Raw genomic sequence first — 288,358 nt, 5'->3', positions numbered from 1 at the left:
TGCCCACATAACACAGACGCACTGTCACGGCTGTACGGCCCAGAGGAGAGGCCCATAGACAACACCCCCATACTCCCGGCCTCCTGCATTGTGGCGCCGGTAGTATGGGCGATGGACGTGGACATAGAGCGGGCGTTACGCACAGAGCCATCTCCACTTCAGTGTCCAACTGGGCTGCAGTACGTGCCTGCTCTTGTCCTTGACCTGATCTATTGGGCACACACGTCCCCCTCCTCTGGTCACCCAGGTATCGGTCGTACAGTGCGCTGCCTGACCGGAAAGTACTGGTGGCCCACCTTGGCTATGGACGTGAGGGTGTATGTCTCCTCCTGCTCAGTGTGTGCCCAGAGTAAGGCACCTAGGCACCTCCCAGCGGGTAAGTTACAGCCCTTACCAGTTCCACAACGGCCATGGTCCCACTTGAGTATTGACTTCCTTACTGATCTTCCTCTCTCTCAAGGTAACACCACCATCCTGGTCGTTATGGACCGCTTTTCCAAAGCTTGCCGCCTCCTTCCTCTGCCCGGTCTCCCCACGGCCCAGCAGACTGCGGAGGCCCTGTTTACACACGTCTTCCGGCACTACTGGGTGCCAGAGGACATAGTGTTTGACCAGGGTCCTCAGTTCACATCCAGGGTCTGGAAGGGATTCATGGAACGTCTGGGGGTCTTGGTCAGCCTGACCTCTGGTTTTCACCCCGAGTCTAATGGGCAGGTGGAACGGGTGAATCAGGATGTGGGTAGGTTCCTGCGGTCCTACTGCCAGGACCGGCCGGGGGAGTGGTCGGTGTTCTTGCTATGGGCCGAATATGCCCAGAACACTCTCCGCCACTCCTCCACTAACCTAACACCATTTCAATGTGTTTTAGGTTATCAGCCGGTTCTGGCACCATGGCATCAGAGCCAGACCGAGGCTCCTGCGGTAGATGACTGGTTTCGGTGCGCGGTGGAGATGTGGAACGCTGCTCACGTCCACCTCCAAAACGTTGTGCGTCACCAGAAGGCGAACGCTGACCGCCACCGCAGTGAGGCCCCGTTCTTTGTACCAGGTGATCGGGTCAGGCTCTCGACCCGGAATCTGCCCCTCCGCCTGCCCTGCCAGAAGCTGAGCCTGCGGATTGTGGGGCCGTTCAAAGTCCTGAGGAGAATAAACTAGGTTACCTACAGTGGCTTGCGAAAGTATTCACCACCCTTGGCATTTTTCCTATTTTGTTGCCTTACAACCTGGAATTAAAATTGATTTTTGGGGGTTTGTATAATTTGATTTACACAACATGCCTACCACTTTGAAAATGAAAAAATATTTTTGGAGGTGAAACAAACAAAAAATAAGACAAAAAAAACAGAAAACTTGAGCGTGCATAACTATTTACCCCCCCAAAGTCAATATTTTGTAGAGCCACCTTTGCAGCAATTACAGCTGCAAGTCTCTTGGGGTATGTAATTCTGACCAGTTTCCCAGTCCCTGCCGATGAAAAACATCCCCACAGCATGATGCTGCCACCACCATGCTTCACTGTGGGGATGATGTTCTCGTGGTGATGAGAGGTGTTGGGTTTGCGCCAGACATAGCGTTTTCCTTGATGGCCAAAAAGCTCAATTTTAGTCTCATCTGACCAGAGTACCTTCTTCCATATGTTTGGGGAGTCTCCCACATGCCTTTTGGCGAACACCAAACATGATTGCTAATTTTTTCTTTAAGCAATGGCTTTTTTCTGGCCACTCTTCCGTAAAGCCCAGCTCTGTGGAGTGTATGGATTAAAGTGGTCCTATGGACAGATACTCCAATCTCTGCTGTGGAGCTTTGCAGCTCCTTCAGGGTTATCTTTGGTCTCTTTGTTGCCTCTCTGATTAATGCCCTCCTTGCCTGGTCCATGAGTTTTGGTGTGCGGCCCACTCTTGGCAGGTTTGTTGTGATGCCATATTCTTTCAATTTTTTAATAATGGATTTAATGGTGCTCCGTGGGATGTTCAAAGTGTCTGATATTTTTCTATAACCCAACCCTGATCTGTACTTCTCCACAACTTTGTCCCTGACCTGTTTGGAGAGCTCCTTGGTCTTCATGGTGCCGCTTGGTAGAGTATGGCGTTTGCAACGCCAGGGTTGTTGGTTCGATTCCCACGGGGGGCCAGTATGAAAAATATATATAATGTATGCACTCACTAACTGTAAGTCGCTCTGGATAAGAGCGTCTGCTAAATGACTAAAATGTAAAAATGCTTGCTTGGTGGTGCCCCTTGCTTAGTTGTGTTGCAGACTCTGGGGCCTTTCAGAACAGGTGTATATATACTGAGATCATGTGACACTTAGATTGCACACAGGTGGACTTTATTTAACTAATTATGTGACTTCTGAAGGTAATTGGTTGCACCATATCTTATTTAGGGGCTTCATAGCAAAGGGGGTGAATACATATGCACGCACCACTTTTCTGTTATTTATTTTTTATACTTTTTTGAAACAAGTTGTTATTTTCATTTCACTTCACCAATTTGAACTATTTTGTGTATGTCCATTACATGAAATCCAAATAAAATCAATTTAAATTACAGGTTGTAATGTAACAAAATAGGAAAAACTACTCCCTCCAGATTACCGTATTAAACCCTTGTTTCATGTGTCTCTCCTCAGGCCGGTGGTGGCTGGTCCGCTCCAGGAGTCTGAGGTGCGGGAGGTCCCTCCGCCCCCTCTGGACATCAAGGGGGTCCCGGCGTACTCCGTCCGTTCCATCCTGGATTCGAGGCGTTGGGTGGGGGGCCTTCAGTACCTCGTGGATTGGGAGGGGTACGGTCCGGAGGAGAGGTGCTGGGTCCCAGTGAGGGATATCCTCAATCCCTCCCGGTAGCAGGATTTCCATTGTCGCCATCCGGCTCACCCTGCTCCGCGTCCTCCTGGCCGTCCCCGAGGCCGGTGTCGGCGCGCTGCTGGAGCTGGGCGTCAAGAGGGGGAGGGGGGGGATCATATCCCCTCATCAGTACCTGTATAAGTGTTCCCTCTGCCCCCTTGTCTTTGTGTGTGATTGTTTATTGTGGAGGATAGTGAAGCTCGGTGGAGCTCCATGTATTTTGTATCGCCGGGATATTTTCCTGTGTGCCTTGTATTTTCCAGTGCGCCTGTTTTGACGCATTACTGTGTAAGTATGTATTTGCGGAATAAAGCCTGTTATTCTGTGATTTACCCTCCTGTGCCTGACTCCTTCAACATCACCTCATCACGTTGCTGCAAAATGTGGCTCTACAAAGTATTGACTTTGGGGGGGGGTGAATAGTTATGCATGCTCAAGTTTTCTGTTTTTTTGGTCTTATTTTTGCTTCTTCAAATTGGTAGGCATGTTGTGTAAATGAAATAATACATACCCCCAAAAAATCCATTTTAATTCCAGGTTGTAAGGCAACAAAATAGGAAAAATGCCAAGGGGGTGAATACTTTCGCAAGCCACTGTAGGCAAAGAGGGTGACATGTCACACTCTTCTCAGCTGTGATGTGTGACTGTGACTGTGAGGGTTCCATGTGCACTCGTTCACACATTACACCACAGGTCATCCCAGTCAAATGCAGTCTTAACACCTGAGGCCAATCTTCCTCTTCTCACAACATCTTATTACACATCCAGCAGCCCAGATACAACATTATCAGAAATACAACATCAACTACAAAGGACTGCTTTCACTTGAGGTATTATTCAAAATCGAACATGCATAATGATACCTCTGGAATACAATGATATCGCAAAATGCACACACACTGTAACAAATAGCTGAATACATTTTTGATATTGAAAATTAAGTTGGCTATTATTGGTGTACAACCTCCTTATGAATTCACGGGTATGGAGTGGAGTCCCATAGATAATTGATGTTTGTGATACAAAAAAACATGTTCCCAGTTTGTCATGCATTTATCATTAGCTGAATCATAATACCTGTCTATCTGGTTCCTACCCACAGATGGTCAAATCTCCAGCCCCACTTGCTTTATTATGAACCTAAACCACCTATTGGATATTAGTGTGACTGGGAGGACCTGTGGTGTAATGTGTGAACAAGTTTTCCCTCAGAGCACCACCTATCCCTGCCATCCTCTGGCTCCCAGAATGATTTGGCAATCATGGATTCTTTGAAAAAGCCCCTGAGTTATTAAATAAAAGGATCAAATGTACAAAATCAGCAGGGGGTCAAATACTTTTTTCCCTCACTGTATACACCCTTATGTTCTACTAGGGAAATTGTGTTTCCATAGCTAGGGCTGACAGTGAAGACTTATGAAGAACAGAATCAACAACCTCTGCATAATCAAAACAGTTGCTTTGTGGGAAGTTGTTAAAGTTCACAGTTAGCCATTGTTATGTAAATTAGCTGAAAAGTACCAGTGGCCTGGCTTTGTCCCCAAGTGAGAGCAGGTCCGCCGGAGCCAGCGTAGATGTAGAGAGAAAAGTCTGAGCCTTTTGGGTAAAACACTGGGGTAAATCCGGTATGGAAATACGCCACAAGAGTAGGACTGGGTCAGGTCCCACCAGTCAATATAATTTGATTTATTATGATCTAAAAGGGAAAACTTTTATCCTAGATCAGCACTCCTACTCTGAGACGCTTTGTGAATACGGGTCCAGATAAGACAAGTTGACCCTAGCCCCCGGCACATAAGCTATTGCAGAATAATTACTGGGGACTGAGACAGGGGAGTTGGGAGACACTGTGGCCCCATCCAATGTCAACCCTGAAAAGGGCCAGCCAGGAAGGAGCTTACCCAACCACTCGGAGGCAGTGGTTGTGTGGCTAGCAGATCTGAAAGAGAGACAACATTATTTGAATGAGAATTCAGCCCACTTCAGTATTCTTCATGCTGATGATTTGTACAACTTGAGACAGATAGCAATACAGTACAAATATATTAAAACATAATATGGAATGTAACACAAATACAGATGATGAGCATGTGGTGGTTTCAAATATAATGTTACTACAGATAGCTAGCTCAATCCATGCTTTTCCTGAAAAATTATATCTGATATTATAGCTAGCTAGTTGATGTTGTTCTAGCCAAAGCAGGCTTTTCACATCCTCGCTGGTCTGCAGATTCATGACTACATGACCATGATGCTGTGACTGTAACATTTAACAGACACTAGAACAACAACAGCTAGCTATATCAGAAAGACATTTTCAGGAAAAGCAACTCATATAGCAAGCGAATAAAATGTATATCTTTGAATTGGTTAGACATTGACATCTAGCTTGCTGATCAAGATAAAAAGGTGAGATCTCTCAGATTCTATCTATGTAGCAGTTAGCTCTCATCTCGTCTGGGCATCAGCCAGATGAAGCAACTGCACATCCAATCTTCTTTCCCATCCCTGTCTTGATTCTGCAGGGCCAACTTGAGCAGAGGACTCAGCTTGCTAACTAGAAAAGTCAACCAACTACATACCAAATATAAGCAGAGCAAACAATTATTTTCTAAACCAAATGACAAGTACACATAAAACAAATTTTCAAATCAAATTATATTTGTTGCATGATTCATAGACAACAGGTGTAGACTAACAGTGAAATTGTTCAACAATGCAAAGGGTAAAGATAAGATAAAAACATGTGTGTGCATGTTATGTGTGTGGGGGCGTATGTAGTGTGTGTGTGTTGGGGTGTCAGTGTAAGTATGTGTGAGTGTGTGGGTAGAGTCCATTGTGTGTTCATAGAGTCAATGCAAGAGAGTTAGTGCAAAAAGGGTCAATGCAGGTAGTCCAGGTAGCCATTTGATTAGCTATTTAGCAGTCGTATGGCTTGGTGGTAGAAGCTGTTCAGGGTCCTATTGGTTCCAGACTTGGTGCATTGGGAAGCTGGAGTTTAATATATATATATATTTTTTTAGGGTATTTTACGCCCTTTTACTCCCCAATTTCGTGGTATCCAATTGGTAGTTACAGTCTTGTCCCATCGCGAAATTGGATCACTCCTACAGACAGTGAGTCACGTGGCCGTGGTTTACTATATAAAGCAGGCAGACAGGCATCCAGGCAAACAGACAAATAATGGCGCAGTACAACAGATGCAGAACGGCATCTCGGAACGCACAACTCGTCGATCCTTGCCACGAATGGGCTATTGCAGCAGACGACCACACCAGGTTCCACTTCTATCAGTTATAAACAAGAGGAAGTGGCTCCAGTGGGCACACGATCACCAACACTGGAGAATTGAGGAGTGGAAAAACATTGCCTGGTCCGACGAATCCTGGTTCCTGTTGTGTCATTCTGATGGCAGAGTCAGGATTTGGCGTAAGCAGCCAGCCGGGTACATGTTTTCCTTGCACACATTAGGTCCCTTGATAACAATTGAGCAACAAACGTTTCCGACACCTTGTAGAATCAATGCCCCAAAGAATTCAGGGTGTTCTGGAGGCGAAGGGGGGTCTGACCCAGTACTAGATGGGTGTACCTAATCAACTGTCCACTGAGTGTATATACAGGGTCACTCAGTTCCAGTACCATATTTACAATGTGCAGGGATACTGGAGTGATAGAGGTAGATATGTATAAGGGTAAGGTGACTAGGCATTAGGATATACACTGAGTATACAAAACATTACGAACACCTGCTCTTTCCATGACACAAGTATATCCAGGTGAAAGCTATAATCCCTTATTGATGTCAGTTGTTAAATCCACTTCAATCAGTGTAGATGAAGGGGAGGAGACAGGTTAAAGATGGATTTTTAAGCCTTGAGACAATTGAGACATGGATTGTGACAGAGGGTGAATGGGTAAGACAAAATATTTAAGTGCCTTTGAACAGGGTATGGTAGTAGGGCTGCAACTCAATATTAGGAAGATGTTCATAATGTTTTGTATATTCAGTGTATGATAAACAGAATAGGAGCAGCGTATATGATGATTGTATGTGAGTGGGTGTGCGTGTGTGTAGAGTCAATATAAATGTATGTGCATATTGGCTTCTTGGCTTCTTATATGGTGTTGAGTAAAGCTTAAACCATGTATTTAGATTGTAGGTAGGTATTGTAGTTAGGTATTATAGGTAGTTTACTCAGGTAGTTATTGTAGGTTATTGTAGGTAATTATTGTAGGTAAGGACTGTATTCTCAACTGGTTTACCTGGTTAAATAAAGGTGAAATAAAATTTTTTTAAAAAAAATCGGCGGACCCCGGCGAAGCACGAGGCTAGCTTACCCACTACTTGGACCAACAAAGCTAGCTAGCTAGCTAGCGGGTAGCTACTGGTAACTTTTAGCAACAGTGGTTAATTGTTTCCAATGTTATTTCACGCTTAAGAGTACCTGTGATTGAGCCAACTAGCCGTCACCATTCAGCTGTTTTTCTAACCTCATTATCATTAACGTTAGGTGGTTGGTAGCTGCTGTACTTAATTACGGCTACTGATTGCAGTCTGCCAGTTTGGCTTTATACATAGCTTGGGCTTTGTCGAGTAAGGCTTAAACTATGTATTTAGATTGTAGTTAGGTATTATAGGTAGGCATCGTGGGCTGTATATTATTAAGTAGTATAGGTAGGCATCTTGGGCTGTTGTGGGTAGCTGTTGTGTAGTTATTGTAGGTTACTTTTGTATTCGGCGGTGCCGGGTGTAGCACGAAGCTAGCTAGCTAACTCACCTCCTGGATTAGCTGGCGAGTAGCTATTAGCAACGGTAGCAACTAAAAACAATATCCTTTTAGCCAGCTACATTCGTTCGCAGCGACGCCGTTTTTCAAACAAAGTCAACACAGCAGCCATTGCTAGCCAGCCAACACTACCAGCTGGCTGTACTGTGGTAGCTAAATACAATATCTTTGTGCTAGCTACCCAACGTTTAATCATTGCTGCGTTATGAAAGGTAAGCTTGGCTTCTTATATGGTGTTGAGTTAAGCTTAAACCATGTATTTAGATTGTAGGTAGGTATTGTAGTTTGGTATTATAGGTAGCTTACTCAGGTAGTTATTGAAGGTTATTGTAGGTAATTATTGTAGGTAAGTATTGTATTCGGCAGACCCCGGCGAAGCACGAGGCTAGCTTACCCACTACTTGGACCAACAAAGCTAGCTAGCTAGCTAGCTAGCGGGTAGCTACTGGTAACTTTTTGCAACTGTGGTTAATTGTTTCCAATGTTATTTCATGCTTAAGAATACCTGTGATTGAGCCAGCTAGCTGCTACCATTCAGATGTTTTTCTAACCTCATCCGAGGCATTAACGTTAGGTGGTTGGTAGAGCTGTACTTAATTACAGCTACTGATAACAGTCTGCTGTAGTTTACAACAATTCTAATTTCTAAAGTGGAAGTTGGGAGAGTTTTACTCGGGTGGTTCAGTGAAACAATTATAGTTTCTGAGGTGGAAGTTGGGAGAGTTATATATATTTTATTTTTTTTGGTGAGGGAGGCCTGCTCTCTCCTTTCCCAGATGTTTAGTTCATTTCATTCCGATCTCCTCTGCATTATTGTAGCCATCTGCTGCAGCCTGTCAACTATGCCTCTGCCTATCCCTGTTCTCTCCTCTCCGCACAGGCTACACAAACGCCTCACACCGCGTGGCTGCTGCCTCTCTAACCTGGTGGTCCCTGCACGCACCACACACCTGGAGTTCCAGGTCTCAGGCAGCCTCTGGAACTGCCGTTCTGCCGCCAACAAGGCTGACTTCATCCCAGCCTATGCTACCCTCCAGTCCCTCGACTTCCTGGCGCTGACGGAAACATGGATTACCACTGAAAACACTGCTACTCCTACTGCTCTCTCCTCGTCTGACCATGTGTTCTCGCATACCCCGAGAGCATCTGGTCAGAGGGGTGGTGGCACAGGAATCCTCATCTCTCCCAAGTGGTCATTCTCAATTTTTCCCCTAACCCATCTGTCTATCTCCTCATTTGAATTCCACGCTGTCACAGTCACTAGCCCATTTAAGCTTAATATCCTTGTCATCTATCGCCCTCCAGGTTCCCTTGGAGAGTTCATCAATGAGCTTGACGCCTTGATAAGTTCCTTTCCTGAGGATGGCTCACCCTTCACAGTTTTGGGGGATTTCAACCTCCCTACGTCTACATTTGACTCATTTCTCTCTGCCTCCTTCTTTCCACTCCTCTCCTCTTTTGACCTCACCCTCTCACCATCCCCCCCCACTCACAAGGCAGGCAATACGCTTGACTTCATCTTTACTAGATGTTGCTCTTCTACTAATCTCACTGCAACTCCCCTCCATGTCTCCGACCACTACATTGTATCCTTTTCTCTCTCGCTCTCCTCCAACACTACTCACTCTGCCCCTACACAGATGGTAACGCGCCGCCGCAACCTTCGCTCTCTCTCTCCCACTACTCTCTCCTCTTCCATCCTATCATCTCTTCCCTCTGCTCAATCCTTCTCCCTCCAATCTCCTGATTCTGCCTCCTCAACCCTCCTCTCCTCCCTTTCTGCATCCTTTGACTCCCTGTGTCCCCTATCCTCCCGGCCGGCTCGGTCCTCCCCTCCAGCTCCGTGGCTTGATGACTCATTGCGAGCTCACAGAACAGAGCTCCGGGCAGCTGAGCGGAAATGGAAGAAAACTAAACTCCCTGCCGACCTGGCATCTTTTCACTCCCTCCTCTCTACATTTTCTTCATCTGTTTCTGCTGCTAAGGCCACTTTCTACCACTCTAAATTCCAAGCATCTGCCTCTAACCCTAGGAAGCTCTTTGCCACATTCTCCTCACTGCTCGTTTGTTAAGTCAAATGACACTGCTGGTCCTGCTCACACTGTCCTACCCTATGCTTTGACTTCTTTCTCCCCTCTCTCTCCAGATAAAATCTTGCGACTTGTGACGGCAGGCCGCCCAACAACTTGCCCGCTTGACCCTATCCCCTCCACTCTTCTCCAGACCATCTCCGGTGACCTTCTCCCTTACCTCACCTCGCTGATCAACTCATCCTTGACCGCTGGCTATGTCCCTTCCGTCTTCAAGAGAGCGAGAGTTGCACCCCTTCTCAAAAAACCAACACTCGATCCCTCTGATGTCAACAACTACAGACCAGTATCCCTTCTTTCTTTTCTCTCCAAAACTATTGAGCGTGCCGTCTTTAGCCAACTCTCTTGCTATCTCTCTCAGAATGACCTTCTTGATCCAAACCAGTCAGGTTTCAGGACTGGTCATTCAACTGAGACTGCTCTTCTCTGTGTCACGGAGGCTCTCCGCACTGCTAAAGCTAACTCTCTCTCCTCTGCTCTTGTCCTTCTAGACCTGTCTGCTGCCTTTGATACAGTGAACCATCAGATCCTCCTCTCCACCCTCTCCGAGCTGGGCATCTCCGGCGCGGCTCACTCCTGGATTGCGTCCTACCTGACCGGTCGCTCCTACCAAGTGGCGTGGCGAGAAGCTGTCTCCGCACCACGTGCTCTCACCACTGGTGTCCCCCAGGGCTCAGTTCTAGGCCCTCTCCTTTTCTCCCTATACACCAAGTCACTTGGCTCTGTCATATCCTCACATGGCCTCTCCTATCATTGCTACGCTGACGATACACAACTAATCTTCTCCTTTCCCCCTTCTGATAACCAGGTGGCGAATCGCATCTCTGCATGTCTGGCCGACATATCAGTATGGATGACGGATCACCACCTCAAGCTGAACCCTGGCAAGACGGAGCTGCTCTTCCTCCCGGGGAAGGACTGCCCGTTCCATGATCTCGCCATCACGGTTGACAACTCCGTTGTGTCCTCCTCCCAGAGTGCGAAGAGCCTTGGCGTGACCCAGGACAACACCCTGTCGTTCTCCGCTAACATCAAGGCGGTGACCCGATCCTGCAGGTTCATGCTCTACAACATTCGGAGAGTACGACCCTGCCTTACACAGGAAGCGGCACAGGTCCTAATCCAGGCTTGTCATCTCCCGTCTGGATTACTGCAACTCGCTGTTGGCTGGGCTCCCTGCCTGTGCCATTAAACCCCTACAACTCATCCAGAATGCCGCAGCCCGTCTGGTGTTCAACCTTCCCAAGTTCTCTCACGTCACCCCCCTCCTCCGCACACTCCACTGGCTTCCAGTTGAAGCTCGCATCCGTTACAAGACCATGGTGCTTGCCTATGGAGCAGTGAGGGGAACGGCACCTCCGTACCTTCAGGCTCTGATCAGTCCCTACACCCAAACGAGGGCATTGCGTTCATCCACCTCTGGCCTGCTGGCTCCCCTTCCTCTGCGGAAGCATAGTTCCCGCTCAGCCCAGTCAAAACTGTTCGCTGCTCTGGCACCCCAATGGTGGAACAAGCTCCCTCACGACGCCAGGACAGCAGAGTCACTCACCACCTTCCGGAGACATTTGAAACCCCACCTCTTTAAGGAACACCTGGGATAGGATAAAGTAATCCTTCTACCCCCCCCCCCCCCCCCCCCCAAAAATAAAAAAAAATAAAAAAAAGTATAATTGTAAAGTGGTTATCCCACTGGCTATAGGGTGAATGCACCAATTTGTAGTCGCTCTGGATAAGAGCGTCTGCTAAATGACGTAAATGTGCCCTTGAGCAAGGCATTTAACCCTAATTGCTCCTGTAAGTCGCTCTTGATAAGAGCGTCTGCTAAATGACTAAAATGTAAATGTAAATGTAAATATTATGTGTGTGTGAGCAAATGATGAAGTGAGTGTTTGTGTGTGTGTTGGAGTGTCAGTGTGTGGGAGTGTGTAGGTGTCACGACTTCTTCCGAAGCTGGCCCCTCTCCTTGTTCGGGCAGGCTTCGGCGTTCGTCGTCACCGGCCTTCTAGCCACTGCCGCTCCTCATCTCATCATTCCATTTGTTTTGTCTTGTTTATTACAAACACCTGGTTCATATACCCTCATCAGTACCTGTATAAGTGTTCCCTCTGCCCCCTTGTCTTTGTGTGTGATTGTTTATTGTGGAGGTTATTATAGCTCGGTGGAGCTCTTTTGTATTTTGTATCGCCGGGATATTCACCCGTGTGCCTTGTTGTTTTCCAGTGCGCCGTATTTCCGCACTGGAGTGTTTTACGCATTGCTGCGTACCGCTGTGTTACGGAATAAACCTTTTATTCTGTGATTTACCCTCCTGCGCCTGACTCCTTCTAAATCACTCACCACATTAGGGCTCTGTGAGTGTGCATAGAGACAGTGCAAAAATAAAATAGGGTCAACTCAGATAGTCCGTGTAGCCATTTTGTTAGCTATTTAGTTAGCTATTTAGCAGTCTTATGGCTTGGGGATAGAAGCTGTTCAGGAGCCTGTTGGTGTCAGACTTGATGCATCGGTACCTCTTGCCGTGCGGAAGTAGAGAGAACAATCTATGGCTTGGGTGGATCTTTAATAATTTTCCGGCACTTCCTTTCACATCGCCTGATATAGAGGTCCTGGATGGCAGGGAGCTCGGCCCCAGTGATATACTGGGCTGTCCGCACAACCCTCTATAGAACCACGCGATCGAAGGCGGTGCTATTGCCATACCAAGCAGTGATGCAGCCTGTCAAGATGCTCTCAAAGGTACTCACATCGGCCTTGGAGAGTGAGATCACCCAGTCCTCTAGGTCGGTGACGGCCCTTACACCCGGTATGATGTTGTTATTGTCAAAGCGTGCATAAAATGCATTGAGCTCGTCTGGTAATGAGGCATCATTGGGTAGATCACAGCTGGGTCTTCCTTTGTATTCCGTAATGGACTGTAGCCCCTGCCACATGCGGCGGGTGGCGGATCCTGTGTAATATGATAGCAATAGCCCTGTGTGCTGTAGCCCTATCCTTTAGTTTAGCGCCAACCTCTGTGTTAATCCAGGGCTTTTGAATGGGGAAGCAGCGAACCTTAACTGTGGGGACAACGTCACCGATGCATTTCCTAATGAAGCTGGTGACGGAGGTGGTTTGCTCGTCGATGTTATCGAAACATATTCCAATCAGCGCTAGCAAAGCAGTCCTGTAGCATAATCTCTGATTAGCGAGTCACGGGTACTTCCTGTTTGAGCTTCTGCTTGTAAACAGGAAGCAGGAGTACGGAGTCATGATCTGATTTCCCGAATGGTGGACAAGGGAGGGCCTTGTATGCTTGCTTGTGGGTAGAATACCAGTGGTCTAGGACACTATCGCTCCTAGTGGCAAAGGAGACGTGTTGATGGAAGTTGGGTATCACGTGTCTTAATGATTCGGAATTAACATCGCCGGCAATCAGAAAAGCAGCCTCCGGACGTACGTTTTCCTGCTTGTTTATACCCTCTTACAGTTCGTTATTTTTCTTGTCCTGAGGTGGAATGTATACAAAAGTCACAATAACAGCTGAAAACTCCCTCGGGAGGTAGAAGGGTCGGCATTTGACCATCAGGTTTTCCAAGACAGGTGAACAATGAGTTGACACTTCCACCACGCTCGAGTCAGCACACCAGTTGTTGTTGATGAAGAAGCAAACCCCTCCCCCTCTGGATTTCCCTGACTCCACTGTTCTGTCCACACGGTGAATGGAGCATCCATCGAATTGGTTAGCCATGGGGGTATTTAGTCCGAAAGCCATGTTCCAGAAATGCTGAGAATATTGCAGTTTCGAGAGTCACGTTGGTAGCAAATCTGCGATCGGAGGTCATCCATCAAGTGACTGTACATTGGACAGTAGAATGGAGGGAAGAGGTGGTTGTTTTCCCTTCGTCTTAATCTTGCCAGGATCCCCCCTCTATGTAACGCTGGCGTTTCCTCTTGGGTATCCCAAACACTGGGTCGGAATTACAGAAAGAGCTAACTGCCGCTGTCTTGGAGCTAGAATTGCCTGTGCTAATGCAGATACAAACAAGAGTAATGGAGAGCACGCAAATCAAATCAAATGTTATTTGTCACATGCTTCGTATACAACAGGTGTAGACTGACAGTGAAATGCTTACTTACGGGCCCTTCCCAACAATGCAGAGAGAAAAATAGAAAAAAATAACAGCTCAGGCCATGTGCACTATCCTCTGTAGCGCCTTGAGGTCTGATGCCAAGCAGTTGCCATACCAAGCGGTGATGCAGCCAGTCAAGATGCTCTCAATGGTGCAGCTGTAGAACGTTTTGAGGATCTGAGGACCCATGCCAAATCTTTTCAGCCTCCTGGGGGGGAAGAGGCGTTTGTTTTAAGTACATGGAGGCCGCCATCTTTATGCATGTCCGCCATTCAACATTGGAAAAAGCTGCAAGTTTAAGTTTGTTCCACCTGAACGAGTCTGACCACAAGTCAGAGACCACTATGATGACACACCAAATGCATTTGATTGATCGTTTTTGTCTTCTTCTATGTCTCTTGAGGGGAAAGTAATCCAAAAGTAAATCTGTAAAAAGTAATCAGATTACATTACTGAGTTCGGGTAATCCAAAAGTTACATTACTGATTACAATTTTGGACAGGTATCTAATAACTGTAACTGATTACATTTAGAAAGTAGCCTACCCAACCGGGTCCGTCCCTGAGCTATAGGTTTAGGAATGCGGTAGTGAAAAGAAAAGCAGTATGTTAATGCAATTACCATAACCTCTCTTATTCTTTTGATTGTCTTATTTTATTACAGGGTCACTGCTGCATCTTCTAATCTAAATGTACACCTGCTACCTCCTGTGTCTGTCTGTGGTTGAATAAGAATTATTGCTTAAAACACCCCCTTTCCCTTGTGTCATAATGCACACATAGACACATGCACACACAAAATGTTGTTTTCCATACATATACCTCCCTGCTCTTTCTCATGCTACTCTTGCCACTGCTCTGCATGAAGTCATTTGAGTGCATTAGTCAAATAGGAAGCATGGCTGGAACTTTCTTCTTCTTCTTCTTCTTCTTCTTCTTCTTCTTCTTCTTCTTCTTCTTCTTCTTCTTCTTCTTCTTCTTCTTCTTCTTCTGTTTTCTCACCAGAGAGTGATCTTCTCACTAGCTGCTAATCCCATGCGTAAAGCTTTACTTTAATTTTCCCAATCACAACGCCCCATGGGCCAAAACATTAAGACAGATCAAGACAGGGCAGACACACATGCACGCACACGCACTCACACACAGTCACAGACATGCAGACACTTGAACACACACACACACACACACACACACACACACACACACACCTTCGAAAGCCAGGGAGAGGACGGGTTGACAAAGAGAGCGGGGGGGGGGGGGGGGGGGGGATCATACAGAAGTCATATACCATTCCATAAATGTGTTTCTGACTGGTTTCATGCACAGTAACACCACATACCATTCCATAAATGTATTTCTGACTGGTTTCATGCACAGCAACACCATATACCATTCCATAAATGTTTCTGACTGGTTTCATGCACAGCAACACCATATACCATTCCATAAATGTGTTTCTGACTGGTTTCATGCACAGCAACACCATTACCATTCCATAAATGTGTTTCTGGCAGCCAAACAACCAGGACCTTTGTTGCAGTATTTACACCTGGTGCCAATCCTCCTCCTGTAGAGCTACTTTGTGTGCAGGATTTTCATCCAGCCCTGCACTAACACTTCCGATACTACTAATCAGCTGCCATCGGACCTTGATAAGCTGAATCAAGTGTGTTAGAGCAGGGTTGGAGCAAAAGCCGGCACTCTTAGACTCTCACCTGCCCTACTGTGACCTGTCTACTGGCTATGAGTATCTGCAGATGCACACGCACGCACACACACACACACACACACACACACACACACACACACACACACACACACACACACACACACACACACACACACACACACACACACCTACTGGCTATAAATGTAATTAGTTGTAGACTGGGTGTGTGTTATTATGGGTCACTGAGTGAGAGACAAACTATTAGGAATTTCACCCTGTCTTTCCTCCTTTTGATTCCAGCAACAAAAAGTAATGTCACAAAAAATTCCATTAACTTCTAACAAGTATTGAGGGAGTGGATTTCCACGAAATCTAAGAAATGATAAGATTTAAAAAAAAACTTTATTTATACTGGAACAAGCTCCCTCACGACGCCAGGACAGCAGAGTCACTCACCACCTTCCGGAGACATTTGAAACCCCACCTCTTTAAGGAACACCTGGGATAGGATAAAGTAATCCTTCTACCCCCCCCCCCCCCCCCCCCCCCCCCCCCCCCAAAAATAAAAAAAAATAAAAAAAAAGTATAATTGTAAAGTGGTTATCCCACTGGCTATAGGGTGAATGCACCAATTTGTAGTCGCTCTGGATAAGAGCGTCTGCTAAATGACGTAAATGTGCCCTTGAGCAAGGCACTTAACCCTAATTGCTCCTGTAAGTCGCTCTGGATAAGAGCGTCTGCTAAATGACTAAAATGTAAATGTAAATGTAAATATTATGTGTGTGTGAGCAAATGATGAAGTGAGTGTTTGTGTGTGTGTTGGAGTGTCAGTGTGTGGGAGTGTGTAGGTGTCACGACTTCTTCCGAAGCTGGCCCCTCTCCTTGTTCGGGCAGGCTTCGGCGTTCGTCGTCACCGGCCTTCTAGCCACTGCCGCTCCTCATCTCATCATTCCATTTGTTTTGTCTTGTTTATTACAAACACCTGGTTCATATACCCTCATCAGTACCTGTATAAGTGTTCCCTCTGCCCCCTTGTCTTTGTGTGTGATTGTTTATTGTGGAGGTTATTATAGCTCGGTGGAGCTCTTTTGTATTTTGTATCGCCGGGATATTCACCCGTGTGCCTTGTTGTTTTCCAGTGCGCCGTATTTCCGCACTGGAGTGTTTTACGCATTGCTGCGTACCGCTGTGTTACGGAATAAACCTTTTATTCTGTGATTTACCCTCCTGCGCCTGACTCCTTCTAAATCACTCACCACATTAGGGCTCTGTGAGTGTGCATAGAGACAGTGCAAAAATAAAATAGGGTCAACTCAGATAGTCCGTGTAGCCATTTTGTTAGCTATTTAGTTAGCTATTTAGCAGTCTTATGGCTTGGGGATAGAAGCTGTTCAGGAGCCTGTTGGTGTCAGACTTGATGCATCGGTACCTCTTGCCGTGCGGAAGTAGAGAGAACAATCTATGGCTTGGGTGGATCTTTAATAATTTTCCGGCACTTCCTTTCACATCGCCTGATATAGAGGTCCTGGATGGCAGGGAGCTCGGCCCCAGTGATATACTGGGCTGTCCGCACAACCCTCTATAGAACCACGCGATCGAAGGCGGTGCTATTGCCATACCAAGCAGTGATGCAGCCTGTCAAGATGCTCTCAAAGGTACTCACATCGGCCTTGGAGAGTGAGATCACCCAGTCCTCTAGGTCGGTGACGGCCCTTACACCCGGTATGATGTTGTTATTGTCAAAGCGTGCATAAAATGCATTGAGCTCGTCTGGTAATGAGGCATCATTGGGTAGATCACAGCTGGGTCTTCCTTTGTATTCCGTAATGGACTGTAGCCCCTGCCACATGCGGCGGGTGGCGGATCCTGTGTAATATGATAGCAATAGCCCTGTGTGCTGTAGCCCTATCCTTTAGTTTAGCGCCAACCTCTGTGTTAATCCAGGGCTTTTGAATGGGGAAGCAGCGAACCTTAACTGTGGGGACAACGTCACTGATGCATTTCCTAATGAAGCTGGTGACGGAGGTGGTTTGCTCGTCGATGTTATCGAAACATATTCCAATCAGCGCTAGCAAAGCAGTCCTGTAGCATAATCTCTGATTAGCGAGTCACGGGTACTTCCTGTTTGAGCTTCTGCTTGTAAACAGGAAGCAGGAGTACGGAGTCATGATCTGATTTCCCGAATGGTGGACAAGGGAGGGCCTTGTATGCTTGCTTGTGGGTAGAATACCAGTGGTCTAGGACACTATCGCTCCTAGTGGCAAAGGAGACGTGTTGATGGAAGTTGGGTATCACGTGTCTTAATGATTCGGAATTAACATCGCCGGCAATCAGAAAAGCAGCCTCCGGACGTACGTTTTCCTGCTTGTTTATACCCTCTTACAGTTCGTTATTTTTCTTGTCCTGAGGTGGAATGTATACAAAAGTCACAATAACAGCTGAAAACTCCCTCGGGAGGTAGAAGGGTCGGCATTTGACCATCAGGTTTTCCAAGACAGGTGAACAATGAGTTGACACTTCCACCACGCTCGAGTCAGCACACCAGTTGTTGTTGATGAAGAAGCAAACCCCTCCCCCTCTGGATTTCCCTGACTCCACTGTTCTGTCCACACGGTGAATGGAGCATCCATCGAATTGGTTAGCCATGGGGGTATTTAGTCCGAAAGCCATGTTCCAGAAATGCTGAGAATATTGCAGTTTCGAGAGTCACGTTGGTAGCAAATCTGCGATCGGAGGTCATCCATCAAGTGACTGTACATTGGACAGTAGAATGGAGGGAAGAGGTGGTTGTTTTCCCTTCGTCTTAATCTTGCCAGGATCCCCCCTCTATGTAACGCTGGCGTTTCCTCTTGGGTATCCCAAACACTGGGTCGGAATTACAGAAAGAGCTAACTGCCGCTGTCTTGGAGCTAGAATTGCCTGTGCTAATGCAGATACAAACAAGAGTAATGGAGAGCACGCAAATCAAATCAAATGTTATTTGTCACATGCTTCGTATACAACAGGTGTAGACTGACAGTGAAATGCTTACTTACGGGCCCTTCCCAACAATGCAGAGAGAAAAATAGAAAAAAATAACAGCTCAGGCCATGTGCACTATCCTCTGTAGCGCCTTGAGGTCTGATGCCAAGCAGTTGCCATACCAAGCGGTGATGCAGCCAGTCAAGATGCTCTCAATGGTGCAGCTGTAGAACGTTTTGAGGATCTGAGGACCCATGCCAAATCTTTTCAGCCTCCTGGGGGGGAAGAGGCGTTTGTTTTAAGTACATGGAGGCCGCCATCTTTATGCATGTCCGCCATTCAACATTGGAAAAAGCTGCAAGTTTAAGTTTGTTCCACCTGAACGAGTCTGACCACAAGTCAGAGACCACTATGATGACACACCAAATGCATTTGATTGATCGTTTTTGTCTTCTTCTATGTCTCTTGAGGGGAAAGTAATCCAAAAGTAAATCTGTAAAAAGTAATCAGATTACATTACTGAGTTCGGGTAATCCAAAAGTTACATTACTGATTACAATTTTGGACAGGTATCTAATAACTGTAACTGATTACATTTAGAAAGTAGCCTACCCAACCGGGTCCGTCCCTGAGCTATAGGTTTAGGAATGCGGTAGTGAAAAGAAAAGCAGTATGTTAATGCAATTACCATAACCTCTCTTATTCTTTTGATTGTCTTATTTTATTACAGGGTCACTGCTGCATCTTCTAATCTAAATGTACACCTGCTACCTCCTGTGTCTGTCTGTGGTTGAATAAGAATTATTGCTTAAAACACCCCCTTTCCCTTGTGTCATAATGCACACATAGACACATGCACACACAAAATGTTGTTTTCCATACATATACCTCCCTGCTCTTTCTCATGCTACTCTTGCCACTGCTCTGCATGAAGTCATTTGAGTGCATTAGTCAAATAGGAAGCATGGCTGGAACTTTCTTCTTCTTCTTCTTCTTCTTCTTCTTCTTCTTCTTCTTCTTCTTCTTCTTCTTCTTCTTCTTCTTCTTCTTCTTCTTCTGTTTTCTCACCAGAGAGTGATCTTCTCACTAGCTGCTAATCCCATGCGTAAAGCTTTACTTTAATTTTCCCAATCACAACGCCCCATGGGCCAAAACATTAAGACAGATCAAGACAGGGCAGACACACATGCACGCACACGCACTCACACACAGTCACAGACATGCAGACACTTGAACACACACACACACACACACACACACACACACACACCTTCGAAAGCCAGGGAGAGGACGGGTTGACAAAGAGAGCGGGGGGGGGGGGGGGGGGGATCATACAGAAGTCATATACCATTCCATAAATGTGTTTCTGACTGGTTTCATGCACAGTAACACCACATACCATTCCATAAATGTATTTCTGACTGGTTTCATGCACAGCAACACCATATACCATTCCATAAATGTTTCTGACTGGTTTCATGCACAGCAACACCATATACCATTCCATAAATGTGTTTCTGACTGGTTTCATGCACAGCAACACCATTACCATTCCATAAATGTGTTTCTGACTGGTTTCATGCACAGCAACACCATCCACCATTTGTTGACCTTTCTATTTTGTGTGGTTTTATGCTCACGGCTATACAATTAGGATCTTAGGATATATTATAGCCTGTTACGCTATATAGTCATGGGCGGCAAGTAGCCTTGTGGTTAGAGCGTTACACCTATCTGGTGTATGTGACAATAAAACATATATTTTTTATGTAGCTATATAACAACAGCGTTCAGAAATAATGCCTGGTTTCTAAAGGAGACACATTTCCTACAACCTCTAAATGAGACGTGTAACAACAACCCCATCCCCCATGTCCTCACACGAATACAAACAGACACTAATATGAAACACATGCATACACAGACACACACGTGAACACACAGACACACACACCCTCTCTCTCACACATAAAGACAAACTGTAATTATCACTATAGAATATTCCCTCCCATCTCATTTGGAGACAAGTTCTTTCACACCAATTCACGCCTCATTGACCACGTACCCCCTGTATTAAACGGTGTTTTAGCATGGTTACAGTTACACATAAAGCTCTGAATTAACATATTCATTAACATATGCATGTATTTCAGTGGAGGCTGCTGGGGAGGACGGCTCATAATAATGGCTGCAACGCAGCAAACGGAATGGCATCAAACACATGGAAACCATGTGTTTGATGTATTTGATACCATTCCACCTATTCCGCTCCAGCCATTACCATGAGCCCGTCCTCCCCAATTAAGGTGCCACCAACCTCCTGTGATGTAATTACATGGGGATGAGACGAATAGATGCATGATGAGGCCAAACACATGAACCAGAGGAATGCAGCCAAACAACCAGGACCTTTGTTGCAGTATTTACACCTGGTGCCAATCCTCCTCCTGTAGAGCTACTTTGTGTGCAGGATTTTCATCCAGCCCTGCACTAACACTTCCGATACTACTAATCAGCTGCCATCGGACCTTGATAAGCTGAATCAAGTGTGTTAGAGCAGGGTTGGAGCAAAAGCCGGCACTCTTAGACTCTCACCTGCCCTACTGTGACCTGTCTACTGGCTATGAGTATCTGCAGATGCACACGCACGCACACACACACACACACACACACACACACACACACACACACACACACACACACACACACACACACACACACACACCTACTGGCTATAAATGTAATTAGTTGTAGACTGGGTGTGTGTTATTATGGGTCACTGAGTGAGAGACAAACTATTAGGAATTTCACCCTGTCTTTCCTCCTTTTGATTCCAGCAACAAAAAGTAATGTCACAAAAAATTCCATTAACTTCTAACAAGTATTGAGGGAGTGGATTTCCACGAAATCTAAGAAATGATAAGATTTAAAAAAAAACTTTATTTATACTGGTCCTAATAATAATCACTGTCCTAATAACGTTGATATTTAGATATCTACGCTATTCAGTGTCACACCCTGGCTCTGGGACTCTATTTGTTGAGCCAGGGTGTGTTTATTCTATGTGTTATATGTCTATGTTGGGGGTTCTAGGTTGTCTGTTTCTATGTTTGCCTGTGTGACTCCCAATCAGAGGCAACGAGTGTCAGCTGTCGGCTGGTTGTCTCTGATTGGGAGCCATATTTAACTGTCTGTGTTTCACTTTGTGTTTGGGGGTTTTTGTTCCGTGTTCGGTATTTGTTTACCGTGGACTTCACGAGTCGTGTTTGGTTTGGTATACTTTAACTAATTAAAGTCATGTTTGTTTCACACGCTGCGCCTTGGTCTACTCACTCCTACGACGATCGTGACAGAAAAACCCACCGTAAAAGGACCAAGCAGCGTGTCCAGGAGCAGGCAGACTGGACATGGGAGGAAGTGCCAGGAAAGGAGATGGAGAGGCTGGCGATGGCCCAGGTGGGCAAATCGTGGTCCTGGGAAGACATGCTCGGGGGCAAGGGACCTTGGGGTAGGATTAAGGCCCTGGCGAGAGAGGAGCAGCGGCGTCAGCAGTGCCATCGTCGGAAGGACGAGAGGCACCCCCAATAATTTTTTAGGGGGGGGCACACGGCATGGGAGACTGGGCAGCAGGAGGCTGCCACAGGGCGAAATGGGAGACGAGGAGAGAAGGCCACCGGGTTACGGGAGCCATTGGCGAGAGGAGGGAAGGAAGTTGTAGAGGCACGGCGAGAGGTACTGAGGTGTATTGCCAGTCCGGTCCGGCCCGTTCCTGATCCCCGTTTAAGGCCAGTGGTGTGTGTTCCCAGTACGGTTCGGCCTGTTCCTGCTCCACGCACCAAGCCTACGGTGTGCGTCGCCAGCCCGGCCCGGCCTGTTCCTGCCACTCGCACCAAACCTACGGTGTGCGTCGCCAGCCCAGCCCGGCCTGTTCCTGCTCCACGCACCAAGCCTACGGTGTGCGTCGCCAGCCCAGCCCGGCCTGTCCCTGCTCCACGCACCAAGCCTACGGTGTGCGTCGCCAGCCCAGCCCGGCCTGTCCCTGCTCCACGCACCAAGCCTACGGTGTGCGTCGCCAGCCCAGCCCGGCCTGTTCCTGCTCCACGCACCAAGCCTACGGTGTGCGTCGCCAGCCCAGCCCGGCCTGTTCCTGCTCCACGCACCAAGCCTACGGTGTGCGTCGCCAGCCCTGCCCGGCCTGTTCCTGCTCCACGCACCAAGCCTACGGTGTGTGTCGCCAGCCCTGCCCGGCCTGTTCCTGCTCCACGCACCAAGCCTACGGTGTGCGTCGCCAGCCCTGCCCGGCCTGTCCCTGCTCCACGCACCAAGCCTACGGTGTGCGTCGCCAGCCCTGCCCGGCCTGTTCCTGCTCCACGCACCAAGCCTACGGTGTGCGTCGTCAGCCTGGTCCAGCCCGTTCCTGCCACTCGCACCAAGCCAGGGGTGCGAGTCGTCAGCCTGGTCCAGCCCGTTCCTGCCACTCGCACCAAGCCAGGGGTGCGAGTCGTCAGCCTGGTTCAGCCCGTTCCTGCCACTCGCACCAAGCCAGGGGTGCGAGTCGTCAGCCTGGTCCAGCCCGTTCCTGCCACTCGCACCAAGCCAGGGGTGCGAGTCGTCAGCCTGGTTCAGCCCGTTCCTGCTACTCGCACCAAGCCCGGGGTGCGAGTCGTCAGCCAGGTCCGGCCCGTCGCTGCTCCACGCACCAAGCCAAGGGTGCGAGTCGTCAGTCCGGTGAGGCCCGTTCCGGCTCCACGCACCAAGCCAGGGGTGCGTATCGTCAGCCCGGTCCGGTCCGTTGCTGCTCCACGCACCAAGCCAGGGGGGCGCATCGTCAGCCAGGTCCGGTCCGTTCCTGCCTCACGCGCCAAGCCAGGGGTGCGCGTCGTCAGTCTGGTGCCTGATCAGGTACCGGTCAGCTGCTCCACAACGGAGCGTAAGCAATCCGCTCCGTCGATGTCCAGTCCAGATCCAGCCAGCGGGGTCAGACCGGACCAGGGGCGCTACGGGGGAATTATGGAAGGGTGGTGGTCAAAACCGGAGCCGGAGCCGCCGCCGAGGAGGAATGCCCACCCAGCCCTCCCCTGTTTTGCTCGTATTTAGGCGCGGTCGCAGTCCGCGCCTTTAGGGGGGGGTACTGTCACACCCTGGCTCTGGGACTCTATTTGTTGAGCCAGGGTGTGTTTATTCTATGTATTATATGTCTATGTTGGGGGTTCTAGGTTGTCTGTTTCTATGTTTGCCTGTGTGACTCCCAATCAGAGGCAACGAGTGTCAGCTGTCGGCTGGTTGTCTCTGATTGGGAGCCACATTTAACTGTCTGTGTTTCACTTTGTGTTTGGGGGTTTTTGTTCCGTGTTCGGTATTTGTTTACCGTGGACTTCACGAGTCGTGTTTGGTTTGGTATACTTTAACTAATTAAAGTCATGTTTGTTTCACACGCTGCGCCTTGGTCTACTCACTCCTACGACGATCATGACATTCAGCCACAGGTGATGGAAAAGATAGCCCACACACAATCTATAAGGGGCACAGATAAGAACTATTGGATGGATAATAATATTACCTAATATCCATCTGTTAGCAGAGGTCAGGTCAGTGATGCTGAGAGATTTCCTAGGAATCATCTTCTTTCAGGAAGAAACAAAACTAGAAACAAAACTCAATCAACTTGAATGTATAGAAAAGCAGATTCTGAGAAATCATCACTCACTCTTGTTGCATCCTTTTGAGTGTGGGACTGACCTTTTGGATAATTTGTTTACTGGTGATATGCCTACAGTGGAGTCAAAGGTACAAAATACCCACCGCCAGCCAACCCACTGATGTTACATGGCAACAGCTCTTCTAAATAGCTAAAACTGTGTAGCCTACTTGTCATAATTTTCTCTCTCTCCTACGCTGGTTTCAATCTGTCTTTCAATCAGGAGTCAATATGTTGATGAGAGGCTTCCTGGGTTGAGAGATGAGATGGAAAGATCAGCTTCAAATCAATGTGCTCTGCCTCAGGTAATCAGAGTTATAATGAGGATGAGGAGACCTAGGATACCTCTGGCTACAGATCCCAATAACACCTATCTAATAGTGTAACATAGACCTATGCTTTTCTATACATTCAAGTTGATTGAGTTTTGTTTCTAGTTTTGTTTCTTCCTGAAAGAAGATGATTCCTATCTATCTATCTATCTATCTATCTCTGTTCTCTTTCTGGATGAAATGCAATAAAGGTCAAATAAATGATCAACTGACACAAATTGATGAATACTCAAGTGACAGTAATTTATCACTTGATCTTGTCAAGTTAGGATGTTTTGCATATGCATGGTCAGGGAATAGAGCAGAGAGCAGTAATATGTTGCCTGTCTGAAATTAGGAGTGGTGAAAATAATGATGGAGCCTTGACACCTTGAAAATAATGTTAAAACAATTAATGTATCTCATTGTTTTCCCTTCAATTCAACACATCGTTGTCTCTCTCACTCAACTGACTATTCTATTATTACACAACTACTAAATAAATGTGGTCCTCTGTAGCTCAGCTGGTAGAGCACGGCGCTTGTAACGCCAAGGTAGTGGGTTCGATCCCCGGGACCACCCATACACAAAAATGTATGCACGCATGACTGTAAGTCGCTTTGGATAAAAGCGTCTGCTAAATAGCATATTTGTTTTGTTTTGTTGTAAATAGCCAATAAATTTAAAACAATTTCTAAACAAGTAACATTAAACTATTTCAGGGGTATATAACCGGGGGATCCGTGGCCCTCTAGGGGTCCGTGGAGATACTGCAGGGGGTCCGAAAACCCCCCACCAAAATTTGATTTAAAGAATACAGTGAGGGAAAAAAGTATTTGATCCCCTGCTGATTTTGTACGTTTGCCCACTGACAAAGAAATGATCAGTCTATAATTTTAATGGTAGGTTTATTTGAACAGTGAGAGACAGAATAACAACAACAAAAATCCAGAAAAACGCATGTAAAAAATCTTATAAATTGATTAGCATATTAATGAGGGAAATAAGTATTTGACCCCCTCTCAATCACAAAGATTTCTGGCTCCCAGGTATCTTTTATACAGGTAACGAGCTGAGATTAGGAGCACACTCTTAAAGGGAAAAGACACCTGTCCACAGAAGCAATCAATCAATCAGATTCCAAACTCTCCACCATGGCCAAGACCAAAGAGCTCTCCAAGGATGTCAGGGACAAGATTGTAGACCTACACAAGGCTGGAATGGGCTACAAGACCATCGCCAAGCAGCTTGGTGAGAAGGTGACAACAGTTGGTGCGATTATTCGCAAATGGAAGAAACACAAAAGAACTGTCAATCTCCCTTGGCCTGGGGCTCCATGCAAGGTCTCACCTCGTGGAGTTGCAATGATCATGAGAACGGTGAGGAATCAGCCCAGAACTACATGGGAGGATCTTGTCAATGATCTCTAGGCAGCTGGGACCATAGTCACCAAGAAAACAATTGGTAACACATTATGCCGTGAAGGACTGAAATCCTGCAGTTTGCCAATGAACATCTGAATGATTCAGATGATAACTGGGTGAAAGTGTTGTGGTCAGATGAGACCAAAATGGAGCTCTTTGGCATCAACTCAACTCGCCGTGTTTGGAGGAGGAGGAATGCTGCCTATGACCCCAAGAACACCATCCCCACCGTCAAACATGGAGGTGGAAACATTATGCGTTGGGGGTGTTTTTCTGCTAAGGGGACAGGACAACTTCACCACATCAAAGGGACGATGGACGGGGCCATGTACCGTCAAATCTTGGGTGAGAACCTCCTTCCCTCAGCCAGGGCATTGAAAATGGGTCGTGGATGGGTATTCCAGCATGACAATGACCCAAAACACACGGCCAAGGCAACAAAGGAGTGGCTCAAGAAGAAGCACATTAAGGTCCTGGAGTGGCCTAGCCAGTCTCCAGACCTTAATCCCATAGAAAATCTGTGGAGGGAGCTGAAGGTTCGAGTTGCCAAACGTCAGCCTCAAAACCTTAATGACTTGGAGAAGATCTGCAAAGAGGAGTGGGACAAAATCCCTCCTGAGATGTGTGCAAACCTGGTGGCCAACTACAAGAAACGTCTGACCTCTGTGATTGCCAACAAGGGTTTTGCCACCAAGGACTAAGTCATGTTTTGCAGAGGGGTCAAATACTTATTTCCCTCATTAAAATGCAAATCAATTTATAACATTTTTGACATGCGTTTTTCTGGATTTTTTTGTTGTTATTCTGTCTCTCACTGTTCAAATAAACCTACATTTAAAATTATAATCTGATCATTTCTTTGTCAGTGGGCAAACGTACAAAATCAGCAGGGGATCAAATACTTTTTTTCCCTCACTGTATATGTTTTTATGAATATTGCAAGCAACAACAGAATAGGCCTAAACAAATGTTGAATTACATACCTACAGTAGAAAATAGTATATCTTTCTTGTCTCCTAATATCGAGCAAATTACACTCATTGGAGCCAATTACACTCGCTGGAGTATCTGACATAGGCTTTGAAAAAGCACCTGCGAAAAGGCAGGCTACCAGTGTGCAAGTGCCGCTGGCTGCTGGTTAGCTTTCTTGACTTGGACATACACTACATGACCAAAAGTATGTGGACACCTGCTTGACGAACATCTCATTCCAAAATCATGGGCATTAATATGGTGTTGGTCCCCCCTTTGCTGCTATAACAGCCTCCACTCTTCTGGGAAGGCTTTCCACTAGATGTTGGAACATTGCTGTGGGAACTTGCTTCCATTCAGCCACAAGAGCATTAGTGAGGTCTGGCACTGATGTTGGGCGATTAGGCCTGGCTCGCAGTTTGCGTTCCAATTCATCCCAAAGGTGTTCGATGGGGTTGAGGTCAGGGCTCTGTGCAGGCCAGTCAAGTTCTTCCACACCGATCTCGACAAACAATTTCTGTATGGACCTCGCTTTGTGCACGGGGGCATTGTCATGCTGAAACAGGAAAGGGCCTTCCCCAAACTGTTGCCAGAATGTTGGAAGCACAGAATTTTCAATAATGTCATTGTATGCTGTAGCATTAAGATTTCCCTTCGCTGGAACTAAGGGGCCTAGCCCGAACCAATGAAAAACAGCCCCAGACCATTATTCCTCCTCCACCAAACTTTACAGTTGACACTATGCATTCGGGCAGGTAATGTTCTCCTGGCATCCACCAAACCCAGATTCGTCCATCGGACTGCCAGATGGTGAAGTGTGATTCATCACTCCAGAGAACGCATTTCCACTGCTCCAGAGTCCAATGGACGAATCTGGGCCAATGGGCGAGCTTTACACTCCTCCAGCCGACGAAATGGAAACCCATTTCATGAAGCTCCCGACGAACAGTTCTTGTGCTGACGTTGCTTTCAGAGGCAGTTTGGAACTCACTAGTGAATGCTGCAACTGAGGATTTTTAGGCCCTACGCGCTTCAGCACTCGGCAGTCCCGTTCTGTGAGCTTGTGTGGTTTAACACTTCACGGCTGAGCCGTTGTTGCTCCTAGACGTTTCCACTTCACAATAACAGCACTTACAGTTGACTGGGACAGCTCTAGCAGGGCAGCAATTTGACAAACTGACTTTTTGGAAAGGTGGCATCCTATGACGAGCCACGTTGAAAGTCACTGAGCTCTTCAGTAAGGCCATTCTACTGCTAATGTTTGTCTATGGAGATTGCATGGCGGTGTCTTCGATTTTATACACCTGTCAGCAACAGGTGTGGCTGAAATAGCCGAATCCACTAATTTGAAGGGCTGTCCACATACTTTTGTATATATAGTGTATATATTTGGCAACACATGGCTAACCTTTGTTTAGCCAGCTAATTAGCTGCTCTTAGCGAAAATGTGTTTGGAGTTACCTTTCTAGATAGTAGGCTATGTTAGTTTACACTTCCTCTTCCATTTATAATGTGGGGAGGTCAAATTGTGAAAAACGATCTACCAAATCTATTCATTTTAAAATGTTGACTACTTCTCCTTGCCATTATCATTCACCTGATGATAAGACAAGACATGTGCAACATATATTTTTTGTAAACATTTGATGGGGGTCCCTGGGTCACCGGGTTGCCTTGGAGGGGGTCCCTGGGCAAGAAAAGGTGAAGACCCCTGGTCTAGGCTAGTGTGAGAACATGAGCATGAGAGCACTTGAAGCAACCTTGCGAGAGGCCCCCTCTGCTGGCCGAAAAGCACAACAAATGCATGTGAAAAAGATTATCCATCACACATGCATGCAATCTAAGCGTGACCAACTGGCTAAATATGGGACTGGTCGTCTGCGCCAACCTGGTCTCAAAGCATTTGGTTTTATTCTGTACGTAAATCTGAGACATGCCATTTAGTATGATATGTTATGTTTCCTATGGCATGTATTCATTTCTGGATGACCATCACCCATTTCGTATGATATGTTATGAATTAAAATGTGTTTATATGTTACGAATGTGAAAAACATACAATATGTAATTAATGTTTTTTTTTTACGTATGACATGTTACGAATTCTAGCTAGGTGGCTAGATGGCTAATATTAGCTAGCTGGTTAACATTAGCTAGGCTAGGGGTTAGGGTTAGCGGTTAGGGTTAAGGTTAGGCTTAAGGTTAGGAGTTAGGTTAAATGGTTAAGGTTAGGGTTAGGTGAAGGGTTAGCTAAAAGGGTTAAGGTTAGGATTAGGTTTAGGGAAAGGGTTACCTAACATGCTAAGTAGTTGCAAAGTATCTAAAAAGTAGTAAGTAGTTGAAAAGTTGCTAATTAGCTCAAATGCTAAAGTTGTCCGTGATGAGATTTTACATATACATTTACATTTTAGTCATTTAGCAGACACTCTTATCCAGAGCGACTTACAGTTAGTGAGTGCATTCATGTTTTCATACTGGCCCCCCATGGGAAACGAACCCACAACCCTGGCATTGCAAGCGCCATGCTCTACCAACTGAGCTACAGGGGACTTTTTTACGTATTATATGCCTACCCATCCACCCCGACCAACTACCCTCCTTTTGTGTTTGCCTTAAGTAACCATCTGTGGTATGTAACCATACCAAACATAACATATCAGAAAACTGTTAATGGAGGGTCTCGGATTTATGTACAGAATAATACTAAATGCTCTGAGACCAGGTTGTCTGCGCTGGTCGACGACCTCTACTTTACACACAAGTTTATTTTACGCACGCCCAATAGATGTTTTCATGGACAAAGACAGTGACTGTTCTGTTATGTGACTGAATTTTATTCAACATAACACTCCCCAGACGATAGTGTTTGGTGTACACATGGGCTGCATAGGCGTTCAGATACCGAGCCAACCCTTCTCTCACACTCACTCACTGACTTGGTTGGAAGCGGTGTCAACTCCATCTAAACACGCTCCTCTCTCACATCGCAGTTAGCCTAGTACAGGCTGCTGGTCTGGATACTTCAAGTCAGATGGTTTTGACACAAGTAATCAATTGTGTCTGTCTCCGCTGCGTATTTAGGTTTGCGTTTACAAGAAAGCAGAATATTTCACAGCTTTTTGCCTTTGGTTGGATTTGTGCTTAATGTCCCAAATGGATATTTACTCGTCGAAGTTATCACCTGCAGTGGATTTCGCAGCCGGTGCTTTCCTGCTCGTTATAGGTAAGCGCTTTTTCTTCTGTCACTGTAACTTTTTTGCCTAATTTGTCGGCACCAAATGGTTAGCCTTTTATGATTTATCTCAATAGTTTTGAAGATAAGAAACTGATGAAGCATTTACCTAATGTAGCGAAATGATTAAAAGGGCAATCTGGGATTGGTGCATGATTCTTGAAGAATATAATTTATAAAAGCTTCATGAGTTTAGTTAAACTATCTCACCCCATCGAACCCAAAATAAGCCTATGCTTGTTTTACTCCATTGTTTGTAAACAATGTAATCGTAAACAAACACTGTAGCGTCAAAACATAGCCTATCATTTTGATCTCATGGTGGTCAGCACTTACATCTATATCAATTTGAGTGTGGTTACATTTTTTCAGCTCCATCCCTCAGCTTTTTACCAAAACACATGGCGGGTGATGGCTGTGTTGTTAGCCTACGCAACTAGTCTATTGAAGAACTTCATTCATGGATTTTGAAATATATGTCTTTCAAGTTACCATCTGATTCGAAAGATAATTTTTGTAACGTCTTTATTTGTCTACACTTCTAAACAGTCTTGTGATTAGGGATCATAAAGGCTCTCAAGACAAATTCGCACTTTCTCATACATTTCACACTTTTCTATTCTGTCTTACACTCTCTTTCGCTCTCTCATTCTCCCTCTCTCTGTCTCTATCTCTCTCTCTTTCACACACACACACACAAATCAACACAAACATGTCACTGTTCATCTAGTGTCAGAGACAGAAGTCAGTGGCAGACAAGTGGTTAGCGGAGGATGTGAACCAGACCATGATTAGTGTGTCTGTCTGTGTCTGCGCGCGCGCGTGTGTGTGTGCACACGTGCCTGCTTGCAGCGTGTGAGTGTAAATCAAATCAAATCAAAGCGAACAGGCAGGTGCGCTGAATACAACAGGTGTAGACCTTACCCTGAAATGCTTACTTACAAGCCCCTTAACCAACAATGTAGTTCAAGAAATAGAGTTAAGAAAAATATTTACTAAATAAACTAAAGTAAAAAAAAGTATAAAGAATAAAACACAATAAAATAACAATAATGAGGCTATATACAGCGGGTACAGGTATCCAGTCAAGTGTGGGGGGTACAGGTTAGTCAAGGTAATTTGTACATGTAGGTCGGGGTAAAGTGACACGGGGCGAGGGGGATTGTCAATGTAAATAGTCGGGTGGCCATTTCATTAATTGTTCAGCAGTCTTATGGCTTGGGGGTAGAAGCTGTTGAGGAGCCTTTTGGTGCTAGACTTGGCGCTCCGGTACTGCTTGCCGTGCGGTAGCAGAGAGTATAATCTATGACTTTGGTGACTGGACTCCTTGACAATTTTTTGGGCCTTCCTCTGACACCTTCTGGTATATGGGTCCTAGATGGCAGGAAGCTTGGCCCCAGTGATCAAATCAAAATAAAATAAAATCAAAATAAAATGTATTGGTCACATACACATGGTTAGCAGATGCTATTGCGAGTGTAGTGAAATGCTTGTGCTTCTAGTTCCGACAGTGCAGCAATATCTAGCAAGTAATATCTAACAGTTTCACAACAAAAACCTAATACACACAAATATAAGTAAAGGAATGGAATAAGAATATATAAATATATGGATGAGCAATGTCATTATCAAAGTGGCATAGGCTAAGATGCAATAGATAGTATATAATACAGTATATACAGTGGGGAGAACAAGTATTTGATACACTGCCGATTTTGCAGGTTTTCCTACTTACAAAGCATGCAAAGGTCTGTAATTTTTATCATAGCTACACTTCAACTGTGAGAGACGGAATCTAAAACAAAAATCCAGAAAATCACATTGTATGATTTTTAAGTAATTAATTTGCATTTTATTGCATGACATAAGTATTTGATCACCTACCAACCAGTAAGAATTCCGGCTCTCACAGACCTGTTAGTTTTTCTTTAAGAAGCCCTCCTGTTCTCCACTAATTACCTGTATTAACTGTACCTGTTTGAACTCGTTACCTGTATAAAAGACACCTGTCCACACACTCAATCAAACAGACTCCAACCTCTCCACAATGGCCAAGACCAGAGAGCTGTGTAAGGACATCAGGGATAAAATTGTAGACCTGCACAAGGCTGGGATGGGCTACAGGACAATAGGCAAGCAGCTTGGTGAGAAGGCAACAACTGTTGGCGCAATTATTATAAAATGGAAGAAGTTCAAGATGACCGTCAATCACCTTCGGTCTGGGGCTCCATGCAATATCTCACCTCGTGGGGCATCAATGATCATGAGGAAGGTGAGGGAACAGCCCAGAACTACACGGCAGGACCTGGTCAATGACCTGAAGAGAGCTGGGACCACAGTCTCAAAGAAAACCATTAGTAACACACTACGCCGTCATGGATTAAAATCCTGCAGCGCACGCAAGGTCCCCCTGCTCAAGCCAGCGCATGTCCAGGCCCGTCTGAAGTTTTCCAATGACCATCTGGATGATCCAGAGGAGGAATGGGAGAAGGTCATGTGGTCTGATGAGAAAAAAATAGAGCTTTTTGGTCTAAACTCCACTCGCCGTGTTTGGAGGAAGAAGCAGGATGAGTACAACCCCAAGAACACCATCCCAACCGTGAAGCATGGAGGTGGAAACATCATTCTTTGGGGATGCTTTTCTGCAAAGGGGACAGGACGACTGCACCGTATTGAGGGGAGGATGGATGGGGCCATGTATCGCGAGATCTTGGCCAACAACCTCCTTCCCTCAGTAAGAGCATTGAAGATGGGTCGTGGCTGGGTCTTCCAGCATGACAACGACCCGAAACACATAGCCAGGGCAACTAAGGAGTGGCTCCGTAAGAAGCATCTCAAGGTCCTGGAGTGGCCTAGCCAGTCTCCAGACCTGAACCCAATAGAAAATCTTTGGAGGGAGCTGAAAGTCCGTATTGCCCAGCGACAGCCCCGAAACCTGAGGGATCTGGAGAAGGTCTGTATGGAGGAGTGGGCCAAAATCCCTGCTGCAGTGTGTGCAAACCTGGTCAAGACCTACAGGAAACTGATGATCTCTGTAATTGCAAACAAAGGTTTCTGTACCAAATATTAAAGTTCTGCTTTTCTGATGTATCAAATACTTATGTCATGCAATAAAATGCAAATTAATTACTTAAAAATCATTCAATGTGATTTTCTGGATTTTTGTTTTAGATTCCGTCTCTCACAGTTGAAGTGTAACTATGATAAAAATTACAGACCTCTACATGATTTGTAAGTAGGAAAACCTGCAAAATCGGCAGTGTATCAAATACTTGTTCTCCCCAATGTACATATGAGATGGGTAATGCAAGATATGTAAACATTATTAAAACAACAAAATGCTGTGAGATCCTAAGACAGATAGGTGTCTCCCAAAGCATAACACTGACCAAGGTGACCCCTAGTTCACTGGAGAAGCTAAGGTTTAGAGTTAACGTTGGGTCAGGTCAAGTGGTCAGGAGTGCTTAGGGGAAAATTATACCTGGAATGTCTCCTACGACTACCCTGACACCTGTATATGACTTACAGTGCATTCGGAAAGTATTCAGATCCCTTGATTTTTTCCACATTTTGTTACGTTACAGCCTCATTGTGTGCTTACTTCCTGTTTTAGTTTTTGCTTGTAAGCAGGAATCAGGAGGATAGAATTATAGTCAGATTTGCCAAATGGAGGGCGAGGGAGTGCTTTGTATGCGTCTCTGTGTGTGGAGTAAAGGTGGTCGATACCACGACGGCCCTCAAAGAACTTCACTGGATTTTATGTAAACTGGAAACCACATATCATGAGGCTGCATTTATTGTAGCCTGGGATTTTAACAAAGCAAATTTGAGGACTAGGCTGCCAAAGTTCTTTCAACATATCGACTGTTGTACTCGGGCTGCTAAAATCCTCGACCATTGCTATTCGAACTTCCGGGATGGTTATAAGGCCCTCCCCCGCCCTCCTTAAGGAAAATCTGACCACGACTCCATTTTGCTCCTCCCTTCCAATACTAGTCTGACCAATCGGAATCCACGCTTCAAGATTGTTTTGATCACATGGACTGGGATATGTTCCGGGTAGCTTGCGAAAATAATTTAGACAAATACACTGAAACGGTGACTGAGTTTATCAGGAAGTGTATAGGTGATGTTGTGCCCACTGTGACTATTAAAACCAACCCTAACCAGAAACTGTGGATAGATGGCAGCATTCGCGCAAAACTGAAAGGGCGAACCATCGCATTTAACCATGGCAAGTTGACTGGGAATATGGCAGAATACAAACAGTGTAGCCACTCACTCCGCAAGGCAATTAAACTGGCAAAACATTAGTATAGAGACAAAGTGGAGTCACAATTCAACGGCTCAGACACGAGACGTATGTGGCAGGGTCTATAGACAATCACGGACTACAAAAGGAAAACCAGCCACGTCGCCGACACCGACGTCTCGCTTCCAGACAAGCTAAACACCTTCTTCTCCCGCTTTGAGGATAACAACGAGGCTCACTACCAAGGACTGTGGCCTCTCCTTCTCTGTGGCCGACGTGAGTAAGACATGCATGTTAACCCCCACAGGGCTGCCGGCCCAGACGGCATCCCTAGCCGCATCCTCAGAGCATGCGCAGACCAGCTGGCTGGTGTGTTTACGGACATATTCAATCTCTCCCTTTCCTAGTCTGCTGTCCCCACATGCTTCAAGATGTCCACCATCGTTCCTTTACACAAGAAACCAAAGGTAACTGAACTAAATGACTATCGCCCCGTAGCACTCATCTCTGTCATCATGAAGTGCTTTGTCACCCTAGACCCACTTCAATTTGCTTACTGCCCCAATAGATCCACAAACGATGCAATCGCCATCACACTGCACACTGCCCTATCCCATCTGGACAAGAGGAATACCTATGTAAGAATGCTGTTCATTGACCATAGCTCAGACTTCAACACCATAGTACCCTCCAAGCTCATCATTAAGCTCAAGGCCCTGGGTCTGAACCCCGCCCTGTGCAACTGGGTCCAGGACTTCCTGACGGGCCGCCCCCCAGGTGGTGAAGGTAGGAAACAACATCTCCACTTCGCTGATCCTCAACACTTTTCTATTCTGTCTTACACTCTCTTTCTCTCTCTCATTCTCCCTCTCTCTGTCTATCTCTCTCTATTTCACACACACACACACAAATCAACACAAACATGTCACTGTTCATCTAGTGTCAGAGACAGAAGTCAGTGGCAGACAAGTGGTTAGCGGAGGTTGTGAACCAGACCATGATTAGGGTGCGTGGTCAGCCCCCTCCTGTACTCCCTGTTCACCCATGACTGCGTGGCCAAGCACGCCTCCAACTCAATCATCAGGTTTGCAGACTACACAACAGTAGTATGCTTGATTACCAACAATGACGAGACAGCCTACAGGGAGGAGGTGAGGGCTCTGGGAGTGTGGCGCCAGGAAAATAACCTCTCACTCAACGTCAACAAAACAAAGGAGATGATTGTGGACTTCAGGAAACAGCAGAGGGTGCACCCCCCTATCCACATCGACAGGACCGCAGTGGAGAAGGTGGAAAGCTTCAAGTTCCTTGGCAAACACATCACTGACAAACTTAAATGGTCCTGTCGGGTTGTATCACCGCCTGGTATGGCAACTGCACCACCCGCAACCGCAGGGCTCTCCAGAGGGTGGTGTGGTCTGCCGAACGCATTACTGGGGGCAAACTACCCGCCCTCCAGGACACCCGATGTCACAGGAAGGCCAAAAAGATTGTCAAGGACATCAACCACCCAAGCCTGTTCAGCCCGCTATCATCCAGAAGGTGAGGTCAGTACAGGTGCATCAAAGCTGGGACTGAGAGAATGAAAAACAGCTTCTATCTCAAGGCCATCAGACTGTTAAATAGCCATCACTAGCACATTAGAGGACGCTGCTGCCTATTGAAATCACTGGCCACTTTAAGAAATGGAACACTAGTCACTTTAATAATGTTTACATATCTTGCATTACTCATCTCATATGTATATACTGTATTCTATAATATTCTACTGTATCTTAGTCCATGCCGCTCTGTCATTGCTTGTCCATATATGTATATATTCTTAAATTTCATTCCTTCCTTAGATTTGTGTGTATTGGGTATATGTTGTGAAATTGTTAGATATTACTGCACTGTCGGAGCTAGAAGCACAAGCAATTTGCTACACCCACAATAACATCTGCTAAACACGTGTATGTGACAAATACAATTTGATTTGATTTGTAGGTTTTTAGGTAAAGTATTTCTGTGAGAGGTCTTGTGTTTTTTTTGTAGCTAATGTTTTAAGATTGAGGTTATGTGAGGGTTAGGAGCTGATTCCGCCTTACACTCTCAACGCTTTGCCCTCCGGTACACAGTGTTCATAAAACCTTTTAAGTTACACAAAATGTCCTCCTGATTATCCCAAGATGTCCCGAGTTATGCAAACATGAAGTTTGTGATGAATATCGTGTAGCATGTGGGCAATTCCACAGTAACGGAATTACGCTGAGACTCAGATTTTTCTATTTAAAATGTATGTCGAACAAAAAACATTGATTTCAAAGTTTAATAAACCATACAACTCTATGCAGAAGGTCTACTTTGAACAACTTACACAGAAAATGTCACAAAACACAGAAAATTTCACAAAACACATTTACTGGAAGAACTGTGCAGATGCTAAGTTTGGTAACAGATTTACAGTAAAATCTCGACCACGTTAACCAATAAACCCTATTAAATATATGCTCAGAATTTAAGTTTGAAAATACGTTTTGTTATTGAACTAGTTATCATGGGTCCCTGATCTGTACTAAACAGAAATGCATAATTATGGATATGAAAGTCATTCTCTTCATGGTGATGTATCTTGAATAGCTACACAAAGGTAGAAATATGCAATGTCATCCTTTGCATATATGGGTATTATTCTACACACTGGCTATTATTATTATTATGAATATAGTATAGTACAGTATAGTTCAGTACAGTACATTATACTGTACTCTACTCTAGTGTGCTCTACTGTACTGAACTGTGCATTCCAAACTTGTGAAACATAGACATCTATGATTAGTTCAGATTTGGTCTGGTCACTAATCATGGACGTCTATGTTTGGGACTGGACCAAAAATCCATGCCTGTGGATGTTGAAATCAAGGCGCATGTGCGTACCGATAGGACGTATGGGGTGTGAGTAGCTCCGTTTTGTACCGACAAAACTGTGGTTGTATGTAGAAACCAGACAACAAAGTTTAAATCAAGCCTAAAAAAATAAAATAGATAAATCAACATATCCCCAAGCAACTGTGAGTGTGAGCGATCAGTTATGTACAACAGCAAACCAATCAGTTGGTAAAGCGGCGCGGCGACACGAATCCAACAAGCCATGGCTTTCCCCAGAGGAAAAGACAAGGAGGAATTTGGAGATGCAAACGAGAGTAATGAACGGTTAAAGGCTATCCAGGAAAACATAGCTAAAACGCTCTCAATGCAGACCAAAGCAAACTAACTGCTACAATCTGTTATTATAAAAGTAGATTTGCTCGAAAGGTAGAGGCTAACGTGTCAGACACGCACAAACAAGGCATGCGCATGAACGAAGAAGACAACAAAATGTGCCTTTGTGGAAAGCAAAGTTGCAAACTTTAGAAGATAAATTGGACCAGCAAGAAAACAGAATGAGACGAAACAACATGAGAATATTGTCCTTACCGGAAAACAAGGAAGAAGGAGACCTTTCCAGCTACGTGGTCAAACTGATATCAGAGGAACTTGACGTGGATATAGATCTGGTGATATATCACCATAGGATCGGCGTGAAACAGAAGAATGCTAAATACCCACGCATGGTCATCTTCAAACTGTGGAACTATCAGACCAAAATAAACAAGAGGGAAAGGAGATCAAAATCCACGGTTGGTCCATTCGACCTGTCTGTTAGGGTGAGAAAGAGACACAAGGAATACATTATGATGAGACAGTCACTGGAGGAAATGGGGATCAAGTCTCAGCTCTGCTTCCCGGCAGTGCTGTGGGTATGGAAGGGAACACTAAGGATGGAATTCACAAGTGCCGATGAAGCCCTAATTAAGCTACAAGAAACCTTCCCAGTTGAAGGAGGAGAGCCCCCTGCTCTGAGAAGAGGACAAAGTAGGAAAACATGATGAGCGCACTAGGCTACATACAGTGATGCCTAAGACCAGCTTATTGTAATATGAGACAATATCCTTTCCCCCTCCCCAAGTAACCTTTCTTCTCTATGAAGTAACGATAGAAGTAGCCGATGCCAATGGGCTACATGGACACTGAAAATACAATTTAAAGGGGGGACATATAGCAAGTACTGTATGTCAATAACTGTTCTATAGATGTGTGTGTGTGTGGGAGTGTAGGTGTGTATTTGTGTGTGTTTGTGTATATGAATGGGATTGTGAAGGAAGAGTGAGGGATGGTGAATGTGAATATGTGTAGGAGGGTGGGAGAGAATGGGTGTGTGGATGCATAGAGTATATGTTGGGCGGGAATGAATGAGAATGTGTGAGTAAGTCGATTGATGGATGGATGGATGGATGGGTGTGTGTCTGAGAGGTAGGGAGGGTGGGAAAAGATGGGAGGTTGGGACAAGCTTGGCTTGGGTGGGGTAAAGGGGGGAGAAAACCGGGAGGGGAGGTGGAGAGGGATGGTATGGCTTGGGAGAGAGAGAAGGAAGGATTTAACTATTTCTTGCAAACATGCTGTAAAATGAATATGAGTTCTGGACAGATTAGGAGAGGATGTTGAGTTATTATTATTCCTTGTTTGTCATTATAGCTAATGTATAGCTAATTCAATGGTGGTTATTGGTGAGAGTGGAGGGGCTCTATCCAAAGGATGGACGGGGTGACTGGGAGGGCATTAGACACTTCTCTGAAGTATGTGTGAGGCCTCCACTCATCTCACTTCAGTCTCTCGGTGGACCCATTCTCCCCAAGTAGACCCCCACCAGCCACTATACTTTAATTTACAAGGTAATACAAACTGACCACAATACTTAAGTGAGTCTTTCTCCAATGTATGTACAATGACATAATCCACAGACTTTTGGTACATTGGGTGAGTAGTTGGATCTTAAAAACCCTACAAAGGCATAGCATCTCAAAGTACAAAGATGTACTGTTTATGTTTTTTGTGTGTTCTCTGTTAAATGTCTGCTCAGCCCACATGCTCACACGCTCTATACAGTGAGGGAAAAAAGTATTTGATCCCCTACTGATTTTGTACGTTTGCCCACTGACAAAGAAATGATCAATCTATAATTTTAATGGTAGGTTTATTTGAACAGAGAGAGACAGAATAACAACAAAAAAATCCAGAAACACGCATGTCAAAAATGTTATAAATTGATTTGCATTTTAATGAGGGAAATAAGTATTTGACCCCCTCTCAATCAGAAAGATTTCTTGCTCCCAGGTGTCTTTTATACAGGTAACGAGCTGTGATTAGGAGCACACTCTTAAAGGGAGTGCTCCTAATCTCAGCTTGTTACCTGTATAAAAGACACCTGTCCACAGAAGCAATCAATCAGATTCCAAACTCTCCACCATGGCCAAGACCAAAGAGCTCTCCAAGGATGTCAGGGACAAGATTGTAGACCTACACAAGGCTGGAATGGCTACAAGACCATCGCCAAGCAGCTTGGTGAGAAGGTGACAACAGTTGGTGCGATTATTCGCAAATGAAAGAAAGACAAAATAACTGTCAATCTCCCTCGGCCTGGGGCTCCATGCAAGATCTTACCTCGTGGAGTTGCAATGATCATGAGAATGGTGAGGAATCAGCCCAGAACTACACAGGAGGATCTTGTCAATGATCTCAAGGCAGCTGGGACCATAGTCACCAAGAAAACAATTGGTAACACACTACGCCGTGAAGGACTGAAATCCTGCAGTGCCCGCAAGGTCCCCCTGCTCAAGAAAGCACATATACAGGCCCGTCTGAAGTTTGCCAATGAACATCTGAATGATTCAGAGGAGAACTGGGTGAATGTGTTGTGGTCAGATGAGACCAAAATTGAGCTCTTTGGCATCAACTCAACTCACCGTGTTTGGAGGTGGAGGAATGCTGCCTATGACCCCAAGAACACCATCCCCACCGTCAAACATGGAGATGGAAACATTATGCTTTGGGGGTGTTTTTCTGCTAAGGGGACAGGACAACTTCACTGCATCAAAGGGACGATGGACGGGGCCATGTACCGTCAAATCTTGGGTGAGAACCTCCTTCCCTCAGCCAGGGCATTGAAAATGGGTCGTGGATCGGTATTCCAGCATGACAATGACCCAAAACACACAGCCAAGGCAACAAAGGAGTGGCTCAAGAAGAAGCACATTAAGGTCCTGGAGTGGCCTAGCCAGTCTCCAGACCTTAATCCCATAGAAAATCTGTGGAGGGAGCTGAAGGTTTGAGTTGCCAAACGTCAGCCTCGAAACCGTAATGACTTGGAGAAGATCTGCAAAGAGGAGTGGAACAAAATCCCTCCTGAGATGTGTGCAAACCTGGTGGCCAACTACAAGAAACGTCTGACCTCTGTGATTGCCAACAAGGGTTTTGCCACCTAGTACTAAGTCATGTTTTGCAGAGGGGTGTCATGAGAATTTCTATCTCTAATTCAACCAAAGCTTGAATCATTACCAGGGGTTGTAAGGCTCTGGTTTTAATCATAAATGATTCAAGGTCCACAACCAGCAAGAATTATCTGTATTTTTAATCATGGAGAGCTCTCCCGCCAAAACCCATACATTCAGCTTTATACCCCTTGACACACAAAGGCACTTTGCTCCGCCCACCTTTAGGAGGCTTTTTTTAACCCGTTCTCTCAGTCCCCTTCACCCTGGAATGTTTAGTCCCGCCCCCCTCTGTTAGTGGGTTGCCACTACATTATAACTCTTAACACCGTTCACACATTTATATACTGTATTTGGGGTGAAATCCTTTAGTCATTATTCTTAAAATACAAATTAATCTAACAATCCACCCCTTTGACTAAATGTTTTCACATTCAGGATAAATGTATTTTACAAGCATGATTAATATCAGAGATTACGTCAGAACTAATAAACATTTCATCCAATTGCGGTCTTTCAGGGTCCAAATCCTCGTCATCCACCAAGCCTGGAGGATCGTTTTTCACATTCCCCTGGTCAGAGTCCGGAGTCAGTCCATCTCTCATCATTGTTGAGATACTGCATTTCACCAACGCCTGACTCACCAATCCTCGGACACAGGGAACAAGACAACAACCACATAATACAAGAATACCCATACGAACACTGACCGCTCCTAAGATGGTGGCTGCTATGGTTTTCCATTTACCAAACATGTCATCAAACCACCCTATCCACAATGTACTAACTTCTGAGTTCTCAGTTCATTCTTCACTTAGTGCAGTTAATTCTGCAAGAGCTCTGGTGACTGTCCCATCCAGTGTGGTGTTGTTAGGGATAAATGTGCAACAATGGCTTATCATTCTATAGACACCGGCCTTTTCTGCCTGATCTAGAACCAACCTCTACTAAGTTATGAGTGGGATGGCAGATAATTGCTCGGAGATCCCCTTTACTGGATCTCTAGTCTGGTTAATAAATCGTTGTTGGTTGTAATAGATATAATTTATCCAATCCACATTCTTGTTTATTATCACCCACCAGAAAAATGTTGTGGTAAAACCCTCCCATATTTGATTCATAGCTTTGTATTCGTCTGGAACACCCCTGGGGATGCCTTTACCATCTATCCAAATTGGGCTATTTCCTTCCTGACCTATATTTCTTCTCCTCCTGATTATTCTTCCTGTCACTGGTCTTTGATGACTAATTCTTACAGGTTTGGACCAACAATACTGGTGCACAAGTACCCACCCATCCTTCTGGTAATGTCTGTCAAATGCTCCCTTTGTTAGTACATGCCCACCACACATCAGTCAGGGGGATGGTAAGGTTCATAATTTTTCCCATCCCTTCCTTATCTAAAGCAGTCACATTAATTATCTCCTTACAGCCATCAAAATCACCCAAGTTACGGGTGCCATTTCTATGTCTGTAACACTGGTATTCGCCAGGAGTTAAAGTGAATCTAGGTGGGCTGGCCGAGTAAGTCAACTTTGCCAGCCCAATCCCTGTGCAATTGGGCTCTTTTTGATTGGACCCCAGGTCTAATACACAGGGAAACATTGCCTTTGGCATTGGGGCGGTCAACATTGTCGGTCGCCCAATGGAGCATGCATAACAATTGGTCTCCACCAAGGCCCTAGCGGTGTACTTCATCCACTTTAACCCCTCTACTTCCCCTTGGTTCCATTCTTGGAGGAGAAAATCTTTCATAGTGGACGGGTTAGTCGAATTGACTCCGTCATCCCTTGACTGATCTACTCGGTCTATTGCTATTAATGGATTAATGACAGTACCTTTGTCCTCCATATCTTTCGACTCCATCAAATGTAATCTTAGACAAGTATCCCGTCCGTATTCGTCCGCGCATTCCCAGTAAGTTATTTTCATGTCCTCTTTAGTGACCTTTATTATTGTTACTACCATCTCCGTGGGGATGTCCGTGGGGATTATTGTTACTACCATCTCCCGTCTCATATCTCCGTCCCCCAGTATGTCTAAATACCTGAGCCCAGGAACAATCCCCAGAGGGAGCTCAACATAAATACAATGGGATTTTATAATCCCACGTTGCTTGCTTATCCGCCCTGATAAAATCCCTAATCCTAATTTTGAATCTTACTCCCCACCCTTCTCTGACTCCTATTTTGTATATCACTCGTCCTTGACGGTCAGTATGTCGGGTCGCTTCCCTTTTATTTCTTAATAATGGTAAGGCCATAGCGTAATTGGTGCGGGGTGGTGGTGGATCTTGACATACCAGGACTATTGCAGAGACTATGATGCAGCTCAGGGTCACCCATATTCCCAAAAACCTTGTTAACAGAGGTCTTCGTTAACAGAGGTGATCTTCGTTAACAGAGGTGACCCCCGGACCCTATTGGTCCAGTTAACAGAGGTGACCCCCAGATCCTATTGGTCCAGTTCTTCTCTCCAACTCTGCGTGTGTTCAGTGGTGCTTGTATGTAGTCTTACCTTCTTGCAGTGGGTAACATGGACTCAGGTTGCTCTTTCTGCTATTCTAATGGCAAAGGCGGTGACCAACAAAACCTGATAGGGGCCTTCCCAACGGGCCTGCTTCCAGTTTTCTTCTTTAGGGACTGGATGCTCACCAGTCACCTGGTTAGATAGAGTGGGTCACCTTTTCCTTTAGTTCACCTGTGGGGCACAAAACCTCTGACATACGGGTGTGGTTAATAAACTATCTTCACACATGTTCAGATTAATCTAACAATTTCTGACTGCATTTTCTTTCTAGACTGTATCTAAAAAAAAAAAAGTTTAAAAAAAAAGTATTTTGTCCTCTCCTTCGTATATTATTTAATCCTACCATTAGCCTCTTCCCCCATCTTGACACATAGTTCTGCTCATGTGTCAATATTACCACCTACCTAAACAATCACTTAGGTAATTTATCATCCAATTGCCATGCCTTATTTATTTTTGAGACTGTCCCTTGCTTCTTTATTGCTCCTCCCACATCCTTTTTCTTTTATGGCTGCTAAATTCGACTTTCATTCAGTTCAGAATCAATTAGTAATCCAATCAATCAATCTCTTATCTTGTAAAAACACTTATGTTTAGTTCAAACTCTGTTCTACCCTGGCTCTCCCGGGCTTGACCTGAAGACTGATGGTTGGACATGACAAGTCCATATTTAAATCTTTCAAACCTAACACAACCCCCCTTCATGCTGTAATCAATCAAGAAGATAGCAAAGGAGAGACAGGGTTTAGCCTGAACTCTGCTTAATCCTGGTGCCGCTCCCTTCACAATGTTTGAAGAGAGACAAAAGACAGCCATGGATTGAAGTAAGAGCAAGCACTTCGACCCTAGGTCACCTAAGCCTTCTGCCTAGCAACAAATAATAAAAAACTCTATGTTCGTGATTAACCCAGTTATATCTAATAGCGCACCAAAAAAAAAAAATACATCACCATCTTTAAATCACGACCAATGTCATATCCCTCTTTACTCTCTACCATTTGGGTAAAATCCCTGATATATTTAGGAAAAGCTAAGACTGTTTGGGAAGTGAGCAACAACATAAACTGTTCTTCCTCCTCAGAGTTCCAAATGATTTTACCATGGGCTGCCATTGCCTTCCCATAGATAAGATCACTTAATTTACCGGTATGCAGTACATAATGGAGTACCCAAGCTTTACAGCAGTATCATTCCCAAAAAGCTCATCATTCTTCATCTATTTCTGGACATCTAGTCCCTATCTTCCTGATCTTATTACTAAATCAATGATCTAGGCAATAGCTGTTTCGCATTAGATTGTGCCTTCCTCTGATTACTGCAGCTCATTGCATTAATTTAGTTTCAAATACCAACTTGTTGTTTATTAAAGCCTAATAAAAATGAAATGTACATGACAACATTTGATAATATCTCAACTTACTTCTATCCCGTAAAAGTAATCCAAGATTAGTACAATTGACTAGCAACAGGTATCTTTCATTCAGGGAAAGCTCTCTCCCTCTTCTGTTATTTTAATGTTTCAAATATCACCCAACAAACCGTTCCATCCCACAGCATAGTAAACACCACCTATCAACTGTTGAAAATCCCCTAAATTCAACATAACAACCCTTTATAAACATCATGCTGGGTGCGTTGTATTATTATTATTTTTAAACCCAATTGAAAAACAACAATCAAAGATAGCCAGGCTCATCTTAATTTGGTAGCTCACTTTTATGACCTAAATACTGCCTAACTTCACTACTGCTCCCCCTCGCCCTGAGCAACATTTCAATGAGATAAGCTAATCTCCTTCTCCTGGTTATACATTTTGTTAACCTTCAATTACCATCAGTAATCTAAAGATGGTAGTACACACAAAACATGATACAGATATCCCCAGTCCTAACCCATCAATAATGTTTGTATCAATCTAATTCCTCATAACTAATCCATAAAACCACTCAAAATTCCTCGAGTATACAATGATTATTTAATTGATTACCCTAAATCTGCTACATGTGATCTCATCTCAAATGATCCATTATCAATTATTTGATCAACCCCCTAGGAAAATCTGTCTCCCCTACTATTGTTCCTGTTGAAGTGCTAAGTCAATAGTAGCCAATTCAAACACCTCACAATTTGGATCAAAGGGTCCTACTCTTTCTCCCTCAAGGACTAGTCATGCCCTCTCTTCCTCACACTCAAAGCTGGGAAATAGACGTCTGCTAGGCTTCTCTATCTTTTCTTTCTTACCTGGCTCTGTCCTGTCTGTTATTCTGCTCATGATGGATTGCATGTCTCTCTGAGGCTATTACACAATTCAGTTATTTTCCCAACATACTCTCCGTGATCGGCCCATGGCAAAAGTGTCCTCTGGGCATCCCCTGAAACCCATTGCCCTCTAACGGCAGCCCAAACCTTACTATTCTTGTTTTTGGGTGGGTCATTCCTTCTACAGCTCTGGCCACGTCCTCTGTGTTCATGGCCTGTCTGCTAAATGGCATATTATTATTATTACTGTATATTCCCAATTTACTATTACTTTAATCATTGCAACCTGTTGCATTGATGTTTTTAAAATATACACCTATTGTTTAATAACTTCATATTTATAACCAATGTTTATTCAATCCATCATCCTAATAGTAAAAACGATATCCCATTGTTCACGTAACGAAACCAAATTAAACATTTTTGAATCCACCACTTATTTTCATACACCACTGGCGTTACTCAACCTATACAATAAAGTAATAACCATTTGAATTCATCAAAGCACTTCCTTCCAGTAAAGTCTTTAGACGTCTACTTGAAATTTTCCAGCTCAATCTAACTCGCTGGACTGTCTCTATTTTTTCCCGCTAACCAGAGCCATAAATTATTCTCCTTTGTCCTCAACTCAATTTCCACAGCTCTATCGCCATTTCAGTTCGCTATTCAATTTCTTTAACTGTTCTCTCTGATTCGGCCCTAATTAATAAAACAAATACTTGATATCGTTGATAAGCATACATTTAATGATATTCCTATCATCTGAACTATGTACTGTCTCTCACCCCCCAACCACGCTTCAAATCTTTCATTCAACATCAACAAACCCAATCCTCAGTATCCGGTTACCATTCATACCAGCCGTTGAATTCCCTCATACACACAGATTTCACCTTATGCCATTCAAACATTCGACTCCTGAGTGGTGCAGTGGTCTAAGGCACTGCATTGCAGTGCAAACTGTGCCACTAGAGATCCTGGTTCGAATCCAGGCTCTGTCGCAGCCGGCCGCGACCGGGAGACCCATGGGGAGGCGCACAATTGGCCCAGCGTCGTCCAGGGTAGGGGAGGGAATGGCCGGCAGGGATGTAGCTCAGTTGATAGAGCATGGCGTTTGCAACGCCAGGGTTGTGGGTTCGATTCCCACGGGGGGGGGGAGTATAAAAAAATATATATATATGTATTCACTAACTGTAAGTCGCTCTGGATAAGAGCGTCTGCTAAATGACTAAAATGTAAATGCCCAACAAAACATACTAGTTCAATGGAACCCTCTATTGGCTCTCTACTATTTATACATTACTTCTATAACCACATTAGTTATATAATTATTATTATTATTATTATTATTAGTTATGGTCCGATTACCCATTAAACCTTATCACATAATCAAACAGCGGCACAACCTTAAACTCATATCGGCCGGCTGGTAGCCCAGTAACCAAGAGCACCGTGTCAGCAACCGAGAGGTCGCCGGTTCCAATCCCCTCCCCTCGCTGTTTCTTCAAATCCGTTCCACAGTTTACATGCCTCTGCTTAATCATAATTTCTAACTTCTCCACATCGAGATGCCCAATAAATCCATACCTCTTCTCCCAAATGGATCCATAAAACATATATCTTCGATCTCTTCCTAACATATATATTTCATCCCCTGTTAATTCTCGGACCTCTTTAGAATATTTATTTCCCATGGTGGAAAAATAAGAAATCCCCCCGTTTAGTAATAATTCAAACCAGAATTATTTTCCTGGGACTTATTATTAGGTGCGACTCTTGAGCCAATGTTTATGATCTGCTTTTGTAATTAACCATTTAAATTATCCAACCCGTAACCCAGTTTCATGAAAGGGATCGGACAACCATTCTTTCTCACGCGACCTATTTTAGTTCCTTAAAGGGATCGGACAACCATTTTTTTCTCACGCTACCTATTTTAGTTCCTTCCTTGAAACAATTATCACGTATCTCGATGGATCATTAAGTCTCACACGTATACAACCTTATACGATTTTTTGCTAACACTATCCGTAACCTAGAGGTCGTAACTGCTCCAGTTTCATGAAATAGACAGAGTTAGAGCAAATCCCCAGTTGTTTATGCGACTTTCGACCTGTTTAATGTATCTATCTCACACAACGATAATTATCCCCCTTCCTGTTTATATTGTAAAGACTGTATCTCGTACAATCTCAATATTAACTAGATTATTTTGGTAATAGCTATTCACCTAGGGTCAATTCCGGACCCCCCTTCCTTCCTTTAATAATTATTATTTCCTTTGAGATTTTGGTAACTATTCTCTGCCCTTCACAATAATTACTATTCTTATAAAAGTTCAAATAATTACACCAAAACCCATGAATAAAAATGACTGACCTTCTCCTTGCAGTTTGGATTTAAATGCTTTTTCAATCTCGTTAACGTCTTTATCGTTCATAAGATTAATCACCGGCCTGTTTATAACCTTAATGTCGAAGGCCAGGACTATTCTCCACGGATGCAATCATCCGCCCGTGCACGGTTTCAGTGTCCTTAGAACGACAAAGACCTATTTTTAAGCTCCGCTCGAAGGACCACTTGTCATGAGAATTTCTATTTTTAATTCAACCTAAGCTTGAATCATTACCAGGGGTTGTAAGGCTCTGGTTTTAATCATAAATGATTCAAGGTCCACAACCAGCAAGAATTATCTGTATTTTTAATCATGGAGAGCTCTCCCGCCAAAACCCATGCATTCAGCTTTATACCCCTTGACACACAAAGGCACTTTGCTCCGCCCACCTTTAGGAGGCTTTTTTTAACCCGTTCTCTCAGTCCCCTTCACCCTGGAATGTTTAGTCCCGCCCCCCTCTGTTAGTGGGTTGCCACTACATTATAACTCTTAACACCGTTCACACATTTGTACTGTATTTGGTGTGAAATCCTTTAGTCATTATTCTTAAAATACAAATTAATCTAACAGGGGTCAAATACTTATTTCCCTCATTAAAATGCAAATCAATGTATAACATGTTTTACATGCATTTTTCTGGATTTTTTGTTGTTATTCTGTCTCTCACTGTTCAAATAAACCTACCATTAAAATTATAGACTGATCATGTCTTTGTCAGTGGGTAAACGTACAAAATCAGCAGGGGATCAAATACTTTTTTCCCTCACTGTATATGTAATGTATACGCTAACTATGTATTCATACTATGACTTTCCCACTCCATGGAATGCCCACCGCCTTCATATGACATGTCTGCTAAAATGTTCTTCAATGATAGACAGAACAGACAAGATTAACTTTGATTTTATACAAGTAAAGACCAACAAAATCCAACTTATTACATGGAATGTGTAAGGGCTTCATGATGAACACTTAAAGAGATTGTCAGCAGATGTGGTTTTTCTGCAAGAGAAGTTGAAATGTAATATTTAAAGAGGAGTTGGGTTGGAGGGGCCTATGCTGCCACCTACTGTAGTAACAGCAGATGTGTAGGCATCCTGATAAATAAGAATACACCCTTTTCCCTTATATCCCAGCACACGGACCAAGAAGACTGTTTTCTAATGTTGAATTGTACCTAACGTGGTGAAAAATACACATTGATTTCATTGTATATCCCACCAGGGGCAAATCTGGTGTTTTTAGATAGAATTAGATCGAATCCGGACAGGAACTATTATTTTAGCAGGCGACCTAAATAATACATTCGATAAGATTGACAGCCGTAGCAATAAAAAAGGCAAATTCAAGGAACCTCCAAAGAGGCTGAACAATGTAATCTCTACAAATAATTTACTCGACACCTGGAGATTATTATTCCCAACTACAAAAGACGACTCCTTTTTTTCTCAAAGTAAGAAAAGCTATTCAATAAATTGTTATTTCCAAAAATGCACTCAACAATTTACTAGGTTACAAAATCGATGGCATAGTTATATTGGATCATTCTCCGGTGTCATGCTGAATTACACCAACAGAAAATACACTTAGCGACAGAATATGGAGAATGAACAGAGCGCATCTTCAAGACCCGAAGTGTATCAAATACGTAAATGAAAAAATTTAACTTTACCATTACAAAGATATAAAGGAAAAGCCGACCCCGATATAATTTGGGATGCTTTTATTAAGGTGTGCATTAGGGGAATGATAATCTCATACTCTGCTAAAGTTAAATCTGAATTAAATTAAAGAAAAATAAATCACTATTTTAGAAAAAGCTCATAAAAAATCTTTACAAGGTAAAGAAGAAAATACAATTTCTGAACTTAAGCAGGAATATGATATTTTACAGCCAACAACTACATGTTAAACTCAAATAAAGCATACTACTTAATGGCAAATAAACCTGGTAAACATCTCACACATACACATTTGTTAATTAGAAACAACGCGATTAATTACCATTTTAAAAGCTTCTATGAAAATGTATATAAATCAGAATTAAACAACAGTTGGACTGATCCTACAGCCTTCTTAGACTCAACAACCCTGAAGCAATTATCAGCAGACCAAAAATTATCACTAAAAACAGAGATCAACCAAAAATAAATATTAGACACTGTTAAATCATTCCCGCGGTTAAACCATTAGACTTTTACATCACCAGGTCATTGTGGATTACTAAAGTATAATATCCCTTATAACAAATCATGATAACATTTGATAGATAGATGCATCTGCACACACATGTACATGTGTAGCATGTGACAATAGCTGAATCATATCAAGGATAGCATCACAAATGAATACATAAATACCACTTGAAGCTTGATGATGACTTGATCATTTGAATCAGCTGTGTAGTGCTAAGGCAAAAACTAAAATGTGCACCCCTTTGAGTCCCCAGGACCAGGACTGAGAACCACTGCTCTTCGTTGGGACCTCTTCATCTGCAGACAGGCTTTCACAGCTCTGTATCTGAGGACAGAAAACCTCACGAGAAACAGACTTCATTATATTCAAATTAGACCGCACTGAATATTATGTTACTATTATCTCCGTCCTCACTTCTAGGGACTGGAACTACACAAAAGTACCTGCCCTATCCAGAATATCCTACTCTCTCACTTTGACCGATGGGGCTGCTATCCTTCACCCTCCTCCATGGCTGTTAGCTAGCTACCTACAAATGCATTTGGAGTTTGTTTTTTACAATGATAAATACATCAAGATAGCTAGCTAATATGAAGCCAATAACATTTAATTAACTTAGCTAGCGATCTATACAGTAGGTAAAGTTGGCTAGATAGCTAGCTAGCTACGTTAGCAGCTCATTTGAGTTAGCCTGCACTGTAGCTAGTTAGCTAATAATACACCTTTTTTTATGTATTTACTTACTTGAATAGGTTCTCCCAGCCATGTGGACGATTGGAAACTTTGTTTTTCACCAGAGCGGTTTAGAGCATATTACTATTTACCTGTGAATAAATTCATGAAATGGAGAATGGATTAAACTATTTACCCATTTAATAACCAGACCTTCATACAAACTTGCTATGCTGAATTCTTGACGCACAATCGAACGTGCTGCTATATGCTGCCATATGCTGCCAGCACGACCACAAACAAGCCACTCTGGGCGGCCGAAGCGGCACGCGGCAATTTACCGCGTGCTAGTGTACACAAGCGTAAGTCTAAGGGTGGTTTTAACCTTCCAGACTTGCAATTGTATCTTGCGACATATAGTTAAATACACTAAAGAGGAACAATGTATACATATTGAAGATGCGCATGCTCATCCCCAGATTTTTTTCACTTTCCTATTTTCAAAGAATAGAGCTAAGAACATTAACAAGTTCATAGTTAAGAACTATAACAATATGGAAGAAAATCAAACCGCATTCTACAAGAACCAATTTCACTCCCTAAAAACACAACCCTATGGAACAATCCTTGGATAGCTTTTCAGAATTCACCGATAAATTTGTCGACATGGAAAACTAAAGGCATAGAAACCGTAAAAGACTTGGTATTAGGAAATACATTTATTTCCATGACAGAATTAAAAAGCAATGTTGGACTGACCAATGTAGATATTTTCAAATACATGCAACTTAAATGTTTCATATCACGAAATGTCAATTTGAAATATTTTGGACATCAGCGCAATCTTGAGGGAATCCTATTTGAGTCAGAAAATGATATGTTAGGTAAGATATACAAAACCTTGCAGAGAGCCTATCCAACTGACAGTCCCATTGAACGCAGAACAAGGGAGAGCTCGGTTTGTTGTTTTGGAAAGTTTGTTGTTTTGAAAGTGTATTGGAAAGTTTCTTAGTAGCTAGCTAACTTTTTAGTTTGGATCCCGCGACATCAGTTGCTGGGACTGCTACTCTCTGTCCAGTGATCCTGCCGTGTCTGACGAGCTAGCTGCCTATCAAGCTAGCAGGGTTTTCTTGAGGGCTTGAACGCAGCCCACGACACGGTTAGCCATTGTGGCTGGGACCGCGGATTGTCCTGGGTTTGTGGCTGTCTAGATCCCTGCTGTTTATTGTTTTCAATCTTCCCTGTGACCTGCCCTGTCTGGAACTGCGAGGAGTAACAGTGTAACCTACATTGCTAGCTACCATGACAAAGACCAAACCCGACGGGAGTACCGTTGAGGACAGTGGTGTCTCTATCACAGTTGAAGGATCTTTTAAACGAACAAAAATAGTTCTACAAGCAGTTGTTACAACAACAAGAAAATAGCTTCAAGTGTTTTGTCCAAATACTGGTGGATTCAACTAATAAAATAATGGACAACCTGACCAGAGAGGTCCAGGACCTATGTCGTAGAAATGTATCACTATACTTATTAAAAATCAAAGTTCTTCCAGAGTTTCTGTAGAATCAAGATATACTTTATTACACAGCGCAACAAAAGCCGAGCTAGTCTGCAGAGCAACTAAACTCCCAACACTTGGCCCTCAGTTTATATACAGTTCTATTCCTGCACATTTTACATACTTTTTGCCTAATCCCTCCCAGTTTAGTTCCTCCACCATTGTTCCAAGCTTTCATCTTTTCACCGCCCACTCTTTATTTATGAGAGTGGCGAAATCTGACTTCTCCTCCTATATATTCAGTTTGAAAACAATAGTGGCAGAACCAAGCCATAATAATAACAGAGCCATCTCCTGGCTCTGCTCTGTTTATTCTAAAACATATAAATCAATACTTAAATATGGTTTAAACATGGCAGGTCCATAACCCATTCTCAACCATATACATTTAAGACATTCCTTATGCATTGCCTCATGCATAGCAGTATAATCAATTCTCAAACATGTAACGTTTTCATGCATAGTGTATATTTCCCACACATAGTGAGATTGAGCAGGCCCATTCCCAAAAGCCATGTCCTGACTCTGGCTCAGGCTCCCTCCCTGTGTACCACTCTGTACCACACTCTGTATTCACTTAGTTGTACTGCTTGTCTTTATGATTAACTATGTTTTAACTTTATAGTCTAAAAATACTTAACTATGTTTAACATATCGTTTAACTGCAAAATACTCAATACATCCCCCCTTTGGGACTTAATAGGTCCCACACTTTAAATGTATATAGTGACTAAGATATGAATACTGGGATATATAGTGAGTAACATAAAAATACTCATATTCATGAACATATATTTTTAAAACATTACTTATTCAAACAATAACAATATAAATGTTTCTACTTTAAAATAAACAATCTAAGTGTTAGTATCCTAACACCTAAAATAAGGCAGCTTTGTTTTAATTATAATATATATTTAAGGCAGTTATCTTGCGGTTTGTATAAGCAATATATGAAATACTAAATCCCTTATAATATTATTCTTCATAATATCATCCCTTATGTTTTACATGGTCTAGTAATGCTTGCTCTCCCTCTCGGACACCTCCCTAACAACCCTTTTCTTAACCTAAGCAGAACCTGTTTAGGGGATTAAGAGACCGTGTAACCGGAAACCCTATGTTACATGCATATACTACATAGAGAAAACATGAGAGAGGCCTAGTCTATCTTTTTAGGATTCCAGGTTTTCCTCAGGCATCCCAGACTCCTAATTCCAACCCCATAATCAATTTAAATGTTGCCTCACCTACTTTCCTTAATAAATACTTAGACTCTTTATTACCACTAAAGTAATATGGAACAGGATATAAATCTGGGAGATTAATATCTCAAAATCTAGTGTGCTTCAGCTATTGCTTGTCCTTGTAGTCATGACAAGCCCATCCTCCTCCTGCAACTACCCCATACAGACATTCTGGGTTTCAAGTGGTCCTCCTTTGACGTTGCAGGACTTCCCATTAGCATCGATGTAATATCCTGGATGTCCTTGAACGGGAAATACTCCTCCTGGAGTTGATTCCATTTCCCAATTTGTTCTAGTGTTCACAGTTGTTATGGCCATCTTTTTTACTGTGTTTTTGATCAAAATGGATTTCAGCAATGGCAATACAGAGCAGAAGACCACTCCCATTACTACCAATGCTATGCCTATCATTATTGCTATCTTTGTAAGCATTGCTCCCCATTTTCCAAATGATAAGTCCAACCAGGCCCAAGCCTGAGCATCCTGTCCAGCATTGTCCTTGAGTTCTTGTCTCAGTCCTTTAAGCTTGGTCATTGCTACAGTGAATGTTCCCCCTGGGGCAGTATTATTTGGAATAAAAGTGCAACACTCACTTCCAAACATAACACAAACCACCTTTTTCTGCTAGGATACAATCTAAAGCCTGTCTATTCTGCCAGGTCATCCTACTTGTAGCCTGTACTTGTTCTCCCAGTGCTGATAAAGCTGAGTCACTGTAATTTATGAACCTCTGCTGATTGTAATATATGTAATTGATACATTCCATATTTTTATTGGGGGTTATCCAAACAAAGATTGATTCAAATCCTGATTTAACCTCACTTCTAGCCTTAAATTCATTGGGAATTCCCCAGGGTTGGCCTATAGCATCTATCTTTACATTTGGGTCAGCTTCATATGCCCTTTTTGATCTTCTTAATTTAATATCCTGTGTATCAGCCTCTAAAGCCTCCCAATCAGCTATCACAAGTTGTTGTATTAACTGTACTCTGGCACAGATCCCTTTCCATCCTTTTGGTAATGTTACCCTGAGTTGCCCCTCACAGAGCCAAAATAAATATGCAACTGCCAGTGTTTGATCTTCATAAGGAGCAATATGTGGTAATGCCAATGTCTGATTTTCACATATTTCTGGGGTAACTATTACTCCAGTACTTGACCCTACTGCTTGATAGATTTTTCTTTGGGGAGTATCAGCATTCCAAAAGCTATTTTTATCTACAGTTGAAGTCTGAAGTTTACATACACTTAGGTTGGAGTCATTAAAACTCATTTTTCAACCACTCCACACATTTCTTGTTAACAAACTATAGTTTTGGTAAAAGTCGGTTAGGACATCTACTTTGTGCATGACGCAAGTAATATTTCCAACAATTGATTACAGACAGATTATTTCACTTATAATTCACTGTATCACAATTCCAGTGGGTCAGAAGTTTACATACACTAAGTTCACTGTGCCTTTAAACAACTTGGAACATTTCAGAAAATGATGTCATGGCTTTAAAAGCTTCTGATAGGCTAATTGACATCATTTGAGTTAATTGGAGGTGTACCTGTGGATGTCTTTCAAGGCCTACCTTCAAACTCAGTGCCTCTTTGCTTGACATCATGGGAAAATCTAAAGAAATCAGCCAAGACCTCAGAAAAAAAATTGTAGACCTCCACAAGTCTGGTTCATCCTTGGGAGCAATTTCCAAATGCCTGAAGGTACCACGTTCATCTGTACAAACAATAGTACGCAAGTATAAACACCATGGGACCACGCAGCCGTCATACCGCTCAGGAAGGAGACGCGTTCTGTCTCCTAGAGATAAACGTACTTTGGTGCGAAAAGTGCAAATCAATCCCAGAACAACAGCAAAGGACCTTGTGAAGATGCTGGAGGAAACAGGTACAAAAGTATCTATATCCACAGTAAAACGAGTCCTATATCAACATAACCTGAAAGGCCGCTCAGCAGTTTAAATGCATTTGGCTAAGGTGTATGTAAACTTCCGACACACTACCGGTCAAAAGTTTTAGAACACCTACTCATTCAAGGGTTTTTCTTTATTTGTACTATTTCTACATTGTAGAATAATAGTGAAGACATCAAAACGATGAAATGACACATATGGAATCATGTAGTAACCAAAAAAGTGTTAATCCCATCTGGTTTGCGCTTAGTGGGGCTATAATTTGTTTTTCAACAGGACAATGACCCAAAACACACCTCCAGGCTGTGTAAGGGTTATTTGACCAAGAAGGAGAGTGATTGAGTGCTGCATTAGATAATAATAATATAATAATATAATATATATAATAATAATAATAATATAATAATATATAATATGCCATTTAGCAGACGCTTTTATCCAAAGCGACTTACAGTCATGCGTGCATACATTTTTTTTGTGTATGGGTGGTCCCGGGGATCGAACCCACTACCTTAGCGTTACAAGCGCCGTGCTCTACCAGCTGAGCTACAGAGGACCACGGCCTAGATGAGCTGGCCTCCAAAATTACCCGATCTCAACCCAATTGAGATGGTTTGTGATGAGTTGGATCGCAGAGTGATGAAAAAGCAGCCAACAAATGCCCAGCATATGTGGGAATTCCTTCAAGACTGTTGGAAAAACATTCGAGGTGAAGCTGGTTGAGAGAATGGCAAGAGTGTGCAAAGCTGTCATCAAGGCAAAGAGGGGCTATTTGAAGAATCTCAAATATATATTTATTTGTTTAACACTTTTTTGGTTACTACATACAGTGGGGAGAACAAGTATTTGATACACTGCCGATTTTGCAGGTTTTCCTACTTACAAAGCATGTAGAGGTCTGTAATTTTTATCATAGGTACACTTCAACTGTGAGAGACGAAATCTAAAACAAAAACCCAGAAAATCACATTGTATGATTTTTAAGTATTTGATCACCTACCAACCAGTAAGAATTCCGGCTCTCACAGACCTGTTAGTTTTTCTTTAAGAAGCCCTCCTTTTCTCCACTCATTACCTGTATTAACTGCACCTGTTTGAACTCGTTACCTGTATAAAAGACACCTGTCCACACACTCAATCAAACAGACTCCAACCTCTCCACAATGGCCAAGACCAGAGAGCTGTGTAAGGACATCAGGAATACAATTGTAGACCTGCACAAGGCTGGGATGGGCTACAGGACAATAGGCAAGCAGCTTGGTGAAAAGGCAACAACTGTTGGCGCAATTATTAGAAAATGGAAGAAGTTCAAGATGACGGTCAATCACCCTCGGTCTGGGGCTCCATGCAAGATCACACCTCGTGGGGCATCAATGATCATGAGGAAGGTGAGGGATCAGCCCAGAACTACACGGCAGGACCTGGTCAATGACCTGAAGAGAGCTGGGACCACAGTCTCAAAGAAAACCATTAGTAACACACTACGCCGTCATGGATTAAAATCCTGCAGCGCACGCAAGGTCCCCCTGCTCAAGCCAGCGCATGTCCAGGCCCATCTGAAGTTTGCCAATGACCATCTGGATGATCCAGAGGAGGAATGGGAGAAGGTCATGTGGTCTGATGAGACAAAAATAGAGCTTTTTGGTCTAAACTCCACTCGCCGTGTTTGGAGGAAGAAGAAGGATGAGTACAACCCCAAGAACACCATCCCAACCGTGAAGCATGGAGGTGGAAACATCATTCTTTGGGGATGCTTTTCTGCAAAGGGGAGAGGACGACTGCACCGTATTGAGGGGAGGATGGATGGGGCCATGTATCGCGAGATCTTGGCCAACAAACTCCTTCCCTCAGTAAGAGCATTGAAGATGGGTCGTGGCTGGGTCTTCCAGCATGACAACGACCCGAAACACACAGCCAGGGCAACTAATGAGTGGCTCCGTAAAAAGCATCTCAAGGTCCTGGAGTGGCCTAGCCAGTCTCCAGACCTGAACCCAATATAACATCTTTGGAGGGAGCTGAAAGTCCGTATTGCCCAGCGACAGCCCCGAAACCTGAAGGATCTGGAGAAGGTCTGAATGGAGGAGTGGGCCAAAATCCCTGCTGCAGTGTGTGCAAACCTGGTCAAGACCTACAGGAAACGTATGATCTCTGTAATTGCAAACAAAGGTTTCCTTACCAAATATTAAGTTCTGCTTTTCTGATGTATCAAATACTTATGTCATGCAATAAAATGCAAATTAATTACTTAAAAATCATACAATGTGATTTTCTGGATTTTTGTTTTAGATTCCGTCTCTCACAGTTGAAGTGTACCTATGATAAAAAGTACAGACCTCTACATGCTTTGTAAGTAGGTAAACCTGCAAAATCGGCAGTGTATCAAATACTTGTTCTCCCCACTGTATGTGTTATTTCATAGTTTTGATGTCTTCACTATTATTCTACAATATAGAACATTTTTAAAATAAAGAAAAACCCTTGAATGAGTAGGTGTTCTAAAACGTTTGACCGGTAGTGTATGTGTCTGTTATTATGACCCTGACCTCAATGAGTCCAGGCCAGGCTTAAGCAATGCAGCCACCTAATGATTTCCTTTCATAATAGAATATCTCCTCGCATTTATGCATTCACTGTGACACACAGAGAGGTGTGGGAATGGAGGGGAGTAGGAGGGGAGATCCCTTTAAGAGCCTGAGGCTTTGAGCTCCAGCACAAGTGTCTATACAGTGGGGGGAAAAAGTATTTAGTCAGCCACCAATTGTGTAAGTTCTCCCACTTAAAAAGATGAGAGAGGCCTGTAATTTTCATCATAGGTACACGTCAATTATGACAGACAAATTGAGGGAAAAATTCCAGAAAATCACATTGTAGGATTTTTAATGAATTTATTTGCAAATTATGGTGGAAAATAAGTATTTGGTCACCTACAAACAAGCAAGATTTCTGGCTCTCACAGACCTGTAACTTCTTCTTTAAGAGGCTCCTCTGTCCTCCACTCGTTACCTGTATTAATGGCACCTGTTTGAACTTGTTATCAGTGTAAAAGACACCTGTCCACAACCTCAAACAGTCACACTCCAAACTCCACTATGGCCAAGACCAAAGAGCTGTCAAAGGACACCAGAAACAAAATTGTAGACCTGCACCAGGCTGGGAAGACTGAATCTGCAATAGGTAAGCAGCTTGGTTTGAAGAAGTCTCCTGAGTGGCGCAGTGGTCTAAGGCACTGCATGCATCTCATTTTGTCTGTCATAGTTGACGTGAACCTATGATGAAAATTACAGGCCTCTCTCATCTTTTTAAGTGGGAGAACTTGCACAATTGGTGGCTGACTAAATACTTTTTTCCCCCACTGTATATGAGAGTGTGTGTGTGTGTGTGTGTGTGTGTGTGTGTGTGTGTGTGTGTGTGTGTGTGTGTGTGTGTGTGTGTGTGTGTGTGTGTGTGTGTGTGTGTGTGTGTGTGTGTGTGTGTGTGTGTGTGTGTGTGTGTGTGTGTGTGTGTGCGAGCATGTGTGAGAGAGTCATTAGTTAGATTAGTAGGCCTGACTGATCTAATGTCATCCACAAGTCCCTCAGGTAGACAGAGAGAGACACTCTTCACAGTCCCTCAGGAACAGGACTGATTTAGGATGGGACACACAACCATGCACACAAACACACACACACAGAGACACTTAAACTGAGTGATGCTGCCATTAATGTCTTCAATAGGTTCCTCTCCTCTCCTGTCATCTATTCTTTACGGATGGCACTTTGTCTCTAATGGCACTCTATTATCTATAGTGTACTACTTTGGTCACCAGGGTAGGGTACAGTACTGCCCATGAAGAGAAATCAGTGCATCATCTAGAGACAATATAATGGTATTCGCTAGAAAATATGTTTTTTAAAATTATGGTTCAACATTCATAAAGCACGTTAAAAAAAATATTGAACAAAATATTAATAATAATAATATAATAATAATATGCCATTTAGCAGACGCTTTTATCCAAAGCGACTTACAGTCATGCGTGCATACATTTTTTTTTGTGTATGGGTGGTCCCGGGGATTGAACCCACTACCTTGGCGTTACAAGCGCCGTGCTCTACCAGCTGAGCTACAAAAAAAAAATCTATCCAAAATAAACTGACATTCACAAACAGAAACAATACAACACAAAACCAAAAAACACAACAACATGCCGCACTTGCCCACAATCACACACAAAACAAAAACTAGCCAGTCAGAACCAGGAAACTTGGAAACCCCCTTCCGCCAACCGGCCGAACGCGACACGCGCGCAACCACAATCAGTCAGAAAGTTGGAAACCCCGGAGCGGCACGCAAGCGCGGCACAAGTAGCCGTCACTTCCACTCAAGCACCACACTCCCTGAGATGGTCCACATACGGCCTCCAAACTCTGTCATATAAGTCTGGTTTTTGTTTGACTTTATAGTATATAGAAATCTAGTGGGATGTAACTAGATAGTTCAGTCCTCCAGTTTGTTATTGAGGGTGAATATGAGGCGTTTTCAATTGATGGCTATACAATTCTTTGCAGCAATTCGACTTAGATTAGAAAATGTTCTCTGATATTGACCACCAATATTTACATTTCCCAACAGACATAATTGTGGAGATGGATATAAATTCCTAGCCACAATGAAATGATAGCACATACATCAGTGGAGGCTCCTCAGAGGAGGAAGGGGAGGAACATCCTCCTCAATCAATTTAATAAAAATAGAAATAATGAAACATTAAAAAAGCTATCCTTTTTAGATAAAACTATACTAAATATATTCACATGTCACCAAATAATTGATTAAAACACAAAGAGACTCAAAGAGAAAGAAAATAGTAGAACAGTTTTGAACAAAGTAATTTCTTCAAAAATTAAGGAGAAGCAAGAGAGAGAGCGAGAGCGAGAGCTATATTTTGTAATTTTACTTTAACTTATTTGACTATCAAATGCAGCAAGCTAGTTTAGCCTACTCAAACAACCGGCTCAAGCAGAGGGATGCTATGTTAGTTAGCTGGCTATGACTATCCAACACAACACTGGAACTTTTCCAAGTCAAGGTAAGCGTTTGGTTTGCCTAATTTATTGCAACTGGGGCCCGCCGGTTTAACTGCTAAACTGCTTACTGACTGTACACTGTACTGCATGATTGTAGCGGGTTTACTGATGCGTTAGTTCTATTAGCTATGTTGACTATGATGTTACTTTAGCTCATATGGTGACAACGATGTCGGCTGTGTGTAGCGGTTATGATATGGTTTGGCTTGGAAAGGTTTTTTGCCTGTTCACATACAGCTGATGTGTTGTGTCCACAAGCGAAGGGAAAAGGTGAGAGGAGGAGAGCGCATAGATGCGAAAAGGAATACAGCGTGGCTGCTATGAAAGTGAACTGGGTTTGTGTGATCAGGGGTGTATTCATTCCGCCGATTCTGTTGAAAAATGTTTCTTAAACGGAAGCACACGTAATGAAACACGGTTAACATACAGTACCTGAATTTGTCCAATAGAAACTCTTGTTTGCAACTGTTGGACTAATGATTACACCCTAGATCAGCTAGATGAAGGCAAGAGTGTGCAAGGCGGTATTGAATGTGTCACTGTCCATGTGTCATTCGGAAAGTATTCAGACCCCTTGACCTCTTCCACATTTTGTTACGTTACAGCCTTATTCTAAAATTGATTAAATTGTTTTATTTCCCTCATCAATCTACACACAATACCCCATAATGACAAAGCAAGAACAGGTTTAGACATTTTTGCTAATTTATAAAAAATAAAAAACTGAAATAATATATTTACATAAATATTCAGACCCTTTAACTCAATACTTTGTTGAAGCACCTTTGGCAGCAATTACAGCCTCGAGACTTCTTGGGTATGACGCTATAAGCTTGGCACCCCTGTATTTGGGGAGTTTCTCCCATTCTTCTCTGCAGATCCTCTCAAGCTCTGTCAGGTTGGATGGGGAGTGTCGCTGCACAGCTATTTTCAGGTCTCTCCAGAGATGTTCGATCGGGTTCAAGTCTGGGCTCTGGCTGGGCCACTCAAGGACATTCAGAGACTTGTCCCGAAGCCACTCCTGCATTGTCTTGGCTGTCTGCTTAGGGTCGTTGTCCTGTTGGAAGGTGAACCTTCGCTCCCAGTCTGAGATCCTGAGCGCTCTGGAGCAGGTTTTCATCAAGGATCTCTCTGTACTTCACTCCGTTCATCTTTCCCTTGATCCTGACTAGGCTCCCAGTCCCTGCCGCTGAAAAACCACAGCATGATGCTGCCACCACCATGCTTCATCGTAGGAATGGTGCCAGGTTTCCTCCAGACGTGATGCTTGTCATTCAGGCCAAAGAGTTCAATGTTGGGTTCATCAAACCAGAGAATCTTGTTTCTCATGGTGTGCGAGTCCTTTAGGTGCCTTTTGGCAAACTCCAAGCGGGCTGTCATGTGCCTTTTACTGAGGAGTGGCTTCTATTGGCCACTCTACCATAAAGGCCTGATTGGTAGAGTGCTGCAGAGATGGAAGGTTCTCCCATCTCCACAGAGGAACTCTGGAGCTCTGTCAGAGTGACCATCACCTCCCTGACCAAGGCCCTTCTTCCCCAATTGCTCAGTTTGGCTGGGCGGCCAGCTCTAGGAAGAGTCTTAGTGGTTCCAAACTTCTTCAATTTAAGAATGATGGAGGCCACTGTGTTCTTGGGGACCTTCAATGCTGCAGAAATGTTTTAGTACCCTTCCCCGGATCTGTGCCTCGACACAATCCTTTCTCTGAGCTCTACGGACAATCCCTTCGACCTCATGGCTTGGTTTTTGCTTTGACATGCACTGTCAACTGTGGGACCTTATGTAAACAGGTGTGTGCCTTTCCAAATCATGTCCAATCAATTGAATTTACCACAAGTGGACGCCAATCAAGTTATAGAAACATCTCAAGGATGATCAATGGAAACAGGATGCACCTGAGCTCAATTTCGAGTCACATAGAAAAGGGTCTGAATACGTATGTAAGTAAGGTATTTCTGTTTTTTAATACATTTGCAAAAGTTTCTAAAAACCTGTTTTCACTTTGTCATTATGGGGTATTGTGTGTATTTTGGTGAGTGAATTTTTTCATTTAATCCATTTTAGAATAAGGCTGTAACCTAACAAAATGTGTAAAAAGTCAAGGGGTCTGAATACTTTACGAATGCACTGTATATATATGTATATATATATATATAGTATTTGCCAGACTTAAAGGGATACTTCGGGATTTGGTGATTTTGGGTAATGTTCTACGTGCCCAGAGTCAGACGAACTCATGGATAACATTTTTATGTCTCTGCATGCAGTTTGAAGGAAGTTGAAGGTAGCATATCGTTAGCTTAGCGCAATTGCTGAAAGTCAATGGGTATGTACTAGCCAGCTCCTGTCAAAAGCTGGGAAGTAGACCTTCAAACTACTCAAAATCTGAGTCATTTATAATTTAAAAAACTATACATAGTAATCTGTATTTTATAAAATAGTTATTTTGACTAATAATCGTAAGAAATTAGATTCCATTTACGGAACGGACTACTTTGGGTTCTGCCTGCGCTTTCTTCCCACAAGACTTGGTGTGGAAAATAGTGCTCAAGTGTCCTTGAATCTTGATGTGTGTGCTGCAATATCCTCCTCCTTGCTGGGTTTTGGGATAGGGGCTATGTTGGCTGCCAGATGATGGCCTCTTCCACAGGATTTTGGCTCCCAGTATTTCACTGAGATCCGGTCATTCCTGAATTTTTGAGTGGTGGGCTGATACATTGGCCGTGCAATCCACTGTTTTCATTGTTTAGGGTAATAGGAAATCCGGAAAGCAAAATAACAGCATTACCTGCTGCAGTGTCCATGTGGGTGCCACGACAACGTACACCACAGAGGTTGAAGACTTGGTGCCTGCCGATGTCTGATGAGGACTTGTCAGCTTCAGACTCAGGGGGGTGAAGCTCTTTTATGGGGTTGAATGTGATGTCACTCCAGCAGACATGGAGTCCTTGTGGTCTGTCCACAGAAGGCACGTCTCCTATCTCAACCTGAAATTAGAAAAAAAGGAAAAGGGAAGTGAAATGTTTGTATTCATTTGAAATAAACAAATGAGAACAAACTTGAAGGCCATGATAGCTGTTCTGTTTTTGTAGCATGCTGTCATCTATTACATGGCTACCACTATAAAGTCAATTTAATGTTTTCGTTTCTCAAGCATTTTATAATTAGTTGGAAAGTACTTGTATGAAGTTCAATAACGACAAACATAATAGACCCCCCACAGTGGATTTGTCATAACACCCATAAAACCTAGCAGTCAAACAGGGAAGTGGTTCCAATCGTTTTTCCATAATTCATTTTTCCCATAGGGGATTTTACAAACACTTAAAATAAGGGCTGTGTTTCGTGTAGGCTTAACCTGCCATGATGTTTTGATAACCATGTACATTTTATCTCGGACGAGGTGACTTTTATCAATATATTTAGCTCTATTTACTCTCAGATTTGAAAATGCTAATTAGCATCAAAGTAGACAACATGCAAAACTACAAATCCCTGCAAGCTCCTGCATGTCATCTCTGGCTGACACCTTTGCTAACAGGTATTGTGTCAATTTAAAACTTCCACAAGACAGTTCACAGAATTGTCAATTTTAAAGAAATTTAGCCAATTTATTAATTACTACATTTAGCTAACATTAGATAGTTAATCCAGAGATTCTTACCTTTGCCTCGATTCAGCAGTTACATCCAGATCATCATTTTTGGGGGGTAAATACAGGCAAATATTGATAAAAGTCACCTTGTTCTAGAGAGATTTACACGGTTATCAAAACGTCACGCCAGGGTAAGCCTACACGAAACACAGCCCTTATTTGAAGTGTTTCTAAAATCCCCTATGGGAAAAATGAACGGTGGAAAAACGATTGGAACCCTTTCCCTGTTTGACCGCTAGGTTTTATGGGTATTATGACTCATACTGTGGTAATCTATGGCACCACTCAATTTAGAATATTGGAAAAAGGACACTCAGCACATAGTTTTGAGCATTCTAGTCATTGTGATGTACTTGGCTAGTATTTGGCTTAGAGAGGAGGTCATTCACACAGATGTAACTGATGTCACATGAAGCAATCTGGAAGCAATTTATGTTGCTTGCAACAAAGTTGCATCTGAATTGCTCCAAAACACTGCCTGCAACTTAGTTGCATTGCATCGCAGAAGATAGAAATCAATCCTATTTCAAGCAACTGACTCAACTTACTGTATGCAATTTCCAATCATTGACTAGAAAAAAGTTTACATGACTCGTCATATAATTCTTGGTTAGCTAACAATAGCTAGCTAGCTTGGTAAAACACGGTTGGCAATTACATTTTGGCCAGCTAGCTAAATTGTACAGTACAGACAAAATGAGAAAAAAAAAATCCAGAAAATCACATTGTAGGATTTTTAATGAATTTATTTGCAAATTATGGTGGAAAATAAGTATTTGGTCAATAACAAAAGTTTCTCAATACTTTGTTATATACCCTTTGTTGGCAATGACACAGGTCAAACGTTTTCTGTAAGTCTTCACAAGGTTTTCACACACTGTTGCTGGTATTTTGGCCCATTCCTTCATGCAGATCTCCTCTAGAGCAGTAATGTTTTGGGGCTGTCGCTGGGCAACACGGACTTTCAACTCCCTCCAAAGATTTTCTATGGGGTTGAGATCTGGAGACTGGCTAGGCCACTCCAGGACCTTGAAATACTTCTTACGAAGCCACTCCTTCGTTGCCCGGGCGGTGTGTTTGGGATCATTGTCATGCTGAAAGACCCAGCCACGTTTCATCTTCAATGCCCTTGCTGATGGAAGGAGGTTTTCACTCAAAATCTCACGATACATGGCCCCATTCATTCTTTCCTTTACACGGATCAGTCGTCCTGGTCCCTTTGCAGAAAAACAGCATCCAATCAGAGTTGAGTTTTTACCAAAAAGTTATATTTTGGTTTCATCTGACCATATGACATTCTCCCAATCCTCTTCTGGATCATCCAAATGCACTCTAGCAAACTTCAGACGGGCCTGGACATGTACTGGCTTAAGCAGGGGGACAAGTCTGGCACTGCAGGATTTGAGTCCCTGGCGGCGTGTGTTACTGATGGTAGGCTTTGTTACTTTGGTCCCAGCTCTCTGCAGGTCATTCACTAGGTCCCTCCGTGTGGTTCTGGGATTTTTGCTCACTGTTCTTGTGATCATTTTGACCCCACGGGGTGAGATCTTGCGTGGAGCCCCAGATCGAGGGAGATTATCAGTGGTCTTGTATGTCTTCCATTTCCTAATAATTGCTCCCACAGTTGATTTCTTCAAACCAAGCTGCTTACCTATGCATATTCAGTCTTCCCAGCCTGGTGCAGGTCTACAATTTTGTTTCTGGTGTCCTTTGACAGCTCTTTGGTCTTGGCCATAGTGGAGTTTGGAGTGTGACTGTTTGAGGTTGTGGACAGGTGTCTTTTACACTGATAACAAGTTCAAACAGGTGCCATTAATACAGGTAACGAGTGGAGGACAGAGGAGCCTCTTAAAGAAGAAGTTACAGGTCTGTGAGAGCCAGAAATCTTGCTTGTTTGTAGGTGACCAAATACTTATTTTCCACCATAATTTGCAAATAAATTCATTAAAAATCCTACAATGTGATTTTCTGGATTTTTTTCCTCAATTTGTCTGTCATAGTTGACATGTACCTATGATGAAAATTACAGGCCTCTCTCATCTTTTTAAGTGGGAGAACTTGCACAATTGGTGGCTGACTAAATACTTTTTTTCCCCACTGTATGTGAACTAAAGATGTTGACACTATTCTCAACATGCCATGGTATTGCGTATACAATCGTAAGATAAATGTCTTAAATAGATATTATGGTTAAAACAATGCTACATTAGTTATAATGTGTTAGGATACCCTTATGTAATTTCTCGCGAGTAGAAAGTTTGGAATATTACTGTTTGAAACATGTAAGGTTGATGCAAGGATTGTGCCTGATATCAGGAACATGTTGATTTTTAGGTTACCGTATTCACATATTAGTCACTATATACATTTGAAGTATTTGGAGGTATTGATCTGAAATGGCACTCATTAGACAATATGCAATTGATACTCGCATAGCATTGGATGCTATTACAGCAGCTCAGCGATTGTAGGAGGAGATACATGTTGGGCATACTTGCCATCAGAATCAGGAAGGTCTTGGGAATTTAACAAAGGCTATGGGAAATATTAGGGAAATACAGGATGGAATAAGGAATACGAATAGGGATGCAAAAATAGTGGGGGGGAAATAGCAATTTGAACGCTGTTGAAGTCTTTTCAAGGTTTTTTTTGTGATAATTCAATAGGAAAATGGATGGCAAGCATTCTAGGTCCCATAGTGGCCATAGTCATTATTGTAGCCATAGTTATGGGGTGTTGTTTTCCCATATTTGGGGGATTGATTTTGAGATCTGCACACAAGATTACTAACATGCCAGTGACTACAGCGAGAGATGTATCAGTCAATATTAATGCAAGGAGAGAAAGTACAAATTCTTCAAATGTGCATGTGTCTGCTCAAACGGTCAGAAACAGACTCCATGAGGGTGGTATGAGGGCCCGACGTCCACAGGTGGGGGTTGTGCTTACAGCCCAACACCGTGCAGGACGTTTGGCATTTGCCAGAGAACACCAAGATTGGCAAATTCGCCACTGGCGCCCTGTGCTCTTCACAGATGAAAGCAGGTTCACACTGAGCACATGTGACAGACGTGACAGAGTCTGGAGACGCCGTGGAGAACGTTCTGCTGCCTGCAACATCCTCCAGCATGACCGGTTTGGCGGTGGGTCAGTCATGGTGTGGGGTGGCATTTCTTTGGGAGGCCGCACAGCCCTCCATGTGCTCGCCAGAGGTATCCTGACTGCCATTAGGTACCGAGACGAGATCCTCAGACCCCTTGTGAGACCATATGCTGGTGCGGTTGGCCCTGGGTTCCTCCTAATGCAAGACAATGCTAGACCTCATGTGGCTGGAGTGTGTCAGCAGTTCCTGCAAGAGGAAGGCATTGATGCTATGGACTGGCCCGCCCGTTCCCCAGACCTGAATCCAATTGAGCACATCTGGGACATCATGTCTCGCTCCATCCACCAACGTCACGTTGCACCACAGACTGTCCAGGAGTTGGCAGATGCTTTAGTCCAGGTCTGGGAGGAGATCCCTCAGGAGACCATTCGCCACCTCATCAGGAGCATGCCCAGGCGTTGTAGGGAGGTCATACAGGCACGTGGAGGCCACACACACTACTGAGCCTCATTTTGACTTGTTTTAAGGACATTACATCAAAGTTGGATCAGCCTGTAGTGTGGTTTTCCACTTTAATTTTGAGGGTGACTCCAAATCCAGACCTCCATGGGTTGATACATTTGATTTCCATTGATAATTTTTGTGTGATTTTGTTGTCAGCACATTCAACTATGTAAAGCAAAAATTATTTAATAAGATTATTTCATTCATTCAGATCTAGGATGTGTTATTTTTGTGTTCCCTTTATTTTTTTGAGCAGTGTACAATCAAGGTCACTAAAATAAAGATAATGTAAAAAAGCCTGTTCACTGAAGTTTTTAAAGTTCCTCTTTGTGATGACACGAGGCTTAGATTGTTGCATTCTCACATCTCCAACACAAACAACTGGTCAATGGTCACTAATGTCTTGAGCAAAGACACCAGTAGGAACATATTTACTTTATGTATATAAGATTAATCAGAGTTGACATTGAAGGATCAATGTAAGCTAGCTAATAGCTTGAACATACTTCCAGCAATGTCAACAATCTTCAGTCACGGTTGCAAGGTAAAGAAAATTGCTTTGAATGAGCAATGGCAGTCTGTTGATGTACTCTTCCCACACTTTGCTTACTTGATATCTAGTGAACTCGTTCAAAACTGCCGCTGTCCTGCTGGCCAACTGTGTTTACAACCTATCCTTGCACCCAACGTCACAGCAGATGAATGAAATGCGTAGTTCTGTGAATTTTTTTCTCCAAAAATAAATGCTTTAAAAACAACTATAATCAAAATATTATAATTTAATATATACTTGTACAGAACACTTAGTGTACAAAGTGCTAGCCACACAGCTTTGGAGTAGTTAGAAGGTCTATATCCCTGCTTTTGAAACAACATAAAAAGCACTTGCCATCACTGTGTTAATTGAGAATCAAATGAATTTGATTATTTAGCATTAGGCACCATTATAGTATATTATAGAGAGAAATTAATTCAACTCTCCATATAATTCTTCAATGAAATAAATGCAAACAGATGCAGGCCTATAACCACTGGAGTAGCCTACAGTTCTGTTGTACTGCACGCAACCACATGTGGGGCACACTCATTTTGACCCACCGGGGACAGAGCGAGCTGATCACTAATAGTGGGTTGGTATAATGACTTCAATGCAACATCCATCCGTTCTGGGCACCGGTAGAGCCAAAGCGAGTGTGTCCATTTATTCACTTGATTTTTCAGAGTTTATCGGCTATATGTTAAGTTGACCTAGCTACATTTCTTGTACATTCCACCTTGGGATTCAGTTAATTCATTCATTTCTATATAATTGTCCAACAAAGACCTGGAAATAATAATTCAAAGGTGCATAATTGTGGGCTTCTCCCACGTAGCCTGCTTGTCGGTCAAATTTTTTTCCAAACTCAGCAGTTGCCCATATTTCTTCAACATTCATTAACGTTATTCATTGTACTTCCTATGGGAGAATAAAAAGAAAAAGATAATCGACACGTGATGATATCATGTTGCCCACATTGATAACACATTTTTAAATTCATATAGCAATTTCTGCGTTATCATGCCTTAATAGGGCAAAAGTAAATAACATAAGAAAAAAGAAGGAAGGAAGAGAGCAACGGAAATAGAAGTACTGTGTGCTTACAATTTCAGCGTCTAAGGCTGTATGACATTTGATCCCTCACAGTCTTTTTTCACAGATGGAACATTTAAATTCTTTCCACCCACTCAGGCCTTTGTAGCCTATCGGCTGGGGAGCATTCACAAAGTATTGCCCAGATCATAGCAATCATCATGTTGTCCTGTTCACTTGTCAGTTCGTTACTTGAACAAATAGATCAGGGCTATAGCCTACCAATGAATGGGTTGTCATTTAGGCTGCATAGCCAATAGTCATTAAAGTGTTCTTCATTTAGACAGATCGCTTGAGTGGTGCTGTGATTGTCTTTTCAAAAGGCGTGCGAGTGAAGGCATTAATAACACATACTTGGTGGGGTGTAATAGTCCCCTGTTCACCTCATTTCAGTAGCCTAAACTGGTCAATATTCCAGTGCCCCATCTGTCGTACATTGTCTGTTGAGAGGCTGTCCTGTAGCCTATACAGTTCATTCATTGCCATTTCCACTGTTGTCCTTGTCCAGGAATCAGGTAGCTTCTTTTGCTGATTTTAGTGTGATGTCTCTTTCCTTCCATTTGACCCGTAGTTGTGCGGGTTACAACAGAGAAAACAAGATTTGTTTTTCCCATAGCTTTTTATTTAAGTCAATGTGCATTGAAATAAAACCAATTTACAATGTTTTATTGAGTTATCAAGATCATTCATGTCGAGGTCTGTGCTCAGGTCAGCGTTGATGTAGATCCGAAGGCCCTCATACATTAAAGGTCCGACTCCTGACTTTTTGCCTTGGATGGCCAGTTGTGAAACGTTATCTTTGTCCCTGTTGGTAAGGAACTTTGATGATGCCCCTTGGTTTGCTGCTCGTGTCCCCTCTCGGGCCGCCTGTTCGATGTGCTCGTTCAGCGGGAGCCCGTGTGAAGTTCTCCTGACCCAGTAGTTGTGGTATTACCTTTTCCAGGAATTCTTCCATTCCAGTTGTTCCACAGCTTTCGGGAAAATGTACGAAATGAAGATTTGATTGCTGATTCAAGTCCTGTTGAATCTTTTTTTCATCTGCTTAGACAGTTTCACATAGCCAGTACAAATTTATATTAGAAGTGTCACTTTAGTCGACTCGGCAGCTACTTGTTCAATTCCAGGCTGTATCACAACCGGCCGTGATTGGGAGTCCCATAGGGTGGCCCAGCGTCGTCCGGGTTTGGGCGGTGTAGGCCGTCATTGTAAATAAGAATTTGTTCTTAACTGATTTGCCTAGTTAAATAAAGGTAAAATAATAAAATAAAACAACTTGGTTGCGTTGTTTCGCTGTGTTTGTTTGTCTCTATTTCTCGATCTAGTATTTGCCAAAACATGCAGTTGCCAACATAACGTTTCAGTTATTTATTGACTTTAGATCGAGTTCTTTCCTATTTAAGAGACATATTTTAGTAAAGAAAGGGAATGCCAACCAGATCACCTTCAACTGACTACCTCATAGTTGCCATACCGGCAATCACTTTTCACCAGCACTTTCACTCTGTCTTATATGGATGTATGGATATATGGATGGATGGATGAGATGAATAATTCCCCAATGTGCATTGAAATAAAACCAGTTAACAAAGTTTTATTGAGTTATCAAGATCATACTGAAGTCTGAATTCGATCTTACTTTATCTTATCTAACTCCTGTGTATTTGGAGTTAAAGGTACAGTGGGGAAAAAAAGTATTTAGTCAGCCACCAATTGTGCAAGTTCTCCCACTTAAAAAGATGAGAGAGGTCTGTAATTTTCATCATAGGTACACGTCAACTATGACAGACAAATTGAGGAAAAAAAATCCAGAAAATCACATTATAGGATTTTTAATTAATTTATTTGCAAATTATGGTGGAAAATAAGTATTTGGTCACCTACAAACAAGCAAGATTTCTGGCTCTCACAGACCTGTAACTTCTTCTTTAAGAGGCTCCTCTGTCCTCCACTCGTTACCTGTATTAATGGCACCTGTTTGAACTTGTTATCAGTATAAAAGACACCTGTCCACAACCTCAAACAGTCACACTCCAAACTCCACTATGGCCAAGACCAAAGAGCTGTCAAAGGACACCAGAAACAAAATTGTAGACCTGCACCAGGCTGGGAAGACTGAATCTGCAATAGGTAAGCAGCTTGGTTTGAAGAAATCAACTTTGGGAGCAATTATTAGGAAATGGAAGACATACAAGACCACTGATAATCTCCCTCGATCTGGGGCTCCACGCAAGATCTCACCCCGTGGGGTCAAAATGATCACAAGAACGGTGAGCAAAAATCCCAGAACCACATGGGGGGACCTAGTGAATGACCTGCAGAGAGCTGGGACCAAAGTAACAAAGCCTACCATCAGTAACACACTACGCCGCCAGGGACTCAAATCCTGCAGTGCCAGACGTGTCCCCCTGCTTAAGCCAGTACATGTCCAGGCCCGTCTGAAGTTTGCTAGAGTGCATTTGGATGATCCAGAAGAGGATTGGGAGAATGTCATATGGTCAGATGAAACCAAAATATAACTTTTTGGTAAAAACTCAACTCGTCGTGTTTGGAGGACAAAGAATGCTGAGTTGCATCCAAAGAACACCATACCTACTGTGGAGCATGGGTGTGGAAACATCATGCTTTGGGGCTGTTTTTCTGCAAAGGGACCAGGACGACTGATCCGTGTAAAGGAAAGAATGAATGGGGCCATGTATCGTGAGATTTTGAGTGAAAACCTCCTTCCATCAGCAAGGGCATTGAAGATGAAACGTGGCTGGGTCCCAAAACATCACTGCTCTAGAGGAGATCTGCATGGAGGAATGGGCCAAAATACCAGCAACAGTGTGTGAAAACCTTGTGAAGACTTACAGAAAACGTTTGACCTGTGTCATTGCCAACAAAGGGTATATAACAAAGTATTGAGAAACTTTTGTTATTGACCAAATACTTATTTTCCACCATAATTTGCAAATAAATTCATTAAAAATCCTACAATGTGATTTTCTGGAAAAAAAATCTCGTTTTGTCTGTCATAGTTGACGTGTACCTATGATGAAAATTACAGGCCTCTCTCATCTTTTTAAGTGGGAGAACTTGCACAATTGGTGGCTGTCACACCCTGGCTCTGGGACTCTATATGTTGAGCCAGGGTGTGTTCATTCTATGTGTTATATTTCTATGTTGGGGGTTCTAGTTCTTCTGTTTCTTTGTTGGCCTGAGTGACTCCCAATCAGAGGCAACGAGTGTCAGCTGTGGCTGGTTGTCTCTGATTGGGAGCCATATTTAAACTGTCTGTTTTCCCTTGGTGTTTGTGGGTTTTTGTTCCAGTTGGTCATTGTTACCTAGGACGTTACGAGTCGTTTTGTATCGTGTTTGCACTTTAACTAATTAAAGTATGTTCGCTCAACACGCTGCGCCTTGGTCCTCCTCTATTAACGACGATCGTGACAGTGGCTGACTGAATACTTTTTTCCCCCACTGTAACTAATTTAATTTACTCAGACGAAGAACCTCTGCCAGAGGCATAAACTCTTCATATTTCTTATATCTGGAAATTATATTAGGCTCAAAATGGGATCCTTGTTAGATCCTATCAGACCTGTTTTCTTGTTTATTGCTGATGACCTCATACTCCCAATTAAACAAAACTGAATGTGCTCGCCATTCATTGGCACAACAAAAGACCCATTGAGAAAAGATTCAGTTTATACAACCTTGATGTTTTTCTGTTGGTAAACAGAGGTTTCTTTTCAATGGTTTTATCGCCATGACGGCTTGAGGAATCTAGTTCTGATCTTTAGTTGACCATCTGTGTTGTCTGAAAAGTAAAAGGTTAACTCTCTCTATGGCTCATGGTATTGCTCTATTTTGTGCTCACTTTATGTAATCTCTTTCACTAAACCATTACACGGGTCTGGGCATTGAAGGGATGTTGGAGTCACGTGGAGACCATGTTGACCAAATCAATCTTTCCCCGGAGGGATTCCTGTGCTTTTTGAAGGCCTAATATTTCAGTGTTTACCCAGACAAGAAAATAACCAATGTTTGCCTGGTGGGATTGTTGGGTCTGGTCTGGGTGTTGGGAAATGGAGCGTTAAGCCAATGTCTAACAGCTTCTCCCTTGCTACTGTGGTGTGTGTGTGTGTGTGTGTGTGTGTGTGTGTGTGTGTGTGTGTGTGTGTGTGTGTGTGTGTGTGTGTGTGTGTGTGTGTGTGTGTGTGTGAGTGAGTGAGAGACTATACAAGTAACTCAAAAATGCTGTTCACAGTTTGCTGAACGCACAAAACATGATCCAGGAGGGGATTCTCTGCTGTTACCAAGCAAATGCTTGATTTGTGAAGAAGCTAACCACTTAGCTAGATAGCAAATATTTAGTTGTGAATTCCATACTGTCATTAGATCAGTATGGAATTCTGATTCATGCTGCACAACAGTGAGTGACTCACAAGGCTACGGTCTCTCCTCGTTGTGTGCTTGTAAACAAACAATGTGACGTGACTGGGGACTACCGTATGCTTCCTAATAACGTGACAGGTGAAATGAAGAACACAATGTTCTTTATCTCCTGACCTATTGCACAAGTTGGCTGCAGGTATTTGCTTAAAAAGTAGCTACAAATATGACAATTTATTTTAAAAAATCAAATAAATAGTTTTGACGGTATTGAAAAACCATCCAGTGGCTTTTTCCAAATACCACGGTATACGGTATATACGGTTGTCACGAACGTTGAGAGACGGGTCGGACCAAGGTGCAGCGTGAAAAGCGTACATGTTTATTTACTCAATAAACATACAACAAAAAAGAAACAATGTAACGTGAAGTCCTCAGGCTATACACATACACGCCTAAACGGAACAAGATCCCACAACTAAGGTAGGCAACGAGGCTACCTAAGTATGATCCCCAATCAGAGACAACGAACGACAGCTGTCTCTGATTGGGAATCACACCCGGCCAAACATAGAAACACAACCTAGAACTGCAACATAGAAATAGACTAACATAGATCTCAAATAGACATTCACACCCTGACTCAACAAACAAGAGTTCCATAGGTCAGGGCGTGACAACGGTATACCACCCAAAGCCTATTGTTCAGTATGTGTAGACTCATCTCAAAAAGGCAGATGGTTGGGATTCTATTAGATTTTTCCGTATTTTTCTTGTTTGACTTTGTGAATTTAAGTATTTGCAGTTAATCGTTTGGTTTATCATCTCCAGGTCAACTAACAATAACGCTCCCGTTTTCTCTCTCTTCCTCTCATCTTTTCTCTTTTCCTATTTTCTCTTTCTGTTTCTCTCTTTCTTTTTCTCTCCCTCATCATATTGCTCTTTATTCTCCCTTCCCTTTCCCTCTTTCTCCCTCTCCCCTCTCTCTATAGCTGTATTGTCCATCGTGGGGAACTTGCTGGTGCTCATTATAGCATTTAAGCACTCATCTCACATGAAGCCCCCGGAGCTGCTGAGTGTCAACCTGGCGGTAACAGACCTGGGAGCTGCTGTCGCCATGTACCCTCTGGCTGTGGCCTCGGCCTGGAACCACCGCTGGCTGGGAGGAGACACCACATGCATCTACTACGGCCTGGTAGGCTTCTTCTTTGGCACGGCCAGCATAATGACCCTGACCGTGATGGCTGTGGTGCGCTTCGTTGTCTCCCTCAGCCTCCAGTCTCCCAGTGAGTATATAGAGCATATGGAGCAGTAGTACCACAGGGATTGATGTTAGGACCATTGGAATTTGTGTATGTTTTAGGGCTGTTCGAGTGAGTGAGTGAGTGAGTGAGTGAGTGAGTGAGTGAGTGAGTGAGTGAGTGAGTGAGTGAGTGAGTGATACCACCACTTGGCATCATAGGAACATTTTGGAAAGTAATTGTGAATGTTTGGAATAAAAAACACACAAACAAGGAAGCATTTACAAAAGTGGAGTGTGGTTAGGGGCCCCAACTGATTTCTCAATGCCCACCAAGCATTTGCCATGACTTGCCCTCATGGGTTGAGGATCAAACATGCCGGCTAGGCAAAGGTTTGAACACCCCCTTTCCTAGGGGCCAGTTTTATGACCGGTCGTAAATACCGTGCAGACTTTCTTTTCCTTGCCATGAAGTATTGGGAGAAAGGACCCCTTTGTTAACAAAGGAAGTCTTCCTGCCAAGACTCCAACATCCAAAAGTGGATAATGAAACAATATTCCTACTTAAAAGAATGTGGGAAATGGTTGGTGGGGACTTAAAGAACAATCATGTCAAATTCGTTACTATGTTGTGATGTCATTAAAGACGGTTGAACAACATAACTGTGTCTCTGGGGGGCTACACTTTTATGAGGTTTGCATCTAATTGTTGTATAAAACGAATGATTAAGTATAATAATACTTTTCTGAAGATAACAATGTGATTTTAGCATTCTAGATGAGATGATTGTTTTCTATATTGATTTGTTCTCAGTCAGTGGCCACGCCTAGATGAGCACAAACATGACGGAACGCCCCTATTAGGCATAAAAAGCCTTGAAAAACATTTTAACATTAGACCAGCAAGCCCCACGGCTTAAAATAGTTGAAACTCTACAGACCAGCAGACGTGAAGCGTGAGCTAAACGTTACAAAATGGTTTAAAACTACAACTCCATTACCAAAGGAAGACAAAGCATACTACGGTATAAGCCGGATGTTGCAAATGGTTGAATTTCTACAAGACCAGGAAGCGTGAAGCTGAAGCTACACCTTACAAAATGGTAAGACCAGAAAACATGAGACGTTAGTCCACACGTTTGAAATGGAGAAACTCTGAAACTCTCAACCTCTACACGAGGTGATGAAGAAGACAATGCACTAGACCTTATCATTTCAGTCTGCAGCTGGCATGTATAGTCGTCTAGAGAACTTTCACTAAAGACACGAAGTGGGAAGGACAATCCCTCTCCGACAACCGCTGGTACGTCTGAAGTACCCATTCTAACCACTACTCCGATCAGAAACTCTACCAAGGACATCTCTGGTGGGCAAACCAGAGTCTTACATCATCAACTCAACTATCGAGGACAGCTACACATAAATACATGTTGCATTTCTAATCCGAATGAGCGTTTAGTGGGATTTTAAGCATTTGTATTTCTGTGAGCATAGTTTCCAAAGTAACCACGATAGTTTGAATCTCTGTCTCTCCCTTCCACTCTGACCCTCCTTCTACCCAAGCAGTCATGCTATTGTTAGTCCAGTCCACTAGGGACCTGTTTTCATTGTATTACGTTAGTAATCAATAACCTACAGTGGGGAAAAAAAGTATTTAGTCAGACACCAATTGTGCAAGTTCTCCCACTTAAAAAGATGAGAGAGGCCTGTAATTTTCATCATAGGTACACGTCAACTATGACAGACAAAATGAGATTTTTTTTCTCAAGGAAATCACATTGTAGGATTTTTAATGAATTTATTTGCTAATTATGGTGGAAAATAACTATTTGGTCAATAACAAAAGTTTCTCAATACAAAGATTTTCTATCGGGTTGAGATCTGGAGACTGGCTAGGCCACTCCAGGACCTTGAAATGCTTCTTACGAAGCCACTCCTTCGTTGCCCGGGCGGTGTGTTTGGGATCATTGTCATGCTGAAAGACCCAGCCACGTTTCATCTTCAATGCCCTTGCTGATGGAAGGAGGTTTTCACTCAAAATCTCACGATACATGGCCCCATTCATTCTTTCCTTTACACGGATCAGTCGTCCTGGTCCCTTTGCAGAAAAACAGCCCCAAAGCATGATGTTTCCAACCCCATGCTTCACAGTAGGTATGGTGTTCTTTGGTGCAACTCAGCATTCTTTGTCCTCCAAACACGACGAGTTGAGTTTTTACCAAAAAGTTCTATTTTGGTTTCATCTGACCATATGACATTCTCCCAATCCTCTTCTAGATCATCCAAATGCACTCTAGCAAACTTCAGACGGGCCTGGATATGTACTGGCTTAAGCAGGGGGACACGTCTTGCACTGCAGGATTTGAGTCCCTGGCGGCGTAGTGTGTTACTGATGGTAGGCTTTGTTACTTTGGTCCCAGCTCTCTGCAGGTCATTCACTAGGTCCCCCCGTGTGGTTCTGGGATTTTTGCTCACCGTTCTTGTGATCATTTTGACCCCACGGGGTGAGATCTTGCGTGGAGCCCCAGATCGAGGGAGATTATCAGTGGTCTTGTATGTCTTCCATTTCCTAATAATTGCTCCCAAAGTTGATTTCTTCAAACCAAGCTGCTTACCTATTGCAGATTCAGTCTTCCCAGCCTGGTGCAGGTCTACAATTTTGTTTCTGGTGTCCTTCGACAGCTCTTTGGTCTTGGCCATAGTGGAGTTTGGAGTGTGACTGTTTGAGGTTGTGGACAGGTGTCTTTTATACTGATAACAAGTTCAAACAGGTGCCATTAATACAGGTAACGAGTGGAGGACAGAGGAGCCTCTTAAAGAAGAAGTTACAGGTCTGTGAGAGCCAGAAATCTTGCTTGTTTGTAGGTGACCAAATACTTATTTTCCACCATAATTTGCAAATAAATTCATTAAAAATCCTACAATGTGATTTTTCTGGATTTTTTTCTCTCAATTTGTCTGTCATAGTTGACGTGTACCTATGATGAAAATTACAGGCCTCTCTCATCTTTTTAAGTGGGAGAACTTGCACAATTGGTGGCTGACTAAATACTTTTTTCCCCCACTGTGTGTGTTTGTGTGTTTGTATTGTGTTTTTATTTAGTTAGTTAGTAAATAAATAATTAAGCCAATTTGTGTATTGTTGATTCATCAATAAGTTTAGGGTTCTTGCAGGTTCAAGGATTATGCGACGTTCAGAATGAGACTGATAAGAGGTAATTATTTAATAAGTGACTGTTATTGATATATAACATATATATCTTCTAAGTTTAAGTCGAGTTTAATTTGGGAGATGGTAACTCGTTAAACATTTTGGTGCCCAAAATTCCTATTGAGTTAATTGTTACATTATTAATTTAATCGAGTGACAATTAAACATAGACAGGGGATTCGATAAATAACAGTCATACATTAAAGTAAGTCACGTCACGACACATTTAAACCTGAAATATACCTCTTGTTTTTGAAGAGTACAACCTAGAAATAGCTTTTAAATAGGAACAGATAAACTATATAAAGCTTCTCAAATGATATTCTCACTCTCACAGATCAGGTAAAATGTCTCAAATCCGGACCTTGAGGTCAGAAGTGTAATATATACCACTTAGCAGACGCTTTTATCCAAAGCATCTTACAATATAGTGAGTGCTTACATGTTTGGTATGCGTATGTGATCCATGCAGGACATGAGCTCATGGCCTTTCCGTTGCTAGTGTTCTTACCAACTGAGCCACACAGGAAGTACTGCTCTCCCCCTAAACCTCTTAGTGACCCGTTGTCTGTGTGTGTTTCCCTAGAGGAGAAGATCAGCCGGAGGAACGTGAAGCTGCTGTGTTTGTGGACGTGGCTCTACGCCTTGCTGTGGGCCTGCTTCCCTCTCCTGGGCTGGGGCCGGTACGGTCCGGAGTCCTTCGGCCTTTCCTGCACCCTGGCCTGGGGAGAGATGAAGGAACAAGGCTTCTCCTTCGTCATCTCCGTCTTCTCCTTCAACTTGCTGGGGCCCTCCTTCATCATCCTCTGCTGCTACTTTGGCATCGCCTTGAAGCTGTACATTACCTACAAGTCCCTCGACAACATCAACCAGATCCCCAACATCGTCAAGATGCACCGCCGCCTTCTCATAGTGAGTGGCTTGCTGACTTTTAATTCCTTTAATTCCTATAGAGTTGTTTTTGTCACACCGTCTTAATTTAAAGGGATTTTTTAAGGACTATAATAAGGACATTATACAGGCCTATTTACACATACGTTTAACTTTATACATATTATGACATTGTATAAGTTATATTATACTGAACAAAAATAGAAATGCAACAATCAACAGTTACAGTTCATATCAGGAAATCAGTCAATTGAAATAAATTCATTAGGCTATAATCTATGGATTTCAGATGACTGGGAATACAGATATGCTAGTCACAGATACCTTTTTAAAAATGTAGGGGTGTGGATCAGAAAACCAGTCAGTATCTGGTGTGACCACCATTTGCCTCATGCAGCACGACACATCTCCTTCGCATAGAGTTGATCAGGCTGTTGATTGTGGCCTGTGGAATGTTGTTCCACTCCTCTTCAATGGCTCTGCGAAGTTGCTGGATATTGGCGGGAACTGGAACACGTTGTCATACACGTCGATCCAGAGCATCCCAAACATGGGTGACATGTCTAATGAGTATGCAGGCCGTGGAAGAACTGGGACATTTTCAGCTTCCAGGAATTGTGTACAGATCCTTGCGACATGGGGCTGTGCATTATCATGCTGAAACATGAGGTGATGGTGGCGGATGAATGGCATGACAATGGGCCTCAGGATCTCGTCACGGTATCTCTGTGCATTCAAATTGCCAACAATAAAATGCAATTGTGTTCGTTGTCCGTAACTTATTGCCTGCCCATAACATAACCCAACCGCCACCATGGGGCACTCTGTTCACAACATTGGCATCAGCAAACCGCTCGCCCACACAACACCATACACGTGGTCTACGGTTGTGAGGCTGGTTGGACGTACTGCCTAATTCTCTATAACGACATTGGAGGCAGCTTATGGTAGAGAAATGAACGTTCAATTCTCTGGCAACAGCTCTGGTAGACATTCCTGCAGTCAGCATGCCGATTGCACGCTCCCTCAAAACGTGAGACATGTGGCATTGTGTTGTGTGACAAGACTGCACATTTTAGAGTGGCCTTTTATTGTCCCCAGCATAATGTGCACCTGTGTAATGATCAGGCTGTTTAATCAGCTTATTGGTATGCCACACCTGTCAGATGGATGGATTATCTTGGCAAAGGAAATAATGCTCACTAACAGGGACGTAAACAAATTTGTGCACAAAATTTGAGATAAAGAAGCTTTTTGTGCGTATGGGACATTTTTGGGATCTTTTATTTCAGCTCATGAAACATGGGACCAACACTTTACATGTTGCATTTATATTTTTGTTCATTGTATAGAATTATAACTTTATTTAATGAGTTGAATGAATGAAACTGCGTCTTTCACTATGGGCTCTATTTTAGGCTGGGGTTAAACCGGCACAATTGTCAAACGCACGCTCGTTTAAATATCGACCTGTTAAAGCCGACGTTGTTCTATTTTCAAAACCCTAGCACCAGGATTGGTAATTTACCTTTTTTTAATTAGCTCACTCGCGCTGAGGTGGGATGGTTTGCAATATCTGAGGTGTGTCCTTAGAAACGTGCGTCAAAGTGCCAATTTCAGTGTGCACTAGTGGGGATATTTAAGACCAACTGAAAGCTGGTCTTAGTGGTAACACAGTTGGTTATGGCATGAATTTTGACAATGGAAGCGCAGCCTAACCACATGACGCACAGTGCCCATATGTACATGGAACAAGAATGATGTGCTTTTTGTGCCTGTAAACCTTGTGTTTAGTTTCATTAGCTAAAAAACCAAGCATAGCCTCCCCTCTCAATGAAGGCTGTTTTTTTTTGTCATGCCTAATTCATTCGCCAAGTAGTCAAGTCTAAGGACCTGTAATGGTCCAAACACACCAACACAGTCGTGAAGAGGGCACGACAACGCCTCTTCCCCTTCAGGAGGCCGAAAAGATTTGGTATGGGCCCTCAGAGCCTCAAAAAGTTATACAGCTGCACTATTGAGAGGATCTTGACTGGCTGCATCATCGCTTGGTATGGCAACTGCTTGGCCCTAAAAATTGTCAAAGACTCCAGCCACCCAAATCATAGACTGTTCTCTCTGCTACTGCACGGTAAGAACAGTTGAGACTTCTGGCCACTCTTCCATAAAGGCCTGATTGGTGGAGTGCTGCAGAGATGGTTGTCCTTCTGGAAGGTTCTTCCATCTCCACAGAAGAACTCAAGAGCTCTGTCAGAGTGACCATCGGGTTCTTGGTCACCTAATTAATGGTGCCGGAGAAGATGGCTGCCATTTTACAGCCCTCTAACCAATTGTACTATTATGTGTGTTTATTCGCGTTATTTGTAATTTATTCTGTACATAATGTTTCTGCCACTGTCTCTTATGACCAAAAAGAGCTTCTGGATACAGGACAGCGATTACTCACCTCGTATTGGACGAATACTTTTTCTTCAACGAGTCGGACGCAAAGGATATTCTACAGACACCCGACAAGGCCCAAATCACCGTCATTCGCATAAGAAAGAGATGGAGATATCGTGATATGTTTCACCGAGTCATGGCTGAACGACGACATGGATAACATACAGCTGGTGGGATATACGGTACATCGGCAGGATAGAACGGCTGACTCCGGTAAGACAAGGGGTGGCGGTCTGTGTATATTTGTAAACAACAGCTGGTGAATAAAATCTAATACTAAGGAAGTCTCAAGGTTTTGCTTGCCTGAGGTAGAGTATCTCATGATAAGTTGTAGACCACACTATTTACCAAGAGAGTTTTCATCTATATTTTTCGTGGCTGTCTATTTAACACCACAAACCGATGCTGGCACTAAGATTGCACTCAGTGAGCTGTATAAGGCCATAAGTGAACAGGAAAGCGCTCATCCAGAGGCAGCGCCCCAATGGACGGGGACTTTAATGCAGGGAAATTTTAATCCGTTCTACTTAATTTCTACCAGCGTGTTAAATGTGCAACCAGAGAGAAAAAAACTCTAGACCACCTTTACTCCACACACAGAGACGCGTACAAAGCTCTCCCTCGCCCTCCATTTGGAAAATAACTCTATCCTCCTGGTTCCTGCTTATAAGCAAAAACGAAAGCAGGAAGCACCAGTGACTCGGTTAATAAGGAAGTGGTCAGATGACGCAGATGCTAAGCTACAGGACTGTTTTGCTAGCACAGACTGGAATATGTTAAGTGATTCTTCCGATAGCATTGAGGAGTACACATTTAAGTCATTTAGCAGACGCTCTTATCCAGAGCGACTTACAAATTGGTGCATTCAACTTAGGATAGCCAGTGGGACAACCACCCTTTTTTTAATGGGTGGGTGGGGGAGGGGGGGTAGAAGGATTACTGTTATACTATTCCAGGTATTCCTTAAAGAGGTAGGGTTTCAAGTGTCTCCGAAAGGTGGTCAGTGACTCCGCTGTCCTGGCGTCGTGGGGGAGCTTGTTCCACCATTGGGGTGCCAGAGCAGCGAATAGCTTTGACTGGGCTGAGCGGGAACTGTGCTTCCGTAGAGGTAGGGGGGCTAGCAGGCCAGAGGTGGATGAACGTAGTGCCCTCGTTTGGGTGTATGGTCTGATCAGAGCCTGAAGGTAAGGAGGTGCCGTTCCCCTCACAGCTCCGTAGGCAAGCACCATGGTTTTGTAGTAGATGCGAGCTTCATCTGGAAGCCAGTGGAGTGTGCGGTGGAGCGGGTGACATGAGAGAACTTGGGAAGGTTGAACACCAGACGGGCTGCAGCATTCTGGATAAGTTGTAGGGGTTTAATGGCACAGGCATGGAGCCCAGCCATCAGCGAGTTGCAGTAATCCAGACAGGAGATGACAAGTGCCTGGATTAGGACCTGTGCCGCTTTCTGTGTAAGGTAGGGTCGTACTCTGCGAATGTTGTAGAGCATGAACCTGCAGGATCGGGTCACCGCTTTGATGTTAGCGGAGAACGACAGGGTGTTGTCCAGGGTCACGCCAAGGTTCTTTGCACTCTGGGAGGAGGACACAATGGAGTTGTCAACCGTGATGGCGAGATCATGGAGCGGGCATTCCTTCCCCGGGAGGAAGAGCAGCTCCGTCTTGCCGAGGTTCAGCTTGAGGTGGTGATCCGACATCCACACTGATATGTCTGCCAGACATGCAGAGATGCGATTCACCACCTGGTTATCAGAAGGGGGAAAGGAGAAAATGAATTGTGTGTCGTCTGCTTAGCAATGATAGGAGAGACCATGTGAGGATATGACAGAGCCAAGTGACTTGGTGTATAGAGAGAATAGGAGAGGGCCTAGAACTGAGCCCTGGGGGACACCAGTGGTGAGAGCACGTGCTGCGGAGACAGATTCTCCCCACGCCACCTGGTAGGAGCGACCTGTCAGGTAGGACGCAATCCAAGAGTGAGCAGCGACGGAGATGCCCAACTTGGAGAGGGGGGGCCGGTATGAAAAATAAAAAATTATGTATGCACTCACTAACTGTAAGTCGCTCTGGATAAGAGCGTCTGCTAAATGACTAAAATGTAATGTAAAAGGAGAGGGTGGAGAGGAGGATCTGATGGTTCACAGTATCAAAGGCAGCAAATAGCTAGAAGGATAAGAGTAGAGGAGAGAGAGTTAGCTTTAGCAGTATGGAGAGCCTCCGTGACACAGAGAAGAGCAGTCTCAGTTGAATGACCAGTCTTGAAACCTGACTGGTTTGGATCAAGAAGGTCATTCTGAGAGAGATAGCAGGAGAGTTGGCTAGAGACGGCACGCTCAAGAGATTTGGAGAGAAAATAAAGAAGGGATACTGGTCTGTAGTTGTTGACATCGGAGGAATCGAGTGTCGTTTTTTTGAGGAGGGGTGCAACTCTCGCTCTCTTGAAGATGGAAGGGACATAGCCAGCGGTCAAGGATGAGTTGATGAGCGAGGTGAGGTAAGGGAGAAGGTCTCTGGAAATGGTCTGGAGAAGAGAGGGAGGGGATAAGGTCAAGCGGGAAGGTTGTTGGGCGGCCGGCCGTCACAAGTCACAAGATTTCATCTGGAGAGAGAGGGGAAAAGAAGTCAAAGCATAGGGTAGGGCAGTGTGAGCAGGACCAGCGATGTACACCACATCAGTCACTGGCTTCATCAATAAGTGCATTGATGACGTCGTCCCCACAGTGACCGTACGTCCATACCCCAACCAGAAGCCATGGATTACAGGCAACATCCGCACTGAGCTAAAGGGTAGAGCTGCCACTTTCAAGGAGAGGGACTCTAACCCGGATGCTTATAAGAAATGCCCTCCGACGAACCATCAAACAGGCAAAGAGTCAATACAGGACTAAGATTGAATCGTACTACACCGGCTCCGATGCTCGTCGGATGTGGCAGGGCTTGAAAACAATTACAGACTACAAAGGGAAGCACAGCCGCGAGCTGCCCAGTGACACAAGCCTACCAGACGAGCTAAATCACTTATATGCTCGCTTCGAGGCAAGCAACACTGAAGCATGCATGAGAGCATCAGCTGTTCCAGATGACTATGTGATCACGCTCCCCGTAGCTGATGTGAGTAAGAATTTTAAGCAGGTCAACATTCACAAGGCCACAGGGCCAGACGGATTACCAGGACGTGTACTCCGAGCATGCACTGACCACCTGGCAAGTGTCTTCACTGACATTTTCAACATGTCCCTGACTGAGTCTGTAATACCAACATGTTTCAAGCAGACCACCATAGTCCCTGTGCCAAGAACACAAAGATAACCTGCCTAAATGACTACCGACCCATAGCACTCACGTCTGTAGCCATGAAGTGCTTTGAAAGACTGGTCATGGCTAACATCAACACCATTATCCCAGAAACCCTAGACCCACTCCAATTTGCATACCACCCCAACAGATCCACAGATGATGCAATCTCTATTGCACTCCACACTGCCCTTTCTTACCTGGACAAGAGGAACACCTACGTGGGAATGCTATTCCTTGAATACACCTCAGCATTCAACACCATAGTGCCCTCAAAGCTCATCACTAAGCTAAGGACCCTGGGACTAAACACCTCCCTCTGCAACTGGATCCTGGACTTCCTGACGGGCCGCCCCCAGGTGGTAAGGGTAGGTCACAACACATCTGCCACGCTGATCCTCAACACGGGGGCCCCTTAGGGGTGCGTGCTCAGTCCGCTCCTATACTCCCTGTTCACCCATGACTGCATGGCCAGGCACGACTCCAACACCATCATTAAGTTTGCTGACGACACAACAGTGGTAGGCCTGATCACCGACAACGATGAGACAGCCTATAGGGAGGAGGTCAGAGACCTGGCCATGTGGTGCCAGGATAACAACTTCTCCCTCAACGTGATCAAGACAAAGGAGATGATTGTGGACTACAGGGGGGAAAAAGAGGACTGAGCACGCCCCATTCTCATCGACGGGGCTGTAGTGGAACAGGTTGAGAGCTTCAAGTTCCTTGGTGTCCACATCACCAACAAACTATCATGGTCCAAACACACCAAGATAGTCGTGAAGAGGGCACGACAAAGCCTATTCCCCCTCAGGAGACTGAAAAGATTTGGCAGGGGTCCTCAGATCCTCAAAAAGTTATACAGCTGCACCATCGAGAGCATCCTGACTGGTTGCATCACCGCCTGGTATGGCAACTGCTCGGCCTCCGACCGCAAGGCACTACAGAGGGTAGTGCGAACGGCCCAGTACATCACTGGGGCCAAGTTTCCTGCCATCCAGGACCTCTATATCAGGCAGTGTCAGAGGAAGGCCCTCAAAATTGTCAAAGACTCCAGCAACCCTAGTCATAGACTGTTCTCTATGCTACTGCACGGCAAGCGGTACCGGAGCGCCAAATCTAGGTCCAAAAGGCTTCTTAACAGCTTCTACCCCCAAGCCATAAGACTCCTGAACAGCTATTTATGGCTACCTTGACTTTCTTTCTTTTCTTAAAACTGCATTGTTGGTTAAGGGCTTGTAAGTAAGCATGTCACTGTAAGGTCTACAGTCGTGGTCAAAAGCTTTGAGAATGACACAAGTATTGGTCTTCACAAAGTTTGCTGCTTCAGTGTTTTTAAATATTTTTGTCAGATGTTACTATGGTATACTGAAGTATAATTACAAGCATTCCATAAGTGTCAAAGGCTTTTATTGACAATTTCATGAAGTTTATGCAAAGAGTCAATATTTGCGGTGTTTACCCTTCTTTTTCAAGACCTCTGCAATCCACCATGGCATGCTGTCAATTAACTTCTGGGCCACATCCTGACTGATGGCAGCCCATTCTTGTATAAATAATGCTTGGAGTTAGTCAGAATTTGTGGGTTTTTGTTTGTCCACCCGCCTCTTGAGGATTGACCACAAGTTCTCAATAGGATTAAGGTCTGGGGAGTTTCCTGGCCATGGACCCAAAATGTCGATGTTTTGTTCCCCAAGCCACTTAGTTATCACTTTTGCATTATGGCAAGGTGCTCCATCATGCTGGAAAAGGCATTGTTCGTCACCAAACTGTTCTTGGATGGTTGGGAGAAGTTGCTCTCGGAGGATGTGTTGGTACCATTCTTTATTCATGGCTGTGTTCTTAGGCAAAATTGTGAGTGAGCCCACTCCCTTGGCTGAGAAGCAACCCCACACATGAATGGTCTCAGGATGCTTTACTGTTGGCAAGACACAGGACTGATGGTAGCGCTCACCTTGTCTTCTCCGGACAAGCTTTTTTCCGGATGCCCCAAACAATTGGAAAGGGGATTCATCAGAGAAAATGACTTTACCCCAGTCCTCAGCAGTCCAATCCCTGTACCTTTTGCAGAATATCAGTCTGTCCCTGATGTTTTTCCTGGAGAGAAGTGGCTTCCTCGCTGCCCTTCTTGACACCAGGCCATCCTCCAAAAGTATTCGCCTCACTGTGCGTGCAGATGCACTCACACCTGCCTGCTGCCATTCCTGAGCAAGCTCTGCACTGGTGGTGCCCCGATCCCACAGCTGAATCAACTTTAGGAGACGGTCCTGGCACTTGCTGGACTTTCTTGGGCGCCCAGAAGACTTCTTCACAACAATTGAACCTCTCTCCTTGAAGTTCTTGATGATCCGATAAATGGTTGATTTAGGTGCAATCTTACTAGCAGCAATATCCATGCCTGTGAAGCCTCTAGTCTTCTAGTCTCCCGAGTGGCGCAGTGGTCTAAGGCACTGCATCGCAGTGCTAGCTGTGCCTCTAGAGATCCTGGTATATAAAAAATATAAAAAAATAATGTATGCACTCACTAACTGTAAGTCGCTCTGGATAAGAGCGTCTGCTAAATGACTTAAATGTAAATGTAAATGTAAGCCCTTTTTGTGCAAAGCAATGATGACGGCACGTGTTTCCTTGTAGGTAACCATGGTTAACAGAGGAAGAACAATGATTTCAAGCACCACCCTCCTTTTAAAGCGTCCAGTCTGTTATTCTAACTCAATCAGCATGACAGACTGATCTCCAGCCTTGTCCTCGTCAACACTCTCACCTGTGTTAACGAGAGAATCACTGACATGATGTCAGCTGGTCCTTTTGTGGCAGGGCTGAAATGCAGTGGAAATGTTTTTTGGGGATTAAATTAATTTTCATGGCAAAGAGGGACTTTGCAATTAATTGCAATTCATCTGATCACTCTTCATAACATTCTGGAGTATATGCAAATTGGCATCATAAAAACTGAGGCAGCAGACTTTGTGAAAATTAATATTTGTGTCATTCTCAAAACTTTTGACCACGACTGTACACCTGTTGTATTCTGCACATGTGGCAAACAAAATTTGATTTGATTTGATCCCTGACCAAGGCCCTTCTCCCCCGATTGCTCAGTTTGGCCAAGATGCCAGCTCTAGGAAGAGTCTTGGTGGTTCCAAACGTCTTCCATTTAAGAATGATGGAGGCCACTGTGTTCTTGGGGACCTTCAATGCTGCAGACATTTTTTGGTAACCTTCCCCAGATCTGTGCCTCGACACAATCCTGTCTCGGCGCTCTTTTGACAATTCCTTCGACCTCATGCTTTGGTTTTTGGTCTGACATGCACTGTCAACTGTGGGACCTTACATAGACATGTGTGTGCCTTTCCAAATCATGTCCAATAAAATGAATTTACCACAGGTGGACTCCAATCAAGTTGTAGAAACATCAAGGATGATCAATGGAAACAGAATGCACCTGAGCTCAATTCTGAGTCTCATAGCAAAGGGTCTGGGTACTTGTGTAAATAAGGTATTTATGTTTTTTATTTTGTATACATTTGCAAAAATGTCTAAAACCTGTTTTCGCTTTGTCATTATGGGGTAATGTGTGTAGATTGCTGACAATTGCCACCAATTGTGCAAGTTCTCCCACTTAAAAAGATGAGAGAGGCCTGTAATTTTCATCATAGGTACACGTCAACTATGACAGACAAATTGAGAAAAGAAAATCCAGAAAATCACATTGTAGGATTTTTAATGAATTTATTTGCAAATTATGGTGGAAAATAAGTATGTGGTCACCTACAAACAAGCAAGATTTCTGGCTCTCACAGACCTGTAACTTCTTTTTTATTTATTTTTTTATATTATTATTATTTTTTTTTATTTTTTTTATTTTTATATATTTTTTTTCTTCTTTTTTTTTATAATATGTTTATTATTTTCCAATAAAAATAAAGTAAAAGAGACAGCAATACAAACAATGACATTCATTGTACTGTTGGATGGGATGGCCAGTTTAGAGGACAAAACAAAAGTTAACTCACACATACACAAAATAAAACAAAATCCTATTAGGTGGTACGTGTATAAGAAGACAGCATATAGTCATTACAAGCAGTGTAGTTCAGCCAAAAATAAATATTGAGTGGAGTACAGCACAGAGTAGCAGCAGATCGTCAGCCCAGTTATGAAGCGGGACTAGACCATTTATCCAGTATCGGCTGCCATATTTTGTAAAACAATGGACTTCTATTGGAGGTGTTGTATCGAATCTTTTCCATATGGATTACATTCCCTAAATCCCGTAACCACATTTCAAAGGTAGGTACAGTCTCCAATTTCCAAAATTGCAATATGAGCCTTTTGGCTAATAGAGTACAAAGAGAGACAGCTTTCCCCTCCTGGTTATTCCCATCAACTGTACCAAACAGAGCGATCAATGGGTCTGGGGCTAGAACTCTATCAAAGGCCTTAGATAAGTAATCAAAAATGAGAGCCCAGTAAGCCTGTAATTTAGGGCATGTCCAGAATAAGTGGGACAACGTCCCCTCCTCCTGCTTGCACCTCTCACACAGTGGTGAGGTGTCCGGGAATATTTTATGCAGTTTTACTTTTGAGTAGTGTAACCTGTGTATCACCTTAAACTGTACAAGGTTGTGTCTGGCATTCACTGAACTGTGGTTTATATTCCTGAGAGCTTCTATCCAGTCCTCATTTGAGATTTCTGAACCAAGTTCTTGTTCCCAAGCCCTTTTAATGGTGTCCGTGGATACCTCTATGTGGGCCTGTAGCATGTGGGCCTCTAAGCTATCTAATGTAGGACTATTTGGCTTCATGCCATACTGTGGGATGTGTGTCCTTAAGAAATTCCTGATTTGGAGGTATCTGAAAAAATGTGTTGTTGGCATGTTGAACTTTGCCTGTAGTTGTTGAAATGAAGCTAACTGACCATCTATGTATAGATTACCAATTGTTGTGAGCCCCTTCTCCCTCCACTGTGAAAACACCACATCATCCATTGCAGGGTGGAAAGCATGATTCCGGCTAATCGGGCTGTCTATGTACACAGTGGGTATGTTAAGAAAATCCCTAATCTGTTTCCAGATCCTAAGAGTATGACAAATGACTGGATTGGAGTCATAAGTGGCTTTTTTCACATATGATGGGCTATTAACAAGTGCAGGGAGTGAGGAACGTTGACAGGAGGCCTGCTCAATCAAAAGCCATGAAGGCATATCCTTCCGTCTCATCTCAGGTAAACTTTCCCTCCAGAAAGACACAATGTTCAGATTAGCAGCCCAATAATACAGTTTGAAGTGAGGAAGGCCAAAGCCCCCCTCTATCTTGTACTTGCATAAATGCTTCTTTGCAATTCTGGCTGCCTTGTTATCCCATAAAAATGGAGTTACTATTGAATCCAGTTTCTTAAAATAGCTTTGTGGTATGAAATTGGGTAGACATTGGAAGAGGTAAAGAAACCTGGGTAGGACAACCATTTTAATAGCGTTTATACGACCAACCAAGGAAATAGGCAGAGTTTTCCAGAAATCTATATTTTGTTTAAGCTGATATATTTTCATGTCCCAATTCACTTTCAATAGCTGGTCAAGGTCTCTTGTCACTACAATGCCAAGGCTTGTGAACTTGTCCCTCACTGTTCTAAGCGGGGTAGATTGCAGAAATTGCATATCCACAGGCCGTGATATTGGCATCATCTCACTTTTTTGCCAGTTTATCTTGTAGCCAGAGAAGGAGCCGAATGTGTTTATCAAGTTAAGTAATGGTGGAATAGACGTTTTAGGCTTGGACAAAAACAAAAGAACATCGTCTGCATATAGGGAAATTTTGTGCTGTGTGTCTTTTATTTTAACATAAGCTATATCGGCACATGCCCGAATGCGCGTAGCAAGGGGTTCCATGGCTATAGCGAAGAGAGCAGGCGAAATAGGGCACCCCTGTCGGCACCCCTTGAACAGGCGGAATGACTGCGACATTTCCTGATTGGTCACCACGGACGCCATTGGGTGTGCATAAATAATTCTTATCCAATTAATAAATTCCTTTCCAAATCCGAAATGCTCCAGAACCGACATCATATACTTCCACTCAATCTGATCAAACGCCTTCTCTGCATCAAGAGCTATTACCACTGCCTCAACTTTATGATCATGATACATTACGTTGAAAAGGCGTCTCAAATTGTAGTATATATGTCGGCCCGGGATAAAACCTGTCTGGTCAGGGTGTATGATGTCGGAAATATATTTTTTCAATCGGTTTGCCAATATCTTTGTCAACACCTTGTTTTCTATGGGGAGTAACGACACGGGGCGATACGACGACATCTCCATGGAATCTCTATCTTTTTTCAAGATCAGGGCTATTGTAGCCTCATACAGTGTTTGCGGGAGTTTGGTATTTTCTTTGGATTGTTGAAACATTCGCAGCATAAGTGGAGATAGACTAGCGCAGTACTTCTTATAGAATTCTATTACATATCCATCGGGCCCAGGGGCCTTGCTGTTTGGAAATTGTGCTATCGCTGTGTTAATTTCATCTAAGGTTATCCCTGCATCGAGTGCGGCAGCTGCCCCCCTGTCTAGTTTAGGAAGTTCACAATCAGCGAGAAAGCGTTCCATAGTTTGTGGATCAGTAGCATCGCATTTTGATTGGTATAGCTCTGAGTAAAACTGTGCAAAGCATTTATTAATGTCCTGCGGATCTGTTACTATTTTACCCTTCTTGTCTTTTATTTTGTGAATAGCTCTAGATGCTTGTACATGCCTTAGCTGTCTTGCTAATAATTTATGTGGTTTGTCCCCCAGTTCAAAATAACTTTGTTGCGTTCTAGCAAGTAAAGAGCCCACCCGTTTCGAAAGGATGGTATTGTATTCATACTTTAACTTTGTGATCTTCTCAAGGACTGTATACGAGGAATTTGTCCTAAAAACGTTCTCCTGTTCCCCTAACTCTCTTTCAATTTCTCTCAGCCTAGTATTGGCACGTTTCTTCCTCTCTGATGTATAAGAAATAATGTAACCTCTAATCACAGCCTTTAGAGATTCCCAAAGGGTGGAGTCGTCAACATCCCCCGTGTCGTTAGTACTGAGGAAAAAGGCAATCTGCTCCTCCAAATACTGACAAAAAGCCTCATCTTTCAACAGGTATGCGTCTAAGCGCCACGGTCGCCGACCTGTCGACATATTGTCGAGTTTCAGCACCATGGACAGAGGAGAGTGGTCCGTAATTAGAATGGGGTGATAGGTAACCGACTCAGCTGCTGAGATTAGTTTGGAGTCCAACAAAAAATAGTCAATTCTGGAATATGATTTATGAACTGATGAGAAGAAAGAATAATCCCTGTCTGTTGGGTGCGTCAGTCTCCAAATATCGACAATGTTAAGGTTTGTCATCAATGTATTTAGACAGACACTGGCATTTGATTGTTGAAGTGACCTTGATAGCTGTTTATCTAAAAGAGGGTCTAACGTACAGTTAAAGTCACCTCCAACAATAACACTTGTATCCGAGATATTTGGTATGGCCTTAAATACCCTTTGAAAAAATAATGGATCATCGAAGTTGGGTCCATATAAATTGACCAAGGTTATTGGTTTTGAATTCAGTGTACCAGCCACAATAATATACCGACCATTAGGATCTGAAATCGAGGTTGAGTAAACAAAAGGAATGTTTTTCCTTATCAGGATTGCTACCCCTCTCGCTTTTGCATCAAAGTTAGACTGGTATATCTGACCGATCCAGCCGACTCGTAGCTTGGCCTGCGCGGGGCGTTTAATATGAGTTTCTTGAAGAAGCACTATGTCAGCACCCAGTGATTTAAGATGAGAAAAAACCTTAGCTCGTTTCACGACATGCCCTAATCCATTACAGTTCCAGCTGACTATCTTTATTCCACCTGGTCTACTCTGTGCTCGGTCACTATGTGGCATTTCTTATTTTAAAGCAAATTGCTGCTGTCATACAAAACCCAGAAGAAAAACGTCCCGCCGTGCGGGAGCTTGTCATGCCACCTGTACTAATAAACGTGAACATAAAACACAGACCCCAACCCCCCTCCCGTCCCTTTACTGAGTGACTTCCCCAAACGAAGCACTCCTTGGCTAACACACAAACGTTAGGGTGTCTAGACATAAAGCTTGAACTAACTCGTCGTCTATAGATGCTCCGCATATAAACTAATATTAAATAACACTTAACTTAACTCTCATGTTAGGGGGTGAGTGGCGCTAAAACATGACATGCCAAACAATGCTATATTAGCCACAACATCTCACCTATCCTATAAGTCCCAATTTCTGATCTTCTGATCGAAAAGACATAGGCCGGAAATTCAATTCACACACATTCCTGGCCTGTATTTGGCCATTTAGCCTGCTGGCACAGCCGTTCTGTATCCTCAGCCGGGGAGCTTGCTTGTCAAGAACAGATCTGCCTCTTTTGCGTTGTCAAACGTACGTGTTGATCCCTCGACTGTCACCTTAAACCGGGCTGGGAAGAGGAATCCATATCGGATGTTGGCCGCCCTGCATTTGTTGCGTACCTCATCATACTCTTTCCGTTGGTTCCTCACCTCCAAGGTAAGATCTGGGTAGAAAGACACCCTGGCTCCGTTGTAGTTAAGGGGGAACTTTTGACTAGCCAGCTTGAGGATGAGATCCCTGGTGTGGGGATAGTGCAGCCTTACAATGAATGGCCTTGGTGGCCCGCCCTTGGCCGGCTTCGTTGCCTGTGCTCTGTGTGCGCGGTCGATCAGGATGGCCGTTTTGAAGTGTTCACTCCCCAGCAATGCCGGTATCAGCTCCGAGACAAATTCAGTGGGTTTCCCTTTCTCCGTGTCCTCCTGGATCCCACATATTCGGATGTTCTGGCGTCTTGAATGCGACTCGAGCATTTCCAGTCGGGCCTTCAGGGTTTTGTTGTCATTTTTGAACGTTGCGCACTGTTTCTCTATGTCCTGTAGCCTGGCCTCGTGATCGATTGTCGTCTGCTCAACCTCGTGCACCCTTCCCTTAGTTGCCTTCACAGTTTCGGCCAAAGTCCCAATACTCTTTGAGATATCAGCCAACCTTGTGTCCACCTTCTTGCTTAGTGCGTTTATGGCAGCCAGTATGTCACTTTGAGTAGGATCTGTGGGGAACTCTTGGAAGCTAGCCTCTTCAGCTAGCTCCTCGTGGGTCGGCGACGTTGAAATTGGTTCGTTGTCTATCTCATTCCAATTATCTTGTTTAGCGCCCCCTTTTTTGTTGCCTTTTCCCTTTGTCATATTTGTTTGAAGTTATAGGTTGTGAGAGGTTAAGATAAATATTAATTTGTTTCAAAATTGAGCGGAGCTCTAGCAATGCACGTCTACTCCATAGCACGCTCTCTAGCGCCCCCCCCGACCTGTAACTTCTTATTTAAGAGGCTCCTCTTTCCTCCACTCGTTACCTGTATTAATGGCACCTGTTTGAACTTGTTATCAGTATAAAAGACACCTGTCCACAACCTCAAACAGTCACACTCCAAACTCCACTATGGCCAAGACCAAAGAGCTGTCAAAGGACACCAGAAACAAAATTGTAGACCTGCACCAGGCTGGGAAGACTGAATCTGCAATTGGTAAGCAGCTTGGTTTGAAGAAATCAACTGTGGGAGCAATTATTAGGAAATGGAAGACATACAAGACCACTGATAATCTCCCTCAATCTGGGGCTCCACGCAAGATCTCACCCCGTGGGGTCAAAATGATCTCAAGAACGGTGAGCAAAAATCCCAGAACCACACGGGGGGACCTAGTGAATGACCTGCAGAGAGCTGGGACCAAAGTAACAAAGCCTACCATCAGTAACACACTACGCCGCCAGGGACTCAAATCCTGCAGTGCCAGACGTGTCCCCCTGCTTAAGCCAGTACATGTCCAGGCCCGTCTGAAGTTTTCTAGAGTGCATTTGGATGATCCAGAAGAGGATTGGGAGAATGTCATATGGTCAGATGAAACCAAAATATAACTTTTTGGTAAAAACTCAACTTGTCATGTTTGGAGGACAAAGAATGCTGAGTTGCATCCAAAGAACACCATACCTACTGTGAAGCATGGGGGTGGAAACATCATGCTTTGGGGCTGTTTTTCTGCAAAGGGACCAGGACGACTGATCCGTGTAAAGGAAAGAATGAATGGGGCCATGTATCGTGAGATTTTGAGTGAAAACCTCCTTCCATCAGCAAGGGCATTGAAGATGAAACGTGGCTGGGTCTTTCAGCATGACAATGATCCCAAACACACTGCCCGGGCAACGAAGGAGTGGCTTCGTAAGAAGCATTTCAAGGTCCTGGAGTGGCCTAGCCAGTCTCCAGATCTCAACCCCATAGAAAATCTTTGGAGGGAGTTAAAAGTCTGTGTTGCCCAGCGACAGCCCCAAAACATCACTGCTCTAGAGGAGATCTGCATGGAGGAATGGGCCAAAATACCAGCAACAGTGTGTGAAAACCTTGTGAAGACTTACAGAAAACGTTTGACCTGTGTCATTGCCAACAAAGGGTATATAACAAAGTATTGAGAAACTTTTGTTATTGACCAAATAAATTACAGGCCTCTCTCATCTTTTTAAGTGGGAGAACTTGCACAATTGGTGGCTGACTAAATACTTTTTTTCCCCGCTGTATATTTTTAATCCATTTTAGAATAAGGCTGTAACGTAACAAAATGTGGAAAAAGTCAAGGGGTCTGAATACTTTCCGAAGGCACTGTAGACTATTACACTATTTTAGCCAGCTCCTTTTCATTTTTTGGATGTGTGTAAAAAACCCTCCATAGGCTATATGTCCATTAATGGGACGACAAATTAGATAATCCGGTGACACATTTAAGTAATTTTCCTGTAACAATTTCTTGTTTTCGTTTGATTAAAAAAATCTTACCCTACTATAACGAATGCTGGTTCATCAGCAATGTATCTGGTGTCTTCCAACTGAGCAAAAACTGGTTGAATCAACGTTGTTTCCAAATCATTTCAGCCAAACAAATCTATGTGATGACACTGAATCAACGTGGAAAACTAATTGGATTTGCAAAAAGTAATCAATGTAAGAGCATTTCGTCTTTTTTTAACCCAACTTTTAACCAAATCCAATGACATGGTGAAATGTTTTATTGATTTCACGTTGAATTGACGTTACTTGACAACTCAACCAAATGTAAATCAAAACTAGACGTGGAACTGACCTCTGTGCCCAGTGGGTTTCTTATCCTGACTGTGCACAAGTAGCCTAGCCATAAAAGGTTTCTGCGTAAACTATCTACTCTTGAGGCTTTTGCTGACATGCTTTTGCATGATTCACAATTCACATAGGCCTACCTGCAGTGCTCCATTCGGCTTGTATCCATCCCCATTTCCAAAGAGCGCCTCTTGTCCAGTTACCAAAGACGCGCTCCTCCAAACATACTATATAGAAAGTCTACACCCACTTGAACTTTTTTCACATTTTGTTGTGTTACAAAATGGGATTGAAATAGATTTAATTGTCATGTTTTGTAAGTTATATAAGTTATATGGACTCACTCTGTGTGAAATAATAGGGGTTGACATCTGTCCCAAATACACACAATATCTGTAAGGTCCCTCAGTCAAGTATTGAATTTCAAGCACAGATTCAACTACAAAGACCAGGGAGCTTTTCAAAAGCCTCAAAAGAAGGGTAGTGATTGGTAGATGGGTAACAATTAATAATTATGCTGTGGGGGATGTATTAAACCACCCAGACACATCAAAGATGCAGTTGTCCTTCTGAACTGAGCTGCAGGACAGGAAGGAACCTGCTTAGGGATGTCACCATGAGGCCATTGGTGATTTTAAAACAGCTACAGAGTTTAACGGTTGTGATGGGAGAAAACCAGTGGTTGGAACCGAAATTATTTACCAATCGTTTTGTTCTGAACAGAACCATTATTTTTTTTGTTCTGTTCCACTGTCCGACCACCAAAATAAAGTTCTGAACCGGTTCGAACCCAAGAAACGTCACGGTTTATATCATTCCTTTCTGTTCCTTTTTAAACCTTTGATTTTTTTTTTTACATTTAGCTTGACATTAAATTACTTCACCAATCACTGCAGATAGAGCAGCTTGCTAAGGAGCAGGCAAAAGCTATAGTTGTTTACATGCAAGTATAGGGCGCGAGATGCGACTGAAATTTTGCGGGTGGGGAGGGAACGAGAGAGGGTGGAGGAGAAGGCTTGCTTTGAAACGCTGGGCATCTTGTTGTTATGACATGCATTATCTGAATTAGGCCCACAGAATTATACCTACGGAGGACCGGCTTCTATGAAGGAACTTTGAATGTCTTTGAACTTCACAGAGTTGGTTTAACGTTGGAACACTAGCTAGATAGTGTTCCAAAAGAGGGGGCGCGGCTCTGTTGCGACCTGCAGTGTGTGTGACGTTTGGTGTGGCGTTATCTTATGTTTTTAATCTTATGTTTTTAATTTGTACACTTAGTGGCGTTATTTTATGTTTTTAATTTGTACACTTAGTTTACAAATATTCTGCCAACCATGGATTTCCAGTGGTGGGGTGTTGGACTGATCTTGTTGATCGTGTACATACCCGCTACGAACGGACTAAATAATGAAAACGCTGCTGGCAGCGGAATCCAATACAGCAGGGAGTTTTTACTACAATGCAACTCAAATACGAACGCGATGGATATCCCAATGGCCCATCTAATACCTGATTGTCTGCGAGTGGATTACAAACCCAAATGCAAACGTGGAAAACGCGGGGGAATCAGACAACGACTTAAAAAAATTAAGAACAAACTTCCCTTACCCACCATCTTGCTGATTAATGCCCAGTCACTGAGGGGGAAAGCGGATGAGTTGTCAGCGAATCTGCGCTTCCAACACGAATATCGGGAGGCCTGTTTGCTGGCATTTACTGAGACTTGGCTGGATGACAGAGTCCCGGACAGAGAAGTGGAGCCGGCCGGCTTCACCCTGGTCAGAGCGGACCGCGATCTGACAGTCACAGGGAAACTTCACGGCGGGGGCGTCTGCCTGCTTGTCAGGGACCAGTGGTGTAAATCGATCCTGGTAAGAGAGCGACTCTGTACCCCCGACATTGAACTGCTTTCTGTGTCACTGCGACCTTACTATCTGCCCCGTGAGTTCCCCCAATTGTTTGTTACCGTTGTGTACATTCAACCAAAAGCTAATATAACAAAGGCATCAGAGATTATTTATAATCTGTCACAGAAACTGGAATCCATCTCCCCCGACGCACCCAAATTTATTTTAGGGGATTTTAACAACTGTACCTTGCACAAAGTCTTGCGCACATACCATCAGTATGTGAAATGTCACACTAGGAAAAATAGGACTCTTGATTTGTGCTATGGGACAATACCAAAGGCGTTCTCTGCCACCACCAGACCTCCTCTGGGGACATCAGACCACAATGTGGTCTACCTCAGGCCAATTTACTGTCGCCTCCTGGAGAGGGAGAAACCCACAGTTAAAACTGTCCAGATCTGGAATGACAACAGTATCACTTGTCTCCAGGGGTGTTTTGACTGTACAATGTGGGAGGTATTTGAGGACAGCAGCTCTGATCTGGATGAACTCACAGAGGTTATTTCAGACTATGTAAACTTCTGTGTTGAGTCAGTTGTGCCTACTAAGACCTGTAAAATCTTCCCTAACAACAAGCCTTGGGTATCAAAACATCTAAAATCACTACTTGATAGGAAGAAGGCAGTTTATGCTGGGGGTGATAGACAGGCTTTAAGAGATGTACAACGTGAGATAAAAAGACAGATACTGGTGGACAAGGAGGCATACAAGCAAAGGGTGGAGAGGACCCTCTCCTCAGGAAACGCAAGGGTGGCCTGGCAAGGGATTAAATCCATGGCTAGTGCCCCCCATATAGGCAGGGGAAAAACCAGTGCTGACCTTGGGGGATATGAGGGCCAGAACATGGCTAATGAACTGAATGTTTTCTTCTCAAGATTTGAATCAGACAACTTCGTGTCGGAGGTAAAACAAATGAAAGCATCATTACAAATGTTTGAGAGAGTTGTTGTTCAACAGTCTGATGTTCTAAAGTTGTTCAGGGGATGTAACACATACAAAAGCCCAGGCCCAGACAAAATAAGTGGGCATGTGTTAAAGCACTGTGCTGAACAACTGGCTGGTGTTTTTACAGACATTTTCCAATCTTCACTCAACCAGCAACACGTTCCAGTATTGTGGAAAAAATCAATAATTATACCAATTCCTAAAGTATCAAATCCCTCTGTGCTGAATGACTATCGCCCTGTCGCTTTGACATCCTTAGTTATGAAATGCCTTGAGAAAATTGTGAAAAGTCATATTCTCAGTGTCACCCAGAAGCTCCTCGACCCATTTCAGTTTGCCTATCAGACCAGCAGAGGAGTTGATGATGCCATTCTTACCCTCCTTAACATGGTCTATAGACATCTAGAAGGTGCCAAATCTCATGTCAGGGTTCTGTTTGTTGACTTTTCTTCTGCCTTCAACACAATCCAGCCTTACATTCTGGCACAGAGACTCATTCGGGACTTTTCCTTAGATGGGGGGCTGGTTTTGTGGCTGTTGGACTTCCTGAGCCAACGCTCACAGCGAGTCAAAATAGGTCCCCATGTGTCGGATATACGCAATACCAACACAGGCTCTCCTCAGGGATGTGTTTTGTCCCCACTTCTGTACATCTTGTACACTAATAGTTGTACTAGTTCCCATACTGACAGACACCTCGTTAAGTTCGCTGATGACACTGCCTTGATCAGCCTGTTGCATGATGACGAGGAACATCATGGCCCGGTCCTAGATTACTTTGTAGAGTGGTGTGAGGAATCACACTTGGTCCTCAATACTAACAAGACCAAAGAGATGTGCATAGACTTCAGGAAGCGTACAACACCTACCTCTGCAACATCTATCAGAGGCCAGAATATAGAAATTGTAGAGGAATATAAATATCTGGGTGTCTTTTTGGACAGTAAGCTTCAGTGGAGTAAATGTACAGACCAGATCTACAAAAAGAGCCAACAGAGACTGTACTTTCTAAAAAAGTTGGGTTCTTTTAATATAGACTGTACTATATTGACTCTGTTTTACAAATCCTTTATTGAGAGTATTTTAACTTTTTGTATTGTTTGTTGGTTTGGCAATGCCACTGTCAGTCAGAGAAACATGCTGAGAAGGATTATTACCACAGCAAGTAAGGTACTTGGAGTCAAACAGACAGGCCTGGATGAGATCTTTAAGGTCAGGGCCCTCCGTAAGGCTCACAAAATCATTTTAGACCCAAGTCACCCCCTGTACCTGGACTTTGAATTACTCCCCTCTGGGCGTAGGTATAGGGCACCCCTCAGCAGGAAAAATAGAACGAGACAATCATTTGTGCCAGGTGTGATATCCCTCTTAAATAGCTCGGGCAAATGTTCCCATTGACCCCGTAAGGCCAGCAGGCTAGTCTTTGTTTTAAATGTTTTAAATGTTTTATTTCTTATTTCTTACTTTTATTGGTGCGTGACTGTTATTGAAAGTTGTATTGTCAATCTTGTTTTGTATTTAACGCCACTTTAAATGTGTACATGACACTGCAACAAAATTTCCCCATGGGGACAATAAAGTAAGTAAGTAAGTAAGTAAGTAAGCTAGCTAGCTAACAAGCTTGTGTGTGCAGAGCGGCACCAGAATTAAAATAAAAACACGTCATACCTTTTTGTAGCTAATAAGTCTAATTTGAAACGTAATAACTATAGTATCCTTAACTAGCATTGAAAAAGTGAATCCATTCTTCTCTAATTAAAAATCTCTCTCCCTAATTTCACACTTGTAACGTCAGTAGTAGATTACGCTTCAGAGGGGGAGGGGCAGGCAGCCTACACGCACACACAGTGGCAAAGATTTTCAGCTGGCAGGCAGGCAGACACTGGGAAAAGATGGAGGGCTTTGCATAGGCGCTTTGTTGCGTTTTTTGTGCGACTGAAAAAAAATGCCTGGAATGTAAAAGAACGTTATTAACCGGTTCACATGCTTTTAAAATAACGGTTTTGTTCCGGAACTGTATTGATCACTTTCGTTCCCGGTTTTTGGTTCTGTTCCCTGAACCGGTTCCAACCCCTGGAGAAAACTGAGGATGGATTAACAACAAAAAATATTCCAAAACATGCACATGTATGCAACAAGGCACTAAAGTAATACAAAAAAAAAGAAAACATGAACAGCAATAGAATACACTTTTTGGCCTAAATGCAAGGCCTTATGTTTTGGGTAAATCCAACACAACACATCACTGAGTAACTGCCTCCTTATTTTCAAGCATGGTGGTGGCTGCATCATGGTATGGGTATGCTTGACACACTCTGGAGTTTTTCAGGATGAAAAGAAACGGGATAGAGCTAAGCACAGACAAAATCCTAGAGGAAAACCTGCTTCACCTTTCAGCAGGACAATAACCACAAGCGCTCCAACCAGAGGGGACTGCTCAACTCAGTTTAGGTCCACCAAATTTGGCCAGACTGCTTTTTCAGTTAGAGCGTCTGGATTATGGAACACTCTGCCAACCAGTGTGACAGAGTGCAGTACCTTTGCTAGCTTCAAGGCAAACCTGAAAAAGTGGCTAAAGCAAACCATTAATGTGAACATTAAAATATTCAGACTCTTAAGATGTCAGATACTGTAGGACCAAGGGGACATTTAAACTCTGATGTAATATTATAATTATATTGTCTATTGTTGTATATTTCATTTTTTTTATATACAGTACCAGTCAAAAGTTTGGACACACCTACTCAGGGGTTTTTCTTTATTTTTACTATTTTCTACATTGTAGAATAATAGTGAAGACATCAAAACTATGAAATAACACATATCGAATCATGTAGTAACCAAAAAAGTGTTAAACAAATCAAAATATATTTAAGATTCTTCAAAGTAGCCACCCTTTGCCTTGATGACAGCTTTGCACACTCTTGGCATTCTCTCAACCAGCTTCACCTGGGATGAATTTCAATTAACAGGTGTGCCTTCTTAAAAGTTAATTTGTGGAATTTCTTTCCTTCTTAATGCGTTTGAGCCAATCAGTTGTGTTGTGACAAGGTAGGGGTGGTATACAGAAGATAGCCCTATTTGGTAAAAGACCATGTCCATATTAAGCAAAGAGAAATGACAGTCCATCATTACTTTAAGACATGAAGGTCAGTCAATCCGGAAAATTTCAAGAACTTTGAAAGTTTGTTGCTATCACTTGTTACTGTAGCCTATGCTATTTAATAAACTGTAGGATCAATCCACAATGGACTAGGACAAGAATATTCCGTGCCCCCAGCTGAATTGGAGTTGATGACAATGCAAAGACCGTCAATAACCTACAGAACTTGAGACAAATGCATGCAGTACTAAGCCATGGAATGCCTTGATTGGCCAGTGAGTGACCAAGCCCTCATCACACCTACAACTTGTTTATTCATCAAAACCCAGCCCTTTCGCGCCACTGCCAGCTATTGTGCTCATAATAATCCATCTGCCTGACCTTTCTGACTTTTCAGATTCCCTGAATTTATTTTCTCTTGTGTGTTAATTAATCAATGTATTGTATAAATTATTCTGCCTCCAGCTCCACTGCTTAGACGTTGAGAAATGTGTGATATTCTCTTTCAAAAGGAGAAGAACTAACAGCCCACTTCTTGCTGCTTCTAAATCATTTTTTCTTTTTTCTTTTAGATTTTTGTAGAATATTTTTTAGTAACGTTTTTTTTGTGTGGCATTTTTTAATGATTATACAGATAACAGAGACAGAACAGGTAGAGGGCAAAACACCAAATCAAATCAAACCCACCCCAACCCCCCCATGCTCCAACATAGCCCCACCCCAATACCAGACTTAAAGCAGGCATGATATAAAATGAGTAATATAATCAAATAGTAAAACAAAAAAAAATAGATTATAAAACTAAATGTAAAAAATAGTAAAAATAGTTATACAGATTCTAATTTGGGTTGGTTTATGGAGTCGGGAAATTAGCTAGGTACATGTCTTCTACAAAGGATAGGAAAATTTGGCAGATATTATAAAATGTAATTGCAGATCCCTTAACGGAGTAGCGTATTTTCTCTAGCTTGAGATGTTGCTTAACTTCCTTTATCCAATGGCTAAACGTAGGAGGAAATCGATCCTTCTACTTAAATAGTATAAGATGTCTAGCTAGAAGAGTAGTAAATGCCAGCATGTTGCCCATAGAGCTGTTTAGAGGGGCCTCCTGTGGTGCCACTCCGAATAATGAAATAAATGCAGAAGGTTTTATAGGTCTCTCCAGTATCTTAGAAAATGTCAAGAAAATTGATATCCAGAAATCTGTCAATTTCGGGCATGTCCAAAACGTGTGCAATAAAGTAGCAGGAGCCTGCTTACATCGGTCACAAGTGGGATCTATTTCTGGTCTAATCTTGGATAATTTGGCCTTTAAATTGAATTACAGCATGTCTTAGACATATAGATGAAGAATGTATTCTCTGAAGAGTACAAATTTCATCTGAAAGTTGTTAATCTAAATCCCCTTCCCATTGGTTCTTACGAGAGATTGTTCTAGTTTACAGTTTTTTTCAATTGTTTACACGCGATTTTGAAAACAGAGTTCTTTTTGTCAAAATATAATCACAATTATCCAAACACCACAATCAATTAGCAAAATTCCTAGATTGTTTGCAAAATGACACACTTCAGTCAAAACATACACACTTCAGTCAAAACATATACACATATTTGTGAAAATGCTATTTGTTTTCATTTAACCAACACAGTCATCAATGATCATACACTATTGCAGCCAGTTTCACACTGCTGTGATAAATAAAAAACACATTTGTAAAAAAAAAAAAAAAATAGATTTTTGGCCAGACATTCTTACTGTATGTGAGAGATAATTTAGGTGACAAAAAATAGTGAGAAACTCACAACATTATTCATGATTTGTTTTGAGATATAAGGAGAATGTAGACAAATACTGTAGGCCTACTATAACCTTACCAAGCACTGCACAACACTTGATGCTGCAGACTGAATATTTCAAGTATTTATTTCAATACTTACAGTATTTCTTACCATAATCAGTTACAGTAATCAACCAACAATGATATCAATTACTGTAAACAAATAAAATCCGTAGACAAATAAAAATTACTGCATGAATTACAGTACATACACTTTGACTCTGAAGAAAAGTAAAGTAAAAGTAAACAGAAATGAAAGAAAACGACTGTAAAAGCAACAAGAATACTGTAACTATCCGTCTCTCCGTCTGGCTGGATCAGGCCATAACATTTCATCCACATCACAGGCTATGTCTTCATTGGCAAGGCACCGTTGGAAGAATCGCCTTGTGTGACGAATCCACCCCTGCACTGAAGCTACTTCAATAAGATCACATGCCTGTTCCATGGCCTGAATGAGGGGCAAACGGTCATAAGGCCGCAGGTCATATACCTTCCACCGCCACGCTGAAAAAAATTATTCTATAGGATTCAGGAAGGGGGAGTATGGGGGAAGGTATACAACTTCAAAATCAGGGTGATCATGGAACCAGTTCTGGACTAGAGCAGCCCGATGAAATGAGACATTGTCCCAAACGACAATGTACCGCATCTGGTCCACTTGGTGTAATGCTGTGACAATCTCATGCAATCGGTCAAGAAATGCAAGTATCAGATTTGCATTATAGGGTCCCAGATTTGCATGGTGGTGGAGGACCCCATTTTGTGTGATAGCAGCGCAAAGGGTGATGTTACCCCCTCGCTGCCCTGGCACATTGGTGATTGCCCTGTGCCCAATTACATTTCTCCCTCTTCTTCTTGTTTTTGCAAGGTTAAATCCAGCCTCATCCACATATATAAATTCATGTTGAATTTCAGCAGCATCCATTTGCAAGACTCTCTGAAACACATTAAAGAAAATAGGATGCTATTCAATATCTATAGCACAGTATTTCTTTTGTGACAGAACATTATGAGCAGTGCATGATACCACACCATAGTCAGATGAACAATGCATACCTCCACATACTCATTGCGCAGATGTTTCACTCTCTCTGAATTTCTGTCAAATGGTACCCGATACAGTTGCTTCATGTATATTTGATTTTTCTTTAGGATTCGACCTAATGTTGACAGAGAGACTCGTTGGATGTTATTGAAAATATTGTCATCATTGATGATATTGGCTTGGATTTCTCGTAGCCTGATACAATTATTGGCCAAAACCATGTTCACAATGGCGGCCTCTTGTGCACGACTAAACATAGGGCCCCTTCCACCTTGGTGTCCTCGACCCTCAATCCTATGTAAAAACAAAATAAGATAAAAATAAAGAAATATATATATATATATATATATATATATATGCAGCCTACTGTCAAATGTCACAGTAAACAATATTGATTATACAAGCTTCAGTTTCAATGTATACTGTGTGGTTAGCTTACCTGTTTTCTCGATGAAATGTCCGAATTACTGACGCAACAGTATTTCTGCTGAGATTTGGTTGAACTCTTTGTCCAGCTTCCATCAGTGTCAGTCCATGGTTGATAACATGGTCAATAAGTGTTGCACGGATTTCTCGAGTCAAATTTGGTCCTCGTCTTCTTTGTTCAGGTTCTATCAACTCTTCAAGTCCTTCTCTACCTCTTCCTCTACCTAGGTGTCTTCCTCTACCTCCTTCTCTTCCTCTACCTTCTTCTCCTCTACCTATGCCTCTTCCTCTACCTCCTTCTCCTCTTCCTCTACCGCCTTCATCTCCTCTTTGAGCTCCCCCTCTCATTCTCACTCTTCTTCTTCTTCTAACTCCTTCCATTTTTGTTGAAGACAGGTGAACTCACCTGCTGCCTTTTATAGCACACCTGAGTGCTGCGTTTTCAAATTAGCACATGTGTGCTTCCACACCTGGTAGATGTGTTTATCAAATTTGTTCATTAGTGTGGTAATTGGCAATCCGGTGCTTTGTAATTACAAGGAAGTAACCTCACGATCCTTATCTGTGTCTAAGGTGTGAAAATGTGTGTAGAGTTTTACAAATCACTGTGTGTAATGTTTTGCAAAAAGGGTGAGGCGGACATTGTGTGTAATGTTGTGCAAATCTGTGGAGGTGTTTTGCTCATTGGAGTACAATTTTGCTAATTGTGTGGAAATTTAAATTTTAGTGTGTAAACAATCGTAAAAAACTGTAATAACGTATAGATCAAACTTATGACCCCGTTGATGTAAGAAGATACAAAACTACGCAATTGTAGGTATCTAAAGAAATGGGATCTAGGAATATTGAACTTTTGTACTAACTGTTCAAAAGATGCAAAATCCATATCAATGTACAAGTTGTTCAGTGAGGAGATCCCTTTTCCAGACCAGATATGAAACGCCCGGTCTAATAATGATGGAGAGAATGTATGGTTCTTTAATAACGTGGCAGAAGTTGAAAATTCACTGAGACCAAACGATCACCTGGGGCCACAGGATGAAATCTCCAAGGTCAACCATTTCGGGCCTGTAATATCTGGGATTTATGTCATCCAATATAGAACGAATCTTATACAGTGGCTTGCGAAAGTTTTCACCCCGCTTGGCACTTTTCCTATTTTGTTGCCTTACAACCTGGAATTAAAATGGATTTTTGGGGGGTTTGTTTCATTTGATTTACACAACATGCCTACCACTTTGAAGATACAAAATATTTTTTATTTTGAAACAAACAAGAAATAAGACAAAAAAACAGAAAACTTGAGCGTGCATAACTATTCACCCATCCAAAGTCAATACTTTGTAGAGCCTCCTTTGCAGCAATTACAGCTGCAAGTCTCTTGGGGTATGTCTCTATAAGCTTGGCACTTCTAGCCACTGGGATTTTTGCCCATTCTTCAAGGCAAAACTGCTCCCGCTCCTTCAATTTGGATGGGTTCCGCTGGTGTACAGCAATCTTTAAGTCATACCACAGATTCTCAATTGGATTGAGGCCATTCCAAGTCATTTAAATGTTTCCCCTTAAACCACTCAAGTGTTGCTTTAGCAGTACTGCTGGAAGGTGAACCGCCGTCCCAGTCTCAAATCTCTGGAAGACTGAAACAGGTTTCCCTCAAGAATTGCCCTGTATTTAGCGCCATCCATCATTCCTTCAATTCTGACCAGTTTCCCAGTCCCTGCCGATGGAAAAACATCCCAACAGCATGATGCTGCCACCACCATGCTTCACTGTGGGGATGGTGTTTTCAGGGTGATGAGAGGTGTTGGGTTTGCGCCAGACATAGCGTTTTCCTTGATGGCCAACAAGCTCAATTTTCGTCTCATCTGACCAGAGTACCTTCATCCATATGTTTGGGGAGTCTCCCACATGCCTTTTGGCGAACACCAAACGTGTTTGCTTATTTTTTTCTTTAAGCAATGGCTTTTTTCTGGCCACTCTTCCGTAAAGCCCATCTCTGTGGAGTGTATGGCTTAAAGTGGTCCTATGGACAGATACTCCAATCTCCGCTGTGGAGCTTTGCAGCACCTTCAGGGTTATCTTTGGTCTCTTTGTTGCCTCTCTGATTAGTGCCCTCCTTGCCTGGTCCGTTTGTTTTCGTTGGCGGCCCTCTCTTGGCAGGTTTGTTGTGGTACCATACTCTTTCAATTTTTTAATAATGGATTTAATGGTGCTCTGTGGGATGTTCAAAGTTTCTGATATTTTTTTATAACCCAACCCTGATCTGTACTTCTCCACAACTTTGTCCCTGACCTGTTTGGAGAGCTCCTTGGTCTTCATGGTGCCGCTTGCTTGGTGTTGCCCCTTGCTTAGTGGTGTTGCAGAACAGGTGTATATATACTGAGATCATGTGACACTTAGATTACACACAGGTGGACTTTATTTAACTAATTATGTGACTTCTGAAGGTAATTGGTTGCACCAGATCTTATTTAGGGGCTTCATAGCAAAGGGGGTGAATACATATGCACGCACCACTTTTCCGTTATTTATTTTTTTATACTTTTTTGAAACAAGTTTTTTTTCATTTCACTTCACCAATTTTGACTATTTTGTGTATGTCCATTACATGAAATCCAAATAAAAATCAATTTAAATGACAGGTTGTAATGCAATAAAATAGGAAAAACGCCAAGGGGGATGAATACTTTTGCAAGGCACTGTATTAGCTGCCCAGTAATAATATTGAACGTTCGGAAGTGCTAGGCCACCCTGGGGGCGTGATCTCTGCAATACGCTCTTACGTATCCAAGGGTTTTTCTTTCTTGTGCCAGATAAAAGCAGATATCAGTTTATCTATGGAGATAAAAAAATATTTTGTCAGAAAGATAGGAATACAATGAAATAAGTATAAAAACATAGGTAATACATTCATTTTAACAGTGTTAATTCTTCCGCCCAAAGAAAGAGAAAGTAAATCCCAGCGTTCAAGATCCTGTTTCAGGCAGTGTCCAAATCTGATTTTAACTGAAGATATGGATTCAACAACGTTTCAACTGCATGGTCTTCAAAGAATATTTAGCTGGTTTGCTTTCTGCCCTCTGTCTCAGATAGTTTTCTCTGCCTGCCCATTCTCACAGTGTTTCCTTTATCTTACAGATAGCGGTCCTGATCAGCCTGGGCTTCATCTTATCATGGGCTCCATATGGTATGGTGAGCCTGGTGTCTGTCATCAGGGGCAGTGAGTTCATCACCCCAGAGGTGGCCATGCTGCCCTGCCTGTTCGCCAAGTCCTCCACTTTTTACAACCCCCTGATCTACTATATCTTCAGCAAGACCTTCAAGCAGGAGGTGAAGCAGCTGTGTGGTAGATCCAATGCATGCCGCGCCTCCAGCACCAGGAACAACATCACGGACAACGACATCTACCTGGTGTGTGACGGCAGCCGGACAGAGAAGGAGGAGAAGGTGGTGGCCACGGTGTTTGGGAGGACCACTGAGGATAAGTTGTCCACTGGGAAGAGCCGGGAGATGGAGACCAGGTTAAACTCCTCCGACAGTCAATAGGAAGGCCTAGGGAGGGGGGGGGGGGGGGGGGGGGGCGATCGCCCAATATCCGTGAGCGTCGGTGATGAGATGAGGTTTCACAGGTAGCTGAATTGACTAAATCTTTTAGAGACAATGGTGAATTTTTATGGTCATTTAGACCCTGACTGGATGAGGATTGATAGATTGTCATGAGAAAGTACATCATATAGTATATAATTTTAAACGGCTGTGCCATCAACGAGCTAAGACCAATATCTATGATTTTATTGTTATAAGCCTGAATCAATTGCTGTTGGCATGAAAATATATTTTACATAAAGACATAAATTATACTTTAATAAGCACAACTGGTGTGTGCAACATAATTTGCATGGTAATATAAAATCCTCTATTGAAGGTTCAATGAAAGAGGGTGTGTTTGCACTACTGTATCTTTAACTTCATTGATGTAAGTGAAAAATGGCAACCAATGAGAGGATTTCTGGATTGGTTCCCAAGCCAATTGGCTGCCAAGGTGAAGAGGATTGACAATATACTACAGTATAGCCAATAGGGAATCATAGACAGTATAAGGTTTGAATGGACGGAGCGTACAGTAGGTGGGCTGTTTTCTTTAGAGAAACACAGCTGTCATTGATCAATGCAGAGGAAGGAAGTGACCGTATTCCCATGGAGGAGAGGATGGATGGAGACACTTAGGCTGGGTCCACCCTATCCCCTATGTAGAGCCATATGGGCCCTGCACTAAAGAGGGAATACACTCTTAGAAAAAAGGGCTCCAAAAGGCTTCTTCGGCTGTCCCCAAAGGCAAACCCTTTTTGGTTCCAAGTAGAAGCATTTTGGATTCCATGCAGAACCCTCTGTGGAAAGGGTTCTACATGGAACCAAAAGGCTTCTACCTGCAACCAAAAAGGTTTATTCAAAGGGTTCTTCTATGGGGACAGCCTAAGAACTGTTTTAGGTTCTAGATAGCACCTTTTTTCTAAGAGTGTAGGGTGCCATTTCAGACGCAGCCAGAGGCTTCTGTGCTCAGGACTGATCCCATGAGGAGAGGAGAGGAGAGGATGGAGAAACGGATGCTTCTAGTGCTCAGGGTGGATCCCAGCCCAGCCTCAAAGGTCACCTGCCAGCCATTAAGGGGGTTGAAAAGTCATCGTTGAGGTCGGACGGAATCTGAATTTGTGGCGGATGAATTGGGTGTCTGTTCATATTTCCTTTTAATATCCCCATGGCCGTGTAGCTTGGCAAACCCACTTTACTGTGACTGTAAGTCCTTTTGGATAAAAGCATCTGCTAAATGGCATATATTATATATTATACTGTATTATTATATATTATTATCATATATTATATTTGTCTTGAGACACTTATCTATTACATTTACATTTTAGTCATTTAGCAGGCACTTTTATATAGGATGCTATCATGCTAAGGAGCAGTCAGCCAGGCCTGCGAGCGGAGCCTGCTGAGGCTCCTCTGGGTGGGCCACCATGGATTGATGATGGGGATTTCATGCATCTAGTAGAGCGGGCTGTGCCATAGACAGTACACTAATGTCATAGGTGATGCATCTGAGTTCCTACAGATATGTACATACCGGTAGTTTAGGAGCTCCATGCTTCATTAAGATAAGATATAACCTATTTCCCATGTCTAGTGGAGTGGGCAATATGACCCCAAATAATGTTGTCAAGCTTGTCATGCAACCATGGTATGTATAGTTTGGAACCTTATTGTGAATACAGTCCTGTGGTATTCAGCAGATCTGGTTTTTGGAATGTAGTTATTATGTAAGCGTCTTCATATCTATAGATTATTCATTTCTGCTATCACTGGTTTGTCAATGTCCTCACCCCCAGTGTTGTCTTAAGTGTTATATACTAAATAACTTCACTCTTCGTACTCTTTTTAAAGCACTGTTTGAAAAATACAATGACATTATTGTTATGGAACCAGAAGTTTAAATGTCACAATCATTAGATCGTATTTCTAAACCTTCAGGGAATGAATACATGTAAAAAAATAAATATATATATACACAAATAATGTTGTTATTATTTCATTTTGACCCTTCATGTCCTCAGTGTTACAAAAGCCCACTTTACTCGCTTCAGTTGTCAGGCTAATTTGATGGGTGCTTATATTTGTCCTATTTCACACATGTACAAGTGTTTATTAATACGCATGTGTGAATTGGAAATGTGAGACACCCTCGGAGAGGGTGAACAGCGACCCTGGAGCAACTAGGGTTATCAACAGTGACCCTGGAGCAACTAGGGTTAAGTCCCTACACCCAAACGAGGGCATTGCGTTCATCCACCACTGGCCTGCTGGCCCCCCTACCTCTGCGGAAGCACAGTTCCCGCTCAGCCCAGTCAAAACTGTTCGCTGCTCTGGCACCCCAATGGTGGAACAAGCTCCCTCACGATGCCAGGACAGCGGAGTCACTCACCACCTTCCGGAGACACTTGAAACCCCACCTCTTTAAGGAATACCTGGGATAGGATAAAGTAATCCTTCAGCTTTTTACATTTAGCTTATTAAATTACTTCACCAATAAGTGCGGATAGAGCAAGTAAGCTACTTGTTTACATGAGTTATGGACAGACAAGTATAGCCTATGGTGCAAGATGACTGACATTTTGCAGGTGGGGAGAGAACTAGAGAGTGTTGAGGAGGAGGCTTGAAGCGCTGGGCATCTTGTTATGACATGCATTATCTGAATTAGACTGTTTCAGATGTGGACATTTGAATCACCTAGCATCACTATGAGTAATGTTTTGAACTGATAAAGGACACAATTCACATCCCCAAAACCATCTTTGAATTTTGCAACTCAAGTAAAGATCCCTTTGACACACCTGAAGTACACATTTTACAACAGGTGTATGTATCAGAGAAGGAAAAATGAAGAACTTTGGTTGAAGTGACTCCAGCACACTGTGTACTTGCAAACCAACATTTATTGACTAAGGGCTGGATTCAATCCATAAAGCCGAAGATCAGCATTGTAGTGCAAATTCCCATTGTATTCTAGAATAAAGCTTGATTCTTGCTTCGTCCCGCAACGAGCCATTGTTTACAGATGGCTCATTGCGGAAGCTTCCGTAACAGAGGTTTCCCGTCAACAGAGGCATATCCAATATCCCTAGGAACAATACTTTCGATTCATCGAGTTGAATGTGTCCTTTAATATAAAATAAACATTTAAAACACGTTTTTATCCAGGGTCTCCCATTTTCCGCCTGTAGAAGTGGAACATTACATAGTAGCCTGGTCCTGCATTACTAGCTGTTTGGGGTTTTAGGCTGGGTTTCTGTACAGCACTTCGAGATATTAGCTGATGTAAGAAGGGCTATATAAAATAAAATTGATTGAAATTGATTGGTCTACAATGGATTATAATGGCAGAACAGAGGCGTAAAAAACATGTTTTAAAGGACATATTCAACCCAGCAAATCTTAAGTGTTGTTGCTAGAGATATTGGATGTGCCTCTGTTGCGGGTAAACTTTATTTTGGTGAAACCGAATAGTTTAGGTTTGGTTGAAGAAGGACGCCAGGCTACGGAAGCCTCTGCTACTAGCCATTTGTAAACAATGGGTTGTTGCAGGATGAAGCAAGCTTGATTCATGAAAGCATGAGAGGCTTCTCAAAATTATTCAGTTTCCTTATAGCATTGCTATGGTTGACTCCCTTACTGCAAAGCCATAACAAAAACCTGTTCACTTTTTTAGATGTTATGTTCAATTGTGTGGAATGTGACGTCCTGTTTGACTGCAAACCACTTTTATCCCCTTTAATGCCCACATTCGATTTAAAAAAATCAAATGTTGACAAGAATCTAGACAAAAACAGTGTTTCAACTTTCAAGCGCCAGACTACATCCCCATTTAAAGGTAGACTCAGTGAAATAACGGTGCCACGAGCAGCACCGCAGATATTGAGATGAGTGAGATGCAAGACTTCGCTCTCACACAGTCACACACAGTATCTGTGCATTTGCTCCCGAGTGGCACTGCGGTCTAAGGCACTGCATCTCAGTGCTTGAGGCGTCACTACAGACCCCCTGGTTCGATTCCAGGCTGTATCACAACCGGACGTGATTGGGAGGCCCATAGGGCAGCGCACAATTGGCCCAGCATTGTCCGGGTTTGGCCGGTGTAGGCCGTCATTGTAAATAAGAATTTGTTCTTAATTGACTTGCCTAGTTAAATAAAGGTTAAATAAAAAATAAAAAATATAAAAAATATGCACGGGTTCACTTCACACGGTTCACAGCGTGGTAGCCACGGGACCAAAACAGCGGAGAAGTTGAGCTCTTAGTTGACCCATTATGCGGTTTGCTTTCTACATCTACGTCATATCGCTGAGTCTACCTTTACCTACAAAACATGGATAATATGCTTATAAGGGTTGCGGTGGCAGCATGTATATCATTGATGCTCCTACAGAGACAGACAGACAATGCTACAGTGTGAGGAGGACAGTCAATTTATTGATGAATTATTGGCTCTTAGTGTGGGCTATTTTATAACTGGGCCATATTGATTATATTTCCAATATTATCATCTAATGTTAACTAATGGAGACAGACATAAGACAAAGTTAATGGTTCATAAAACCTCTAGCTGCTCAATGAAACGTATGTTTGTTGATGCTCTGAATATAAATGGTTAGAAAATGATTTATCCAGACAGGCAGATTGGTTGATATTTGCATAATTGATGCGGAAACAATTCAAACAGTCATTTATTTAAATCTGTTGTGTTTCTCTGATGTAGCTTTCTGTTCCTGCTCATTTTACTGCTCAAAGGAAATTAGCAGAAATACAATTTTCATTATAGAAAAATAAAACACTGGCGTTGGCACCATCATTTTGTGGAGTGATGATTATTCTTTCTGACCAAGGACGTTCTTCGCTCTAACATATATGTTAAATCAAATACATTCTGTTTCCATTTGAAAAATGTATAAAATATACAAAATATATTCTAAACTACGCATGCACACACACACACGCAAGGTTTTCTTTATCTGGTACAGCTAATTCTTCTCTTCTTTAAAAAAAACCTGTAACCCATTTATTTTAGAACCTCTTTTCTGTCATGCCTACAAAGATGTTAAAAAGCGAGGTCAGATTGATGTTTCAGAGGGCACAGTTTTCACTTGACTGAACCATTTTAACATTTGAAGGTTGTCTCTATAACTGTTGACATGGATGTTTGCCTCTCACTACCCACAATCCTCTCTGGATGGAGTAAGTCAGAGACCGGACTGAAATAGAGGGGGAAAAATATCGTAAAACAACGGTTGGCATATTTGATGTGTGCTATTCTCGGCATCCGCCATGTGTCTGGCAAGCAAGACTACATAGGTGCCAACTGGAGAGAAATTATGCGAAAGTGCTAATTGGTGTGACTAATTGGGATCTTTTATTAGGTGAGAAGCTCGTTAATTTAATTAAGAGGTGCCATTGACATGTTTCAGGAAGACATTACATAAGATATGTACATAAGACATTACTGAGATAAAAATGCCTGGAGAAGCTCAATTAAATGGATATGGAATACTGTATGACTGAAAACAGCGCTTTAACTCTAAGAGAAACACGTATACATTCACACAAAATCGAAAAGATGGGGGAAATATTTCAGTCTTTGGAGAAGAGGTGATGTCATCCTCACACTCAACCATTATTACTGTTAAAGATTATGGCTATACTGACAAGAAACATACATGTCTCTCCGCCCTAACAATGGGAGTTGTTGTCCACAAAGCGGCACGGCGGGCAGTCTACCGTAGCGCCCACCTATTTTTTCTTTGGATTGGTGGATACATCTCATTATTGTAATTGTTTTTTGAATATTCGATGAGGGTTTTTGACTTCAACCACCTGTATTCAATGGAGAGAGATGCTATGCAACTAGCTTCATTGCATGAATATGCATAGCCATCTCGAGACAACTCCGATATAAAGTGTTTTTTTCTCAAAGTTGCCGGGATGTCACGTGTCCTACTTATATCAGTACACTCGTAACAACTTAATCATTACGAAACTTCTATTCGATCAAATAAACCTCACACAGCAAATAAGCCATTAACTTTTATGTTGACCAAATTCCACACTTTCTCGTTGACCTCCATACAAAGAGTCCTTGCGTGTTGGGTGAAACAATGAAAAAACGCCACCTGCTGGAGGGAGACAGATTTTCAGCCGAGTTGGGCCTCTCTCTTCCTCTTCCTCTGTTACTGTCGCTGGGCATTTTAAGAAACACCCCGTTACTTTTCTATTAAGGCTAGTCAATAAAAAGTGTATTGACGTGACAGAGCATCTTGTCTTGTCTGGCTGAAGACATTACCGTCCATTATTTAGTGATCTGGATATGTCCAAGCAATGACATGGCAGGGTTTCACACCGCTGTTGAGCTGGCTGGCTAGGGAGAGTGGCAGTTAAAATTCACACAGAGGAAGATGATTGCCACTCTCTCCAACAGCCACTCCCCAACTGTCACTTTTCTCTCACTGGCTATCCCCTCAGCCTTGTATACCACTTAAACGTGTTACGTTTAATCTCAATGTGAAATCTATAACATTGAACAACACTTTATGTGGGAAAATGGGTTTATCTGACACTGTTCATCTCAGACTTATGAAGTGTGGGTGTGTTTAGGTTTACTGAAGACATCTTACAAGGACAGACTAAAAGGGTGAAATTATACATAGCACTGTCACTGCTTTTATGGCGGATCAGCAATGTAGGCAATTTATGGCTTGAGACAGATTTTGGGACATTGGCAAATTCCTGAAGAAGAGAGAAAAATCCACAAGGAGAGGAATCCACTATAGACTATTAAGATGGAGCCATAGTGTCATGGAGAGGAATCCACTATAGACTATTGAGATGCAGCCCTAATGTCATGGAGAGGAATCCACTGTAGACTATTGAGATGAAGCCATAGTGTCATGGAGATTGCAGCCATTTCTTTCAAATAAAAACAGTCACCTTCAGAGCAGAGAAATCCCCCCTCCATGCTGCTCTCATGCTGTTCTCCTCTCAGGCCCTGCTTGGATGAATAAATAGCATGGAAATCATAATGAGGCCCACTGGGTGGTCATGCTGATCTGACTAGAACAACAGGCATTATATACTGTAAGACCCCTTTTGCAACACTCACCCATTTATCTTACTCCTCACACAACCGTCACACCTCCCTCAACCATTCTTCACAACTTACCCCCTCCCGTATCCCACATCTCACCCCTTCTTCAATTAGGCCTCAAACACTCCTGACCCCTCCCTCCATTCAGCCATAACCTATCTCACTCTCCTCCACCATGCACCATGGCTCTTCTACCCGGAAGATCCAGATTTATCATGTGACGGCAGATCAATACCAAGACAGCCTCTGAGAATGTGGCACCAAATGGCTGGCATTAGGAATATTGACTGTTGAAAACTTTGACATGCTTGGCTGGTGCCGTGACTAAAACATATTTTATATAACGAGATCACCATGACTCCCTCACCCATCTATCCAACCCTCCCATCCCTCCTTCACTCAGCTGTCAACTGGAGGCCATTCTGCAGTCTCACCCTGCCCCAGTCTCACCCTGTCAGCCAGCCAACCGGTTAAGACAGATTTATCATGTGAAGGCAGATCAATACCAAGACAGCACCTGAGAACGTGGCATCAAACGGCTGGTATTAGGAATATTGACTGTTGAAAGCTTTCCTAAGCTTTCCATAAGACATGCTTCACTGGCCACGGCTTCATGGGAGGATTTACTTTCCAGTACTATCTTGGCTTTCGTCAACACCAGGCAGTCATTGTAAATAAGAATTTGTTCTTAATTGACTCGGCTGGATAAAAAGGTTCAATAATTGTATTTATTTTTTAAACACAGTTCTAATCCTGCATCTAATTACACTAGAGAGAAAGAAAGAGGGAGAAAGTGACTGAGTGTGTGTATAAGACAGAGAGAAAGACCACAACACAGATAAAAGGAAGGGAGAGCCTCAGTTTAAAGTTAAACACTTTATTATTTCATTCATTACCCATGTCAGCGAACCTCAGGGCAGAATCACATGTAGAAAAATATACTTGTCTTTGATAGCTATCTATCTATGATAGGCTAACTCCAAGAGGGCTCAGGCATGAAGAGATACAAAGGAAAACATGGAGGTCATCCTCGGACACAACAAACAACCATTTTGCTACTGTGGCCCTGTACAGAAATAACCCCTAGCTCCCACCTCCTAGGTACTTGAAATGAATGGGTAGGAATAACCAATATGCTAGTAGCTCCGCATCCCCCTCACACACTGATAATAGTTCATTCTAATATTTTCAGATCAAGTTACAGAAGTGCCTTGGGGTACTGAGTATAGGGGTTAGTGGTCATCACTAAGGGCTTTGTGTTGTTTCTGGATGGTGATTGACTGTGGCTTTGTGGGGATGGACAGAGAGAAAGAAAGAGCTGTTGAGCTTTTTGTTGTTAAGAGCAGAGACGTGAGCTTACGCAAGTCAACGGCAGTCAGCGAATATAATCAGTCTCCATAGCACTCAACTCTTATTCCAATAAGCCGGTTGAATCCGAGCTGTGCCCTGGACACCATATGTGAACTGATTGCCCCCCATCTATCCTCAGAGTTCGTACTGCTTGGTGACCTAAACTGGGATATGCTTAACACTCCGGCCAACCTACAATCTAAACTAGACGCCCTCAATCTCACACAAATGATCAACGAACCTACCAGGTACAACCCTAAATCTGTAAACATGGGCACCCTCATAGATATCATCCTGACAAATTTACCCTCTAAATACACCTCCGTTGTCTTCAACCAGGATCTCAGTGATCACTGCCTTATTGCCTGCGTCCGTAATGGGTCCGCGGTCAAACGACCACCCCTCATCACTGTCAAACGCTCCCTAAAACACTTTAGCGAGCAGGCCTTTCTAATTGACCTGGCCCGGGTATCCTGGATGGATATTGACCTCATTCCGTCAGTAGAGGATGCCTGGTTGTTCTTTAAAAGTGCTTTCCTCTCAATCTTAAATAAGCATGCCCCATTCAATATAGCCCCTGGTTCTCCTCAGACTTGACTGCCCTTGACCAGCACAAAAACATCCTGTGGCCTACTGCATTAGCATCGAACAGCCCCTGCGATATGCAACTTTTCAGGGAAGTCAGGAACCAATATACACAATCAGTTAGGAAAGCAAAGGCTAGCTTTTTCAAACAGAAATTTGCATCCTGTAGCACTAACTCCAAAAAGTTTTGGGACACTGTAAAGTCCATGGAAAATAAGAGCACCTCCTCCCAACTGCCCACTGCACTGAGGCTAGGAAACACTGTCACCACCGATAAATCTACAATAATCGAGAATTTCAACAAGCATTTTGCTACGGCTGGCCATGCTTTCCACCTGGCTACCACTACCCCAGCCACAAGCTCTGCACCCTCCGCTGCAACTTGCCCATGCCCCCCATGCTCTGCTGCGGTCATCCCCCTCTTCAAAGGGGGTGACACTCTAGATCCAAACTGTTACAGACCTATATCCATCCTGCCCTGCCTTTCGAAAATATTTGAAAGCCAAGTTAACAAACAGATCACCAACCATTTCGAATCCCACCGTACCTTCTCCGCTATGCAATCCGGTTTCCGAGCTGGTCATGGGTGCACCTCAGCCACGCTCAAGGTCCTAAACGATATTATAACCGCGATCGATAAAAGACAGTACTGTGCACTCAGATAGAGTTCTTTGTGTCAAATCGGAGGGCCTGTTGTCTGGACCTCTGGCCGTCTCTATGGGGGTGCCACAGGGTTCAATTCTCGGGCCGACTCTATTCTCTGTGTATATCAATGATGTTGCTCTTGCTGCTGGTGAAGCTCGGATCCACCTCTATGCGGACGACACCATTTTGTATACATCTGGCCCTTCATTGGACACTGTGTTAACAAACCTCCAAACGAGCTTCAATGCCATACAACACTCCTTCCGTAGCCTCCAACTGCTCTTAAACACTAGTAAAACTAAATGCATGCTCTTCAACCGAACGCTGCTTGCACCCGCCCACCCGACTAGAATCACTACTCTCGGCGGGTCTGACCTAGAGCATGTGGACAACTACAAATACCTAGGTGTCTGGTTAGACTGTAAACTCTCCTTCCAGACTCACATTAAGCATATCCAATCAAAAGTTAGATCTAGAATCGGCTTCCTATTTCGCAACAAAGCCTCCTTCACTCATGCTGCCAAACATGCCCTCGTAAAACTGACTATCCTACTGATCCTTGACTTCGGCGATGTCATTTACAAAATAGCTTCCAACACTCTACTCAGCAAATTGGATGTAGTCTATCACAGTGCCATCCATTTTGTCACCAAAGCCCCATATACTACCCACCATTGTGACCTGTACGCTCTTGTTGGCTGGCCCTCACTACATATTCGTCGCCAAACCCACTGGCTCCAGGTCATCTATAAATCACTGCTAGGCAAATCCCCGTCTTACCTTAGCTCACTGGTCACCATAGCAACACCCACCCGTAGTCTGCGCTCCAGCAGGTATATCTCACTGGTCATCCCCAAAGCCAACACCTCCTTTGGCCGCCATTCCTTCCAGTTCTCTGCTGCCAATGACTGGAACGAACTGCAAAAATCTCTGAAGCTGGAGACTCTTATCTCCCTCACTAACTTTAAGCGTCAGTTGTCAGAGCAGCTTACCGATCACTGCACCTGTACACAGCCATTCTGAAATTAGCCCACACAACTACCTCATCCCCATATTGTTATTTATTTTGCTAATTTGCATCCCAGTATCTCTATTTGCACATCATCTTTTGCACATCTATCATTCCAGTGTTAATACGAAATGGTAACCATTTTGCACTATGGTCTATTTATTGCCTTACCTCCATAACTTACTACATTCGCACACACTGTATATATATTTTCTGTTTGTATTTTTGACTTTATGTTTTGTTTTACCCCATATGTAACTCTGTGTTGTTGTTTTTATCGCACTGCTTTGCTTTATCTTGGCCAGGTCGCAGATGTAAATGAGAACTTGTTCTCAACTGGCTTACCTGGTTAAATAAAGGTGAAATAAAAATAATAAAAAAAGCTCCAGCAGATGGGTTTTTTAATAAGATAAAGATAATACAAAAGACTGTACATAAAGGCAAAAGCCATCTGACGAAATATATAATGTAGCCATCAACGGCCCACTATGTATTAAGTCAAACATGTCTGATCTGATACCTCTGACCTTCCATCATCAGTTAGTCTCTCTAACTTGAGAGCTTGAGAACTGCAAATCTCTAACCCATAGTGACATAATGAGTGATTTACATGTTATCAGAGCTGCTCTTGCGTATCTGCAGTTATGATTCGTTCCGGTTTCCATTATCTATATATTGAATTTAGTCATTACTATTTGTCTGAGGGCGAGTTCTGGGGATAAAGGGTCTGTTAGGTTTCACATTGTCACACAGAACAAGGAAGCCAAGCCTGGAAAAAAAAGCTTACTGTATGTGTTGTGATAATTGCGTTGTTTGCTCTATAACCTGTTAGTTCATATGCCTTGCTCCTGTGATATATAGGCCTAAGGCCAAGACAATAAGAAGATACAGTGGCATCACAAAACCGGAGAGCAACATCCGTCCGGTGGAGTCCACAAAGCATATTGCATGTGACAAACAGTTACATGGTCAATCAAGTTAATGTTTCCGAGATTTTCGGACTACTAAACAACTATTGATCTAGAACACCAGGTAATACAAAAATTTAAATATTTAAAAAAACACCGGAGATTTACCGCAAGTCACACAGGAAACAGGAGCTGCCTCCACTATTCCAGCACCATTTCAACTTCAACATCATCAAATCACCTATGCTTAGTTTATTACAGTGACAACTAAAAGATTCCAAAAACGATTTATTCCAATCAACGTAAGCTACACTATATATACAAAAGTATGTGGACACCCCTTCAAATTAGAGGATTCGGCTATTTCAGCCACACTCGTTGCTGACGGGTGTATTAAATCGAGCACACAGCCATGCAATCTCCATAGACAAACATTGGCAGTAGAATGGCCTTACTGAAGAGCTCAGTGACCTTCAACTTGGCACTGTCATAGAATGCCACCTTTCCAACAAGTCAGTTTGTCAAATCTCTGCCCTGCTAGAGCTGCCCCGGTCAACTGTAAGGGTTGTTATTGTGAAGTGGAAACGTCTAGGAGCAACAACAGCTCAGCCGCGAAGTGGTAGGCCACACAAGCTCACAGAACGGGATCGTTGAGTGCTGAAGCGCGTAGCATGTAAAAAAGGTCTGTCCACTTTTTGTGGTGTGCCAGGACCATTCACAGTGGAGCTCGCTCAGTTTAGCTCAACGCTGGATGGCTACTTTTGTATAATTATTTTATCAAGGAAGGCCAAATGCTTGCTTGTTTCCCTTGCATTCAATGCTACGGGCAGAAACAACATTATACTCTTTTTGACCAGACAGCATCAGATAGATGGGCTACACATACAGAGACAGAGGGGGCGCTGTTTCGCTCGCTCGGATGCTTTCTCCAGTGAGATACATTCTGCCTCTTGCAAATTGAAGGAAAATTATGAAACGAGAGACAAAATACATTATTTTAATGTTTTTTTCTTGGTCCATTTTTGGGGAAAGCCTGGCTTCTCTTGGCATCCATGAATACACGCCACCGTGTGAGACTATTGATTTATATGCCAAATGACTATCCCATCGGCAGGTTTTTATTGTTAAACGAGAATGTGTTCTCAACTTCTCAATAGCCTACCTGGATAAATAAAGGTAATAAGGTATCTTCAGGATACTATGCACAAGGTATTAGGGAGACTTTGCAGAATAGCCAGCAGTAAAAACATGAATTAAAAAGTAATCAAAATACGTTTTGTTAAAGTTATTGATCTTATTTATCAAATGTAATACCTCATCTGAAGCATGGAAGCTTTAACATGAAACAAATCACATTATTATTTTTAATCACAACAGACCAAAGTCCAGTGGCTTAACATGATAGTATGGATCACTTCAAAAAGTAATTAGGAATATTTCACAATCTCCTTGTTCTACCATAATATCCAATGCAGACTTTACACTAATATATTTTCAATTTTCACAAGCATCTGTCTATATCAGTGTTGACCAATCTATTCCTGGGGGACCTCTCAGAAAGAGCATATTTTGTTCTAGCCCAGCACTTACTGTACGCAACCAATCACCAAGTCCTAGTAGCTGAATAGGGGTGTCCCCCAAGAATGGATTGAGAAACGCTAGTGAAGACCGACAGATATGTAAACTAAACTGTATATTATGGTGGTGATTTGGGCAGAATTTCACAATCTCATTGCTCTATTCTATCATCCTGAGCAGATATCACACCCCTACGTTTGCAGTTTTTCCCCCATGGCTGTGTATGGACACACACTGAGCCATAGTATACTATATTCTTGAGATATATTGTTTGTCAGCAGTCTGTCTACATGGCCTGGCGGATCTTGTCCAGGCTCTTCTCAATGTTGTCGATCACCTCCACTGAAGCCTGAGGGATTCTGGTCCTGGGGCCGAAGATACAGCACACACCACTCTGGTACAGGAACTCATAGTCCTGTATAGAAACATACAGCAAAGATTTATATATTGTAAAACAGAGATTTTCAACTGGTGTGTCGCGAGCCAAATTTGGGTCACGGAAGGTATTGAATGTGTCGCGGGTGTCTGAACCTAAACGACTACCAGTGAGCTTATTAACATTCTTCATCAAGAATATGAGCAATATGGAATTATTGACAATGGAAAAGGTGGGAATGTTGTTCCCTTGACATATAATTGCTGTATTTACTATCAATATAGCATTACAAATTGTTTTCCAGATTGCATTGTGGCAACAAAAAAAATCTATATTTGGTTGCGACTGAGACAACCTGGTTTAATTTGGGTCCTAAGGCAAAACCAGTTGAGAATCACTGATGTAGAAGATAACGGTTACTGCCAAAATAAAGGAAACACCAACATAAAGTGTCTTAATAGGGCGTTGGGCCACCACGAACCAGAACAGCTTCAATGCACCGTGGCATAGATTCTACAAGTGTCTGGAACTCTATTGAAGGGACACGACACCATCCTTCCACGATAAACATTTTTTTTGGGGTATGAATCTCCCATAAGTGTTAAATTGGGTTGAGATCTGGTGACTGAGATGGTCATGGCATATGGTTTACATCGTTTTCATGCTCATCTAACCATTCAATGACCACTCGTGCCCTGTGGATGGGACATTGTCATCCTATGGGGGCATAGGCATGGTAGACAAAATAATGGCCAAAATAATAACCCTAAGCATGATGGGATGTTAATTGCTTCATTAACTCAGGAACCACACCTGTGTGGAAGCACCTGCTCTCAATACACTGTATCCCTCAGTGTTTCCATTATTTTGGCAGTTACCTATATAGCACACACCACTCTGGTACAGAAACTCATAGACACACACAGACAACATCTTACTATATTAAAACTCTACTGTACACACTACAGCACACACCGCTCTGGAACATATTCCTGGGAAGAGATCATACATAGTTAGAATGAGTAGAACCATATAACTTTAATCAGAATCAACACTTTGAGTAGAACACACAGTTCTAAAAATGCACTGGAACTTTCACAATCCATCCACTGTTGCTTCTCAAGTAGAATGCTGAGAAAGACATCACTGAGAATAACATTCTCAGACCAAAAGAGGATAAAGTGCATTTTCTTTTTTAACAGACCATGCAGGGACAGTAAAACCTTTACGAGAACCTTTATCTCCCTTAACCCCCTTCACTCGCGGGAATTGGCCTATATAGAGCTAAATTGAAATGTTTCTTACAAAATAAATATGGAAAGCATATGCATAACCATGGTAGCAATTAAAAAGGGAACAGTTTGGAGTTTATGGGAAAATTATCAGACTAAAAGGTAAGGACACAACAGTTCACCTGACACAAGGCTGAATCCAAACACTACACTGTTGATTTTATGTGCATTTTACATTTACTGTACTTTTTCGCCGCATTTGCTGATAACGAAAATACTCTGGACACATTCAGCAACATGATAAGAATATTCTTGTAAAATTTGGGGTAGGTGCAACCTAAAAAATTACACAATTACTGTCGTTGTTTACGCAATCCAAAAACAGTCCATTATTAATCTGGGTCAGGTGGGGATCATTTGAAAGCTGTTCTATTGCCAACATGACTAGCTAAATTGTAAAATATACTGAACAAAAATATAAATGCAATATGCCACAATTTCAATGATTTTACTGAGTTACAGTTCATATAAGGAAATCAATCAATTGAAATAAATCAATTAGGCCCTAATCTATGGATTTCACATGACTGAGCAGGAGCGCAGCCATGGGTGGGCCTGGCTTCAAAGTGGGTGTGCCTATGCCCTCCCAGGCCCACCCATGGCTGCGCTCCTGCTCAGGCCTAGCCAATCAGAATGAGTTTTTCCCCACAAAAGGGCTTTATTACAGACAGAAATACTCCTCAGTTTCATCAGCTGTCCGAGTGGCTGGTCTCAAGCCGGATGTGGAGGTCCTGGGCTGGCGCGGTTACACATGGTCTGCGGTTGTAAGGCCGGTTGGACGCACTGCCTAATTCTCTAAAACAACGTTGGAGTCGGTTTATGGTAGTGAAATTAACATTCAATTCTCTGGCAACAGCTCTGGTGGACATTCCTGCAGTCAGCATGCCAATTGCACGCTCCCTCAAAACTTGAGACATCTGTGGCATTCTGTTGTGTGACAAATCGGAACATTTTAAAGTGGCCTTTTATTGTCCCCAGCACATCTTCTTGTTATGCCACATCTGTCAGGTGGATGGATTATCTTGGCAAAGGAGAAATGTTCACTAACAGGGAGGTAAACAAATTTGTGCACAAAATTTGAGAGAGAAAAGGTTTTTATGCATTTGTAAAATTTCTGGGATATTTTATTTCAGCTCATTACATTTACATTTACATTTTAGTCATTTAGCAGACGCTCTTATCCAGAGTGACTTACAGTTAGTGAATACATATATATATATATATTTTTTTAAATAAAAAAAATTATACTGGCCCCCCCTGGGAAACGAACCCACAACCCTGGCGTTGCAAACGCCATGCTCTATCAACTGAGCTACATCCCTGCCGGCCATTCCCTCCCCTACCCTGGACGATGCTGGGCCAATTGTGCGCCGCCCATGAGTCTCCCGGTCGCGGCCGGCTGCGACAGAGCCTGGATTCGAACCAGGATCTCTAGTGGCACAGTTAGCACTGCGATGCAGTGCCTTAGACCACTGCGCCACTCAGTAGCTCATGAAACATGGGACCAACACTTTACATGTTGCATTTATATTTTTGTTCAGTATACGATCTTACAGTGTTAGGCTTTCACTAGGCAATTCAGAGAAGCAGATCGTAATTTTGGTGAACATAGAATGGAGTCATGAGTGCATTCAGATACATGGGCAGCATCTGTATATTACATGAGTTTTGTGATATGGAAATGTGAAGTGCACATTTGGACTCACGGGTGTTTGGCTCGCTTGTATGACATCAAAGCAGTATTTATTATAATCCTCAACGTCTCATATTTTAAAAATACATTGAGTCCTCGTAATTTACAGCATTTCCCTCACTCAGAGAAAAAGAAATGCGCAAAAGTAGCCCAATTAGCAGGAGGGATAGGGGCAACTTCTTGTCGTGCGCAGTGTTCAAGTTCAGAACGGCTGTCAGTCAAAACCCATACAGCGCTGTGAAGTGGAGACCCTGAGCTCTGACGTCATGTATAGCATGTTACTGTACAGCCACTGCTATCCAACTTAGGTGCTTATCAGTGCCCAAATCTTCCATTTTCAACCCGTATATGGGTGTAAAGGGCTACTACCAGCGTGTGAGTGCACCCTGAGAAACACACCCGCATATTCTGATCTCTATAGAGCAGAGCCCAGCCTGGCTGAAGAAATGCACTTTATGAATAAAATATGAACTATGATTACCACTGTCTAGACAAATCAAATCAAATCAAATCAAATGTTATTGGTCACATGCGCCGAATACAACAGGTGCAGACATTACAGTGAAATGCTTACTTACAGCCCTTAACCAACAGTGCATTTATTTTAAACAAAAAAGTAAGAATAAAACAACAACAAAAAAGTGTTGAGAAAAAAAGAGCAGAAGTAAAATAAAGTGACAGTAGGGAGGCTATATATACAGTAAAATAAAGTGACAGTAGGGAGGCTATATATACAGGGGGGTACCGTTGCATAGTCAATGTGCGGGGGCACCGGCTAGTTGAGGTAGTTGAGGTAATATGTACATGTGGGTAGAGTTAAAGTGACTATGCATAAATACTTAACAGAGTAGCAGCAGCGTAAAAAGGATGGGGTGGGGGGGGGCAGTGCAAATAGTCCGGGTAGCCATGATTAGCTGTTCAGGAGTCTTATGGCTTGGGGGTAGAAGCTGTTGAGAAGTCTTTTGGACCTAGACTTGGCACTCCGGTACCGCTTGCCGTGCGGTAGCAGAGAGAACAGTCTATGACTAGGGTGGCTGGAGTCTTTGACAATTTTGAGGGCCTTCCTCTGACACCGCCTGGTATAGAGGTCCTGGATGGCAGGGAGCTTTGCCCCAGTGATGTACTGGGCCGTACGCACTACCCTCTGTAGTGCCTTGCGGTCAGAGGCCAAGCAGTTGCCATACCAGGCGGTGATGCAACCAGTCAGGATGCTCTCGATGGTGCAGCTGTAGAATTTTTTGAGGATCTGAGGACCCATGCCAAATCTTTTTAGTCTCCTGAGGGGGAATAGGCTTTGTCGTGCCCTCTTCACGACTGTCTTGGTGTGTTTGGACCATGATAGTTCGTTGGTGATGTGGACACCAAGGAACTTGAAGCTCTCAACCTGTTCCACTACAGCCCCGTCGATGAGAATGGGGGCGTGCTCAGTCCTCTTTTTTTTCCTGTAGTCCACAATCATCTCCTTTGTCTTGGTCACGTTGAGGGAGAGGTTGTTGTCCTGGCACCACACGGCCAGATCTCTGACCTCCTCCCTATAGGCTGTCTCATCGTTGTCGGTGATCAGGCCTACCACTGTTGTGTCGTCGGCAAACTTAATGATGGTGTTGGAGTCGTGCCTGGCCATGCAGTCATGGGTGAACAGAGAGTACAGGAGGGGACTGAGCACGCACCCCTGAGGGGCCCCCGTGTTGAGGATCAGTGTGGCAGATGTGTTGTTACCTACCCTTACCACCTGGGGGCGGCCCGTCAGGAAGTCCAGGATCCAGTTGCAGAGGGAGGTGTTTAGTCCCAGGATCCTTAGCTTAGTGATGAGCTTAGAGGGCACTATGGTGTTGAATGCTGAGCTGTAGTCAATGAATAGCATTCTCACGTAGGTGTTCCTCTTGTCCAGGTGGGAAAGGGCAGTGTGGAGTGCGATAGAGATTGCATCATCTGTGGATCTGTTGGGGCGGTATGCAAATTGGAGTGGGTCTAGGGTTTCTGGGATTATGCTGTTGATGTGAGCCATGACCAGTCTTTCAAAGCACTTCATGGCTACAGACGTCAGTGCTACGGGTCGGTAGTCATTTAGGCAGGTTATCTTAGAGTTCTTGGGCACGGGGACTATGGTGGTCTGCTTGAAACATGTTGGTATTACAGACTCAGTCAGGGACATGTTGAAAATGTCAGTGAAGACACTTGCCAGTTGGTCAGCACATGCTCGGAGTACACGTCCTGGTAATCCGTCTGGCCCTGCGGCCTTGTGAATGTTGACCTGCTTAAAAGTCTTACTCACATCGGCTACGGAGAGCGTGATCACATAGTCGTCCGGAACAGCTGGTGCTCTCGTGCATGCTTCAGTGTTGCTTGCCTCGAAGCGAGCATAGAAGTGGTTTAGCTCGTCTGGTAGGCTTGTGTCACTGGGCAGCTCGCGGCTGTGCTTCCCTTTGTAGTCTGTAATAGTTTTCAAGCCCTGCCACATCCGACGAGCGTCAGAGCCAGTGTAGTATGATTCAATCTTAGACCTGTATTGACTCTTTGCCTGTTTGATGGTTCGTCGGAGGTCATAGCGGGATTTCTTATAAGCGTCCGGGTTAGAGTCCCGTTCCTTGAAAGCGGCAGCTCTACCCTTTAGCTCAGTGCGGATGTTTCCTGTAATCCATGGCTTCTGGTTGGGGTATGTACGTACGGTCACTGTGGGGACGACATCATCGATGCACTTATTGATGAAGCCAGTGACTGATGTGGTGTACTCCTCAATGCTGTCTGAAGAGTCCCGGAACATGTTCCAGTCTGTGCTAGCAAAACAGTCCTGTAGCTTAGCATCTGCGTCATCTGACCACTTTTTTATTAGCCGAATCACTGGTGCTTCCTGCTTCAGTTTTTGCTTATAAGCAGGAATCAGGAGGATAGAGTTATGGTCAGATTTGCCAAATGGAGGGCGAGGGAGAGCTTTGTATGCGTCTTTGTGTGTGGAGTAAAGGTGGTCTAGAGTTTTTTCCCCTCTGGTTGCACATTTAACATGCTGGTAGAAATGAGGTAGAACGGATTTAAGTTTCCCTGCATTAAAGTCCCCGGCTACTAGGAGCGCTGCATCTGGATGAGCGTTTTCCTGTTGATTAATGGCCTTGTACAACTCATTCAGTGCAATCTTAATGCCAGCATTGGTTTGTGGTGGTAAATAGACAGCTATGAAAAATATAGATGAAAACTCTCTTGGTAAATAGTGTGGTCTACAGCTTATCATAAGATACTCTACCTCAGGCGAGCAAAACCTCGAGACTTCCTTAGTATTTGATTTTGTGCACCAGCTGTTGTTTACAAATATACACAGACCGCCACCCTTTGTCTTACCAGAGTCTGCAGTTCTGTCCTGTCGATGTAGCGTATAGCCCGCTAGCTGAATGTTGTCATTGTTTTCGTTCAGCCACGACTCCGTGAAACATAAGATATTACAGTTTTTAATGTCCCGTTGGTAGGATAACCGTAATCTTAAATCGTCAATTTTATTCTCAAAAGATTGAACATTGGCTAATAGGATTGATGGGAGAGGCAGTTTACTCGTTCGCCGTCGGATCCTTACAAGGCACCCGGATCTGCGTCCACGATATCTCCGTCTCTTCCTCACGCGAATGACGGGGATCTGGGCCTTGTCGGGAGTCTGTAGAATATCCTTCGCGAACGCCTCGTTGAAGAAAAAGTATTCGTCCAACGCGAGGTGAGTAATCGCTGTCCTGATATCCAGAAGCTCTCTTTGGTTATAAGAGACGATGGCAGAAACATTATGTACAAAATAAATTACAAATAACGCGGAAAAACACACATAGTAGTACAATTGGTTAGAGGGCTGTAAAACGGCAGCCATCTTCTTCCGGCGCTGTTCTTTTGGACAAGGTCCACTGACAATTTTACTTTGGTTGTGTGTGTCTGTGTGTGTGCATCAGCAATGCGTCTACCACGTGTATAATGTGTCATATGTACTGTAATGGGCCTACCCTTCCTGTGTTTATCCTAATACAGGCTCACAGTTACACAATCCAACCATGAGACCATTAGCATTTAAGTGTTTATTCTACAACAGTAAAGTGATGATGTGGGGTATTTTATGCACCCATAGGATACGGATGACATGTTCTACAGTATGTTATTATTTGCTTATCAAGCCCTCTTGTCATGTACTATAAGTACTCATGCATTTATAATAGTTTTCTTAAGTCACTTTGACTTAAGTGTCAAACCGTCTGCTAAATGGCATATATTATCATCATTATATTATTTGTGAATAGTAAAGCATAGATTATTTGCTTTTCAAGCGCCTCGGTAGGATATTCTAAGCACCCACACAGGATATTCAAATCAAATCAAATCTTATTGGTCACATACACATATTTAGCAGATGTTATTGCGGGTGTAGCAAAATGCTTGTGTTCATAGCTCCAACAGTGCAGTCGTTTCTAACAATTCACAACAATACACAAATCTAAAAGTAAAATAATGGAATTAAGAAATATATAAATATTAGGACGAGCAATGTCGGAGTGGCATTGACTAAAATACAGTAGAAGAGAATACAGTATATACATATGAGATGAGTAAAGCAGTATATAAACATTATTAAAGTGGCCAATGATTCCTTGTCTATGTATATAGGGCAGCAGCCTCTAGGGTGCAGGGTTGAGTAACCGGGTGGTAGCCGGCTAGTGATGGCTATTTAACAGTCGGATGGACTTGAGATAGAAGCAGTTTTTCAGTCTCTCGGTCCCATTTTTGATGCACGTGTACTGACCTCGTCTTCTGGATGATAGCGGGGTGAATAGGCTGTGGCTCGGGTGGTTGATGTCCTTGATTATCTTTTTGACCTTCCTTTGACATCGGGTGCTGTAGGTGTACTGGAGGGCAGGCAGTGTGCTCCCAGTGATGCATTGGGCAGACCTGCGGTTGCGGGTGGTGCAGTTGCCGTAGCAGGCAGTGATACAGCCCGACAGGATGCTCTCAATTGTGCATCTGTAAACGTTTCTGAGGTCTTAGGGGCCCAAGACAAATTTCTTCAGCCTCCTGAGGTTGAGGAGGCGCTGTTGCACCTTCTTCACCACACTGTCTGTGTGGGTGGACCATTTCAGATTGTCAGTGGACCATTTCAGATTGTCAGTGATGTGGACACTGAGGAACTTGAAGCTTTCTACATTCTCCACTGCTGTCACCTTCTAAGCACCCATACAGGATATTCCAAACACCCATAGAGGATATTTTAAGCACCCATACAGGATTTTCTAAGCACCCATACACTGCTAATGGTATTTTCTATGAAGAGTACTTGTTATGAATATGTTTTCCTGAAAATAGCCTTATTCTTTCTCCTATGAAAGCCCCTTGATGAAAGTGTTAATGATTTCTCTCACATCTTGTTTAACTTATTTCAGTTATTTCACACACACACACACACACACACACACACACACACACACACACACCTTGTTATAGCTAGTTCTTTAATAACAGGGTCCTCAGAGAACCATCTCTCATCATTCACACCTACAGTACATACTGTATCAATCACATTACATCACCATTAGGCCAATTAGTCTACTTATACAGTATATATAGTCTTTACTATTAATACAGTATATATAGTCTTCAGTATTAATACAGTATATAAATTATAGTCTTTAGTATTAATACAGTATACACTGAGTGTACAAAACATTAGGAACACCTTCCTAATATTGAGTTGCACCCCCTTTTGCCCTCAGAACAGCCTCAATTCGTCGGGGCGTGGACTCCACAAGGTGTCGAAAGCGTTCCATCGGGCTGCTGGCCCATGATGACTCCAATGCTTCCCACAGTTGTGTCAAGTTGGCTGGATGTCCTTTGGGTGGTGGACCATTCTTGATACACACAGGAAACTCTTGAGCGTGAAAACCCAGCAGCGTTGCAGTTCTTGACACACTCAAACCTGTGCGCCTGGCACCTACTACCATACTCTGTTCAAAGGCACTTAAATCTTTTGTCTTGCCCATTCACCCTTTGAATGGCACACATACACAATCCTTAAAAATAATTCTTTAACATGTCTCCTCCCCTTCATCTACACTGATTGAAGTGGATTTAACAAGAGACCTCAATAAGGAACCATAGCTTTCACCTGGATTCACCTGGTCAGTCTATGTCATGGAAATATGTTTTGTACACTCAGTGTATATAGTCTTTAGTATTAATACAGTAAATATAGTCTTTAGTATTAATACAGTGTATCACCAGGAACTTGATCAAAGACTGCTATTCCCCAGTACAGGTCTCTGGGGTGGTTGCCATTAAAAGACAGTGGGCTACCTTAATCCATACATGCAACAGAACACGTTATCCCTCGAGGGATGAAAAACCCCATAGGCTTTTAAAATTCAATATTGGTTCACAATTTCTACATAAAATATCAAAGGGCATTCATTTCGTGGAACGACCTGACTGTGAGTGCCCTTTGAAATGTTATGTAGAAATTGTGAACCAATATTGAATTGTTAAAGCCTGTTATCAATAATTTTATATATGAATAAAGACTTGCTAAAGTGCTCAAATTCAGCATTTTAACCCAGTTCACCCCAACATTTCTCCAAGTTTATACCATCATTGTAAAGCACTAGTTATTTTGTAGCTTTGACAAAGTCATTTCTGTAGATTATAATTTCTTCTCATGTAATTAGTGATTCATTTTAGGTAAAACAACATTTAAATTTTACATTTTAGTCATTTAGCAGATGCTCTTATCCAGAGCGACTTACAGTTACAGTGACTTACAGTGAGTGCACACATTTTTCATACTACTACTACTACATTGTTAGTCACAACTGAATCATGTATTGTAGGCACGAACAGCTGTGTAGCCAACACTCATATTCTTCATCCATCAATTTCTCCACATTACAGAGGCATGTGTTTCACACCAAGAATAGACAGGTCTGTTTACTGTAACTCCTGATTGGCTCAGATTGGCTCAGTTTGTATCATAGCTAAGAGGTCAGGGTTCAGGGGTTAAAGTTCATCCCTCCTGCACTGCGTTCACTGTGTAGATGTCACTGTGGCGTTGGGCTGTGGTGGGGATCTGTTGACGAACGTTGGCCAAATACTGCAGGTCAATGTCTGCGTAAACAACAGCCTCTTCAGACCCTGCCTTAGATATCACCTCTCCCCAGGGGCTAACGACAGTGCTGTGACCCCAGGCCACGTAGGAGGCTGTCTCATCTCTGGCAGGGAAGCTGTGGCCACGTACACCTGGTTATCAACCGCCCTTCCTCTCTGCAGCAGTTCCCAGTGGGCCGGCCCGGTGGTCATGTTGAATGCTCCAGGGTAGACCAACAGCTGACATCCTTTCTTAGCGTAGAGTTGGGCCAGCTCTGAAACCTCATGTCATAGCAGATCCCTACACCCACCCTACAGTATGGTGTGTCGAACAATGACAGGTTGCTCCCTGGGCTCAGTGTCTCTGACTCCTGGAAACGGATCTTCCCTGGAACGTCGATGTCAAATAGGTGGATCTTCCTGTGTTTGAGCACCAGGCTGCCGTCAGGTCCAAACACTGGACACGTGTTATACAGCTTCCCTCCATCATCCTCCTCAGGGATGGAGCCTCCCACCAGATATACCTGGCTCTCCTTGGCTGCCTCTGACAGAACCTGGCTGCACTCTCCAGGGATCTTCTCTGCATACTCAGGGAAGAAGTCAGTTCCATAGGGGGAGTTGAAGCACGGAGGTAAGACCATCACTTTGGCCCCATGTCCAGCTGCTTCGCTGATAAGCCCCCGGGCTCTGGAGAGGTTGTCAGCTTTGACCTTCGTCACGTGTAGCTGGACCACTGCCAGACGGAACTTAGACATTGTCTTGGCCAATGTTGACATTAGTGCTTGCAGTAGTTTGCAGGATTCGTGTTCTCATAATATGAATAAAAAATAAAAATAAATGTGTCCCTCATTTTAAGGTCAGCCCTGTTGAACGTGAATTGAACTTTCCTTTTAATATGGTGAAACTAATCCTTTTAAAATATTTTTTTCAAAAGAAACATTGAACATCTCATAGTGTAAAAGCAGGTAAGCTTGTTCTACTCTTTTTGGCCATTTTCTAGTGCTTTGTGGTGGAAAACTGAGTGGGTCGAGCATAACACGTCAACCCTGTTACCCATAGATAGACAGGCTAGAAATGTTTTAACAATTTCTTTTTTTTAATCAAACTTGCCTTCAATAGCCCCTCCCTGTTGCATATAACAAGGTTCCATTCACCCTGTCACAAGGGGATTTATGGCTGATTTAAGATTACATCTTCAACCCTGATATGTATGGTCAACCGTGTTACTTTATTTGGCACTTAATAGGCAATTACTATAGTCATTTTTGTATTTAACCTTTTGAGATGGGAAAACATGTTTTTTATTAAGTTGAACATATGCTCTTTATAACAGAATGTTAAAATGGAGGTGAAATAAAAAAAAATGTCCCACCAAGTTACACATCTCAAAAGGCATCGAACTGGTGGAATGATCCAGCCGCATACCGCTATAGCCTCACATTAAAGCTGATTCACAGTTTTAAAAAACACTAAGCCACTGGGTTCACTATTGAGAAGAGACAATGGTTTGCCTCGGGCCTGTTTTCTGAAGATGGTCACTTGAGTTTCCCTCATGGTGTTCAGCACAGATTACAAAATGTCTGACAGACACAAGGGAAGGCTTGTTCAAAGGGAAGTGAAATGATGTAGGAATTGTTTTCCTTGCCTTGTGTTTTTACCATGCTAGCCTTCACGTTCTCACACTGTCAATAGATCAACACTGTGGAGAATGTAGTACGTGGACAAACATTTGCTTTAGGAAATTGTTCAAAGTCACACAGAAATAATGTTGTCAGTCACGATACCAGAATTTTGACTTCGATACTGATACCATGTTTAGTACCACAAAAAAAATACAAAAAGGCGTATTAGCCAAAGTCACAGAATGGCACTTGATCCAGACAGATAAAATCAGCTACTGCTCTGTTCAATCGTTGGGCATCTTTTGAGTTCAATATCATTACATTTTAAATTTGTTATGAAGTCAATAACGTTTTTGGTGACAGTCAGCTTTGAAATCAGCATATTTTTCATTATGGTTTGCATATTATCACAAAAAATACTAGTACTAAGTACTAGGGTAGTGAATTCAGCTGTAAGCTAGCAAGGAAAGTTAGCCTACAATCAAAGCTGGAAGCTACCGGTATCGTCTTGCATTGTAAAAGTGTTATAGCCTGTATGGATAACGTTTTGTGAACAGTAATGCACAGTTAAAACATTTCTACATACCGTGTTGCATTATTCAAGTGTGTTAATTTCTGTGCAGAATGAGTGGGGAGTAGAGAAGGCTGGTGGGAGGAGCTATATGAGGACAGGCTAATTGTAATGGCTGTAATGGAATATATGACATAGTATCAAACACATCTAACATATGGAAACCACGTTTAACTCCATTCCAAATATTCCATTCCAGCCATTACAATGAGCCTGCCCTCCTATTGCTCCTCCGACCAGCCTCCTCTGGTCAGGCGACAACAATGCAGCCTAGCAATGAGTAAGTGGAGCAGGCTCTTTGCGCTTCACGCTATAAAATGGGGCTGTGCTGATAGACAGACTTGATCCTCTCACCAAACCGTTTTTTTTTTTGTAGCTTAAATGTACAGAAGTTTCGGTATACCGTGCAACACTACACAGAAAAGTAATTTATTGCATTTTTTTCCCACTCCACTCTCGAATCAAAGTACATACTCCATCAAAGAACATACAAACTGTCTTTGAGAGTCTGAGGAGTTGCAGCTATCATCTCGTCTTTCTGTGTGAACAAAGCACTGTGGCTTTAGAACCATGTCTGTTTATTATTCTGCAGAAGATGAATGTTCACCCCCCTGGGACACTCAGAATAACAGAGTGATATGTAGTGTTTAACCAAGCAGGCTACGAGTCATTCTACTATTTGGTCAAGCAGAGAGACTAAACTGGTATACTTTATTTTCCTACTTAATGATAGACACACTGCTGGCAGCTAGTGCTGGCATCGTTTACACTATTGTAGGAGCTGTTTTGGCCTGTATATGTGTCATGCTATGTATTGTGTATATGTTGCCTGTCAAGGGTTATTTTATCTTGTGTGTACACTAGAGGGCACCATATGTTGGGGTCATGGGTCACTGTGTATACAGTGAGGGAAAAAAGTATTTGATCCCCTGCTGATTTTGTACGTTTACCCACTGACAAAGAAATGATCAGTCTATAATTTTAATGGTAGGTTTATTTGAACAGTGAGAGACAGAATAACAACAAAAAAATCCAGAAAAACGCATGTCAAAAATGTTATAAATTGATTTGCATTTTAATGAGGGAAATAAGTATTTGACCCCCTCTCAATCAGAAAGATTTCTGGCTTGTAGGTGTCTTTTATACAGGTAACAAGCTGAGATTAGGAGCACTCCCTTTAAGAGTGTGCTCCTAATCTCAGCTCGTTACCTGTATAAAAGACACCTGTCCACAGACGCAATCAATCAATCAGATTCCAAACTCTCCACCATGGCCAAGACCAAAGAGCTCTCCAAGGATGTCAGGGACAAGATTGTAGACCTACACAAGGCTGGACTGGGCTACAAGACCATCGCCAAGCAGCTTGGTGAGAAGGTGACAACAGTTGGTGCGATTATTCGCAAATGGAAGAAACACAAAATAACTGTCAATCTCCCTCGGCCTGGGGCTCCATTCAAGATCTCACCTCGTGGAGTTGCAATGATCATGAGAACGGTGAGGAATCAGCCCAGAACTACACGGGAGGATCTTGTCAATGATCTCAAGGCAGCTGGGACCATAGTCACCAAGAAAACAATTGGTAACACACTACGCCGTGAAGGACTGAAATCCTGCAGCGCCCGCAAGGTCCCCCTACTCAATCAAGAAAGCACATATACAGGCCCGTCTGAAGTTTGCCAATGAACATCTGAATGATTCAGAGGAGAACTGGGTGAAAGTGCTGTGGTCAGATGAGACCAAAATCGAGCTCTTTGGCATCAACTCAACTCGCCGTGTTTGGAGGAGGAGGAATGCTGCCTATGACCCCAAGAACACCATCCCCACTGTCAAACATGGAGGTGGAAACATTATGCTTTGGGGGTGTTTTTCTGCTAAGGGGACAGGACAACTTCACCGCATCAAAGGACGATGGACGGGGGCCATGTACCGTCAAATCTTGGGTGAGAACCTCCTTCCCTCAGCCAGGGCATTGAAAATGGGTCATGGATGGGTATTCCAGGGTGGGTATTCCAGCATGACAATGACCCAAAACACACGACAAAGGCAACAAAGGAGTGGCTCAAGAAGAAGCACATTAAGGTCCTGGAGTGGCCTAGCCAGTCTCCAGACCTTAATCCCATAGAAAATCTGTGGAGGGAGCTGAAGGTTCGAGTCGCCAAACGTCAGCCTCGAAACCTTAATGACTTGGAGAAGATCTGCAAAGAGGAGTGGGACAAAATCCCTCCTGAGATGTGTGCAAACCTGGTGGCCAACTACAAGAAACGTCTGACCTCTGTGATTGCCAACAAGGGTTTTGCCACCAAGTACTAAGTCATGTTTTGCAGAGGGGTCAAATACTTATTTCCCTCATTAAAATGCAAATCAATTTATAACATTTTTGACATGCGTTTTTCTGGATTTTTGTTGTTGTTATTCTGTCTCTCACTGTTCAAATAAACCTACCATTAAAATTATAGACTGATCATTTCTTTGTCAGTGGGCAAATGTACAAAATCAGCAGGGGATCAAAAACTTTTTTCCCTCACTGTAGGTAGCCAGGTGACCAGGAAGGGTTAGCACAGGTGAGGGGAAACACTCTTTTTCGTAGCAGGTTAGGAGAACTTATGCAGCAGGTTAGGAGAATTAACGTAGCAGGTTAGGAAACTAAGGTTAAGGTTAGGAAAAGGGTTAGGGAAAAAACTCTCCTAACTTGTTATGAAAATCACTTTCTATCGAATTGCCGTGAAAAGAGTGTGTCCCCACAGGTGAGAGGACAGTTCATATCCATATCACTGAACATGCTCATAGATTTGACCTCTGCACTTTTTATATGCCAATACCCTATATATACACAAATGTATGTGGACTCTCCTTCAAATTAGTGGATTCGGCTATTTCAGCCACACCCGTTGCTGACAGGTGTATAAAATCGAGCACACAGCCATTCAATCTCCAAAGGAAAACATTGGCAGTAGAGTGGCCTTAATGAAGGGCTCAGTGACTTTCAACGTGGCACCGTCATAGGATGCCACCTTTCCAACAAGTCAGTTTGTCAAATTTCTGCCCTGCTAGAGCTGCCCCGGTCAACTGTAAGTGCTGTTATTTTGAAGTGGAAACATCTAGGAGCAATAACGGCTCAGCCGAGTGCTGAAGCGCATAGCACGTAAAAATCATCTGTCGTCGGTTACAACACTCACTACAGAGTTCCAAACTGCCTCTAGAAGCAACGTCAATACAATAACTTTTCGTTGGGAGCTTCATGAAATGGGTTTCCATGGCCGAGCAGCCGCACACAAGCCTAAGATCACCATGCGCAATGCCAAGCGTTGGCTGGAGTGGTGTAAAGCTCACCGCCATTGAACTCTGGAACATTGGAAACGCGTTCTCTAGAGTGATGAATTACGCTTCACCATCTGGCAGTCCAATGGACGAATCTGGGTTTGGCGGATGCCAGGAGAACGCTACCTGCCCCAATGCATAGTGCCAACTGTAAAGTTTGGTGGAGGAGGAATAATGGTCTGGGGCTGGTTTTCATTGTTCGGGCTAGGCCCCTTAGTTCCAGTGAAGGGAAATCTCAACGCTATAGCATACGATGACATTATAGACGATTCTGTGCTTCCAACTTTGTGGCAAAAGCTTGGGGATGGCCCATTCCCATTTCAGAATGCCCCGGTGCACAAAGCGATTGACTGGCCTGCACAGAGCCCTGACCACAATCCCATCGAACACCTTTGGGTTGAATTGGAACGCCGACTGCGAGCCAGGCCTAATCGCCCAACATCAGTGCCCGACCTCACTAATGCTCGTGGCTGAATGGAAGCAAGTCCCCGCAGCAATGTTCCAACATCTAGCGGAAAGCCTTCCCAGAAGAGTGGAGGCTGTTATAGCAGCAAAGGGGGGACCAACTCTATATTAATGCCCATGATTTTGGAATGAGATGTTCGACGAGCCGGTGTCCACATACTTTCGGCCATGTAGTGTATTTGTATTGGAACTATTTAAATGGGAACTTCACCCAAAACATTTTACATTTGGAAAGCAATTTTCTGTGGACGCGTTATCGACGACTTTCCTGTGGCTTTTTATGAGGAAACACCACTACCACTGTTCAGTATTCTGCAGAGAGAAAATAGATAGTGGGAAAGAGTGAGTATTGTGTGTGTATTTCTTTCTTGCTGTTTTATTGTGTTTTTATTGAGTTTTTATTGTGAGAGCTTGAGTGAGTGAGTTTTCCAATGTATTCTTTACACATGGCAAATTAACTTGGAACTAGATTTTGAACTTGTTTGTTGCTGGGGGGTTTTTAAGACAAGGACTTTGGTATCAGAAATAATTATTTGGTATTGGAAAGAGAAGGGGCTCATCATTCTAGGAAGTCAGAGGTTACTGTACCCGAGGTGGGATGACCCCAGGTTGGGTTAGGGGTCAGAGGCTATAGTGTACCTGAGATGGGATGACCCCTCCACAGATGACCAGGATGTCAGGGCGGTTGAGGTTGGGTTAGGGGTCAGAGGCTATAGTGTACCTGAGGTTGGATGACCCCTCCACAGATGACCAGGATGTCAGGGCGGTTGAGGTTGCGTAGCTCCTTGATGAGCTCTGGGACCAGGGTCTTGTGTCCTGCGGCCAGCGTGCTGACCCCAACACAGTGGACGTCTGCATCCACAGCCTGCTGGGCCACCTCCAGAGGGGTCTATAGAGGAGCAAACAACAAGAACAAAGTAGTATTAAAGTACAGTAGTCATTTACATTTTAGTCGTTTAGCAGACACTCTTATCCAGAGCGACTTACAGTTAGTGCATTCATCTTAAGATAGCTAGGTGAGACAACCACATCACGTTAGTAGTAGTCGTCATCTCGTTAGTAGTAGAACCAGTGCCACTGATGTGGAAAATCTGTATCGTAAAAATGTCGGGGAAGAAACATACTGTCTATAATACGTGTTGGCTTTATGTATGTTGCCTGGCCATGAGGCATAGATTGTAATGACTGATCTTAACCCCTTACACTCATGGGAATTGGCCTATATGGATAGGGATAAATTGAAATGTTTCTTACAGAAGAAATATGGAAAGCATATATATGCATACCCATGGTAGCAATTAAAAGGGAACAGTTTGGAGATTATGGGAAAATTATTAGACTAAAGGTGAGAACACAACAGTTCACCTGACACAAGACTGAATCCAAACACTACACTGTTGATTTTATGAGCATTTTACATATACTGTACTTTTCGCCGCATTTGTTGATAACGAAATCTGAAAATAGCCTGGATACATTCAGCAACAAAATAAGAATATTCTTGGAAAATTTGGGGTAGGTGCAACATAAGACAAAAAAAAATGACAAGGGTTTGAGGGAGAGGTCTAACTGGTGTTTCCAAGTGGCCACACACCTCTCCAAAGTGTACACAGTTCCTAAGTAATTTCAATGCACTATTATGACTCAAAGAAGAATCTTCAACTATAAGGTGTTTTTTTTAGCTCTCCTAGCTGTGCTGTTGAGGAACTAGAGCAAACACACTTGTAGTTGTTTTCTTTGGAACACAGCCCTGCATCCCCCCTTTACACAATTACTGTTGTTTACGCAATCCAAAAACTGACCATTATAAATCGCAATTTGGGTCAGGTGGGCATAATTTGAAAGCTTGTTATATTGCTAACATGTCTATCTAAATTATAAAATACGATCTTAGTGTTAGAATTTCACTAGGCAATTCAGAGAAGCAGATCGTAATTTGGCTGCGCATAGAATGGAGTCATGACTGCATTCAAATACTACAAATTTTCTTCACAATCCAACAAACATAGGACAACCCAGGGTATGATGCCATGTGAGCACCACTTTCAAAACTACTGGCTGAAATTATACAAAAGTTTGAGAGTTCATCTTTAACTGACTTGCCCTGTTAAATTAAGGTTATATAAATAAAAATGATCCGACACCTGAAGAGGAGTCTGTAATAAGATCGGATTTATTACTTCTAACCGTGTGAGTTATGGCCATATCTGTACCCAATCCCATCAAATGTCAACTCAGATCCTTCTGGTGCGTCAGTCATACTGTTAACTAGGCTAGTGTTATCTATCCTATACTCTAGCCTATAATCTATACATTAATGAGGTCTCAGAGGAAAAATGGGGGGAAATGGCCAGAAAAGTCCAGAAAATGCAATCACATGGGCAAAAAAAGTCTAACTATATATGATATTATCATTAGATATTCCAATAATGCCCACCATACTGCTGTCCCATTTCAAGGCTGAGACGGCCCAGGTCTGTTTGGTCTGGTCTGAATGGAACGGGAAATACAAAACACATGATTGAGAAGAGAAGAGATACAGCCACAAGAGATGAATAGACATTATCATCACTGAGGGATTGGGTCATGTGTTGCTTGACAATATTCATACAATGTTATTCAAAAGAGTCATTGTGCACTAAATCAAAACTAGTCAGAGAAGCTAGAAAAAGTGAAAGCTGAGAAAGTAAATAAAGTGACATGTGAGAGAGAGAGTGTGTGTACTCTGGCTGAAGTCTTGAGGTGTTGGATCAATAGTTATGCTGACAAATAACTCAAAGTAACCATGAGTGTTGACAGCAGTGAGTAGTGTGTGTTTGACATAGGGCTGCACGATTAACCACATTTTAATCGAAATTGCAATATAGACATGCGCAATTTCCATATCGCAAAAGGCTGCGATATTTTTAAATGCCACTTAGCCGTTTGTAATGCCTTTTTTATTATATTTTTTACTTTTGATGTATTGCTTGCAGGCCCGGTCCTTACCAATATGACGCCCTAGGCGAGACAAAAAACTGTACGCCCTCCTCCTGTCCCCGCAAAGTAGAATAGTAGCCTAGGCTATACAGTGTTGGCCCACAATGTACTTTAATGAATGCCTATCCATGTGGTAGCCTACCCATTAGTAAAACAGGCAGTTGCTTTTATTTTTTATTTTACCTTTATTTAACTAGGCAAGTCAGTTAAGAACAAATTCTTATTTACAATGACGGCCTACACCGGCCAAACCCGGACGACGCAGGGCCAATTGTGCGCCGCCCTATGGGACTCCCAATCACGGCCGGTTGTGATACAGCCTGGAATCGAACCAGGGGGTCTGTAGTGACGCCTCAAGCACTGAGATGCAGTGCCTTAGACAAAGACTAATCATTTTGGTTATTCAAGCTCTGAATATGAGCTACCATAGGCGGCGTGTCCTAAAGTAAATTGAAATAAATCATTTAAAATACTTCACCACAGAGCATGACTTAACCACAGAGGATCATTAGCTTCTTTTTTTTTTTATGTTGTGGATTGTTTCAAGTCACAAGCTCGGAGGCCTATGCCTAAGTCAGGAAGTCTGCTATTTGGGCAGCACGTGTGGCAATAGGCCTAGATGATTATTGAGTTGCGGCTATCAGTGAAAAGCATCTAAAATATGTGTGAAGATAATGTGTCTTGAGTATAATTTCAAACGTTGAGAAAAGAAGGGGAAGGGTGTGTGGTGAATATATAGGTGCATCTCTCTCCAGAATGCACTCAGCTCTCCAGAATGCACTCAGCTCTCCAGAATGCACTCAGCTCTCCAGAATGCACTCAGCTCTCCAGAATGCACTCAGCTCTCCAGAATGCACTCAGCTCTCCAGAATGCACTCAGCTCTCCAGAATGCACTCAGCTCTCCAGAATGCACTCAGCTGTGTCCTGCCAATTCTTGCGCATTAATTGTTTAATTGTGTGAATTGTTGAAATTTTTTTTTTCCCCATTACATACTGTATGTCACCAGTAGAACATTTACCATTAATCCCCGTCATTTGGTTACATAAATTCCTGTTAATGCATGTATTAATTACAATAATTTACCATTCTCATTCTCGGAGTGGAAACATTGTTTGCAACCTGCTACACTTGTGAGAAACAAGTTTTGGTTTATTTCATACCATCATTTACGAGTTTTATAAATGTTTTCATTGTCTTTTGTTTGCAGCGCTCCATGTGAGCAATGAGCATGTGTATGGTTTGTTTCTCTGTGCTGCTAATGTTGACCGAGTGCGCGCGCCTGAGCATGCATAATAATAATAATAATAATAATAATAATAATAATATGCCATTTAGCAGACGCTTTTATCCAAAGCGACTTACAGTCGTGTGTGCATACATTTTTGTGTGTGGGTGGTCCCGGGGATCGAACCCACTACCTTGGCGTTACAAGCGCCGTGCTCTACCAGCTGAGCTACAGAGGACCACTATGCATAAAAGTAGGCTACCTGGCCTGCTGCGTGCAAATGTAGGAAAGTGTGAATTTGGGGACGTCTGATTTCTGACCACAACTAATAATAAGCTGAGCTTCTCAGTCATTTTTGTAACCATGTGACAATGATTTTGAGAAACTAAAACGTTATTATTGAAATGAAACTGGTCCATGAAAATCATAACTGGCACGCAGATTGGTCGAAATTGTAGGAAGAATTCTTAGCTTCCGCAAAGATGAAACTCAAGTGTTGCCTATTTTAACTACCCAAGATTATCAGGCGTTGCGTTATCTTGGAAAATGTAGTTCGTATTTTCTTCTTCGCCATGATCAGATCAGAAATGGACGAGTCGCTCATTATTTTGACAATTTAGCCCACTGAGTGAAACTCCCGGACAACAGTCATGAGTAGCCTAATTTCATTCCCTAGGCTACTGTCCATTTACTTTAACCCATCCTGTTTTTAGGATATGTTGTGTTTGTTAACATGTTCATTCATATTCACATCGAAGCGCATTGTTATTTGGTAGGGTACCATTTAGGCCATTTGATCGGAAACACGCATGATGTAAAAAGTGTCTGTCTCATGACATTGTCATATATTTGGTTGCCCTATAGGCTACAGAAAAGGCCACAGAGGCTATATACTCTTTCTACCGTATAGGCTACGCTGCGCTGCAACTCTCCAACACAATCAAGAGGCGCGCTGGGCGTGGACAAGATGCCCCTGCCTTTGGCAAAGAGGGCACTGTTCATCTAGGGGCGGCATCAGCGTTCACCTTAGTTTCAGCCATAGAAATATAATGACTGAGTGTAGCCCCATGAAGGAGGTGATTGTGGACTACAGGGAAAAAAAGAGGACTGAGCACGCCCCCATTCTCATCGATAGGGATGTAGTGGAACAGGTTGAGAGCTTCAAGTACCTTGGTGTCCACATCACCAACAAACTATCATGGTCCAAACACACTAAGACAGTCGTGAAGAAGGCACGACAAAGCCTATTCCCCCTCAGGAGACTGAAAAGATTTGGCATGGGTCCTCAGATCCTCAAAAAGTTATACAGCTGCACCAACGAGAGCATCCTGACTGGTTGCATCACCGCCTGGTATGGCAACTGCTCGGCCTCCGACCGCAAGGCACAACAGAGGGTAGTGCGTACGGCCCAGTACATCACTGGGGCCAAGCTTCCTGCCATCCAGGACCTCTATACCAGGCGGTGTCAGAGGAAGGCCCTAAAAATTGTCAAAGACTCCAGCCACCCTAGTCATAGACTGTTCTCTCTGCTACCGCACGGCAAGTGGTACAGGAGCGCCAAGTCTAGGTCCAAAAGGCTTCTTAACAGCTTCTACCCCCAAGCCATAAGACTCCTGAACAGCTAATCATGGCTACCCGGACTATTTGCCCCCCCCCCATTTGATTTGATTTGAATGGTCCAGTCAAATTGTCTTTGTCTGAGAGGCTTTACCTTTTCTAGCAATTATATTTCTATGGTTTCAACTCACAACACAAAGAGGGGCTAGTGGTTTGTTTAGTTCAATGTCAACAGTCGGGAGCCGACTGGAGTGTTTTTCTAATTATCCTTGTTCTAATAATGACAAGTGAAGAACGGATGAGGGCAGAGGGCTCAGGGGTAGGCAGCAGCAGCAACGTAGCCAACATGGTCTGTGTTTATCGGCATGACTGATTCACAGTATGAGAGCTGTCTTCCTGGTGGGCTGCCTAATTACACACGTCTACCCTCGCTCTCCCTCCTACCCACTCCGCTCTCTCTGGCTGTTGATCCTGCGGCTGAGAGAGACTGAGAGGATAAGGGAGAGAGGGGTAGGAAGAGAGAGGGATGCTGAGGGAGAGTGGATGACTAGGCGAGGGGGTAAGAGGGGCTAGAGGAGAGAGATAGGCGAGAGGGATTAGGAGAGAGAGGTTGAGACTGCTGCCTGCTAATGATACTCAGGACTATAGGGTACAGTAGGTCTACCTAAGGGGAAGTGGCTACTTGAGAACCAATAACAGAACATAAGACTGAGATTAGCCTTATTGTGAAAACAGTGGTGAATTGGTAGTTTAACAGGCCGGTATGCAGCTTTGAAGTTTGGTATGCCTATGTAGGGAATGTTTTGGTTTTATTTGCCTTCCATGGAGTGGACCAGAAGGACTCACAGACACAGATGAATTATAGCTTTAATCATTTGAAAGGAGGCTTGACCGAGGTATGACCCACCTTTTTCCACGTATGAGTGTTATGTGGTATGTCTGCACATGTTAACATTGCTGCATTAGAGGACAATTGTTAGCACACGGAGTTCCATAGTATGATCATTGTGTTATACCTGGCATAGCTGATATGTGATTGACTGCCTGAACCTGTAAGAATTAGTTAAGTTATGACTAAAACAACATTGAGGCCGGGATTCAATCCAACACAAATTAACAACCTACGCACAGCAATAGATTTATATATAAAGGCAACTTCCCAGACAATGGCAGGGATCACATTCACTGTTAATGGCTCAATCACAGTACACAGGTTGTTTATCTGCTTTTGTTTGAATCCCTGCCTCAGTTGATCTTCACACGCTGTCCTGTTTTTTGAACACTTGAAGAGAAATGAAAGAGTATTTCTTTCCCAAGTCCAGTATCTAGCTACTAAGCTCACCTGGAAGAGCGGTCCGATGTCGACGTCGAAACCCTGGTCGGCAAATCCCGTGGCGATGACCTTTGCCCCCCTGTCATCAATCAATCAATTTTATTTTATATAGCCCTTCTTACATCAGCTAATATCTCGAAGTGCTGTACAGAAACCCAGCCTAAAACCCCAAACAGCTAGTAATGCAGGTGTAGAAGCACGGTGGCTAGGAAAAACTCCCTAGAAAGGCAAAACCTAGGAAGAAACCTAGAGAGGAACCAGGCTATGAGGGGTGGCCAGTCCTCTTCTGGCTGTGCCGGGTGGAGATTATAACAGAACCATGCCAAGATGTTCAAAAATGTTCATAAGTGACAAGCATGGTCAAATAATAATCAGGAATAAATCTCAGTTGGCTTTTCATAGCCGATCATTAAGAGTTGAAAACAGCAGGTCTGGGACAGGTAGGGGTTCCATAACCGCAGGCAGAACAGTTGAAACTGGAATAGCAGCAAGGCCAGGCGGACTGGGGACAGCAAGGAGTCACCACGGCCGGTAGTCCCGACGTATGGTCCTAGGGCTCAGGTCTCTCAGTTGGCTTTTCATAGCCGATCATTAAGAGTTGAAAACAGCAGGTCTGGGACAGGTAGGGGTTTCGTAGCCGCAGGCAGAACAGTTGAAACTGGAATAGCAGCAAGGCCAGGCGGACTGGGGACAGCAAGGTGTCATCATGCCCGGTAGTCCTGACGTATGGTCCTAGGGCTCAGGTTCTCAGAGAGAAAGAGAGAACGAGAGAATTAGAGAGAGCATACTTAAATTCACACAGGACACTGGATAAGACAGGAGAAGTACTCCAGGTATAACCAACTAACCCCAGCCCCCCGACACATAAACTACTGCAGCATAAATACTGGAGGCTGAGACAGGAGCGGTCCGGAGACACTGTGGCCCCATCCGAAGAAACCCCCGGACAGGGCCAAACAGGAAGGATATAACCCCACCCACTCCGCCAAAGCACAGCCCCCGCACCACTAGAGGGATATCCCCAACCACCAACTTACAATCCTGAGACAAGGCCGAGTATAGCCCACAGAGGTCTCCACCACAGCACAAACCAAGGGGGGGGCGCCAACCCAGACAGGAAGATCACGTCAGTAACTCAACCCACTCAAGTGACGCACCCCTCCCAGGGACGGCATGAAAGAGCACCAGCAAGCCAGTGACTCAGCCCCTGCAACAGGGTTAGAGGCAGAGAACCCCAGTGGAGAGGGGAACCGGCCTGGCAGAGACAGCAAGGGCTGTTCGTTGCTCCAGCCTTTCCGTTCACCTTCACACTCCTGGGCCAGACTACACTCAATCATATGACCTACTGAAGAGATAAGTCTTCAGTAAAGACTTAAAGGTTGAGACCGAGTCTGCGTCTCTCACATGGGTAGGCATACTGTTCCATAAAAATGGAGATCTATAGGAGAAAGCCCTGCCTCCCGCTGTTTGCTTAGAAATTCTAGGGACAATTAGGAGGCCTGCGTCTTGTGACCGTAGCGTACGTATTGGTATGTACGGCAGGACCAACTCGGAAAGATAGGTAGGAGCAAGCCCATGTAACGCTTTATAGGTTAACAGTAAAACCTTGAAATCAGCCCTTGCCTTAACAGGAAGCCAGTGTAGGGAAGCTAGCACTGGAGTAATATGATCAAATTTCTTGGTTCTAGTCAGGATTCTAGCAGCCGTATTTAGCACTAACTGAAGTTTATTTAGTGCTTTATCCGGGTAGCCGGAAAATAGAGCATTGCAGTAGTCTAACCTAGAAGTAACAAATGCATGGATTAATTTTTCTGCATCATTTTTGGACAGAAAATTTCTGATTTTTGCAATGTTACGTAGATGGAAAAAAGCTGTCCTTGAAACAGTCTTGATATGTTCGTCAAAAGAGAGATCAGGGTCAAGAGTAACGCCTAGGTCCTTCACAGTTTTATTTGAGACGACTTTACAACCATCAAGATTAATTGTCAGATTTAACAGAAGATCTCTTTGTTTCTTGGGACCTAGAACAAGCATCTCTGTTTTGTCCGAGTTTAAAAGTAAAAAGTTTTCAGCCATCCACTTCCTTATGTCTGAAACACAGGCTTCTAGCGAGGGCAATTTTGGGGCTTCACCATGCTTCATTGAAATGTACAGCTGTGTGTCATCCGCATAGCAGTGAAAGTTAACATTATGTTTTCGAATAACATCCCCAAGAGGTAAAATATATAGTGAAAACAATAGTGGTCCTAAAACGGAACCTTGAGGAACACCGAAATGTACAGTTGATTTGTCGGAGGACAGACCATTCACAGAGACAAACTGATATCTTTCCGACAGGTAGGATCTAAACCAGGCCAGAACTTGTCCGTGTAGACCAATTTGGGTTTCCAGTCTCTCCAAAAGAATGTGGTGATCGATGGTGTCAAAGGCAGCACTAAGGTCTAGTAGCACGAGGACAGATGCAGAGCCTCGGTCTGACGCCATTAAAAGGTCATTTACCACCTTCACAAGTGCAGTCTCAGTGCTATGATGGGGTCTAAAACCAGACTGAAGCATTTCGTATACATTGTTTGTCTTCAGAAAGGCAGTGAGTTGCTGCGCAACAGTCATGGCCGTCCTGGCCCATCTTGGCCACCAGCAGACGAGGGTTCCTGCCCTCATGCTTCTTAAACTCCACCACCCTGGTAGAAGATTAATAAATCATATCAATAGCTATCAATAATAAAGTGTTTCTGAACTCCACCTCCTTGGAGGACAGGGAATGAAAGGTCATATTGATGACAGTAGTGATAGCTGGTTCATTAGACACCAAACAGAAGACTGAACAGACTGAAACAAGGCAGGACTATCTGAACTTGTCCATTAACAAACACACGTTTTTGTTTTCTGTTGCAGAACACTTTGGTACAGTGTGCTCTAATGAATATAACCCTGATGTGTAGTGGCCGCTCTGGCACAAATTGGCTGCCTTGTGGATGCTACTGTACACATGGGTGGTAGATGGGATCAGTTACCTCCATATAAAATGCTTTGAATTTGAATAATGCGCTATATAAATGCAAATTATTGCATTAATGTATTTGCCAGCAAAGAGCTTTGAGTTTCTTCATACAATTCCTGAACAGGGTTGTGGAGTTTATGTAATTTGCATGTTATTAGTTACAAAGCACATCCATCTGTTAGAGTTTTGAGTCTTCACACTGATTTTCTTGTTTACAGGGTTTTCCACACTGTTTTAATGGAATAAATTGCATTTAATGGAATAAAGTGCATTCCCCCAAAAATGTTCCTTTGCTCTCTTGAAAGTCTCTAGAAATAGTGACTTGAAGGGGGAGAACGTTGAGAAACCTGAGAACAAAGAATCACATAGAAGGTTCAAATCGAGGCTTTAAACACCTTCTCCATCCATTGCTGAAGTGTAGAAGCATGCAAGGGGACAACCATGTAGCCTGGTTAAACCAAACTGAATGCTGCGTTCGATCTGGTTTGAAAAGACTAGTGCCGCGTTCAAGACATCTCAGAACTCTGAAACTCCGAAATTTCAGAATTGGAAACTCATTGTAGAAAGATGACCTCACAGTTTTCCAGAATAAACCAATAGGAAGCTCTACGCAAAAAAAGTAGGTTCAGAGTTTCCGAGTTGTCTAGAAAGCACCATAGACTCTGTCTATGAGAGGAACAGCTTTGTCTATGACTCCTGCTGTATCTGAACTGTTATACAGATCCATCAGGTCATCAGGTGGTAGTTAGCTTACAGGGGTGATAAAAGGCAGAAAAGTAGCTGAGGGTTTCTGATTCAAATCCCAGGACAGGCACAAAGTGGAATGAGCAAGCGGAAGGTAGCAGATGTCAGAGCTATGGTGCCCTTTAGAAAGGCATTTAACCCTAAAATTGTTCTGCACTGAGGTTGACCCTGTGCTTCTGTGGTGTGTGTGTGTGTGTGTGTGAGAGAGTGAGAGAGAGACTCTGGGGGTTGAAAACAGAGCAGAGAAGACAATTTTCGGTTCTATATTCTAACATATAATAATAATAATAATAATAATAATAATAATAATAATAATAAGCCATTTAGCAGACGCTTTTATCCAAAGCGACTTACAGTCATGTGTGCATACATTTTTATGTATGGGTGGTCCCGGTGATCGAACCCACTACCCTGGCGTTACAAGCACCATGCTCTACCAATTGAGCTACAGAGGACCACATATTAAGTACAACAGACAATCAAGTACTATTCTCTTCCTGCTGTTACCGGTTGTGTGCTGTAGAAATCTCCTCATGCTCTCCGAACTCGCTGCGATAGGCTCCGCTCACCATCCTGGTGCTGGCTTTATGTTCCCCAAACACAGCCTTCATGGCATCTGTGATCTCCCCTACAGAACATCTGGGGAATACACAACAGCATGTCTTAACAACACTTTTAATCACATATAGTGGGGTCCGGAATTATTGGATCCCTTGAAAAAGATGAGCTAATAAAAACTGTATAAAATAAAAAGACAAATACTGAGCTATTTCTTCTGGTCCTGGGGCCCTTGTTAAGGTCAACAGCATCATGAACTTGACCAAGTACCAGGATATTTTAGCCAAAAATCTGTTTGCCCCTGCTAGGAGGCTGAAACTTGGCCGCAAGTGGATCTTCCACCAAGACAATAACCCAGAGCACAAATCAAAATCCACAAAGAACGGTTAAGAGCGTCTGCTAAATGACTTAAATGTTAAATGTTAATTGACCACAAAATCAACATTTTGCAATGGCCATCTCAGTCTCCGGACTTGAACCCCATTGAAAACCTGTGGTTTGAATTGAAGAGGCCAGTCCATAAGTGCAGAGGATCTGGAAAGATTCTGTATGGAGGAATGGTCTAAGATCCCTCCCAATGTGTTCTCCAATCTCATAAAACATTTTAGAAAAAGTCTCAGTGTCATTATCTTCGCAAGGGGAGGGTGCTAGAGTATTGAAAACAGTTTATTTTCTTCTTACTTGTTAAACAAAATATATTTAGCTGAACGATTCTATTAGTATAAAATATAATTTAAAATATAAAATAGCTCAGTATTTTTGTTATTTATTTTATACAGTCTTATTTTCTCATCTTTATCAAGTGATCCAATAATTCCGGACCCCACTGTACATAAGCAGGGTTTTACCAAGCTCTCCTTCAATACTCGCTGCCAGTTCAGCTTACTTTATTTATTTAACCAGGATAGTCCATTCAGTAATAATTGCACTGCACTGATCGCCAGGGAGTACTGGGTTCAAAGAAAAATGCTGTTATGTATTTCTTAGGTGAACATATACACAGCGTAGGGGAGTAGTGAACTACATGTAGTTCAACTAGTAATTTAATGACATTTTGCTGTAGCTTGGTGGTAGTTAAACTAAATTCAAATGTTGGTAGTGTATTTAGTAGTTAATTACTTTTTTGCCATGCAGTGGTGTAGTTCATTACTGGAACTACACACTACTTTTTTTGCAAAAATTAAATAAAATATTGGTAAAGTATGCAATAATTGTCTTTCTTCTTCGGCATCAGACCTGCCTAATTATCACTTTAAACATATTTTTTGTATTTGACCCCCCGTGGAAATCGGACCCACAACCCTGGTGTTGCAAATGCCATGCTCTCCTAACTGAGCTACATCCCTGCCGGCCATTCCCTCCCCTACCCTGGACGACGCTGGACCAATTGTGCGCCGCCCCATGGGTCTCCCGGTCGCTGCCGGCTACGGCAGAGCCTGGATTCAAACCAGGATCTCTAGTGGCACAGCTAGCACTGCAATGCAGTGCCTTAGACCACGAAATTGACTCGAAATTGAGCTCAGGTGCATCCTGTTTCCATTGATCATCCTTGAGATGTTTCTACAACTTGTTTGGAGTCCACCTGTGGTAAATTCAATTGATTGGACATGATTTGGAAAGGCACACACCTGTCCATATAAGGTCCCACAGTTGACAGTGCATATCAGTCCAAAAACCAAGCCATGACGTCAAAGGAATTGTCCGTAGAGCTCTGAGACAGGATTGTGTCGAAGCACAGATCTGGAGAAGGATACCAAAACATTTCTGCAGCATTGAAGGTCCCCAAAAACACAGTGGCCTTCATCATTCTTAAATGGAAAAAGTTTGGAACCACCAAGACTGGCAGACCGGCCAAACTGAGCAATAGGGGGAGAAGGGCCTTGGTCAGGGAGGTGACCAAGAACCCAAAGCTCACTCTGACAGAGCTCCAGAGTTCCTCTTTGGAGATGGGAAAACCTTCCAGAAGGACAACCATCTCTGCAGCACTCCACCAATCAGGCCTTTATGGTAGAGTGCCAGACGGAAGCCACTCCTCAGTAAAAGGCACGAAAGCCCACTTGGAGTTTGCCAAAAGGCACCTAAAGGACTCTCAGACCAAGAGAAACAAGATTGAACCCTTTGGCCTGAATGCCAAGCGTCACATCTGGAGGAAACCTGGCACCATCCCTACGGTGAAGCATGGTGTTGGCAGCATCATGCTGTGGGGATGTTTTTCAGCGGCAGGGACAGGGAGACTAGTCAGGATTGAGGGAAAGATGAACAGAGCAAAGTACAGAAAGATCCTTGATGAAAATCTGCTCCAGAGCGCTCAGGACCTTAGACTGGGGTGAAGGTTCACCTTCCAACAGGACAACGACCCTAAGCACACAGCCAAGACAACACAGGAGTGGCTTCGGGACAAGTCTCTGAATGTCCATGAGTGACCCAGCCAGAGCCCGGACTTGAACCCGATCAAACATGTCTGGAGAGACCTGAAAATAGCTGTGCGGCGACGCTCCCCATCCAACCTGACAGAGCTTGAGAGGATCTGCAGAGAAGAATGGGAGAAACTCCCCAAATACAGGTGTGCCAAGCTTGATATAAAGTTGTTTTTGACACAAATGAAAACGTGTCAGTTTGTCACTTTCACGAGGTTGGAGTAACAACATGTTCAACTACTTAAGACATTGGCTCGATTCTAGGTTGTGCCTTTACATTTTGAGAAAATTAACAACTTACAAATCATTTTTTACTTCTCTCATTGACTTCTCAAACCCCAAACCCTGGCCTGGTCTGTTTCGGAAGCGTTGCCTAAAGTCACGCGATGTTGCGCCTCTGGGTTTAGAAACTCTGTGGTAATATGGTTTGCTAAAATGGCATAACCTGAGGACACCTGTTCCTGTTCTAACTATTGCTTTATATAGCCACATAAATAACTTTCAAACCAGCTGTTTTTTAATGATGTTTTGCAACAGAGTGTAGGGAGGGATATGTGGTCATTCACAAGACCAGTGTTACTTGTGTAGATTCATTTCCATTTTACTCAGCTAAAGTTGGATGAATTGCTTGTATTATTGTTGGGCATATCATGTGTTCCCACTTTGGGTATAATGAATAGTTAATCAATGGCATTTTATGCATGTGCAAAACACATTTCCTTGAAGGGCAATAACATTTTGGCATATTTACATTTTAGTCAATTTAATAGACGCTCTAATCCAGTAGGAAAAATAACCACATATCCGTCATGGTAGCGCTTTATATTACAGTGCTGTTTACACCGATACTTACCTGGTACAGATGAAGTCGGAAGTTTACATATACCTTAGCCAAATACATTTAAACTCAGTTTTTCACAATTCCTGCCATTTAATCCTAGTAAAATTCCCTGTCTTAGGTCAGTTAGGATCACCACTTTATTTTAAGAATGTGAAATGTCAGAATAATAGTAGAGAGAATGATTTATTTCAGCTTTTATTTCTTTCATCACATTCCCAGTGGGTCAGAAGTTTACATACACTAAATTAGTATTTGGTAGCATTGCCTTTAAATTGTTTAACTTGGGTCAAACGTTTCGGGTAGCCTTCCACAAGCTTCCCACAATAAGTTGGGTGAATTTTGGCCCATTCCTCCTGACAGAGCTGGTGTAACTGAGTCAGGTTTGTAGGCCTACTTGCTCGCACACGCTTTTTCAGTTCTGCCCACACATTTTCTATAGGATTGAGGTCAGGGCTTTGTGATGGCCTCTCCAATACCTTGACTTTGTTGTCCTTAAGCCATTTTGCCACGACTTTGGAAGTATGCTTGGGGTCATTGTCCATTTGGAAGACCCATTTGCGACCAAGCTTTAACGTCCTGACTGATGTCTTGAGATGTTGCTTCAATATATCCACATAATTTTCCTTCCTCATGATGCCATCTATTTTGTGAAGTGCACCAGTCCCTCCTGCAGCAAAGCACCCCCACAGCATGATGCTGCCACCCCCGTGCTTCACGGTTGGGATGGTGTTCTTCGGCTTGCAAGTACCCCCTTTTTCCTCCAAACATAACGATGGTCATTATGGCCAAACAGTTCTATTTTTGTTTCATCAGACTAGAGGACATTTCTCCAAAAAGTATGATCTTTGTCCCCATGTGCAGTTGCAAAGTGTAGTCTGACTTTATGGCGGTTTTGGAGCAGTGGCTTCTTCCTTGCTGAGCGGCCTTTCAGGTTATGTCAATATAGCACTCATTGTACTGTGGATAGAGATAATATTGTACCTGTTTCATCCAGCATCTTCACAAGGTCATTTGCTGTTGTTCTGGGATTGATTTGCACTTTTCGCACCAAAGTACGTTCATTTCTAGGAGACAGAACGCGTCTCCTTCCTGAGCGGTATGACGGCTGCATGGGCCCATGGTGTTTATACTTGCGTACTATTGTTTGTAAAGATGAAAGTGGTACCTTCAGGCATTTGAAAATTGCTCCCAAGGATGAACCAGACTTGTGGAGGTCTACAATTTTTTTTCTGAGGTCTTGGCTGATTTCTTTTGATTTTCCATGATGTCAAGCAAAGAGGCACTGAGTTTGAAGGTAGGCCTTGAAATACATCCACAGGTACACCTGCAATTGACTCAAATGATGTCAATTAGCCTATCAGAAGCTTCTAAAGCCATGACATCATTTTCTGGAATTTTCCAAGTTGTTTAAAGGCACAGTCAACTTAGTGTATGTAAACTGCTGACCCACTGGAATTGTGATACAGTGAATTATAAGTGAAATAATCTGTCTGTAAACAATTGTTGGAAAAATGACTTGTGTCATGCACAAAGTAGATGTCCTAACCGACTTGCCAAAACTATAGTTTGTTAACAAGACATTTGTGGAGTGGTTGAAAAATGAGTTTTAATGACTCCAACCTAAGTGTACTTAAACTTCCGACTTCAACTGTATTCTATTATATTGTTAGCTTACTTATACATATCCTACTGCCAAAGTTTCCTTTAAATTGACAATGGGCCCATGGTTGCTGACAACGGGACTAGCGAGGTGTACTAGTTTCTAACCTGGCTCCAGCAGCCTCCACAGCCAGCTCCAGTAGATTCCCCTCCCTGGTACAAGCACACTCCTCTATGGCCGCCAGACACCTCTTCGCAGCCTCAGCATTACGACTCGCCCTCACCTGCAGGAGAAAGACAGACTTGATATACATATAGAACTAGATCTTAACTTACTTATTCCTTTAGCTCCTAGTGAAGCAAATGGCCTCAACAGTGAATCTCCAGCGAAGTATAAAAAATAAATAATAATAATAATTAAGTATTCAAAGAAAAGAACACCCTCTCCACAATCAAACATGGGAAAGGTTAGATAACGCTGTGGGGTTGCTTTGCTGCCTCTGGTACTGGGGTTTTTGAATGTGTGCATGACATCATGAAATCAGCCGATTATCAAGGTGTATTGGAGTGCAATGTGTCCAAAAAGAGCTAAAAACAGCAGTTGGTGGAGGGCACCCATCAAACATTGAAGAATTAGAGCAGTTTGCTGCTGAAAAGTGGGCCAAATTGCCAGTAGGTGCAGCAAGCTCAGCAAGTGCAGCATGTAGGCTAGCAGTTAAGAGCGTTGGGCCAGTAACTGAAAGGTCGCTGGTTTGAATCCCAGAGCCAGCAAGGTGGAAAAATCTGCTGTTCGTCCCTTGAGCAAGGCGGTTAACCCCCAACAACAACTGCTCCCCGGGCGCCGATGTAGATTAAGGCAGCCCCCCACACCTCTCTGATTCAATGGGGTTGGGTTAAATGCGGAAGACACATTTCAGTTGAATGCATTCAGTTGTGCAACTGACTAGGTATCTTCTTTCCCTTTGTGGCTACAAGAAGCATTTGTTGACAGTTATCTTCGCCAAAGGCTGTGCTTCCAAGTACTAGCTCAGGGGTGCCAATAATTTTGTCCATTCCATTTGTCTTTATTTTCTAAATGAAACATGTAAACTTAAGCTAACATAAAATACATTTGGTTCTGCAATGTTGAAAATCCAATAACGCGGAGACCAAAAATATTATTAAATGTCTTATTTTAGAAGAAAATAGGGAATTATTTAAGAAAAGTGCAAGGGTGCCAATGTATTTTGCTGCAACTGTATACAGTGCCTTCAGAAAGTATTCATACCCCTTGACTTAATCCGCATTTTGTTGTGTTACAGCCTGAATTCAAAATGGATTAAATGTATGTTTTTTTCTCATACACCTACACACAATACCCCATAATGACAAAGTCAAAACATGTTTTTAAAAATGTTTGCTAATTTATTGAAAATTAAATACAGAAATCTCATTTACATAAGTATTCGCACCCGTTAGTCAATACTTTGTAGAAGCGATTATTTCTGGGTAAGTCTCCAAGAGCTTTATCCACACCTGGATTGTGCAACATTTGCCCATTATTCTTTTCAAAATTCTTCAAGCAAATTCGTTGTTGATCATTGCTAAACAACCATTTTCAGGTCTTGCCATAGATTTTAAAGTAGATTTAAGTAAAAACTGTAACTCGGCCACTCAGGATCATTCACTGTCTTCTTGGTAAGCAACTCCAGTGTATATTTGGTCTTGTGTTTTAGGTTGTTGTCCTGCTGAAAGGTGAATTAATCTCCCAGTGTCTGGTGGAAAGCAGACTGAACCAGGTTTTCCTCTAGGATTTTGCCTGTGCTTAGCTCCATTCCATTCCATTTTTATCCTGAAAAACTCCCCAGTCCTTAACGATTACAAGCATACCCATAACATGATGCAGCCACCACGATGTTTGAAAATATGGAGAGTGGTACTATGTAATGTGTTGTATTGGATTTTCCCCAAACATAACACTTTGTATTCAGGACAAAAAGTGAATTGCTTTACCACATTTGTTGCAGCTATCACTTTAGTGCCTTTTTGCAAACAGGATGCATGTTTTGGAATATGTTTTATTCTTTACAGGCTTCCTTCTTTTCACTCTGTCAATTAGGTTAGTATTGTGGAGTAACTACAATATTGTTGATCCATCCTCAGTTTTCTCCTATCACAGCCATTAAACTCTGTAACTGTTGTAAAGTCACCATTGGCCTCATGGTGAAATCTCTGAGTACTTTCCTTCCTCTCCGGCTACTGAGTTAGAAAGGACGCCTGTATCATTGTAGTGACTGGGTGTATTGATACACCATCCAACATGTAATTAATAACTTCACCATGCTCAAAGGGATATTCAATGTCTGCTTTTTTGTTGTTGACCAATCTACCAATAGGTGTCCTTCTTTGCGAGGCATTGGAAAACCTCCCTGGTCTTTGTGGTTGAATCTGTGTTTGAAATTCACTGCTTGACTGAGGGACCTTACAGATAATTGTATGTGTGGGGTACAGAGATGAGGTAGTCATTCAAAAATAATGTTAAACACTATTATTGCACACAGAGTGAGTCCATGTAACTTATTATGTGATTTGTTATGCACATTTTTACTCCTGAACTTATTTAAGTTTGCCATAACAAAGCGGTTGAATACTTATTGACTCAAAGACATTTCAGCTTTTCATTTTAAATTAATTTGTAAAAATGTTGAAAAACATAATTCCACTTTGACATTATGGGGTATTGTGTGTTGGCCAGTGACCAAAACCCCCAATTTAATCCATTTTAAATTCAGGCTGTAACAGAACAAAACGTGGAAAAAGTCAAGGGGTGTGAATACTTTCTGAAGGCACTGTACATACCATTATCTAATTATATTTATATGGGCTTGTCAATGTATTGATATACTTACAGTGGGGAAAAAAAGTATTTAGTCAGCCACCAATTGTGCAAGTTCTCCCACTTAAAAAGATGAGAGAGGCCTGTAATTTTCATCATAGGTACACGTCAACTATGACAGACAAAATGAGAAAAAAAATCCAGAAAATCACATTGTAGGATTTTTTATGAATTTATTTGCAAATTATGGTGGAAAATAAGTATTTGGTCAATAACAAAAGTTTCTCAATACTTTGTTATATACCCTTTGTTGGCAATGACACAGGTCAAACGTTTTCTGTAAGTCTTCACAAGGTTTTCACACACTGTTGCTGGTATTTTGGCCCATTCCTCCATGCAGATCTCCTCTAGAGCAGTGATGTTTTGGGGCTGTCGCTGGGCAACACGGACTTTCAACTCCCTCCAAAGATTTTCTATGGGGTTGAGATCTGAAGACTGGCTAGGCCACTCCAGGACCTTGAAATGCTTCTTACGAAGCCACTCCTTCGTTGCCCGGGCGGTGTGTTTGGGATCATTGTCATGCTGAAAGACCCAGCCACGTTTCATCTTCAATGCCCTTGCTGATGGAAGGAGGTTTTCACTCAAAATCTCACGATACATGGCCCCATTCATTCTTTCCTTTACACGGATCAGTCGTCCTGGTCCCTTTGCAGAAAAACAGCCCCAAAGCATGATGTTTCCACCCCCATGCTTCACAGTAGGTATGGTGTTCTTTGGATGCAACTCAGCATTCTTTGTCCTCCAAACACGACGAGTTGAGTTTTTACCAAAAAGTTCTATTTTGGTTTCATCTGACCATATGACATTCTCCCAATCCCCTTCTGGATCATCCAAATGCACTCTAGCAAACTTCAGACGGGCCTGGACATGTACTGGCTTAAGCAGGGGGACACATCTTGCACTGCAGGATTTGAGTCCCTGGCGGCGTAGTGTGTTACTGATGGTAGGCTTTGTTACTTTGGTCCCAGCTCTCTGCAGGTCATTCATTAGGTCCCCCCGTGTGGTTCTGGGATTTTTGCTCACCGTTCTTGTGATCATTTTGACCCCACGGGGTGAGATCTTGCGTGGAGCCCCAGATCGAGGGAGATTATCAGTGGTCTTGTATGTCTTCCATTTCCTAATAATTGCTCCCACAGGTGATTTCTTCAAACCAAGCTGCTTACCTATTGCAGATTCAGTCTTCCCAGCCTGGTGCAGGTCTACAATTTTGTTTCTGGTGTCCTTTGACAGCTCTTTGGTCTTGGTCATAGTGGAGTTTGGAGTGTGACTGTTTGAGGTTGTGGACAGGTGTCTTTTATACTGATAACAAGTACAAACAGGTGCTATTAATACAGGTAACGAGTGAGGACAGAGGAGCCTCTTAAATAAGAAGTTACAGGTCTGTGAGAGCCAGAAATCTTGCTTGTTTGTAGGTGACCAAATACTTATTTTCAACCATAGTTTGCAAATAAATTCATTAAAAATCCTACAATGTGATTTTCTGGAGAAAATAAATTCTCAATTTGTCTGTCATAGTTGATGTGTACCTATGATGAAAATTACAGGCCTCTCTCATCTTTTTAAGTGGGAGAACTTGCACAATTGGTGGCTGACTAAATACTTTTTTTCCCCACTGTAAGTGTATGTAAACTTCCGACTTCAACTGTATAGCTTTTTGGCAAACTACTTCTTAAGCAAGATTTTTGCTAGGACTGTCTGGGAGTGGTCGTTGTGGGGAGGGGGAAACAGAAAACTAGCTGTTATTGGCAGAGAGTATTGAAACTCTCTTTGTTATGGGTCGATTAACTAATTTACCGCCTGGTGATGTCACTAGGCAAGCCGAAACTCCATCCATGCAAACCTGCTGATTATAAGGGCATGTGTAGTAGGAATGTGACAAATTGACAATTTTTCTTAATGTTTAAATGGCCATTTAAACGGTTTGCATTTCCTTCTCATTTAACTTTTCAAAGTATTGCCATACAGAACTACGCTGCTGTCGCTTGCCTTTCTCTATAATTTTTCCAACTGTTAACGACGACGATGTAGTGGTGGAGAGTCGACTCCAAAATAATTGATTCCTCGACTCCTTGCACGTCGACTCCCATTTCTGAGTGTCAAGATTTGATTCTACTATGAATCGACTCCTAAGATTCAGTATTTTTGGAACGGAGGAGACTGATTAGTTGCCATACTTCCGAGAACACTCGTATCTTTCATAGCAAGCTAGTGAGGGACGGAGAGAGGGGAGTGGCACAGTATAGGCAGGTCAGCCACCAGGCAGACAGTCAGAATCGTGCACTAGGCCTATCTATCGGCAATCAAAAGCTATATCTCGCAATGGAATGCTGTATCTCGTAATTTCTTGGCTTGCAATTTCTCGCAATTTCCATAAAGCAGGGCCTATAATCAATGAATAGGCTAGGATATTGAGATGAGCGAGATGCAACACTTCGCTCTCACACAGTCACACACAGTACCTGTGCATGTGCTTCATGCTGTTCATAGAGTGGAAGCCAGGGCACCAAAACGGGAGAAATTGAGCCTCGCGCTTCAACGCTCTTAGTTGTTGTGGAAATTGAACCAATATGCTGTTTACTTTTTTGGTTAGGGATTTTTCTTAACATTAAGGATCCCATTTTCGGGTAAGACTGGGGGTAAAAAATGTACAACTATAACCAGGTTTCCATAAAACCTTTTTATGCGAGTAAATGCCAGATAAAAAAGGCCTGATGGGAAAAGCTAATTTGTTGACAAACCAAAATACACTAGACAAGGTGGGATCTTTTTGTGTCGGTAAAATGTATTATGCGAGTAATGGCGCAAATGTTGATATAATAACCATCATATCAAAGTAAACTTGGAGTCACGCAATGATATGTTGCATGGTCCTCCCACTATGACTCAGGAAAGCATGCAGTTTATTAGGCTACAGATTAAATAAATTATGATGAACTTCAAAGGTTGGCGAAAGTGCACAGTGATGAGTTTGATGCTCCTTTCCAACAAATATCGAGGGTCTTATTCTGGTGACATGATGATCGATGCTTGGCTGCCATTTGACAAATAAAAAGAATCTTGCCCTTTTGTCCATAATAAGCTCATCATGTAGGCTATAACCACACTGTATGTGCGAGCCGTTGGCTAGAGCGCACGTGCCAAGACCAGAGTGGGCACATACGCTATATAATGCAACATTTTTAGTGACAAAACTATCAGTAGTGTTGAAAATGCAATGGAAACCCATTTCACTTGTATTTTTTATTTGGTACATGGGAATTTATTTTTATGTGCACTACGTCATCACTCACCAGCCTTTTCCGCAACAAGTCAATTTGATGGAAACATCTCTGGTGGGAAAATGCACATATTGTTTTTATGCAGATAGTTTTTATGCAGATTGTTTTTATGGAGATTGTTTTTATATTTGCATGAACATCTGTTGCCAATTGTATGGAGAACATATTTTTTAAAGGACATTTACTAAAAAATGCATAAACATTTCATTATTTTCTCTTCCTTTGAAACTCATCTGAAAATCGAGGACAGTTTAATTTGATCTCGATCTCAATGACATCGCCATCCAATTCTATTCGGTGCGCTGCTGCTAAATGAATATATTATCCTAAACCCAGTCTGACAAAGGATTCACTTACACTGTCTCGAGGATGCAGTACCAATCAAGACATTTGATCACACAGGAAACTACTAACAATGCTTCATATTCAACATCTGAGATTCCTTAATAAGGAAGCACTGGTATGGACTCCTCTTCTCTGAAGATCCTTTATGTAAGACATCTCATGACATCAGACGACAACAATCAATACTTCATAGTCAAGAGAACATAAGTAAGTACAGTAGCCTTGGCTCATAGGAGCAGGAGCCTATCTCCTGTTTCTATAGTGTGAGGCAACTTGATGTACAAGTACACCCCCTGTCACAAGCCGGGCTAGAACTCCGGTCTCAGATGTGTAGAGCTGGGGGTACTACCCCTTAGCCACAGAGGAGGTGTTGTAGGACCCAAATGAAACACCCAAGGCAATACTCCAGGCAAGTAGATTTAATGTACCAAAACAGGAGGCAAAACAAAACAACTCCACGAGGGGAGAAAAACAAACTAAAGATAACTTCGAACAGCTTACTAGAACAGACACGGTGGGACAAAGCAGGAGACACATAGTCAGGACGCAATAACCAAGTGAGAAACAAGGGGAAAACACACAGCTAAAATACTAAAGAGAAAACAAGGCACAGGTGACCTGGATCAAACTAATGAGGACACACGAGGAAGAACTAAGGCAGAGGGGAACACAGCTGACCTCTAGAGGCCCGGAGACAAACAGGAGAAGCAGGAAGCTGACAGGACCCCCTCCTCTAGGAACGACTCCTGACGTTCCTTCCAGAACACCCTGGCCTCAGGGTGCGAAAATCTCGGATCAACCCTGGGTCCAGGATGTCCCTGGCTGGAACCCAGGAGCGCTCCTCTGGCCCGTAGCCCTCCCAGTCCACCAGATACTGCAGAGAGTTCTGGACCCTCCGGGAGTCCAGTATCCGGCGGACTGTGTAGGCTGGCTGGCCGTCAATGATCCTGGGAGGTGGCGGGGGTCTGCGTGGGGGGGCAAAGGGAGAAGACAAGACAGGTTTAATAAGTGAAACATGGAAAGTGGGGTTAATTCTAAGGGAGCGAGGGAGAACCAAACGATAAGACACAGGGTTAACCTTTCTAGCAATGCGGAAAGGGCCGATGTATCTCTGGGAAAGCTTCTTGGATTCGACCCGAAGGGGCAGGTTCTTAGTGGCCAACCAAACTCTCTGACCAGCTCGGAAACTAGGGGCCGTCCGGCGGTGGCGATTAGCCTGACTTTGGTATCTCTGGGAGGTCCGAAGGAGGGCACGCCTGGCCTTCTTCCAGGTCCGCCTACAGCGCTGGACAAAGCGCTGGGCCGAGGGAACACCAACTTGCGCCTCCTCCTCTGGAAATAATGGAGGGTTGTACCCGAACTGGCATTCGAAGGGGGACAATCCGGTGGCTGAGGACTGGAGGGTGTTGTGGGCATATTCAGCCCAAATGATATAGGTGGCCCAAGACGTGGGATTACTGGCCGCCATACACCGCAGGGTGGTCTCCAGATCCTGATTAATCCGTTCCGTTTGGCCATTAGACTCTGGATGGAACCCCGACGATAGGCTGGCTGTGGCCCCAACAAGCCTGCAGAAGGCCCCCCAAAACCGGGACGAGAATTGGGGACCTCGGTCAGAGACCACGTCCAGGGGAATACCAAATATCCGGAAGACATGGTTCATGAGGAGCTCAGCAGTCTCCTTAGCCGAGGGCAGCTTGGGCAGGGGAATAAACCGGGCAGCCTTCGAGAACCGGTCTACCACCACTAGGATGACGGTGTTGCCCTGGGATAGAGGAAGTCCCGTAACAAAGTCCAGAGAAAGGTGTGACCATGGCCTTCGAGGAACAGGTAAGGGATGGAGCAGTCCCTGGGGTCGCTGGCGTGTCGACTTTCCCTGGTTGCACACAGGGCAGGCCTCAACATAAACCTGCACGTCCTTCTTGATGGACGGCCACCAAAACCGCCGTCGGAGGAACTCCAGTGTGCGAGCACTGCCTGGATGGCATGTCAAGGGCGACTCATGACCCCACTGCAAGACGCGGGCCCGAACAGAGAGAGGAACGTACAGGCGACCGGCAGGACCACCGCCTGGATCGGGCTCATGGACAAGAGCTTCTCGTACCCCTCTTTCTAGTTCCCACTGAAGAGGTGCGACGATCCTAGACCTCGGAATAATCGATGCCAAGGGCTTCTCTTGTACCTCGGGAGAATAGACTCGAGACAGGGCATCCGGCTTGACGTTCTTGGTGCCAGGTCGGTAAGACAGGAGGAACTGGAATCGATTAAAGAAAAGGGACCATCGTGCTTGCCGAGGGTTCATCCGCTTAGCCTGTTGGAGATATTCCAGGTTCTTGTGGTCTGTGAGAACCTGGAAAGGGTGCTGAGCCCCCTCAAGCCAATGGCGCCACTCTTCCAAGGCCAGTTTTACCGCAAGCAACTCTAGATCCCCCACGTGGTAGTTGCGCTCGGCCTCAGACAGGCGGCGAGACATGAAGGCACAAGGGTGTAATCTCCCATCCGCACCCCTCTGTGACAGGACGGCTCCCACCCCCACCTCTGAGGCGTCCACCTCCACCACGAAAGGTCTTTCTGGGTCAGGGGTCACCAGAATCGGAGCAGACGTGAAGCGGCGCTTGAGATCCTCGAAGGCCCCTGCTGCTTCCGGACCCCAGTGAATCTTGGTCCCTCCTCCCTTGGTAAGCGTCGTCAAGGGGGCTACCACCGAGCTGAAATTCTTAATGAACTTCCGATAGAAGTTAGAAAAGCCAATGAACCGTTGAACCTCCTTGACCGTGGCAGGTGTGGGCCAATCGTGGACCGCCTTGACCTTCTTGGGATCCATCTCTAGGTGCCCGGGAGTGACAATAAACCCGAGAAACTGAGTCTGAGAAACATGAAATTCACACTTCTCAGGCTTAACGTAGAGGTGATTGTCAAGGAGCCTCTGGAGAACCCTGCTAACATGCCCCTCATGCTCCTTCAGTGACCTCGAGAAGATGAGGATATCGTCCAGGTACACGAAGACGAACAGATTAAGCATATCCCGGAGAACATCATTAATCAGGGCTTGGAATACTGCGGGGGCATTGGTGAGCCCGAACGGCATCACCCGATATTCATAGTGCCCCGTGGGCGTGTTGAACGCCGTCTTCCATTCGTCTCCTTGCCGGATCCGCACGAGATGGTAAGCATTGCGGAGATCCAGCTTAGTAAAAATGGAAGCCCCTTGAAGCAGCTCAAAAGCAGTGGCCATGAGAGGAAGGGGGTAACGATTCCGAACCGTGATCTTGTTGAGTCCCCGGTAATCAATACAAGGCCTAAGACCCCCGTCTTTCTTTTCAACAAAAAAGAAGCCCGCCCCAGCCGGGGAAGTAGAGGCATAGATGAGGCCGGCTGCCAAGGACTCCTTAATGTAGGTGTCCATAGCTGCGTGCTCGGGGGAGGACAAGGAAAAGATCCGACCTCTAGGAGGGCAGCACCCAGGGAGTAGATCAATGGCACAGTCATACGTGCGATGAGGCGGTAAGGAAGTAGCCCGGGCCTTGCTGAACACTGCCTTGAACCGATGGTAAACACTGGGGACTCGGGAGACGTCAACAGCCTCTTGAAACTGGGTACTAGGGGCTGAGGGACTCTGAAGCATGCAGGTGAGTTGGCAAGTGGGACCCCAGCTAAGAATGGTGCCAGTAGGCCAGTCGATCTGGGGATTATGTCTGCACAGCCAAGGGTGACCCAGGATAATAGGATACTCGGGAGAGTCAATGAGATAGAAGGTCTCCTCCTGCTGGTGTTGAGAGATGGTAAGTCGCAGGGACTGAGTCGCCTCGGTAACCTTTCCTGGTTCCAGAGGTCTGCCATCTAAGGCTGTAACTGCCTGGGGTTGAGGAAGTAGTTGGGTAGGGATCTTAAGTTCCTTAGCCAAGGTTACATCCAGGAAATCACCTGCGGCACCGGAATCGATCATAGCCTGGACCCGATGCTGGTGGCCCTCCCAGGACAGGGTGGCTGGAATAGCCAGGACAGCGTTAGTAGGAGGCGCTCTAATTCTCCCCATCACAGCCCTCCTGTAGCTGGGCGGGGACAGGCGTTTCCCGAAAGCTCGGGGCAAGTGGAGCGGAAGTGGCCGGCAACCCCGCAGTAGAGGCACCGACGCTCCCTCATGCGACGTTCCCTTTCGTTGGGAGAAAGCCTGGAACGGCCTAACTGCATGCTCTCCGGGGAATCCTGGAGCAGTTCAGGAGCCGGGGAAGCTCTGAATGACGGAGTCCAAACAGGAGAAACAGAGCTGCTCAGAGGAACTTGGGACTGAGACACCTGACGGCGAGCCGTTCTCCGCTCTCTTAGACGATTGTCCAGGCGGATGGCCAAGGCTATGAGGGACTCGAGATCTCCAGCTGGTTCTCGGGTGGCTAACTCATCTTGAAGGGGCTCAGATAACCCTCCCTGAAAGCAGACCCTCAGCGCTTCATCATTCCATCCGCTCCTTGCTGCTATGGTCCGGAAATCAATGGCAAAATCTGCCGTGCTTCGGGGGCCCTGACGGAGAGACAGTAGGCGCTTGGAAGCCTCCCGCCCACTGACAGGATGATCGAACACCCGCTTGAACTCTTCTACAAATGCAGCGTGGGAGTCACAACAGGCCTCCTGGGACTGCCACACCGCAGAAGCCCAGGCGAGCGCCTTGTCTGAAAGAAGGGTAATGATGTAGGCAATCTTGGAACGGTCTGTGGGAAAACTTGAGGGTTGGAGCTCGAAGGTGAGGGAGCATTGGGTGAGGAAACCCTGGCAAGAGCTTGGATCCCCAGAAAAGGGCTTGGGAGGTGGTAGTCGGGGCTCCGCCAACCGAGAAGGCCTGTCGTCACTGGGGGGTGACCTGGGGGAAGGGAGAGGACCAGGGAGGCGTTCACAGAGCTGGCGGAGGGCACTCATCATTTCGGCCAGGAGTTGAGAATGACTAGCCATCAGCTCCTCTTGTCGGCTGAGAACGGCTTCATGGCGCTGGAAAGAAGCCTCATGTCGAGTGATCACCGCCAACAGGTCCTGGGAACTGAGTGTTTCTGGGTCCATGATTGACTTGGTTATTCTGTCACAAGCCGGGCTAGAACTCCGGTCTCAGATGTGTAGAGCTGGGGGTACTACCCCTTAGCCACAGAGGAGGTGTTGTAGGACCCAAATGAAACACCCAAGGCAATACTCCAGGCAAGTAGATTTAATGTACCAAAACAGGAGGCAAAACAAAACAACTCCACGAGGGGAGAAAAACAAACTAAAGATAACTTCGAACAGCTTACTAGAACAGACACGGTGGGACAAAGCAGGAGACACATAGTCAGGACGCAATAACCAAGTGAGAAACAAGGGGAAAACACACAGCTAAAATACTAAAGAGAAAACAAGGCACAGGTGACCTGGATCAAACTAATGAGGACACACGAGGAAGAACTAAGGCAGAGGGGAACACAGCTGACCTCTAGAGGCCCGGAGACAAACAGGAGAAGCAGGAAGCTGACACCCCCTGAACAGGACGCTAGTCTATCGCAGGGCCTTACCCCCAATCTCTCTCCTTTATGCTGAGTGCCAAGCTGAGATGCATTGGGTCCCATTTTTACAGTCTTTGGTATGACTTGGCCGGGGATCAAACTCCCAACTTTCCAATCTCAGAGCAGACACTAACCACAAGGCCACTGAGTTGGTCCAAGAACACAGACGAGCCCTAAAGAGAATCTCCTTTCCTATGTTCTCCCTTTCGCTCTCCTCTCTTCTCCCTCCAACTCTCCTCTTCATATCTTCTAATTTTCCCTCCTTCATTCCCCCTCTAACCCTCCTTTCCTCTCACTCCCTCTCCCCCGCCCCCCACTCTTATCTCCTGCTCCTCCCTCCCCCTCTCTTCTCCCTTGCCCATCTTTCTATGAAAATGTCCTAAACCTGTATAAGAATATGATTGGTTCCGAGGCCTGTCTAAAGCCTGAGGGGATAACTCACCATAGACAAAACATTTGGTAATTTACATTACCCTGGCCAGACTGCCTCTCTATACCTGATCAGCCGTGTAGCTCTTTTCCAATGCTAAGTGACCTTCAAGGAGAGGCAGAGAGAAATGAATTATACTGTGGCCCACGGACATAGGTACACAAACGTCTTCTTGTCAGTAAGCCTCTACACATGATTGCCTCCTTCCGGACCCACTCACATAATATTACATACATGAACCATCATCATTGCTGGCATGTGCTTGAGGTGACACGGTTGGAAAAACGTTGAATAATTTTTTTTTATTTTTTTTTATGTTCAACATTTGAACATAAAATTCAAAACTGAAATCTGTCTAAATGAGCTCTCTGAACTGAATCCAACAGAAAGAGGGAGAGAGGTGAAAATCTTATGTTTTTTCTCTTCCTTTAAAAGGTCCAATGTAGCTGTTTAAAAATATATGTATAATTTCTGGGTAACAATTAACTACCTTACTGTGATTGTTTTCAATTAAAATTGTCAAAAATAGCTTCTTAGCAAAGAGCAATTTCTCAAGCAAGAATTCTGCTAGGACTGTCCGGGAGTGTTCTGAGTGGGGAGGGGAAAAATGAAAACTAGCTGTAATTGGCAGAGAGGTTTGGAACACTTTCTTATTGTTGATGTCACCAGGCAGGCAACAACTCCATCCCAACAAAACAGCTGACATTTCAAGCAGTCTTTTCAAAACAGCTGTTACACTAAGGGACAGTTTGAAATGTACTGGGGAGGGTTGTAAAGGTGTAATAAAAAAGAAATTCACATGACCCTCCCCTTGTACTGTAAAAATAATGTGCACACCCTCCCAAGTCATAAAATTGACTCAATGTTTTATTGCCACCATAAATAACAATAATTGTAGCAACCCTGTGTTTATAAACGTGGATATCGACTTTAGCACTTCAGCATGGTTTTGTGGCACAGTCGATGCCACGCAGGGATAACGGGCCAGAAGGTTGAAGGTTCGCCAATGACCATGGACGAGATCACTCTCCTCGCCTGTATCATTACACTACGATTAGAGCCAGCTGCAGACAATGACCAGCTAGGGCGAAATCAGATTTTCAACATTTTGATCCTGTATTTATAATTATATAAAATATATGCAACAACTTTTCCACCAACAGGTTTCTGTGCCAATGCACCACACACAACCAATAAGCAAGGCATAACTGCATACCGATTACTGACTTTGAGCGCTTCATCATGGTTTGCTTTTTCAACACCACAATGAAGTAGAGTGTGTCAATCTCGACAAACAGAAAATACATCCCTTCCTACTCAGTATTGAAGGCTTGGTTTGGCAATCTCCGAATGTTATTAAACTTTATGGTGTTATATTAGCGTGAACTTGAGCAAGTAACTTATAGGAGACTTTTGAAGTAGCCTAATCAGATCAAAACATTGTGACTAGTTGTGTTTATGCCACACATAAAAAGGTAATACATTAAAAAAGTTAAATGACAAATATTTAGGCTATATTGAAGCGTTAGGTTCTACGTGGAGGAATAGCCACTCGGATCGGAAAGGAGGCAGAACGGTGTTAAACTTTCCTGAATAACTGGGCCTGCTGGGAGCATAGGCCTATGTGGCCATAGGACGACTTGGGAGAATGATGATCTGCAACAGACAGCGCATCACTATCAGAAGTAAAAATACAGCTAGACTGGCCTGCTACTGTGCCTTTCTAGAATCTGTCGAGAGTACACCCACAACTGATTCAAATGGAATTAATTAATGAAACACTCAAATAACAGGGCTTTTGTGCCATTAATCAAATGACATTTTCACTGCAGTTTACAGCCTAGAGTAGTATTTTACTCAATTGTACACTTGAAAACAATAATGCATTATTCATTGCATACTTTTATTGTCCCTAATAAATATAAATAGGGGAGCTTTTTGAGCTGCGTGTCTTCACTGTTCTTTCATGCACAATGATGCGCCTGGCCTCTCAGCTGCCTATCAGCTATTCCTCTATCTTGTGGATTTATATTGAAAATTGGTGCAGATTTGAATGATTTTATATATGGTATGATTGCTAGTTAACCTATTGCAGATCTGGACAAACGATCCACCTACCACTATGGATAGCCCATCATTAAGTTTGCCGACGACACAACAGTGGTAGGCCTGATCACCGACAACGATGAGACAGCCTATAGGGAGGAGGTCAGAGACCTGGCCGTGTGGTGCCAGGACAACAACCTCTCCCTCAACGTGACCAAGACAAAGGAGATGATTGTGGACTACAGGAAAAAAAAGAGGACTGAGCACGCCCCCATTCTCATCGACGGGGCTGTAGTGGAACAGGTTGAGAGCTTCAAGTTCCTTGGTGTCCACATCACCAACGAACTATCATGGTCCAAACACACCAAGACAGTCGTGAAGAGGGCACGACAAAGCCTATTCCCCCTCAGGAGACTGAAAAGATTTGGCATGGGTCCTCAGATCCTCAAAAAATTCTACAGCTGCACCATCGAGAGCATCCTGACTGGTTGCATCACCGCCTGGTATGGCAACTGCTTGGCCTCCGACCGCAAGGCACTACAGAGGGTAGTGCGTACGGCCCAGTACATCACTGGGGCCAAGCTTCCTGCCATCCAGGACCTCTATACCAGGCGGTGTCAGAGGAAGGCCCTCAAAATTGTCAAAGACTCCAGCCACCCTAGTCATAGACTGTTCTCCCTGCTACCACACGGCAAGCGGTACCGGAGTGCCAAGTCTAGGTCCAAAAGACTTCTCAACAGCTTCTACCCGCAAGCCATAAGACTCCTGAACAGCTAATCATGGCTACCCGGACTATTTGCACTGCCCCCCCACCCCATCCTTTTTACGCTGCTGCTACTCCGTTAATTATTTATGTATAGTCACTTTTACTCTACCCACATGTACATACTACTTCAAATATCTCAACTAGCCGGTGCCCCCGCACATTGACTCTGCACCGGTACCCCCCTGTATATATAGCCTCCCTACTGTTTTTTTATTTTACTTCTACTCTTTTTTTCTCAACACTTTTTTTGTTGTTGTTTTATTTTTACTTTTTTTGTTAAAAATAAATGCACTGTTGGTTAAGGGCTGTAAGTAAGCATTTCACTGTAATGTCTGCACCTGTTGTATTCGGCGCATGTGACCAATACAATTTGATTTGATTTGATTTGATTTGGATAGAGGGCAGGATAGACAGTTGACCGTAGACTACCCAGCTAGCACATAACGTTCTGAGAACCATATCTTTCTTAGAGCGTGGTTGTCCTAAGGTTATTTTGCATACAATCTTTCCACAACATTCTGGGAATGGTGCAGAATACCCAGCTAGCATATAACTTTCTGAGAACCATATGTTTCTTAGATGGGAATTTCAGTACTTCAGTATAATGTTTCCTAATGGTTCTATTTAAAGTCATGTTCTCAAATTGTTCAGAGAACGTTAACAAACAACGTTCTTCTGTGGGAATTTCTGTGGGAATTTCAGTACTTCAGCATAACATTTTCTACAGGCTTCCTCATGGTTCCATTTGAAGTCATGTTCTCAGAACATTAAGAAAACTTTCCATGAAAACCACAAGAATATATTAGTAACGTCAAAGAACGTTCTAAGAATGTTATTTAAAAACATTTACATTCCGTTCTCAGCATTAACAAAACTCTCTCTATCTTGTTAAGTATGTTCAGGTGTGTTGGACGCGCCCACTAATTGGCCACACTCTTAATGAGTGCTAGTTTCCTTTGAAATGGGCTCCATCCTGGTGGCGCAGCGGACTAATTCCATGAATAGAAGATCATAGGTTTGAATCTCACTGACGCTGTGCCACAAAAAATACATGCGTTTGCTTGATTAATGCCTAAGCAAATTCATTTCATGTGTCCTTTCTGTGCTTGGAGTTCAAAACAGGTAGCCCAAACTAAGCTAGTAGTGTTATTAAAGGAGAAGTTTACCCAGAAACTCCCAAGGGATTCTATACATTGAAACTAGTTTAGTGGAGTTTTCCCTCTCCCCCTTTCGCTCGCTGTAGTGCTGTACTGAAACGGCTGCAAAAGCGGGCCACGTGACGTTGCTGGATGCAGGCCTTGCTCTGCTCCGTTGCCAGTGAATTCATGATGATTCAGAAAGTGTAGACAAATGTGTTGTTTTATTGAAAGCGTACGGCCGAATGAGCTATTTTTGTCAAAAGTACTATCGGTTTTGAGTCAGGAAATGTGTACTTTTTCACCGAAAACATTTGCCATTATTTTATGTAGCCGACTGTCACAGCAGTGTAGATTGGTAACAACTGTGCATGTGCGCTCTCAGGGGATCCCTGCTACGTAGAAACTGCAAAAGAAAATTGGGCGGAGAAGTGAAGACAGCGTTACACATTAGTTATACAAAGTAAACAACAACCTAAATTACAAATATGTCTGACGACCAAATACTCTTGAGTGATGAAGAAAACTACTGAAGGGGCACCGATGGTGTCGTCAAACTGTATTTATTTCAGCCTGAGTGTTTGGACGAAGAATTGAGGCAAACTGAGCTTCAGATGGCCGCCACCGCTCTAGCCACCGAAGCCATAGCAGTAGCAGGGCCACAGCCCCAACCAATCCCCAGGATCAGCACAGACTGGTGGTGCAGTTGTGGCAATTGCGCTCAAATGCTGCGAATTAGGAATGTTTGTGCTGCAGACAATTCAAACACGTGACTACAATTCTTACAGATATGGAGGAACGTAATGACGATGAGCAGTTACTTTGATTTTGCGACCACAGGGATTTTGCTGCCCACATAAACTTATTTTTTTAAGTTTTCCGAAAACAAATTGGAGATGCACCCCTGTTCCAGCTTGGCCAAAATGACAGTTAGCTAACGAGTAAAGACCTACTTTACTTTACTGAATGATCGCTCATCAGGAGCGGCACCGTTAGTGGGTTTATGTTTTCACATCAGCCCAAAACATTATATAGCCTATGTTTATTTATAACCATGTTTTTGGGATATTCTATTCTGCAATGTAAGGTGACACAATGTCTATTATCTCTCAACCCCCCCGGTCATAAATACATAGAGCACCTATGCTGACCTGTAGAGCACCTAGGCCTATATGTCTACATAATATGGTGCAATGGTAATAACACAATTAGAACACCTAGAACGTCAAGAATCAGGCTAGGCTACATACCTCTGCATGCTTGCTTTGTCGCTTTCTCTTCCCAAATGCACCTTTGTATTTTGACACTGCGCCAGATCCAGGTGTAAGAGGAAGGCCCCAAAAAATGGTCAAAGACTCTCTGCTACCACACGGCAAGCAGTACCGGAGCGAAGAACAGCTAATTTGTCCGTATTCTTTCAATAAAACAACAAATTTGTCCACACTTCGCGGATTTCTGATTCATTAATTCACTGGCAACGGAGAAGAGCGAGGCCTGCATCCAGCAATGTCAAGAGTCACGTGACCTGTTTTTACAGCTGTTTCAGTACAGCACTACAGGGAGAGAGAGGAGGAGAGGGCAAACTCCACTGAACTAGTTTCAATGTATGGAATCATTTGGGTGTTTCTGGATTTTGGGTAAACTTCTTCTTTAAAAGTCTTATTGAAAATGTTTTCAGAACATTATTTAATTACCTTCAAATAACCTATAATTTCCATTCTCAGAACGTTAATAAAACGTAAATTTTTGACTGCAATGGGCCTTTAAAGAAGATGAAAATGTTGACTTTCATATCTGTATTTCCTCTATTTCTTGACCCTCTCTCACTCCAGGCCAATCGGAAGGGGAGTGATCTTGAAACAAGCGAGTTAAAAAAGCAGAGTAACCCATCTGAACATACACTGAGTGTACAAAACATTAGTAACAATACTGAGCTACACCCCCTTTTGCCCTCAGAACAGCCTCAATTCGTTGGGGCATGGACTACAAGGTGTCGAAAGCATTCCACTCTGTCATGGAACTCCAATGGTGGAACCAGCTTCCCCCTGAATCTAGGACAGCAGAGTCCCTGCCCATCTTCCGAAAGCACCTGAAACCCTACCTTTTCAAAGAGTATCTTAAATAATCCCCCTCCTCACCTCTGAATGGCGCACACACACAACCATGTCTCAATTGTCTCAAGCCTTAAAAATCATTATTTAACCTGTCTCCTCCCCTTAATCTACACTGATTGAAGTGGATTTAACAAGTGACATTAATAAGGGATCATAGCTTTCACCTGGTCAGACTGTCATGGAAAAACCATAATGTTCATAATGTTTTGTACACTCAGTGTATGTCAGCTGTTAGAAGCATTAGAATCACAGGATCAGGGAAAGAGAGAAGATGATAATGTTCATAATACAGTACAAAATGAGGTAAATCCGCTTCCAATTGCCATCTGTAGGCAAAGTGAAGATGACAGAATACAAATCCAATTGTAACAAATACCAGCCAGCCTTATTTATGACTATAGCAAACACAATCAGGAGAAGAAAGAAAATGTCCCTTTACAGGAAAACCGGTAATTAAGAATGACGATATAGATAACTTTTCAGAACCTCTACTTGCAGTTCAATGCATCGATTGTTCTCGGAAATATGGAACACAAAATGTTTATATTCTACTACTTTCAAAAAAATCTGGAAAATGTGTCCTTTAGTGGGTCCCGATGCGCTAATCAGTGAAGAAAAAAGTATATATTATGATGATGGCTTACCTAGACATCTGTATGTTAAGTATGTGTTGTGGGATTTAGTCTCCATTTTTGTCTTTCCTGTGATTGAGGCCCCTGTTATTATCTCATATCCCTTAGATGAGCCGGTCGTTTGGGGGAAACTACAGTTAGAGGAAATCATTTGTTCCTTCAAACTAGTGGATCAAGAGATGGGGGATTTTGAACAAGAATAATGTGTCCTTTCTGACTAGGGATTCTACTAGAGATGCGTGGAGAGGTATCACTCTCTGGTTCCTAAGGGGAGATATGGTGCACTGCATTATCAATGTGACAATCAACAGTTAGCTGTGTTTATATCACCTTTTGGTTTAACCTAAATCTCTTCTAAAGATTAGAATCTCTTTTAGGAGGAAGATACATTTGTACCATGGGGAGTGAAGACTTGTGTTAGCACCATGAGGTAATACATTAGCTTTAGCTCGACAAGCTAATGCGGGGATCAGTTGCGCCACAGACCCGGGCGGTCAGATTTGAGGCTGCATTAGTTGTACTCAGCAGTAACTTTGGGTGTCTATTGAAACCACACGAACAGACATAGTACGTAACAGACGCCGTACGTTGCAGCAGTGTTATCTGAGCATTGAATCCCCTTTGACTATCCAACCATTGCTCTGGAGCTAGGGCTTTTGATCTTTCTATTCTTCTTCCTACATTTAGCAAAATGCTCTTATTTAGAGAAACAGGTGTTATTATGGGGGGAACCCCATACATTGCAATATCATAAGCAACTGTTTGTTGTATACTGAACCACAGTTGGCTATGGAGTTGTTACAAACGCCTTCCTCCATTTAATTTCTTTATCTAACCTTTCCTCATCTCTTTCTAGAGATAAAAATGATTCAAGGAAGACCAGTGCATTCTGGGTAATGTAAACAACTTGTAAACAATTTAAGCATAAAGGTATCATTCTTTTTAATATTTCAGTTGAACTTTGACTTCGCACTTCAAAGTTTAACCAATCCAAAGTCTAACCTTTTATGTCAGCTTTATACATCTCCCTTAAAAAAAAAAAAAATTATATATATGAAAACCTATTTGCACTATTATAGGTCAGAGGTTGTCAGACTGATGAGATATCTATAGTCTGTCTAACAAGACAACAACATCTCCCCAGGTTCCAAGAGGTTGTTATCCTTTTGGTATGATTAGGATTATGTAGCAAGGTCAAGAAAAACACGGCCTTAGCTTTGGATGCATTGAAGCATTGTAGGCCAACAATACCAGGCTTATGTTATATGACATGTACTTACCAGGAATCTCTTCTGTTCCTTAGAGGTCAGGACTATTTAGACAATCATACTACTGCTGTGGAGCCAGGTCTTTATCTATGCTCTCTGACTGACCCACCCAAGGGTCTACCAAGCCCAAAGAGCAGAGCATACGTGTTTGTGTGTGTGTGTGTGTTGCCTCCCAGGCCCAGCAGCAGGTACATATTTGGAGAAATGAACGTAAGAGGGCTCGAGGACTGGTTGGGTCATTTTTACACATTGAGTCTTGGGGTGAGTGTGACACTGACCTTCTTGAGTTTGTCGATCTGCTTGTTGCGTATGTTGGTGTTGTCGATAGCCAGCACATCCACGGACTCCTCTTTCTCCAGACGGTACTTATTCACCCCAATAATCACCTCAACCTGTGGGACACAACCAGAGAAACACACAGTCAGAGAGGGGACAGAGGCAAACACACACACGTGTAACAGAGTAGAATATATTCTGTTTTATTTCTGAAGTTCGCCAAAATTAGTTTCATAAGCATTGAATTCATGTTATTGAGTTCCATCTTTGAATAGGTCTTATGGCTTCAATTATTCCTATTGACAGGTTTCATTCATGGGTACTTGACTGACATCGTGTGGTTGCTTGAAGGTATTGCACTCTAGCTGCTGTATTATTTTTGCGCACCATTTTCCCTCAGACCGTTTCATGCTGATGGAATTAATTGCAGGTAGGAAATGGTTCTCCACTCCTTTTCCAGTTAAAGGCACTTTCTTTTGATATAATTACATGCAAATTGACACAGGATATGTATGAACTAATATACAATGTGATGACTTCTAGTTTGTCATAATGTGAAGTGTATTATGGTGGTTTTAACCGAGTTTTCATGCTAACTTGTTAGCTATGTTAGCTCTTGACCTGTTAGCCATGTACACTGTTAGCTAGCTTGTTTTCAACATGTGCGCCCCCTCCAAACATAGAAGGTTCAACATTTTTGTAGAGTTTTTATCCTTTTCTGTTGTAGAAGTGTGAGAGAAGCCATAAGTCAACAAACACTGCAGTGTATGTTATTGTCTGTCCCAGGTATGTGAATGAATGTGTTGTCTATGAGGTATTTGTTCTATGTAATTGTTATTGTACATTTGTCTTTGATCATTTTACATGGAGCTCATATGCATTAAGAAAGCAAGTTAAAATACTATGATCAAAACAAGAATAATATATCAGACTGCTTCATGCTGATGGAATTAATGGAGTGTGAGAGAAGCCATAAGTCAACTAACACTTCTGTGTTTAATGATTGAATGTGCTCTAGTACCATCGTGTCCATGACTGCTGATTGGTTGCCTCAGAAAAGAGTTAGAACCGGAAGGTTACACATGCACACACACTCCACCCCATCTCTCCTGAGTCAACCCCAGCCCATGCTGTTGGCTGCTGCTAGCGGCTAGATAATATCATGCACCCCTTTGGAAATGTAGGGAATATAAAGCAGGGGAATAAAAAGTAACCCACCCTTACTGTGATCAACGAGCTCCTACCGGAGCCTCACCTCCTCTCTTCTCCCTTTCCTCCCTCTAACTCTCCTCCGCCTCTCTCAGCACGCATCAAAGCAGTAGAGTACGGCTGGGCCTCCTTGCGTGCTAACAAGGCCGACCACTGCCATGTTCACAAGAAACACACACAATAGTCCACTATCCCTTCACATTGTAAATGTGGTACTGGCACTGACCCTGTATATAGCTTCCTCTCTTATTTCTTGTGTTTTCTATATATATATATAAAAATTTTTTTAAACGTTAATTAGTTATACTATTTTGATACTGATAACTGCAATGTTGGGTAGAGTTTGCAAGTTAAGCGTTTCACTGTACTTGTGCATCTGACAATAAAACTTGAATAGCAGCCCCCACTATGTTCACAGGACCCGGCACTGTGCAGGCATCTGATAAGGACAGCCTCGGATCCTCGAGCAGATCAAACACTTTGAAGGAGAGGTCGGAGCTCAGTGTGTGTGTGTGTGCTTGTGAAAGTGTACGTGCGTGCGTGCTAGAGAGACCGTACGTTATGTGTGTGTGTGTAAAGCACAAAAAGACTGCACTTTACATTGGAACACTTTTGAGAGCTGCTGGATTTCAGATGACAGAAAAACAGAACTGGACATAAGAGATCATCCATCTATCTATCTAGATCTCTCAGTACCCCCACACACTATAGGCACTACCGAAAGGTTGCTGGTTCAAATCCCTGAGCCGGCAAGGTGGAAAAATCAGCCGTTCTGCCCTTGAGCAAGGCAGTTAACCCCCAACAACTGCTCTCCGGGTGCCGATGGACATCGATTAAGGCAGTTCCCCGCACCTCTCTGATTCAGAGGGGTTGGGTTAAATGCGGAAGACACGTTTCAGTTGAATGCATTCAGCTGTGCAACTGACTAGGTATCCTCTTTTCCTTTAAATCACTGCCTTACTTCAAAGCCTCAGACTGTTTCATAATATAGAACTGCACCTGTGTATACACACACACAGAGCCTGTCTGTTACTTTCCGCTGGCCAGGTTTCGCTAGGCCAAAGATGAATGTAAGATCCAAACTACAGCTGTGGAAACAGACCGCTAAGACGCTAAATGCTACTTAATTCCCGGCAGACTTCTGTTGATATGCTCCCGGGCAGAACACTTAACCCACATGCCACAGGCAAATAGATGAATTGTGTGTGTGTGTGTGTCTGTGTGAGCATGCTCCCGTGCAAATACATACCCACTTTTAAAAATTAATGCGTGCATAGATAGCGCTGCATGGCGGCTATGGGAATTAATTTCCCTAATACCTCTGAGCACAGCTTGGGCTATATAAATGCATATTCATACCGGGAGGCTGGAACAAAACTTTACAATTCATAAGCAGTTATAAATGCATGAATCCTGAGGGGAAACAAAGCAAGTCAGAAAGTCATGCATCAACCATGCCCTCATGGGGTGTATTTAAAATAAGGCCCAAGGGGGTGTGGTATATGGCCAATATACCACAGCTAAGGGCTGTTCTTATGCACGACGCAACACAGAGTGCCTGGATACAGCCCTTAGCCGTGGTATATTGGCAATATACCACAAACACCCAAGGTGCCTTATTGCTATTATAAACTGGTTAGCATCTTAAATAGAGCAGTAAAAATTAATATTTTGTCATACCCGTGGTATACGGTCTGATATACCAGGGCTTTCAGCCAATCAGCATTCAGGGCTCGAACCACACATTAGATAAGAGTTGACCAACTCTCTGGTCTTCCTGGTGAGATACTGGGTACACAGGCTTTCTTTCCTACCCGTTGATCAGATCCCTGATGTCTCATCTCCCTCTCTAGTGACATTAAAGAACTGGACAGATGAAAGCTAATTCCAGGTAGTACTGTGGTCAACCGCCACAATGCTTTCAACTACACAGTGATATGCACAGCAGGAGTGCTTGGTTTTAACAGTCTTCCAGACCTAATAAAACGCAACTATGTCACTTCTGCTTTTAGTTTTTCCTTGAATAACAAATGTAAACCTATGACATCACTATACTATCTGGGTACTGCTTCAAGACTTATCAGACATATTCTTTGGAGTGGAAACTGACAGTTGAAAACACCTAAGAGACCACAGGTAAAGGTATGACACTAAACCACAGCTCCCTGACTGAAGTCAGACTATTGAGACCACTGGCACTAGACTCTCTTACACATCAATGTCAGCTACTTCCTCTGGGTCTTAAATTACATCTTCACATACTGTAGGTCAGGGTTCCCCAATAGGCGGCCTGCATATATACTAAACAAAAATATAAATGCAACATGTAAAGTGTTGGTCTCATGTTTCATGAGGTGAAATAAAAGATTGTAGAGATTTTCCATACGCACAAAAATAGTATTTTCTCTAAAATATCGTGCACAAACATGATTACATCACTGTTAGTGAGCATTTCTCCTTTACCAAGATAATCCATCCACCTGACAGGTGTGGCATATCAAGAAGCTGATTAAACAGCATGATAATTACACAGGTGCTGGGGCACTCTTAAATAATAAAATAAAAGGCCACTCTTAAATGTGCAGTTTTGTCACACAACACAATGCCACAGATGTCTCATGTTTTGAGGGAGCGTGCAATTGGCATGCTGCCTGCAGGAATGTCCACTAGAGCTGTTGCCAGAAAACTGAATGTTAATTTCTCTACCATAAGCTGCTTCAAACGTTGTTTTAGAGAATTTGGCAGTACGTCCAACTTGCTTCCCAAACGCAGACCACGTGTAACCACGCCAGCCAAGGACCTCCACATCCGGCTTCTTCACCTGCGGGATCATCTGAGACCAGCTACCGGACAGCTGATGAAACTGTGGCCGTGAGTTTTGGGACATTGTCATGCTGGAATACCCATCCACAACCCATTTTCAATTCCCTGGCTGAGGGAAGGAGGTTCTCACCCAAGATTTGACGGTACATGGCCCCGTCCATCGTCCCTTTGATGCAGTGAAGTTGTCCTGTCCCCTTAGCAGAAAAACACCCCCAAAGCATAATGTTTCCACCTCCATGTTTGACGGTGGGGATGGTGTTCTTGGGGTCATAGGCAGCATTCCTCCTCCTCCAAACACAGCGAGTTGAGTTGATGCCAAAGAGCTCGATTTTGGTCTCATCTGACCACAACACTTTCACCCAGTTCTCCTCTGAATCATTCAGATGTTCATTGGCAAATTTCAGACGGGCCTGTATATGTGCTTTCTTGAGCAGGGGGACCTTGCGGGCGCTGCAGGATTTCAGTCCTTCACGGCATAGTGTGTTACCAATTGTTTTCTTGGTGACTATGGTCCCAGCTGCCTTGAGATCATTGACAAGATCCTCCCGTGTAGTTCTGGGCTGATTCCTCACCGTTCTCATGATCATTGCAACTCCACTAGGTGAGATCTTGCATGGAGCCCCAGGCCGAGGGAGATTGACAGTTATTTTGTGTTTCTTCCATTTGCGAATAATTGCACCAACTGTTGTCACCTTCTCACCAAGCTGCTTGGCGATGGTCTTGTAGACCATTCTAGCCTTGTGTAGGTCTACAATCTTTGCCCTGACATCCTTGGAGAGCTCTTTGGTCTTGGCCATGGTGGAGAGTTTGGAATCTGATTGATTGATTGATTGCTTCTGTGGACAGGTGCCTTTTATACAAGTAACAAGCTGAGATTAGGAGCACTCCCTTTAAGAGTGTGCTCCTAATCCCAGCTCGTTACCTGTATAAAAGACACCTGGGAGCCAGAAATCTTTCTGATTGAGAGGGGGTCAAATACTTATTTCCCTCATTAAAATGCAAATCAATTTATAACATTTTTGACATGCGTTATTCTGGATTTTTTCTTTTTCTCTCACTGTTCAAATAAACCTACCATTAAAATTATAGACTGATAATTTCTTTGTCAGTGGGCAAACGTACAAAATCAGCAGGGGATCAAATACTTTTTTCCCCTCACTGTACACATACATACTGAACAAAAATATAAACGCAACAATTTCAAAGACTTTACTGAGTTACAGTTCATATAAGGAAATCAGTCAATTGAAATAAATTGTAATACAGATATGCATCTGTTGGTCACAGATACTGTTAAAAAAAAAGGTAGGGGCGTGGATCAGAAAACCAGTCAGTATCTGGTGTGACCACCATTTGCCTCATGCAGCGCAATACATCTCCTTTGCATAGAGTTGATCAGGCTGTTGATTGTGGCCTGTGGGATGTTGTCCCACTGTGCGAAGTTGCTGGATATTGGTGGAAACTGGAACACGCTGTCGTACACGTCGATCCACAGCATCCCAAACTTGCTCAATGGGTAACATGTCTGGTGATATATATATATATATATATATATACACATACAGTGGGAGAACAAGTATTTGATACACTGCCGATTTTGCAGGTTTTCCTACTTACAAAGCATGTAGAGGTCTGTAATTTTTTATCATAGGTACACATCAACTGTGAGAGACGGAATCTAAAACAAAGATCCAGAAAATCACATTGTATGATTTTTAAGTAATTAATTTGCATTTTATTGCATGACATAAGTATTTGATCACCTACCAACCAGTAAGAATTCCGGCTCTCACAGACCTGTTAGTTTTTCTTTAAGAAGCCATCCTGTTCTCCACTCATTACCTGTATTAACTGCACCTGTTTGAACTCGTTACCTGTATAAAAGACACCTGTCCACACACTCAATCAAACAGACTCCAACCTCTCCACAATGGCCAAGACCAGAGAGCTGTGTAAGGACATCAGGGATAAAATTGTAGACCTGCACAAGGCTGGGATGGGCTACAGGACAATAGGCAAGCAGCTTGGTGAGAAGGCAACAACTGTTGGCGCAATTATTAGAAAATGGAAGAAGTTCAAGATGACGGTCAATCAACCTCGGTCTGGTGCTCCATGCTTGATCTCACCTCATGGGGCATCAATGATCATGAGGAAGGTGAGGGATCAGCCCAGAACTACACGGCAGGACCTGGTCAATGACCTGAAGAGAGCTGGGACCACAGTCTCAAAGAAAACCATTAGTAACACACTACGCCGTCATGGATTAAAATCCTGCAGCGCACGCAAGGTCCCCCTGCTCAAGCCAGCGCATGTCCAGGCCCATCTGAAGTTTGCCAATGACCATCTGGATGATCCAGAGGAGGAATGGGAGAAGGTCATGTGGTCTGATGAGACAAAAATTGAGCTTTTTGGTCTAAACTCCACTCGCCGTGTTTGGAGGAAGAAGAAGGATGAGTACAACCCCAAGAACACCATCCCAACCATGAAGCATGGAGGTGCAAACATCATTCTTTGGGGATGCTTTTCTGCAAAGGGGACAGGACGACTGCACCGTATTGAGGGGAGGATGGATGGGGCCATGTATCGCGAGATCTTGGCCAACAACCTCCTTCCCTCGGTAAGAGCATTGAAGATGGGTCGTGGCTGGGTCTTCCAGCATGACAACGACCCGAAACACACAGCCAGGGAAACTAAGGAGTGGCTCCGTAAGAAGCATCTCAAGGTCCTGGAGTGGCCTAGCCAGTGTCCAGACCTGAACCCAATAGAAAATCTCTGGAGGGAGCTGAAAGTCCGTATTGCCCAGCGATAGCCCCAAAACCTGAAGGATCTGGAGAAGGTCTGTATGGAGGAGTGGGCCAAAATCCCTGCTGCAGTGTGTGCAAACCTGGTCAAGACCTACAGGAAACATATGATCTCTGTAATTGCAAACAAAGGTTTCTGTACCAAATATTAAGTTCTGCTTTTCTGATGTATCAAATACTTGTCATGCAATAAAATGCAAATTAATTACTTAAAAATCATACAATGTGATTTTCTGGATTTTTGTTTTAGATTCCGTCTCTCACAGTTGAAGTGTACCTATGATAAAAATTACAGACCTCTACATGCTTTGTAAGTAGGAAAACCTGCAAAATCGGCAGTGTATCAAATACTTGTTCTCCCCACTGTATGTATGTATGTATGTATATATATATATATATATATATATATATATATATATATATATATACACACACACACACACACATATACACACTACCATTCAAAAGTTTGGGGTCACTTAGAAATGTCCTTGTTTTCGAAAGAAAAGCAATTGTTTTGTCCATTAAAATAACATCAAATTGATCAGAAATACAGTGTAGACATTGTTAATGTTGTAAATGGCTATTGTAGCTGGAAACGGCTGATTTTTAATGGAATATCTACATAGACGTACAGCGGCCCATTATCAGCAACCATCAGTCCTGTGTTCCAATGGCACGTTGTGTTTGTTAATCCAAGTTGATCATTTTTAAAGGCTAATTGATCATTAGAAAACCCTTTTGCAATTATGTTAGCACAGCTGAAAACTGTTGTGCTGATTAAAGAAGCAATAAAACTGGCCTTCTTGAGACTAGTTGAGTATCTGGAGCATCAGCCATTGTGGGTTTGATTACAGGATCAAAATGGCCAGAAACAAATAACTTTCTTCTGAAACTCGTCAGTCTATTCTTGTTCTGAGAAATGAAGGCTATTCCATGCGAGAAATTGCCTAGAAACTGAAAATCTCGTACAATGCTGTGTACTACTCCCTTCACAGAACAGCGCAAACTGGCTCTAACCAGAATAGAAAGAGGAGTGGGAGGCCCCGGTGCACAACTGAGCAAGAGGACAAATACATTAGAGTGTCTAGTTTGAGAAACAGACGCCTCACAGGTCCTCAACTGGCAGCTTCATTAAATAGTACACGCAGAACACCAGTCTCAACATCAACAGTGAAGAGGCGACTCCTGTCATCTGTCAAGCATGGTGGAGGCAATGTGATGGTCTGGGGGTGCTTTGGTGGTGGTAAAGTGGGAGATTTGTACAGGGTAAAAGGGATCTTGAAGAAGGAAGGCTATCACTCCATTTTGCAACGCCATGCCATACCCTGTGGACGGCGCTTGATTGGAGCCAATTTCCTCCTACAACAGGACAATGACCCAAAGCACAGCTCCAAACTATGCAAAAGCTATTTAGGGAAGAAGCAGTCAACTGGTATACTGTCTATAATGGAGTGGCCAGCACAGTCACCGGATCTCAACCCTATTGAGCTGTTGTGGGAGCAGCTTGACCGTATGGTACGTAAGAAGTGCCCATCAAGCCAATCCAACTTGTGAGAGGTGCTTCAGGAAGCATGGGGTGAAATCTCTTCAGATTACCTCAACAAATTGACAACTAAAATGCCAAAAGGTCTGCAAGGCTGTAATTGCTGCAAATGGAGGATTATTTGACGAAAGCAAAGTCTGAAGGACACAATTATTATTTCAATTAAAAATCATTATTTCTAACCTTGTCAATGACTACATTCCTATTCATTTGCCATATTTCCTATTCAAACTCATTTCATGTATGTTTTCATGGAAAACAAGGAAATATGTAAGTGACCCCAAACTTTTGAATGGTAGTGGATAAATAACATTTTCGTTCTTGGACATAAAAGACTAAAATCACCAGGAAATTAGCTCAGTGATTTTAATTTATGAAATCTGTTGAAGTATTTCCACGCATAAATAGAGGCAAATGTGATCGTATCCCAATGTAATCAAGGTTTGAAATGATTCTGTTTTTGTCAAATACTATATCTGTTTGGGATTCTTGGGATACAAATTATTTATAACTATGTTCCGGCCCCCCGACCATCCGCTCAAGGACAAATCTGCCCACGGCTGAATGTAATTAGGGACCCCTGCTGTAGGTAATGTCTATATACAGTATATACAGTGGGGAGAACAAGTATTTGATACACTGCCAATTTTGCAGGTTTTCCTACTTACAAAGCATGTAGAGGTCTGTAATTTTTATCATAGGTACACTTCACCTGTGAGAGACGGAATCTAAAACAAAAATCCAGAAAATCACATTGTATGATTTTTAAGTAATTAATTTGCATTTTATTGCATGACATAAGGATTTGATACATCAGAAAAGCAGAACTTAATATTTGGTACAGAAACCTTTGTTTGCAATTACAGAGATCATACGTTTCCTATAGGTCTTGACCAGGTTTGCACACACTGCAGTACGGATTTTGGCCCACTCCTCCATACACAGACCTTCTCCAGATCCTTCAGGTTTCAGGGCTGTCGCTGGGCAATACAGACTTTCAGCTCCCTCCAAAGATTTTCTATTGGGTTCAGGTCTGGAGACTGGCTAGGCCACTCCAGGACCTTGAGATGCTTCTTACGGAGCCATTCCTTAGTTGCCCTGGCTGTGTGTTTCGGGTCGTTGTCATGCTGGAAGACCCAGCCACGACCCATCTTCAATGCTCTTACTGAGGGAAGGAGGTTGTTGGCCAAGATCTCGCGATACATGGCCCCATCCATCCTCCCCTCAATACGGTGCAGTCGTCCTGTCCCCTTTGAAGAAAAGCATCCCCAAAGAATGATGTTTCCACCTCCATGCTTCACGGTTGGGATGGTGTTCTTGGGGTTGTACTCATCCTTCTTCTTCCTCCAAACACGGCGAGTGGAGTTTAGACCAAAAAGCTATATTTTTGTCTCATCAGACCACATGACCTTCTCCCATTCCTCCTCTGGATCATCCAGATGGTCATTGGCAAACTTCAGACGGGCCTGGACATGCGCTGGCTTGAGCAGGGGGACCTTGCGTGCGCTCCAGGATTTTAATCCATGACGGCGTAGTGTGTTACTAATGGTTTTCTTTGAGACTGTGGTCCCAGCTCTCTTCAGGTCATTGACCAGGACCTGCCGTGTAGTTCTGGGCTGATCCCTCACCTTCCTCATGATCATTGATGCCCCACGAGGTGAGATCTTGCATGGAGCCCCAGACCGAGGGTGATTGACCGTCATCTTGAACTTCTTCAATTTTCTAATAATTGCGCCAACAGTTGTTGCCTTCTCACCAAGCTGCTTGCCTATTGTCCTGTAGCCCATCCCAGCCTTGTGCAGGTCTACAATTTTATCCCTGATGTCCTTACACAGCTCTCTGGTCTTGGCCATTGTGGAGAGGTTGGAGTCTGTTTGATTGAGTGTGTGGACAGGTGTCTTTTATACAGGTAACGAGTTCAAACAGGTGCAGTTAATACAGGTAATGAGTGGAGAACAGGAGGGCTTCTTAAAGAAAAACTAAGGTCTGTGAGAGCCGGAATTCTTAATGGTTGGTAGGTGATCAAATACTTATGTCATGCAATAAAATGCAAGTTAATTACTTAAAAATCATACAATGTGATTTTCTGGATTTTTGTTTTAGATTCCGTCTCTCACAGTTGAAGTGTACCTATGATAAAAATTACAGACCTCTACATGCTTTGTAAGTAGGAAAACCTGCAAAATCGGCAGTGTATCAAATACTTGTTCTCCCCACTGTACAACTCACCAATTTCTTCTGATAATAATGACCTGACCTGTGCCCCATAATGTACCTGCATTCCATACAGAACCAGGCTTTTAAATTAGCATGCCCTTGCAGGGTTTGACATTCAGGTAAATTTGCCAGTGCCAACTGAAAGCTACTGGCCTGAATGATAATAATAATGGCCCGGGAAACATTCAATTGGGAAGGTTTTTGGGGAAAGCCTTTAGACATGTTCATTCAAACAGTGCATGCTGACTGAAATACGCATTGCAAAGATTCAACTTCGACTACATTAGAGTGTCTAGTTTGAGAAACAGGCGCCTCACAGGTCCTCAACTCGCAGCTTCATTAAATAGTACCCGCAAAACACCAGTCTCAACGTCAACAGTGAAGAGGCGACTCCGGGATGCTGACCTTCTAGGCAGAGTTGCAAAGAAAAAGCCATATCTCAGACTGCCCATCTTAATATTTGATTTTTTATTTTAAGGGCTTGTAAGTAAGCATTTCACGGTAAGGTCTGCACCTGTTGTATTCGGCGCATGTGACAAATAAAGTTTGATTTGATTTCATACTATGTATTCCAAGTATGCATGTGGTTTGTTGCAAAGCAAATTTCCCTATGGGATATTTAAGTTTATTATTCTACTATTCTATCCACACGTGATATATTATCATACACATGTTCACATTGATTGCAGAGAGAAAGGACATACTAGGAGGCCAGGGTGTTTATAAAAACACAAAGATGCAACAAATCAATAAGCCAAGCGGCATGATTAAAACTCCCAATAGGAATGAATAGACAGCTAATGTGTGGAGCAGAGTGTTGTATGTGTGGATGGGTGCGTGGGTGGACTAACTACAGTCCCCTACCTCTGTGACGGTCTATGTAACTGTCAGGTATGGTGGATTACATAGCATTACTTGAGAAATAGAGTTTGACAAATTGAGTGATGCTTGAAGGGACCTGCATTATTATAGATGTCAGATGATGGACTAAATGAACAATGGAGGGCAATTCCACGGTGACAGAATGATGGCGAGACTCCGATTTTTCACATTAAAATGTATGCCAAACAAAAACCAATGATTGCAAAGTTAAACAAACCATACAACTCTATGCACAAGGACGACATTTTAAAATGTTCACTGAAAACTTTACAAAAATTAATTTACTTGAAGAACAGTGCAGATGCAAAGTTTTTGTAAAATGTTCAGTGGAAATTGTTAAAAGTAGTCCTTGTGCATAGAGTTGTACATTGTTTTTTTAATTGGTTTTTGATTGCCTGAGCGGTGTTTCTTTCTTTCAGGTCCTGAGGAGAGGGGGAAAGAAACTGTCGGGGGAGGATGTCTCTGGTTGCATCTGAGCCCGCTCAGGGTGCTGTGGAATTGCCCTGGACCAAACACAGGCTGGCTAAAAGTCATGGCTAAATGAAAGGACAGTCAATTCACAGCAACTTAAAAAAACTTCCTTTCAACAACAACACTTCAATCAGCAGTAAGTCATTCACCCTAAGGAGTCATTTAGAGGGTATGTCCTCTGACCTCGTTGTCAATCACATGGCTCTACATCAAAAACATGACATGAAGCAGCAAGTCAGGGAGGACTGTCTGAGAATAACTGTTTAGTTGAAAAGATACCTCAGTCTGTGTGACAGGATATTCACTGTTCTGAGACACTGGGAATGACACAGGGAAATCACATAGAAAACCACTCCAGAAAAACCCATAGATAGCTCTTAGGCACCATGCAGGAATGAGGTCCCTGGGACAACACACATGTATGATCTCACTGTGTGTGTTTACCTGGGGGCGAACTCGTCGATAGTGAGGCCAGCTTTCAGCCCAGTACGGCAGTACTCCAGGCCATTGGCGATGGTGTAGGCCATTTCCAAGATGGCGTCCGCGCCTGCCTCCTGGAGATGGTACCCACTGATGGAGATGGAGTTGAACTTGGGCATGTGCTACCAGGGGAAACAACCAGTCAGTCAACCAATCAATCAATCATAACAATAATCAATCAATCATGATAGGGAAACAGTGCATTTCAACATGGCCCTCCTGTGTTTGAGTTACATGCCTGTATCTCAAGTCAGACATTATTTCCATGGAAATAAGAAGAAATAGGACCTTTACTGTATTCACGAAGCAATGAGGTACAGAGGACGCTTTACCCTGTTGTAGCTGTTATGTCCTTACCTTGGATGTTTAGGCAAAGATATCGGCAATTGCGTGCATTGAAGGTTCCGGAGGGAAGATATAGGTGTTGCGCACCATGAACTCCTTCAGGATGTCATTCTGGATGGTTCCTGTCAGCTTCTCCTTGGGCACACCCTGCTCCTACCCCGTAACGATGAACATGGCCAGCACCGGGATCACTGCCCTGTTCATCGTCATGGAAACCGACATCTACTCCAGCGGGATGCCGTCGAACAGCATCTTGGTGTCCTCCACGGTATCTATGGCGACCCCCGCCATTCCGACATCGCCGTGGACGCGGGGGTTGTCGGAGTCGTAACCTCGGTGAGTCGGGAGGTCGAAGGCCACCGAGAGACCCTGCTGACCCGCTAGAGAGAGAGAGAGAAAGAGAGATAGAGAGGTTACATGTATTGCAATGGGAGAGGTGACTGTCTCAACCAAAAATAAGCACTTAAAAATATGCACTTAATGCAGTAATCAGTAGTTGAAACAATAACAAAGCGTTCTCCCCCCCAATCAAATTCAAATGAGCCTCATGAGTCCGTGAAAAGGAGCGTTCTCTTTCTCTCCATGCAGGGGCCTATTACTGCAACATTCAAATGTACAAAAATGTATCTGAAATGCAGCCATACACATCAACAACCGTCATTTTAAATAGCTTAATAACACAAGATAGATATTTGTCTCCAGTGTCAAGTGACAAGTGTCTCCTAAGGTCAAATTTTAATTTAATTGTGGCATGCGGTTAGGGCCGCTGCTTTCAGCGTGCACATATAGGCCTACTGTGTCAGCGTGGGATCGATTCCGTCCCACGCCCTTCTGACACAAAGAACTCAATATCCCTGATTGACTTGATTTATTTACACATTTCAAATATGGACAGTCCAGGGATATTTTACCCCCAATCTTGATAAGAAATGACCATACCAGACACTTTTGGATAACATAAATAGGAAACTAATAGAATAATAACAATAGGCTACACCACGTGTCAAACTCTTTCCACGGAGGGCCGAGTGTCTGCGGGTTGTCGCTCCGCCCTTGGACTTGATTGATAATTAAGGTCACTGATTAGTAAGGAACTCCCCTCACCTGGTTGTCTAGGTCTTAATTGAAAGGAAAAAACTAAAACCAGCAGGCACTAGGCCCTCCGTGGAATGAGTTTGACACCCCTTGGCTACACCAACAGTTTCCATTCATACAAAGTGTCGGGTAAATTGCCACAGTAGATTTGCAGTGGTAAACAATTAAATACTTTTCTTCTATTGTACGGAATGCTTGTCAAATAGATAAATCGCCCTTAGTCTGTTCAAAAAGGACTAAGTTGTTCCAATTACAATACCAACCAGAGGGCGAACATACTGTATCTTGAAAGACTTTGGTTGCTTAGTGGGTAAGAGCGTTGTGCCAGTAACCGAAAGGTCGCTGGTTCTAATCCCCGAGCCGACTAGGTGAAAAATCTGTTGATGTGCCCTTGAGCAAGGCACTTAACCCTAATTGCTCCTGTAAGTCGCTCTGGATAAGAGCGTCTGCTAAATGACAAAAAAAAAAAAAAAAGCAGGACTAAGGTAACACCGACATCATCTTTTAGGGAGCGGTAATGAAGTGACCAATAATGGTTGCAATTGAGATCAAATGTGCGGGTGAATTTAGTTCGTATTGATGGTTTAACAAGGCATCAGCTGGTGATAATCTAGTGCCATCGATGGTTGTAATAGGCCCCTTGTTATTTGATTATATTCCAATAGGCTACATTCTGTAGGCTACCCGTTAGCCTATCCATTGTCACATAATGAAAGGTGTGAAAACCCATAATAGGCTACTGTGTTTTCATGGCTGAGTTGATGAGCTGATTGAGGCCATCAGTTGTATAATTTGTCAATATAGTTCTGGTCTTTGGTGTGGATTGAAAGCCTGTATTGTGTGGCTGTAATATTTCATTTCGTAAAGCAGTCAATACGTTTTTGAGCCTATCCAAAGACTATTCCATTGAGCTGAGACACTTTTCTTTGATGTGTAAATTATCACTATTCGTTTTACTTCTTCAAAACATTGAAATAAATGAAATTTACTTGTGGGACTAATCAAATCAAATCAAATGTTATTTGCCACATGCGCCGAATACAACAGGTGTAGACATTACAGTGAAATGCTTACTTACAAGCCCTTAACCAACAATGGTTTTTTAAAAGTTTTTTTTTTTTTAAGTGTTAAGTAAAAAAAATGAAAGCAAATAACTAAAGAGCAGCAGTAAAATAAAATAACAGTAGGGAGGCTATATACCGGTGCAGAGTCAATGTGCGGGGGCACCGGCTAGTCGAGGTCATTTAGGTAATATGTACATGTGGGTAGAGTTAAAGTGACTATGCATAAATAATAGAGTAGCAGCAGCGTAAAAGAGGGGGGTGGGGGTGGAGGGGGGCAGTGCAAATAGTCTGGGTAGCAATGATTAGCTGTTCAAGAGTCTTATGGCTTGGGGGTAGAAGCTGTTGAAAAGCCTTTTGGACCTAGACTTGGCGCTCCGGTACTGCTTGCCGTGCAGTAGCAGAGAGAACAGTCTATGACTAGGGTGGCTGGAGTCTTTGACAATTTTGAGGGCCTTCCTCTGACACCGCCTGGTATAGAGGTCCTGGATGGCAGGAAGCTTGGCCCCAGTGATGTACTGGGCCGTACGCACTACCCTCTGTAGTGCCTTGCGGTCGGAGGCCGAGCAGTTGCCATACCAGGCAGTGATGCAACCAGTCAGGATGCTCTCGATGGTGCAGCTGTAGAACTTTTTGAGGATCTGAGGACCCATGCCAAATCTTTTCAGTCTCCTGAGGGGGAATAGGCTTTGTCGTGCCCTCTTCACGACTGTCTTGGTGTGTTTGGACCATGATAGTTCGTTGGTGATATGGACACCAAGGAACTTGAAGCCCTCAACCTGTTCCACTACAGCCCCGTCGATGAGAATGGGGTCGTGCCCAGTCCTCTTTTTTTTCCTGTAGTCCACAATCATCTCCTTTGTCTTGATCACGTTGAGGGAGAGGTTGTTATCCTGGCACCACACGGCCAGGTCTCGAACCTCCTCCCTATAGGCTGTCTCATCGTTGTCGGTGATCAGGCCTACCACTGTTGTGTCGTCAGCAAACTTAATGATGGTGTTGGAGTCGTACCTGGCCATGCAGTCATGGGTGAACAGGGAGTACAGGAGGGGACTGAGCACGCACCCCTGAGGGGCCCCCGTGTTGAGGATCAGCGTGGCATGTTGTTACCTACCCTTACCACCTGGGGGCGCCCGTCAGGAAGTCCAGGATCCAGAGGGAGGTGTTTAGTCCCAGGATCCTTAGCTTAGTGATGAGCTTTGAGGGCACTATGGTGTTGAACGCTGCGCTGTAGTCAATGAACAGCATTCTCACGTAGGTATTCCTCTTGTCCAGGCGGGAAAGGGCAGTGTGGAGTGCAATAGAGATTGCATCATCTGTGGATCTGTTGGGGCGGTATGCAAAATGGAGTGGGTCTAGGGTTTCTGGGATGATGGTGTTGATATGAGTCATGACCAGCCTTTCAAAGCACTTCATGGCTACAGACGTGAGTGCTATGGGTCGGTAGTCATTTAGGCAGGTTACCTTGGTGTTCTTGGGCACAGGGACTATGGTGGTCTGCTTGAAACATGTAGGTATTACAGATTGGGTCAGAGACAGGTTGAAAATGTCAGTGAAGACACTTGCCAGTTGGTCAGCACATGCTCGGAGTACACGTCCTGGTAATCCATCTGGCCCTGCGGCCTTGTGAATGTTGACCTGCTTAAAAGTCTTACTCACGTCGGCTACGGAGAGCGTGATCACACAATCATCCGGAACAGCTGGTGCCCTCATGCATGCTTCAGTGTTGCTTGCCTCGAAGCGAGCATAGAAGTGATTTAGCTCGTCTGGTAGGCTTGTGTCACTGGGCAGCTCGCGGCTGTGCTTCCTTTTGTAGCCTTAGGCTGGTCACTATATCACCCAGCACTGGGCACGAACTGATGAGGCTCGGAGCATAAACGCGCTGCTTAGACCACTGTGCTATGGCAGTTCACAATGCTTTAGCAAGCACTAAGAATACTATGTATACTGATGATACACAGGCGCGTCGTTTTTAATTATTTAGTTTTAATCCTTCCCCAAACCATAGCCCCAACCTTAACCACTCGGAATTAATACGTAAACTGTTAACCTTTGAGTTGTTTATATTTTAACCCTGTAACCACGCGGAATTAATGTGTCAAAAACAAACGTTCATCCATGAGTCAAAGGGCAGTGGGCCAGATTCTATCCATGCAGACTCTGGCATATGTGTGCCGGGGTCAGTGGCTGTAACCGCTGGACCACACAGACACTGAGGAAGCCAATCATTTATTCTGCCTATTGCTTGCCTGCAACATATAATCAAACAATTGATTTAAAAAAAACTGATTTTCCCTAACGAATACTGCATTAACCCCTACAAAAATGTCAATTTATTATAATCCACATAATAATTTACACGAGACGCGTTGTAGCCAGCACGTAGCTGTCATGACTTGCCCTCATGGGTTGAGGATCAAACATTCCTGCTAGGCAAAGGTTTGAACACCCCCTTTCCTGGGGGCCAGTTTTATGACTTAACAGCCGGTAATAAATCGTTTGCAGAAAAGGACTCCTTTTGGTCTCTAGTATGGGAAGAAATAATTTCCCTGTGAGACAAAGGAAGTCTTCCCGCCAAGACTCCAACATCCAAAAGTGGATAATGAAACAATATTCCTACTTAAAAGAATGTCGGAAATGGTCAGTGGGGATCTAAAGAATAATCATGTCATATTGTTTATTATTTTGTGATGTCATTAAGGTTGGTATCAAGTAATAACTAACTCGGAAAGTGTATATATTCTATCTATCAAGTTTACATCTAAATGTTGTATAAAATATATGATTAAGTATGAGAGTATTTTGGTGAAGATAGGAATGTGATTTTAGTCTTCTAATGAGAATCGTTTTTCATATAAACTATGCACAGTGACTAGCCACGCCCTGAGTGACATCAGAGATCGTGTAAACATGATGGAAAAACAAATCAACCTTGGGACCAGCAGACGAGAAGCGTGAGCTAAACGTTGCAAAATGGTTTAAAACTACAACTCCATTACCAAAGGAGGACCAGCAGATGTGAAGCGTGAGCTAAACGTTGCAAAATGGTTTAAAACTACAACTCAATTACCAAAGGAAGACCAGCAGACGTGAAGCGTGAGCCAAGCGTTGCAAATGGTTGAATTTTTACCAGACCAGTAAGCCCCATGGCTTAAAATGGTTGACACTCTACAAGACTAAGAAGCATGAAGCTGAAGCTACAAGTTACAAAATGGTTAGACTAGAAAGACCAGAAAACGTGAGACGTTAGTCCACACGTTTGAAATGGAGAAACTCTGAAACTCTCAACCTCTCCTCTCAATTGGATTCAGGTCTGGGAAACGGGCGGGCCAGTCCATAGCATCAATGCCTTCCTCTTGCAGGAACTGCTGACACACTCCAGCCACATGAGGTCTAGCATTGTCTTGCATTAGGAGGAACCCAGGGCCAACCGCACCAGCATATGGTCTCACAAGGGGTCTGAGGATCTCATCTCGGTACCTAATGGCAGTCAGACTACCTCTGGCGAGCACATGGAGGGCTGTGCGGCCCCCCAAAGAAATGCCACCCCACACCATGACTGACCCACCGCCAAACCGGTCATGCTGGAGGATGTTGCAGGCAGCAGAACGTTCTCCACGGCGTCTCCAGACTCTGTCACGTCTGTCACATGTGCTCAGTGTGAACCTGCTTTCATCTGTGAAGAGCACAGGGCGCCAGTGGCGAATTTGCCAATCTTGGTGTTCTCTGGCAAATGCCAAACGTCCTGCACGGTGTTGGGCTGTAAGCACAACCCCCACCTGTGGACATCGGGCCCTCATACCACCCTCATGGAGTCTGTTTCTGACCGTTTGAGCAGACACATGCACATTTGTGGCCTGCTGGAGGTCATTTTGCAGGGCTCTGGCAGTGCTCCTCCTGCTCCTCCTTGCACAAAGCCGGAGGTAGCGGTCCTGCTGCTGGGTTGTTGCCCTCCTACGGCCTCCTCCACGTCTCCTGATGTACTGGCCTGTCTCCTGGTAGCGCCTCCATGCTCTGGACACTACGCTGACAGACACAGCAAACCTTCTTGCCACAGCTCGCATTGATGTGCCATCCTGGATGAGCTGCACTACCTGAGCCACTTGTGTGGGTTGTAGACTCCGTCTCATGCTACCACTAGAGTGAAAGCACCGCCAGCATTCAAAAGTGACCAAAACATCAGCCAGGAAGCATAGGAACTGAGAAGTGGTCTGTGGTCACCACCTGCAAAACCAGTCCTTTATTGGGGGTGTCTTGCTAATTGCCTATAATTTCCACCTGTTGTCTATTCCATTTGCACAACAGCATGTGAAATGTATTGTCAATCAGTGTTGCTTCCTAAGTGGACAGTTTGATTTCACAGAAGTGTGATTGACTTGGAGTTACATTGTGTTGTTTAAGTGTTCCCTTTATTTTTTTGAGCAGTGTGTATATATATATTTATTTATGTATTGTAGTGAGTGTAGTGTTAGATGGTAGGGTATTGTTTTTTTGTTTTTTTTTAAGCAAAGTATAAGGGAGTTATACTCCAGTCTAGTAGGTGGCGGTAATACAACATTTTATTGGATGCCAACCGCCGTTAAACCTCATCGAAGAAGACTGTTGGTCCTAGTTTGTCTGTAACATCAAAGAAAAGGTGGTAATACTTTCTGTATTAATAGTACAGTTTTTTGCTCATGTTTGGGGTTCCCTGTGTTGCCAACCTGAAATGTGGGATAATGTAAGATACTGTATATGGTAGCCTAATCTTTGGCATTTGGTAATCATTTATTGATAGTCAAGGGGTGTTGCGCTTGTTTCGGCCCGCAGAAGGAGCCTCTAGCTCTAGTGGTTGGTTCACGCACTCTCACTCGCACCAACCTGCCTAGTCAGTGAGTCAGTTGAATGAGAGCCAACTGAAGAGAGAAGCACCGTATACGTTATCATCACGGTGAGCGAGTTATAAAGCATAGGATATGAAACACCAATTTAAGCGGAATGTAATGATATAATAATTATTTTAAAATGTTTTTATAGTTTAATTTATGAAAGTCAGTTAGCATAGAAGCTAACGCCGGCTAAAGTTAGCTCCAGTCGAGCTAGCCTGTCGTCATTGCGACAGGACCAACAAACATTCACACAGAGCGTAAACAAAGGGAAACATTGTAACTTGCTGTTTTTAGGGATATGTTGAGAATTACATGATGAATTCCATGGTATTTCCGTGCCATGGTAGTGACCAAAAAACCATGATAGTACCATGGTAGTTTTTTCATTCTACTACCATGGTACATTTTTGTAAGGGGAAGCTCTCGAAGTTGAACACGCGTGCACGCACGCGCACACACACACACACACACGACTCAAGTTCACAGATTTTCAATAAACATAATTCTCACCATTTTTATTAGGAGTTGATCGATTTAAACAGTCATATTATCCAAACTAACCATGGGTTGTAAGAGTAGTACTGTACAGTGGATTTGTGTTCCTGATGTCCTTCATTTAGTCATATCTGTGGTATTCTTGCAGTAAATGTTTACGATGGATACAAAATGTACTAAACACAGACACACCAGTTATCATTATGCAGGACAGGGTTTTTCATGACCATGTGAGCTGACCAGAAAAAACTCCAGGCCCTAGTTGTAGAGTGTTACCAGGGGTACAATCATTAGTCCAAAGAGTTTTGCAACTAAAACAAGAGTTTCTATTGGACAAATTCAGCTAGGTCCCTACCCGTTCCGTTTGCCTCCGTTTATGAAATGTTGCGCAACAGAATCGGTGTAATGAATACACTGCTGGTGTTACCTGCTCAGATGTCATGGTCAAGGAAAACTCCTAACCTTTAAAGCTTTCAGCAGGACAGACCTTTATCAAAAGTGGCAATGCAGAGAGTGGTTGGTAACTCCTAGTCAAGATACGACAGGGTTCTCCAACTCCCGTCCTGGAGAGCTACTGGAGTGTGCAGGCTTTTGATCCAGACCAGCACTAACACACCTTCAATCTGCATTAGTACTGGGCTGGAACAAAAGCCTAGCTACACCCAGTAGCTCTCCAGGACCGGAGTTAAGGAATCCTGAGATACAGAGTATTGTACTGTTTGAGCTTTGGAAAACAGTAAGGCAGTGACATTCCATTGCAATATATTACGGAATTCATCGGATGGTTCTACTATGTTTCTTTGTCATACAGATTCAATAAAATGTACAACCTAAAATGAAAATAGGAAAAAGAAAAGCAATGCTCATGGACATATATCAAAAACATTAAGACAGAGGAAGCCAAACTATGGTATCATGTGTGTAAAAAGTCTAAAATCAGTTTAGCGGCAGGCAGCATCCATCTACAATGACAGTAAGTTGGCAACAAAGCAGTAGATCCTTAAGTGTTGAGTAGTTGAAGATGCAAAAAAATCTAAGGAGCAGAGGGGGTTTGTTGCTCGGGGTTGGTTGCTCGATGGTGTGGGGCAGTGTTACCCCGTCAAAGGGGAGGTAGTGAGTGACCTTTTAGGCCCCATTTGACCTTTCACCCCTGACCCCAGAGAGGGGTCACTCACTCAAGCTTGAGGAGCTCAACGTCAAAGATGAGGGTGGCGTTAGGGGGGATGACCCCGGGGTGACCTGTGACTCCATAGGCCATGTCAGGCGTACAGGTGATCTTCGCCCGCTGGCCCACACTCATCTGGGGCAGAGAGGGGAGGAGGAGACAGAGGGGAGGAGGAGAGAGGGCGGGAGGGAGACAACAGAGAAATTGTCAACGCTTCCTTATCATGTGTTGCAATATTATCATAAAATATTATGAGTGCAGATGGAGTCGCATTATCTAACGTAAGACAATGCAGTCTCACCTGTGCGATTCCTTCCTCCCAGCCCTTGATGACTTCCTGTCGCCCGATCTTGAACTTGAAGGGCTTGTTTCTGTCTCGAGAAGAGTCAAACTTCTTCCCATTTTGCAGCATACCTGGTAGAGAGATATCACACAAACACTGTTAAGTCAATGGTCTTCCTAGGTTCAGGTAGGTTCCTAGGTTAATTTGAATGTTTTTTTTATTTTCATGTGTTCTGCTTTGAGTACTACTGAGTATACATGAGTGTGCTTGTAGGTATTTAGGTATTTATTAGGATCCCCATTAGCCGCTGCAAAAGCATCAGCTACTCTTTCTGGGGTCCACATGAAACATGACATAATACATACAGTACCAGTCAAAAGTTTGGACACACCTACTCATTCAAGGGTTTTTCTTAATTTTTACTATTTTCTACATTGTAGAATAATAGTAAAGACATAAACTATGAAATAACACACATGGAATCATGTGTGGTCCTCTGTAGCTCAGCTGGTAGAGCACGGCGCTTGTAACGCCAAGGTAGTGGGTTCGATCCCCGGGACCACCCATACACAAAAAAAATGTATGCACGCATGACTGTAAGTCGCTTTGGATAAAAGCGTCTGCTAAATGGCATATTATATATATTATTATGTAGTAACCAAAAAAGTGTTAAACAAATCAAAATATATTTTATATTTGAGATTCTTCAAATAGCCACCCTTTGCCTTAATGACAGCTTTGCACACTCGTGGCATTCTCTCAACCAGCTTCACCTGGAATGCTTTTCCAACAGTCTTGAAGGAGTTCCCACATATGCTGAGCACTTGTTGGCTGCTTTTCCTTCACTCTGCCTTCCGACTCATCCCAAACCATCTCAATTGGGTTGAGGTCGGGGGATTGTGGAGTTCAGGTCATCTGATGCAGAACTCCATCACGCTCCTTCTTGGCAAAATAGCCCTTACACAGCCTGGAGGTGTGTTGGGTCATTGTCCTGTTGAAAAACAAATGATAGTCCCACTAAGCCCAAACCAGGTGGGATGGCGTATCGCTGCAGAATACTGTGGTAGCCATGCTGGTTAAGTGTGCCTTGAATTCTAAATAAATCACAGACAGTGTCACCAGCAAAGCACCCCCATACCATAACACCACCTCTTCCATGCTTTACGGTGGGAAATACACATGCGGAGATCATCCGTTCACCCACACCGTGTCTCACAAAGCCACGGCGGTTGGAACCAAAAATCTCACATTTGGACTCCAGACCAAAGGACAGATTTCCACCGGTCTAATGTCCATTGCTCGTGTTTCTTGGCCCAAGCAGGTCTCTTCTTAGTATTGGTGTCCTTTAGTAGTGGTTTCTTTGCAGCAATTCGACCATGATTCACACAGTCCCCTCTGAACAGTTGATGTGTCTGTGACTTGAACTCTGAAGCATTCCTGTGGCGGTCCTCATGAGAGCCAGTTTCATCATAGCGCTTGATGGTTTTTGTGACTGCACTTGAAGAAACTTCTTGAAATGTTCCGTATTGACTGACCTTCATGTCTTAAAGTAATGATGGATGCTTATTTGAGCTGTTCTTGCCATAATATGGACTTGGTCTTTTACCAAATAGGGCTATCTTGATGTCTTCACTATTATTCTACAATGTAAAAATAAAGAAAAACCCTGGAATGAGTAGGTGTGTCCAAACTTTTGACTGGTACTGTACATGGCAACACCTCCTCCATTTGCATTTCTATCTTTCCTATATATTCTATAACCATGTATAGCTACTACTGCATAATCAAATGAATTATCTAAGTGTGTTTCAGAGATGGCCAGAATATGAATGTTTTCTGATGTTAATAAGTTGTCCATTTCATTAACCTTCTTTCTCTGGCTACATATGTTAATATGGCCAATTTGTTTTTGTCATTTTCTGGGTTGCTTGTTTGTTTTTAGTGCTAAACTGAGAGGCTTATCTGAGGTAGACATGTCAGTGACATTTACATTTGAGTCAATGGTACTGAGTGGGCTGCCCACAGTGGGCTTCTTCCTAAGGCATACAGTTTCAGTGCAAACAGTGGAATAAAATTATATGTGCATATGATTATTGCAGTCAATACCCTCGGCGCTAACAGTTAAAGGAACATAGATTAGGTTACTTTCATTTACTGCACTTCTATTTCTCTGGGATATAATACGATTTCCATGTCCTCTGTTGCTTATTTATTATGACAGGGAGGACTGGAACACTACCAGTCCGTCAGTCTCTTAAGCAGTTCGCTATGTTGATGGAGATAATCCTGTAGCATCATTTGAACACAAAGTAAGGCCTACACAAGCATATTTTCCTCACAAAGATCAGTTATATTCAAGTCATTCAAACAATTCCCCTCAAAACAGCACTGTTTTACACGAGGTCAGGCAATCCTTCACCTCCACTGCAAGGAACTGTCTGGAATGCCTAGGAATCATTGCATTCCAAATTCCAACATCAAAGGCAGATTCTGATAATATAGGGCTGGCACAAAAACAAAAGTAATTCCACTGGGTTTCATTTGCAGATCCTGGACTCGTTTCAATTTTCTAAATGAACAAAGGGAATGTGAAATAGGAGGCAGTGGCCTGATTCTTTCTGTAGATTCTTTCTGGTGGCTAACTAGGCCATGTCTAGCCTGCATCTAGAACACAGGGGAAACACAGACAGACACAGGACAGGGAGAGCGAAACAGTAGTGGCACGACAATGAATGTGCCCATGAACATCTGTCCGTTCAGGCATGCTAACAACATTAAGCCCATTGAACACTTCCACCAGAGGCACTGAGACAGAGACACTGCAGAAAATACTTAATAATTTTCCTTTCACAGGCTTGGGACAAAATCCTAATAATAATCCAGGGCAGAATCTTTTCAATGTATACAGTGCCTTGCAAAAGTATTCATCCCCCTTGGCGTTTTTCCTATTTTGTTGCATTACAACCTGTAATTTTAAATGAATTTTTATTTGGATTTCATGTAATGGACATAAACAAAATAGTCCAAATTGGTGAAGTGAAAAAAATAACTTGTTTCAAAAAATTCAAAAAATAAATAACGGAAAAGTGGTGCGTGCATATGTATTCACCCCCTTTGCTATGAAGCCCCTAAATAAGATCTGGTGCAACCAATTACCTTTTAGAAGTCACATAATTAGTTAGATTGCACACAGGTGGACTTTATGTAAGTGTCACATGATCTCAGTATGTAGACGCCTGTTCTGAAAGGCCCCAGAGTCTCAGGCGCTAAATACAGAGAAATTCCTGAGGGAAACCTGTTTCAGTCTTCCAGAGATTTGAGACTGGGACGGAGGTTCACCTTCCAGCAGGACAATGACCCTAAGCATACTGCTAAAGCAACACTCGAGTGGTTTAAGGGGAAACATTTAAATGTCTTGGAATGGCCTAGTCAAAGCCCAGACCTCAATCCAATTTAGAATCTGTGGTATGACTTAAAGATTGCTGTACACCAGCGGAACCCATCCAACTTGAAGGAGCTGGAGCAGTTTTGCCTTGAAGAATGGGCAACAATCCCAGTGGCTAGATGTGCCAAGCTTATAGAGACATACCCCAAGAGACTTGCAGCTGTAATTGCTGCAAAAGGTGGCTCTACAAAGTATTGACTTTGGGGGGGTGAATAGTTATTCACGCTCAAGTTTTCTGTTTTTTTTTGTCTTATTTCTTGTTTGTGTCACAATAGAAAATGTGCATCTTCAAAGTGGTAGGCATGTTGTGTAAATCAAATGATACAAACCCCCAAAAAATCCATTTTAATTCCAGGTTGTAAGGCAACAAAATTGGAAAAGAAATTCACCCACGGTCAGTGGTGTGAAGTAACTAAGTAAAAATATATTTGAAGTACTACTTAAGTATTTGGGGGGTGTATCTGGGCCCGGTTGCATAAAACACCTTAAGTTAATTTTCCCCTTATCTTTTCCCTTAAAGTTTCCTTAACTTTAAGTCAGTTGCACAAAACATTTAAAGGTGAATTTCCCCCTTAAATTAAGTGAAAAGGTTAAGGGTGCCCATTAGGTCCCTTAACTGCTTAATTCAGTATGGATATCAATGTAAACATCATTTGTGGAGGTGAATGTTGCTTTCATTTACTTTGGTTACAAAAGGAAACATCAACCAGCTAGCTAGCTACTTAGCTAACCAATGGAAGGTGCACAATCTATGGCTACAAAGCTAGCTGGCTAGTTAGCTATAGCTACTCTGTAAGCTAGCTAAAGTAACCACAAGAAATGTGGTTTAGTATCTTCTGAAGCAATTTGGTTAAAACTATCCTCTGCAACGCCCTTAAACAACTGCCTTAGGTAAGGGAAAATTATTCCTTAAGGGAAACACTTAAGATGTTTTATGCAACGAGACCCTGTACTTTACCATTTATATTTCTGACTACTTTTACTCCACTACATTCCTAAAGATAAGATGTACTTTTTACTCCCATACAATTTCTCTGTCACCCAAATGTATTAGTTACATTTCCAATGCTTAGCAGGACAGGAAAATTGTCCAATTCACGTACTTATCAAGATAACACATGGTCATCCCTACTTCCTCTGATCTGGTGGACTCCCTAAACACAAATGCTTGTGTTGGAGTATACCCCTCGCTATCCATAAAAAAAAAAAAACGTGCCATCTGGTTTGCTTAATGGTTTGCTTAATATAAATAATTTTAAAGGATTTATAGCTTTTACTTTTGCTACTTATTTATATTTAAAACCAGACACTTTTAGACTTATACCAGTGTTTCCTCTGCGTTCATTTAAGTGTGGCGCTGCGCCATGGAAGAATCATTGCAACCACACCAAAAGAAACATCCTATTTCTACCAAACATAGTTTCAATAAAGTTCTGTAAAGTACATTAGCTTTTCTTGGTAAATAGATAATCTGTCTGGGTTCAACACAGTTCAAGGTTATTTAGCTCTGTGAGTTGTGGCAGGCAGCCTGCAACTCAAGAAACACAGTGCGCCAATGACCAGTGCACAAGTGACCAGTGCTCGATAGACTCTCTGCGGCACAAAACACAATTCACTTGAATCACCTCAGAGTGAACCTGCGTGAGAAACGGCACGCCAAGGACCAGTGCGCGAGTGACCAGTGCGCAATACAGAAGCTCTGCAGCGCGAAACACAATTCACTTGAATAACCTCAGAGTGCACCTGTGTGAGAAACTGCAAGAAAGGTACGTTAGCTTGTTTGTTTGACTAACATTAGCTAGCCAACTAGTTAACTACATAAGCTAGCTATAACCTAAAAACTACTAACATAATTTATATCTATTATATTGCTGCCACAATTGTAACGGCAATTAGCTATCCAATATCCACAAGTATGTTGATGATGGAAACATGGTTAACTAAAGTTACTGAGGCAGGGATGCATGAGGGACAGAATGGAGCAGAGGAGAGGAGAGAGCCAGGAGGGGAGATGGAAGGAGAAAAGGAGAGAAGGAGAAGAAAGAGGAGTAGATAAAAGGAGAGGAGGAGGAGAGAGGAGTAAGACCAAGTGCGCACCACCGGCAATCCGGATGGGACCTAAAGTGGCTTAAAATTGACAGACTGAAACCGTGGCTATATAATACGCCACATGTTTAGTCAAATTTCCTTAATTAGGCTAAGGGCTAAAACATTTTGTGTATATTTAGTCTGTACTAGTCTACAGCATTGTGTAGTGTTGTAATGCTTGCTATCTGTAATAGGTATTTCCCCAGCCACCAGTAATTCCACTAAACAACACTCTACATCCCGTCTAGGAATGTTCTGCCGCCTGTGCCGTCAACATAGGCAGGTTGCTAAGAGGGGTGTGTCAAAGCGGCCTTTTATTGAAATAGGGGCCCAGACTCATCGGCTGGACTATATTAACCGGCACCCAGGGACAGAGCAACACATGGTGAAATAAGTGCTCCACAATGTTTTTGTTCATATTTTCTTCACTTGATATTTAAATGTCACCAGACTTATTTCACATTGTTCTCATTTACTTGAAGATTGGCAAGAACACAAACTACAGGTCACACATAATAGTGGACGAAATGTTTAAGATTCTGGCTCAAGTTGTGGAGGGGCCTATCCTCCATGCCAGGGGTTCCCAAACTCTTTCACCCGGGGCCCCCCTTCCAGCATTGGGGAACATCCCATGCCCCCCCAACGCACATGCACGCACCATGTATATTTCTATGGGCACAAGCACTGTTCATGACACAAACTGTTCACACTCCTCTTGTTGGTGGAGAGAATTTTGTAGGTTGAAAGTTTGTTTCCTGCAATTCTACACATTTTGTCATGGGTTGCAAAGAGAATGTTGCAGTTTTAAAGCAAATGTTCTTGCAATTCTTTACATTTTGTCATGTCTAATGTGTATTCATGTGATATTTGAGTGGCAAAATAAATTACAACAATATCTATGGGCAAAAAAATACATAAATAAAAAAACTTTAGCTAACATGGGCTAGTTAATCTGGACATTTCTGACAAGTTAGAAATAGCTCTCTAAGGTATTCAATGACTAATATGACAAGACGAACTGATGATGCACTACCCAATTTCGAAATTGCACCTTGTGCATTCTACTATTACAACTTTCAAGAGTGGGGCGCTCTTCACAGTTTGGGAACCACTGCTCCATGCTATCCAGACATCTGTAGCCATTGGCCTGGAGGCTGATAAAACTACAGATGTGGCAACTAATAAGCAGCTGGATTTACATGTCAGGAATTATTTCAGTAAGAGTTAAAATTATTATTAATAGTGATATTCTACAGTCATGAGTAATAATGAAATTGTGTATGGATTTTTGTATGTTTTCCAGATACATGGACCAAGAGGGACACCTTTTACAACCAGTTCCTGGACCTAGTGTCAGTCCTAGATGGCAAGGGACATCATCGTTGCCGCCATCAAGGAGGTGCTGCACATCAAAATGAGATAATAAGAGAGATTGTACGGCCTGGGCACTGATGGGGCTGTAGTGATGACTCGTATAGACACAAAACAGTCTTAGAATGAACAAAAACAATTTATTTTTTATTTTTTACAGTATGTCTTGTGATGCACATTTTTTTCCTCATCTTCCAACAGGACAACATAGTGGTGTGGCAAAAGAGCTAAAGGATGCCTTCCTATGGATGGTGTCTGTGGCATGTGCAGCCCACCACCTTGCTCTGACCTGTAAAGATGCATCAGCTGAGGTCCCCTATATGGACACTTTCAAGGAGCTCCATAGTTACTTTGCCAAAAGCAGTAACAAGACAGAAGTCTTGAAAGCTGCTTCAGCGACCCTGGGCCTTCTGTACTTAAAAGTGAAGGTGAGATTATGCATCACATTTCTTCACTTGGCTACTCTGGTCTCATCTTGTTTACCTACTGCTTCTACACTCAAAATACATGTATTTTGCAGGAAGTAAAGGATGTTCGCTAGCTGTCCCAGCACCTGGCCGTGGCTAATCTTCAGCGAAACCTGAGCGCAGTGTTGACTGAGGAGGTGGAGGTGAACCGGTGCCCAACTGCTAAGGGCCTCTACGCTTTCTGTGCCACGTACAGGTAGGCCTACAAATTAACTCCAAATTAAATAATGTACTATGTTGTTATTACTGCTTTCAGTGTCTCAAAACTATTTCAGTGGTCCACATTGTGGTTTTTAAAACCTGTTTTGTATTGTCAATTGATGTATCATTGTGGAGTGACAAACCTTTCTAACTCTAATTTGTGGCAGCACTTTACCTGCAGGCAGACGTGCTGCCTCACCTGACGCGGCTTCAAAAGTATTCCAAAATGAGGATGTAAACTTCCTGGCAATCTATCTTCATGTTCAAACGTGTGCAAATGTCTCAGTTTAACAGAGTCACAGGACAGCACTACTCAATGAAATATTTAAGAACTACTGACACTAACTAACTTCAAGCAAAACAACTCTAGTGTTGTAGGTCCCTGTGACAATGGCCTCACTCCTCGCCATAAAATATTCTGGTGATTCCCAGCCCCCGGGGTCATTTCTGAGCCAACTCCACCAGGACCTCAATGACCCAATGGGTCTGGGCGCATTCAACATCAAGGAGAGGGAGAGGCCAGGTGGAGAAGACCAAGACCAGGGAGCAGTTCTGGGCTCAGTTCAGAGGAGGTAAAAACATTTGTTTTTAAATGCTGTTGGATAAACTAAAATAAACAGCTATTAATCACTTATTTTCTGTTTTGTGCTGTAATTAGGTCATGGATCCATATCTTGTTGGCCTCCAAGACAGCCTAGACCGGAGGTTCCAATACCTGGAGATTCTGGGGGCCTTCAGTGTGTTGGGACCTCAGGCTGCGTTCTCTAGTGAGAGGATGAACACCTTTAACCTGACCATCCTCTCCAGGCAGTTCTTGCAAGCGCCAGAGGCTGCTGTGCCGCAAGAGTGACCCTCTTACAAGCAACATGTGCTAGTTGGAGTATTCAAGGTATGGCATGAATGTGACAATCTTTTGAAGAGAACAATTTAGGCCAGTGTTGCCCAACCCTTTTTCCTGTTGAACTACCACTCTGTTGGCGCTTCTTTAATGTTGTACATATTTTAGTTTTTCATGTATTTCAGGGGTTGGACCAGCTGACGACAATGACAAAGCTGGCCTCGCTGTTTGATGAGTGGGGGCAGCTCTACCCCTGCCTTAGCCAGCAATCGCACTGACTATACCAGTGTCTTCCGTTAATTGTGAGAGGGCCTTCTCTGCAATGAAACGAGTAAGAACATTTAAATGTGAAAGTAGATCCTCTTTGTCCTTCTCCCTTCTCTTATTATTCTTTCTGTTATTGCAGGTAAAAACAGACTTGAGGAACAGACTGCAGGGAGAGCATCTAGCCGCCTGCATGCTGCTCCCCATCAAGGAGCTCAATTACAGGAGGATGTTGGAAATCTTTTTCCAAAAGCCCAGAAGAATAAAGTGTTCTGACAAAGGCTGTAAACTATGTCAGAACTAGGTTTTTGTCAGAACCTGGAAAGAGATTTCCAACGCCCTCCTTTTGTGATGAACATGAATTAGTGGGCTCTAATTAATGTTCAGTCAAATGTTCCTCTGTTCATTTTGTCAAGATAGACCTCCTTTCTGAAATTTTTTTTTTTTATGTTGTGTTTCTTTAGATAGCTGCAGCACTCAACCTTAAATTGCATCCTGTATACTATAATACTTTTACCAATATGTTATTGAGCTCATTTCTGGGGGTGGAAATTATATTCTAGATGGTTTATTTGAGTCCTTTTAAAAAGTCACCAGAACCAAGCTTTTCAGTACTTATTCATATTTTGTATTAAACCCCCCCACCCCCGCTAACTTTTCCCCCACAGCTAACACATTTTCCAGAGGAAACACTGCTTTTACTCAAGTAATATTTTACTGGGTGACTTTCCCTTTTACTTGAGTCATTTTCTATTGATGTATCTTTACTTACTTACTTTTCCACCACTGCCCACGGTATCAACACCCTCACCTGTCCCACAGTATCAAATGTCACAGCGAACATGAGCCTAGATTTTTTTGCACTAGAAAAAAACATGGCAGTTCAGCATGTCAATCTGAGGAACTTGTCACCTCTCGTAAAATGTCCTTAACCATAGTTTCCAACTTGTATTAAAATAACCCATGATTTATTTCTACCACCACAGTAGACAGACATAACATCAGCATAAATAGTTGGCAATAAAACTAGCCTAGCATGCTAACCCCGGTCAGGCAGGGGACGGTTCACCCAGAGAGATGAGTCCTGTACAGTACTGGCTGCTTCTCCTCTTTCATTCCCCCCTAAACTTAGTAGGACCGTAGGCTTCCAGGAATCCCTGTCGCCCAGATATCAGTCTGCCTGCCTGCCTGCAGGGCCACTGGGCGGGGGTCCAAGCCTGGAGTCGACGGGTCCACAGACCACAGGGGATTACCATCTGTTAATACTCTATCTCCCCTGGCTAGACTGGAGTTATAGGCACAGTAAAGTGCTCCAGAAGATGGAAACATTATGACCCATATTTCAAATAGAAACCACAGTGAAACCGGGCTAGGATGTTTATTTCGAATGCAATATAGGTAATATTCTCCGAAGCAGGAATTATATGGCCAGTTAGTTACATAGTAAAGTGGTCCTCAGTATGACATGATTAAGACCCATTTGTTGAATGGGTAAACAGTTGGCTGTGTTTCGAAAACAATTTAACCTATGTCTATCAGGCAATACAGTGCATTCGGAAACTATTCAGCCCCCTTGACTTTTTCCACATTTTGTTATGTTACAGCCTTATTCTAAAAATAGTTTAATAGTTTTTTCTCCCTCAATCTACACACAATACCCCATAATGACAAAGTAAAAACTTTTTGCAAATGTATAGAAAATAAACAACATAATACATAAGTATTCAGACCCTTTACTCAGTACTTTGTTGAAGCATCTTTGGCAATTACAGCCTCGAGTCTTCTTGGGTATGACGCTACAAGCTTGGCACACCTGTATTTGGGGAGTTTCTCCCATTCTTCTCTGCAGATCCTCTCAAGCTCTGTCAGTTTGGATGGGGAGCGTCGCTCCACAGCTATTTTCAGGTCTCTCCAGAGATGTTAGATCGGGTTCAAGTCCGGGCTCTGGCTGGGCCACTCAAGGACATTCATAGACTTGTCCCAAAGCCACTCCTGCGTTGTCTTGGGTGTGTGTTTAGGGTCGTTGTCCTGTTGGAAGGTGAACCTTCACCCCAGTCTGAGGTCCTGAGCGCTCGGGAGCAGGTTTTCATCAAGGATCTTTCTGTACTTTGCTCAGTTCATCTTTCCCTTGATGCTGACTAGTCTCCCAGTCCCTGCCGCTGAAAAACATCCCCACAACATGATGCTGCCACCACCATGCTTCACAGTAGGGATGGTGCCAGGTTTCCTCCATACGTGAAGCTTGGCATTCAGGCCAAAGAGTTCAATCTTGGTTTCATCAGACCAGAGAACCTTGTTTCTCATGGTCTGAGAGTCTTTAGGTGCCTTTTGGCAAACTCCAAGCGGCCTTTCATGTGCCTTTTACTGAGGAGTGGCTTCCGTCTGGCCACTCTACCATAAAGGCCTGATTGGTGGAGTGCTGCAGAGATGGTTGTCCTTCTGGAAGGTTTTCCCATCTCCACAGGGGAACTCTGGAGCTCTGTCAGAGTGACCATCGGGTTCTTGGTCACCTCCCTGACTAAGGCCCTTCTCCCCCGATTGCTCAGTTAGGCCGGGTGGCCAGCTCTAGGAAGAGTCTTGGTGGTTCCAAACTTCTTCCATTTAAGAATGATGGAGGCCACTGTGTTCTTGGGGACCTTCAATGCTGCAGACATTTTTTGGTACCCTTCCCCAGATCTGTGCCTTTACACAATCCTGTCTCGGAGCTCTACGAACAATTCCTTCGACCTCATGGCTTGGTTTTTGCTCTGACATGCACTGTCAACTGTGGGACCTTATATAGACAGGTGTGTGCCTTTCCAAATCATATCCAATCAATTGAATTTACCACATGTGGACTCCCAAGTTGTAGAAACATCTCAAGGCTGATCAATGGAAACAGGATTCATCTGGCTCAATTTCGAGTCTCAAGGCAAAGGGTCTGAATACTCATGTAATTAAGGTATTTCTGTTTTAGATTTTTTATAAATTTGCAAACATGTCTAAAAACCAGTTTTTGCTTTGTCATTATGGGGTATTGTGTATAGATTGATTAATATTTTTATTTATTTAATCCATTTTAGAATAAGGCTGTAAAGTAACAAAATGTAGAAAAGGTCAAGGGGCCTGAATACTTTCCGAATGCACTGTACATTTCAGGAAATGAAAGCCCATTCTATCAGAAAGAGTCTACATGCTTTTCCAAGTCTGTTTGAGTTGGGGCCGTTCCAAACTAGCTTTGAGAAAATAAAGCCGGTCCATTTCTCTTTCTGCAGCAGAGACCCAGACTCTTAGTTACTCACAGACAGATACAGTAGTTGACTACAAAATGCAGTGAGGCCACCCTATCTTGGTTGAGTCAGTGTGGGGTCGAATGAAAATAAAACAAGCTCCTTCCTTCCCTGTTCCTGCAGCACAGTCCCAGACCCTATTAGTTATCAGGCAGGCGATGAGTAACTAGACAGTGTAGAAAGCATGACAAACAGGGCCTTAATCCCAGGTTCTCTGCTTTGTTTAGGTGTGAAAATACCAAGGGAAGACCCATGTGTCCAAAATGGCACCCTACATGCCCATATAGTGCCCTATACTTTAGGCCTCTGGCTAAATGTAGTGCACTGTATAGGGTGCCATTTCAGATTTGGCCCCCAGACCCTCCTGAGTAGTATGAGATCTCTTTCTGGACAGGCCGTCCAGGCCAGCTAGGCTATTTATACTCTGTTTACTGTATCTGTGTCCACACGTGACAGACACATACGCTAGCACACACATACACCGGCCCCTCGTCCACCAGGGCCCAGAGATGTAAGGAGATATCACACATACGCCGGCCCCTCGTCCACCAGGGCCCAGAGATGTAAGGAGATATCACACATACGCCGGCCCCTCGTCCACCAGGGCCCAGAGATGTAAGGAGATATCACACATACGCCGGCCCCTCGTCCACCAGGGCCCAGAGATGTAAGGAGATATCACACATACACCGGCCCCTCGTCCACCAGGGCCCAGAGATGTAAGGAGATATCACACATACGCCGGCCCCTCGTCCACCAGGGCCCAGAGATGTAAGGAGATATCACACATACGCCGGCCCCTCGTCCACCAGGGCCCAGAGATGTAAGGAGATATCACACATACACCGGCCCCTCGTCCACCAGGGCCCAGAGATGTAAGGAGATATCACACATACACCGGCCCCTCGTCCACCAGGGCCCAGAGATGTAAGGAGATATCACACATACACCGGCCCCTCGTCCACCAGGGCCCAGAGATGTAAGGAGATATCACACATACACCGGCCCCTCGTCCACCAGGGCCCAGAGATGTAAGGAGATATCACACATACACCGGCCCCTCGTCCACCAGGGCCCAGAGATGTAAGGAGATATCACACATACACCGGCCCCTCGTCCACCAGGGCCCAGAGATGTAAGGAGATATCACACATACACCGGCCCCTCGTCCACCAGGGCCCAGAGATGTAAGGAGATATCACACATACACCGGCCCCTCGTCCACCAGGGCCCAGAGATGTAAGGAGATATCACACATACACCGGCCCCTCGTCCACCAGGGCCCAGAGATGTAAGGAGATATCACACATACACCGGCCCCTCGTCCACCAGGGCCCAGAGATGTAAGGAGATATCACACATACACCGGCCCCTCGTCCACCAGGGCCCAGAGATGTAAGGAGATATCACACATACACCGGCCCCTCGTCCACCAGGGCCCAGAGATGTAAGGAGATATCACACATACGCCGGCCCCTCGTCCACCAGGGCCCAGAGATGTAAGGAGATATCACACATACGCGATCTGTCTGCAACGCGCTCTTATAGACATGTTGACACATCACGGGACTGCGAACACGTGTCAACGAAAAATATCTGTTCTTGCTTCGTCGCTCATATATCAGTAGGATCTTTGTCACTGTAATTGGTGTTTCACCTAATGAGACAGCTCAGATGTAGCCCTGCGGCTTTAACGTTGTGGTGTAAGCAACATGTTTCAGTCCTGCTGCTATACTGTAGTGCTACAGATGTAGGATCTTAATTTGATCACCCTGTTGCCGTACAACTTTCCTCCAATGCAGGAAATGTAAAACATGTAGTGTATTTGAGGTTTAAAAAGGCTTCTGAAGTTTGTAATTTCCACGTAGAAATGTCAGACTTACTTTTGCCTTACGGAAAATGTATCAACGCCTACAAAAATGTCCATTAATTATAATCCACATAATAATTCAAATTTCCTGTTGCTGCAGGATAATTTTCCTGCTGTAGCAAACTGGCTCAAATTTAAGAACCTACATCTGTAATTAGCGCAGTCTCTGCTGCTCTTATCCTACTCCATAGCACCTCTGTCTCAATAGGTTTAATCTCTGCAGTTGCTCTTAGTAAGTGGTTTTCGCTAGTTTGAGTTAGCTAAACTACAGTACTGTAGGGGGGTTTAGTAGAACCTAAGCAGAACGTAATTTGGTCAGATGCTTGTTTACGTAGTCTGTCCATAAGAGATCCGTATAGTAATGAAAATATAATGATAATAATTGTACACAACGCTTTAAAAAAAAGTGTGAGGAATAAGAGAAGGTGTGGAGAGGAAGGCTGCTATCTGTGAGCTACATTTAACCATACTGCACTATGGTTCCCACACTAATCAGTATGCTGTTCCATCTCCCCGTCTGGAACACAATCCCAACTCCTGCTGGGCTATCTGATAGAATGGGACCAGACTAGAGACTACTCCCCTTCATCTCTCATTAAGGCCAGAGGCCTCTGTGTGTGTGTGTGTGTGTGTGTGTGTGTGTTTGTGTGTGTGTGTGTGTTGCTTCAAATCGAAAATAAAAAATCTATGTGGCTCCTGATGGATATGACATAGCCTGCTGCCCACTACTCCAATACTGCCTGCCTGCCAGCCCTGTCCTACTACCACACACGTCCACTGCAGTAAGGTTCTTCGGGTGTCCCCATAGGAGAACCCTTTTTGGTTACATGTAGAACCCTCTGTGGACATTGTTCTACATAGAACCCAAAAGAGTTCTACCTGGAACCTAAAACGGTTCTTCAAAAGGTTTTCCTATGGGGACAGCCGAAGAACCCTTCTAGGTTCTAGATAGCACATTTTTTTCCCTAAGTGTTGGCCAACAGCATGGCTGGGAAAAACTGTAAGCTGAGAGTTTCAAATCTTTCAAATAACTGCTGTTTGGGGATTGACCATCCAAGTGCCTACATCATCACGTTTCACTGGAGAGGAGGTCCAAGACAACTGGAACAGCCCCATATAGAGGTGACATCACAGCTGTGGAACCCATGGAACCCTGGTGCTTACGATGCTCCTAACTCTGTCACCGGAGAAAGACAGTGACACCCACAATGCTCTCTGTGGTCATTCTCAGAACCTATAGGGTCAAATGCCATCAGAGGAGAGTGGAGAGGACCCATAGGCAAGACAGTGCGTGTAAGAGAGGAATGAGTGAGTCAGAGATGGGCCTCAGGGAGAGGTCTGACACTGCCCCATACTGACATCTAGGCTAATCTAGTCACCACGTGCCTGTGTGTGTAGCATAAGGACTGCAGTGGTGAAAGTGAAGTTAAAAATAAGACCAGAGATACTTCTGGGACTGGGAGACAAGGTACAGTGTGCATGGAGGTTTTAAGGCTGTGTTACTATCCCAGTAGATGTGAAGATATTTGATAATGAGAATCCATCTGTTTGTGTTTCTTTGTCTTTGTTTGTGTTCTGTTCCTTTGTATCTGTTGTCCGAAGTTATTAGGAATGAGAGTCCATTTGTTGTTATTGTTTGTGTTGTGTTCTATTACTTTATGGCTGTTGTTATGGTTGACAAGACACAACAACGACAGTTAACAGACACAGCATGAATAGCATCACGATTTCAATTACCAAAACCATTTACATGTGACGTGACGTGATCATCTTTGGGCCAGACATCAACTTCTGTGAGTTGAAACTTCACTTTGCAGTGTGGCACGTGATGGATTTTAGTATACTCAGCTCAAAGGTTTTTATCTCTTTGGTCTAACGAAGCACATGTTAACTAATCTCCTTCCAGAGTGGGTTTGACACAAAAGACTCATTCTTCAACATGGTTGGCATTATGGAGAGATGCAGATTTAGCATTCGTGCACCAGTAATAGGGTCAACTTCCCTGCAGACAGCAGCACCGCAGGCCTTAATATAGAGTACTGAAGGAGACTAGGCCTGAGCACAGTCATATTTATATCTCTTTCTCCCTCTCACTATCTATCTTGGTCTGTCTGTCTCTCCCCTCCCTCTCTCTCTCTCACTGATCTGCAAAAAACTCAACTCAGAGAAGGAACAGGGCCAGTAACCTATGTCTTCATTAATACCAGTAGCCTACCACTCTCGCCTTCTGGGCTACAATATACCAAATGGCAATCAATCACTCGACATAATGACAAAGTGTTGAGCTTTAAATGTATCACCACCAATGTTCCCGGGACTGCTGCGCAGAGAAGCACGAGATTGAACTTCTCAACTTTCTAGTTTTCCCCTTTAGTTAACACTATCAACGTTTCCCTCTACTGTGGGAATTGCCAATATTAGCCACTTTCAATGCAACATACCGAAACAAAACGAACTATGCAAGACTTATTAGTGCACAAAACTAACTATGCAAGAGATTTTCTTGTAGGCAGAACGCACCGGAGTAGGATTCTATTGCATTGACAGGCACTGACTCAGCCTGTACTCTACAGACCGGAGCGGCATAACCAATCAGAGCTGCAGTATCCCTATATGCAAATAGACCATTGCCATATTTACATTTCTACATTTTAGTCATTTAGCAGATGCTCTTACCCAGAGTGACTTACAGTTAGTGAATGCATACATTTTCATACTGGCCCCCCGTGGGAAACGAATCCACAACCCTGGCGTTGCAAGCGCCATGCTCTACCAACTGAGCTACAGGGGACACCATATATGGATCTATGCCATTTACTTTGAACTGGACAGTTTACAGCATGAGTGGTCGTGAGTAGATGCGCTTGTTTTGAGATCAAAGTGAGAGCTGCATGTAGCCTCATGTGCACATTTGTTCATATTCTTTGCTAGTTAGTGAATTATTAGCCCAGTTATAGCTAATTTCTAGTCAGCATTGTGTGAGTGGTTGCTTCCTACATGAGCATAAAACGTGCATTTCTAGCCATCTTTGAAAAGAAAGTCAGGTAAAGAGCATTTTGTCAGTCTTAAAGGGGCAGTGTTGTATTTTGAGACAGGCTTGAATAAGCTAAGTAGCCAATAGGCAGAGGGTAGCATAATTTGTCTGATTCTCTGTAATAATGGTATGGGAATAAAAATGAACTTTATTTTGTAAAGTGGTTTCTTGCATCAAACAACACATTTTCAGTCACCTCCTTGTCTGAAGGACAAGTGGATAAATGGGTTAATGCCAAGCCCTGCATATTTTTTTCCAAAAGTCTCGGAATGTAGGCCTACATTGAACACCACACATTGGCTGCTACTGTAGGCTGAATGATAGAACAGCTATTTCCATGTAAAAATGTTATGGGATCCATTTTCACCATTGTTTTTGATGGTAGGCCACTCTGATAAGCCTACATTATGATCAAATAGCCACAGTAGCCTACTTGCCACTGTTATAACTAACTTAAAGTGGGTACAGCCTCAGTGTTCACAGTAAATGCACGCCAAAGTTGCACAGAATTTTCACAACATTCAAGTTTGCGCTCATGGCTGGAACATTGATCACCACCAAACATTAAAGGTGTATTAAACTTCACTTGTAGTAGAGTTCCAGCCATGTCTTCAAAGAAGACATTAACTGGCGCACACACACACACACACACACACACACACACACACACTAAGGTGACCAGAAATGGATTACCACTTCACAGTTTTCTTAATCTTAGCCTATCTAGTAATTTTTTAATCACCGAAGTTTGGTAGCCTGTGCTGTTAGATGGACTTTTCTGGCCATCGGAATGGTTGTTCATGCGGTGTTTACAATGTATCACTGTTCATACGTTCTCATAAAAGATCTGCGGCTTTAAACAAGTTGGGTACAGGGATAGACACTTTTTACATGCAAATCTGATTGGATACAGTGTTATGATTATTGAAATATCAGCCTCAATTTAACTTCAGTTGCTTTTTTTTCTGCGTGTTAATTGGGGACATTTCCGGGGACAACTCTAGCAATTCGGAGACTGTCCCCGGAAATCGGGGACGTCTGGTTACCTCAACACACACGCCATTAGGGCTGTCCCCGACTAAAAAAAATCTTGGTCGACCGAGAGTCATCTGTTCATTCGAGCAATCGAATGGTTGAAATGTTTTTAAAAAAAATCCTTATAGACACATCCTGTGTTTTAATCAAATCAACTATATGCACTGAGCTTGTGTAATGCTTTAAGCGCTCTGTTTGATTAAATAATTAAGACACACAAATGACTAGAGGGAGTCCGACTGCAATTGTGCCGGGCAGGGCTCAGACTGTGTAAAAAAGAAAATGACAGCGAGTGACTGTGACTAGCACCCGTTGTCTCTCTCTCCTCCCTGCTGCAGCGACCACCACAGAACATCAACAGTGTTTATTGCGCTGTCCATGTTGCTGAAGCTGCAACATAATTACAGCCATTTCTGATACAAGTTTTGTTACCGAAATCCCTCATTTGTTTAGGAAAAACATTCCCTATTCCCTCAACCCTTGCTCTCTTTACGTGACACATGCATGCTTGCATGCACGTGACCAATAGGACCTATAGCATATCATAACCATAAATTGGTTATAACAAACTCCGAACACCGTAACACACGTGACAGCAAAATGGATGCAGAGGACGTGACAAATACATTTGAAACGGAGGAATGTTCACTGGTTGCTCAGGAGGTAAAGGGGAAGTCAGATGTGTGGAATACATTTGACTAGTTGTGGAAAATAGCCTACTGGAGATCAAGGGGAAAAAAGGTAAGGAGCATGCGCTGCGGGCATATTATGTGTGCCAAACAGGTGCTGTTAGAGTACAATATAATTTTTCTGACCGTTTGGAACAATGTAAACAACACTTAATAAATTAAAAGCATACCAGAGAGTCTCTAACGTTTTAATTTTTTTTGTAAAGCCTTTATTACAGCAAAGACTAAAAACAGTCACATACATTTCTGAATGCAATTGCCGAAATGGAACGGTTTATTTATTGTTTATGCTAATTTTTCAAGGGTAGCTTTGTTATTTTATTTTAAAACTAAAATGCTTGATTGCATTTCAAATCATGAATGACTCATATGCTGTGTGATCACATGAACGAATGAATGATTGATTGACACAGTAGCCTATATAAGTATTGAAATATAGGCCTAAGTACGTTACGGTATTAAGACTAAACAGGATGCGCTTTTAGGCCTACAGCTCGATGGTAGTTATACAAGGCTGCTATAAACTACTAAGCCTACTAATGATAATTACATTACTTATTATTAAAATGATGATCATAATAATAATAATAGTAATAATAACAATAAGGAAGTGATCAAGAAAAGGGAGGGTTATTATTATTATCAAAATTATTTTGCTGACAATTTGGAACAGTGTAAACAACCTTAAATAAATTATAAGTAATACCAGAGAGGCTGTTCTTAAGGGAAAAAAAGTGTAAAGCTTTTATTAGAGCATTGCAAATATTAAAAACAGCCGAATTTGTGAAACTGTTCATCCGAAATGTTGTGTTGCGTGAGGCTTGGTGCTCACGGAATCAGTAGGCTATTAAACAAACACTCAAACAGGCAACAGAAGCAGGATCTGTCTTATTTCTGTAGATATATATGGATGATTTATAAAGCCAGGCACATTTAACAGTTAGGCTAATGATTATAGACCTAATTAAGTTGGGGTTTCCTCTCTCCTCACTTTTCTTACAGAATTAAGGCAAGGGCTGTTTTCTTGTCTCCTAACTCTGCTGCTGCCTCCGCCGCATTGTTCTCAACACCAATATGCTGGTTAACTTTACTATTATGCACATAGCAACATGGTCTAAAAAAAAGGCGCCAACAACTGATGTTTCAGAACCGGGGACAGCGACCGCTATCAAACGCGGGAGAAAGTGCATTTGTTATAAAATAATATTATTTTTATTAGTGTTGCACCATTGTCCTTAACCATATACAACTTCAGTAGCACATGCCTTAGAGTGCTGGACTGTGCCATCCCCACGGCCTCCACAATGGATTAGTCCACTCAGACAGGCGCAAATAGGACAGGTGTCTTGTACGCCATGATTATTTTAATTTTTTTGCTACTGCTCGAGTAAAGAAATATCGGTCTGCCAACAGCCTATCGACCAAACAATCGACCAGTCGACTAAATGGGGTTAGCCCTACATGCCATATACACATTATAAACATGTAATAAATGTGTAATCACCAAAACGGAATGTTGACATTTACTTCCTCTTTCCTGTCTGTCTGACCTGGTTGTCTGGGAGACAACCCCCAGGCAGAGAATGACCCACCTAGTGAAAAACAAAACATTCATTTCCCAACCAGATGCTCTTTTGTCACACACTCTTTACCTGTATAATGAACAACACACGTCTGGCCCTTCTTTGGGAAAGTCCTTGCTGTTGAAAAGAAAACAAACAATATTTAGTAGAATGTAGTGTGTGTGTGTGTGTGTGTGTGTGTGTGTGTGTGTGTGTGTGTGTGTGTGTGTGTGTGTGTGTGTGTGTGTGTGTGTGTGTGTGGCAGACATTGTAATAATAGGATGTGTCCTAATCATGGCATGCACTCTTTATGAAATGTTGTTACATCAAAACAAATCATTGGAAGTTACAATATCTTATTCCTTTTGCTAACAACATACACACTGCATAATATCAGAATAATATTTAAAGTCTGTGATAATACAGATAACAGCAGCAATCCCACTAGAAGGGGCTGGACTGAGAAGAAGGCTGGTGATAATGCCGAGAGTTCTAGAACGATATTTGTGTGAGTGTGAGAGGGTCATGGCTAAAAGGGGTCCAGCTTTTGTCAAATTAACCCTAACCATTTTTCTTACCTTAACTTACTTCTCCTAACCAGCTACGTGAATTATCCTAACCTGCTACGAAAAGTCAAATCTGACGTTAATTTGACAAAAGCTGGATCACCGAGGAACATGTATGGGGCTTGAGAAATAAATGTAGCCCACGTTGTGGAGTATGTAATAAACATGCAACTAAATACTTTGCACTGGCTGTAAATCCATTAAACGTTCCCACAGCATCATGCTAATAATAATACATAATCTCCCACAATTTCATAATGGCTAGCTAGCTAAATAAATAAACAAACGCAGCAGATAACGATCCAAAATCAAATTTAGCAAAAAAAACTTACCATCTCCTGGGGATATTGTTTCGATTTCAACACCCATTATAATAAAAAGCGACGGTGGTTGCTAAAGCATAAAATAAAGCAGGTTTGGTGTCTAGTCTAATTCGGTGGCTAAAAGGTGCATGCAAGCTCCAGCAATGCCGACCACTGATCGACTACTCTCTCAAGTCTGAGAAATGCAAGAATGTGGCCGTGTTCAAGAGGATCAAAACCGTTATGTATCATGGGTAAATTGTCACTGACTGACTGATCTACAAATAATAATGAGTCCTTATTTATGACGCGAGGTGATTTGTAGATCAGTAAGTCGGCAGTCGCCTGCACTGTCGGCTGCAATGTCGAACAAGCCATGTATTACAAGAATGTGAAAAAAACTTAGCATGAGATACGCAACCTCGACTCAAATCTCGTCCTCTGTGTCAGTTTTGGGGGACACAAAATGTACAGCGGCTAAGCAGTGCAGTGGACAGAGCTGTGACTGAGCTCTGACCTGGCACTGACTGTGGACAAGACGGCCCCAAGTGGTCAACACATGAAATAAACCAGACTTCCCATAAACCTCAAGTCCCATAATGCTTTTGTATTGCCTCGTCATTCAATTCCAGTTCACGAAAGCAACTTTCACCCCGGGAAAAGTGAAATCAACTTGGGAAATGTGATCAAGGTTCATGGTTTGACAAGACAATCGAGGCATGTAATGACACGTCTGTGCATAGAATTTCGTGACTAAAGAACGTATTCGCTATAAAGCTACTTCACTAGTTAGCTTGTACCTAATGTATTTAGCTAGCTAATGTTAGCTACCCGTGTACGTTATTAGCTGGCCAGCCCCAAAACATTACAGCTACTGTAGCTATCCAGTTACTAAGTCAGGTAAATTATTTTCTAATATTGTTGAGTAGCTAGCTTTGTGGCCTATATTGCAGTTGACAACAGCAGATCTTTGCTGTAATATGACACTGTAATTGTAGCTAGCACAAAGTATTAACCTACCTGAAGACCTAGCCCTTGATCATGACTCCGTTCCATTACACATAAATCATTGGACGAAAGGCGTCTTCTGTAGGAGGGAGTTTTGTTAAGAGTCGCGATGCTCGGTCTGAGCATTAACACGCATCGCTTGCGGTACGGTTTATGGGTGCATAAGGACCTTATCTTTCATATCGGTAGAAGTAATTTAAAAAAAAAAAAAGGTAAAATTGTTATGCAGCATTATAGGGTTAGGGTTCCCACATGGCCAATTAGCTTTATTCTGCGTCTCCGAACACTTGTGTGTAAACAGAAGACAGACGCAACAAATGTGTTGTCACTGAAAAATACTGTCGGCTGCAACTGTGTTAAAAACCGGTTAAAACAGTGAACAGCACAGGAGGTTGGTGGCACCTTAATTGGGGAGAACGAGCTCGTGGTAATGACTGCAGCGGAATTAGTGGAATGGTAACTAATACATCAAACACATAGTTTCCAGATGTTCGATGCCATTCCATTTGCTCCTTTCCGGCCATTATTATAAGCCGTTCTCCCCTCAGCAGCCTCCTGTGGTGTACAGTAAGTGTGTATTTTGCATTTGTGAAATTATTTTCATATGATATGAAAGTAGAGGGATTTATGTTTCTAGAACCGTACCGCAATTGAGAATCGTTTCACGTTTAGATGGCGTATTTGGCTGTTTTGGCTTTGAGTCAATTCACCCTTTAAACAGAAGTTGTAAGGTCCTTGGACTAAGGAGTAACATTAGGCTCATTTTGTCCAATAATGGGCTACCTGAAGATTTAATGTTAACACGGATAGCCTCGTACCCAAATCCAGGCTAAGGTCAAATTTGCCTGCCAAAAGTGATTAGCTCTACTTCTAGCTTAGTTAGCTAGCCAGCTAATAATACAGTTTGACATCACAACAACAACACTGATATCAGTTCCTCTGTAAAGCCTTGACAACTGGTGTGTAATTTAACCTACCAGATCTGCATGGCTAAGGTCATTTGGACTAATCAGCTCAGCTCTGGCCTGGCCATGGGGTGTAACCCTCAGGCAGAGGGGATTAGGGATTCACGTCGCCAGAGGCACAGGACAAGAGAGGCTTGTCCTATTCTTAGTGTGGGATGGCAGTCAAGGTAGCTGGAACTAGTCTTCTGCACAGCAAAATCCTCATGACCGATATCCTCTGCTCTCATCAATGCTATTGAATTAGTGATTGTTTCTTCTTTAATCAATGTCACTGATCATTGTTTCTCTCTCTGTTTGGATTAGTCTGTACTTGCTTGGCTGTCAGTATGGAACTGGGCAAAGCCAAGTTGCTGAGGTCAGGTCTGAACACGCTACACCAAGCCATCCACCCCGTCCACGGAATAGCCTGGACTGACGGGAAGCAGGTCTGCCTCACCTCCCTCTACTACGCCAACTGCGAAGTCAAATTCGGCGACACCAACGTCATCGGTCAATTTGAGCATGTCTTCGGCCTCTCCTGGGGCCCTCTGTGCTGTTCCGGCGCTCCTGCCCTGTTGGCCGTCCAACACAAGAAACATGTCACAGTGTGGACGCTGCAGCTCAGCGCTCTGGAACAGAACAAGCTGCTCTGCACTCAGACCTGTGAGATGAGTGAACCATTCCCCCTGCTGTCTGAGGGATGTGTCTGGCATCCCAAGATGGACATCCTTTCTGTCCTCACTAAGAAAGACGCCTCTGTGCTGTTCTGCGTCCGCGTGGACAACCGTAGAGTCAAGGCTGATATTAAAGGCAGTGGACTCATCCACTGTGCCTGCTGGACCAAAGATGGCACCCGGTTGGTTTTGGCTATAGGAAGCGCCCTTCACTCCTACATCTATAATGATGTTCAGAAGAGTCTTTTAGCCTGCTCCTTCTGCCCCATCTTTGACGTGGGCGGGTACATCTGTGCCATCGAGTCGACAGGCGAGGCCCAGGTGGCAGTAGCTACAGAGCTGCCTCTGGATAGGATCTGCGGGCTGAATGCTGGCATAGCATTCGACGTGTCCTCAGATTCAGAGTCCTCCCTACCTGGACATTCTTCTCCTATGGTGATGTTGGACGAGGACGGTTGTATAGACCCCCGCAGGAGGTCCTTTGACTCTGAGAGGTCCTACCTCTCCTGCTCAGCCTCCGGCGGCCCTATGGACCTCACCCACCTCCTGGCCAAGCACCGGCGCTCAGACCCTAGTCCACTCATACACCTGCGCCGCAGGGACCACCTGACTGGCTCCGGACAAGATTCATCCCACCTTATCCTGGTCACCTACGAACGGAAAGTCACCAGCACCAGTAAGATCAGCATCCCTGGGATCCTGGTGCCGGACATCATGGCCTTTGACTCCAGAGGTTCCACGGTGGCGGTGGCCTCCAACACGTGTAGCATGGTGCTGGTCTACTGCATCACGCCGTCCGTCATGCCCAATGTCCAGCAGATCTCCTTACAGAAAAACGAGAGGCCCAAAGGCATCTGCTTTCTTAGTGACAAGATGTTGCTTCTCATGATTGGCATACATAAGTCCAACGACCCTGCCTTCCTCCCCTCCTCCAATACGGACAAATACATCCTGCGCCTTGCCTCCAAGGAGATTGTCTACAACGGAGGAACCCCGGCGTCTCCCTCCCCGAACCGGGAATCCCCCATTAGACGCCACTCGAAGCATGTCTTGTCTAAGGACGAGCAGCAGGAGATTGTGGAGATTAAGGAGCTGGTGCTGCCGGGAGGAGGTGTAATCCAGTCCCATTCTCCAGGGAGTAGCAACAGGAGGCTGGTGGAGGAGGTGAGGAGCCCGGAGCCCAGCTCAGTCGACTTCCCCTACTCTGACCTCTGTCGCCCCTCTGACCAACCTCACTCTAACGCTTCCTCCATTACGGTCGAAAACTTCGACATGGAACCCGTCAACCGGATGACGATGCTCTCCATGGCAGGACAGGCTAGCAGGGAGTCAAGTCGAACCTGCTCCCCATACTACAACCCTAGGGATAAGCCCCACACAGAGTTCCCCACCCTGCCCAAAACCACCCCCTTGGCCCCCAGGGAGAAGGAGAGGAACCTGGAGCAGCTGTCTCAGAACATGGAGAGGATTTTCTCTCGTTTTTCTGAGGTGCAACAGTGTCTGACAGAGATCAGGGATTTCACCCGGAACGGCAAAAAGGGTCTGGGGACTAGTTACCCCAACGCCTGTGAACCTCCATACATTAACATTACATGTCAGGTAGGGGTGACATCTTACAAGATATGACTTAATTTGGGCTATTTCATTTCTATGTCTGCAAAAGCTGGAGATTTTCAGAGCCACATAAAAAAAAGCATGTTTATTGAAAGACCTTACTTATTGAAATTATAGGCCCCACCTTTGTATAATAAAGTTACGTTAGACACTAGGTCTGGGAATTGGCAGGGACCTCACAATACAATATTATCACGATACCTAGGTACTGATACGATATGCATTACGAATATATATGTATTGCGATTCAATACTGTGATTTTTTTTTTTGCGATTTTATGTTCCAAACATAGTTTTGATCAGTTTTGGCTCCCTATTTAAAAATAAGATGGAGAACAAGCTATAGGATGAAAAATACCGGAGTTTTGGCTCAGGTACATCCGACCAGCGCTAGCTAACTCTACCTAAAGTAGCAAAAAAAATTTACAAATCAATACTTGGAGTCCAGAAATAATATTGCGATATGTAACTATATATAATTTTTCCCCCATCACTATTAGACACACGAAGGAACGTACTCTATGTATATAAATCACCCAGATTCAGCATTCAGCAGATGTCAGATTAAATGGCTAATGTTGAACTTGGTGGGCCTTGTCCGAAGGTGAAGATACAGTAGAGACGTACTTTAATGTACTCCAGTGTGCAATCCACCATTGGCTAATAATAGACAGCAGGCTGACAGCACAGTGTGTGCTATTATGGTTTTCCTAAAAGAGTGAATAAAAGCACAATTTGTGAAATGATGCCTTGCTGTTGCATCCATCAATAACTGTCTGTGTTCTTGAGAAGGTCAGAATTGTACTAACTAGCCCTCTCTCTCTCTCTCTCTCGATCTCATCCCTCTCCTCCATGCAGAAGCAGCTGTCTGAGAATGTGTTTATAGATGAGAGAAGGCCAGTGTTGCTGTGTGAGGGGAAGCTGTGTCTGAAGGTTCTTCAGGAGCTCTTCAACCTCACTGTAGTAGAGATGGTGTATGGTACGTATCTGGCCCATGGGCTTCCCCCATACAAATAATAACACATGGTTGTAGTCTTAAGGCTTGAGAGTCTTTGTTTTCACTATGTATACCCCAGGCTTAATTCTACCAGTTATTTGAGATTAAAGGTAGATTCAGCGATATGACGTCATACACAGCGGGCGGATTTCCTGATTACAGGAATCAACGCAATTCAAATCTGCAGACTGCCATTATTGGCTCATCCCAATCTAGGCATGCCTCGATGAAATTGGGTAGTCTTCTCAGAAGTGTTTGTGTGTGAGTGGACGGGGATAGAAAAAACGTTCTCCCTCAGGTTTCCAGGAATCTAGTCATATAAGAATAGGCCTATAACCGCCATATCCTCAGCCCATAGTCTAGACTGAGGAACTACTGAGCTTTTCTCAGCTATTACAACTAACCAGACAAGATGTTGTATATCAAAATAATTACGTCTCTGTTTCATTCCACATAAAAGGACATGCATTTTAAACAACAGTATTTGGTGGTAAACGGAGTGCTTCAATTAATGGGTGGAGAGGCTGAATATGAGAGTGATTATAGGGTTACTGTGGATTAAAAGGTTTAAAACAGAAGCAGCTTACAGCCCCACCACGCCCTCCCTGTGTTAGTTCTGCTAATATACACACTCAGCACGCCTCCTCCAACTCCAAGAGTATTTATAGAGTATTTATGACACCACTTCATTCAGGAGTTTCACTGTTTGGGTTTTTGCAGCAATCTGAGAGAGCCGTATGTTGTGTTTACTGTACTTCAAAAACAGCTGTAGAAATGATTAGCAGACACTTGCTGGATGAAAAGCTTAGTACTATCTATTTGAAGGGATAAATGGATGTAATCAATGACTCTCCTGGTTTTATATACTGTAAGTTAAAGTCTTATAAGCTGTCTCTTAAAGTTGAAACTCCTGTCTCCTGTGTGTTCCAGGTCCGTTGTGGATAGTCCTGGTAGGGGATGCAGAGGGCTTTGTGCCCCTGATTTTTAAACCCAAAGAGGAGTTGACGGTGAGGAACGGAAAGAGGAAATCTCCCATCAGAACCCCTGGCAGCCCAGACTCCTTCCCCTCCAGCCCAGTCAAATCCCACTCCAGCCCCGACAAATCTCCTTCCAGCCCAGTCAAATCTTACCCCAACACAGAGACTTGAACACAGCATAAATCTCAAAACAGAGACTTCAGCATAGTGGGAGAGAGCACAGAGCATGGGACTACCGACTAGCATAACACATAGGAGATGTCAATGCTTTATGCATGCATTTCTCAAAACTGCACACACGCAAAGACTCAACCCCTCGGCAGCTTTTTATGAACAAGCAGTACTGGGTGGCAAATGTTCCTTTTTCATTTGGGGGATTATTTGACACACTTTTGAAAGAAGCACCTTTCAAACAGATTGTTTACATTTAGTGCCTTTGGAGATTATATTAGACTTTATTTGTCTTTGTATTATATGCCCATTTGGTTCTAGTTTAATCAGAGCACTGAAGTACGATAGTGCAGCTGCCACCACATCCCAAAGAGATTTATCCTGTTTGTGTGTTATACGATTGTATATTATTAAAACCTTCAAATGTTTAAAATGGATAGTTTCATCACTCAACTTATTATGACTGAATTTGTTATGGTAATGGTTTATCCAGTCTGCCTTATAAATACATAACATATGTCATTACAGTACCACCAGGGGGAAGCAGTAGGCAGAGAAACAGACATACATTTCAATGTAAACAGCATTGGTTGGAGAATCCAACCAACTGAGCCATTCCTGTTCAATATCTTGCCCCAAAACCCCACATCACTTTAATTGAAACTTCCTCTACTGTATTTGAAGTTATGAAGTCATGGTTCAGTCCATCTACTAACCAAAGTCAACAGTATTTATTAAGCCCATTTATTGTCATCAAACCATCATAATACTCAGGGACCATTCATAAATACCAGCAATGTCTGGCTAAACACAGCAAATAGAGATATACATTCATTTATATAAATAAGGTTATCTTGTAGGTATATTCAAGATTGCTATACATTACAGGTTCATGTGAAAATACAGAAACAAACTTAAAATGTTTACATGAAAACATAACTATCATTTGATTATTTCTCAGTGTAATATACACTAATGGAAGTCATATTCCAGTTGGGGAACTGGAATCCGCCGCATGTGATACTTCCCCTGTACATTCCATCCCAGGTCATACATTACTCAGATCCTCCAATGTTCTGGAGCTAATGCTGCTTTGTTTCCTGTAGAAGAAAGACAATATTAACTTTTACATTGAAGGTACTGTATGTTGGTATTTGAGCCATTTCAGGCCACTGTAATTTTACTCAACCTAAAGGAATGACAGTGGTGAGAGGCGAGGTGTACTGTACACTTAAAGCACTCAATCTTTGTGATCCAAATACTGTTTGGTAACACTTCACTTAAGCGTGCATATAATAAAGCATTATGATACGCTTATAATGCATTGTAAGACATGTCATAAGCATGTATCCCCTTATTGTCTTATACACTACTTTTACAAGAGCACTGTGACGTTCTAGACACTTCGGACTACAGAGACGTGTGGGTCCCTCACCGTAGCTCCTCCAGACAGAGTTTGTTCCTGAGCCGGACGTCCTCACTGATGGGGTAGAGCAGCAGTATCAACAGGCCTGTTACGATGAAGGCCACTGGGGCGGCGCCTATGAGCAGCTTCAAAGTGTAGGCTACTTGAGCAGGCTGCCTGCATGCCCCCGTGTCATAACCCGCAAACCTGAAGATACCAGTACACACACATATTATACACAGCAAACCTGAAGATACCAGTACACACACATATTATACACAGCAAACCTGAAGATACCAGTACACACACATATTATACACAGCAAACCTGAAGATACCAGTACACACACATATTATACACAGCAAACCTGTAGAGATACATAAAGTGTCATAACCTGCAAACCTGTAGATATGCACACCTGTATCATACCGATAGTTACACACACTCACCAGTTTCATAAATACAATAGACTACAATAGCCTATTAATGCATAGATTAGGCTTGTGTTTATGTGTTTCTCTCTATACATCTCTCTGCTGTGTTATTTAACTGACTTCGTAGCGTCTGACTCACTCCAAGAGAGATGCCAGAAGTGTTGTTAACTTGTTTATGTTTCTCCTGAGGTGGATCAGTGTTTGTGTGTTTGACTAATTCGAGGTAAAGCATGGATACTCCCAAGGATATCCCATTTTCAGTAATGAATGTCTTTAATACTCTTGTGTTTATGTTATCTGTCTGTATGACTCACTCGAGGCAGAGGGTGGACACTCCCAGAGAGATCCCAGCAGCGAACTTGGTGAAGAACACGTAGAAGGAGTAGAAGATGGCCTCATAGCCTTTACAGTAGGGGTTGGCCAGACGGAAGTCATCCACCACATCTGGCAGCATCGACCTGAAACACAACACACACACACACACACACACACACACACACATCAATACTACATCAAAACATCTCCCATCAACAGCTTATAGGCCTACCCCATCATCATGTTATACAACCAACCTCGACTCCGTCTGTCTGATGAGGAGCAGTCTACTTATAGCGCTAGAGGATAAGATGGCTATAATGGTGCTCATAGAGCAAAGTTTAAATGGTCTGGTGAAATGTCTGCTACTACGTGAAAACATGATTAGATGATGATGCTAGCTTTAGCCGAACTGCTCCGACCACAGATAGGGAATCACCAGATAAACAGACAGAAAGACAGACATACACTACATGACCAAAAGTATGTGGACATCTCAAAAATCAGGGGCATTCATATGGAGTTGGTCCCGTCTTTGCTGCTATAACAGCTTCCACTCTTCTGGGAAGGCTTTCCACTAGATGTTGAAACATTGCTGCGGGGACTTGCTTCCATTCAGCCACAAGAGCAGTAGTGAGGTCGGGTACTGATGTTGGGCGATTAGGCCTGGCTCTTAGTCGGCGTTCCAATTCAACCAAAAGGTGTTCGATGGGGTTGAGGTCAGGGCTCTGTTGAGGTCAGGGCTTTGTGCAGGCCAGTCAAGTTCTTCACCGAACTTGACAAACCATTTCTGTATGGACCTCGCTTTGTGCATGGTAGCATTGTCATGCTGAAACAGGAAAGGGCCTTCCCTAAACTGTTGCCACAAAGTTGGAAGCACAGAATCTACTACAATGTCATTGTATGCTGTAGCGTTAAGATTTCCTTTCACTGGAACTAAGGGGCCTAGCCCGAACCATGAAAAACAGCCTCAGACCATTATTCCTCCTCCACCAAACTTTACAGTTGGCACTATGCATTGGGTCAGGTAGCGTTCGCCTGGCATCCGCCAAACCCAGATTCGTCCGACTACCAGATGGTGAAGTGTGATTCATCATTCCAGAGTCCAATGGCGACGAGCTTTACACCACTCCAGCCGACGCTTGGCATTGCGCATGGTGATCTTAGGCTTGTGTGCAGCTGTTCCAGAGGCAGTTTGGAACTCAGTAGTAAGTGTTGCAACCGAGGACAGACGATTTTTACGCGCTACGCGCTTCAGCACTCAGCGGTCCCGTTCTGTGAGCTTGTGTGGTCTACCACTTCGCGCCTGAGCCGTTGTTGCTCCTAGACGTTTCAACTTCACAATAACAGCACATACAGTTGACCGGGGCAGCTCTAGCAGGGCATAAATTTAACGAACTGACTTGTTGGAAAGGTGGCATCCTATGACAGTGCCATGTTGAAAGTCACTAAGCTCTTCAGTAAGGCCATTCTACTGCCAATGTTTGTCTATGGTGATTGCATGGCTCTGTGCTCGATTTTATAAATAGCCTAATTCACTCATTTGAAGGGGTGTCCACATACTTTTGTATATATAGTGTACATACACAGCATAATGACCCCACAGGATAAACCATGTCATTTAGAGAGGGAAGGGAAGTACGGAGGAGGAAGGGAGAGAGTAATAGATAAAGGAGGGAGGAGAGTGGGAGATGGGAGGGTGAAGAGGGAGAAAAACGCGGAGGGAGGGAGATGGGAGGGCAATGTGCTATAAACTACAGTAATAACAGATTGAAAGTGGAGACTGTAACCGCCCCCTGAGGTTTATGACACATCTCATTCATCAACATGACATCATAGCCAGGCGTGACCATATCATGCCACGGGGTGAATGGACAGAGAGAAGTGGAGACTGCTGCTATTACTGGCACTGTTTTGGCTACTCCAAACTACTGCTGCTATTACAGCGATAGACTACTAATTCTACAAGGACTGTGGCTATTTTACCACCCCAAGAATATGTTTAGTATTGCTACTGTAGCTACAACCAGTGGCTAGTGCTAGTGGTACTACAACTACACCACATCCACAGAGGACGTTTGTGGCAGCCCAATTCAATTGGTCTCACCATGGTAGAAGGAGTGATGCAGCCACACTGAGTCCAGAAGAGACAGCCACTACGTAGGCTACAACCAGGTTAGGAATGAACACCAGCATCACTGTGAACGGCATGATCCACTGGACAGAAAGAGAGAGAGAGTAAGAGGAGTGAACACACACACACACACACACACACACATACTGTATACACACGGCATGAGTTAGTTGCACACACATTTGTAGTCAGGGTTGGGTAGGTTACTTTCTAAATGTAATCCATTACAGTTACTAGTTACCGCTCCAAAATTGTAATCTGTTAAGTAACGCAATCTGATTACTTTCCCCTTAAGAGGCTTTAGAAGAAGATTAAAAGGATCCATCAAACGCATTTGGTGTGTCATCACATTTACATTTTCATCATTTAGCAGACGCTCTTATCCAGACTTGTGGTCAGACTCGCTCAGGTGGAACAAACTTAAACTTGCGCCTTTTTTCAATGCTGAATTGAATGTCATTGAGAAAATAGAAAGATGTCATAATGTATTTTTTTCGCAAACATCCTTTCTGAATTTAAAAGTAATCCAAAAAGTAATCATCTAGTTTTTCAAAATAATCTGTAATCTGATTAGAATAATTTTGCTGCTAATTTCACTGATTACAGTTCGTTTTTTTGTAATCAGTTACTCTCCAACCCCATTTGTAATACAGTATTATAAAGCCCTCTGGAGGTCTTTGATCAGACAGTGCATCTCCAGAAGTAATAATATGTTTGTCCACAAGGTGGCACATTCTTATCATCAGTGGAGTATCACTAGCACTCCGTCCCAGACACTTACCGTGATTCCACAGAAGGCTGCCTTCTTCTTGCCGAACCGCTCCAGAAACCACTGCCACAAAGGGATGCTCACTACTGCAGATACCTGGGAAGAGGGATATCATTTTTAAGAATATGCACACTATACTATTGTTTGTGGTTATAAGTATACTCTAATGTCATATAAAACCATGCACTGATGTCAATAGGACATTTGTGTGAAAGTTTAAGTTTCTAGTTACATTGATCTAGGTCTGAAACCAGAACTCACCAGGATGGTCAGCACGATATTCTGGAAGTGGTCTCTCAGGTCCACTGCATACGTACAGAACAGGACAAAGTTGCTTTGCACCAACTGGAAATCAGATCAGATATCGCACACATTCATTCTTCAGAAAGATTCAGCATGTTCAGCACTGTCCTATTCTCTCTGCCCACAGTGCCAAATCACTGTCCTATTCTCTCTGCCCACAGTGCCAAATCACTGTCCTATTCTCTCTGCCCACAGTGCCAAATCACTGTCCTATTCTCTCTGCCCACAGTGCCAAATCACTGTCCTATTCTCTCTGCCCACAGTGCCAAATCACTGTCCTATTCTCTCTGCCCACAGTGCCAAATCACTGGAGAAGCTGCTGACTAACACAAAGTTTCATCCCTGCTATTGAATGATATATAATCATTATATTCTGATGAGCTGACAGTAAGTTATTTAAGAAAAGATTTGTGAGATACAGAAGTTGAGATGTTTGAGGTGGAATCTATCAAAGCTGTACTATAAAGTTCCAACGCCAACCAACCATGTGATCAGAACCATACAGGAAGTGTACCACTGAGAATTCTCATAATGATAACAATAACAAGATATGACATAATAGTAATATGACAATGTGCCGTCTATCTGTCTGTCTTTCATCATCGGATGGATTTGGAGCTGAGAGAGAGATGCTGTCAAGCATTTTTCCTCAAACACACTGAGTGCTCTATTTGTCTTGATCAAATCAACATTGCATGGCAGGCAGGCAGGTTATATCTGGAGCCATTCTGAGGGAGGCAGGGAGGGCCCAATCATAACACAACACCCATTACCATCCCATTGTGAGTGTCATGTCTGAGAAGGGGTGTATCAATGTGCCCGCCAATCATAACACAACACCCATTACCGTCCCACTGTGAGTGTCATGTCTGAGAAGGGGTGTATCAATGCGCCCACCAATCATAACACAACAACCATTACCGTCCCACTGTGAGTGTCATGTCTGAGAAGGGGTGTGTCAATGTGCCCACCAATCATAACACAACACCCATTACCGTCCCACTGTGAGAGTCATGTCTGAGAAGGGGTGTGTCAATGCGCCCACCAATCATAACACAACACCCATTACCGTCCCACTGTGAGTGTCATGTCTGAGAAGGGGTGTGTCAATGCGCCCACCAATCATAACACAACACCCATTACCGTCCCACTGTGAGAGTCATGTCTGAGAAGGGGTGTGTCAATGCGCCCACCAATCATAACACAACACCCATTACCGTCCCACTGTGAGTGTCAGGTCTGAGAAGGGGTGTGTCAATGCGCCCACCAATCATAACACAACACCCATTACCGTCCCACTGTGAGTGTCATGTCTGAGAAGGGGTGTGTCAATGTGCCCACCAATCATAACACAACACCCATTACCGTCCCACTGTGAGTGTCATGTCTGAGAAGGGGTGTGTCAATGTGCCCACCAATCATAACACAACACCCATTACCGTCCCACTGTGAGTGTCATGTCTGAGAAGGTGTGTGTCAATGCGCCCACCTGAATGGCGACGGAGATGAAGAGGAAGGCAGCAGTCAGAGTGAGATAGGGACCGTGTCGCATCACCAGGATGAAGCCCTTGTGGAACGGTATCTGCTTCTCCGTCTTCGAAATGTACGGATCTGTGCGAGGAAGAAAAGGAACAAGATCTGAAAGTGTCAAAAGAGACAGTTTTTTCGGTTTCCGTCTTTTATCCCACTCTAAAAAATAGCTCAATCTAGCCAAGAAAGCACCAAGCATTCTCCAATGAGAGAATAAAGCATGAGTGAGACACGTATGGGAGATTTCTCCTCCAATCTGGCAACCCTGTAGATGCCCCTGCATTGCAGTATTGCTATGCTCTGTCTGTTCCACGGGGGTTATCACCACAGAGAACGAGAACTGACAGGTTCGCTGGTAGTGAGGTCAGCAGTTCACTTACAGCCTCCATGTTAATAATATAATAATATAATATGCCATTTAGCAGACGCTTTTATCCAAAGCGACTTACAGTCATGCGTGCATACATTTTTTTGTGTACGGGTGGTCCCGGGGATCGAACCCACTACCTTGGCGTTACAAGCGCCGTGCTCTACCAGCTGAGCTAAGCTGAGCTAAACACACAATATATATCCTTTTATACTTAATCCTTCATTCTCCTTGTTTTCCTGAGTTGGATAATCATGCATAAGGCTGAAGCTAGCTAAATGGAGCCCAGAAATAGTCCAGTCAGAATAAGGCTCAAAACAAAGTGACGGAGTGCTACTGTGCTTACTGGTACATTGCAAATGACGTTAGAGTGAAATGTGAGAAGGGAAAGAGAGAGGAGCACACTCACTTGCTGGGAAAGAGTGTGCACAAACACACACACACACACACACAAGCACACGTGAGCACACACACACACACACACACACTCACCGTCTCTCTCTCTGACTCCCAGGAACATGACCACAGTGCAGATGAGAAACACTCCTCCTATCACACCAGCAGCGATCATATACATCTCCTTCTGCAAGTAGAGAAAAAAACAATCATATGGTGTTACTGTACACCTCATTCTGCAAGGAGGATAGAGAGCAACAATATACCATATACACCTTCTTCTGCAAAGGCAAGAAAACAACTATGTAAATGTACCCTTTATTTGTTTATTTGGATCTAAAGTATTAAATTACACTACTCTTCCTGGGGTTCACTACTTTCTTTCTTTGGTTACACAAGGAGGACATCTGAACTGAGCCTTCCTCAATCTCCATCTTGTATCTCCACCCAAATACTTAACTTCAACCCGTATCAAAAAGTTGCATTAGAACATATCAATGTGTTTGTTGACCTGTGATTTTAGGGTAGCACTCCTTATATCGCTCTAGCAGATACCAGATCACACATAATTCACTGTACAGATTAGATGCAAGGATAAACAGGAAAGAATCTCAAGTTAATTCTGATCCTAAAAGCCCAGACAAATGTGGCACCCTCACCCGTGACCACGGAGGAATCCAGTGGTGAAAGTGCTCTGTGTGTTTGTGTGTGTGTGTGAATGAGTGTGTGCTCATCGTGGCTACAGAGGGCCCTGTGTGGTGAAAGGGCCACACCATCGGGATTTACCCAGAATCCTTTGGAATGGCACCACTCGAGCCCCTAAATAGCTGCGGCGTGCCCGAACCCGACACAGAACAGTTTGGGCTGGAGCCCGCTCGTCGTGTTTTATCTACCCAGAAACCACCTCTGCGTTCACAAGATTCACAGCAGGGTCTCAGGGTTGTCTCACTCATGTTTTCATTGACTGTATGTCTACTTCTAGGAAATGAACAACCAGATTAATTAAAATATGTCATGTTCCGGTCTGGGTTTGGCTGGTTCCCTTATCTCAACAAACTGCATGTCGAGTTTGGGGTCTGGGGTTCATTCATGTGTTTTTAAATGTGATAAAAATTGCCTTAATCACACACAGACTGTGGTCGCCCCCTCAGTGTGGGGAGGGGTCTCTTATTTCAGGGAGGGGGATTGATGGCTGATGTCAGGGAGGAACCCCCTTTTGTGGTCAGTGCCAGGGGAGAGGAGGGGAGGGGGCTGGGGCAAAGGCTCAGATTTAACCTGTGGTCTCTTACTACAAACCCAGGATGATAAATAATATATGAAGCCCTCTTTAAGTTGATTCATTTGGTAAGACTAGATCTCACCGCTAGACAGTACGCAAACACAAACTTCACATTCAACATATTCCTTTTAGTTTCAACAATTTACTATTTTCATGCTTGTTGACCTTCAGCTTGTTTTCGGTTGTCTCTTTTAAACTCTGAGGCTTCAAAAAAGGAAATAAAGGAAAAGGAAAAGATGAGTGTGAAAGTGCAGCCCTGAGTTAGTTGAGGACACTACTGTCAGTTACAGTTATTTTCAATATCGAATTGCCATGGTAACACCTCAGGTCTGGCTGTTTGTTGTCGTGGTGACACTTACACCATGTGACAGGAAGTCTTGGGAGTGAACGATTCTCTTGACGATCTCGGCCCCACTGCTGTTGCCTAGGTGACCGGCGGATATGTTGTGCTGGGGGCAGTGTTTCAGGGTGTGTGCGCTCGCCACGATCTGACCCTGGATGGCAGCGCCAACTAGAGTACCCAGCACCTCCAGGGTCATACCTGCAGTATAACATATGTATTATAGTATTAAGTGCTATCAAAACAGAATGACAGGAGAGTGGTTTTATTTGATCAAACAACCTAAGGTCTGTGTAATAGTGACCTACGGTATGCTGTGGCAGAGTCTCTCTCCTTCTGGTCCGTACTGAGGAACATGGTGAGGGCAGAGTAAGGCACATGGAAACACTGCGAAACACAGCAGACACAGAGGACATGATTAGATATGGTTAGATATAGGAAACACTGTAAGAAGTGGCTCAGAGGGTCAAAGTCCATTTGCACCTTTTGTTGATGTTTTAACAATTTTCCACAAAAGACGATGATTCACTGCAACATTGTTAGTAAGCAGCACAGTTTCCATGTCTGTAAACCTCAGCTCTCAAGCTGGCCAGTATATCAGTCAGCAACCCACCGCTTGACCTTCAACCCCAGCCTTTCTTCAATTTATCATTTACACAACAGCTCAGTCAACATTGTGGCAGACCGACCAAGCGAGCGTACGAGCGACTGACAGAGCGACTGACAGAGCAACTGACCGAGCTACTGACCGAGTGACTGACAGAGTGTCCAAAGAGACAACAGAAATAAATGTGGCCATAAAATACTGTCCCGGCCCTTCTCCTTCTCTTCGGCCCAGGGCGGGATGGCGTGAAGGAGGGATGGAGGGAAGGAGGGATGGATGGAATGAGGGATGGAGTGAAGGAGGAATGGAGGGAAGGAGGGATGGAGGGAAGGAGGGATGGAGGGAAGGAAGGAGGGATGGAGGGAAGGAGGGATGGAGGGAAGGAAGGAGGGATGGAGGGAAGGAAGGAGTATTGGAGTGAAGGAAGGATGGAGGGAAGGAAGGAGGGATGGAGTGAAGGAGGGATGGAGGGAAGGAGGGATGGAGGGAAGGAGGGATGGAGTGAAGGAGGGTTGGAGGGAAGGAGGGATGGAGGGAAGGAGGGATGGAGGGAAGGAGGGATGGATGGAAGGAGGGATGGAGTGAAGGAGGGATGGAGTGAAGGAGGGATGGAGGGAAGGAGGGATGGAGGGAAGGAGGGATGGAGGGAAGGAGGGATGGAGGGATGGAGGGATGGAGGGAAGGAGGGATGGAGGGAAGGAGGGATGGAGTGAAGGAGGGATGGAGTGAAGGAGGGAAGGAGGGACGGACGGATGGAGGGAAGGCCAAGCATGTCATTTGTGGGGCCTTGATGGAAAAAAACCATTTATAGAACCCAATTTGACCAGAGCTTTGCTTCACAAAAAATTACTTATCAGCCTTAGTGGTCATCAAATCCTCATTGAATGATTAAACTGGCCGTTGTTTATTTAGAACAACTACTGTATGGCCTTAAAGTTATAGCAGCTGTCCATTCTGTCTCACACACACAAAGACAATGAAGGGAAGTTAAAAGTGGTAACCAGCATTTACCCACCCAGTGGTCTCTGGCAGGGCTGAACCTATACTTATCAAGTAGTTAGAAAGACATGTCATTATAGGCCACCGCAATGTGGCTACCATGGGCAGTGGACAACATGCTCTGTAGCATATGTCAGAGAGGTTAGAGAGAGAGCAGAGGAGAGAGAGCACGAGAGAGAGAGCAGAGAGAGGGGAGAGAGAGAGAAAAAAAAGAGCGAGAGAGAGAAAAAGAGAGAGAGAGAGAGCGAGAGAGAGAGAGAGAGAGAGAGAGAGAGAGAGAGAGAGAGAGAGAGAGAGAGAGAGAGAGAGATAAAGAGAGAGAGAGAGAGAGATATAAAGAGAGAGCAGATGAGAGAGAGTGAGAGAGAAAAAGAGAGAGAGAGAAAGAGAGAGAGAGAGCGCAAGAGAGAGAGAGGGGGTGAAGGGTTTGGAGCTGCACCTTAGTTACTAAAGAAACCTAAATAAACACACGTCTTTGATGTTCATTTTACATTTACATTTTACTCATTTAGCAGACGCTCTTATCCAGAGCGATTTACAGTTAGTGTTCGATATCTGCTATCTGAGGAGGATGTGTAAATGTTTCGTTGTGGGCCAACGTTTATGTAGTACAAGGTATCTGGCTGGTACTTACAGTGATGAGTGTCTGGTAGAGACAGTAGAAGCCCAGGTACCAGATGAATCGTCCGTTGGTGAAGGGAGGAACGAACCACAGGTAGAAGTAGGAGACCACCACAAACGGAGTACAGCCCACCATCCTACAGAGAAAAGAGGGAGGACAGGGTTATTGTTCTTATAGCATATCTTAATGACCATTGTTTGAGCAAGCGTTTCAGTCGAATTTTGTATCTTTTTTATTGTGAAACTCTGGCCTCATTTTGTGTTTGTGCAATAGATAATGACCTGCCAGTTTATCTCAGCAGGCTGGTTTAGACAACTATGTGAACCTGTTATGCCAGTGCCAGTGAACCTGTTAGGCCAGTGATAGATTGATGGTGTACGTGGGTGTTTTGGGAGAGATGGATGGTGTGTTTGTGAATCTGAAGTAATCTGTCCTGGGTTAGTGTGGAGGGGCAGTGGGAAGACTGGAAGATGCACTATGCCACAGGAATGCTAACCCACATGACCATGAGCTTAATTCAGACACACACATGCATCTCAGGGCAGAAGAAATCAAGGATTGTACAGTTTTGAGAATGTGGGGAGCTGTGTTGTCCATGTATAATTCATCCAGATACAACTGGTATAGATCATTGTGGGCTGAGAGCACAGCTGTGTGTTTCACTGTGGAGAGAGATAAAGCTGGAGAGAAAGAAAGCGGAGAGGTTGTGGACAAGAGAATGTACTTTCCTCCAGTCCACAATGACTATCTCATGAAAAAACCACTGAATTATACAAGAATAGTCTCCAATTCTTATCCGCTAAAGCAACAATAAATATTTATTTTTTCCTACAGATCTACACAACCTACTCCACATTTTCGAAGTTAAAGGAAAAGTATAGAATATGTCTTGAATGCGTATGTCTTCACACCCCAGAGTTAATACTTGGTGGAAGCACCTTTGGCAGCCATTACAGCTGTGAATCATTTGAAATAAGATTCTACCAACTTTGCACAACTCTTAGGGCAACATTTATCCATTGTTCTTGTCAATATTGCTAAAGCTCAGTAAATTTGTTTGGGAGTCATTGATAGACAGCAAAATTCAATCCTTGTCTCTGATTTTCAAGTAAATGTAGGTGTTAATGTTCCTGAATGGTCCAGTCTCAGTCCTGACTTAAATCTGCTTGAGAATCAGAGACAAGGTTTGAATATTGCTTTCCTTGAATGACTCCCAACCAAATTTTAAGGCAGCAAAAATGTGAAGACTTTGCAAGTGGTATGTAGACTTTCACTAGGCACTGTATCTTAGGTTCATCTGATAACATCTGTACATCATAGAATTCACATCCTTATCATAAACACTCATGGTCAACAAATGCTCTACAGCTGCAGTGTCAACTAAGTACATAGATAAAGATCTCAATATCAAATCATTTCTGGGTAACAATTAAGTACCTTACTGTGATTGTTTTCAATTAAAATGGTCAAAAAGAAACCAAAATAGCTCATTTGCAAAGAGCAATTTCTCAAGCACAAATTTTACCAGGATGGTCTGAAAATGTGCTGTTGTTGGCAGAGAGGTTTGGAACTCTCTTTCTTATTGGTCTATTAACTAATTTACTGCCTGGTGTTGTCAAAACAGGCTGGAATTTCAGACGGTCTTTTCAATCAACTCTTACACTAAAATGGCATTATCATAATTTTCACAATTTCACAACATTATTCCAACCTCATAGTGTGGAAAGATACAGTATATAAATATATATATATAAAATCACATTTTGGACTGCACTGGGTCTTTAACGCAACCCTATCCTCTATGCACCACCCCCAAATAGCCACAGTGATATTGTTTTGGTGACGACTCCAAAACATTTCCACAATGGACCTGACCTTTCACCTTTGACCTGATAGGACCCAAAGGTGCTTGACCCCATTTTCATCTGCATATTACTAAACCCCGTCCCCTCTGCTCTAGCTCCCCTAACCCCTGACCTGTCCTGCCCTGGCATTCAGTTTAACTAAGAACAGAGAGAAAAGAGAGAAAGAGGGAGAAAGAGGTAGAGCGAGGTAGAGAGTGGTGAGTTCTGGTACAGTCCAGCTCTCCCTGTGACACAGAGGCCTGTCCTTAGTGATTGTTCAGCCACACAAAGAGAGTGACAGGGCTGACAGGGTTGCCTAGCTCTGGGGCTGGGGTTGGGCCTGCTGCTGTTTAGGCTGGTCATGGGAGGGTTGAAAATGCACAGTGACTGAATGGAACATTTAGAATGTTAGAATAGATTGTTAGAATGTTCGATTTTTCTGTAAAATGACTCGCAGGATGGGTATCGGAAAAATCCAATGGGAGTGTTTGACAGTAGAAGTAGGGCAAAACACACATACACAGGCTGAAGCAAGGAGAAGATGTCAGCACAATCACACTCTCAGAGATTGTAAGAGAAATGTCCCAGTTTTATCTAAGCGATCCTCTTTGCTGGCATGTCGGGGCTGAGTCTATCATAACAAACACAGTAGCACCCAGGAGTACCAACCAGGAACGACCATAAACCCCTCAGGACAAACAGATTCTGATCACTTCCTGTCTGTCTGATGATGTCACAGCCCAGGGCCAGGGGACTTCCTGTCTGACAGTTAGAGGGGGTTTCACTCAGTGGTGGAAAAGGTACTCAATTGTCATGAGTAAAAGTAAATATACCTTAAAAGAACATTACTCAAGTAAAAGTGAAAGTCACCCAGTAAAATACTACTTGAGTAAAACCCACAAACAAACACATACACACGTACAGTGGTAATCAAATCAGTAATGCTGTGATCTGGTCTCTCTCCAGCCTGTCAGCTTGTCAGTAATCTATGGCTTGTAAAGCTCATACAGCACTCACTCAGTCACATCAGAATCAGCAGTAAGTACTCGACCAGTAATTACGGTAAGTGAGTCGTGTCACAGCAATGAGTTTACACAGCTTTGAGCTGACACACACCCACACACACACACACACACACACACACACTTTAGAGCTGACACCTAGGGTTACGGTAGAGTTTGATGTGGTGCCTAAAAGGGTACTTTGGCTGTCCCCATAGGAGAACCCTTTGAAGAACCCTTTTTGGTTCCAGGTAGAACCCTTCTTGTTTCCATGTAGGATGCTTTCCACATAGGGTTCTACATGGAACCCAAAGGGGTTCTACCTGGAACCAAAAAGGGTTCTCCTATGGGGACAGCCGATTAACTCTTTTGGAACCCTTTTTCTAAGAGTGTGCAGGTATACAGGGATACTGCTGTGGTTTATTTTAGTATTTTTATATTTTACCAGGTAAGTTGACTGAGAACACATTTTCATTTACAAATGAAGAGAAAAGCTTTAGTGTAATCCAATAGCATTCACAGGTAGCATTTCTCATACAAACACTAAGATTTGTGGTCCTATGGAGCCGCAGTGTCTGTCTGCTGTTTTTTACCCTTCAAATCGGAAACTTCAAACTTGGGAAACCAGGTGTGTGCACTCTATGCAATCGGTGTGTATGGCCTCACCAGGGCATGAGTCTGCCTATCCTGGTCCACTTGCTCTTGGTGATGAAGAAGCCGACAACAGGGTCGGTCACGGCTCCCCACGCCTTCCCTATGAACAGAACCATGGAGGCCTGGAACGGGTTGATCTGAGGAGGAGAGAACAGAGGGATGGAGTTAGAAGACACAGAGGGAGGGAAAGCGAGAGAGAGACAGAGAGAGAGAGAGAGAGAGAGAGAGAGAGAGAGAGAGAGAGAGAGGAGAGAGAGAGAGAGAGAGAGAGAGAGAGAGAGAGAGAGAGAGAGAGAGAGAGAGAGAGAGAGAGAGAGAGAGAGAGAGAAATAGACAGAGAGAGGGAGAGAGAGAGAGGAAGAGGAAGAGGAAGAGGAATAGAATGTGAGAAGAACACACACAAACACACAGACGTATTACCTGGGCGACATCCAGCAGGTAGATCTGCAGGAAGAATGCTGTAGCGCTGCCGGCCACCTGATTGGGTGCTCCTCCAATGGCGAAGCACAGCTTACTGCAGACAGACAGCCTCTGGTCCAGCACAGTCTATGGATGGGCAGAAAAACAACAAAAAACATCAGAGAGGGTTACAGGTTTCATTAAGTGCATTATCTGAAAAATAGGCAAATAAATGATCTGCAAAGCCTACAGTTGACTGCTGTGCCTTTCTTTACCGTGGAAAGACAAGAATTCTGTTTGTTAGCCATGGATATGTCAAATCTTAGGCGGAAGCTATCTTCTTGTGGATAAGGAATACAGTTGTAGCAGAAGAATGAGTCTGTGACAGCAGGACCCTGGCATTATGATTTACAAAATACTTCAGAACCACAGAACTGGAGATAGAACTCTATCTTTAGAATTATATTATATTGTTGTCCATTGTGATGTCGGAGCGAGTGAATCACACAGCGCCATTCAGATGACAGTCGATACAGATGTGTGACCTCATGTCATAGGCCACCACAACTAATTTCCTTGCAGTAAACATAGTGGACGACATCTGGTTTCTCATATGAGATCTATCTAGGCCTACTCCCCCACCACTATTCTCCATCTATATCTCCCTCTCCCCCAATCATCAATCTCCCCTAATTTATCTCCCCTCCCCTCAGATAGTATTTAATATTCCCCTGTGGTGTAGGTCCCAGTTGATGTGAGGGATACAGGATCAGACAGAACACTCCTCCCTGCTGTTTAGACTGTGGTGATGTCAGGAGACACTGGGGCACACAGCACAGCATGTTCCCCTTACAGACAGATCCACAGGACACCACAGAGACAGACAGGGTGCCGGGAGAGGGTTTCCGCTGCTATAGAGGTATAACGCCCACTGCTAAAAACGTGTGCACGCATGTGTGTTCAAGTCTGGTCCGTGCTATCTGGGATCCTTGGGACGTCCCTATCCCATTGAAGTTGACATATACAATGGTTAAGGTAATGGTTAAGGTTAGAGTTAGGGAAGGGTTATGGTTATGGTTAGGGTTATATGTTATGGGTAAGGGGAGGGGGAGGGGTTAAGGTTAAGGTTAGGGTTAGGGTTTAGGGTAATAACGTCCCAAGGATCCCGTCCTCACACATGAAACAGCAGACAAGCTGCCAGCCTCCTGGAAAGCCCAATATTTACGACTGTATTATGAACTGTTCAGAGACAGACATGGAAACACACACACTGCACGGACCAAAACACAGCAGCGTCTGATTAAACGTCTAACCTCCTCTCTCCTTCTCTCTCTTTCTGTTTATACATCTCTCTACTTTCTTTTTTCTCTTTCTTCATCTCTCTCCACCATCTCTCTCTCTCTCTACTAACCTTTGTTGTTTCCATACAGTACGGTCGTGGCCGGGTTACCCCACCCCCTACAGCTATAGGCCTTTCAGGCGTTATGAAAGAAAGAAATCACCAAAACAGCCACCGACCAACCACAGACCAAAGCCCTTCAAAACACACTGTCATTATCTGTCTGACTATATTTTATTTTCCTATTTCTTCTTCTCATGAAAACATTGATGGTTTCCAGAATGACAATTACCAGGAGGGAGCTGTGTAATTATTTAAACACAGCAAGACAAGCGGGTCAGGAGTAAGTAAAGAGTAGCATGTGGATCAACTTCGAAAGTCTTGGTCTGGCCTATGGTGGTCTAGCGGTCTAGGCTCTGCCTCCGGATCACATATACCACTGCAGCATGGGTTCTAATCTCGCTCACTGCTATTTCAGCACTCTCTATCTATCTTTCCCACTGTCGCTCCTCTATCCAATAAAAGATGTACCTTAAAAAAAACTATTGGACTCTCCTTCAAAACTTTCAGTATATACTCCACTCTCATCTCCTCACTCCAATTAGCTTTGAATGGGGAGATAAGACAAGTCTTTGGTGTCGAGAGAGAGAATGCTGGTTAACTGATGTTGGGTAAAAATACTCTGTCTATACACACGGTCTGTGCCAGATCAGTGTTTTCTTGGTTCAACATCAAGTGCATCTATTACTTTTTACCCTCATCTGCACTCCAGCTAGGAATGTAGTTGGGCTTGACGTCACTGTTTGTATCCCCACAACAAATTCCACATTGAGGGGGTAAACCCAGACAAAAGAGAGATCATATCATTTTAATATCTCAGTATGTAGGCTCTCTCTTTGTTCAAGGAGGTTAAATAGTCCACCGGTCATCAAACAATTCTTTTTTTTCTCAATTTTATACCAGATAGTCAGGACCTGATAGCATTCATTAGTGGTGCTTGCCTAGCTCTACCTATACACACATAAACAGAGAGATTGAGAGAGAGAGAGAGAGAGAGAGAGAGAGAGAAAAGAGAGAGAGAGAGAGAGAGAGAGAGAGAGAGAGAGAGAGAGAGAGAGAGAGAGAGAGAGAGAGAGAGAGAGAGAGAGAGAGAGAGAGAGGAGAGAGAGAGAGAATCTGACTACAGTGTGACTACAGTGTGTTTTACTGAGGTCTTATCACTGCAGATGTAAACAGGATATCCCTCCCCTGTCTGGACACACGTTATCTAGCTTCCTATAACTGCAGACACATCCACACAAACAGCACCTCAGAGAGAACAGACCCTCAGCAAACTGTGGCCCTGGGAAAATGGGGCTAATTTACAAAGTTAATGACTTTGTTAATGATGATCAAGTGGGGGGGGGGGTATAACAATTCCAGTGGGTCAGAAGTTTACATACACTAAGTTGACGGTGCCTTTAAACAGCTTGGAAATTTTCAGAAAATTATGTCATGGCTTTAGAAGCTTCTGATAGGCTAATTGACATCATTTCAGTCAGTTGGAGGTGTACCTGTGGATGTATTTCAAGGCCTACCTTCAAACTCAGTGCCTCTTTGCTTGACATCAAGGGAAAATCAAAAGAAATCAGCCAAGACCTCAGAAAACAAATGGTAAACCTCCACAAGTCTGGTTCATCCTTGGGAGCAATTTCCAAATGCCTGAAGGTACCACGTTCATCTGTACAAACAATATTATGCAAGTATAAACACCATGGGACAACGCAGCTGTCATACCGCTCAGGAAGGAACGTACTTTGGTGCGAAAAGTGCAAATCAATCCCAGAACAACAGCAAATGACCTTGTGAAGATGCTGCAGGAAACAGGTACAAAAGTATCTATATCCACAGTAAAACGAGTCCTATATCGACATAACCTGAAAGGCCGCTCAGCAAGGAAGAAGCCACTGCTCCAAAACCGCCATAAAAAAGCCAGACTACGGTTTGCAACTGCACATGGGGACAAAGATCGTACTTTTTGGAGAAATGTCCTCTGGTCTGATGAAACAAAAATAGAACTGTTTGGCCATAATGGAAAAAGGGGGCGGCTTGCAAGCCGAAGAACACCATCCCAACCGTGAAGCACGGGGTGGCAGCATCATGCTGTGGGGGTGCTTTGCTGCAGGAGGGACTGGTGCACTTCACAAAATAGATTGCATCATGAGGAAGGAAAATTATGTGGATATACTGAAGCAACATCTCAAGACATCAGTCAGGAAGTTAAAGCTTGGTCGCAAATGGGTCTTCCAAATGGACAATGACCCCAAGCATACTTCCAAAGTTGTGGCAAAATGGCTTAAGGACAACAAAGTCAAGGTATTGGAGAGGCCATCACAAAGCCCTGACCTCAATCCCATAGAAAATGTGTGGGCAGAACTGAAAAAGCGTGTGCGAGCAAGGAGGCCTACAAACCTGACTCAGTTACACCAGCTCTGTCAGGAGGAATGGGCCAAAATTCACCCAACTTATTGTGGGAAGCTTGTGGAAGGCTACCCGAAACGTTTGTCCAACTTAAGCAATTGAAAGGCAATGCTACCAAATACTAATTCCCCACTGGGAATGTGATGAAATAAATAAAATCTGAAATAAATCATTCTCACTACTATTATTCTGACATTTCACATTCTTAAAATAAAGTGGTGATCCTAACTGACCTAAGACTAGGACTTTTTACTAGGATTAAATGTCAGGAATTGTGAAAAACTGAGTTTAAATGTCTTTGGCTAAGGTGTATGTAAACTTCCGACTTCAACTGTATGTGCCAAGTAGTTTCACATTTACCCTTGAAGTCTCCCATATCTAATACCTAATTTGTTTTGTTGTAACACTCATACTCCTGCTCATAGTCTATTTGGTATTTCTCTGGCGATTCCCTTTTCCTGATTTCTATCCTAACATCTAATTGCTTACACTTCTCCCCCCATCCTGTTCAATTATAGAATTGTCTATAGTTTGGGTTTCCTAAATATGACAAACATTCTGCTGGGCAGTCTGGTGTTTCCCAGCTCCTTAGATTACACATGTTGAGGTTAAACTTAGCACAGTTCTGATAACTGTAGGGATTTGGTACTACCGTTAATTATTTTAAACGAGAAGAAGTACATATTAGACTATTTTCTTTTTTAATTTTTATGTAGTATATTGTGCCCATTTATACCAGTCATTACTTTGCGCCTCCTTCCATTCCCTTCCTTCCGCTTAAACTGAGTTTAAATGTATTTGGCTAAGGTGTATGTAAACTTCTGATTTCAGCTGTATGTTTGATGCATTCCTTCTAAAACTGTTGTCACCATTCCCATCAGACTGAGTGTGTAGCGTACTGTATGTATGCATGTGAAAGATAAAGCTGGTTGGATAAAAAAATTAAGCTTGTGTCCAGCTTTACATAAAGGTTTACTGCCAGTAGAATTTCCTCATACATTTTGATATTATTTCATGGTATTATTTTATTTTATGGTATTATATTACTGACAGATTTCCTGGTGTGTGTGTGTATTAGGATGGAACCAGAGTGTGATGCTCTGGCCTCTGTGATGCCAAGGGATGCACAGAGTTGGCATACAGACTTTCCCAAGGATTACAACATATAAGATACTTATTTCTGATCATTCCGAGAGCACTTGAACACAATAATCATAGCGAGGCCAAACAAGTCCATCTCCTCTCCTGCCTGGAGCTGTCAGCTGTGATCGGGTGATAGAACACCAGGAGGCCTGACTGAAGCTATTGGACTCACAGTGACAGGTGACCCATTAGGGGCTTGAGTCTCCTCTGCTGAAGCCTCTGCTTTCGTTGCTTTAGCATGTATAATTCACCCATGCCCCACACATACCACCCGTAAGGGCCATCCTGTACACACACATCCCCTCCACAGACACACAAACACACACACACACACAGAGCTAAAGGTCACACTGCATCCATTCTTTCAGAAAAGCTGTGTGAATATTGCATCGCCTCTCTTCAATGCCTATTCACTGAAATAGGACAGCATTAAACATATTGATGAGTTCTAAAAACTGCCAGCCAACATTGCATTCCCACCAGTGAATAAGGCAGTATGAATCTACACGTAGAGATCAATGTAGTAAGTCAAGTATTTATTGTTGTCTGTATCGATGCATTGGATGTATAATGAAACACAATAGGCTACATCTGCAGGGTAATGTACTCATGGTATAGTAGAATAAAGGTTTGGCTCATCATCTGTCATTGCCTTGCCTTTAAGCGTCACTGGGCATGTGTGCTGGTATACCATCAGTAAGTAAGCATTCCATTTACTCACCCTAGTACACGACTACACACACACACACACACACACACAAACACAACACAACACATTTTTTCACAGGCATGTCTTCTTCTGGCGGTCATGCAGTCAGTATTACTCGTACCTAAAGGCATTCAGGGTGAGCATACAGCAAAGTCATTCATCCAAGACTGGATGTGACAGAGAAAGAGAGAAACTTCCTCTATTTCTGGTCCTAAACTGTAGTATAATCACAATCCAACTGATTTTCAACTTAACTAACTCCTTGCCCTCAGTCTCTCAGATATCCAGTGCTTGACTTGGGCAGGAGCTCACCGGAACTGAGTACTGGCACCTCAACATTTCTACTTCTTGAGTTCCTGCACTTCTTATAGAATATTAGCTCAAAAGTATTGTGGTGTTCCTGAACCTAAATATAAACAGTACCCGCACTCTAAATGAATATCAGCACCTATTTCAGTCAAAGTCTAGAACTGCAGTTATCCAGGCACGGCAGAACAGCGCGACAGAGACCCACAAACCAAAGGAACATTTACATTTACATTTTCGTCATTTAGCAGACGCTCTTATCCAGAGCGACTTACATGAATGTAACTGAGTTGTCAGACAGTCCAGGGGTAAACTAGCCAACTGATTCAAATTAGTAAATAAAAGCAGTGTTACTTACCTGGTGGGGGGGCTTGGAGAAGGCTGACTCTGGGGGCTTGAGGAGCTTGCCTGCTGGGGTATGGGATACCTTCTCTCCCTTCGCCATGGCTGGCTCCAAGTGTCACTCCGAGTGTCTGAGTGTTTGTGTGAATGCGAGTGTATGTGTGTGTCCCTGAGTCTGAAAGTATATGTGTGACTAAGTCTGAGTGTATGTGGTGTGTGTCTGAGTGGGAGTGTGAATGTGTGTGTTTGGGTGTGTCTTTAAGTATGTGTGTGACTCTAGGTGATGGCCGGGGACGAGCTGGTGATCCTGTGTGTGTCGGGAGGACCTGAGGCTACTCAGTTCTGCTGCCACTCACATACTGTCCTGTGCTCAGTGCTCTGGGGTTGGAACTGAGACAGAAAGGGAAGGGCATAGTTAGACAGGCGGTCCCACACACACACACACATACACACACATCCACGCACACACAGACATTCATAATCCTCCCGTTCACACTGGTTCCTCTCAGAGCACTCCCCTATTTCTCACCATGATCTCTATTAATTGTATTATGACATATGTATTTATGTCAGCCAGCAACGCTGCATCACATGAATACATCTAATTCATAAGAGATGCACTGTCTCTCTGTATCATTCCTCAAAGAGGATAAAGAATAAGTGATGCCCCAGATTGGTAGACAATTACATTGAAATATGCTTGCAACTAACATTCCTGTTTATGAGTCTGACTATCTAACTAAACAGACATTCATTCTCACTCTACCATAGCAGTTTTGTCATAAGTGGGCACATCCCCTACAACCTCAAATCTCTATCAATATCTCAATCACATCCCATATAAACAAGAAAAAACACTATAATGAAAAAAGAGAAGACTGTATTGGCTTTACCTGAGTGATGATGGAGAAGAGTAGATTAGAGGAGTTCAGGCAGTCAGTGAATCGCGGGCTCAGAGAGAGAGAGAGAGAGAGAGAGAGAGAGAGAGAGAGAGAGAGAGAGAGAGAGTGAGAGAGAGCGAGAGAGAGAGAGAGAGAGAGAGAGAGAGCGAGAGAGCGAGAGCAAGAGAGAGACAGCTTCCAGCAGCAGATCAGGAGACTGCGGTGTTTGTTGACAGACACTGCCGTTCCACTTCACTCAACACACCTCACAGCGGGACCTGCGCCATTCAGTGGTCAACAGCGGTAACACAGTCACTCCCTGTGATAATAACGTTGTCTTTACAGGCTTATGACATAGAGGTATTGCATATAATGAAACAGAGGTTGTTTGGACATGGTCCTTATTATGGAAAAACGGTTAATTAAGTTCTTAAGATGACCAATAAAAAGCTATGTTCTCAAAGACACCCCTCCTCCTTTTCAGTCTGTATTCATTGCACATGACACTAACATTGCTGTCTAGTGACATTTTTGGGCTTGGCTATCCAGCTATCATAACAGGGTACTTTTCCCACAGTGAAAATCGGTCATATTAAACTATCTTCTTCCTCTTTGCCTACGTGTTATGTGATGCTGGCACCTGACCAAACTCGATTGACACCAAACCCGAGTGACAGTTGGCTGGATCGGTTTCCCATGCAGGCCAGGAGCACTGTGTTCTTGTAGTGGTGATAGGCTAGGAACGTGTAGTATGTTGCCCGTTTGATGGGATGATGGATACCTGGCAGTGACGTAGCCCTAAGGTGCATTATGTGATTCACTGGGACAGGGACAGGTGCTGAGTATCAATGCGTGACTAGAGGGGACCAGCGCCACGGGAGAAAGAGACAAGAGTGCTGCGGGGCTCTCCTGCTACGAGTTTCAAATAACTCATTAACTAAGTCATCATCATACCTTATAGGCACAATGATGCGATTGCGCGCGCACATACACACACGTTTATACAGGTTATAGGTCTACGTCTGGGCACGGTTCATTATCACCTATGATGATTGTGTGTGTGGATGTGTGAATCTCTGTCTGGGTGTGTGCGCAAGTAAGCGGATGTGTGCTGAGGTGCGGAGAATCAGAACACACAGTCCTATAAACATATACCGGTAGGACTATCCCATGCGTTTTAGATTGTTAGAGGTTAATCTCACTCAAGAGTGTTTGTCCGGCGATTCCTTCAGAGCACAAGCAGTCCCACAGAAGACCCTAGTCTTCTCCTCTCCCCTCTCATCCTCTCCGCAAAAATCTCTTCTTTCACAAAAGCGCACCAAGCCTCTAGCCGCAGAGCAGCGTCAATTTACCTGCGTTCTCTTGGAGACGCTTCCAGCTGCCAGGGCACAAAAACCTGAAGCAGAGAACCCAGCCAAACCCTCCAGACTTCTTCACACATTCCAAACATTCGGCTCTGAAAGATATCACCATAGGGAAATCACTCATATGAGCCGCATTACTCCATACATGTTTCAGATAATGCGTGAAGAGGAATGCGCAAATGAAAGGTATATAGGGGCTTAGGTAAAAAGGCCCTTTTGGTAAGAAAAATATGGGACGTAATTCCAGTCGTGCTTAGTGTTATTAAATATGTTGCGGAGAGGAAATGTGTTCTCTTTTACTCCAGGACCCCGCTGGCAGCCCGCCAGGCCAGACGAGCACATGCTAACAGAAACAAAATACCTAGTCCTATGTCTGGTTTTAGGCCTAATGATTGTCAAAATATTGACATTAGATTCAACGTCCAAGGTCTTTCCATCTGTGTCTACTCTGCCCCCCTCTTATATTGACCACCCCCGGGGCTCTCACATTACTCTCCTTGAGTCCTCTTCTCTCTCTCATGTCTCGTGTGGTCCTTGTGGCTTCAAATATTGAAGATGGATAATTGCATTCATCTTGCCGTGACCAGGCAAAGCCCGGGGAGGGAACAGGACACACACACACACACACACACACACAAACAGCAGCACCAGCACATTGGCCTCACTCAACTGAAAATTGAATCTCATTACAGAATGCACCAATGTAAGTCGCTCTGAATAAGAGCATCTACTAAATGTCTAAAATGTAAATTACCGCTATTTCACCACACTGTAAATATTTTATGTAAAACGATTAGTCTTCAAGGAATCCCATCCCAAAAAATTGTACAGCAAAACTTTTCATTATCAGTTGAGAAAAGGTCTAAAGCAGCAAGAAAATGATTGGATAGTTGAAGGATGTAGTTTATTACTGATCAAGAAGTAAGCAGGTGTGGTGCATAGTGTACTGTACATTTAAAGACATGGAATTCAATCTCCACCTTCAGCACATACTGTACCTTCCAATGTCGATATGATATTCGAAACAATAACACTAAAGTATTTAGTCCAGAATGATATGTAATTAACTTACATTTCCTCCAGTCAAATGACTAAACCGCCCTCTAGTGGCCTCATGGGTTTATTAATTTCAGAATTAATAAACATTCTTTCAAAAAACCTGCCGAATATCCAGTCTTTCTATGTCAAACGTTTTTGTTATATTTTTCAGTCTTCTGTGACGTAAAGTGTTACATTGGGATGCAAACTCAAAACTGAATACATTTCAACTCTATATCTGACATGGTACAGGTGTCTTATTTTTTTAAGCACATAACCATGTGTGAGGTGTATACTTTTGTTTCAAAGTAGATTTGTTTAAGACTACCAAGAAACACTCTGTGTGACCCTGTTTTAGCCCACTGCAGTAAAAGGTTAAATGTGATTGCACCTTTTCCATAAAGACAGAATGATGATGACGCAGAATATGTTTTCTTGACGCACACTAGACTATAGCTGCTTAATAATCACCAATCACCCACTCCACATTAACATGAATGCACTTTAAAATAGTGCACAACATTCACAGTGTATTCCATATCCTTAGTAATAGTTACAGAATAGGTAGACGTGTTGAGCTTAGGGATCATTTGACAGACACATAGGAAGATACGGCTGAATTGGCTGTGTTGGGTTTTCATCACATTGCTAGAGCCGTAGTGGAGGCAGTTTGAGCCCTGTTGATGCTCAAGGAGTGATGTGAGATGTCCGCAGTTACAGAGGGAAGTAAAGGAGGCTTGGATGAATGTAAGGGGGGCTGTGACTGGGGAATGGGAGAAACGCCTCCACCCTGGACAGACCATAGAGGGACTACTGTATGTGAGTATTGCCTTCACTTCGGGAGTGAACTAAGAGGGATGTTTCGGTTGGGGAAAGGGTCTGTGTGACCAGTGGGTGGGATTTCAGGGTCTCTGTGAGTGTTCCGATTGGTTAAGACTCAGGTGTGTCCGAAGGGGGCCTCTGTGTTGAGGGGCCTCTGGACGATGACAGCATTAGTTAAGTCCGCCTGCTCCAGACTTAGCTCCTCCTCCCGGAGCTCTCGGAAAGGAAGTGAGGTGGTCAAGATGAAAGGTGAGCCGTTCCTCTGACAGCGCTGGACATAGTCGTGAACGTCACTAATCCTGAGGAGGACACAACACATAGAGACAGAGATGAGCTCACACATACAGACGCATAGAGGGACTCATGCAAGCACACAAACATACGCACAAAATTAGCATTTGCTAACAATTCTGTGAATTCAGAAATTCGGTAAATAAATACTAATAATCACTCATTAGCATATTGTGTCTCGGAACAACATAATAGGAAAATAGTCAAGTATTTCCCCTACAAAACATTGTTCTCGCTTTATCATCTACACATCATTGCTCTCTATACCAGTGGTTCCCAAACGGCGGTGCGCAATTTCGAAATTGTGTATTGCATCATTAGTTTTCCTCTTGTCATGTCAGTCATTGCATACCTTAGAGAGCTATTTATAACTTGTCAGAAAATGTCCAGATCAGCTAGCCCATGTCAGCTAAAGTTTTTCAGCTAGGTTTTTTACCCATAGATTTTGTTGTTATGTTTGGGTCATTCAAATATCACATGAATACACATTAAACATGGCAAAATGTATAGAATTGCAAGAAAATTTGCTTTAAAAATGCAAAATGTTATGTGCACCCCATGGCAAAATGTGTAGAATTGCAGGAAATAAGCTTTAAACCTGCAAATTGTTTTCTCCAACAACAAGAGGGTGGGGACCCTTTTCCCACCAGGTAATGTTCCCCAATGCTAGAAGGGGGACCTGAGTGAAAAAGTTTACCACTATCTATCTATATATATATATATCTATATATATATATATATATATATATATATATATATATATATATATATATATATGTGACCGGTTTCAATAAGCTAGCCGTATGTCACACGTCACTACATTTTTTATTTAGTCAGAAATCCATTTGCATTGCTAGTTATAGTCTAATGTTAGCTAGCTAGCTAACATTGAACCTAGTTGGTTTGCTTTAGCTACTTTTACTTTTACAGATGCACAATTAAGAGCATCCTGTCGGGCTGTATCACCGCCTGGTACGGCAACTGCACCGCCCACAACCGCAGGGCTCTTCAGAGGGTGGTGCGGTCTGCCGAACGCATTACCGGGGGCAAACCACCCGTCCTCCAAGACACATACAACACCCGATGTCACAGGAAGGCCAAAAAAATCATCAAGGACATCAACCACCTGAGCCACTGCCTGTTCACCCCGCTATCATCCAGAAGGCGAGGTGCGGAGAATCAGAACACACAGTCCTATAAACATATACCGGTAGGACTATCCCATGCGTTTTAGATTGTTAGAGGTTAATCTCACTCAAGAGTGTTTGTCCGGCGATTCCTTCAGAGCACAAGCAGTCCCACAGAAGACCCTAGTCTTCTCCTCTCCCCTCTCATCCTCTCCGCAAAAATCTCTTCTTTCACAAAAGCGCACCAAGCCTCTAGCCGCAGAGCAGCGTCAATTTACCTGCGTTCTCTTGGAGACGCTTCCAGCTGCCAGGGCACAAAAACCTGAAGCAGAGAACCCAGCCAAACCCTCCAGACTTCTTCACACATTCCAAACATTCGGCTCTGAAAGATATCACCATAGGGAAATCACTCATATGAGCCGCATTACTCCATACATGTTTCAGATAATGCGTGAAGAGGAATGCGCAAATGAAAGGTATATAGGGGCTTAGGTAAAAAGGCCCTTTTGGTAAGAAAAATATGGGACGTAATTCCAGTCGTGCTTAGTGTTATTAAATATGTTGCGGAGAGGAAATGTGTTCTCTTTTACTCCAGGACCCCGCTGGCAGCCCGCCAGGCCAGACGAGCACATGCTAACAGAAACAAAATACCTAGTCCTATGTCTGGTTTTAGGCCTAATGATTGTCAAAATATTGACATTAGATTCAACGTCCAAGGTCTTTCCATCTGTGTCTACTCTGCCCCCCTCTTATATTGACCACCCCCGGGGCTCTCACATTACTCTCCTTGAGTCCTCTTCTCTCTCTCATGTCTCGTGTGGTCCTTGTGGCTTCAAATATTGAAGATGGATAATTGCATTCATCTTGCCGTGACCAGGCAAAGCCCGGGGAGGGAACAGGACACACACACACACACACACACACAAACAGCAGCACCAGCACATTGGCCTCACTCAACTGAAAATTGAATCTCATTACAGAATGCACCAATGTAAGTCGCTCTGAATAAGAGCATCTACTAAATGTCTAAAATGTAAATTACCGCTATTTCACCACACTGTAAATATTTTATGTAAAACGATTAGTCTTCAAGGAATCCCATCCCAAAAAATTGTACAGCAAAACTTTTCATTATCAGTTGAGAAAAGGTCTAAAGCAGCAAGAAAATGATTGGATAGTTGAAGGATGTAGTTTATTACTGATCAAGAAGTAAGCAGGTGTGGTGCATAGTGTACTGTACATTTAAAGACATGGAATTCAATCTCCACCTTCAGCACATACTGTACCTTCCAATGTCGATATGATATTCGAAACAATAACACTAAAGTATTTAGTCCAGAATGATATGTAATTAACTTACATTTCCTCCAGTCAAATGACTAAACCGCCCTCTAGTGGCCTCATGGGTTTATTAATTTCAGAATTAATAAACATTCTTTCAAAAAACCTGCCGAATATCCAGTCTTTCTATGTCAAACGTTTTTGTTATATTTTTCAGTCTTCTGTGACGTAAAGTGTTACATTGGGATGCAAACTCAAAACTGAATACATTTCAACTCTATATCTGACATGGTACAGGTGTCTTATTTTTTTAAGCACATAACCATGTGTGAGGTGTATACTTTTGTTTCAAAGTAGATTTGTTTAAGACTACCAAGAAACACTCTGTGTGACCCTGTTTTAGCCCACTGCAGTAAAAGGTTAAATGTGATTGCACCTTTTCCATAAAGACAGAATGATGATGACGCAGAATATGTTTTCTTGACGCACACTAGACTATAGCTGCTTAATAATCACCAATCACCCACTCCACATTAACATGAATGCACTTTAAAATAGTGCACAACATTCACAGTGTATTCCATATCCTTAGTAATAGTTACAGAATAGGTAGACGTGTTGAGCTTAGGGATCATTTGACAGACACATAGGAAGATACGGCTGAATTGGCTGTGTTGGGTTTTCATCACATTGCTAGAGCCGTAGTGGAGGCAGTTTGAGCCCTGTTGATGCTCAAGGAGTGATGTGAGATGTCCGCAGTTACAGAGGGAAGTAAAGGAGGCTTGGATGAATGTAAGGGGGGCTGTGACTGGGGAATGGGAGAAACGCCTCCACCCTGGACAGACCATAGAGGGACTACTGTATGTGAGTATTGCCTTCACTTCGGGAGTGAACTAAGAGGGATGTTTCGGTTGGGGAAAGGGTCTGTGTGACCAGTGGGTGGGATTTCAGGGTCTCTGTGAGTGTTCCGATTGGTTAAGACTCAGGTGTGTCCGAAGGGGGCCTCTGTGTTGAGGGGCCTCTGGACGATGACAGCATTAGTTAAGTCCGCCTGCTCCAGACTTAGCTCCTCCTCCCGGAGCTCTCGGAAAGGAAGTGAGGTGGTCAAGATGAAAGGTGAGCCGTTCCTCTGACAGCGCTGGACATAGTCGTGAACGTCACTAATCCTGAGGAGGACACAACACATAGAGACAGAGATGAGCTCACACATACAGACGCATAGAGGGACTCATGCAAGCACACAAACATACGCACAAAATTAGCATTTGCTAACAATTCTGTGAATTCAGAAATTCGGTAAATAAATACTAATAATCACTCATTAGCATATTGTGTCTCGGAACAACATAATAGGAAAATAGTCAAGTATTTCCCCTACAAAACATTGTTCTCGCTTTATCATCTACACATCATTGCTCTCTATACCAGTGGTTCCCAAACGGCGGTGCGCAATTTCGAAATTGTGTATTGCATCATTAGTTTTCCTCTTGTCATGTCAGTCATTGCATACCTTAGAGAGCTATTTATAACTTGTCAGAAAATGTCCAGATCAGCTAGCCCATGTCAGCTAAAGTTTTTCAGCTAGGTTTTTTACCCATAGATTTTGTTGTTATGTTTGGGTCATTCAAATATCACATGAATACACATTAAACATGGCAAAATGTATAGAATTGCAAGAAAATTTGCTTTAAAAATGCAAAATGTTATGTGCACCCCATGGCAAAATGTGTAGAATTGCAGGAAATAAGCTTTAAACCTGCAAATTGTTTTCTCCAACAACAAGAGGGTGGGGACCCTTTTCCCACCAGGTAATGTTCCCCAATGCTAGAAGGGGGACCTGAGTGAAAAAGTTTACCACTATCTATCTATATATATATATATATATATATATATATATATATATATATATATATATATATATATATATATATATATATATATATATATATATATATATATATATATATATATATATATATATATATATATATATATATATATATATATATATATATGTGACCGGTTTCAATAAGCTAGCCGTATGTCACACGTCACTACATTTTTTATTTAGTCAGAAATCCATTTGCATTGCTAGTTATAGTCTAATGTTAGCTAGCTAGCTAACATTGAACCTAGTTGGTTTGCTTTAGCTACTTTTACTTTTACAGATGCACAATTAAGAGCATCCTGTCGGGCTGTATCACCGCCTGGTACGGCAACTGCACCGCCCACAACCGCAGGGCTCTTCAGAGGGTGGTGCGGTCTGCCGAACGCATTACCGGGGGCAAACCACCCGTCCTCCAAGACACATACAACACCCGATGTCACAGGAAGGCCAAAAAAATCATCAAGGACATCAACCACCTGAGCCACTGCCTGTTCACCCCGCTATCATCCAGAAGGCGAGGTCAGTACAGGTGCATCAAAGCTGGGACTGAGAGAATGAAAAACAGCTTCTATCTCAAGGCCATCAGACTGTTAAATAGCCATCACTAGCACATTAAAGGCTGCTGCTGCCTATTGAAATCACTGGCCACTTTAAGAAATGGAACACTAGTCACTTTAATAATGTTGACATATCTTGCACTACTCATCTCATATGTATATACTGCATTCTATTCTATAATATTCTACTGTATCTTAGTCCATGCCGCTCTGTCATTGCTTGTCCATATATGTATATATTCTTAAATCCCATTCCTTACTAGTTTTGTGTATATTGGGTATATGTTGTGAAATTGTTAGATATTACTGCACTGTCGGAGCTAGAAGCACAAGCATTTCCCTACACCCACTATAACATCTGCTAAACAGGTGTATGTGACAAATAGAATTTGATTTCATTTGCAGATTTATACTCCAGCATTTCATGCATTGTGGCTACGGGTTGAAATTATGGTTCACCGTGTTTTAATTAATCAATCTACACACAATACCCCATAACGACAAAGCGAAAACAGGTTTTTAGAAATGTTTGCACATTTATTAAAAATAAAAAACAGAACTACCTTATTTACATAAGTACTCAGACCCTTTGCTATGAGACTCAAAATTGAGCTCAGGTGCATCCTGTTTCCATTGATCATGCTTGAGATGTTTCTACAACTTGATTGCAGTCCACTTGTGGTAAATTCAATTGATTGGACATGATTTGGAAAGGCACACACCTGTCTATATAAGGTCCCACAGTTGACAGTGCATGTCAGACCAAAAACCAAGTCATGAGGTCGAAGGAATTGTCCGTAGAGCACAGAGACAGGATTGTGTCGAAGCACAGATCTGGGGAAGGGTACCAAAACATTTCTGCAGCATTGAAGGTCCCTAAAAACACAGTGGCCTCCATCATTCTTAAATGGAAGAAGTTTGGAACCACCAAGACTCTTTCTAGAGCTGGCAGACCGGATAAACTGAGCAATAGGGGGAGAAGGGTCTTGGTCAGGGAGGTGACACCAAGAACCCGATGGTCACTGTGACAGAGCTCCAGAGTTCCTCTGTAGAGATGGGAGAACCTTCCAGAAGGACAACCATCTCTGCAGCACTCCACCAATCAGGCCTTTATGGTAAAGTGGCCAGACGGAAGCCACTCCTCAGTAAAAGGCACATGACAGCCCGCTTGGAGTTTGCCAAAAGGCACCTAAAGGACTCTCAGACCATGAGAAACAAGATTATCTGGTCTGATGAAACCAAGATTGAACTCTTTGGCCTGAATGCCAAGCGTCACGTCTGGAGGAAACCTGGCACCATCCCTACGGTGAAGCATGGTGGTGGCAGCATCATGCTGTGGGGATGTTTTTCAGCGGCAGGGACTGGGAGACTAGCCAGGATCGAGGGAAAGATGAACGGAGCAAAGTACAGAGAGATCCTTGATTAAAAACCTGCTCCAGAGCGCTCAGGACCTCAGAATGGGGCGAAGGTTCACCTTCCAACAGGACAACGACCCTAAGCACACAGCCAAGACAATGCAGGAGTGGCTTCGGGACAAGTCTCTGAAAGTCCTTGAGTGGCCCAGCCAGAGCCCGGACTTGAACCAGATCGAACATCTCTGGAGAGACCTGAAAATAGCTGTGCAGCGACGCTCCTCATCCAACCTGACAGAGCTTGAGAAAATCTGCAGAGAAGAATGCAGGTGTGCCAAGCTTGTAGCGTCATACCCAAGAAGACTCGAGGCTGTAGTCACTGCCAAAGGTGCTTCAACAAAGTACTGAGTAAATGGTCTGAATACTTATGTAAATGTGGTAGTGAAATTTTTTATTTTTTTATAATTGAGCAAAAATGTCTAAAAACCTGTTTTTGCTTTGTCATTATGGGGTATTGAGTGTAGATTGATTTAAGGAAAAAAATGATTTAATCAATTTTAGAATAAGGCTGTAAGGTAACAAAATGTGGAAAAAGTCAAGGGGTCTGAATACTTTCCGAATGCACTGTATATAGTCAACATGATCTAATATTGATATGAAGCCCCATAGAGAGCCCATACTTCTCTCCCTGTCTCGCCCAGCTACCCATTACATAATAAACACTGCATCTCAGTTATGCAATCCCTCTCTAGGGATTGTATAGATCTACAATGTCAGGTTTTCTGCAGGCAGCAGGCCCCATGCAGCAGAAGACAGAACACATTAGCTAGAAATAGAATGTAATAAATGGACATACCGGTATGTCTTCCCCTCACAACCAAAATGGAACTTTGACTTGAATTGGAATGCCTGTTCTGGGAATTCTAATTCTATGATATAACATGATGCCCAGTGCTAGGGGATAACATGGCCCATGGTGCAGAATCAGGCACGCTAGATCAAGCTAGGATGAATATGAACCATTATGTCATGGTCAGTATGATAACCTTAAAAGACCTGGCTTATTCAGTGTACTGGACATATAAGAATCATGGATGTAAGGATCAACTGCTTAGGGAGGGTACTCTGGGACAGACACATTCCTATACAGTGAGTTCCTATACAGTGAGTTCCTATACAGTTAAAGGGAAAATTCACTTTTGGTATTTTTTTCATTAGTTCACTTTTGATACAGTCCCAAAAGGTTTTGCATGTCAGCAGTCAAGTTTTCAAGATATTGGACTTTCAATAAGCAAAGTGTCACTGGCCACATCATCATGATTATGCATTTTGACAAAATATAGTTTTTGAGTAGATAGTATATGAGGGGTTATATTAGTGTAATATCCACCTGTGTGATAGGTTGAACCTCTGCACCAGCCTCCTGCCGTCGGCCAACCAGATTTGCAGAGAGGTGACAGGGAGGCCGTGGTCCAGTGTTATCATGGGGATCGGGAGGAACTCCCCCTCCTCGTGCACCGATGGAGACCGGACCACTACTCTGGGAGCAACACTGAACACACGCACACACAGTCAACTCTTTGAAGATGTCAGGTGACAAAACTTTGAAGATGTTTTAGAGTGACACCTAGTGCTATAATATGGCATGACACAATCACCAAGGAAATCGCAAGTACTTCTGACTGAACCATCTCACCTGCCCAGCCTTCTCTCTCCCTGTCTGTCTGTCGATCTGTATGTCTGTCCGTCTGTCTCATTGCATGTCTCACCTGCCCAGCCTGTACCCTGGCCCACTGAAGGGGTGAAAGGTCTTCTTCCTGGGGACATACACCTCCTCTGTTAGATCCTCTACATTCACCTCCAGTTCCTCCTGCTCTGCCCTGCTCTCCAACTCCACAGGCAGCTCACTGGAACCGGACAGACAGGCCAGTCAACCAACCAATCAATCGATAAATAAATACATTTTACAGAGAGAAGATATGAACAAAACTGGTAGATAAATCAGCAAGGAAAGGGGAGGGGTGGATGGGAAGATCAGGATCAGGAAAAAAAGCTAGAGTAAGTATATATAGGTAGGACATTTGATCAACTAACCTAGTATATTAAAGTATGAATAGTTGCCATACCCTCGTTTGATGGCTTCCAGGAAATCCTGGTTCTCCTGTACAGAGTAGCTCCTGAACTCCTCGTCATTCAGGGTGAAGCCATCCTTCCACAGTCTCACCACCACCTTCACCTTGGACAACCACCACCACAGGACAACCACAGACTTCAACAGGATGAATTTGTATGAATAGTGATCATAACAATATAATAGGGTTGAGTGGTAGAGTAGACTCTGGATGCAGGACTTCCTGTTTGTTTCCTGACCTTTGAGCCTCCAGAGGCAACATTACTGATTTTCTCCACCTCATCCAGAAGATCCTCCACAGAGAAACTTCTTCTTATAGGAACCTCCTCTTCCTCGTTCTCTGTCCCATCACACCTGGAACAATTATGAAGGTAGCTGATAAAAGTGGCTTGCAAATGTGTAAGTCCTTGGGTGTTAGTCCTTTCAGATCACTCACCAGGTATCATCTTTGTCACTCCCTCTCTTGTCAATGTCTTTCATGATGTGTTCTGCTGTTGTCCATCTGACAAAACCAAACAGGGAAGAAAACTGTGACATGAAGAATATGGGATATCACTTGTTGTGATGCTTTTTAGACAGCAGTTGGGACAAATATATAATCAATAGTATCATTCCATGATTTTAAAGGCACCATATTCACATGCTCAAGTGTCAAATCAGGCTATTAACAATTTGTTTTGATAAATCACGACACGAAAGTGCAATCGATTTAGCCATGCAATTGTAGGCTTGAATAAAACCATTGGAAGCCCGGATCTATTGGGAATGTAGGCCTACTATCTAGGCTACAAAATACAAATAGTAGGTCCTGCCTGTGATGAATAGATCGAAATATTAGTTTGCACTATATATATATATATATTTATATCACATTTATCAAATATCACACGGATTCACGCACACATTCCAACATGCGACATAATTACATAATGCGCGTCTGGCAGACAATATATTTTGCAACTGTGATTCCCTGAAAATATAATCCTAAAATGCATCGCTCGTCGAGTTGTGATTAAATATTAGCGTTTGCACAGAAATAGGCTATACATATCTTTTTTTTTTACCAGTTCGTGTTCTCGTCTTAATCATGGGCTGCTAGGCTACAGCCAAGTTTCTGATAGGAAGCTCAGGGTGCCGCTCTCTTCTTCTGAGCAATTTATTTGACGCCAGCGCCGTCTATGCGCTCCAGCTGCCGTAATGTTTTCACTAGCAGCTCACTTGCCACGTTCACGTGCCAGTCGGAACTAGGAAACTCGCTTACCGACTGGTTGTAGTTATACACGTGCCGCGTTCAACCAGTTAGCAAGTCGGAAATGTCCGAGATTCCTGGTTCCGACTAGCACATGAACGCGGTATCTGGTTTGGCCTCTGTGGTGCTGACTGAGCTCAGCAGGTAGTGCTTTGTTTTGGTAATACAGTTTGACTGAAATTGATTATTTAACACTTTATAAACTAAACATACTGAATGACATACTGTAGGCTAATTGAGGTGTTTATGATTCATGGTATTTTGTGCATAGTTAAGGAAAGGCGTAGTATGATAGGAATATTATCAGGTTTTTTGTTCAGACTTTTAGCTAGTCCCATCCATCACACGCTCAACAAGAAGAAAACAGATGGTCAGTTCAGATGGCCAACACCGGTAGTATCCTCTCTCTCTCACACACACAAACACACACGATGCATACGCACAGTGAGTCAAAGTATGTTCCAGTTGTGCTCGGGCTGGAAACCAAAACAACAGCTGCACGCGCGCACGTGGCTCGACTGTAAATAGCAGACAGCAGGATACATTTATCATCTTATCAAGTGAAATATCACATTTAATCGAATAAGCTCCGTATTATCAGTTTATTATTATTAAACGAGACAATTAAAGAACCGTGAAAATGTACCAAGAAAATGTCCGTTATATTAGCTACAAGTAATTGGTTTAAAAACAGTAAAACACAAACGTTTTTGGAAAACTGAAATTACTTACACAGCTAGCCAGTTGCATGCAGTAGAGTTGAGTGGCAAACTTAAAAAATGTATATATATATATATATATATATATATATATATATATATATATATATATGTTTGTGTGATATAGCTACATGCAACTCTTTCAATTCAACATTTTATTTATTCTCATCAAATAACAAAACTTAGGTATTTCTGAAGTCTAGCGCCAGGACTGACCAGCTAGCATTGCAAAGCGGAAGTGGTCCGCGAGCGAATTTTGCCAGGAGAATGAGCTAAAGAGAAATGGCGCCTCAATGCCGTGCTCACTGAGGCAGTGTACGGACGGATAGACAGACTAAACAAGGGCAAATAAGCGGAAAAATCATGGTGAACACAAGAAAGAGCTCTCGGCATGAGCCGAGCACTCTCTTCATCTCGTCCAGGACCCGATCATCCGCCAGGAATGAAGAACATGAAGAACATGTAAGCGGGTTATTTTCTCCACTGCCCGGCTAGCTATGCTAGCTAGTTTTGGCCTCAAGCCGGTTCTCATTGCTTTTTTCTTTAAAAAAAGTATACAATATTTGACACCAACATAATTGATTTTACGAATAAATGTGGCTTTGCATGCATTAATGAAAAAGCTTGCCATTAACACGGACGGCATTGCATGACTGATAGCTTGCAGGTTAGCTCGTTGGTAGCTCCAAGTTGAGTTCCCTTTGTGTTGCCCCTGTGCTACTATGTCTACCGCACTGGCCCACTGACTGGCAGGAGATAAATTAGCTTGCTAGCTAGCCTGTCTTGGCGTGTCACTCGACAGCTTAAAACAAAGAGACACGGGGCAGTTGACGTGTTGAATGTTATCGACAAGCATGTTGTATTGCTAACCGTGTTTATCGCTATATGTAAAGAACTGACAGGCTAGTGCTAACTAGCTTGTTGTGGGGGAAGGGAACTCGAAAGGAACCATTGTGATTCACTACAGTTGGCTCGCTAACGTTCTTTATTAAGCTAGCTAGCTTGAAGTTGAACTCGCTGAACTTTTTTGTTTGGAAGAAATTTTAAGTGATCAACTACGGGCTACTGTTGACTTAATATTAAGGCGGGTTTCGTTTATTTCAGGTTAAAATGTCGGATCTGAAGTATTGTCACAACAATAACGATCCAAAATGTAAACAATATGATGTAACGTACGTTATACATAAATGTAGCCAGCTGTTGTGGATACAATTACACATTGCCAAATGAAAATGTATATTTTCTTACCCTCTTGAGTGTTTTACTGATTTCTATTGTCCATTTGTAACTTAACGTTAGCTACTCTGTCATGATCATGGAAATATTGCGTCAATTGTGCGGTGTTGAGTAAATTTAAACTTTCCAGTTTGACTCACTAGGTTTGAGATTATACCTGAACATAGTCCACAGGCCGACAGATGGCGATATTGAGTCATTCCATTTTACCGTCCAAGGGGAATCCATGCAGCTGGCTAACGTTATACAGTCTTATCCCCTGTGGACCGCTTCGCACATAAAATATTCTCCATTCAGGCTACAAAGGCGTCGATTTCCGGGAAAATATGTGCGCTTTCTTTATGAAACACCGTTTCCCACCACCATGCTATGCGGCTAATGCTACTTCCATTCAGACCAAGGGTAAACAATAGACTGCTGCAACCTGATTGGCTGAACACAATACGCAACATCGGGGACTAGCATTTAGCCACTAGCATGGTGGTGGAAAATGGTGTTTCATAAAGAAAGTATCTATATTGTCCCAGTTTTTTCCCCGCCATTAAATCAAGTTAAGGAGCCTGAATGGAGAATATTTTAAGTACGAGACGGCCACATGGATATGAGTGTATAGCAGGCTGCATGGATTCCCATTGGAGGATAAGATGAAACAGCTTAATATTGCCATCTGCCGGCCTTTGGGCTAACCTTAACAAAGATACACTGTACTGTTCATGTATTTTAAATGAAGGAGATTAGTCTTTAAATTAAATTCAGTTTTTTATCGCCATTTGCCAACAAAAAGCAGGACAAACAGATCTGGAGCCAGGATAGTGGTTCCAGTCCTTTTATAGGTGCCCCATTTTCTTGTATGGCTGCAGTGCAGTCTCACCTCAACAACAGTGTCAGAGTTTTTGACATAAGTATTCACAGGAGCGCAGACGCACGACGGGCTGCGAGGAACAGTGAGCGAGCGTGAGCAAGTGTGAATGGAATGCTGAGTGAAAGATTGCACCTAAGGACTGTGTTCTGTTTAGTCATTGATGTGTGATTCACATTTCTCCTTGTCTCATCTGGCTGATAGTCAGATTAGTCTCCCTGTAGGCTGCTAGCAGTGGTCTATGGCATCAGACAGGCTATTGTGTCATATCAATAAGGATGGAAGGCTTACAGACTGTGAAGGACATACAGGTACCAAGGACATGGCATCTCTTTGTCCTCCTCGGTGTGGTATGGTTCAGTAGGGCTGGGAATTGCCAGGGACCTCAGGATACAATATTATCCAAATCATTTTATTTGTCACATGCTTCGTAAACAACAAGTTTAGACTAACAGTGAAATGCTTACTTACGGGCCCTTCCCAACAATGCAGAGAGGAAAAAAGTAATAACACAAGGAATAAATGCACAATAAGGAATGATAATTTGGCTGTATACAGGGGGTACCAGTAATGAGTCGATGTGCAAGGTAATTGAGGTAGATATGTACATATAGGTAGGGATAAAGTGACTAGGCAACGGGATAGATAATAAATAGTAACGGCAGCGCAAGTGATGAGTCAAAAGAGATTAGTGCAAAAAGGGTCAGTGCAGATATTCCAGGTAGCTATTGGTTAACTATTTAACTATTTAGCAGTCTTATAGCTTGGTGGTAGAAGCTGTTCAGGGTCCTGTTGGTTCCAGAATTGGTGCATCGGTACCGCTTGTCGTGCGGTAGCAGAGAGAACAGCATATGACTTGGGTGGCTGGAGTATTTGAACATTTTTAGGGCCTTCCTCTGACACTGCCTGGTATAGAGGTCCTGGATGGCAGGGAGCTCGGCCCCAGTGATATACTGGGCCGTACGCGCTACCCTCATTAGCGCCTTGCAGTTGGATGCTGAACAGTTGCCATACCAAGCGGTGATGCAGCTAGTCAAGAGGCTTTCAATGGAGCAGCAGTATAACTTTTTTCGGATCTGAGGGCCCATGCTGAATCTTTTCAGCCTCCTGAGGTAGAAGAGGCGTTGTCGTGCTGTCTTCACGACTGTGTTGTGTGTGTGGACCATGATAGTTCCTTAGTGATGTGGACACCGAGGAACTTGAAGCTCTCGACTTGTTCCACAACAGCCCGTCGATTTGGACAGAGGCGTGCTCGGCCCTCCGTTTCCTGTTGTCCATGATCAGCTCCTTTGTCTTGCTGATGTTGAGGGAGAGGTTGTTGTCCTGTCACCACACTGCCAGGTCGCTGACCCTCCTCCCTGTAGGCTGTCTCATCGTCCTTTGTGATCAGTCCTACCACCGTTGTGTCGTCTGCAAACTTAATGATGGTGTTGGAGTTGTGCGTCGCCACGCAGTCGTGGGTGAAGAGGGAGTAAAGGAGGGGACTAAGCACGCACCCCTGAGGGGCCCCCATGTTGAGGGTCAGCCTGACAGATGTTGCCTACTCTCACCACCTGGGGGCGGCCCGTCAGGAAATCCAGGATCCAGTTGCAGAGGGAGGTGTTTAATCCCAGGGTCCTTAGTTTAGAGATGAGCTTGGAGGACACAATGGTGTAGAACGCTAAGCTGTAGTCAATTAACAGCATTCTCACGTAGATTTTACTTTTGTACAGGTGGGAAAGGGTAGTGTGGAGTGCAATAGAGACTGCGTCGTCTGTGGATCTGTTGAGGCGGTATGCGAATTGGAGTGGGTCCAGGGTCTCTGGGATGATGGTGTTGATGTGAGCCAAGACCATTCTTTCAAAGCATTTCATGGCCTCAGATGACAGTGCTACGGGGCGATAGTCATTTAGACAGGTTAGCTTGGGGTTCTGGGGCACAGTGACTCGTGGTCTGCTTGAAACATGTAGGTATTACAGACTGGGTCAGGGAGCGGTTGAAAATGTCAGTGAAGACACTTGCCAGCTGGTCAGCGCATGCTCTGAGTACGTGTCCTGGTAATACGTCTGGCCCTGCGGCCTTGTGAATGTTAACCTGTTTAAAGGTCTTGCTCACATCGGCTACAGAGAGCGTGATCACACAGTCGTCTGGAACAGCTGGTGCTCTCATGCATAGTTCATTGTTGATAGCCTCGAAGCACGCATAGAAGGTATTTCGCTTGTCTGGTAGGCTCGCGTCACTGGACAGCTCTTGGCTGGGTTTCTGTTTGTAATCTGTGATAGTTTGCAAACCCTGCCACATCAGACGAGTAGTAGGATTCCATCTTAGTCCTGTATTGACACTTTGCCTGTTTGATGGTTCGTTGGCGGGCGTAGCAGGATTTCTTATTAGCGTCCGGATTAGTGTCCCGCTCGTTGAAAGTGGCAGGTCTAGCCTTTTAGCTCAGTGCGGATGTTGCCTGTAATCCATGGCTTCTGGTTGGGATATATACGTATGGTCACTGTGGGGACAACGTCGTCAATGCACTTATTAATGAAGCCGGTGACTGATTTGGTAAACTCCTCAATGCTATCGGATGAATCTGGACCATATTCCAGTCTGTGCTAGCGAAACAGTCTTGTAGTTTAGCATCCGCTTCATCGGACCACTTCCGTATTGAGGGTGTTACTGGTACTTCCTGTTTGAGTTTTTGCTTGTAAGCAGGAATCAGGAGGAGAGATTTATGGTCAGATTTGCCAAATGGAGGGAGAGCTTTGTATGCCTGTCTGTGTGTGGTGTAAAGGTAATCTAGAGAACAGGTGACATGGTAGTAGAAATGAAGTAAAACGGATTGAAGTTTTTATGCATTAAAGTCAACGGCCACTAGGCGCGCCACCTCTGGGTGAGCATTTTCTTGTTTGCTTATGGCCCTATACAGCTCGTTGAGTGCAGTATTAGTGCCAGCATCAGTTTGTGGTGGTAAATAGACAGTTACGAAAAATATAGATAAATAGTATGGTCTACAGCTTATCATGAGGTATTCTAACTCGGGCGAGCAGAACCTCGAGACTTATAATAGCGAATTTCCATGGAGGCTGCTAGCTAAATATGCTAACGAGCGCAAACGAAAATAAACAAATTGCAAAGACAGGAAATTTAGCTCATAAAGTTATACATGTATAATTTGGAGCTACCGAATGTCATTTTTGGTGAGTTTGGACATTTACAAGCGAATGTGAACGACAGACATTGTGCAAATGAACAAAGTTTTGATGCATGCTTGTCTGAAGGAAGAACAGTACTGGCTCTCCAGCAGCATGTCTACATGCTGTGTCTGTGTGGAGTAGGGCGACGGGCCTGCCTACTCTGCTCGGAGAAGAGGGGGGGAGGAGCAGACTGGCTGAGAACAGAGAGGAGAAAAAATGCAAGGAAATCAAGATGGCAGTGGCAGCTGTACAAATATCTCATCCAAAGGGCTTTGACTTCTCAAACACGCAGAAAGGTAACACAATATGATGCCCGTCACCGTAATTCAACCACTTACTTAGGGTGTTTTCACACTTGGTCCCTTTCAGCCAATCTTTGTGAACTCAGTGCGGTTGCTGAATTTTTTGTGCAGTGTGAACACTCCAAATGAACTCAGACCCCTCAAAAGAGCTCCTGAACCGAACTGAGACTGTCTCGAGAGGTGGTCTGAGTTCGAATCTCTTGAATTCCGAGATCCAGTTCCATTTTTTAGGGCAATGTGAACGCAAATCTCCCCAGGTTCGTTTGTCATGGTTACCACAAACTAGACTACTGCAACACCGTTTCCCTTGCCATAAACCCTCACGTTGGTGCCACTAAAGAGAGAAGATGATGTGCAGGTTCGTGGGAAAATGTGTGCTGTTTTTGGATATTGATTAGCAATTTTTCAAGGACGCACAGAAATTCCAGAATGTGTGCAGTTTTTAGTTAAGATTATTTGTTTGCAATATGTGATCTGAGAGCTTCATAAGCTGTTTATGGATTGTAGGGTTTGAATAGTGTGAGAAGACCACCTATTTGGTGAGAATCACACCATAGCGTACAAAATCTATTCTAGCTCATAAAGGGGCAGTAGCCTACTTTGGGTGTACAATTTTCAATTACAGCATTATCTATTGTGCAGTTATATATATATATATATATATATATATATATATATATATATATATATATATATATATATATATATATATATATATATATATATATATATATATATATATATATATATATATATATATATATATATATATATATATATTGCTATTTATTCTGTTAGCAATACAATTTAGGCCTACATGTAAATAGTATCTTCTGATTACAATTATTGTATCATATATTTTAATTAAATACAATCTGTTAGCTTCCAAAGTGTAAGTAGATATATCTAGCTGTCCGATAACACGTTCCGATTGAATGGCTTGTCCTGTACTTTGTAAAAACCCAGAGTGCATGTTGGAAAAAGATATTGGTTCCTTTTTAAACATAGCAATGTGAATGCAAAGAGGACTCGGTCCACAAAATAGGTGATGTAAACTGGCAAAATAGTTCAGTCCTCATTCAAAGGCAAGGGCAGTGTGAATACAAAGATAACTGAGTTATTTTGCTTTATTTTTTTTTTACCCCTGTTCACTTTAAAGAGGACTGAGATTGGTTCTTTTAAAGAGGCCTATATGTGAAAACATCCTTAGATAGGCGTTTTTTCCTATTTTGTTGCATTACAACCTGTAATTGAAATGGATTTTTATTTGGATTTCATGTAATGGACATACACAAAATAGTCCAAATTGGTGAAGTGAAATGAAAAACATAACGTGTTTTTTTTTTTAAATCAATAAAAAAAATTTTGTGGAAAAGTGGTGCGTGCATATGTATTCACCCCCTTTGCTATGAAGCCCCTAAATAAGATCTGGTGCAACCAATTACCTTCAGAAGTCACATAATTAGTTAAATAAAGTCCACCTGTGTGCAATCCAAGTGTCACATGATCTCAGTATGTAAACACCTGTTCTGAAAGGCCCCAGAGTCTGCATCACCACTAAGCAAGGGGCACCACCAAGCAAGCGGCACCATGAAGACCAAGAAGCTCTCCAAACAGGTCAGGGACAAAGTTGTGGAGAAGTACGGCTCAGGGTTGGGTTATAAAAAAATATCCTAAACTTTGAACATCCCACGGAGCACCATTAAATCCATTATTAAAAAATGGAAAGAATATGGCACTGCAACAAACCTGCCAAGAGAGGGCCTCCCACCAAAACTCACGGACCAGGCAAGGAGGGCATTAATCAGAGAGGCAACAAAGAGACCAAAGATAACCCTGAAGGAGCTGCAAAGCTCCACAGCGGAGATCGGAGTATCTGTCCATAGGACCACTTTAAGCCGTACACTCCACAGTGCTAGGCTTTACGGAAGACTGGCCAGAAAAAAGCCATTGCTTGAAGAAAAAAATAAGCAAACACGTTTGGTGTTCGCCAAAAGGCATGTGGGAGACTCCCCAAACACATGGAAGAAGGTACTCTGGTCAGATGAGACTAAAATTGAGCTTTTTGACCATCAATGAAAATGCCATGTCTGGCGCAAACCCAACACCTCTCATCACCCCGAGAACACCATCCCCACAGTGAAGCATGGTGGTGGCAGCATCATGCTGTGGGGATGTTTTTCATCGGCAGGGACTGGGGAACTGGTCAGAATTGAAGGAATGATGGATGGGGCTAACTACAGGGAAATTCTTGAGGGGAACCGGTTTCATTTTACATTTACATTTTTAGTCATTTAGCAGACTCTCTTATCCAGAGCGACTTACAGTTAGTGAGTGCATACATTATTTTTTATTTTTCATACTAGCCCCCCGTGGGAATCGAACCCACAACCCTGTCGTTGCAAACGCCATGCTCTACCAACTGAGCTACATCCCTGCCGGCCATTCCCTCCCCTACCCTGGACGACGCTGAGCCAATTGTGCGCCGCCCCATGGGTCTCCCGGTCGCAGCCGGCTACGACAGAGTTTTGAGTCTTCCAGAGATTTGAGACTGGGACAGAGGTTCACCTTCCAGCAGGACAATGACCCTAAGCATACTGCTAAAGCAACACTCAAGTGGTTAAGGGGAAATGTCTTGGAATGGCCTAGTCAAAGCCCAGACCTCAATCCAATAGAGAATCTGTGGTATGACTTAAAGATTTCTGTACACCAGCGGAACCCATCCAACTTGAAGGAGCTGGAGCAGTGTTGCCTTGAAGAATGGGCAAAAATCCCAGTGGCTAGATGTGCCAAGCTTATAGAGACATACCCCAAGAGACTTGCAGCTGTAAATGCTGCAAAAGGTGGCTCTAAAAAGTATTGACTTTGGGGGGGGGGGTGAATAGTTATGCACGTTTTTCTGTTTTTTTGTCTTGTTTGTTTCACACAAAAATTATTTTACATCTTCAAAGTGGTAGGCATGTTGTGTAAATCAAATGATACAAACCTCCAAAAAATCAATTTTAATTCCAGGTTGTAAGGCAACAAAATAGAAAAATGCCAAGGGAGGTGAATACTTTGGCAAGCCACTGTATTGCGCCGTCTCTTCCTTTGAGTGTCTGGGATTTGTGCCTGGTCCGCGATAATCAATGTCTTTCGCCTTCGACTCAAAACAAAATACACAAAATAGCACAATTGGTCAGGAGCCTGTAAAACGGCCACCATTCCCTCCGGCGCCATATTGCTCACCATCACGATACTTTGGTGCCGATATGTATTACTATTTTCACGTTTGTCACAATTCTATATGTATTGTGATTCGATTTTCCAAACATATTACTCACTGTATATCTACTATAGAGGGATGAGAGAGCCATGAAAACCAAGTTTTGATCAGTCATGGAAATAAATATGAAAAGAAAAATGTATGCACTCACTAACTGTAAGTCGCTCTGGATAAGAACGTCTGCTAAATGACTAAAAACAAATTGTCTCCCTATTTAAAAAGAAGATGGGGAACAAGCTATGAAGGAAAAATACTGGTGTTTTGGTGCAGGTACAGCCAACTAGCACAAAACTAATATTGCGATGTTGTCAAAGCGATACGATGTGTTGTCAGAAATATTATCCCAAAATGTAACTGTATATAGATAAATAAAAAATTCAGTGCGTCAAGGAGTCTGTCTCCATCTCTTCTTCTGTGGAGGTCTGCAGCAGACCTCTCTTCTTTTATCTCTCAGCCAGTCTGGCTTTGCGTCACTCACTTCATCTGTCTGTCTCTGTCTGTCTCTCTGTCTGTCTCTCTGTCTGTCTCTCTGTCTGTCTCTGTCTCTCTGTATGTCTCTGTCTGTGTGTCTCTGTTTGTCTCTGTCTGTCTGTCTCTCTCTCTCTCTCTCTATGTGTGTCTGTTTGTCTCTGTCTGTATGTCTGTCTGCCTGTCTCTCTCTCTCTGTCTCCCCATCTCCATCCTCTCTCGCTCTTTCTCTGTGTCTCTGTTTCTGTGTCTCTCTCTGTCTGTCTGTCTCTATCGCTCTCTGTCTGTTTTTCTCTGTCCCTGTCGCTCTGTCCGTCTCGCACAGTCCGTCTCGCTCTCTGTCTCTCTGCCTCTTTCTCTCTCTCGCTGTCTGTCTGTTTCTCTCTCTCTGTCCATCTCTGTCCGTCTGTCTCTGTCTCGCTCTGTCTGTCTATCGCTCTCTGTCCGTCTGTCTCTGTCCGTCTCGCTCTGTCCGTCTCGCTCTGTCTGTCTGTCTCTCTGCCTCTTTCTGCCTCTGTGTCTCTGCCTCTCTCTCTCTCTCTGCCTCTGTGTCTGTCTCTCTCTCTCCCATCTCCATCGTCTCTCGCTCTCGCTCTGTCTTGTCTCTGTCTTGTCTCTCTCTCTCTCTCTCTCTGTCTCTCTCCCCATCTCCATCCTCTCTCTCTCCCCATCTCCGTCTCTCTGTCCATCTCGCTCTGTCCGTCTCGCTCTGTCTGTTTCTCTGTCTGTCTGTGTCTCTCTCTCTCCCCATCTCCATCCTCTCTCTCCCCATCTCAGTCTCTCGCTCTCTGTCTCTGTCTCTCTCTATCTCCATCCTCTCTCTTTCCCCATCTCCATCCTCTCTCTCTCCCCATCTCCTTCTCTCTAACCACTGTCTCTCCTCCCCTCCAGAAGGATCCCAGCAGTGATGTGAGCAGTCCTAGCAGTCCTCGAATGTCCCCTCCCTCGAAGCGGACCCGTAGACAGAACCCCCCAAGCTCCAGCAACATCACTCCCTCGTCCCAGGCCAAGAGCCAGAGGGTCTCCTGGGTCATGCCCACCCACCGCACCAGGTGAGGGGGCAAGGGAACAGCACGGGTTGTGGCCGTTTTGGTTTCAATTCCTGTACTGGCCGTGTGGACTGTGGATTCAACCCCATCTGTTGTTGACTGTGTCTGAGAATGGAGCATTTTTTATATTTTTTTGCAATGTGTTTATATTGACACATCTCAATGTGTTGTTTCAGGTTGTCATCTGGCGCCCTGCAAAATGGACATGGTAACATCATTTTCATTACCAAAGCTTTCATTTTCATTTGGTTGTTCCAAGACCATGACCACATTGTTTGCATGTAGGTACAGTATTAGTTGGAGTATTAGTTAGATGGAACTGCTTTGTTTTGATCTGTAACCTCTGACCCATGCAGCCCATAAGGAGGAGGGGGCAGGAGACCACTCTCACATGAACGGCCATGTTGACCTGAAGAGGAGCTGCCGAGTGAGGAAGAGCCAGTTTGAACACCTCAACCAGAGCCTGCTCTTTGACCAGCTCGTCAACAGGTAACACACACACGTTTGTTTTATGATCCTTGTGGGTACCAAACAATTGATTCCTATTCAAAATCCTATTTTCCCTAACCCAAACCTCTTAACGCTAATTCTAACCATAACCCTAATTGTAAACCTAAACCTAACCCCTAAGCCTAAAATAGTATTTTTCTTTGTGGGGACAGGCAAAATGAATTTTCCTTGTTTTATTATGGTAATTCATATTAACAGAACATGCAACGCTGTGCAGTCCTTCTTACCGAATTCTGATGTGTACTTTGAACATGTTAGAATAACTGTCCACATGTACTTTTCCTCAGCTAACATGACGAGTAACGAACAGCAAAATCACTAGCCTATGTCAATCTACGATATTAGAAAAGTTTAGGCTACCTATTCTATTGGTCAGCTTGTTGAGAAAGAAATATTCCAAACAGACTCTGGGACAGTTGGGGGACGATATATCCCAAATCCATCCAACCAGCAGGCCTCGGCTACATTAAGGAAAAACTGTTCAAAAGCAATGAGTTTGATGGAACAGATCAGAACATTTATCTTAAAATGTTGATAAAATATTATTTATTCACATTATAAGCTCAGCAATACGCACAAGGTAGTAGACTAGGTGTGAGTGTTCATTCTATAATGTAATTAGAGGAAAAACACTGTTGTCAAAAGGGCCCTGCACATGTGAGCGGTTTCATGTGACAGAGATGAAAATATCCATTAGAAACGGTATTCCAACTCGGGCCTCTTTCTAGAGCTCTGACTTTCCGGCCTGAAGATCACTGACGTCATGGTTTGACCTCGTACTTTTCAGAGTTCCTATTTGTCTTGAAAGCACCACAAGATGCTGCAGCTCTGGCACTGTCTGACAGATTCTCCACTCAAAGGCTCTGTATCTGTATGCTGTACGCGTGTGATAAATAAGATACATAACAAATATACTGTACACACGCTCCAATTTCATTCCACTAAATTATGCAGATTAACCTATAGACCGTTAAGCATGACCAGTCAAATGTATTTCCATCGACTGGTATTTCCACCAATCCATAGGCTACAAAACATCATTTCGTAATGGGATTTTTTTTTCTTCTTCTTTCCAGACAATCGGCCAGAGCCAATTTTGTTTATCGTCTTTTCAATTTGTTTATCAAACATAAGCTGGCTATTACCGGCTAACGGAAACACACACCTCAACCAGAGGTCAACATTTCTACCAGACAGGCTTCATAGTCGAACTGAGCATTTTGAAAGATGTAATATTTGACAAAATAATGAATGTGTATGACGTGGTGGTGGATCTGTAAAACAACGTGAAAACTGCTACGAGGTGGGCAGTATGAATCTCATTGTTTAATGGTTGGCAGACTGGTGAAAAGTGATGGGTAGATATGAAGGTGTGTAACGTGATGAACGGCTCAGCCTTACTGGTAGAACTTCGGTAAACTCATTCATATGCATCTGTGTTGGATACTTACGATGACGATGTGTGTATTGTCAGCACGGCGGAGGCAGTGCTTCAGGAGATGGACAACATCAGCAGCATCAGACAGAACAGGGAGGTGGAGAGACTCCGCATGTGGACTGACACTGAGGTGGTGAGTCTGCCAATCAATCTGTATTATTCCATAAATAAAATGCACCATGGCAACATGAAAGTGGGTTGTTGGTGGACGTTATGAAGGCAGGCCAGCTAGCTAAACCTGCGTTTCCTCCACTCCTGGTCTTCTAGGAAAACATGGACATGTATTCTCGTGTGAAGAGGAGGAAGTCACTGCGCAGGAACACCTTTGGCATGCAGGCTCACCACAAAGCCATGAGCAAGACGGAGGAGGAGGAGGAGGAGGAGGAGGAAGAGGGTACTGAAGGTTTGACTTAGTTTGGATTACTTGTAAATCTGTGCAGAGACTGTGAGAACTGTAGTTTTGTCATAGCGACAGGTCGGTGGCGCAGTGGTCTAAGGCACTGCATCGCTGTGCTAGAGGCGTCGCTGCAAACCCGGGTTCGGTCCCAGGCTGTGTCGTGACCGGGAGACCCATGAGGTGGCGCACAATTGGCCCAGCGTCGTCCGGGTTAGGGGAGGGTTTAGCCGGCAGTGATGTCCCAGTCCTATCGCGCACTAGACTCCTTGTGGTGGGCCTGGCGCATGCACGCTGACTTCGTTCGCCAGTTGTACGGTGTTTCCTCTGATACATTGGTCCGGCTGGCTTCCGTGTTAAGTGAGCAGTGTGTCAAGAAGCAATGCTTGGCAGGGTCGTGTTTCGGAGGACGCATGGCTCTCGACCTTCGCCTCTCCCGAGTCTGTACGGGAGTTGCAGTGATGTAACTACCAATTGGATATCACGAAGTTGGTGAGTAAAAAGTACCCCCCCACCCCCCAAAAAAAGTATATTTTTCTTGTTTACTTTGTCTCAGAGTCTCATGGGGAAGAGGAGGATGATGAAGCGGAGGATGAGGATGATGATGATGATGAGGATGGAGACGAGGCAGAGGAGGTAGGAGAGGAGAATGACAGACCGTACAACCTGAGGCAGCGCAAGACTGTACAGAGATACGAGGCGCCACCTATTGGTAAAGAAAAAAACAGATTATTTTGTGATTTTTGCCATCACTAAGGGCCAGTTTCCCGGCCCCAGATTCACCATTAAGCTTTTAGTCAAGGAGTAGTAGGCTGTATCTGGGTCTGGGAAACTGGCCCTCTAAATTGCCTGAAGCTTTCCTTTTCTTGCATGAAACCATTTCCTGGTAGTCTTTGCTTTATACCTCTAGAGGACTGCTGCTTTTTAACATCTTCTGTCTCTATGATTGCATTCTAGAGCCCGTCAACAGAAAACAAACCAATCCCTCACTGTTTGACACCCACAGATCCCCAGCTAGGAGAAGCCATATACGGTTGGTCTTGTACCCAGCGTGAACAATTATTTATAAGAAAAACACTGCTTACCTATACATTGACATGGTGTAATATGGAGCGATCTGTCTTTTTTCTCTCCCCCTGTGGTCCAGAGTGAAGAAGCATGCTATCCACAGTAGCGACACCACGTCGTCGTCTGACGAGGACAGATTCGAGAGGAGGAAAAGCAAGAGCATGAACCGGGCCAGGAACAGGTGAATACCTCTCCTCCTTTTTCTCTGTCACTCACCTAGTGGATTTTGATATACCATACAATGCATACATGTCTTTTCACTAGTTCACAGCACTTTCCATTCACCACCCATAATGTATGTACATATGGTGGTGATACATAGGGTTGTGGCGGTCTTAAAATTTTGTCAGCCGGTTATCGTCATGCAAAAGACTGCCCGTCTCACAGTAAATGACCGTTAATTAAAATAAACACTCCAGGCCAATTTAATATACACCATCACTATAAATGCATAAATTATTTTAGTCAGGTCTAAAGAAACATTATGATATGAAGAAAATGTATTTCAGAAGAACAGAATATGAGTTGGCTTACTGTATGTTATCTGGCTATGCTCCATGCCATAGGCTATAGGCTTGTTCATTTAGCTGACAAGATATGCTTCAGTCCCGTGCCATATTTTTTTGGTAAGAAGAATATACTTGACTTAGCTGTAAAAAATTAAATGTTATTTTTCCTGTTACGGTGCGAGTGCGCGTATGACATGGCTATATTGAGCGTAAAAGCGATCACTTGAAACGGGTCCTATATGCTAGATTTAGAGTTATTTGGCAACTTTAGTTGTGAATGATACACACCTTAAAATGTCTTAGAAATCAAAACATATATGAGCTGCATGGTGCGACTCGGATATTGATGATTTGGGAAAGAAGCATAAAAAACTTGCACTCTGTTCCTTGCCTCAGGCTGCACAGCTGTTCTCTCATCAAGTGATTTTCACCCATCAGACTATTCTCAATGTAATCTTGTCTTTACTAATATGTCAAATTAGTTTCGATTTAGAATGGGCCATTATCAAATGGGCAGGGGAAAAAATACATGTTGTCTGTATGCACTCGAATAGGCAATGGAGGCCGCGAGCTTTCCCGCCGGTCCGTTTTTATAGGCTACTTACTTTGGTTTTATAGTGGAGCATGTGCTTCATATGAGCAGCTGAGAAATAAATACATGAACACTTATTTCACTCCACGCGTCAACCACTGTTTGAGGAGCATGCTCTCGCTGCCTGATATGTTATATTTCACCCAAACTCTGTATGCCATGGGCTCTCCAACCTTGTTCCTGCAGCTACCCAGTGCTTCATTTGGGAAACCAAGTGAAATCTGTTCGGGAACATCAATAGTAACATGTTTTCGCAACGAAACACATTTCACTAAATTTGTTGAAAGCCCGTCTGCGTGCTCGAGAAAGGAATAAAGGAGAGAGGGGAGATGGAAGCGCATGGTGGTGAGATATTCTGTATAGCTAAAGGTAATGTCACTCAATTATGGGGGAGAAAAAAATTAAATAAATATTACTAGGTTATTCAAAATCAAATACAAATTCACTAATTGTAGGCTACCTGTAAGCCGCCCTACACAATCAATGAACCAACAGCATCGCCTATGGCTATACATTCTCTCCCAGACTCATGGATATACATTTTGGAGCGTAGCATAAGGTAACCAGTCCATCCAGTATGCATAATAATACAATCCACACTCCAAGGCTAGACTAATGATGTACCAAAGACCTCTTAAATCAGTTTTGTTGTATGTTTTTCTGCCATGCATAATATGCAGTAGGCTATGTATTGGGCCTCCTGTAGCTCCGTTGGTAGAGCATGGCGCTTGCAACGCCAGGGTTGTGGGTTCGATTCCCACGGGGGGCCAGTATGAAAAATGTATGCACTCACTAACTGTAAGTCGCTCTGGATAAGAGCGTCTGCTAAATGACTAAAATGTAAAATGTATTGTATAATGGCACAATCATCATTTTAATTCAGTTTTGTATTTTTTCGGGCTTGGGCTCATAAGCATATGGGTGTTTTAGAATGAATCTTCACCTTAGAAAGCGGTGTCCATTTTGTTGACACTGTTTCAACCTGCTGTTGAACTTATTTTTTCAAATTGATCATCACAGTGAGGTGAGTTTTGAAAGTATGATTGCTGTTTTGATGATAAGTGTTTGACGTGATTTTCAAATATATTAGCACTTTTCTTTAAAGTGACGACATAATGTGATTATGCATGTAATGCTTTATTTTAAAGCTGCATTTTTATGGTGAAAATTATCTTCCCCAAACTTGAAACTCACCCGCAGCCTATGCATGGCAGTTAGGCTCTACACCGGTTATAAAGCGGATTAATGTGCTTCATTTTAAGAAGTTATTTGGCACTTCAGTTGTAATACAAACCTTATCAAAACATTTAAGTCTATGGGCTAGACTATTTGAGGTGTGCTACTATGATTTGAAGAAGTCGCAAAAAAAGGCAAGCTGTTTCTTGCCTTACTGCACAAGCTGGACATCATTCACAAGTGATAATATATAATCCACAAGTGATAGTATTGTCACCCATCAAACTATTCTTAATTTAGTGTTGTCTTTACAGAGTGCATTCGGAAAGTATTCAGACCCCTTGAATTATTCCACAATTTGTTACGTTACAGCCTTATTCTAAAATGGATTAAATAAATAAAACATCCTCATCAATCTACACACAATTACCCTATAATGACAAAGCGAAAACAGGTTTTTAGATTTATTTTAGGATTGTGTTGAGGCACAGATCTGGGGAAGGGTAGCAAAAAATTTATGCAGCAAGAACACAGTGGCCTCCATCATTCTTAAATGGAAGAAGTTTGGAACCACCAAGACTCTTCCGCCCGGCCAAACTGAGCAATCGGGGGAGAAGGGCGTTGGTCAGGTAGGTGACCAAGAACCCAATGGTCACTCTGACAGAGCTCCAGAGTTCCTCTGTGGAGATGGGAGAACCTTCCAGAAGGACAACCATCTCTGCAGCACTCCACCAATCAGGCCTTTATGGTAGAGTGGCCAGACGGAAGCCACTCCTCAGTAAAAGGCACATGACAGCCCGTTTTGAGTTTGCCAAAAGGCATCTGACCATGAGAAACAAGATTCTCTGGTCTGATGAAACCAAGATTGAACTCTTTGTCCTGAATGCCAAGCATCACATCTGGAGGAAACCTGGCACCATCCCTACAGTGAAGCATGGTGGTGGCAGCATCATGCTGTGGGGATGTTTTGCAGCGGCAGGAACTGGGAGACTAGTCAGGATCGAGGGAAAGATGAACGGAGCAAAGTACATAGAGATCCTTGATAAAAACCTGCTCCATAGCCCTCAGGACCTTAGACTGGGGTGAAGGTTCACCTTCCAACAGGTCAACAACCCTAAGCACACAGCCAAGACAACGCAGGAGTGTCCTTCGGGACAAGTCTCTGAATGTCCTTGAGTGGCCCAGCCAGGGCCCGTACTTGAACCCAATCGAACATCTCTGGAGAGACCTGAAAATAGCTGTGCAGCGACCCTACCCATCCAACCTGACAGAGCTTGAAAGAATCTGTAGAGAAGAATTGGAGAAACTCCCCAAATACAGGTGTGACAAGCGTGTAGTGTCATACCCAATAAGAAAAAAAGACGTATCATCTATGCACTTAAATAACGAAGGGAGGACGCTTTTCCCTTGGTTCATTTTCAGCCAGGTAGGCTTATACTCCTGTTGTAAAGTGACGCAATGTGCTTAATATTAGGAAAGTTGATTAGCCTATAGAAAGCTTATAGGATCCTCCTTTTCTCACGCAATTGCATAGCCTATAGAAATGTTGCGCAACATGAGGTCATGGACGCTCATGAAGTCTTTTGATTAGATTTTCGATTACATTTGCATTAATGTCAGTGATTAGAGGGACAATAGAGTGCTGAGTACCAGGCAGTTAGCAAGTTTGGTAGGCTACTAATGACCATCAGCAGCATCAGAGCTTGGAGGACCCTAATTACCGTGACTAAACCGTCACATGAAATTTGACTGCAATCATGACTTGTGACCGTTGGTGTGGTGGAAATACGATCACCACAACAGCCCTAGTGATACACTGCAGCCGTTATGCACCAGAAAGCTCACAGCAATAATAATATGCCATTTAGCAGACACTTTTATCCAAAGCGACTTAGTCATGCGTGCATGCATTTTACATATGGGCGGTCCCGGGAATTGAACACACTACCCTGGCGTAACAAGCACCATGCTCGACGCACTGAGCTACAAAGGACCACAGCACATCGACTGTCTGTCACCGGTCTATCAGTGTTGAGCTGCAGATATATCTGGAAGCACAGTGCTAACACTTGCTATTTGTAAAGGTGTCTGCCTATGAACTTGAGAGCAGAGGACCTGGCCAGTGGGGTGCTGAGGGACAGGGCCAAGGTGGGAGCTAGCCTCGCTGACGTGGACCCCATGAATCTGGACACCTCAGTGAAGTTTGACAGCGTAGGAGGGCTGTCCAACCACATCCAGTCCCTGAAGGAGATGGTGGTCTTCCCACTCCTCTACCCAGAGGTTTTCGAGAGGTTCAAGATACAGCCACCAAGGTAAAGAGCAAAGCCACCTGGAAACTCGCATGTATTCATGTTCAGACATATCAAGCATGTATCCTTCTTTGTTTGAAATTTATAACTGTTATTTAATTTCAAGACAGATGAGGAAAAACTGAATGGTTACAATGTGTAGTTCCTCGGTCAATAAAAGTGAGACTTGTTATTTACCTGTCTCTCTCTCTCTCTGCCCCCCTCCTCTCCTACAGAGGGTGTCTGTTCTACGGCCCACCAGGTACAGGGAAGACCCTAGTAGCGCGGGCTTTGGCCAACGAGTGTAGTCAAGGTGACAAGAAAGTGTCTTTCTTCATGAGGAAGGGCGCTGACTGCCTCAGCAAGTGGGTCGGCGAATCAGAACGACAGCTACGCCTGCTCTTCGACCAGGTGAGCATGAGCCAAGGCTTATCAGTTGGACAGCGTCATGGACTTTATTTAGTGAATTCCCTGTGTGTGTTTGTAGTGTGCTTACTTGGACCAGTTGCCATCCGGAACACTGTCTTTTTAGGCTAGCTGATGCACCTGTAGTCCAAAGTAGAGGTGTTCAGTTGGACCTGTTCCGAAATGGACCTGGGGCTTTCCCACCCGGACCCGAAATGCATCAATTAATTCAAAAAAATATAGAGACCCGTGAGCGAGTGACACAGGCAGGAGGGAGAGATGGCAACCAACCAAGCCGACTCGAACTATAGTAGACTAATGCTGCCACAGCTAGGTTATTTATAATCAAATATGAGTAAGTAGTACCTGTCTTGACTGCATCAAACCTGGAGAAGCTAGTTAAGCTAGCTAACGTTAGCTAGCTAGGCTAACTGAGGCTGCAGTGCATGCGCTTTCTCATCTTACAGTTACAAATAACAACAACCCCATTCAGAATATAAAGTAGCAGACTACCTGTTGGCTCTTTGGTCGTTTGAAATACTTCTCCTTTAACATTTAATTTCGTAATTTTAATTCCATCCATTGATTAGATACACTACATGACCAAAAGTATGTGGACACCTGCTCGTCGAACATCTCATTCCAAAATCATGGGCATTAATATGGAGTTGGTCCCCCCTTTGCTGCTATAACAGCCTCCACTGTTCTGGAAAGGCTTTCCATTAGATGTTGGAACATTGCTGCGGGGACTTGCTTCCATTCAGCCACGAGCGTTCGTGAGGTCGGGCACTGATGTTGGGCGATTAGACCTGGCTCGCAGTCGACGTTCCAGTTAATCGCGAAGGTGTTCAATGGGGTTGAGGTCAGGGCTCTGTGCAGGCCAGTCAAGTTCTTCCACACCGATCTCGACAAACCATTTCTGTATGGACCTCGCTTTGTGCACGGGGGCATTGTCATGCTGAAACAGGAAAGGACCTTCCCCAAACTGTTGGCACAATGTTGGAAGCACAGAATGTCATTATATGCAGTAGCGTTAAGAATCTCCTTCACTGGAACCAAGGGGCCTAGACCGAACCATGAAAAACAGCCCCAGACCATTATTCCTCCACCACCAAAGTTTACAGTTGGCACTATGCATTGGGGGAGGTAGCGTTCTCCTGGCATCCGCCAAACCCAGATTTGTCCGTCAGACTGTCAGATGGTGAAACGGGATTCATCACTCCAGAGAAAACGTTTCCATTGCTCCAGAGTCCAATGGGGGCGAGCTTTACACTACTCCAGCCGACGCTTGGCATTACGCATGGTGATCTTAGGCTTGTGTGCTGCTGCTCGGCCATGAAAACCCGTTTCATGAAGCTCCGGACTAACAGTTATTTTGCTGACGTTGCTTCCAGAGGCAGTTTGGAACTCGGTAGTGAGTGTGGCAACCGAGGACAGACGATTCTGTGAGCTTGTGTGGCCTACCACTTCGCAGCTGAGCCGTTGTTGCTCCTAGATGTTTCCACTTCACAATAACAGCACTTACAGTTGACTGGGGCAGCTCTTGTTGGAAAGGTGGCATCTTATGACGATGCCATGTTGAAAGTCACTGAGCTCTTTAGTAAGGCCATTCTGCTGCCAATGTTTGTCTATGGAGATTGCACGTCTGCATGCTTGATTTTATACACCTGTCAGCAACGTGTGTAGCTGATTAGAGCCAAACCCACTAATTTCAAGGGGTGTCTTCATACTTTTGTATATATAGTGTTTCGCCTAACTTTTGCCACACACGGAGCGAGGCTCTATGACTGTAGCCTATTGCCGCTTTGATGATTGGCCAACAACAAGCTGCATGCGCCACGCTCTACTCACGTGAAAAGCAAGAGCAGCAGCATAAATGATACAATTTCTCTCTATCTATCTATCTATCTATCTTATCTATCTTATCTATCTTATATATCTTATCTTATCTATCTTATCTATCTTATCTTATCTATCTCCACTGCAGCAGTCGTGTTCTGATCTGTATGGGCCCTTCCAGACAAGTCAGTTAGAATTACACATACCCGTGACATTATTTAGAATTCTGGATCTGGACCCACTTGGGTCCTGGATCGGGTCTTGTGTATTCGGGTACAGATGGATCCGTAAAGACCTCTAGTCCAGAGTGTTCTTACCTTGTGAGAGTTGTTAACTCAAAATGATACAACGACTAGATTCCAGTTTAACAATGTTAACTTCACCGTATTTCCGCAGTACATAGTTGCCATTGCACTCAGGCCAGGTCCATCCACAGTGAGACACTGCACAGGCGTACTAATAAGAGTGATAGCACCGTACTAACAGAAATATAGGGATACTTAACATTCACTTAATAGACATGATAATTGTGTGACGGTTGTGTGTTCCTCTCTTTACTAGGCATACCTGATGAGACCCTCCATAATCTTCTTTGATGAGATAGACGGGCTGGCCCCAGTGCGCTCCAGCAGACAGGACCAGATACACAGGTACTATATGAAGCAGGAGTAGCAGTTTGGTTTAGACATCTCCATTTGGTGATGGTTTCTGATACTCAAAGGTAGTGATCAGTTTTTACTATGGTTTGACCATACTCACTCTCTTCCCTCTCTCCCTCACGCTCTCCTTTCCTCCCCCAGCTCCATAGTGTCCACTCTGCTGGCGTTGATGGACGGCCTGGACAGCCGAGGGGAAATGGTGGTGATCGGTGCTACCAATAGACTGGACTCCATAGACCCTGCTCTACGGAGGCCTGGACGCTTTGACAGGGAGTTCCTCTTCAACCTGCCTGACAAGAAGGTGAGGGAGTGGGGAAGTGACCAACTTCAACACACCTGCCAATAGGAATCATGTATAGGATTATGGCACAATTAATGCATTATGTTGGTACTGTGTTGATACTGTAATCCCAATCATTTAAAGTATGTCTGTGGCTGGCATAGTATGCTTTTGAAGTTTTATCCTTGTTTAGGATAAACAAGGATGACACTCTCTGTGTGTGTGTGTGTGTGTACTCCACACATTAGTCCCAGCTTAGTGTTTTTCTGTGTCTGTCCCAGCCCAGCAGTGTGTGAGACTGTGTCTGTCCCAGCCCAGCGGTGCATAGCAATCAGTCAACCTCCTCAGCAGAGAGACACACACACTAGGGTTGGGCGATATTACGACAATGATTGACGACATCGTGACGGGATAGACAATGGTTTAGCCTACTTGAACTTGACTGGCGCCCTGCAGTAAAGAACGGAGTCTCGCAGGGCAGCACAGCAGGGCAGCACACAAGTGACATTGAGTCATTTATTTGCCTATTACCATTTGCTATAGCCTATTTCAATAAATGTGTGATACAGAACGCAGGAGAGGAATGTAGGTCAGACAGAGTGGAGAATTCCACCAAAGCAGTGTCCAGTCAGAAAATATTGTTTCTCTCCATCTCTGTCGGATGCATGGGCATTAGGCTATAGCTTAAACCTATTAAAAATATATATATATAACGTACACTCCTTAACTATCTTGTGTTTAGCTTCTTTTTTTATTTTTACCAAGCCTATATTACCTTCTCTCTCCGTTCGATAGGCTATGAATATCACTGAAGGCTACACTCTCTGTTCGATAGGCTATGAATATCACTGAAGGCTACACTCTCCGTTCGATAGGCTATGAATATCACTGAAGGCTACACTCTCCGTTCGATAGGCTATGAATATCACTGAAGGCTACACTCTCCGTTCGATAGGCTATGAATATCACTGAAGGCTACACTCTCCGTTCGATAGGCTATGAATATCACTGAAGGCTACACTCTCCGTTCGATAGGCTATGAATATCACTGAAGGCTACACTCTCCGTTCGATAGGCTATGAATATCACTGAAGGCTACACTTCATCATTTTATGTATGGATTTCTCCTGGTCAAACAATGAATCTCAAAGTTATTTGAAGCCTAAGACTGTAAGGTAGCCAGGAGACTAATAATGAGAGACAATAAATAAAATCTAATGACAAGTTTAATCTTATTAAGAAAGATGTGATCATGCGGGCTGGGAAAATCCCTCCATGCGAGGTTGAAAACCAAATGGCCAATAACCCGTCCTCATTCCTCCTACTGGCCTTATCATACAAGCTTTAAGACAAGTTGAAGTTATGAACAGTAGCTTATTTCCCAAATATTCTAGCCTATGAAGGTGTTGTCCTGAAGTTGTGGCTTACAAGAATGAAAGTCTATACAGCCTAGGCATAGGCTATTCTCAATCACAGCTTTATGATGATAGAACAAACAATATTATTTATTTGTCTGTTATTTTGAGGCAAACAAAGCAATTATTATCCAGTTGTGAAGACTAGACTGCTTCTATCCAGCCCGTGATGTCACTACGGTAAGACGGCCCGTTCCTCACTGCTCCATCACAGCGCGCCACACACACAAACCTGCTCCATGCTGAAGCCCGTCCACCAGAAAGGACTATTAGAAAAATATTTGCCCGCACTTACCCTCTGCCCAGGCTTTCAACAACAGTATCTTTCGTCATGATTCGTCCAGTTTCATTCAATTACGCCCTATAGCCCATCTGTCGTTTTAGTAGAGTTTCAAAAATAGGGTTGGCCAATAGGGGGCGATAACATCACAATGTTTTATGGTTACATAATCACAATAGGGTTGGGCGATGTCAACCTTTTGCGCGCACACACACACACACACACACACACACACACACACACAGAGGGAGACAGCCGGCAGAGAGAGATTTTGGTGTCCAAAAACCCACTGGTGTGAGCAGGGTCGTTTTATTTATTTATTAAACATTTCTCTCTCCCTTTATTTCTCTCTCCTTCTTTCTGTCTTTCTCTTTCTTCGTCTTTTTCTCTCTGTCCCTAGGCCCGAAGGCAAATCCTTGAGATCCACACTCGGGACTGGAACCCCAGACTGGCTGAGCAGTTTGTGGACGAGCTGGCCGAGAAATGTGTCGGTAAGAGAGACTGACTTATATTTACTTACATTTATTAACGTTTACAACTTTAACTTTATGTTTAGTCTACTTCCTTTTCTGTTCATTCATTTAACCCGTCCACTCCCTTGCTCCAGGTTACTGCGGCGCCGACATCAAAGCACTTTGCACAGAGGCGGCCCTGGTGGCACTGCGCCGGCGATACCCCCAGATCTATGGCAGCAGTGTTAAGCTGCAGCTGGATGTCAGGTAACCATGGAGAGGAGGAGAAGTCTGTATTAATAGACAGGAATCCATCATCTTGTCTGTATGGGGCGAATCCTAACTTCCACTTAAGTTTAATTTCCATGTAGCCTCCCATTGACATCAAAGCATGGTTAATACAACGTTTGACTGAAGTGGAAGTTAGAATTGTCCCCTAACTCTTTATAATCTGCTGACACTGAATTTATATTCTGGATCAAGTATTGATTTATTGATCTATCTGTCTCTATCAGTACCATCGTGCTAGGGCCTGGGGACTTCAGCCGCGCCCTGCGTACCATCGTCCCAGCCTCCCAGAGAGCCCAGGCCCCTCCAGGCCGAGCCCTGGCCCCCAACATACGCCCCCTACTGGCCAACACACTGGCCACAGTGCTGGAGGTCCTGCTCCGAGTCTTCCCCCATGCAGAATCACAGCACAGGGAGAGTAGAGGAGGTACGGGATTGCTCTTTCTGTCCATCTGTCTCTTTTTGCCTCCTCTTTTTCCCCTCTCTCTTCCTCTCCTCTTCTCTTCTCTTCTCTTTTTCTCTCTCTCTCACACCCCATATCTGCTGGGAGTTGTACTGTCTCTCATGCTTATTTAATAACTTCCATTTAGCACTCCACAGTCCTCCCTAATAAACCATGATGTCTCTACTAATAAGACCAGAGCTTTCTCAATTTTTTTTCCCCCTTGCTGGAGCAATTTCTGCTCAAGGGGCTGTTAATATAAGTTATTTTAAATTGTAAGGACTTGAACATATTTTTGTAGACATATTATAAAACTTCACATCCGGCTTCTTCACCTGCGGGGTCGTCTGAGACCAGCCACCCGGACAGCTGATGAGGGTTTGCACCACCAAAGGATTTCTGCACAAACGGTCAGAAACCGTCTTAGGGAAGCTCATCTGCGTGCTCGTTGTCCTCACCAGGGTCTTGACCTGACTGCAGTTCGGCGTCTTAACGGACTTCAGTGGGCGAATGCTCACCTTCGATGGCCACTAGCACGCTGGAGAATTGTGCTCTTCATGGATGAATCCCGGTTTCAACTGTACCGGGAAGATGGCAGACGGCGTCTATGGCGTAGTGTGGGCGAGCGGTTTGCTGATGTCAACATTGTGAACAGAGTCCCCCATGGTGGCGGTGGGGTTATGTTATGGGCAGGCATAAGCTACGGACAATGAACACAATTGCATTTTATTGTTGACAATTTGAATGCACAGAGATACCGTGACGAGATCCTGAGGCCCTTTATGATAACGCATAGCACCATGTCGCAAGGATCTATACACAATTCCTTGAAGCTGAAAATGTCCCAGTTCTTCCATGGCCTGCATACTCACCAGACATGTCACCCATTGAGCATGTTTGGGATTCTCTGGATCGACGTGTACGACAACATGTTCCAGTTCCCGACAATATCCAGCAACTAAGCACAGCCATTGAAGAGGAGTGGGACAACATTCCACAGGCCTCAATCAACAGCCTGATCAACTCTATGCGAAGGAGATTTTCACGCTGCTTGAGGGCAAATCAGATACTGACTGGTTTTCTGATCCACGCCCCAACTTTTTTTTTAAGTATTTGTGACCAACAGATGCATATCTGTATTTCCAGTCATGTGAAATCCATAGATTAGGGCCTAATTTATGTATTTCAATTGACTGATTTCCTTTAAATGAACTGTAACTCAGTAAAAATCTTTGAAATTGTAGCATGTTGCGTTTATTTTTGTTCAGTGTCAATCCAACATCTGAGTTTTGATGTCAGTTTTATTTCTAGGCGGCACACACAGTTTGTCTGACAGTATTTCCTCCTGTCCTTCCTTCCTTCCTACTAGACGTTGACAATCATCTGCTAGAGGAGGAGTTCAGTGAAGACGAGACAGACGTAGCAGCTCCCTCCATCTACAACCTACAGCCTGGATCCCCAAAGACACACACACACCCCTCCTCTACTGCACACACACCCTTCCTACACTTCACCACGTGAGTCTGACTGCAGAACACACCTAGCCTCTACCCATAGACACACACACCCAACTGTATCATGGCATTTTATTGCCACCTTGTGGCCACAAGTAGAATGACAGGAGTTAAGTCGAAGTTAAACCATTAGTCATCCTTCAGTCCTGTCATCAATACAGGAGAGGGAAGAGAAATGTTCTCTATTAGATTCACATCAATCTAGGAGGAACCTTATCTGCTATAGATGGCTAATATGTTTAAATATTATGAAATATGATTATGGACATTATAGTCCTCTAACAGTTTTATCAATCAACTGGAGACTGATAGCCTATTTGGTAATGTAAGGACACATTTAAAAGATAGAAGCTGATTATCCCTCTCTTCTCCTCCCTCCAGATCAGCTCTCCATCAGCCCACGTCGTACCGGCCTCGACTGCTGCTGGCGGGTCCCCCCGGCTTGGGACAGGGTTCTCACCTGGCCCCTGCTGTGCTACACCACCTGGACAAGCTGTCTGTCCACTGCCTAGACCTGCCCACACTCTACTCTGTCAGCGCCAAGACACCCGAGGAGTCCTGCGCTCAGGTAACACACACACACACTTCTACATATATAAACACACACACACATTCATACAGATCGCAAATATACATATCGCAAATGTATGATGTCTGGCTGTTGTGTGTGTCCGTCAGGTGTTCCGTGAGGCGCGTCGGAGCGTGCCCAGTGTGGTGTTCATGCCTCATATCTGTGATTGGTGGGATTCGGTTAGCGACACTGTAAAGAATACCTTCCTCTCTCTGCTCCAGGACGTCCCCTCTTTCACCCCCCTCCTCATCCTCGCTACCACAGATACCTGCTACACACAGCTACCACAGGAGGTAGGCTAAACACACCAGGGTTTCCATTAGCCGGTAATAGCCGGCTTTTTGCTGATACAATTTTTATAAATGAAAAGCCGATAAACTGGCACAGGCCAATTGCCTGGTAAAATAAAAAAAAATCCCATTGCAAAACTAGCAAAGTAAATTTCCTGACGAAAATGTCCACCACTGTGTTATTTTTGGCCTTGAATCCATGAAGTTTTACGATAATTACCACTGTTTATAGTTTAAACGTTTTTAAGAATGTGAAGTTAGGATAGCCTGAACATGAGAAAGTTGGTTTGGTGTCTTTAGCTTAAACGGTTCGATTTGCTGTAGGTGAGTTATTTTATTCTAATTTACATAATTCAATTTGATAAAGATTTAAGAATTTTAAGTTAGGATATTTAACAAACTTTAAAGTACTATTTTTAGGAAAGAGTGGTTTGCGTGCAGGAAGCAGGCGTGCTAGGATCGACAGTTCTGGTCACCTAGTGATGGGAGATAGTCCCAGTTCAGAAGCAGCATTACTTTACAGACGGAGTGTAGCCTACCCTAACAGACAAATACCATTCCCAACATCGCCCAACATCAGTGCCCGACCTCACTCATGCTCTTGTGGC

General features: G+C 43.5%; 7 protein-coding genes and 1 pseudogene across 10 annotated transcripts in view; 3 read left to right on the top strand and 5 right to left on the bottom strand.

Annotated features, from left to right (window-relative positions):
• The first annotated feature begins 74,135 nt into the window (after positions 1 to 74,135).
• On the top strand, positions 74,136 to 108,895 carry opn8b (opsin 8, group member b). The gene is made up of 4 exons (XM_084148987.1): positions 74,136 to 74,284; positions 74,794 to 75,087; positions 78,839 to 79,164; positions 108,477 to 108,895. Exons 2-4 carry the CDS (start codon positions 74,856 to 74,858, stop codon positions 108,882 to 108,884), a joined length of 966 nt encoding a protein of 321 aa, XP_084005113.1. The 5' UTR covers positions 74,136 to 74,284; positions 74,794 to 74,855; the 3' UTR covers positions 108,885 to 108,895.
• A 13,494-nt stretch (positions 108,896 to 122,389) lies between these two features.
• On the bottom strand, positions 122,390 to 190,045 carry mmut (methylmalonyl CoA mutase; the record flags this gene model as incomplete). The annotated part of the gene is given in 14 exon segments (XM_084149159.1): positions 122,390 to 122,518; positions 139,254 to 139,421; positions 145,638 to 145,707; positions 148,232 to 148,309; positions 149,881 to 150,012; positions 154,957 to 155,072; positions 175,479 to 175,592; positions 187,731 to 187,734; positions 187,870 to 188,027; positions 188,263 to 188,271; positions 188,275 to 188,403; positions 188,407 to 188,472; positions 188,476 to 188,630; positions 190,030 to 190,045. Coding segments are annotated over 14 exon segments (1,344 nt in total).
• On the bottom strand, positions 132,292 to 133,332 carry LOC311106452 (omega-amidase NIT2-like; annotated as a pseudogene). The gene has a single exon. The product of its transcript is annotated as an omega-amidase NIT2-like (transcript).
• Positions 190,046 to 195,774: 5,729 nt separating the features above from the next.
• Positions 195,775 to 219,579, bottom strand: fkbp1b (FKBP prolyl isomerase 1B). 2 transcript variants are annotated; one of them, XM_084149304.1, is made up of 4 exons: positions 219,239 to 219,579; positions 217,441 to 217,488; positions 197,236 to 197,348; positions 195,775 to 197,069 (listed from the first exon to the last, which is right to left on the bottom strand). In XM_084149304.1, exons 3-4 carry the CDS (start codon positions 197,344 to 197,346, stop codon positions 196,941 to 196,943), a joined length of 240 nt encoding a protein of 79 aa, XP_084005430.1. In that variant the 5' UTR covers positions 197,347 to 197,348; positions 217,441 to 217,488; positions 219,239 to 219,579; the 3' UTR covers positions 195,775 to 196,940. The 2 variants fall into 2 exon arrangements, with proteins under 2 accessions (XP_084005430.1, XP_084005429.1); XM_084149303.1 differs by lacking the exon at positions 219,239 to 219,579 and adding an exon at positions 218,249 to 218,416.
• On the top strand, positions 218,956 to 225,032 carry wdcp (WD repeat and coiled coil containing). Its single transcript, XM_084149302.1, has 4 exons — positions 218,956 to 219,118; positions 220,495 to 222,443; positions 223,317 to 223,437; positions 224,386 to 225,032. Exons 2-4 carry the CDS (start codon positions 220,518 to 220,520, stop codon positions 224,601 to 224,603), a joined length of 2,265 nt encoding a protein of 754 aa, XP_084005428.1. The 5' UTR covers positions 218,956 to 219,118; positions 220,495 to 220,517; the 3' UTR covers positions 224,604 to 225,032.
• A 307-nt stretch (positions 225,033 to 225,339) lies between these two features.
• On the bottom strand, positions 225,340 to 247,399 carry mfsd2b (MFSD2 lysolipid transporter B, sphingolipid). Its single transcript, XM_084149067.1, has 15 exons — positions 247,191 to 247,399; positions 246,314 to 246,687; positions 240,020 to 240,145; positions 239,612 to 239,736; positions 236,113 to 236,236; positions 234,184 to 234,262; positions 233,895 to 234,076; positions 232,353 to 232,443; positions 231,453 to 231,574; positions 229,922 to 230,005; positions 229,673 to 229,756; positions 228,865 to 228,974; positions 226,757 to 226,900; positions 226,039 to 226,215; positions 225,340 to 225,703 (listed from the first exon to the last, which is right to left on the bottom strand). The coding sequence occupies exons 2-15, from the start codon at positions 246,398 to 246,400 to the stop codon at positions 225,652 to 225,654; spliced, it is 1,587 nt and encodes a 528-aa protein (XP_084005193.1). The 5' UTR covers positions 246,401 to 246,687; positions 247,191 to 247,399; the 3' UTR covers positions 225,340 to 225,651.
• Positions 247,400 to 252,992: 5,593 nt separating this feature from the next.
• On the bottom strand, positions 252,993 to 262,346 carry ubxn2a (UBX domain protein 2A). 2 transcript variants are annotated; one of them, XM_084149515.1, is made up of 7 exons: positions 260,094 to 260,194; positions 259,466 to 259,531; positions 259,269 to 259,383; positions 259,025 to 259,134; positions 258,668 to 258,805; positions 258,289 to 258,450; positions 252,993 to 254,267 (listed from the first exon to the last, which is right to left on the bottom strand). In XM_084149515.1, exons 2-7 carry the CDS (start codon positions 259,507 to 259,509, stop codon positions 254,084 to 254,086), a joined length of 753 nt encoding a protein of 250 aa, XP_084005641.1. In that variant the 5' UTR covers positions 259,510 to 259,531; positions 260,094 to 260,194; the 3' UTR covers positions 252,993 to 254,083. The 2 variants fall into 2 exon arrangements, with proteins under 2 accessions (XP_084005641.1, XP_084005642.1); XM_084149516.1 differs by lacking the exon at positions 260,094 to 260,194 and adding an exon at positions 262,246 to 262,346 and having other exon boundaries at positions 252,994 to 254,267.
• atad2b (ATPase family AAA domain containing 2B) overlaps positions 261,249 to 288,358 on the top strand; it is a 117,959-nt gene continuing 90,849 nt past the window's right edge. The window contains exons 1-19 of the mRNA XM_084149509.1: positions 261,249 to 261,459; positions 271,183 to 271,343; positions 271,517 to 271,548; positions 271,697 to 271,829; positions 273,325 to 273,421; positions 273,556 to 273,691; positions 274,239 to 274,394; positions 274,640 to 274,715; positions 274,830 to 274,931; positions 279,112 to 279,339; positions 279,552 to 279,726; positions 282,121 to 282,209; positions 282,360 to 282,519; positions 284,594 to 284,684; positions 284,801 to 284,912; positions 285,161 to 285,360; positions 286,745 to 286,892; positions 287,271 to 287,457; positions 287,568 to 287,753. Of these exons, the coding sequence (XP_084005635.1) occupies positions 261,361 to 261,459; positions 271,183 to 271,343; positions 271,517 to 271,548; positions 271,697 to 271,829; positions 273,325 to 273,421; positions 273,556 to 273,691; positions 274,239 to 274,394; positions 274,640 to 274,715; positions 274,830 to 274,931; positions 279,112 to 279,339; positions 279,552 to 279,726; positions 282,121 to 282,209; positions 282,360 to 282,519; positions 284,594 to 284,684; positions 284,801 to 284,912; positions 285,161 to 285,360; positions 286,745 to 286,892; positions 287,271 to 287,457; positions 287,568 to 287,753 (2,568 nt within the window). The 5' untranslated portion in view covers positions 261,249 to 261,360. The remainder of the gene's footprint in view (positions 261,460 to 271,182; positions 271,344 to 271,516; positions 271,549 to 271,696; positions 271,830 to 273,324; positions 273,422 to 273,555; positions 273,692 to 274,238; positions 274,395 to 274,639; positions 274,716 to 274,829; positions 274,932 to 279,111; positions 279,340 to 279,551; positions 279,727 to 282,120; positions 282,210 to 282,359; positions 282,520 to 284,593; positions 284,685 to 284,800; positions 284,913 to 285,160; positions 285,361 to 286,744; positions 286,893 to 287,270; positions 287,458 to 287,567; positions 287,754 to 288,358) is intronic.

This window comes from Coregonus lavaretus (genome assembly GCF_964263955.1).
Source record: "Coregonus lavaretus genome assembly, chromosome: 31".
Taxonomy (NCBI): domain Eukaryota; kingdom Metazoa; phylum Chordata; class Actinopteri; order Salmoniformes; family Salmonidae; genus Coregonus; species Coregonus lavaretus.
This window is presented reverse-complemented; position numbering and strand designations above follow the sequence as displayed.

Excerpts from the sequence above, each read along its gene's own strand:
- opn8b (XM_084148987.1), top strand. The coding sequence starts at position 74,856 with ATGAAGCCCCCGGAGCTGCTGAGTGTCAACCTGGCGGTAACAGACCTG. Across the intron at positions 75,088-78,838 it reads CCTCAGCCTCCAGTCTCCCA|AGGAGAAGATCAGCCGGAGG; the intron begins GTGAGTATATAG and ends GTGTTTCCCTAG. Across the intron at positions 79,165-108,476 it reads TGCACCGCCGCCTTCTCATA|ATAGCGGTCCTGATCAGCCT; the intron begins GTGAGTGGCTTG and ends TTTATCTTACAG.
- fkbp1b (XM_084149303.1), bottom strand. The coding sequence starts at position 218,285 with ATGGGTGTTGAAATCGAAACAATATCCCCAGGAGATG. Across the intron at positions 197,349-217,440 it reads GTGTGTTGTTCATTATACAG|GTATGCTGCAAAATGGGAAG; the intron begins GTAAAGAGTGTG and ends TCTCTCTACCAG. Across the intron at positions 197,070-197,235 it reads GGGAGGAAGGAATCGCACAG|ATGAGTGTGGGCCAGCGGGC; the intron begins GTGAGACTGCAT and ends TCTCTGCCCCAG.
- wdcp (XM_084149302.1), top strand. The coding sequence starts at position 220,518 with ATGGAACTGGGCAAAGCCAAGTTGCTGAGGTCAGGTCTGAACACGCTA. Across the intron at positions 222,444-223,316 it reads ACATTAACATTACATGTCAG|AAGCAGCTGTCTGAGAATGT; the intron begins GTAGGGGTGACA and ends TCCTCCATGCAG. Across the intron at positions 223,438-224,385 it reads TGTAGTAGAGATGGTGTATG|GTCCGTTGTGGATAGTCCTG; the intron begins GTACGTATCTGG and ends TGTGTGTTCCAG.
- mfsd2b (XM_084149067.1), bottom strand. The coding sequence starts at position 246,400 with ATGGCGAAGGGAGAGAAGGTATCCCATACCCCAGCAGGCAAGCTCCTC. Across the intron at positions 231,575-232,352 it reads GGGAGTCAGAGAGAGAGACG|ATCCGTACATTTCGAAGACG; the intron begins GTGAGTGTGTGT and ends TTCCTCGCACAG. Across the intron at positions 230,006-231,452 it reads TCATCTCCGTCGCCATTCAG|TTGGTGCAAAGCAACTTTGT; the intron begins GTGGGCGCATTG and ends TCTGATTTCCAG.
- ubxn2a (XM_084149516.1), bottom strand. The coding sequence starts at position 259,509 with ATGAAAGACATTGACAAGAGAGGGAGTGACAAAGATGATACCTG. Across the intron at positions 259,135-259,268 it reads TTGCCTCTGGAGGCTCAAAG|GTGAAGGTGGTGGTGAGACT; the intron begins GTCAGGAAACAA and ends TGGTTGTCCAAG. Across the intron at positions 258,451-258,667 it reads CCAGGGTACAGGCTGGGCAG|TGTTGCTCCCAGAGTAGTGG; the intron begins GTGAGACATGCA and ends GCGTGTGTTCAG.